The sequence below is a fragment of the Astatotilapia calliptera genome, chromosome 9 (genome assembly GCF_964374335.1).
Source record: "Astatotilapia calliptera chromosome 9, fAstCal68.1, whole genome shotgun sequence".
Classification (NCBI taxonomy): Eukaryota; Metazoa; Chordata; class Actinopteri; order Cichliformes; family Cichlidae; genus Astatotilapia; species Astatotilapia calliptera.
This window is the reverse complement of record NC_137430.1, coordinates 25726872-26015229: the sequence shown is the minus strand read 5'-3', so window position 1 is coordinate 26015229 and position 288358 is coordinate 25726872. Positions and strand designations below refer to the sequence as shown.

General features: G+C 39.7%; 9 protein-coding genes across 25 annotated transcripts in view; 5 read left to right on the top strand and 4 right to left on the bottom strand.

The window, feature by feature from the left end:
* The window catches only part of cnksr2a (connector enhancer of kinase suppressor of Ras 2a), a 90126-nt gene extending 5993 nt beyond the window's left edge, over positions 1–84133 (bottom strand). The window contains exons 1-23 of one of the 2 annotated variants that reach the window (XM_026180125.2): positions 83124–84132; positions 54149–54312; positions 52581–52783; positions 40086–40173; positions 39637–39678; positions 35887–36006; positions 33504–33563; positions 33160–33228; positions 31187–31333; positions 28860–28972; positions 28577–28731; positions 28047–28136; positions 24076–24290; positions 19739–19799; positions 15983–16158; positions 13240–13313; positions 13052–13123; positions 12417–12484; positions 8184–8281; positions 7390–7611; positions 6525–6666; positions 4758–4976; positions 2686–2873 (exon numbers count right to left, since the gene is read on the bottom strand). In XM_026180125.2, coding sequence (XP_026035910.1) covers positions 2686–2873; positions 4758–4976; positions 6525–6666; positions 7390–7611; positions 8184–8281; positions 12417–12484; positions 13052–13123; positions 13240–13313; positions 15983–16158; positions 19739–19799; positions 24076–24290; positions 28047–28136; positions 28577–28731; positions 28860–28972; positions 31187–31333; positions 33160–33228; positions 33504–33563; positions 35887–36006; positions 39637–39678; positions 40086–40173; positions 52581–52783; positions 54149–54312; positions 83124–83187 — 2850 coding nt within the window. In that variant the 5' untranslated portion in view covers positions 83188–84132. Of the gene's footprint in view, positions 1–2685; positions 2874–4757; positions 4977–6524; positions 6667–7389; positions 7612–8183; positions 8282–12416; positions 12485–13051; positions 13124–13239; positions 13314–15982; positions 16159–19738; positions 19800–24075; positions 24291–28046; positions 28137–28576; positions 28732–28859; positions 28973–31186; positions 31334–33159; positions 33229–33503; positions 33564–35886; positions 36007–39636; positions 39679–40085; positions 40174–52580; positions 52784–54148; positions 54313–83123 lie in introns of both variants that reach the window. The other variant, XM_026180127.2, reaches the window with a different exon arrangement.
* Positions 84134–87980: 3847 nt separating this feature from the next.
* LOC145430971 (uncharacterized) lies at positions 87981–101342 on the top strand. Of its 3 annotated transcripts, none has more exons than XM_080306129.1 (4): positions 87981–88625; positions 88826–91439; positions 93639–93756; positions 99740–99990. In XM_080306129.1, the coding sequence occupies exons 2-4, from the start codon at positions 88913–88915 to the stop codon at positions 99807–99809; spliced, it is 2715 nt and encodes a 904-aa protein (XP_080162255.1). In that variant the 5' UTR covers positions 87981–88625; positions 88826–88912; the 3' UTR covers positions 99810–99990. The 3 variants fall into 3 exon arrangements, with proteins under 3 accessions (XP_080162255.1, XP_080162253.1, XP_080162254.1); XM_080306127.1 differs by having other exon boundaries at positions 87984–88625; positions 99718–101342; XM_080306128.1 differs by having other exon boundaries at positions 87984–91439; positions 99718–101342.
* A 7497-nt stretch (positions 101343–108839) lies between these two features.
* On the top strand, positions 108840–117956 carry LOC113028818 (uncharacterized). 2 transcript variants are annotated; one of them, XM_080306125.1, is made up of 4 exons: positions 108840–109023; positions 111881–114509; positions 114899–115016; positions 116161–117956. In XM_080306125.1, the coding sequence occupies exons 1-4, from the start codon at positions 108928–108930 to the stop codon at positions 116399–116401; spliced, it is 3084 nt and encodes a 1027-aa protein (XP_080162251.1). In that variant the 5' UTR covers positions 108840–108927; the 3' UTR covers positions 116402–117956. The 2 variants fall into 2 exon arrangements, with proteins under 2 accessions (XP_080162251.1, XP_080162252.1); XM_080306126.1 differs by lacking the exon at positions 108840–109023 and having other exon boundaries at positions 111043–114509.
* On the bottom strand, positions 117893–119913 carry ccl20b (chemokine (C-C motif) ligand 20b). The gene is made up of 4 exons (XM_026180123.2): positions 119368–119913; positions 119160–119262; positions 118400–118474; positions 117893–118292 (listed from the first exon to the last, which is right to left on the bottom strand). Exons 1-4 carry the CDS (start codon positions 119447–119449, stop codon positions 118241–118243), a joined length of 312 nt encoding a protein of 103 aa, XP_026035908.2. The 5' UTR covers positions 119450–119913; the 3' UTR covers positions 117893–118240.
* Positions 119914–140833: 20920 nt separating this feature from the next.
* Positions 140834–171625, bottom strand: map3k15 (mitogen-activated protein kinase kinase kinase 15). 5 transcript variants are annotated; one of them, XM_026180117.2, is made up of 29 exons: positions 171316–171625; positions 167255–167394; positions 167014–167037; positions 165502–165695; positions 163692–163860; positions 163429–163535; positions 161957–162127; positions 161756–161868; positions 161391–161550; positions 160923–161073; positions 160731–160838; positions 159880–159929; positions 159091–159186; positions 158842–158929; positions 158561–158694; positions 157932–158059; positions 157499–157629; positions 156270–156375; positions 151195–151352; positions 150879–151062; positions 149426–149603; positions 148737–148911; positions 147523–147708; positions 146969–147074; positions 146546–146786; positions 145249–145361; positions 142892–142998; positions 142712–142788; positions 140834–141889 (listed from the first exon to the last, which is right to left on the bottom strand). In XM_026180117.2, the coding sequence occupies exons 1-29, from the start codon at positions 171623–171625 to the stop codon at positions 141796–141798; spliced, it is 3999 nt and encodes a 1332-aa protein (XP_026035902.1). In that variant the 3' UTR covers positions 140834–141795. The 5 variants fall into 5 exon arrangements, 4 of the variants coding, with proteins under 4 accessions (XP_026035902.1, XP_080162241.1, XP_080162243.1 ...); XM_080306115.1 differs by having other exon boundaries at positions 149426–149576; XR_013911330.1 differs by lacking the exons at positions 140834–141889; positions 142712–142788; positions 142892–142998; positions 145249–145361 and having other exon boundaries at positions 146708–146786; positions 146969–147423.
* A 3582-nt stretch (positions 171626–175207) lies between these two features.
* Positions 175208–222842, bottom strand: sh3kbp1 (SH3-domain kinase binding protein 1). 4 transcript variants are annotated; one of them, XM_026180110.2, is made up of 19 exons: positions 221861–222205; positions 211630–211787; positions 201877–201991; positions 200080–200186; positions 199131–199266; positions 198877–198953; positions 197746–197841; positions 190017–190086; positions 188442–188536; positions 188252–188347; positions 188101–188152; positions 187913–187984; positions 184343–184478; positions 184172–184242; positions 183950–184056; positions 181982–182119; positions 181236–181447; positions 181094–181157; positions 175208–178362 (listed from the first exon to the last, which is right to left on the bottom strand). In XM_026180110.2, exons 1-19 carry the CDS (start codon positions 221862–221864, stop codon positions 178324–178326), a joined length of 1845 nt encoding a protein of 614 aa, XP_026035895.1. In that variant the 5' UTR covers positions 221865–222205; the 3' UTR covers positions 175208–178323. The 4 variants fall into 4 exon arrangements, with proteins under 4 accessions (XP_026035895.1, XP_080162248.1, XP_080162249.1 ...); XM_080306122.1 differs by lacking the exon at positions 211630–211787 and having other exon boundaries at positions 221861–222842; XM_080306123.1 differs by lacking the exons at positions 187913–187984; positions 211630–211787 and having other exon boundaries at positions 221861–222842.
* Positions 222843–223478: 636 nt separating this feature from the next.
* On the top strand, positions 223479–230901 carry LOC113029302 (uncharacterized). Its single transcript, XM_026180113.2, has 3 exons — positions 223479–224259; positions 230069–230155; positions 230315–230901. The coding sequence occupies exons 1-3, from the start codon at positions 223870–223872 to the stop codon at positions 230531–230533; spliced, it is 696 nt and encodes a 231-aa protein (XP_026035898.2). The 5' UTR covers positions 223479–223869; the 3' UTR covers positions 230534–230901.
* A 5538-nt stretch (positions 230902–236439) lies between these two features.
* On the top strand, positions 236440–249141 carry tfr1b (transferrin receptor 1b). Its single transcript, XM_026180168.2, has 19 exons — positions 236440–236540; positions 238479–238533; positions 238756–238963; positions 239083–239254; positions 239365–239502; positions 239855–239939; positions 240096–240218; positions 240545–240640; positions 240751–240890; positions 241079–241248; positions 241343–241462; positions 241554–241639; positions 241734–241797; positions 241983–242050; positions 242131–242198; positions 244919–245009; positions 245129–245356; positions 245444–245578; positions 246433–249141. Exons 2-19 carry the CDS (start codon positions 238501–238503, stop codon positions 246643–246645), a joined length of 2238 nt encoding a protein of 745 aa, XP_026035953.1. The 5' UTR covers positions 236440–236540; positions 238479–238500; the 3' UTR covers positions 246646–249141.
* Positions 249142–249254: 113 nt separating this feature from the next.
* Positions 249255–273675, top strand: tnk2a (tyrosine kinase, non-receptor, 2a). Of its 6 annotated transcripts, XM_080306120.1 has the most exons (22): positions 249255–249786; positions 251309–251378; positions 258865–259027; positions 259182–259252; positions 259539–259739; positions 260473–260622; positions 261040–261135; positions 261352–261533; positions 261618–261744; positions 261842–261988; positions 262132–262226; positions 262599–262793; positions 263460–263551; positions 263663–263707; positions 263790–264025; positions 266349–266552; positions 266648–267267; positions 269299–269437; positions 270032–270127; positions 270998–271125; positions 271690–271746; positions 272296–273675. In XM_080306120.1, the coding sequence occupies exons 3-22, from the start codon at positions 258865–258867 to the stop codon at positions 272300–272302; spliced, it is 3051 nt and encodes a 1016-aa protein (XP_080162246.1). In that variant the 5' UTR covers positions 249255–249786; positions 251309–251378; the 3' UTR covers positions 272303–273675. The 6 variants fall into 6 exon arrangements, 4 of the variants coding, with proteins under 4 accessions (XP_080162246.1, XP_026035890.2, XP_080162244.1 ...); XR_013911331.1 differs by lacking the exons at positions 249255–249786; positions 251309–251378 and adding an exon at positions 256336–256831 and having other exon boundaries at positions 271690–272013; XR_013911332.1 differs by lacking the exons at positions 249255–249786; positions 251309–251378 and adding an exon at positions 256336–256831 and having other exon boundaries at positions 271690–272021.
* The last annotated feature ends 14683 nt before the right edge of the window (positions 273676–288358 follow it).

Below are 288358 nucleotides of genomic sequence, written 5' to 3'. Positions count from 1 at the left end.
TGAGCGGTGTTTATGTGTGCATCACAGTCAGAAATTATCATAAATATACAATTATGAAATAAATCCTCATGGAGAGAGCCATTCTTCTGTCTTATCATAGCTTTAACAAATGTTTTATTTTTGAACAGATGAGAAAAAGTGTTTCTATTTTACAAGCAGCACGTTTTGCCTTGAGGTCAATAGCCTTTGCACAATTTCTGAAGTAAACCATTATTTCAAGAAATCTTACAGTTCAAAAGGTTTGTGAAGAAGGAATGGGGAGGAGGCAGTTTCTGATAAGATTTTAGAGGAGTATGACCTGTAAGATTAATAATATGAGGTGAAATACAGTGTTGCATTTCACAAAAATTGAATTCTATGGAAGGAAAATAAAGTTCAACAAAACTGACCTTTTGCTAAGCTCCAGACTCAAAAGTGTCTGTTCCTATATGCCTTTATTGTTTGTGTGAGTACCTACTGGCAGCAACTTCTCTTACTGAGGTCCATTTCGTTGTTTTTAGTAAGCAAACGTCTGTTCCCGAGAGCAATTCTGTTAACCATCGTGTTGTGTCCTAGTCAAACGTTTTACAGATTTCACAGAAGAGCTGAAAATAAAGCCAATGCAGAAATGCCTCAAAGCTGCAGCTTCTCAAAAGGCCCTTTGAGGCCGCCTCCAATACTGATTCAGTCTCCATAGATTCTCAAAATATCCAAATTTACAGCACAAATAAGGATGTTTGGAAAAATGGATTTTGTGTTTTTAGCATGCAAACTGTATCCTTCTTTAAACTCGGTTAAAGGTTAAACTTATGGATCATTAAGGGTGTGGCCGCTTTGAGTTTAAGGTTATGAGTCTCTACTGAAAGACACTGTAAGGAGTCGTCTGTACACCTGTTTTGGCAGATATAGTTTGGTTTGAGGCTGTTCACCAAAATTAACATCTCATTGGCTAACAGTTGCATACCGAGCCAGCAAACACAGATGACAGGATTTCTATACAATTTTGCTTTTAACTTCTGTCGTAAAATACTTTTTTTTATTGCATTACTTTTCTCCAGCAAATATCTTATCTAGAGAAGGGGTCTCGAACTCCAGTCCTCGAGGGCTGGTATCCTGAAACCTTTCCATGTTTCTCTTTTCCAACACACCTGAATAAAATTAGTAGGTCACTAGCAAGAGTATAGAACTTGACTGCATGTTGAAGTGGCAAACACTAATCCTACTCAAGTAAATTTAAGTCAATGTTAAGTGTTTGGAAAAATTTACTCCTAAAAGTACTTTTATTGCACCATGTTCATTCACTCACGAGCTGCTGTAACATGAATCAAATGGCTGAATTGCCACCTAAGTTCTATCCAGTTGTTAAGTGATGACGTGGCGAATCCTACTTCCGGGCCTAAAGTAGTCTGCGTTTAATATGGCTTTTGTGTTGTTAACATGTTTAATGTTATGTATTTTCTTCTATTTAATCTCAAAAAGCTCCTAAAACAGTCAGTGATCACTGTTGACCTCCCTCAGCTTTTATTACCGCTAATCATTTATTTAAACTCAGTTTTTAAAACCTCAGGATGTAACTACAGCCCAGCCCAGCCCATGCAGCAGTATATGAATGACTAACCTCGTATTGTGGATGGATTATCTCAGTTGTTCTCCTGGCTGAAGTTTGGTCCTTTTACACCATCCTGCCATGCGATTACATTTGTTCCTGACCACCGAGAACACTCACGGTAACTTTTATCGAGTGGAAAAAAAGTTAGCTTGTTTATATGCTATGCTAACATAGCTGTGTCGCTAGCGGTCACGTAGCACATCATTATATACCAGCTAGCCAAACTTCAGTAAGCCTACAAACGTCACTGCTGTTTAGTTCTCTGTCTACATTTATGTTGGAAGTGATAACAGAGCTGTACGTTTGAATTTGTTTCCAAAACCCCGCAGTCAGGACATGCTATATTGTATTTAGATAGAAGCTAGCGAGCTAACTTCCTGCTAACTTCTAACTCCGTTAAATGTCATAAATTCCGTTTTCATGGATGCCTGGATGTTAAACTCAATCGTTACACCTGGTAGAGCAGAACGCTGATCATTTTATTATAGATGAAAGACTTTAGACAGTTTTTCAACTCTCAGTAATGCCATAGTGATCGTTTGATATATGGACCTGTAGCGGAGTTTAGGCCCAGACACGGCTAGTGACGTCAGACTGAACAACCGCATAGAGTCTTGCTAATGTCCTACTAATTGTGTTCAGGTGTGTTGCAACTGGGACACATGGAAAGGACACCAGACCTCGAGGACTGGAGTTCGAGACCAGTATCCCACACACATACTGTCAGTATCAGCAGTACACTGCAATAGCAATTAATTTTGTACAAGTGAAAATAAATGCACCACAAACATCAAAAACAACTTTAACTGAAATGTTAGTTTTTTTTATTTCTTCAAATGTGGTAAACGTCTTGCTTATAAAATGTTTGTACGCTGGTTTGTTTTTTATAGTATTTCAAATGGCCAGAAATGCATCACACAAACCCGGTGTCTACATCTGTACAAACATCGACAAGAGTTTGGGTGAGAGGTTAGGGAAAGGTCAGTCGTCTCGTCAGAAATTAAAATCCTCCTGTGCCTCTGTAAGTGTGCATGTGTTTGGCGTGCCCCCGTGCTCGTCTTGCGCATGTGTCTATATGAATGAGAGTGAGGACCAACCTTCAACGTGGAGGTCAGTATGCGGAGGCGGTGCAGGCGCTCGTTGAGATGAGGGTCAGCGGCCCTTCGGAGAAATGACTGCCTGAACTCTGACTGACCTTTGGACTCCGACCCCCGACCCAGAGGACAGACCCCACCCTGCTCGCACGCACGAAACAGGTCGCCCAGCGAGGCACCTTCACTGCCACCTTCAGAGCAGTCAGAGGGGAAACAGAGACCCGCACATTTAATGTTGAGTTGAACTCTTTGCTTCACATCTGTTACAGGATTAGAAGCTAAAAGGCCGGGGAGCGCCTTAAGTTATATCTCAGATCAACCACTGGAGGACAGCAGCACACCTCGACACATCTACGACATTGTGTAATGATTTGTATTAGTCACAGCAGGATTATTAACGAGGAGAAAATCCTGTCAGCCTCAGGGACACCCTCATCACTTTGGCAGTTTTATATCCTTGCTCACATTATAATTGATTGTTCAATCCATTCCCTAACAAATGCAACATATATCATGCTATTACATAAATCAGTCTTATTTACTCTTGCAGTCCTTTCTTTTCATATGCTGCTTGCCTCACCTTGGCAACAGGAGCACCGTGGTGTCATTAGCCTCATTAGATCAATGTATGACTGCAGTGTGCTCTGCTTCAAGCTGATGATGATTTAAATGGATATGTCTGTGCCTGAGAGCAGTTTTTATATATGGCACATGTGCTGACATCTTCACCTTAAAAAGAAATTTCCTTTTTCCCCCTCCCCCTCAGTCTCTAGTGGCTGTCATTCACAGCGAGACACATTTTTGCGCTCTGCTGTTACCCAAAAAATGCATCACTGAGAGCAGCACCAGCTTCTTCTACTGAGTTAATCCCCAACATAAAATATTTTGTCCTTCAGTGAAATCGAGAAGGTCAAACATGCAATTATTTTTTTCCAGATTTGATCATTCCAGCTCGTTGTGTCAGTGGCTAGAACTAGCTCAGAATTAGCTGTCATTGTATGAAACACCCGAGCCCCCGTTATTATGGAGCAATATTAAGTACTTGGAAGTATTTTCCCTCATTGAGCTCTTGCAGTGAAAATAGTGTGCAGCACATAGCAATTCAACAAATGTCATGAAAACCAGACTGTATATAAAAGCTAGACATAGTCATCGTGGCATCACCCATTGGTTTTGGACTACAGAAAACCTCAATCTTGGTGTTTTTGCTCCCACAAGTTACTGAATTTGAAAGCCCTGAGTTATAAGCTAAGGGTAGTGAGCATGTGTAGCAATCTGCATCCAAAAACCACACAGGTACAAAGCATAGACACGGATACTGGTGCTTAGAAACCGATAATTGGTGCTTAGTAACAGACTGATAAAATACTAGAATTTCACTTAGAATGAACTGTAACTCGCAGCAGGCCATATCATTTTTGGCATTTAATTCAATTAAATGGCTCTAAAAGGTTAAAACACAGCTTTGGGCCAGCCTCAAGTGGTCAAGAGAGGAACTGCAGTTCTGCAGTGGGGAATTTTGCATTGGCTTTAGTTTTCATCCACAGACGTGGCTGCTTGCAGTCTCATAGCAACATAATGAAATTCTGTTGTTAAAAGAAGTTTTCAAAGTTTGAATTGTGAGGCTTTTTTCTTGCTTTCAGACAAAGCAGCAACCTCACTAATGGCCCTTAAAGAAGACCATGTAGCTTGGGAACGGCTGGTTTAAACCATTTGTGCAATCCTTTAGGAGAGCTCATTATTCTCCCCTATATAACATTTCATATGTTTCTCTGTTATTTGAATTAATTTTTTTCTAATGCAACACTGCTTGTTTGGTAGCTAGTTTTAACTGTTAAATTGCATCAATGTTCAGATGTTGTGGCTGGTTCATAGTCTGATTTAAAGTATTTTCGCTTTATTTTTATTGCCTAAAATCTCTGTGTACTGTATAATGAATGCTGCTTTTGTCTTTACTGTAGTGTTGATTTGGTGTTAAAACATAGTGAATAAAAATAATGCTTCCGGATTAGCTTTAAGCTCTCTGTGCCCTTGTAAGCATTTCACACCAAAAGCCTGATCCAGCATGAACTCACCGTTGTGTGTTTGCTGTTCTTCTTTTGCAGGCGGTGCGAGGAGCGTGTGGAGGTTGCTGTCTCGTGGCAGTGTGAAGCTGCGGGGTTTCCCTCCCTGGGTTGCCATAGGAATCAGCCTCTGCATTGCCATGGGCAACGGGACATTCCTCGGAGCAGGAAGAGTGTAAACGGCTCCGGCCATCATTGAGCCACCACCTGGCTCAGCAAAGACGGCGTCCTCTGCAATGAAAAGAAAAGAAAATTGATTTGCTGTTATTTGAGTCATGAATGCAACATGACTCATTTCTTTAAAAGAACACTCTGTTCAATACAGTAACATTTATTTTAAATATATTCTGACTGAATCAGAGACACATTGCTATTCCAGCTTTAAAGCCACTGTCCACATTGGAGCATCAGAAAGAACACTTAACACATACATTACTATTAAACACAAGATCATATATAAAACACACAAGCTTCAAGCTGCATCAGCAGCTGCACAAAATATTTGACAAATATCATTGCAGGCAGGGGTCAAAGTTGATTTTAATGAGGGGGAGCTGAAGCTGATGATCACAGATGATAGCAGACAGTTTTCATGGGGGCGCTTTCTTGAGCAGAGAGTAGTTCCTGTCAAAACACTAGAAATTCTGCTCTGTGTATGGACCTTTCAAAATTTTAATGGCACACTTTCTGGAAAAGCTTTCTTGTTCTTGGTATTAATAAAATAACAATCTAAGATATAGCAAATTTAAAAAAAAAACACTTTTTTTGCAGTTCTGTTACTTTTAGTGAAGCAACCATTTTGTTAAATTTGATGGGGTAAAAGTACAAAGGTATAATATACAGTATATATAAGTATATATAATAAGTCTATATTTCTATATAAGACACTGCTATACAAGACCATATTGTACAGAATTAATTATTAATTAATTAATTCACTCATTTATTTTATAGCTCAGGGAAAAAAAATGGCATTCCTGGTACAGGTAGATACAGTATTGAAGATGGACATAACTAATATGATGTCATCATGTTATCATGATGTCATCCACTGGTTTCTACAGGCTTGTTTTGAAGCCTCAAGATGAGCATTTCCACTGTTGTCATCTTGTTTTTAAAACAAATGTGATAGGAAGGGGCGTGCCTTACTGTGAAATTGATTGCTCATTGACTCTATCCACAACTATCGCCATCTTTTGGCCTTGAGATAAAATGCAGGCTTAAGGCACTTTCACACTGGTTTAATTTTTCCAAGCAAATGCTACGTCTATGTTTCATAATGTCAGTGCATGGAATAAGAGTTTGCATGACAGAAAACAGAGGGTGGAGACATAAAAATTGAAGCTGTACTTTCTTTTGGCCGAAACACAGTCACACCATTTAACCTACATGTACCTCAGACATTCCCCTCTTGAAAGAGCTGGACTGCCATAGATGTTTACTGTATACTAAATAAGAACAATAAAGAACTGGTTGTTATCAAGCGAGCTAGCTAAATATGAGACACTTTGATTTAGATTTAATAACTAATGAAAAACAAACTTTACACTTTATAATTAAATGACACTAATCCATTTTTAGATTTTTTTTGCCATCTTGGAAAGAATATGTTTTTTCACCTATATTGCAACAAACCACTATGAGGGGAAGATCTGGGAAACATGTTGGTGTGCAGAAACACATTGGGTTTTCATTCTTTCTGTAGAACATAATCACAGCTTAAACAGAAGTCACTAACACTGATGTGTTCAAGCAACTGAATTGGAATTTGGGCACTACCAAGTGGTCCAGTTTGAAGGTAGTGCAGTCCAGCCTCGGTCAATGGCGTCTCAATCAGGTCCTGCCAAGAGCGCCTCTGCGATGATGAAGAGCGGCCCGGGGACCCTGTCTCACTACTGCCCCCAGCAGGACTGGAGCGGTACTACAGAAAACAACAGATAAACAAATTATTCAGTAGACTTACCAGATGCAATCAAAGCATGTGGTCTCATATGAAGGCAGCTCCTATATTACAAATTGTAGTTTATTGTTGGTAAAATGTATTTCTCTAAACATAATATGCTAATTAGGAAACAGTCTGTTGCACTATATTCATCATCTTCTAGAGTCTGAACTTAGGAACAAAATCTATTTGATATAATTTATACGGTAATTGAAATCAAGAGTCCCACACTATAGTTAGTAATAGTATACCACCATCAGTTGGCTGAACCATTGATATACATGCAAAGCTGGGTGGATCCACGCTTTACTTGTTCTTTTAACATCAGAATGTCACAGCAGAACTATGTAATGGTTGTGTGGAAAAATCTCAGTGGATCAGTACTTTCTGAAATATTGAGACCAGCCTGTCAATAACTATCCCACATTCAAAGTCACTTCTTACCCATTCTGATGCTCTTTTTAAACTTCAGAAGGCCTTCTTTCCCATGTCCGCATGCTTAAACGAACTGAGTTAATGTCATGTGATTAGCTAACTATGCATCAGCGTTAAATAGCAGTTGAATAGATGAATGTAGTAAAGTGGCTGGTGAGTGTAAATTCAGACTAAAAAGCACATTCATGCTCCGAAGTCGAAAGAACAATTTCCGAACTGTTGAAATGAGACCATTAAACTCAGGTAATATTAAACATCATCACACACCTCTACAGGATCACATCTGTACTGTACGTCGCTGCTGTTGCTGCCCCCTGCTTTTCTGCCACTGTGTGTGGTGCCTCCCCCAAGAGGACCAGGGTGGTACTGCGGCTCTGCAGCTGCAGCAGGGGGCTCGCCACAAAGGAAGTCCTCTTGGGATGAGCGAGAGCGAGACGTCTCTGTGGAAGACAGCCGAGTGGTCCGACCTCCTTCCAAGTAGGCGCTCATCTGATAGAGAAAAAGGAAGGGAGACAATGTGGCAGACATCAAATGATCGCCTTGTTTCATTCAACCATATGACACACTTCAAAGAAAGGATTTCATCAGCATGCCTGCCTGATTGAGTAAGTGTGTGATATGGTAGGTGAGAGACAAGAAGACAAAGCAGAGGGGTGTTTGAGTGACTCTATTATTATCTTAAAACTTAGCAGCCTGTGTTTTGTAACTTCAATTACATGGACAAGGTGCTGTTGGTGTTTCCTTTCTTTTACCCTATGATTAAAAAAAACATAGCCCAGGACAGAGATGCATGATGTACAGCAACCCATTTCAACTTCAAATATAGCAACATTTATGTTTAATATAGCCTCAGCACTATCTGTACTTATTGCTTTATTGGCAATAATTCCAACTGTTACAGTGGACTAGGAAGCACAAGGCCTCAATTTAGCCTCCGAGTACAATATCTACCTTGTGAGAGATGCAATACAGTTTACAGTGTGTGTGTGTGTGTGTGTGTGTGTGTGTGTGTGTGTGTGTGTGTGTGTGTGTGTGTGCGTGTTTGAGAGAGAGTGACTCACTGATGGAGGCCGTGGGTAGGTGTCATATGGAGGTGGGGGACTGTCCTGTTTGGGGCTGGAGGCAGCGTCATCCTCATGTTCACTTTCACTCCAGTAATCTACAGGAAACCCACCCACATACTGTCAGATCCATCCGTACACATACATCTAGTGTATTTGTAGTATCATGCACATTTTACATATTAGCTTAGAGTGTTGTTTCTTAATGGGAACCAATTACACTTTTCCTTATTTTCTGTCATTTATTAAACTGATGGATGCTCATATTAAACATGATTGAAGTGATGAATAATCAGTAGTCAGTGTACACCGTAAAAAAAAGAAAATCCTAAAAAAACAGTAATATTCCAGCAGCTGGGGGCAAAAATAATACCAGAAAATAACAGAAAATAACTTTCTCATGAAAATAAGGTTATTTTCAGTAATGACAATACAGTTTGTTGCCCTAATTTTACATGGGATTTTGCCTTTTTCAAGTGCTTTTAAACATTAAATTAGGAACACTTTAATGTGATTAAACAATGAAATTACCTATAAACAAGGTCAATGAATGCGGCAATATGAATAATAATACTTAAATGTACAGAAATATACAGTTAACAGTTGGTTTAAATAATAATGGATTGCATTTATTTTGAGACCCTCAAAGCGCGTTACAATTCCACTTTATAATCCCCCCTCTGGCCATCACCAGTAGGTGGTAGGTGAAGTGTCTTGCCCAAGGACACAACGACCGAGAGTGTCCGAGCCGGGGCTCGAACCAGCAACCTTCTGATTACAAGGTGAACTGCCAACTATTGAGCCACAATCGCCCTAAATGACAATAATAATTATTATTATTGATGTAAAAAAAGTTTATAAGAATCATTTTATATATTTTTCCATAGCATTACATTTGAATTTAACAGTTCAATCTTTTAAATAATGGACAAATATTTGTGAAATTATGGTCCATTTGTGAAAGTATTTTAACAATCTAAATATGCATATGTACAGACAAATATATTTAAAAAAAACAAAATTATGTTTTATTACATTTACAGTGATTTTACGTTAATTTACATTTGGAATGTAAAATCACAGTCTATTTATGTAAATTTAATGATATTCTAGAAGAACAGTACAAAACTGTAAAATACACAGTAAAATACTTTTATATTACTTTTTTTTTTTTTTTTACAATGTATGTAGATATTAGAAAAAGTTCAGCCCTGTTTGAGATTTTGTTGTTGGTTTTTGTCCTTCTCTTGGCTCTATATGATGACACTATAGTTATTTCTAACATGGCCACATCAGGTACATTGCTCTGGCTCTGAGCAAATTAGCGCAATCAACCTGCTGTTCAAACCTTCTGTTTGCTAGTGGAAGCCTCTTAGTGATTCTGTTGGGTTTTTACTTTGCAAAGTAATGTGGTTAAGATGACTATTGATGGGAACTGGTGCTATATGAATCAAATTCTTTTGAATCAAATCAAAAGGGAGGGCAGCCTCATGGTAGAAGAGCTAGGATAATCTGAAGAGCTGCATAAAATAAAGTAAATGGATAAATATAGTATTTATTATTTATTATTTATTTGTACTAAGTATTCCACCATTTTCTTTCCATTTATCCACCTGTCTATTGATTTACCTTCCATTCAGCCATCGGAATACCATGAGAGATAGAAAACATGCCCCAAGTACATCTATCAGGTTAACATCTTATCAGGCATTTTGTGCCACAGTTCCCAGATGGAGTTGGAGGTTGAATTCTTGTTTGTCCCACATAGCAAAATTGGTATGGCTCGGATCTGGCCAACACAATGTGCTTACACATAACCCACATACCGCAAAGAATGACGGTGGCCCAGATCTGGTTTGCCAGAGGTGGCCCACACATAGGCCAGCACAAGGCCAGCTGCAGACACACTGGTGGTCCTGTGCTGGCCCAGAACAGTTTCAGCTCTGGCAACAGATGTCAGCCTAATGTGTACGTTAATCAAACCACAACATGTGCCGGAACATAATAGTGCAAAAATAACATGACAAAATTCCATTCAGACAGTGAATGGACTGATTCTTACGTAGCACTTTTCTACTCTCCTGGATTACTCAAAGTGCTTTATACAACATGCCACATTCACCCAATCTCTCTAAACTGAGTGCTTCCTAACTACATTCATACATATTCACAGGCTTGACATACAGACTGGAGGAGCCAGGAATCAAACTACTAACCCTCTGATCAGAAGGTGACCTGCTCTACCCCTGGAGCTACAACCACCCGGCAGTAAACATGACTAAACCCTCATTAGGTTTTGGATGAAGTGTACTCTCACAAACCTGTCAAACCTGCATTTGAAACATTGGCTACCATAGCGGTATAGTATTGCAACATGGCATTTGGGTCCTCTAACTAAAATAGGAAAATGGGAACATAAATAGTGCCATCATTGCCAGACCTGGCCCACATCTGGTTGACATACACCCTGCCATGACACCAGTCAGTCAGAAGTGCCAGCTTGACACCAGATCCGGGACAGACCTGTCTGCTATGTGGGGTGATTTTAGTTTTGTTTCCTGTTCTGGGTTTATTTTATGTTTTTACTCACTTTTCATTTTCAAATATTGCCTAGTATTTTCAGTCATTCACTTTTGGTTACATGTTGCTACTGTTTGACTTTATAGACTAATGTTTCCCTCTATCTTGACCTTGTATGCTTTCTCTTGTGTCAAGTTTACTCTTGTTTCATGTGCTTTAGTTATGGTTGCAGTTCACTTCTAGTTTTACTTGTCTACTTGTCTCTTGTGTCACACTTTTAATTTGACTGTTATTGTCTAGATTAGTTTCAGCTCTATATATTCCCTATTCCCATTCCTATTCCCTGATTACCTTTTGTGTGTATAAATAGCCCTGTCTCTCCTTTGTTCTTTTGTTCTGTTTACTGTTCCTGATCTCCTGGGACTAAGTTTTAAATCTGGATTACAACTATTAAAATTTTGGCTTTTTATTGAAACTCTGAATGAGGATCTTGCATTTTGGTCCTCACTCCACAAGTAGAATGGATGTTTTGCTTTGAGTATTTAATACACAAAAAACCTTTGATATAGCAACAATAATTCATTTGCTACGAGTCAGCAACCAACTGACATGTAAATCTTGAAAAAAAAAAAAAACAGAGAGAGGGGGGGGGGAAAAGAAGAAAAAACTGTGATGTTTATGCATAGCTAAGTTTTTTAAACAGACACGAGGGCCAAAAAGCTCATTGGTTATTCTACCCATGAACAGTTTTCTTTTTTTAAAAAAAATATTAGAACTGAACACACAAAAAAATCTTTAATCTAAGCTTTTCAAAAGTCTCAGAGTATTCTGCAGCCTCTGGCTAACCATGTTCCAGACATTTCTTTTTTTTTTAGAATTTTTTTAATGCTTCAGATTTTATGTGGAACATAGTAAAGGATCAAAAACTGTTCAGACTAAACAGTTAAAACCAAATTATTAACAACTAATATGTCTTAAAATATTTGGTAATAAAAACAAACATCCTTTTTAATTATTAAAAAAAACCACTTTTTTCTTTTCGTATAAATGGTATGAATGATGGCATTTTATTCCCCTGGCTTTTGTGGCTTTGTTTTCAACATTTTTAGACCCAACTAGCTTCACCTCATTACCATCCAAAACCTTGGGGGTATTGAGTTGATTATCTTTGCTTATGTCCAAAGTTATAGTTCAAATACTTTTACCCAGATTATAATGTCATTTACCTGGTTTGCTCACTATTAACATTTAGCTAAATTCAAACTAACCTTGTAAATTATTCTTTTCTTCCCAGGACCTTAAAAAAACCTGGAAAACATGTACATTACTTCACATTTCGTCAGTGGAGTGAAGAATGTGGACCGCTTTTAAGTGAATGGTTCCTCTGCGCTTGTTAGTTTTTGAGAACTGAAGGAGAATATATTTCCAGAAATAGCTAATTGCATCACATTACCAAGCGGATGAAAAATAACTGTTTGGTTTCTGAGTGCCTGGGGGTGTAATGAAACAGTCATGTGTGGTACGGGGTCATTAGTTGCCCATTAACAAATTTTTCTCCCAGTAAGCCCCTAGGAGATTTATCTGGCTATTCTGGGAATATAACAATAAGTTCAATAGGTATAGAAGTATTATTGTGTTGTTGGCTTAAGATGACATCCTACAGCAGCCATCGTTTGAAGAACCCTTCACCATGTCGCTGAATGAGCCCCTCACCCTGCTCCTGGCGTATCCTCTCTCGCTCTGCATAGCCTACAGCGGCCATGTTGAGGCGACTCAGCCACCTAACAGAAGGGGGAACTAATTAGATTATCTCATAATGTACGCAAACAAATAATTAAACATTAAAATAACAATTTCGCTTGGGGTCCCAAAGTCTCACAGTGTACATAAATAATCACTTGGGAAAAAATGATTACTTCTTTTTATTTTAATTTTTTGTTTTTTTAAAAGTTTGAAACGATATTGAGCTGCTCTGATCTACAGCATGATAACTACATCATATAAGTAAATAGGTATATCAAACATGGTTTAAATGTTATGTAAGACATGGATGAACAAATATATACATATTTTGTTTAAAAAAAGTCAGTAACAGACAAAAACAGGTACATAGGTATAATATATTATCCTTAGTATGTTGTGACTCATAAAAAAATTGGCCACCTATAAAAAAATGGCCTCTGTGAAAATGTCTTAAAATTTTTGATACTAAAAACAAATTCCCTTTTTAAACATTAAATAAAACACTTTTTTCCCCCTTTTTACTTGAAGGGTCTTTTGTGGTGTTTAGCCACCCAGCTGGAAGTCTGCCCTACTCTATAACCTTCACCCTGCACACACTCCTTTACCTGTTCATGTCATCCACTCCATCTGCTGCAAAGTAGAAACTCTTGACCTTGGGGTGGCAAGCTTTGAAAGCACTAGAGGGATAGAGGGTGTTATTTTTGCAGGCACACATTCATACATTCAAGAGCATGTGATCTGCACGTAACATACACATATATATGCAAGAGACCTGCGTTTGTTAAGCACTTACTACTTCTTGCGGCATTCACTGGCTCGATCGATCTTAAATTCTGGAAGACTGACAAAACCTTCGGCTTTTTCATCCTGAACAAAGAGCGAGGAGAAAGAAATGTTTAAAAAAAAAGACAGACAGCAAGCCAAAAAAAAAGAAAAAAAAAAGAAAAAGAGGATGGCTAAAAAAACTGTTGATTTCATGTGTTCACTCTCTGTTTTTCCAAATGCACATTATTTTTTCTAAGTCTGACTGAACAGGAAGAGGTTGATGAATGTCAGATTAAATAAAGATAAGACTTTAAAACCTAACAGCTCTCTGGTCAGCCACTGACGGGGTTTGCACTGACAGTGTTAAGAAGCGAATTCTTGCCAGCTTTTTTTTTCTGGTTTATTTAGCCATAAACCAGAGAACTAGAAGGGGGAAAAAGTGATGGTGGGATAAAAAAGAATGTTAAAAATAAATAAAGACATTACGCTAATGTTGATACAAATTAATCAAATTATATAAATAAGTTTGACTTTACAGTCATGTGCAAAAAATGTAAGAGTTCTGTCAATTCCATGGTTTTACATATCGGGCAAAAAAAAGAGAAATTACTCTTAAAGTTATTTAAATCCAACCTCAGGCGTATACCACATTTTACTACATATACCACTATTTCATTATTTATTTAAGTCACAACACAGAAGTAGTGTGTAGAAAAACAAAGTACACCCCGTGATACAGTAGCTCATAAAACCACTTTTGACAGCAACAACTTGAAATAATGATTTTATGTATGACTTTTTCTGTCTCTCCCATTGTTTCTCTGACCCACTCTTCTTTACAACATTGCTTCAGTTTCAGTTTAGTTGAAGAATGCATTGTATTTGTTTATACACAGCTCTCTCTCAACCCTCCACCACCTCCATCTTGACAGCTGTCATAAGGTGTTTGTGCTTGTTAAGACCAAGCTCAAAAGCCAAAACAGAAATATGGAGACTGTCACCAGAGTTTTAAAAATGTACTTTATTTTTATCATTATATAATTTTAAATTGCAAAGAGAAAAGAGGTTGCAGAAGGGCCTAACACCTCACACATAACTTTAGTTGACATCTTCAAACATGGATATGAGGATCCCAAGTTGCTGCACAGAGCAAACAAAAGTAACATGTGACCAGCACATAGATGAGCACAACAGCCACAAATCAAAAGGATTACTCAGTAAGTAATTACTCAGACAATTACTACAACACAAACCAAAAGCATCAACCAACAATCCCAACCATGTGATCTGTTCTTGCCATCACACAAACAGTCACACACCAAGCGGCCCTATGCCACAACAAGTTACTTTGATCTAGAAAATTCAGTAAAGCAAGCGTACTAGTGACCAACCCCAAATGAAGTGCAATATCTACGCAATTTAAAGAAATGTTTTTGGCCGTCACCTGGCCAACAACACTCACAAGTGATCCAACAAAAGTAGCCAGCTTTTCCACAACACTAAAGGTCACAGCACAAAGCACTCACCTCATCATCTGGCATCCATAAACACTTATTTACTAGATGTAGATGTTTGAGGCAACTTTGAACGCAAACTCAAGAGCAGGCAGCAGATCAGAGATGCAGTCTACAAGAAAACTCTGAAGTCTGAATCCCCACCCAGGATAACCACCAAACTTAATAAACTAAACCACCAAACAGGTACTACAGTGGACAGGCAGCACAGCCACCCAGCTGAAACACATTTGCTAAGGAGAGTTTTCTCAATCACAGCTAACACCTTAATCATCACTCAAAACCTCTGATGTTTTGTCTCCACAAACATATCTAAAGTGTCCAAAATATCCCGGACAAGCCCCCATTTATGTTACAACCTTTCTCAAAAGGAGCAACATAAATATGGAGTCTGACACCACAGTATAAAAAATAATAGATTTTATTTTAAATGACATAATAAGTTCGCTAAAACAGGTGGTACCACAGAGACAAAACTGGTGCGCCCCTCGAAAGCCTGGCAGCTGTGCCAGGTTTTGGACCTCACCAGGTGTAGTCAATTAGCATTTCAACCCAGGTAAGACCTGAAGACTCGTGCACTGCCACTGCAAAGGGAGCAGGTGTTGCAAAGGGGCATAACAGGTTTGATATGTTGTGTTTGATTTTTATCAAACATAATGCTGTGCATTATGTGCAAATATCTCTACTTTGGTCTCATCTGTCCAAAAAACATTGTCCCAGAAGTTATTATTTCATATATAATTTTGGAAATCTAAGCTGTGCTACCATGTTCTTTGCAGAGAGAAGAAGCATTGTCCTGGAAAACCTTCCACACAAATCATACTCATTCAGTTCTTTTCTAATTGTACTGTCATGAACTTTAACAGTTAAGATGCTAACTGAGGCAAGGAGAGTTTGAAATGCTTTGTTTAAATGTTATTTTTTAATAAATTCTCTGAGCTTTGCATGTACCTTGGAGTTAATTTGCATGAACAATTTGTGTTATTCATGCAAATTAACATGTTAGGGACCAAGTATATTATGTCTTGATACATACATCTTTAAATTAAAAGAAAGTATAGTTGTTGTTTTTTTTCACAAAACTATATGCAAACGTCTCCCACTGTCTTTATCACACACTAGCAGGAGGGCAGCTTCAAACAAAGCACATCCACTTGTATGGTGTTGTAGTTCTAGGTCCCGACTGTGGTAATGCCTCCTTTGCTAAAGCATCACTTTTGTGTCAGTAAAAACCTCAACATGAGTTTTGAGACATACCTCTTCATTGATGTACCAGTACAGGCAGTTGTCTTTCAGAACAAACCAGTACTTCTTCCATTTTTGAGAAAAGTAACCCTTTGCATCTCTCTTTCTCCACAGCCAACCCTCGCAGTCTCCTCTGCCCAGCGCCTTGCAGGAAACACGCCTCCGACTCAGCGAGGCCAAACTTCGTCCTGGAACAACATGGAGGAAATGTGAAGGCAGCGGAATTCACGGACAGAAAATGATCTCAAAACTAGAAGAAAGCACAAACTCAAAGAAGGAAAATGTGTCATTCAAAGGGTAGCACTAATGCTGCTTGTAAGTTCTCACTTCAGTGTGAATAAAATCTTTCACAAAATGTCACATCCTAATGTAGCAATGATTCTTGGCAATGCCTCAGTCTCTGGACTTGACAGAATGCTGCTGCACTGCAGTAAGGTAAGAGGTGTTTAATAAAAACTGCCTTTTCCTTCTGGCATAAAAGCCCTGTAACATTTTTCTCAGCAGGCTCCTCATTAAAGATTACCGGGGAAACTTGGCTCTCAGTCGAGGCCACGGAGAAACTTGCATAGTACTGGATGAAAAGTCTTTTAACATGGTTACAATACTCCATTTACATCTGTGGCAGTGCAGGTCTAAAGGAAACAGGATTCTTACACAGTGCATGACATGAAAAACTACACTTCAACTACGCATTGTGAAAAGATTTTGAGTCTGGAGATAATTAATAAGCTTTAGAACACCCCCACCCCACTCGACACACACACACACACACACACAGACAGACACACACACACACACCTTACATCCTCAAAATGCACAAAAGTGCTCTCGAATAATGATTATTCTTCATTTTCTGTGCAGCAGCTCCAGGCTATAAACTGATACCATCACCAATTTAGCTTTAAAAGAGAACTACTCGTTATAGAAAACGAAGATTTTTTTTTCTCTGACCCTCAACGAAAAGAGTTACTAATATTTCATTACACATTTGATAAGAGTACCACTTGGAGCAGTGGAACTGTGAATAAATCATTATTATCACACTCATTTTGAAACTTTGCTTTAATTGCGGTAAACAAACAAAGCCGTTGACCATACGTGCAGATGGAGCTAAAGCTTTCGCACAATGGCAGATGGTGAAACAAGCAAAAGGCCTCTGGAAAAAAACAAAAAACAATCCCTTTCAACATGTTAATCCTCGTTCGTGTGGTAGAAGAGAAAAAAAGGTTTGGTCAGATAGGGAAAAAAATACTGATGGCTGTGAGTAAAATTATCCAAAAAAAAAGAAGAAAAAATCCTAATAAAGAATCAACTGAGTCATTTATGTAAATAAAACTAAAAAGGTAAGAACTGATGTTACAGTAATCATCCTGCAACGATAAATGTTAACGATGATATAGAGAAATGCTGGATTCGTGAATGTGTGCACACTGACTGAAAGCAAATTCGCCTGCAGTCCGGTCTGCAGCACGCTCATCAAAACATGCAAAATGGGAACAACGTGTTAAAATGCAAACACAGAGCTGTCTGCACAGACTGCATGAGTATGAAACGATTACAAGGTGAGAAAACTACCTCATAAGCAAATTATTAAAAATTTTTTACATCGATTTTTTTTGACTGTTTATTTCAACTGCTAAAACCATAAATCATGTTTTCTTTGGCTCAGCCCAAACTGTGAAATGCATGAAAAGCAATGAGGTTTTTCAATTATGCATTACCGTTAATAAATGATCACAAAAATGTGGAGAAATCGACTTTAATCTTGAGTATTACTGGAGCAATTTATCAGTTTATATAATAATGAATTTTTAAAGCCCACCATTCTTTAAAATCATTGATTATAGGAAAGCTCAGAAAACAGCTACAGTTCCCAACTTCTTAATTGTGGCCACTTGTTTATTTTAGCCTGAGTAACACAAAACAGAACGAAACAATGAGCAGTTTTTAAAACTGACGATATATTTCAGACTAAGTTACCACAAATATAAACATTCATTACATATTCACCATGTCTGTGTATTTACCACAGTGATGGAAAATGAAGGGGAACTCTTCATTTGGTTATAAGATCTACTTTCTTGTAGCTTCTTTGAGAGGTGAAAAGATGAAGAAGGGGCAAAAGTTCTTTCCATTTAGTTGTTGATGAAAGGTAAAAGATGTTTTCCTGATCAGATGAACATACAAACTGTCTGTGAGCCATTTAAGGACAACACAGCACTAGGACTTCAGTGGGTTAAATTTCATTCACTTTCATAAGAAGAAAAACAGCCTAGACAAAGGGGTTGGTTTGATCCATTGGCATTGTTTCTATAATAATGTTATATATGTACCTAAACTACTTGGGATACTAACCCTTACTACTGACAGCAGTTTTTTTTAGCTGTTGTTTGAAAGTAAAACTAGAGCTTGTTGATTCATATTGTACACTCTAGATAAAAGATGCCAGCAAAAAGTTAAATGAACCTCTAATGGCCAGCTGGTTATCTGTGTTCCCCCTTGATTTAAATCAATGTGTTTCACATTGAGCTTTCAAGCAGATCATTCACAAATTGGAGAGCTGTAAATGAAAGTTTTCCAAAAGTTCCCAAGGTCACAGAACAATTAAAACAAAGAGAGGAAATCACCCCAAATTACCCACTTAAACTCATCATTCAAAAAAAAAATTTTTTCTAGTTGGTCAGAGATTAGAAAACATGCAGTTCCGCTTGTGTTTCCAGTTTCTAGTTGTGTAAGTGATACTGTACTACACAGCTTTAGGTCTTCTGATATGACAAACTTTTCCACATTTGTCTCCAGATACATTGGATCCACTTAATATGCAAGAAGAGTTTGTTACAAACAAACAATGACTAAAACTAAATGTCCTGTCTTTTCTATATAATTGTCTTCCACATGGGATTTACTTGCCTTCAAAAATTGCTTTGGGAAGCATGAAAAACTGGAAATGTTAGATGTTCTCCTGCTAGCCAGTAAACCCTTCAGTCAGACCTCCAGTCCTGAGCATGATCATGGAGGAATTTGCCAATCTCTAAGCTGAAATATATGGGCAAGGGCAGCAGATGTGCATGAGCTGGTAATTATGGATGGTGTTTACACACATAAATATGAAATTAACTTAAAAATTCATCCATATGCTGACATCTAACACCAGAAAATTAAGAATCTACCACAAATCCTCTTATTGGGAGCAAATGCACCAGTAATTTTGCCCCACTCCTCCTCAGCTATGTGACTGCCTTCATTTTCATTATGACATTTTTATTTCAGTTACATGAGAGTTATAATTTCATATTTTTGAATTTTATTTGGAATTTTTGTTTTCCAGAGTGGGGTTTTTCTCATTTCAGTGTTAGGATTAAAGTGTTTAATTAGATTGAATTAGACATAAAAACTTTTCAGGGGTTCAGAACAGCTGTTACAATACAAGCACACCTTTTCTGATGATAGTTGACTCACATTAATGTAGTCTCAGTAAACATCTGTTCCAAAGCTTAGTTTATATAAAAAATGCCCTTCGCTTTTTAGATTTTTTAGTTTGGTCAAATTTGTCATCACAACCTTTCTTTAACTGAGTTTTCCCGAGTTAGTTTTGTGAGTGCAAAGTATCATTTCAGTTCAGATCAGTATCAAATAAAGTGTTACTATGACTGCTGGCTTTGTGAAGCAGCAGCTGCTCTCACATTCTTCCTGCTTCCATTAGTGGATGAGTGAAAAATCACAACTGGCAGCATCTGTTCACACCTAACAGGTGGCTTTCCTGCTTACCTTTATTCTTCTTCCTGTTCTTTGACTGCAGAGAGGAGGAGGAGGAGGACTGTTGGTATGTCTGAGAGAGGTTGGAAAGAAGAGGAAGAAGAGAGGGAGGGAGAGGCAGGCTGTCAGGATGAATCAGTGCCCTTTGTTTGCTGCAATGAATTCTGGGATATAAAAGATGACAGATCTTAGGGAGAGCAGGAGCGATGAGACGAGGAAAGGGGAGCTGAATCGTTCTCCCCGTTCTCTCATTATCTCTTCCTCACACACAGACACACATATGAGGGGATGGAAAAGTGAACCTCACGGAGGACATTAGTGACTTTCACACCTCTAAACATAGAACAGAAGGACAGGAGGGAGGTTCAGGTGACACAATAGGACGTCCAGGTGAGGGAGGACGTTTGTGTGTGTGTGTGTGTGTGTGTGTGTGTGTGTGTGTGTGTGTGTGTGTGTGTGTGTGTGTGTGTGTGTGTGTGTGTGAAGAAGCTCAGGGGAGCTGTGAGATTAAGCAGAGACTTCAGTAAGCAAAACATGAAGGACAAGCATCCAAAACAAGGGTATGTGAAGTCTGACAGTGAACCCTGACATGCCCACTTACTTGGTGTGTTTAAAATTTAGAGTGAATTATCTAGTTTGTGCTTTTAAAAGAGGACAGAGGTAAATCTATCAGGGGATTACTGTGATATATGAAGAAGTGATCATTCAAGTTGTGCAATTTTCTTAGTGGATAACAGTTACATCTTAAAGAATAACTGTTCATGATTCCATGTTTGTCTAAAGCAGAAGGAATAGAAAAAGTTAAGATTGATTTTGTTTTATAAAACAGTGGCAATGATATATGTGGAGTCTATGCTAATGTTTAGTCAGCATCATAGACAGTGCCAAAGGCCGACGTAGCTTCTGTGACTGAAAAGCGAAACATAAAAAGTGAAGCCGATGGGGAAATGCCTTCAGCCTGCTTTGTTTTTAATGAAAGCTGGGGGAACTAGATGTGATTGTAAAAAGACTTCCAGTCTCACAGGAGTCTATGGGAAAATGTACCACCGACTGGACCTCAAGTTCCACGTGACTCATTTCAGGAAATACTGAATAAAACATTAGGTCCATTTTTAAAATTTTGGCCATTCTAAGGTTTGCATTATACATTGCGGACACAGACGTGCACATCTGGAACCCTGACGGCCGAGCAGTCTTTCCTGTTATACTTCTTTGAAGTCCCCCACCTGGGTCGCATGCGTGGCTAGTGCATTGTAATGTAAAGTCTCTGTGGAAAAGTTCTTGCAGTCCACATGGAACCTCACGCTCAGTGTCTGATCACAAAATGAAAGTCACACGGGAAAAAGATCTATGAATGCGTAAAGTATAATCCCATCTTAAATGTCAGAAAGGAGAATAATCTGGGGCTAACAGCTTGTTATTGACAGCTCATTAGCCAATGAGCATGCAGTTGGATTAACAGTTAAATTCACACCTTTCTCACTGCAGAAAACCACAAAGGCTTCAGCAAAAACGCTCATCTCGACACCTCATAACAGAACTACACCAGTGGATGATGTCATAATAGATATGTCCATCATTTATAATGTCTAGGGTCAGTGCCTAGCTGACGAATAATTTGATAAGAGTAATGTGGGCCTTGAAATGACCTGAAAGAGTAAGCCAAACTAAATATAACATCTTGTGTTCAGATCTGACTGAGTAATGACACTGCGGAGAACTGAGTGTATTTGATGCCTCACGCAGCATCCTTGATCCAAAACAACAAACTCTGACCAGCACATTTCTCATGTGACCTCTCTCTACCGGTCAGATGGGGCAACAGACCAGCTCTGATGTCACGATATTACACATGTCAGAGCCTGGACCTCAGCCACTCACAGCCCAATACTCAGCAGGACAGATTACATGGGCCCGCCCACTCCCACTGACACGCCATCTGCCATCGCAGCGCCCATGCACACTGTAAACACATACTCGAGCACGGGCATGCAAACACTTTTAATTTTCAAAGAGATGCTGACAAGATGTATAAGGTCACCGCCGGCCAAAATGACTGCCTGGACCGGCAGGCTGAGACGGACAGGCAGGGCAGGCGGATGTCATGGAAGTGACAGGGGGTAATAACGAGTCAGCATTCGCTCACATCACACTTCACTGTGGCACTTTTTCATCATGGCTAAAAGCTATTTGCTTTCTCTCAAATCTCTGAGTCCTGACTGTTAGATTCGTATCACAACAGATCCGAGAAAGTCAGAGGAATTTCCTGATTGTCCAGAGTAGTTCAGATCCACAATATGAAGCTATATTTTGCACCTGGAGTTTAAATCAACAGCTTATTTAAACACAACAGTACTCTTTTTATGTCAATTTCAGTGAGATGTTTCACTTCAAAAGCTTGTTGGGGCACTTTTTCCCTCTACACTTCCTGGACATCATCCCTGTCAACGACATATTCCCTTTGTTATCCTTTATTTTAAAGACTTTATCTTACATGGTTACTTTGGATGTTTGCCTATTTTGTCAAAAGTTGAATGAGTAGATCAATGCCACTTTTATATCTGTATAGTTAATAAGTTATTATAACTAACTACCACCATGATTGTGAGTGGTAGTAAGGCTTCTGAAAAAAATTAAATAAATAAATACCATGACTTGATAGCGTGGCAAGAGTATAACTGTATATCAAAGATGGACATAGCTTCAACAACTGCCTGAATTGTGTTCTCATGGCCAACGGAGAGTTCACCTCATTGGGTCTCATTGTCTAGAGGTCCCTGTAGCTCTCTTGATTTATGACCTCAGTAATCACCTTCCTAATGAGTATAGGTCTAGGTATATTGCCTCAAACACTAGCTTGAAGTCTTAATTAATATAACATAGTACAATGGTACACTGTGATCCTATTAGAGTAAATTATATGCAAAAGCAGGGCATGATTTGGTGTGTCGCTAACATGACTTGTTTCTCAGTCAGATCCACCTCAAGAAACCACAATGAAGCATTCAAACAAGTCCAAGCCAACAGGTAAGATTAATGTGGCTAGGCGGCACCTTAGATATTGAGGTTTTGCAGTCATATGACCACTAACCATGTGACAATAACTTTGTTTTGATCATCTGTCCACCACCAGTTGCGAGCGAAAAATGTGTATTACCTGACAGGCTGGTGAGCCATTGCTGTAGTTTGATGGTAATCACTAGCAATCGACTCCAAAAGCCCCAGTCACACAGGCTTACAGACCCGTCAAGAGACCCCCTGGCAACCACTGGTTGCTAGGGAACAATATGTAATATGTTGTACAAAGCAAGTTTCTGATGCAATAAAATCTCTGTGACTGATTACACCAAGCGGTGCAAGCAGCTTCCAGCAACTATTTGCCAACCAGTCAGGGAATGAATATTTTTCAAGGTTGTATCACATCTAATGTGGGGGACAACTCTTGAGCAATGTGAGCATGACATGATGAACCTGAAGTATATGTTTAATAATTAGCCTAACAACCATAAAAGTAGTTTGTCAGTGAGTAATGATCACACTTAAGATCATAAAGGAAATAAAACTAGTTTTTTTTTAAAATATATTTATCATGGTGAGTTCACAATTTATCATGATGCATGCATGGGATACAGTATGTTTTATGTTCAATGTGTATACAAATTCAAAAGTAAGAAAATGTATAGTTATAAAAGTTAGGTATAAAAGTTGTGCGTAGATGTTTTTGCTTTCAGACCAAGCTAGTCTAGCCATTCGTGGTCTTCAATATAAGAGTGGCATTGATTTCCCCATCTGGCACACAAAAAACACTTCTTTGAATTTCCAGAGTGATTTATAGAGGACATAAAACACGAGACAGTGAAAGTAGACAGTATATCCTTGGTTTCTTGGCATAAACATAATTGTTAAAGCCGTCTCAAACTGCTTTTCAGTTTTACTGGTCTTATTTTCCTCCGAGCTGTCAATTCTGTCACTAGTTAGCTAACATAAACTAATGTAAGTCTATTAGCCACAACCAACCGACCAACCAAATGACATCACATTCCGTACTGACAGAAGATGATGCTAAACTGTTTTTTCAAACTTGAACTTTAAGCACTTATTTCTTAAATACAGCTTCACAAACAGAGTTACATCAATGTCAGTTGTTGCTATCATGTTTCCATGTCTTCTTTAAAGTTGTCATTGTGGATTGAAACAACCCAAAAATAAAAGTTCTGTATTTAAGAGTCCGCAGTGATAAAGACAATGAAAGAGCAACAAAAAAACAAAGACAAAAACATGTAAAATAAATAAACGAACAAAAAGAGAAAGGAAGAAGCAAATACATTTTTACAAAGTCCATCCCTTACATGATAAATGGAGGCTGGGTCCCTGGGAGGTGACTCTCTTTGATTTGTCTGAAGGACATAATGGGAGGGGCTTTGACTGTGGTGGCTCCGCCTCTTGGCACGTTTGGCCGTATCATTGGACCGTTTGCCCGGACGAGCTGTGTGGGAGGAGTAGTCTTCACCGCTGGTCCGTTCGTCCCCACCGGACAGTCCCACGTAACGCATAAGCGAGGCTTCTGTGAGACACAGTTACACCAGCCAATCAAAGCTCCGCCCACATTTGACTGATTTTGATCTCCTGCTCATACTTTTTCTAGTCTGTCTTCATCAATACTTCCTATGTTGTCATGAAGGTTTCTGGGTTAATTAGAGACTAAATTTAAAAATATATAAATAAAAGGCTGCAGAAAAAAATGTCCTGTTATTCAAATGCATCAAAATTAGGGCAGTAGACTTCAAGAGCAGTCAATAGAAAGATTTTAAAAAAGGAAAACTTTTTAAAGCTTTTGACTTCTATTTACAGAATCCATACTTACTTCATCAGCTATTTTGAAAATATCTAAGGAGTGCAAAAATTCCAGACGTAATTTTTTTTTTTTTTGTGCCCCGTAGTCTCGGCATCCCTCGAGGTTAATTAGTTTTGTTTAACCCAGACTGCAGTAAAAAATTCTGCATTGTGTTTTATCACCTGATAAACAGACTACTTAATTTGTGAAATAAAGAAAACCATGCAGCAAATCAGCTCTGGGGATTTGGTAATTTATAACCAGGACTAACAGATTAAGGTCAAGAAAAGATCACGGTCACTGTTGAATAAAACCATCTTATTAGCTGCAATGCAGTTATGTAAAAAGCCAACAAGAAGACCAAAGTCAGCACATATGGGAAGGACAAACTGTCAGAAAATCCCTTCAGGCAGCGTCAGTTGATAAAGACGTATAAATAATAAACCTGCACAAATTTACTTTGGTGAAGGTGTGATGAGGAGTTTTTGTGTTTTCATGTGAGGATTCAGAGACACACATCCTGCAGCCATTTTCACACGCTGCCACTAAGCGGTGTGCCCACAAAGGAAGTGAGGAAGAGAAGTGTTAGCCAGCATTGAAAGGGGCACACCAATTTATCACACAAAGACTCCACGGTTGTTACTTTTCAAGTCAAATGATTGTGCATTCAAAAATCTGCACAAATAACACAGACTTCACTTATATTTGTGCCATTTTTCACAATACAAGCTGCAGTTTCCAGTTTCCTTCAGTTTGGGAGCATGATTTTTTATTTCCTTTGTCAAATATTGCACTGCTCTCCCACATAATTCATAAGGTCTGTGCACGCATTTGGATTTCCTCTGTTCTTGCTCCAAACTGCACCTCTGCACTCAGAGGTTCTGTTGCCTGGACTCATTTCCTGTGTGATATCCATCCTCTCTGCTCCCAGGATTTTTCAGTTTGCTTGTGAAACTTCAGCTTTCTGATATTTGTGCAACAGGTTATGACCCAAGTGGGCACAAGTCCCTGGGCAATGATAAGCACTCAATCACTGGTTTGATTCCCTAGCTGAACTGCAAGTCATTTCATGTAGCACTGGTGTAGGAACAGTGGATACATTGGATTAAAGGGAGAGTACTTGTCCATGAGTGACGCTTCAAATACAGCGAAAGTACTCACTTGATGATTCTGCACCTCAAAAAAATAAATTTTTAAGGATGCGGAGCTAATCTCTATTGTGAATACACACCATTTCAGCTCTGCTCCAAGGTGAGGTGTAGCCAGTTATGGTTACTGGTTATAATAGCATGGTTTTGCAACATCTGCTCCACAACCATTATTATTATTATTATTATTATTATTATTATTATGTGTTAACCGTTAGCACAGGGTAGGTTTAAAAAAAAAATCCCTAATTATCAGACAAATATGTTAATCACAATAACCCTGGTAACACTGTTTCTAGGAAGTGAAAATGACCATATAAGCAATGCATTTATTAATATATTTTGAGATTTGCTATGGAGACATGGCACTCAAAGAATCCAGAGTAGAAATATATGAGCAAAAATAGAAAATCCTGCCCCTGCTCCCACAGAACCAATCAACATGAAACATTTTTGGGGGATGTTTCAGTCCAAGTTTTTAGAGTTAGTATGGAGTTTAGTCCTTTTTATGTTTCTAAGTTTAGTTGTTCTTCTGGTTCATGTTTTCTTGTCTCAGTGTCATCCCCCGTGTTTCCTCTGAGAGTCCATCATGTCCTCTGTGTATGTTCCTCAGTCATGTCCATATCTCCCTCCGTGTCTTGTCTCCCTTTTCGGTCCCCAGTTTCCCCGCCTTGTTTTTTATTCCTTGTCTCCCTTGTCAGTCATGTGCATCCATGTGTTCTCCACAGTCCGTCATGGCTCTGTGTCCCTCACTCATTCGTCCTCTGCATCTCCTCAGTCTGTCTGGTTCCCATGTCTGACATTTTCTCATCCTGTGTTCAGTTTCTCTTCCCCTGTCTCCTATTCATCCCAGCTGTGTTCCCCATGTGTTTCCTTTCTCCCTAATCACCCTCGTGTGTTTCTATTGTATGAGTTTCCTTTTGCTCCTCGTCAGGTCGTCTGTCCGTTGTTCATCATGTTGCAGATTTTTCCCATATCCAGGTTCCGTGTTCCATTTATTTTAATCTTATCTTCTCAGTTTAGTTTATTGTTTAGCTTCATCTTACTTCCCTTCTGCATATCGTAATTTTTTTTCCTTCAGTCTAAATAAAAGGCTCTTATTCTGTTAAATCCATTCTCCTTTTGGTTTGTCTGCATTTGGGTCTAATCCGTGCACTGGCCACCGGCGGTAACAGGTCGAGGACTTTTTTCTTTTGTTTGGAATGATTCCTCTTTTATCGTTTCAAGATTGAACATTTTGCATTTTTGCTAATACATGTCCAGATGTAATAAGAAAACATGGTAAGAAGTATGTTGAAGTTACAAGAAAATATCACAGGTCAATTTGGATCGAGGGATTCAGCTCCTGCATGGTGAGGATGCTAACGTTTAGTCTTGGCTAGTTTTGTAGTCTGAGGTTTATTTTGCTTCTAAGAGAATTACGGAGAAAAATTATTAGAGAGACTGATCATGCATTAGTGTTCAGCTCTTTGAACACAAAAGGAGGAGTGTGGGGATTTAGCCATAACAAAACATCTGCAATAATACTAGTATTTTTTTTTTATATAACACATTTCTTTCATGTTGTTATGTGTGCTGATGATGGCACACAATAAGATAGGTAGCATCTACAAATCACTGGAAACTGCTAAACAAAAAGTTTTTTTAATGGAATTTATATAACCAACACGCTACCAATTCAGCATTGTAAAGTTTTGCTTGTGTGACTGATGAAGTAAAATTCCTCGGCTCCAAAATACTGTTTATGAGTTCATCTGTGCAGCTGAGTTTATTCCTGCTTTGCTCTGAATTTTTTTACATCTTTTTTTGTGTAACTTCTCTCCATTTCTCCACCTGAACTCTGGAGCAAACTCGGGTTTCCTCTACCTCTCTCTTCCCTTTTCTGCGGATCCCACTCTCCTGTCCTCCCTTGGTTGCTAGGCAGCGGCCAGAGGAAAGTGAGACACCGAGAAGAGCTGCTGTCAGCGTCACCATGGCAACTGTGTGAGTGATTCAGGTGGAGGTCAGGGAGAATAAGCTTTTTTCAGTTTCTACCTCCACCCCTCAGTTCCTCTTTTCCTCTCTTTCTCTTCTTCCTCCTTTCATGGCTTCCTTTCATTTTCTCTCCCTTTGTGCAGACTGTTTGCCTTTTTTCTCCCCCCTCCTACTTCTTTCCTCATCATCCCCCCCTCATTCCTCTGTGATGCTAATCACAGGGAGAATTAGCAAAAAGGGATAGAGGTGCATTGATCTGCACACACACGTTGATCTCTTTATAATTCATAGAGACAGGAGCGCTTAACAAATATCTAACAGGCTCTTCAGGAGACACATATGCACTCCACACGCCGGCACTCACCTCTGCGGCTTTCTCTGTTAAGCTTGGCTGGGTCTTCATAATCACCCACCCAGTTACACTCCACAGGCATGGAGATGGGCCTCAGCCTGCCTACAAGTGCACACACAATCACAAGTTTAATAGTAGCAAAGCAGATGGGTTGATCAATAAAAACTTATGGTCCTCAACCAAAAATTTGAAACTGTTGTGCAAATTTTCACACTTTCCAATAAACATTAGGCTAAATGTTGGTACACTTAAAAAATAATAATTAAAGGACAAGATGAAGAGTTTTACTGAACTGATATTTAACGATGAATAAGGGGTTTTAACAACATTAAAGCAGCCGTAGTAATTGCAGGATTCTTGTATTTCGCCAGCTTTGTAACAAGCTCAGTCGCTCTATGCTGGGCCTGCAGGTGGATTCATACTCAAATAATGATTTTTATTTTTTCTAAAGTGGCTCAATTCTGCAGCATGAGATTGAACTCGGTTCCCTCGCGCTTTGTTTCTCCCTCTCACACAAACACTCAATCATGATAAGAGCGAACCGTATGTGGGTGTGGTGCAGTACACGGGCTCCTCCTCTTCTCGCCGGCGAGACTCTTGATCCAGGAAGGAGTTCGGTGACTCAGAGCGCTTAGCAGCGCTGACGCCACCATGGTTACGAGATGCTTCATCACCAGACAAGGCTCCTGTCTCATCTCTATAGCAACAGCAGAGGCAGATTTTTAACAAATGGACGTCAGTGTCAGAGCTCATCTTTGCTGTCACCTGTTCCACTGTTTTATCCCGCTTTTATTTTCAGCTGTTTAAAAAACCCAGGTTAACTACCTGGGTGTATATGGCTCAGCAGGTGGAGGGGGGATGTAAAGGTCCTGGAGGGCGGAGTTCTTGGTGGGTGTGCCTGAAGGCGTGGCTGAACTGCTGCCTGGGCTTCTGGTCGGCTGCAAAAAGTGGAAGTAGGGTTTGATTTGTCTTTTTTTTCTGGAATCTAAAAACCTTTTGCTTCAAGTTCAACTTCTGACATAAAAATATGTCCTAAATATATCCTAAATATAACTCTAATGTTGAATGGCTTGACAACTTCAAGAACCCAAGAAACACAGCACACCCATGACATAATACAATAATGAAGTGATTGTAATTGTCTTTAAATGATCCATTTTAAGCTTAAGTTATAGCTGAAAACTAGTACAGCTTTAAATAAAATGAGAAAATTTGGACAAATCTCTAAATGGAAGAGATGTGGCTGAAAAACAGAATTGAATGGGCCTGATCTCCAGGCCCTCAAGAGGAACTGGATTACAAACAGACTCTGAAGTGAAAATCACTGCATGAGCTCATTAACACTGGTGAATTCATAGCTCATTAGCGCACACTGCCTTCCTGTGAAGGCCCCATTAATGCTGAACAACATAGGCAGGCTTTAGGGAAATGCATAGAGCCATCAGTCCTTTTCTTTCTTTCTTTGCCAGAAAAGGGCTTGTTTATTACAACAAGCCACTGCCAAACACCATTTCGTATGTATTTTCATGGCTAGCATTGCTATGTAAAGAATCATCCCTACATTATCCTTTTGATTCCTGGCCTCAAGCAATGATTACCCTGGGAATTTTACAATTTAAAAGCATTTACTTATTAAAAGTACTATTTGTGTAACTAATATTGTTTGGCCAAATGAGCAGAAAGTCCGCCACGATCAGAGGATAAGAGAGGTTGAACATGGTGAAATGTCACTAAGCTACAGGTGGATTGAGATGTTTTGTCATCACGAGTGAAAATACTAGTAAAGGTACTGAACTCTGATTTAAGTCAGTGTATTGTCTATGTTTCATTTTTTTTTAAATCTGTCTGACTCTCTAAAATTGTTAAAACATTGACCGCAAACAGCATACCAACTGTGACACCACCCAGTGGTGCGCCTGCTCTAAAGCAAGACTTGCTTTATCCATCTTCTTGACACTAACGGGACTCATAATTTAAAAAATGAACATTCTGGTATTTAATATAACTAAAAACTGGAGATTAACACTATAAACTTATCAGGAAGGTGTTTGTCGAGATTATGAATCATTTTAATTAATTTATTTGTAAAGTGCCAAATCACAACAGCGGTCACATCAAGGTGCTTCATGTAATAAAGTAAAGATCCTACTATGATACAGAGAAAAGCGTAAAAATCAAGTCTGCTAATTTGTTTTTCCATCGACATCGAAAGAATGCAGCCTTGGTGCTTGAGTTTGGAAGCAGCATCCATCTTTTCTGTACAGTCTATGAATAAAACACAAACTTGATCTGTTAGTCTTTGCATTTAAAAATAAATTATCTCTTATTCTTTAGGAAAATATCATCATTGGCAGTTATTGGAGGCATGTTTAGTGAAATAGGATAGATGGATGCAGATCTAGTTCAGGTTTGGAAATGTGAGCTTTTTGATCAATTGTGAACTATGAGCTACTTCATTTTATTCTGCGTGAACTAAACTTTGAACTAGCTCATGTGAACCTGCACGTCACTGACGTTTGTTGGATTTGGTACTGGAATTGGCCTGTGCAGAACTTCATTGGGGGGTAATCGGGGACAGGAATCGACCTGCATATTTCTTCAACTATTGTGAAAACTCCATAAGCTTCCATTAAGACTGAAAGAGATATTGCAAGGAGGGACTACTTACCATATAGGACAAAATAAAACAAAATCAATATCCCTTCCTATAAGTGCAAAGCGAGCACAGTGGCAGCTCAGTGTAGTTATTATCTTTTTTTACCTCCATAAAAAATGATCATTGTGTCCCCAGGGCTTAGAGCGTACTGTGTTATAATATCCAATTGCAACTATAGCCAAACTACAAAAATAAGAACAAAGTTGTGTTCTTCTCCTTTGTGTTTTCCCCCTTTGTCTAGATAATCAGTGATAATTATAGTGCCATAATCTAAAATCATAAGAGATTTGGGAACGTGGCTTGAGGGCATCATCAGTTTTCGTTTCCCTTTCAGTCCAGTGTGTTTCAGCTGGCAAACAAAACCATGCTGAGCCACTGCTCCCTGACCTAATTACACGCTTTAGCTCCAGTCGTTCAGGAGAGGGAATGCTGTGGGGAATTATGTGGGCCAGTGCAGTGCTTTAATAAAGTCTATAAAAGGTAGAGCTAGTCCCACCTGCAAAGCCAGGGGTTTCCAGCGCATGTTCTTCAGCAGCGCAGGGGCAGAGCTGAGCGTGCTCTGTGGACGCTTCTTCAGGGTCAGGGACACGATGCCTTTATCGGCCCGCAGCGAGCCGACCAGGTTACGTAACTGCCAGCCCACCTGTGAACGAGAGAGGACGGAAAATTAGAGAGTAAAGTGATCTGCAGAAAAACTAGAAATCCTCTATATACAGATCAAAACAATCACACCCTTATTTATACAGTAAGTAGCCTTTATGTGCAGCCTGAAGTTTGAATTCTGTCCACGTCGTGATTGGATCTCTGTTGTTGAGCGTTCTGTGCAAGGCAAGTGGGTGTGGAGGTGGAAAGTCTATCTATAGAGCTTTCATGTGATGTAACCTGCCCTCAATTTGAAAACAAATACATGTGATCACAAATCGTTTTGTTTTTTGGTTATTTTTATTTGTATTTACCCACTATATTTACAAACCCACATCAGCGCACTTTTGTGAACAGAAACACACAAGGGTAAACAAAAGTAAACACGGCAACAGGAAAGTTGGGCTAGCTTCCCCTCACTGCAGCTATTGAACTGATCTGATCATAATGCAGGAGGAGTCGTAAAGGTTAGAGGATCTGATTACACTAATTGGAAAGCAAGCTGCTTGCATTTGCACCTGTACACGGTCCACAGTACAAATGTAAGGAGTGCCACTAAATCACCAAACACCAAGCAGGAACTTGGTTTAAGTAGCTAATAAAATAAATTCCTGCTTATACTGGTCATTTTATCAATCATTAGACAGAAAATTAATCTTCATGTGACTCTTTTCTGACGACACTGAAAATCCTATCAGTAGCAAGCAGGGATGAAGCAACATGGCGATTATTTTTTTCTTCTAATAATCAAATAATTGAAACCCTCGTTTTAACACTCAACAACCTGTCCGTCTTTCAAACTCCTGAGATGCTTAGTTCATATTCAGCAGCTAGCAGCTAACTTAATCTGTCTGAGGTTTGTTGCCAAGCAATAGGGTATATCTATTTGAGCTTTTTTTCTTGGTCCTTACCAAAACAGCAGATTTTTGTAAGAACAAAAAACACTGAGGTGAGAAATGCAAGAATTCTATATATCTCATCCAGAGCTGATCATCTGACCATCAGCTGTTTATTTCTCATGACACATGAGCATCACATTATCTCTTTTGTGTTATTTCATCCAATTGTATTACATAAATACTATCTCAGCAGCTTCAAAGGCTTATTTATTGTCAGGGTCCAGTGTAAGAAGTGAGGACTTAGCAAAGTCCAAAAACCAAAAAGAAAACTTATTAAAATCTAATAAGAGCATTCAGAAAGTGCAATTATTCCAACAGGCTTTCATGAGCAACGTGCTGTCTGACCTTTGACCTATAACCTGACCTATGTTGAGCCAAGCTATGTACTCACTCAAGCTATGGCCTAGTATATTGTTGGGAAGTTTGAAGGCGATCCCGCTTTTCTTACTTTTCTTAAAATTTATTTCAAATCATGAAAGCGGTCTCTTTTCTTGAAATTTTTAGTGTTTAGTTTTTTGTTTTTTTTTGGAACCATCTTAAAATTATATTATGTAGAGAACTACTTGCGCTAAATCTTTTTTAGGGTCATATTAGCAGCAGATGTAATGTCAATTTTGTCATACGACGTCATTCGCAAGAGTGTCAATGAAAAGCCTAAAAAAGCCACAGCACACAGACAAGAGAGGGGGGTGAAAACAGAGAAACAGTGGGGAGACTAGAATTTCAGTAAAATCAAAACAGCACCCAAATGTAATAATATCACAAGAACCAAAAGTTAGCATGACATCACCAAAAAATCCAATTCTATTATTGTTTGAATGAGTTTTTGTATATACAAAGAATCAAATAAGATTTAATGGTTTACTGCGTAAACACAAAAAACTGGGTAAGAGAACACACACCCACAAACACACCAACAAAAACTCACCACGGTCTGATGATTGACTTGAATGACTTCATCTCCTGCATGGATCTTCTTACAGCGGTCAGCCGGAGACTACAGAGGCACAGGAGCCAGAGAAAGAGAAGGCAAACAGACGACTATGAATTGATCTATCGATCCATGGGCACTGCTGAGGTTTCTCAGCAAACCCTACTTAAATAAGCTGCAATAAAGCAACAAGGGAAAGTCTTCCAGAGTCACTGATATTCTGATGTTATAAATTCAAATTTCAGATTTGCAGATAATCTGAACAATAACTGGTGTTTTAGGGGAAGTCTGCAGTTCACTAGGTCAATTTGTGAAAAGTGGGATATTAATAAACCTCTCACCCCTTCTGTAGTTCCTGTGATAACATGGAGTCCATCGTAGGTTGACTTTATGTACATTCCCTAATTGACAAAGGAATGGAGAAAAAATGTAAGTGCTCTATGATACTAGTAAATATTTGGAAATACACACTGATTTATGAGTTGTAAAATTAAAAACAGCTCTCACAGAAACAGAAAGTTTATTCTAGTTTTGTCCTGCTAAAAAAAAAAAAATCAAGCATCTGAGCCCAAACCAGATGGGAAGGTGTGTCGCAGCAGGATGCCGTAGTAGCCGTGGTGGATAAGAGCGTGTCCTTGAATTCTGAATTAATCTCCAACAGCGTTGCCAGCAAAGCTCCCCACACGCCTTCACTGCTACAACTCCATGCATCACAGTGGAAAACCATATGCAGATATTCTCCCTTTATGTGCCTCAAAAATATGAGACTATACTCCAGATTTCCACTCATATTATGTCCATTCTTTGTGTTTCCAGACCGAGCAGGAACACATAATGCACACCCACAGTATGTGTCTCTGCTTTCTTGCTGGGAATATGATACGAAGATCTATACTAGTAACTACACTTATGGTTCCCCTCAGTTATGGTTTCGTTCTAAGACTGAGATGTTTGAACCCGAGGAAGTATTGATGTGGGCAGTAATAAGGTGCCATTAACTAGTGATTTCTGAGGCTGGTAACTCTGAAGAACTTCCCCTTTTTTTCCTGGAGTGGTGCCAGTTGGATCATATTGTTTAACAATTTTTGTGACTTGAAACTTGCACTTTAAACTTTCAAAATTTCAAAACTTTCTGGTCTGACTGATCTTTATGTCTTAGAGTAAAGATTTTTACCCACTTTGAAGTTGAATATCGCAGTAAATTATGATCTCATAAAGAAACAAAAGGTTTCACCTGTTAACTTCTGACGAGGTCTACTTGTGAAGTGAAAACTATTCCAGGTAAATAACTCATTAGGCTGGTTAAGATATTATCAATAATCTAAATTAAATCTGATTTATAGTTTGGTGATTTCTGTTATGTTCTACTCTAGAGGAAAATGTTAAAAATTTAAATAAAATAAACCAAAGCCAAAAGCCAAAGTTACCCCTTTGCTAGCCTACACTCCACTTAGTAGCCAACACACTGTGACCACTCGCAGCTGAGAGAAATCATTTTCTCCAAAGTGAACGGTTAAATTGTTAAACCTGAAAATAACAGGAAGGTGGAACAGCACTTTGACTGATCAATCATTAACACTCATTGATCTGCCAAAAAATTACTGATATGACTAGAAAATATGGTAACATGGAGACCTAACCTCCACATTATCTACAACTAGCATAAGATAAGCTAACAAGTTTTGTCATGCTAGCTAAGCTAACTGCAGGTTTGTAGTTTTTCAGTGACCATCACAGTCATGGCCAACAGTTTTGGCAATTACAAAAAATGTTTTTTGTCACATCAGTATTTATGGAGATTATTTGTTCTATATTTTTCTATGATGTAGTGCATATCATATACATTCAGTTCAACGTTTGTTAAAGACTTTTATATGCAAATAAACCAAACACACACAAAGAGCCAGTATTTACAGAGTTGACTCTTCTTCATAACTGTATCTGCTGTTCTCTGCAGCATACTGGATATTAGCTTCTGGACCAAATCCTGACTGATGATGAGCTATTCCAGCCTGATCAGTCCTCCAAGTTGGACTTTCTGGACTTCAGCTTGTACGCTCACTTTTTAAAGGCAAACTGTAGATTTTTGATTGAATTAAGATAAAAAAAAAAAAATTCAATTTCATGATCTCTAAGCCACTTTGATGGAAAATGGACAGATCATTCCCAAATTGCCCCTGGAGAAGATGATCTTTAAGAATGTTTTCAGTATGGTGAATGAAAACATAGTTTGGAAACTGATGAAATGCTTAGGATTGTTCACTATATCACAGAAACATGTAAAAATATTGTAGCAAAAATGAAAAACTCAGTGTTGTATACCAAGCAGGTGTTAGTTTCAACTGAATCCAAAAGCATAAAATAGCTTGTTTAATTATTGAACTAGAAATGACTCATTTGTGGCTCTTTACTCTCAAGTATGATAGAAGGTCTGTCATGCATGCAAGCATATGTGTTATATCAAATCAATTAATATTTTGAGTAGTTCATAGTAATTGCGCTTTTTTTTTTCAAAAATTAAACAAAATTCTGTTTTACTGTGTATATTATTTCTACAAAAAAAGAAAAAGAAAGAAAAGAAAAGAAAACAATGCTTGTATTTCTTCTTTGTCTGAGCATACAAAGGCCGGACACAGTATGACTTAACACAATAAGATTCACACATTGCATGAATAAACAGAAGGGTGGGTCTTGGGCTGTTAAACCCAGACAAACAGTGATTACCAGGCCTTCAGAGGGCTTGATGTTGGTGAGGTGAACCAGCTCAAGGTGGGCTGACTGCGAAACCAGCGGGTCCGATGACACACACACAATGTGCTCGCACACCTCCGACAGAGTCTTACACTACAGAAAAGGAGGATAGAACAGGGACAAACAGGGCTTTTATTTAGACAACAAAGAACAAGCCATGTCTTCTAGCTGTCAAAATTAGACTATATTTCTAAGAAACCTCTTAGCCTTGTGCCTCAGCAGCTTCTCCTGCTGTTGCTTTTTCTATTGTAACTTTACCCAGGAAAAGAAACAGGTGGATATTTTTGCAGATTTGCTCTAAACCAAGTGAGAATGATTTGTTGCATATGCATTTTCTTTTCCTATTTACTTATTTACATTATATAGCTTATTTTCTTTCTGTTTTGTGAAAATTGGACAAAACTTTGAGCAATGCAGGCACAAAAAGACCAAGAGCCATGATTTCTCTGTTCATGCGCTTGCCTGCTTGCAGAAGATAAGTAAGCCTAAAAAAAGAGGCTTATTTATTTTACCCCCGTGCAATACGTCCCTGCAGTGCTCCAGTGGCCTTCTGATTTTGAGTCTGATTAAGGTTTGATTTTGGGCAAAGAGCCACTACAAGGTTGGTTCACATTAATCACAAAGATAGCTTTGGCTTTACTTTCTAGATATCTGTGAAATAATTGTCTCCAACCAAATATAATGGGGATTATTTTGCTGCCCACGACACTGAAAAATTGCATCTTAACAAACTTTAAGAGCAACATTTTTTTCCTGGCAGACACAATGAGACTCCATTCAAAATGTTGTCAATAGTTTCAGACATGATTTCCCTAAAAAAAGAAAGTAGCTGGAAGAAAAAGCGCTGAGCGGATGTTTTGGATAATATCTGGCAGAGACTGCCAAACATTTTCACGAACATTTATAAAAGAAACCACAGACGGTGAACTCTTGGTAGGCATCATATTATGGATTTTCACTCCCCAAGAATCTGATCTGTAAAAAAACGAGTGTCCATCTTATACTTTGTGTTTCATTTTGCTGCATTAATCTAACTGAGGGCAGCCATGCTGGCAGCAGAGTACTCTTGACTATGTCTAAATGAATCAGACTCATCGGTCTTCCTCACAGCCGAAATGTCAATTTGTCATAACAGGGAAAGCCCGGGTGAAACTAATAGCATTAACAATGGCTCTGTTCCAGCAATTAGTGAAGCAGAGTTTGACAAATCAGAAGTGTGCTGTGAAAAGGGTCAATTAAACTTTAGCTGCCATCCAATCTTGGGACATGCTGATCTACAGTAATTGGGCTGCTTTGCAGATACTAAATGCTGCTAACATTTTCAAATGTAATTAATGTATTTTTTAAACATCTGAGCAAGGCAAACAAAATTTTAGAACCAAAGCCCAAGGTGGGACAAGTATACCCAACAGCAACTGCAAAGAAAGAAGAAAGTAATTTGGTAATGAAGCAGTAAAACTTTAACAGTAGGTGAATTACATGATTCCCACAGGCACTGATTCTTCAAGGTGCTGGAAACATCTGCAGAGACTTGAATGTCCTCACAAAGATACACTACCATCACCGGTCTGAACCACTGATACAAGACAGAATTAATCCATACTTTGATTATGTTCATGCCAAATTATGACCCTAACATTTGAATGCTGCAGCATAATCAAGACTCATCAGGTCAGGCAACATCTGTTGCCCATACTCTCATTTGTACTCAGTGAGCATACAGCTGGCTTTGGCTGAGGTGGTAGAATGGGTTGTTTGCCAATCAAAAGGTCAGTGGATTGATCCTGAACTTCTCCACTACATGGGCAGGATACTGAACCATGATTTGGCCCCAATCCATGTAGGTGTGGTGTGTGTATAATAGCTGTATAATAACTACATGAATAAGCAGTTATAAATGTACCTAATATGTGTATGTGTTTAGAGTTTGAAAAGAAGATTCTTAACATCTAAATTCAAAAGATAAGGAATTTCTGAATTTCAGTCATATCATGATGAGAACTGACTGCAAATCTCTAATACTGTAGTTAAATTCAGTATCAACATCAGAACAATCAATTGAGCTCATTCAGAGTATTAGATTCAGAAAGAGTAGATCATTTAAATTTCTCTAATTATGTGACTCCAAAGCTCACAGTATATTTACAGTTGGACTTGAGTCAGAACAGTGTTATTTTCATTCTGCCAGTGTCGTGTAAATGCAGTATTAAGGATGAAGCTGAAGCCAGGAGGCAGCTGGCAGCTTGACTGAACTAAAGCTCAACTAAGCCTTGTTCTTCCCATAAAAATACAACAAGCTGTACTTCTGAAACATACGAATCAACTTTAAATAACAAAACATTAAATTGCTTTAAATTAAACAGGAGATATTTTTTTTCTTCCATTACATTTTTTTTGTTACTATTTTAGTCACTTCAAGTCTTCAGTTTTTCATTTTACATATTTTACATGTTGGGGAAAACAATATATTAAGATTCTTGTAAGAACTATTAGTTAAGATTATTTAACATAGCATTGTGCAAAAATACAGGACCTGTTTGAGGCTTGGTTTTACTCTCAAATTTAGAATTTTAAATGAGAGTCGGTACAAAAGTTATGCACTTAGCTGTGATGGTCAAACTTTGGATAAAAAGACTGAATATGAATTAATGTCAATAAATATCTTCACCAAAATATGTGTATGTGTGCCCCTCCCTCTACATCCGCCGCTGCAGGAGAAATTCTGGTAATATAACTGTGTTCAGCTAAAGTAATGGGAACCACTAATCTAACCATCCTCAGATTTAGCAGTGCACCAATTCATGTCCGTAAAATATACCCAAAAAGTAGGAAGTAGATTGGAAAGACAGTTTTTGAAATGAGAGGAGGGACATACAAACCAAAATGCAAATATTTAGGTGTTTTTAATTATGTTTTGCCGGTTGTCTGCCTGGATTAGTTCACAAGTTATGCTTCATTACCTAAATTCTTAGAGTATAGCAGTAGTCATTTAAAATGTATTTGTGTAGGAGCGTTTCCTGGAGTCAACACACGTGAACCTGATGGGAAAAAATGACATGCAATGAAAATGACATGCAATGAAAAAAACTATATAACAGTCTCTGGAAGCCACATTAGCCAGTTGAGGGCTAGATTCAAACTCGCACCAAAAATGTAAGCTGTTCAAGTGTGCTCTTGGTTTTATTGAGCAGTAGATTTATAAAAAGAGGTTTACAAATGGGCACTTTCTTTTAAACAGTAGGTTTAAATGAAATTTTAGCAATCAAAACCTAGATAAAGCTTTCTACGGCAATGGAGTGTTTTTTAGGTTAAACATGACCATTGTCATAAGACTAAAGGAGCTTTAACTTTAAAAGCTCCTTAATCACTACTTTAAGAGTAGTGCCTTAAATATGGAAAAAGGAACTTTGTTATGTAGGTATCCTGTGGCCGACAGTCACACAGGAGGTTACTGTTTCAACATTTTACAGAGATTCACTAGCAGTTTCCTACTGTTTCAAGTCTTTACACTTGGCTAAGCTGAGAGTCCAGGCTATAGCTCCATAAAAGAAAAAAAAGTGATGTTGCTGATTGTCTCTGGCAGGGAGTTTAAGCTTCTGTGTTTGTGTGTGTGTTTTATCAGCAGTTATGAGGGGGATGTGGAAAGAAAAAAAAAGAAAAACAGGATGCTGCCCATCAACACAAAGCAAATACGCGACAGCTGGCCGAGGAAGCAGGACTCACCACATGAAGGATTTTGTTCTCCGTCTCAAACACCGTACAGTCCTACGGGACGAGAGAAATTTAATGTAGCGCAAGCAGTACATCCTGTCTTGCAAACACTCACCATCTCATGCTGCACATGCTGCTACACTACCTACGTATACAGTCTAGGGCTCACATTACTGTACCCCTACCCTTGACAGATAAAAACACGCCCACACAAACAGACACACTTATCTTTTATTTATATACACACACCAGTCATACATAAGACAGACTGTAAAGGACATAAATAGCAAAGAATTGACTCTCGCTCAAGGATGCAGAGGCTGAGGCTGCTGCATCACACCCACACAGACACACCGCTCTTTGGGGATATGGCACAGCAGCTACCCTCTGCCGCACACTTCAAGTGGCGGGGAATAAGAGCTATAAGCCTTCAAAACACACACACAAACAATTCCACACACCTGCTGTACAATGGTGGTGAGCTCCAGGCAGAGCTGAATGACATTATTTCGGGTTACTGAGTAGTCTGCCACTGCAGCAAAGGGAGACCTGGGGGGAAAGATAACACAGCAGTATGTCTTATAATGTTCCTGCAGCATTAGATGATGTGCAGAGGAGATGGACAGGAGCATTGTTACGGGGAGGGGAGGGAGACACGCCACAAACTAGACTCAAACACAGACACGCATGTAAGAATCCCTTTAATTAGTGAGAGAGAGGGAGTTGCTTTAAAACACAATGGTAAATGAATCTGTGCACTCGGTGAACATAAAGCACAACCAAAAATCTGTGAGGCTCGAGCTGCCGCTAATCGCAGTTATTTTCATTATTGACTAATCACTCAATTATTATTTTTTTTTTAAATGTAACTGGAAGTTGTTTGGTCTGTTAACCATCAGTAAATAATAAAATCTATAATTACAAGAGCCTACAATGATGTTGTCAACTAGTTTATTGACTCGAAAGTCCTCATAATTTGGCCTTTTTGTCTTTAAATTGACTAATTAATTAACAATGTCATCTATAATGGGGGGGGGGGGGGGGACAATAATTATTTTGGATTTTGGCCGACTGCAGTATTATTATGATTTATTACTATGAATAAATGCAATGGATAAAAAAAAGGTGTAAAAGCAAAACAAACAAACAAACAAAACAAAAAAACACTGGGCACTATTCAGGCTCATGTGCAACCCTATGCTCTAATGCACATGCTGTTACATGAAACTGGCAAGACAAGAGACAGGAAATTGTTTTACATTGGAAAAAATATTTTGCAAAGTGGGAAACTAACAACAGTTTTTAAGATCAAAATATATGTAGTGTTATGTTTAATATGTAAAATTAAAAGTAATCAAATGACCCTTTTTAAGAATCGTAGAATCGCATACATTATATTTTTTTAAACACAATTGATTACTTGGTATCAATACACTTGCCATACAATCAGAAGCTGAACAACCAAAACTGGCACACAGGTAGATTTTATGTCCCTGAAGGTTCTTTATCTTTATCTCATAGCAACCACCTACCAATGGGCTAAAATGACCTATTTTATGTACTTTTACTAATTTATATGTTTATCATTTTCATTTCATGAAAACTACATATAATTATAACGCCTTGCCTTAAAACTTGAATATCTTGATAAATTAGGACATCACCTAACAGTGGACTATAATGGAATCAATATAGTAGAGTGGAACACAAGTATTGCAGGAGACCCACAAAAATGTGCTAATTTTTATGCAGTCAACCTCATGTTAATCTTGTATTTATTTATATACACAAGATCTAATTAAAAATGTTTTTTTTTTTTTTTAAAAAAGCTTCAAAGTAAATTGGAATACAAAGTACAATGTTTACATCTAAAATGTAGTGGGAGAAAAAGTACCCTGGGGCTGGTGCCACCCCGTGCCCCCACTCTGTACATACCTGTTAACTTTACGACAATGAAAGTAGTTATTACCTTACAAATTTGTAAGGAGAGTATGTTGTTTTTCCTTTTTGTTGTGTTTGTTTGGAGCAAATAAGGAAAAAGAAGAACAAAAAGAAGAGTTTTGTTGTGATGTGGTGGCTTCATCTTTGGTACAGGCTCACAACTGTACTCACAACTTTTCCACTTTATTGATTATTCTTCAAAGGTGAATTGATTGTTTTGTTTGTTGAATATCAGAAATGGTAAGATACACTGACCACATGTTGCCATCTGTCTCGGAGTGGTTTTCAAATCTTAATAAGCCAGTCCTCATTTCCCTGCCTCAGTCTCCATCTCTTCGTTACTGAACGAAACAAAATCAGCACCAGTCCTTTCTTCTTGTTGGCAGCCAGTAGGCTTGTATGTGTCCTGGCTTGTTAGATAGTGGTACAGCTTGAAGGCTTGCTGGTAATTAAATCCACCAGATCTAAAACCAAATCGTTTTGCCAGGACAAGCAGCAGAGAAAAGTGGCAAAGTATCATATTTATGAAGCTCAAAACAGAATGTCTGTTTTTTTGGCTCAATTAACCCATTACCAATTGGCAATTGGCAATTACTGACTTTCTGCAGCACGACAAATATCAATGCTCCATCACTTTATAGCATTAAAAAAAATAAAAATCATCAAATCTATATTTAAAAAGCCAAATTGTTTATGCAACTACTATCTTGTTATCTTGTATGTAATTCACTACTACTGTCAGAAGGAAAGGGTTATGCACTGTTAAGCTGTTATAACGATGATGATATAGAGGAGCTTTGGGAGTCTAGACTTGTTTAATTTATATTTATAAAGATCAATTTTGGTGGTGCAGAGGTTTTAAGAAGTTGAAAACTGGAGCCATAAAGAGTTAATTTGTGGTTAGCTTCCTTAGAGGACTTACAAACACTGGTTTGGAAAACCATAAATGGATGTCTGGACTGAACGCTGGATAGGTGACATGGCAGAACATGTGGGGGTGGATTGTTGAAGCAGAGCTGAAGACTCCTCCACTGTCCACTGGCCTGCACATACTCTTGGCTTTTTAGATGGACATAACAAATTAGTTGCCATCTTGGTGTTTGAAACTAGACATGACGATCAAGTGGCATATCTGACCAAAACTGAGGGATGTTGCAGTTTCATAGTAAAACATGCCCTACTTTCTCATCTATTTCACTCTACATGAAACCCTAATTTACAGAATAAATGAGTTGCAACCAGAGGAGTCACCCTCTGTTAAAGAACAATGCAGAATGAAGGCACTCCTGCATTGGTTTCACTTTGCAGAAGCTCTGTCATTTGGATGCAATCTATGCTCAAACCTCATACTTAACTACAGCCATTAACCGAAACATACCCAATAATAAAAGAAAAGTTTAAGAACAGTAAAAAAACAAAGAGTTTGTTATTTGAATATGAATATGTCTCTGCTGCGAGTATGCAATCCAAACCACTGCAGGTAGGTTTCAGGGGATTGAACAGTAATGCACTTTCTCTAAAGAAAGAGGACACAGCAGCAGTGGACAAAAGACAGAAAGTGCGTTAGTGAACCAGGTAAATAGGCCATCTTGTTCTGAGTGCACCAATTTACACACCTTATACTGACTATTTCTCATTTCAGCTCAGGTTTTAGAAATAAACAAACAAAAAAAGCACAATTTAGACATGGATGTTCTTTCTTTTTTTAATCTGGTTTCGGTCTGAAAGAAATAAATTGTGCGAGAGGAGCTATTAGGCCACTTTGGATTCATTAAGCTACTTTGCCACTGGCATTGTCAATTCCCAATGTCTCCCACATGTCTGTATGCTCGGTCATAGTTTCCACTAAAGTGTGCACACTCTGCTATCAAGTTTGTTTTTATAAAAAACTATTTTTTTTCCTGTGAGAGACGAGCTTCTAAAGCCCCTTTTTGTGCCAACACAATGTTTATAAATGGACCTCTTGTCACACTGAAGCATAATGGACTATTCAGGTATGGAGAAGGTGTTAACGATAAGGTACATGCTGCGGCTAATGGGGTGCTAATGACGGCACACACACACACATACACACACATACATACACATACATACACATACACACACACACAGAGAGAGACGAATCCAAGGAACGTACAGTACTATAAATGTTAGTGCACATTGATGACATATGGGTTGCACATACAACGTAATGAAGTGAATGGAAAGATGCACACTTCCTTCATTGTTCTAAAGACCCAGATTAAAATTCGGCCACAGCCTCTAGTGTATGATTTATCTGTGGTGTGTGTGATTTGGGTCATCAGTATTGAGGCTGAGTGCTATATATATATGCAGGACCTAAGGCTATGCAGACTGTTTGCTAACCACCAGGCCCCAGTCCTCAAACAACAGTTTTTACCCCAACTAGAGTCTATGATGATACTACAGTGTAGGGTACCTTGAGTTTATTAAAACCCCAAAGGTCCAAAAAGCAAACAAAAAAAGATAAATGAGGCAAAGCCACATGGCCCAAATATGTTTGCATTACATTCATAAATCTTTGCATGAAGACATCCCTCGTCCTTCTGAGGAATCCCAATGTTTTTAAGTTTTCTTTCATGTTTGAAAATCCAGTTACAACTGTCTATACATTAATAGCTACATTGTAAACACTTGGTACTAAGGTGTAGTACAGATAAAGATAAAAATGTGCAGCCTTTATTTGTAGTCCAACCTTCCAAACTTACTATTCTTAAAGTCTAACTCCGTCATATCTCAAAAGATAGACATTTTTAAACTCAGTTTAAATAGATCTTTCTAAGGATGCTGACCTCAGAGCTAGCTGCAAATAAATGTAAGTAATCAAAAAAACACACAAAAAAGGATGATGCTTTTGACTCCAGGATGCGCCTGAGAATCATCAGTTTTGAAAATAATCCAGTTATAGTTTTCTGGATCTGGATTCACTGCAAACTAGAACTGCTAGAAGCTAATTTGGCAAACTTTCAAAAGTGAAGTAAATATAGGGTAAACTAAAATGGACATCTCTATAGCTCATAGCTTGACAGACTGAATCTAGCATTCCTCCTGTTTATATCACCCAAAGCATTTTATACTCTTATCATTTATATTTCTACAAGAGTAACTTTCTTTTCTGTCTTCATTTCATTTCAGAAAGACGTTTCCCTTATTTTCCTCTATGAATTTGAATTTGTCACTTAACCTTCAATGTTTGATTGCACCTGTCTGTTTTTTTGAAGGATGATTTTATTTAGTATGCAGGCCATCTTTGAGTGGTTTTGTTTCCTTATGCTAAACCACACTAGGGAATACTCTGGTAGGAGACTGTGACACAACCAGAATTAACCAACAGATTGAAACTGCCATCTTGTTGCCTTTGAAATGATGATTTAGAAGACAGAAGCCAGCCATTCATAATAGTTGGCCCCCTTAAAGTGAATTTGGTGTTCATGATAAGACAGCAATTAGATGGAATTAGTTTAATTCAATTTTCAATTCACTTCAATTTTATTAATAGCACCAAATAACAACAATAGTCACCTTAAGACGATTTATATTGCAACATAAAGACCCTACAATAATACAGAGAACCCCAAAAATCAGAAAACCCCTATGAGCAATCGCTTGGCAACAGTGGGAAGGAAAAACTCCCTTTTAACAGGAAGAAACCTCCAACATACACAGGCTCAGAGAGGTGCGTAGATCTGCCAAAGCTGGTTGAGGGTGAAGGGAGGAAACTGAGTGTAAACTGAAACTAAATGTGTTCGAATTGGCAGTTACATGCAGTCTGTTTCCATCTACATCCACAGAAATTCACATTTATTACTTAGGTTCCAGAGTCTAGCCAGAACGTCATAGGTTTTAACAAATATTCAAAAATTCCTCTACAATGACACTGTTTATGGATCTGTTTTTACATAGAACTATAACCAAAATACAGTCAGATGGCAACCAACCAGCTGAAACAAGTCCCCTATTCCACAGAGACGCATCACAGATGAGATGCGCTCACCGACTCAGCTGACTGAGATTGTTTGCAGTGTGTTTGCAATTAGTCTAGAAATCATATGGAAATAACTATTGAAGCCCTGTCAATCTGACTGAAAGAACTGGGCAACCAGCTGATCACTGCAACTATTGCAGAGAAATTCAATGCAACCACCAGATTTGCCTAGTCACAGTGAGGTTGCCATCCATATTTCACTGTAGTGTACGTTAACCACTAGTTTCGCCGAATGTGTATTCCCTAATTGGTTGCTGTGTCAAATATGTTGAAATGTGAAAATGACTGCAAAGAGATAATGCAAAGAGGTTTCTGGTGCTGTACCAAAAACTGTGACGCAGTGAAAGTGTGAGAAGCACAATGCAGATGAGGAGGTTTTTGGTGCAGCATCCTCTTTGAGACACAGTTCAGCCAAGGATCACCAACCGGTTGGATATTACATATTGTTTCCTTAGTGACGTGTGGATTTGCAGAGGTCACTGACCATTTCTAGGCCTGTGTGACAGAGGCATTAGCCTATGTAATGGGATGTAGTGCTTCTGGGATTTTTGCAAGTGAGTATTTTTTAAGCTAATCACTTCTACCCTTTGTGATTAATTGACTGTGAGCTTGTTGTAAGGTCACAGACCCCATCAGTAGCAAGGCGCTCCTATAGGTGACACTAATAACTCAAATAAAAGGCAATTTCTGGCCTTTCAGATATATAGTCTATATTAAATCATAAACTGAGGATCCCTCTCTGCCATACTGCTATTGTTGTGTGTGACACAATGACTGCGTACCACAGAGGTGAGCAGTGTGATTTGTCTTAAAATGCCTCTGCTTGTCCATCTACAAAGCTAATGACTGTATTTTTTTTTGCTGCATGCTACATCATGCAACGTCATCATCATGTTTGTCCTCCAGAACTCAAGAGCCATAAATCTGCTAAGAAATCACAGAAATAAATGTGCTCCTTGTAACAAGACAGACCTTGCCTGACAATCCGTGTGATTTGAAATTCTCTCCTATATCATAATAAATGTATAGGATTTTTTGATTGCACTATAAACATGACCTGCATATAGATTATTTGGCATGTATTTAACAGCTCCAACCCAGCAACACACCCCATACCTCTAAGTCTCCTTATTCACGAAACTGGTAAAAAAAAAAATAAATAAATAAATACATTTGAAACACTCGAACTGATGCGGGTTTTTTTGTTTTTGCTTGTTTTTTTCAAATCTATCGGAAAATATTTCGCATTTAAAATGCAGTTTCCCGGGCCACGTTATTAATTCATAGGGAGGAGCTTTCAAATGTTCATTTAAAAGAAACCAAAATCGATCAAGTCAGGTAAAAATTATGCCTGGAAGGGGAAAGTAAACATATATGGAGTCTTCAGGGGCAGCAAAAAGATTGTGTGTACTCTACCCACGCTGTTATTTTATACATGAAAAGGTTGCAAAATGTCTTTTTAAGTCATTTTGGGAGAAGCTGCTGCACATTTGCAATCTGAGCGCTGAACCGCTGCTGCACTTTTCCTCCGTCCCCGAGAGGTCTAATAAGCAGCAATCAGAAGGAGATGAAAGTTCATTTTTAACACATTTTAAACCAATTTGCTTCTGTTGCGTACCTTATAAGATGAAACCATCCTGCCGTTACAAATTCAGGGCAGCTTTTAGCCTGATGTGCTCACCTTTTCCACATTGTTAGGATCCCCTAATGAATTCATTACTTTCAGTAACCAAAAAGGTCTGACTTCAGTAACAAAATAATCTTGTTCTGCTCACACATTTCTTCTCTCCTGACTGTAAAGATCAATTTTATAAGATGTTATTTCATCAAAATAAAGCTTTAGTGGGATCATATTGGTGTCATCAATTTCAAATCACTTGTGTTTCCTCACAAACCTGGAAAATGTTCTTTTGTCTTTTGTTGTATAATCTGCATGATAAAAACATCTTTAAAAAATGAGTTGTTGCACAGTATCTCACAACTGAAGAACAGAAAGCTCTGCTGAGTCTACCCCTATCTCAATGTCGCTTTGCCATTTTCAATTGCATCACTTTGCGTGGGCGACCGCGTGTGCACTTGCATAAGTGCGTGTCAGTGCGTGCCGAGGTGGGTGTTTGTCTGCGAGTGTGTGTTTTTACGAGGCCGTGGGCGTTTCTATGTGTCTGAGGCTCTATGCATTAATGTTTGTTTTGTGGCCTAGCTGGCTTGAGGACAGGTGTGGGTGCCTGGCATTTCAAGAACCGATGTCAAAGACCTTTAGTTGTGTAGCTTATGTGTGTGCTGTGCGCAGAAGATCGTGTCGAGTCATGAATAAATGAAGTGACAGACAACAGAAGAGAGTGAGGAGAGAAGCATGGTGAGAGCGAAAAACGTCTGAGATTATCCCTTTACAAAAAAAAAAAAAAAAAACATATTTCACAAAAACGATGTCAACAACCAACATCTGCAGGAGGGAGCTTGTGTTTTGCAGATTGGTGCTTTCCTTGTACAAAACAGAGAAGTGAGAGAGGATTTGTTACTACAGTCACTATTTTAGTTTTTTCCTAAACATTTCTTTTAGATTAACTGATTTTTTGGATTTGTACATAAGGTCCCAAAATAAGGACAAATGGACACCAAGTTAAGTTTTCAGTTAAGGTTACATCACATATTACAGAAACTGAAATGCACTTCTTTGTCTTTCAGATTATGATTACACAAGTAGATCTCAGTATATTATAATATAATCACTTTTAATTTGGATGCTCATGGTTCACAGCACATGAAAATCTGAACTCCAGTATGCGAAATTATTAAAAAAATATTATTAAAAATACTGCTGGCAGCCAATGGTATCCCCTCATCCTTCATACCATACCATAGGTATACCTATGGTATGAATTTCAAATTCCCACATTGCCTTGTTCTTGTTATTGCATGCAGAAGATTTTCTGAAAACTTGACCTCTGACCTCTAACCTTGAGGTCAAGGTTACTGAGATTCAAACTGGCCCGAGATGTTTAGTAGATAGACCTATGGTATCAATTAAAAACTCCTAGGTGACGTTCTTCTTCAGTTATCTCATTCACAAACTTGGGTTTCCATATTGCTTGCCTGCCTACCCAGCAGGATGACAACAATACCTCAATCAACCTTATGACTGAGGGATAAAAAAGGATTTTTAATACTGAAATGAAAAGCATGATCATTTACACACTCAGCACTTGGTTAGGTTTTCATGAATTTCTGTATCAGTTTAGTTTGGCATGTAGTGGGTCAGCTTTTGACAGGTGTGCTCAAAGTCCATGTTGCTTCGAAAGTGGCCTTTAAGCTAATTTGAGTGGAGTCTTTCACATCTTCCTCCTGACAGTACCCATGGATTCTGTGTGAGGTCCAAGACAGATGACTTGGCTAGCAAATCATGCACAGTGATAACATGGTCAGAAAACCATTCTGTAGTAGATTTGGCAATGTGGTAGGGTGCTAAGTCATGCTAGAAAATAAAATCAGCATCTTCATTAAGGTTGAAAGCAAATGGCTGCATTGACTTTGGACCAACCACCACCAAGACCAGCACATGACATGGGACACCAGATCGGAGACATCTGAAAGATCACACTTTGCTTAAAAAAATTCGGATTCTGAGTTTCTTGACTCTTCCATCCAACCCTAGGACATTGATTTCCCAATGAGAAGCAAAGCTTATTTTCATTTTTAAAAAAGGACTTTGGACCACTAAGCAGCACTCCAGTTCTTTTTCTCCATATGCCACGATGCTTCTACTATTTTCTCTGGTTCAAGACTGGCTTGAAATTAAGAATGTGAAAGCTGTAGCTTTTTTTTCCTGAAGACGTGTGCTCGTGGTAACTCTTGATGCTCTGACTAAAGTTCTTGAATCCACTTTTCTCGACAGTCCTCTTGAGGGTGCAGCTATCCCTATTGATTACACATTTGTTTCTTACCACGCTTTTCTCTTCCGGTCAACTTTCCATTACCATGCTTTGATAGGCACTCTGTGAACAGCCAGCCTTTTCGGCAATGACCTTTTATGGTCATGGAGTTTTGCAACTGGGGTCAATTACTTTAATCAGCTGCTAAAATTCGACATGTTCGATTGTGCTTACTGGCATCGTGTCTTTTACAACAAAGTACCGTTGCATTTGTGTTATCAGTGTCTCTTCACTTTTTGTCACAAGGGATGGTGCTGGACAAACTGCCTTGGACTGTAAAGTGTTGCACTGTGCATATGGCACTGCTTAAGATGGTAAAAATGAGCCACGCTGCTACCCGTCTTTGTGGTAACATGTTTGCAACACCATTTGCAGTGTGTGCTACTTTGCTTCTTTGAAGGCCTTTAAAGAGGCTCTGATCCTTCTTTTCAAACAATGTCCTCATCTTTTGAGCCTTGGGCTGTGTCACTTGGTATTTCTTGTTTGACAGCAGGTTTTCATGAACATTTTTTGTTGTCGTGGTTCTGGGTCTTGGACCTGGTGTTTTTGTGTTTAGTTTGGAATTTTGTTACATCTTCATTGTTTTAGGCTTTGAGAATTTTTTTTATGTTCCTAGATTCTATTTATATATTTGCTCATTAGTTATTCTCATTCCCATATTGTTTTTCCAATGTATTATGAATACCTAGTTTAGTTTAGATAGGTTTAATAGTTCCCTTAGTGTTGCCCTACTGTCCTTAGTCACATCTCTGTATTTTTTTATGTTAGTATGCTCCATGTTAAGTCTGCCATGTCCCCATGTTTGTTTACCTTTTTTCCGTGTCAATCTTGTGTGTCTTAGTCTCAATATGTTTGTGCTTCCTGTTTTATTTTGATAGTCCCTCATCCCACATGCTTTATGTTCACTTTTGCTTCCCCTGTCTCATTATGTCTAATTTGGTCCAGCTGTGTTTCCCAGCTGTCTCAATCACCCTCCTGTTGTGTCAGTCTCCCTTTGTCAGCACGTTCCCAGTGTTTCCCACTTCCTTGTATCTCGTTGTATTTTTCCAAGTTTAGTTAATGTAATTTAAAGTTTTCACTTCATTTTTGTATTTAATGCTTAGTCTTTTGTTTGTGGATTATCAGCCAAAGAACCACTCGCCTTTTGTTAAGATTATTCTGTCTCCAGACATCTGCATTTGGGTCCTCCACATCGGACTCAGTCTGCTCTTCCTGCAGACCTTGACAATTTTGTCAGTCATTCATTCCTAACGTACTTGTGTGTACGGCTTCAATAGAGCAAACATTAGCACATGTGCTGCTGCAGGCTGCTCCTCCTACGCTCTATGTCAACATAATCTGACATGGTTATAACTCTGTTTCCACCACATGACTGGTTTGGTGCTACTCTCATTATCAATGACCTTACTTTTCATCGGTCAAAACATGGATGGACAAGTTCTTTCGACTTTACATTTAACCCATCTTATATTTCTGTCAAGTAAAAGCTGTTTCACAATAATGATCTTTATTGTTTTATTGCCCAGACCTAGATACACAGTATTTATATTCACTCAAACATGATGAGAAATATTTGAATAGTCTGAGATACGAGATTCCTTTCATACAGCATCGTACAAACAGTGCAAATATTTCACATTGCATGTCATGGATGAGTTAATATTTAAGTTTAAATTTGTGAGTTAAATTACAAAATAAAATTTAAATTAACTCACGTGATATTCGGTCTTTTGAGACACAGAAGTAATGGTGGGAAAGTCATTCCCAGTATACCTTTCTAGCCTGAGGGTTATATGCATAACTGGTCCACTGTAATGTGAAACTGACATAAAAAATGTTTAAATAATTTATGAACACTCATAAATTGCTATTATTGTTTTGTTCATTTATTTATATTAACCCTACCTACAGACCCCAGAGGTACTTTTTTAATCATATGTGATTTAATTATATTACATTTCATGTATTTTTCCAAGTTTTCATCACTCTGTAAATCACTTTGTTCCCAGCTATTTTGAATCATTGCGTTCTCTTGTATTTTAATCAGTGTTTTATTATGTTTTAATACAAATGCATCTGCAGAAATCTTCTGAGACCCCAGTCAGAGCACCCAATTCTGCCTACACTGCAAAAAAAAATTCCATATTTAATGTTGTTATTTTGACATTTGTTTCAAAGTAATTTGATCAAATAATGTAGAACAAAAGCTGAGCAAACCCAAAATATCTAGTGACTGACCACTGAAGTCTTATTGACTTTCTTAACTTAAGTCAATACAGTATGTCATCTCATCAAAATATCACTGCAAAGCCTTCTGAGCTCTCTGGGTCCCGTTTTAATAAATGTAATAGACAAATTTATTGAGTTATGTTCATGGAGGGCCCTAATTAAAAGCATTGCACAGTATAAGTGCCTGCAGCATGTGGTGTTAATCGCCCTACATAAACACTGTTAATTTTTTCATCATGGACATATTGAACAATCCTAATTTGAACAGCCTTTATTATGACAGAAGATCGTACTCAGAACAAGTTTTCTATCTATTTTTGTGCTAATAAACAAATCCAAACCGAGACAGTAGCATCGGGGTGGTGTCTGATAACTTCAGTCTTGCAACAGGTGGTCTGGCCCGGATCTCAACATCACAGAGTCTGGGATCAGGCTCCATGATGGTGAGGATCAGACAGAAGACACTGAGACAGCCTAAACTCACAGAAGAGTCTCGGAAAAACATCACCTGCCAAGTGTACCGAGGAGAATTGGTCTTGTTGCAAAGACAAATATTGATTTGATTTAGGTTTCAAAGAGCTGCATGGCTTGGCTAAAATCTGAAGTTTGACGTAGTTCACATTTTTATCTCTCGCATGACTAGATCTGCTGTCATACAAGTGAATCATTGAATAACACAAACAGTCTGCAAGCATGGAAATCCTCAGATTTCGAGCATATACCCTATGGCACACCACAAAGGGTAAATCATAAAATCTGTTTGTACAACTAAAGCACCAACCTGCATCATCTCTCCTTTGGATAAACACACCGCGTCTGTGCGCAAAGACAAATTTAGAGAGTATATTCACCTGTCCAGCCAGGCCAGCAGGCTCTTGGCAGCGGTGATGAGGTCGACCACAGAGGTCAGCAGATCATTGGGGAGGCGCCGCGAGCTCCTGCTCTCTGATTGGCTGCTCCGACGCCGTCCGGAAATGAAGTTCTGCAGGTTCTTGGCTGAGGCGCCGAGCTTGTGAGCCAGAGTCCTGACGCTCTCTGTCTCCAGCCCTGAGTTCTAGATGTAAACAAAGATATAAACATGAACAGCGAACCTTCATGAATACAAATTATTTGTCAGCAGGTTTGCCAGCTTTTATTAAGATTTTGCTGCATATTGGTCAATTTTATTGTAAAAAAATAAGCTCCATTTTGTCTTTTATTGTCTTCCACGATGGAGGCGACTAAAATGATGGATATGAATGACTCACAATGACTAAAATGGTTGTTGGAATTATTCAGAGAACGCAGTCTGAGTGGGTGATGATGATGATTATCGTGACATTTATCTAGTTTTCCTGAGATTTCTTTTCTTTTTTGGAATAATTGTCTGAATGAATATGTGACCAGGCTGCTGGAAGCCATTTTCATCATCTGCTCTGCCCTCATGTTAAAATCTGCTTGTAGGAACTTTAATTCAGATTTATTGACTGGAGATGTCAGAGATGTGGAGCAAACAGCACACAACGCAGAGAAGACAAAAGCACTGCACAGAGAAGGGTGACAAGTTCAGTTCAGTCGAGAGTGCTACAAAAAGACTGTTGTTTTGCGCTGCGTTAAATTCGGTTTCACAGTATGGATCTACCCTTTAATGTGCATACATGGGAAGTCAGAAGCAGGGAGCGCAGCAGGAAGAACCTCACATAGCACAGAGCAGAGATTAATGACAACACATTCAGCACAGATTCAGTCAGATACAGTGAGAAAAGGAGGAGCTGGAGTGGAGGGCGGGCTGAAAACTAAAGCAGCTAAAATAGCCACACCCATCAATTGGGTGTGTAGAAGGGTATCAGTGGGCTGGCGCTGAGATGACATGGATAACTTAATGGTCTGGCTAAACTAACAGTTTGCCCAATTTACTATTTTGGTATTTGAGGAAATTATTTTTCTTCTTTTTAAGATGTACTTTTGCTAAACTGGTTTCATCTTCCTTATAATCTTATATCTAAAAACAATGCTAATCATCTTAAGTTGACTTTATTTTTGCTGTCCTCATTTGAATGACTTATTTGTAACTCATTTTTTATGATTCATATATTGCCGCCTTAGTTTCAGTGTTGCTTGCTTTGTACAGCTGATGTTGATGTTCTGCCAGATATTCCTTAAAAAAGGAGGTTGCTAACCCTGAATCAATTTTTCTAATAAACATAAATTCATGTTTCTCAAGCCAAAAAAGTATTCATTGCATTAATTTCGAACTCCGAATGTTCAAAACGAGGCTATTTGTTTTTACTTTGAGATAGGGACAATTAGGAAATGCCAGGGTTTAACGGAGGACACTAACACATTACTGGCAGTGGCATACATTAAAGCTGCAGCTGTAGAGACTGCTAATGAGAGCTCAGCACTACAGTGAAGCACAAAGCAGAACACACAAACTCACCAGGGCACAGAGCAAGTCGACAGCCTCCAGAATGAGCTCCTGGTGTCCGATGCGAGAGACTCCCAGCTCCTCAAGTTCGGCGTGGCTAATCCTCAGCAGCCGCTCCCCACAAACACCTCCGCGCTCAAAGACACACACATACTGTTGCAAGCAGTCGTCCAGACCTGCAATAGACAAGCACATTATCAAGGTTGCTCGCAAGAGACACATTCACATTTGTTCCAAAACCTACTACTGGGATCACAACCTTCACCTTCAGCCTCTGGATTCCAATCAGTTTAAATGGTCAAAAAGGGACCCAAACAAGAAGAAGTGCTAAAGTTTTTAAACACCTGGGACTCTCCAGGAGCTTTTAGAACTGAAGATAAGAGCACCTTTCAGATAAGAGGTCTTCTTGAAGAATCTAAAAAGAAGTACAGGTGCCTTCAACACAAGCGCTTCAGACAACTTAAGACCTACTTTTATGGGTTCGAATAGCTTCCTAATTATTGGCATGAATTTAGCTGTAATACATTTTAGAGTGATGGGATAAAAATAATGCAAACACATTTATATACACCTATTCTTCATAACTGAATTAATATTACATGTAAAATTAAATGTGCATGTTTTTAACCCCCATCTAGAGAGTTTTGGCTTGAATCACAATTTCAGAGATAATGGATACAGAGATGTCTGCCTTCTCTTAAAAATAATGGAGTCAAAAAAGCACTTTGTCAAAGTGCCAAGAAAAAATAAATCAATTAAAAGATGATATTTGAAAAATTTCACTTTTATTCTAAAGAAATTAATAAATAATTTAAAAAAAACATTCACTTTCATGTGACAAGATTCACAGGAACTTTTATCCTTCTGCCAAATCACACGCATCAGAAGAAAGCGTGCCTCTCCCTGTGCTTGTCAGATGGCAGGATGGCTTCCCCCTCTCAGCTGTAATGCTAGCTAGCTGCATGCTCCTGATATACTTAGAGGAGGGCTACCTGCACCAACAGTTTAAATATCTGTTTAATTGTGGGTGTGAACTGTCCCTTTAAGTCAGTTCTGTATGTTTTTAAATGATAAAATTTATTTGGTCAACATAAAAATGTATTCCGCTTTTTACTTCATACTATATTTCATAATCTTTAATCTATTTTAGTAGCTTCATTTAGTTTCCATTCTTTACAATAGCATTTTAAACATGTATCTTACTATATTTCATTTAATCTCTGTGTGTGTGGCCATGAACTCATCGTACACAAGCAGGAGCTGAAAAAACAAACTTGACATCCCATATTGTGATACCATATGATGCCTAGCAACCACGTACCATCACTTAAATTGACCCATTAGTAGGTTTTATGCACAATAAAATGATAAAATATATATATTATAATTTATGCAGTTTTATAGTATGAATGACATTTCATTTGTATCAACAAAACTTCAATTATGCATGATATCTCATGATGTTATCTTATTGTCTAGTGACCAAACAATAGTGCCCTTATCATATACCGCGTATGGGTATCATATACCCATACGCGGTATATGATAAGGGCTTTTATTATGAAAGGAAGGGACAAAGGGTGGTCGCACATGCGTCAGCATTCTGTAATTACCAGGCAGGGGTAGCATTGTGTTGTTAGTATTTAGCTCATCACCTTACAAAGTAATTGTAGGTTTTGCACCAAACACCTAAATGTGTCAGAGCAAATGTCACTTTATACTTTTTAAATATTTATTTTATTTTTAAATAAAAAATAAAATGCTGTAATGTGCAGAATTATTTGGCATTATCGTTACAGAAAATGAAGTCACATCCTGTCTTTATTTATTATTATTTCTTCCTCTCTATTGTCATACTGTGACTTTTCTGCTCACTCATTTCTACTGCTGGATACTGTCAGTAACCATAACTATAAAGAGCCTATAGATATATATAGTGATATGATTAAAGGCTATATTTATGGGAATTATGGGAGTACACAGAAGGTAGTTTGAAATTATTGGCTGTAGACTCTCAGGAAACTCTCATCCCAACGCTACCATCACTCTTCATGGCCTGCCGACAGCTCAGACACTCTTCAACACGTTTATTCCCCAATCAATAACCGCACACGTTCCCACTTAAAATTATAGGTTTTGGGCTGCACTCCAGAAGCCCTAAACAGCTTTCTTTGCCACACTATCAACGGTGGTTTCCTTCTTTAAAGTCTGTCAGTAGGGAGCACAGATTTCTTTTAGTCTGCACAGAAAAATGCAATGCCAGTTTTTCTACTGCTGCTTGTTCCATTTTGTTTGATATAACACAACAGCTGCTGTGTCATGTTTTTGAGACGTTTTAGCTTGTTCGCAGTTTTGTACATTTTGCCTGTTTTAAAACAAGTGCAGCAAAAGGTAAAGTAGGAGACAGAGCTTGGTTTAAGAGAGACGGGAGAGCCACAAAAGGCATTTTGGGACTCGGTTTGTGTATGTGTTAGTTTCAAAGCTGTTTTACTAAGAAATGAAAGGGAATGGAGAGGGAAATGAAAGAAAGAATGAAACTGTCTATTTGCCTCTCCACCTCAGTGCTAACAGGATATATGGAGGTGATTTTCTACTCTGAAATCTCTTAGATTCAGTGAGTTCTTTTCCACAAGTGAAAGGCCTGTTTTACATCTTCCTGAATCATTTCAAATGCAGTGGGGCAGCACGGCGGTGCAGTTTTTAGTTTCTGAGTTTGAAGCTCCTGCTTAGTTGGGTCCTTTTGGTGTGGAGCTACAGCCTATGTCGGTCTCCTCTGGGTTTCTTCCCAGTCTGAATGCATGCTTGTTAGGTTAATTGATGGTTCTAACTTGGCAATGGTTCTAGATGTGAGAACTGGAGACTTGTCTAAGGAATATCCCACCTTTCACCCTGTGTACCTGGGATAGAGTCCAGCATCCCCCTGTGATCCTAAGTTGGATAAGATGTTACAAAAAAATGATAAATTGTTGGATGTAAAGGCTTAATTTTTAACTGCAATGCAGTTCCAGACATTCAGTGTTTGGCATTATTTTCTATACAGTCTTAAATGTATCTGCTGTGAACATTAAAGCTAGATTATAGTAGAATTTGTCAAAGATATTTTTTACATACATCATCTACAAGTTAGAGCTGCAATATAATTCTGTGGAAAATGAAACCCTGGCTATATACTAGAACATCAGTACTGCCTGGGTAACTGTGGTTTTTTTGCCCTAACAGCTTTCTTTCTCTGAGTTTCACTTTGGCAGCTGTGACCCTTGATATTCAGGTTTTACAAAAATGAGGTGATTGTTAGCTGCAGGTCAATGAAAGAGTTGCTCTCAGAAGATTGGTGTGCATATTTGGCTTAGCACAGATTTTTAAACCAGACACAACCCTCCCATTTATCCAGGCTCATAACCAACAGGGGTTGCATGCTAGCGTGTGAACCAGTGACCTTTCGCTTGTGAGGTGAATGTTAGCAAAACACAACCCCAACCTCATGAACGGGGATCACCAGCTAGTGTACTCTCACTGCTAGTGCAGTCTCAAATTGGAGCGTTGCATGAGGAAGGATGTCTGGTGTAAAGTCAAAAAATTCGATTATTAACTTCACAGGAAAATTGTAATTAAGTGAACAAGAAAAGTAACAACAGTCACGAGGTGGGAAAACTCAAAAATCGATGAATCATGTTACCTTGATATTTTGAGCGTTCTAAGCAGTAAAAATAGCAGGTTGGCTGTGTGTATCCTTTTCATGCAGCCTTTCCTCTGTTCATACAAACTGCATTTGTAGTCATGACAAATGACAGAAAGTAATCTAACAAGTATTTCATTTAAAGCACAGCGAAGCCTTTAATTAAGACTTTATACCTCTGATAACTCGCAGGTTTTAAACGTCTGCAATACTTTTCTTCCAAGACTGAAATGAAATTGAAACCGGTGAATGTCTGAGACTAGAGATGCTGCATATCTACTTTGATAATCTTCTATGCTTTTCTCTATTCTCAGTCATAAACAGTTACAGTGCTAGATGCTAATGCTAAACATAGAAAAGTGTGAAATACTGATGTATTACTGATGTACTAAGCAATCCGTGTAAAGATGTAAGATCCTCCCACAGATTTTTTCTAATCTTGGCTCTGACTGATGTCAGTGAGAGTTGATATCCTTAATATGGTAAATGGCCTGCATTTGTATAGCGCTTTTTCTAGTCCCTAAGGACCCCAAAGCGCTTCACACTACATTCAGTCATTCACCCATTCACACACACATTGACGCACTGGCGATGGCAAGCTACATTGTAGCCACAGCTGCCCTGGGGCGCACTGACAGAGGCTAGGCTGCCGGACACTGGCGCCACCGGGCCCTCTGACCACCACCAGTAGGCAAACATGGGGTTAGCATCTTACCCAAGGATATTTGGCATGCAGCCAGGAGGCAGCCTGGGATCGAACCACCGACTTTCTAATTAGTGGCTGACCTGCTCTGCCACCTGAGCTACAGCCACCCCAACTTAATATGGTCATCTCAGGAACGCAGTCTAACTGTGAGCACAACAGCCTCACTCATCTGCTGTTCGGTGGGGCGTACTACAAAGCAAGTTCAGCACAGGTGGGCTTTCTTTGCAATAGCTGGCTTGACAAAACAAAAAACCCAGTCAGATAACAAATTACACAATGGTAGTTATCAACTCTGTCTATGTCATATACACACATATGTATGTATGTATGTATGTATGTATGTATGTATGTATGTATGTATGTATGTATATAAATAACAGAAAAAGGCAACGCAGTGAGAAGGCGACGCTGCAGAAAATCATTATTTTACTGCTTGGTGCTGCCATGACAGCTGCACATTAGCGCTCTGAAACTTGATACATGAGGTCTGACACTGTCTTACAAATAGACTGATCAGTTTTTTAATGTGTGCTCAGTAGAAAGAAAAAAAAAAGACTCAGCAGCAGATTAGAAGCAAGCATAAAAACATATTTTTGCATTTTCAGCATCAACCACAGAGTGCATGCAAATTACTGTGACTGTGGTGCTCTTTGCTCTGCTGTAACTGCAGCTGTGCTTCCTTCAGTGGCATTGATAACCAGTGTTGGTCAAGTTGCTTGAAAAAGGTAATCAGCAACTAATTACTGATTACTTCCCCCCAAAAGTAATCCCGTTACTTTACTGATTACTTATTTTCAAAAGTAGCTAATAACTTAGTTACTTTTTAAAAAACACGATTTACAACATGAATAGGTGATAAATAGATCTTTCAGCCCAATTCTACTTTTTCTACATAATCCATCATACAAAATGTAATCAAATGGAAAAGTCTCTTTTTAAAACTTGTTTTATTAGTTTTAATCTTTTAACTTTATGCATCAAGCAAAAATTTAATTATATGCAACATTCTCTGACTGGAAGAAATTTGTTTAACATTTAAACCTATTTTCTGCACATTGCAGCACATAAAATAAAAAAAATGTGTTTACACTAACTCTTTCAAATAGATGCAAGTAAAACACAGCAGAAAATAAATAAAATCAAAGACTAGCGGTCCTGTTGCTCTATTTTCGCTGTAAAAAGAAGTTTAGGGGTAGGTGGAGGTTTGCCCTGGTGCAGGTGTGCCGCAGCGGTCAGTTGAAGAATCCACGAGTTTCTCTGTGAATTTCCCATTACGTGGTAGCGCACTCAGTGCTTGCTTGGAAGTTTAGGGGTTTTTTTTCACTGTAAAAAGAAGTTTTCTTCGCACGCACAACGGACGCTAATGTTTTTGTCACTTTTTATGGTATCAAACTCAAAGTAAGGTCAGTACTTCCACGCTTTAAACGCTGCACAGTCATACTCTCTCCTGCACTCGATATATTATCCATTTTTGATCTGCACACAGCTGTTGTCACGAACGTCGCACTCGCTTACGTCATTGTCATAAGACACTCTCACAAGAAAAAAAAAAAAAATCACGGTTTTAGTAACGCAGTGTTCCTACGGGAAAGTAACGGTGATCTAATTACCGTTTTTGCAATAGTAATCCCTTACTTTACTCGTTACTTGCAAAAAGTAATCGGATTACAGTAACGCGTTACTTCGTGACACTGATGACTCTGGCTTCAAGCTCAATATACCTCAGTAGACCATTTATTTTGCCTGAGGTGATCACAAAAACACTGTTGCAAATTCAGCCTTCAGAAATCAGCGATCTGTGAATGGTTGGTCCCATTAACCACATCTGAAACCTGTTTAAAGCAATTTTTGTTCACTTTCAGTTTGCATGAATCTTCTCAAATGAATAACTTGAAATGATTCACGTAAACATCACACTTTTTCAAAAGCCGTAAGGAGTTTGCATCTGTTGTCCCAACGCTTTGTGCAGCTGCTCATTTCCCCAGATATCTGATTTGAAGAGGCACTGAGAATCTTAGAGGGTTGATATTATAATCTGGATAGGACCCACTTTTGTTTTCTAAGCATGCATGCGAAAAGCACACACCTATTTGCAAAACAACTGCAAATAAAAAGGAGGAAGTTTTACTACTGTCTCAGAAACAAAGTTTTCTCATGTCACCACTATTTATGGGTTCATGTCCAGCTCAGAGTCTCTAAAGGACCTTAAAAAAACCTTGTAACTCAAACAAGAGTCGAGAACAGAAGAAGTAATGGACGAGCAATTAGGCAGCAAACCAGGTAAGACTTTACTCTCTGCTGGATTGTGTAACGTCTGTGCTGTACGTGTGGGCAGGTCTCTCTAGATCTGCTAGTGTGTGAGCGTTTTAGTGGGTGGGTGCGTGCTGTCTTTGAGTGCGTGTGCACGTGCGTGCGTGTGTGTGTTTGTCTGGCCAGAGTGTGTTTGCTGAGTCAAAGGAAAGCAGATCAAGACAGAGCAGTTCAGCTGCAGCCCCTGGCTCCCAAAACAATGAATGTATCCAGCTTCTAACCCCTTAACAAACAGCCAGCTGGAAAGCACACACACATACACACACCTCTGAGGAATGAGCATTGATTTCCCCTTGCTTCAAGTCACCGCTTTATAATACACTCATCTATCATAACCACACTAACAAAGATGGGGAAACGAAGCAGGATGGGAAGCGAGCAGAGGAAGAGAAGGATTGGGAGAAAAAAGGGCAAACAGGAAAAAAAAAAAAAAACCCACACAAGCCAGCTGCTAAATTGCATGCAAACTATTTCCCACACACAAATTCCTTCTCTCATCAGCAACCAGCAAAACAGCATTTGTCGCTCTCTACACCCTCCTCCTTAGCCGCTAAATCTAAATGAAGCTTTCAGTCCCAGAATGCCATACATCGGGTCAGATGAAAAAAGTGAAAGCTTGAAACCCATCATCATTGGAAAAAAAAAGAAAAAGTCACTAAGTTTTATCACTAAAAATGTAAATATATCCTGGCTTTGTGGCTTTAAAATGAACAACGAGCAATTGGTTTTGAAGATAAGAAATCATTCTTTTCACTACTATCTCATTTTGGGAGGAAACTCCACAAATTGATTCCACTATCTGGACCTCCAAACACTTCAAGTCGATGAGCGATATCTCGGCTCACAGCCTCCACTGACAAGCATGAAAGCACTCGATAAGAAGACATCAAACTGCTCAGATGTGATTTGTGTTGCGTGTTTGGCTCAGGTAACCTGAGGTACACATACAGTGGCTTGCAAAAGTATTCGGCCCCCTTGAACTTTTCCACATACAAATAAATAACTGTGGGGTGTGCGTAATTATTCAGCCCCCTGAGTCAATACTTTATAGCTGCCAGTCTTTTAGGGTATGTCTCTACCAGCTTTGCACATCTAGAGACTGAAATCCTTAAGCATTCTTCTTTGTAAAACAGTTCCAGCTCAGTCAGATTAGATGGGCAGCATTTGTGAACAGCAGTTTTCAGATCTTGCCACAGATTCTCGATTGGATTTAGATCTGGACTTTGACTGGGCCATTCTAACACATGGATACGTTTTGTTTTAAACCACTCCATTGTTGCCCTGGCTTTATGTTTAGGGTCGTTGTCCTGCTGGAAGGTGAACCTCCGATCCAGTCTCAAGTCTTTTGCAGACTCCAAGAGGTTTTTTTCCAAGATTGCCCTGTATTTGGCTCCATCCATCTTCCCATCAACTCTGACCAGCTTCCCTGTCCCTGCTGAAGAGAAGCACCCCCAGAGCGTGATGATGCCACCACTATATTTGACAGTGGGGATGGTGTGTTCAGAGTGATGTGCAGTGTTAGTTTTCCGCCACACATAGCGTTTTGTCCAAAGAGTTCCATTTTGGTCTCATCTGACCAGAGCCCCTTTTTCCACATGTTTGCTGTGTCCCCCACATGGCTTGTGGCAAACTGCAAACTGGACTTCTTATGGTTTTCTCTTAACAACGCTTTCTTCTTACCACTCTTCCATAAAGGCCAACTTTGTGCAGTGCTCGACGAATAGACTGACTATGGACAGATTCCCCCACCTGAGCTGTAGATCTCTGCAGCTCATCCAGAGTCACCATGGGCCTCTTGGCTGCATTTCTGATCAGCGCTCTCCTTGTTCGACGGCCTTATCTTGGTAGGTTTACAGTTGTGCCATACTCCTTCCATTTCTGAATGATCGCTTGAACAGTGCTTCGTGGGATGTTCAAGGCTTGGGAAATCTTTTTGTAGCCTAAGCCTGCTTTAAATTTCTCAATAACTTTGTCCCTGACCTGTCTGCTGTGTTCTTTGGACTTCATGGTGTTGTTGCTCCCAATATTCTCTTAGACAACCTCTGAGGCCGTCACAGAGCAGCTGTATTTGTACTGACATTAGATTACACACAGGTGCACTCAATTTAGTCATTGGCACTCATCAGGCAATGTCTATGGGCAACTGACTGCACTCAGATCAAAGGGGGCTGAATAATTACGCACACCCCACTTTTCAGTTATTTATTTGTAAAAAATATTTGGAATCATGTATGATTTTCGTTCCACTTCTTACGTGTACACCACTTTGTGTTGGTCTTTCACGTGGAATTCCAATAAAATTGATTCATGTTTGTGGCTGTAATGTGACAAAATGTGGGAAAGTTCAAGTGGGCCGAATACTTTTGCAAGCCACTGTAAGTAGGACTTAATATGAAATCCTTCGGTAAAGGTGGTAACACCTTTTTAATTGGCAAAGTGGTGGAAAGAAAATTATATGAAGTACTTCCATTTAAAGGTATTCACTCACTATAAGTGTTTTTTAGCAGACTGACACCATTCTGACTAATGTAGCTCAGCCTAAAATCTGTAAGCTTCAAATTTCTGGGGGATTTTTTTAAGTTGGCAATATGAATTACTTATTGAATTGTTTTCTTTATTTCTGTATTATTCATTTCCCTGTTTCTATGGTTTAAATATTGGTGAGTGAAACCAAAGTCAGTCTAAGTCTTGTCCTCCATACAGTAATCACACACCTATCCAAGCCATGCAATGCTATGTTGCTAGGGAATACCAATTCTTCCCTAGTGACCAGAGGTTGCTAGGGTGTGAGCAGCAAGTCTCTAGACTTGTGCCACTGAGGTCTAAAATGCTTGGAGTGACTAATATGACCACAATACAAGTGTGAGTGCATTATATAACAGGACTATCACCAGTGGATGATGCCCTGCTGGTAATGTCCATCTTTTACATACAGTCTTTAGTCAATGTCAGTGATGATGATGATTTTTGGTTAGATTTTTTTTCAGACCTTACGTGTTCTAACATTACATTTTGTCTTTATTCATGTTAAATTTTCACCTTCACTGTAGACAAATGTATTATTCTGTGTAATCTTAGGTATCAAACATCAAATGTACAATTCACAGTGTTCATTTTAAGAGTGACAGCACCGTTCTGTCAAAATATCTTTATAATGCACGTCTAAATACATGGTCTTCCTTCATATATATATATATATATATACATAAGAGAACAGCACCACCAAGGCTGGAGACGGAGCAATACTGGAAGAGCATATGGGAGAAGGACGCAACCAATAACGGCAATGCTCAGTGGCTAGTGGATCTGAGGGCAGACCACAGCGACCTCCCTGAACAGGGTCCAGTAACCATCACAGTGGCAGATATCCAAGAAAGGGTCTCCAGTATGAAGAGTTGGACAGCACCAGGGCCCGACATGGTTCACGCCTACTGGCTAAAGAAGCTGACTGCACTCCACGAGCATCTGGCAGCACAAATGAACCAGCTGCTAGTTAACAAGAGACACCCAGAATGGCTAACTGAAGGTCGGACGGTCCTGATCCCCAAGGACCCCAAGAAGGGACCGGTCCCCTCCAACTACCGACCAATAACCTGCCTCAGTACTACATGGAAGCTCCTGTCAGGCATCATATCGGCTAAGATGAACAGGCACATGGGTCAATACATGAGCGGGACACAGAAAGGAATTGGCAAGAATACCAGAGGCGCAAAACACCAGCTACTGGTAGACAGAATAGTCAGCCGAGACTGCAAGACCAGACTGACCAACCTGTGCACTGCCTGGATTGATTACAAGAAGGCCTATGACTCAATGCCCCACAGCTGGATACTGGAATGCCTAGAATTGTACAAGATCAATGGGACCCTAAGAGCCTTCATCAGGAACTCAATGGGGATGTGGCGTACAACACTAGAGGCCAACTCCAAGCCCATAGCACAAGTTACCATCAAGTGCGGGATCTACCAAGGAGATGCTCTGTCCCCACTGCTGTTCTGCATAGGCCTGAACCCCCTCAGTGAGATCATTAACAAGACTGGCTACGGATACCGACTACGGAACGGAGCAGTTGTCAGCCACCTCCTGTACATGGATGACATCAAGCTGTATGCCAAGAGTGAACGAGACATCGATTCACTGATCCACACTACCAGGCTATACAGCAATGACATTGGAATGTCGTTCGGACTGGAGAAGTGTAGTCGGATGGTAACAAAGAGAGGGAAGGTAGTCAGAACTGAGGGGATTGAACTACCAGAAGGCAACATTGCAGACATAGAGGACAGTTACAAGTACCTGGGGATCCCGCAGGCAAATGGGAACCATGAAGAGGCCGCTAGAAAGGCTGCAACCACCAAGTACCTGCAGAGGGTCAGGCAAGTCCTGAGGAGTCAGCTGAATGGTAAGAACAAGATCCGGGCCATCAACACATACGCCCTGCCCGTGATCAGGTACCCTGCTGGGGTAATAAGCTGGCCAAAGGAGGAGATAGAAGCCACTGACATAAAGACAAGAAAGCTCCTGACCATGCATGGAGGGTTTCACCCCAAGTCCAGCACCCTGAGGCTGTACGCTAAGCGGAAGGAAGGGGGCCGGGGACTGGTGAGTGTCAGCACCACAGTCCAGGATGAGACAAGGAACATCCAAGAATACATTGGGAAGATGGCCCCAACTGACCGAGTGCTCAGTGAATACCTCAGGCAGCAGAAACCCAAGAAAGAGGAGGGAGACGAGGAACCATCATGGAAGGACAGGCCCCTGCACGGTATGTACCACCGGCAGATAGAGGAGGTGGCTGATATCCAGAAATCCTACCAGTGGCTGGACAAAGCTGGACTGAAAGACAGCACAGAGGCACTAATCATGGCAGCACAAGAACAAGCTCTGAGTACAAGATCCATAGAGGCTGGGGTCTATCACACCAGGCAAGACCCCAGGTGCAGGCTGTGTAAAGATGCCCCAGAAACAATCCAGCACATAACAGCAGGGTGCAAGATGCTAGCAGGCAAGGCATACATGGAACGCCATAACCAAGTGGCCGGCATAGTGTACAGGAACATCTGTGCCGAGTATAACCTGGAAGTCCCGAGGTCAAAATGGGAGTAAGATCCTGTGGGACTTCCAGATACAGACGGACAAAATGGTGGTGGCTAACCAACCGGACATAGTGGTGGTAGACAAACAGAAGAAGACGGCCGTAGTGATCGATGTAGCGGTTCCGAATGACAGCAATATCAGGAAGAAGGAACACGAGAAGCTGGAGAAATACCAAGGGCTCAGAGAAGAGCTCGAGAGGATGTGGAGGGTGAAGGTAACGGTGGTCCCCGTGGTAATCGGAGCACTAGGTGCGGTGACTCCCAAGCTAGGCGAGTGGCTCCAGCAGATCCCGGGAACAACATCGGAGATCTCTGTCCAGAAGAGCGCAGTCCTGGGAACAGCTAAGATACTGCGCAGGACCCTCAAGCTCCCAGGCCTCTGGTAGAGGACCCGAGCTTGAAGGATAAACCGCCCGCAGGGGCGTGCTGGGTGTTGTTATATAGCTGTTCCCATATATAGATACAAAAAAAAAAAACACCCAGCAGGGGCGTGCTGGGTGTTTTGTTTTTTTTTGGTATTGGTATTCCGTCATTGTGGATGTTGGGTATCGAAGAATCCATAGGTCCCTCATCCTATTCATGTAGCCCCTTCCGCCGGGGTTACTTGCGTAGTAGCATTCCAACAACGCCCTGTTTTCGTCTCTTGCCCACCGATGCCTTCTTGTTCCAGTAGCCCACTTTTCGTCAGGGTGCCCTGGTTCCTCAACACCTGACGCGGACCTTGTTGATCCGGGCGACGTCCGAGCCGGCATGCCTTCATATTTATCTGTCTCGCTCATGTCTGCGGTAGGCTTGCTTAGCATTGGGGGTCTAGCCTTAGGACCCTTACTGGATACAGATGCCCCAGGCAGGAATCGAACTTGCGATCCTCTGTTCCAAAGGCGTGTAGTCTAACCACTACGCTATCTATATATATATATATATATATATATATATATATATATATATATATAAAATAGTATAGTATATTACACTATACACTCTATATCAGTAACTACAGTATTAAAATTGAAACCTTACTTACATTCCTGTCAAAACAGAGTTTTTCCTTCCCACTGTTGCCAAGTTCTGGCTCACAAAGAGTGTCTTTTCTTTACAATATCAAGCTCCTTTGAGCAACTCCATTTGTGAGTCTTTTATTAAAATGAATAATAAATGAAATAGAATACAGTACTTGTTGTGTCATAGTCCTCCACTCCTCTGGGCTCTCCGGCAAATTTCTTTCACTTCACTCTCTCTCCCCTCCCTCCCTCTCTCTATCTGTCTTGTGTGTGGGTGTGGGTGGTAACCTCGCTCTACCTGTTCAGAGGCGGGATTGTCTTGGTCTCCACCCTTCGGCTTGGTGCACCTGCAACAATCATCTTACCTGCGTCCTCATCTGATTATTAGTCTGTTCCCTTCAGTCATTCTTTCAGAGCATAAATGAGTCACGGTAGATACTCACCTCTGTTCAGTAAGTCTGTTCATCTGTTATGTGTGTGCGCCTCTTACCTCCCTCTCTTCTGTCCAGGAGCCTGCCCTGTTTTCCTCGAGGAGGAATCGCAAATGGGAGGACAAAGAAGTCTGTTTCGGTATTGACCTTAAGGACGGAGTGGAGTCTATTGGAGCGTTTACTTGAAAACTGTTCATAGAGACTGTAAATAAATCAACAAACTTCATTCTGATTCTGCGTTTGCGTCCTGCCTACTCTCAGAGGATGATAAGTTGGCTATGAAAGCAACCATTGCAGCACTGATTCGGAGCTTGAGTTAGTTCCTTTACCTCCAGTAAAGGAAACCCTTTTTAAAAACATGCACTATATTACCAGGCGGTGCACTTTTACATTGTGGCTTTGCTATTTTTACTCAAGTAAGACATCTAAGCCCTGCCTCCACCACTTAGGTTTTAATGAGTGTTAATAGCAGCTGATTCTTAATAGATGTGAAGCTGATTAAAACAATGTTGGCTCTCACAGGCAAAGTGTTACTATTGCTGAGAGAGGCAGCGAGAGGCAAAACAGAAGGGGAGCGATGCACTGTGTGGCAAAAGTTCACTGATAATCAGCATCGCTTATCACTGGCAGTGAGGGAGAGCGTGAATGCCCCGAATACTGATGAGTCAAATTGTAAGTGGCATCAACGAGCACACACGCCCACGCAGTACGAGAGAAAGTGAAGCAGATCTGCACAGTTAATATACACAGCATAATGACTGCTGTATGGAATTCATTCTGCAATAGTCAAATATACCCCCACAAACATGTCAGCTGAAGGGAAGAAGAGGGTAAACACTTTAGTTTGGTCTGCTAGACTTAATATGTACATGAGCAGTAGGCTACTAAATGAACTACAGTTATATTTATGGTAACAAAGATGTTTTTCATCGTTGTGATGGCTGCACTTACAGCCACACAGTGGTAATACCCACCATGTTAGTGTAGAGGCTTAAAAGTAACATTGCATTCACATTTGTCTTTCTTTAAATATAGGAATTAATTTACAGGACAATAAATAACTGGTTTTGGTTTAGAGTTAATTCACATATCCACATAACACTGCATTCTAAAATAAGTGCGCGCATTTTAGTTTACACTGTTATGTATGATTAATCTTTTGTTTTCTGAGTTACCTTAGTTGCAGCTGTTCCAGTCCCTTGATTAAGGAGCCAAGAGGTGGAAAAGGGGCGGAGCGAGGTTTAAAGGAAGGCTACAAATTGGTTCACGCCATAACTCGGGACCATGGGGGGAAATTGGAGTTCATTATGTTTGCTTTAGTTAGGTTTTGTGTGTTTTACCCCTTCTCCTGTTTTTGTGAGCTGATCAGCCACTATTTAAGTTTCCCCTTTGTCTCATTAAGTTAGGTCAGTTTGTTTGAGTTATTAGTAGTGTTGTCAAATTTGAGTAGAGTTTTGTTATTTTGACCTCTTTTATGGGCCCAAGATTTTGATTATTTTTGCATGATTTAACCAATTATGTTTTTTGGGTTAAATAAAAAATAATTTTTTTGGACTTTAACCTGTGCCTAAGTTTCCTTCACTGCTCGGTCCTTCACAATCGTGTCCAGTGAAAGTGAAATAAATGTACATAAGGCAACGTTGTGGATAAAGCATGCTTTACCCTCCTTCTGGACACTAAGGTGGAACATGAAGATGGTGTTGTATTTCCTAACTTTTTAAACTAGAGATGGAGACAAAAACTTTCAGATCCAGAAGCTATCTAGATTTTTATATACAGTCTTTGGCTGAGCTGTAATAGTATGGGTGAATCAGAGTGGAGGAGATCAATTGACAAATAAAATGATGGAAAAGTATTTGCAACTAAAATTGTGTCAAACTCGCTGCAGTTCTGCATGCACAAAGGAGTGGGACGGGAGGATTTGAAAGCCAAAGCAGAAAGAAGAAAGACAGGACTCAATGAGGGAATCAATAAAGAACTGGATGAGCACAACCCGGCTGATTTTCTAATCATTGGGAATTGTATAATTACTCAATTCAAATATCTTTTTTTAATGCTTTATTTGCAATGATAATGTGATGTGTTTAATTTTAATACAGTAGGTGTAGCCCAATATGCTTCTGGCACTTTTAAAAAACAGGGGAGCCAGTGCATTCAGCAGGCAAGTTTTTTTTAATTACGCCTCCGGGTAAAAAAAAGAAGTGTTTATGAGATAATGACTCTCGACCTATGACCTCAGTAAGCACTTTGCTTATGTTTATGGTCTCAATCTTTACTTCGAAGGCTCTGCAGAGGACCACATAGAGTAAAGTGGATAATTAAACACAGAATAATTTAGGGAGCCGCTACTTCCTGATTGAAACATCAAGCCAAAGCAGAAGTGCCACAAACTGCACTTCCTCCATCAACCTGGTCGGGTTGGCTCCAAAAGGGAGTTGATCCCCACAGCCTCAGACTAGTTTTCACTGATTATCTGACTAATATTATAGCTCGAAAGACCATCTACAAAGGTTAAGCTTCAGTCTAGTTGTCTTAAATTTTGGTATTTCTAGTATCTTACTGGTTTGTTCCTTCGGGTCTAATTAACAGATGTGTTTGTCTTTATTTATTTCACCCACACAGTTTATAGATGCAGCTTGGTAACCAAGCTAGCTGATAACTTCACACTGTCTTATCCAAGCATGGCTCCAAAAAAATAACATAGACCCAAAATAATAAGATCAAAGCTTCAAAATGCGAAGTCCATAATCCGTGGGTGACGTCACCAGAGATGGGCAGTAACGCGTTACAAGTAATGAGTTACAAGTAATGAGTTACAAGTAACACGTTTCTATAATCCGATTACTTTTTTGAGTAATAAGTAAAGTAAGGGATTACTATTTCAAAAAAGGTAATTAGATTACTGTTACTTTCTCATAAGCACGCTGTGTTGCTGCGTTACTAAAACCGTGGGTTTTTTTGTGAGAGTGTCTCATGACAATGACATAAGCGAGTGCGACGTTTGTGGCAACACCTGTGTGCAGATCAAAAATGGATAATATATCGAGTGCGGAGAGAGTATGACCGTGCAGTGTTTAAAGCGTGGAAGTGCTGATCTTACTTTGAGTTTGATTCCGTAAAAAGTGACAAAAACATTAGCGTCCGCTGATCGCTGCGTGGGAAGAAAACTTCTTTTTACAGCAAAAAAACCCCTAAACGTCCGAGCAAGCACCGAGTGCGCTACGACAGAATGGGAAATTCACAGAAAAACTGCCGTATCCTTCCACTGACCGCTGTGGCACACCTGCACCAGGGCAAACCTCCACCTGCCCCACTCCTGCTATACAGGTGAAAATAGGGCAACGGGACTGCTGAGTCTTTGATTTTATTTATTTTCTGCTGTGTTTTACTTGCATCTATTTGAAAGAGTGAGTGTAAACACAAAAAATCATTTTATTTTATGTGCTGGAATGTGCAGAAAGTAGGTTTAAATGTTAAACAAATTTCTTCCAGTCAGAGAATGTTGCATATGGGGGCGTGGTTAGGAAGCAATGGCGTAAGACGTTTTTTGAAAGAGCTCCGAACCAACCTATATTTTTTTATTCATATCCATCTGTTTTTTGAAACCTTTCTGTTGAGTCCTGACGTTTGTATATACTTTATAACAATGAAACCTAAAGCTTCAAAAGCCCGTGAAAAATCGGAGAAGATCAAGGTGAGTCAGCGAGTGTGGCTAACGAGCGCGCGCTAGCTGAGGAGCCAAGTGCAAATAGCCCCGTGACTTCCCAAGTAGCTAACCTGACGTCAGCCAACATAATGAGTGCAATTTCTAGATTGGAGACTTCGGTTGATAGCAAATTAACTGCTATTTCAACCATGATGAACGCTATGGAGACCACTCTTTCCACTGTAACTGGGAGGATACATGATATTGAGAAAGCTATAAACGGGCATGACGAGAGGATTGCCGTTTTAGAGGCGCTCTGTGACTCGCTCCAGAAAGGATACGATTTACATCACAAAAAATTGGATGACCTCGAGTTGCAGTCAAGATGACAGAATATCAGGATCCTTGGAGTTGCGGAGGGGATGGAGAAAGGAAACCCACTGGACTTAGCAGATTTAGCCAATTTACACAGAAGAAACTGGCGCTTCGATCCAACTCTGCTTAAAGATGAGACCTTTCATAAGAAATTGGAGAAGCACATTTTGGATTATGTTAATGATAATGATAAAGGTGATGTTAATGATGCAATTCTCTGGGAGAGTATGAAGGCGGTGTCACGGTCCGCTGTGACGGACCGAGTGGAGAATGCGTGTAATGGACCCAGGTGCGTACACAAGTGAACAGACGGGAGTGAGCTTTAACAGAAGGCGAGCCTTTATTATTAGATTAGATAGAACTTTATTAATCCCTCGGGTGGGTTCCTCTGGGAAATTCGATTATGGCTGAAAACAAGGTGTGCAAATACAGCAGGGATGGCGTGGCTAAACAAAAACCTAAACTGGGAACAAACTATGCTGAGGCTATGGCTTGGAAGACAACAGACCAGGCATGGAAACACGGAGGGTGGGAACACAGACGACGCGACACAGACTGTAAGAAACACAGAGACTAAATACACATGAGGGATGATCAGGGGAAGTGGCCACACATGGGAACGCAGCTGACACACATGAACTTAACGACAGGACAGGAGGAGTGAGCTGAATACACAGACAGTGAATGCAGGCCTTCAAAGTAAAACAGGAAACATGAGACATGAACCGGGGAGACGTAGTACAGGGGGAGGTGACATAACTGACAGCATGAACTTGACAGTACAAGACACACAGACATAAACACACGAAGGGCAAGGGAGACGTAATGCAAGGGTAACATAATTACAAAAAGGACTGGACTACCTTAAAGAACCTAAGCAAACAATAAACATCAAAATAGGTTAAGCATAACACACTGGGTCACACGACACAGGACCATGACAGGCGGTAATTCAAGGCCACATTATTTCGTTCTCTGCAGCTAAACGTAAATCCCAGGAAATGGCTTTGAAGGATCTGGAGTCAAATATACAGCAACTAGAACAAACTTATCAATCCTCTCCCACAATAGAATTACTGGGCAAAATTACTAAATTGAAGTGTGAGTATAATTCTCTGCTTAGCAAACAAGTTTGCCTTCAAATCACTAAGTGTAAGCAAACATTGTTTGAATTGGGTGATAAACCTCATAGGCTACTTGCAAGATTACTTAGAAAAACACAAGCATCACAAACTATACTATCAATCAATAACAAACATGGGTGGACCACTAGAAACCCTCAACAAATAAATGATTGTTTTGGAGATTTTTATCGTAATCTTTATAGCTATAAAAGTTCTGTGAGTCAGTCATTAATTGAGGACTTTCTGGAAAAGTGTAATCTCCCAAAATTAGATGATGAGGCAGTTGCAGATTTGGAGGCGGACTTCACATTAGATGAGATTAAGACAGCTATTCAACAGATGTCAAATAATAAGGCCCCTGGGCCAGATGGTTTCGGAGCAGAGTTTTATAAAGCTTACACCTCATTGCTAGCCCCTCTAATTTTGCGTATGTTTAACTATTCAAAATTGTCTGTCTCTTTGCCAAGTTCATTGCATCGTGGTGTAATCTCATTGATTCTTAAAAAAGATCGCGATCCTGTGTCTGTCTCGTCCTATCGGCCTATATCTCTCCTTTCTGTTGAGACCAAGATATTAACAAAAGTTTTATCAAACCGCCTCAAAGATCATATTGCTAAACTTATACATCCAGATCAAATAGGGTTTATCCCTAACCACTACATTTATTTTAGTTTGCGTAGCTTATTTAATCTCATATATAGTCCTGCTAGGTGTTCAGATGATTCTGTGGTAATAGCTTTGGATGCTGAACAAGCTTTTGATCAGGTCGAGTGGCCGTATTTGTTTACTGTATTATCCAAATTTGGATTTGGTGATTCTTTTATCAATTGGATTAGAATTTTGTACTTTTACAGGGCCTTACTAGATATATACAGTCCTTCATCTGATACTTTTAGGGAGCAGTGGCAGGAAGAACTGGGGGTGGATGTTACTGATGATGTTTGGCAAGAGTGCATTAAGAATATATATTCTAGCTCTATAAATGCTAGACATAATCTGATCCAATTCAAGGTTGTGTATAGGTTGCATTTTTCTCCCACTAAAGTGAAAAAAATATATAAGAACGTTTCAGCCCTCTGTGTTAAGTGTTCAAGTGATCGAAGAACTTTATCTCACCTTTTCTTTCAATGCCAAAAACTACAGCTTTTTTGGAATCATCGGTTTGATTTTCTGACCAAAGCCATTGGCAGGGAGGTCCCATGTATCCCCTTTGCAGCATCGCTCGGGGTGTCTGAACCAGGATGGGTAAGGGACAAGACAGAGACGCAGGTTGTGTCAATGACTACACTTGTGGCTAGAAAGCTGATACTTCTCTGCTGGTAGTCTGATAAACCTCCTACCTTTGAAATGTGGTTGAGAGAATTTGGAAATGTACTCCACCTGGAGAAAATTGAGTTTACCTTGTCTAACCGAGAGAGTGTTTTATAAGATTTGGCAACCAGTCATTAGCTTGAAGAATAAACTTAAGTGAAATGTACTCAGTTTTAACATTTATGTATGCTGTATTACCACCTTGTTGACTTGCTGTCCACCTTCTATTGTGTTCTCTTGAAGGTGATTGTTGTATACTGTTCAATTATAAAATCAATACAAAATATATTGAAAATTTTTTTTAAAAAGGTGGTGCAAATCAGCAGTGTGCAGACTGACAGTGAACAATTATGAGTTATGAGGTATATTACTGAAGTACATTATTGTTGTTGTTGTTGTTAAGTGCTTGTGCAATGATGTGTAGAGATATGTAGATATATATATTTCAGTTTGTATGTAAACTCTGGCCCTGTGCGGACTGAATAAAGTCTAAAATAAATTCAAAAATGTGACCTAAAAAAAAGAGAATGTTGCATATAATTTAATGTTTGCTTGATGCATAAAGTTAAAAGATCAAAACTAATAAAACAAGTTTTAAAAAGAGACTTTTTCATTTGATTACATTTTGTATGATGGATTATGCAGAAAAAGTAGAATTGGGCTGAAAGATCTATTGCTTTATTACCTATTTAGGGGATAAATAAAGTAACTAAGTAACTAATTATTTTTGAAAATAAGTCATCAGTAAAGTAACGGGATTACTTTTTTTGGGAAGTAATCAGTATTTAGTTACTGAATACTTTTTTCAAGTAACTTGACCAACACTGGACGTCACAGTACATGCGATTGATAAGTTGCTACAACAAGGTGGTGGTGCCCAGGACAGAGTTCACAAAGCAGCAGGTGAAATCATGGTGGCTGCGTCTATCTTTTAAGTACAGTCTATGCTGTTATAGACTTTTTTTCTCCTAACCACACCTCAACCTTTATATTTAGGTTTCATTATTGTTGGTCTGCTGCTATTATTCACTTAACAAATTTTCTGCTGATGTGTTGGGTGGCTCTATATGTGTATTTATTTATTTTTTATTTAAAGTCTAATTTTGGCATTTTTCGAATTAGCTGAATTACACCACAGTAATTAGGCGCTCCACTTGGAAGTGCAGAAGTACCATTAAGTGCCCGTGTGGTGAATCACTGATCTACAGTATATTTAGTAAAAATCCTGAAATGTACTCTGCCAACTTTTTTTTTTTTTTAATTGAGTCACAGGCTAGGTGCAAGTCTCTGTGTAGGTTTGTTGTATAACGGTTTCTTTCTGAACAGTCATGCACTCCCATCCCTGTATGTACTGCATACATGTCCATGTGTGAGAAGGAGCAAGATCATGTGTGTGCTTGGTTTAACTGGTACAAAACGTGTGATTCATAGCTGACTCACACACTTGACTCCCACAGAGGCACACTTTTCACAACAACAGGCGAGCCAAACTCCCACAAACACCCTCTTTCTCTCTGTCATACGCACACGCGAGTAATAAAGCTAGATTTTGCACTGACTTCTGGGATGTTCAAGAGTCCTATAAAAGAGCCGGCCCTCCCAGTCGGGTTATGTGTCATCTGTTCCAAGGGCTCTAAAGCTTCGGTAACAATAAAAGCCAGACGAATGCTCGCTCTGTTCCCGGGATTTGTAAATTCAGGATGTTAAGAAGAAAAAAAAAGAAAAAGAGAAACAGCAGTTAAAAGTGAGTTTATTATCGGAAAGTTGCCCATTTGAATCCCAGTGTCATCTGGGAAGATTTTGCAATGGGGAAATAAACTAAAGAAATTCTTCCTGTAAATACAGTTTTGCTTCTTGTTGAACGCTGTTTGAATATTACATCTACTCCAAGTCCTCCCCATCACATCAGTCAGTAATTAGGCAAGATAAAAATAACTCCCCCATCCAAGAAAAAAGAAGAAAAACAAAACAAAACTCATGCATGAAAAGTCAGTGGAAGAATCCACGTGAAGCAAGGAGAATGGAACTTTGCTCTAGGCAATGCAAAGGCAAAGAAATTAGTCTATCTTTAGAAATGTAATAATCAATAAACAGAACACCAATCTGTGTCAAGCTGCATGGCAGTACACCCAGAAGCCTCTGACTTTCAGTTTCCATTTTATTAATAAAAAAGTTTCAACCAGAAAACTCAAATATTTTAATATAGTTTGGGCACAAATGCATCAACAGCAAATTCAAAACAACAGATTTGGCAAGAGAATGGATGGATGGATTTGGCATACAAAGAAGGACAGTTGTATCTTACTTTTACTGCTGGCATCACAGACAGGTTGGAGGTCCATTTAGCAAACATAATAATAAAGAGGAAGCCAAGAGGTCCAAAAACAGTTCGAAACTCACGGATCAGTCAAAACTCTGGCCTGACTGATGGGCTGAGAAAATAGGAAAGGTAACAAACATAAGCATGGCTGTATGTTAGGTGAGTAATTAGTGGATGGGGGGCACAGTTTGACAGAAGACTGGTAGGAAGAAAAATGGAGGAAGTAGAACAAGGTGAACAATTTCAAAATTAAACAGGATTTTTTTTTACATTTATGAAGCCACTTCACAAGTTCGTCAATTTTGCCATCAAATGTGCTTTAATAAGCTTTCTCTCTGCAAGTTTCAAATCATCATGGCTTTATTAACAGCTCACTCCCATGTGGCCACAATAACATTATCTCTGCTCATTCTAGCCATGCTAGTTCACATTAGACATACTGTTCACACTACATATACTAACTAGTACATCTTTACAATGATAAAAAGTAGACAGAGCTCCCACCACACAGCTAAAACTGTCATAAATCCCTTTTTTGTTTTAGCACTTCTTCTTATTTAGAAACATCAGGACCAGCTCATCATCATTTGTTGTCAACTCCATTTTATTTCGCAGTCCATTTTTTGAGGATTTTCCACACAAATGTAACACTTTCGGTGTCTACATACGTTAAAATACAAATCACTATGTGAACATTTCTGAATTTTGTGTTGCTTTTTTGTATCACGATTGGTCTGTGATGGCCTTTAGAAGGCATATTCCTTCATTGCCCAAAGTTTTATGAAGACTCCTCCTTCATAAAAAGAAAAAGTAAATCTTTGATTTTAGGCAGCGGTAGACAGAAGAGAGTGACTCATTTATAGCTGGAAACCACTGCTTTCACCAGCTGCTGTGTATCTACCTACTGTAGCTATTAAAGCTAGCATTAACTCCACTGGTTCTCCCTGGCTGCCTTTTTTGTCTCCAGCAAATCCTTTTTAAAAGACAACTAGCAAAAGTTTTTTTAAATATGAAACCTGTTTCTATTTTTTCATTCTATTTGTTTTTATTTATTTATTTTTATCCATAATGGAAAGGCTGAAACTATATAACACAGGGCAGTGAAGTCTCCGTTAACGGTCCATGTAGAGCACTATTACAAGCCTCTATCTCCATCTGCCAGTTATTCGATTTAAAACTATTGTAATGCAATTGTACCAAAGTGTTTGCATAAATTAGTAGCTATTTAAAAAAGGGGGCTTTTTAAATGTCACATTTTGATTTTATTTTTCTAATTTGTTATGTTAATATTGTGCTTGATTGAGTTAAGAAATCATTTAGCAAAACATTAATTGATGCAGTGAATGTCACTGAGCATTACCGCTGCTTCAGTACATGCCCTGAACCAGAGCTGATTCGTGCCGTTGCAAATTTCAGAAGCTTGCTTGAACTTTTCAGCCTCTGAGAGAACAAAACAGTTGAAATGATTTCCCCGAGAGCCGCATATTCACTCTGGATTTATTTTTTCTGATGTAAGCTCAGTACTCGTGAGCCTCACCTTAAGCCGAGACATATCAAGCCCACAGACCCAAAATCCACTGATCCTAAAGGCTGTGACTATGACTCTGGCAGCTTTCTCTCATGCCAAGTGGTGTCATCAGATGTGCTCGCATGCTGTCACGCCAATTTCACTGCTGATTTCCAAGTCTAGCGACCAAATTCATGCAAGGGAAATGAGGTGAAATTCTCCCCATCTCAGTGTGTGACCAGATGATAACATAACACGACGTGGGCAAAGATTCCCAGCATTCCCATCAATGTGGCGAAAGTGCTCACGTTACTGTTGAAGTGCACCACTCCCATATTGTTTTAGTATCTGTCGTGCCAATGCTGCACTGTTGCCAAGTCAACAATACCCAGACCTTTTGGCCCCTTTGGCATATGTGATCTGTACATGTTACTGTACACACACACACATACACACACACAGAAGCACGCTATCATGTTTCCCTCTGTCGCCACAGACACACCCGAGAGACCCGGCATGAACTGAATACCACACTAAGGCATGGCATGTGTGTGTGTGTTGCTGCAAATGTCCGAGGACTCGGGTGGAGCCTTCTGTTCAGAACGGGTGTGCTCGTCTGTCAGCTGTTGTGCACAGACGGTCTGAGACGAACAAGTTACCATCCTCCCACACGCTCACACACACACACACACACACTCAGACGCACATATAAAAACATGCCATATGCACATGACCAACCAATAACCCATCCAACAACGTGCCTCCAAGAACTGACACAGTGCATCATGTAAATACATTTTTGCTGCCATTTCAATAAGCATTTTATTGCCACATGAGTCAATGGTCTCCCTGACCTGCTTTTTGTGCATCAAACAGACATGATGAATAACAATTATTACTAATATTAGTTATCATTAGTCATTTCTCAAAGTGCATTTGAAAGGCGGGCTGTGTTTTGTGATCTGAGTTTGAGAAAACAGGGAGCGATGATGCATCTTGGCATTAAAGCAGGGGAAAAAAGGCTTGAAGAAGCTGGAAACGGTCAATAGGTCAAATTTAAAGGTCATTCAGTAGGTACTTAAGGATTCTCATGTTTGAGTTTTTTATAATGGCCTGTTTGGAAGATTGATGTTGGCATTTTTGATGCTAATCTAAGGTCACGACTTCAAATTTTGAAAAGACCTTCACTGCTAGAACAGCTTAACATGTAGAACAATATGTACAAAAAATATGTAAGACAGAAAAGGAAGTGAGTCCCTAAAACTAACTTGTTTCATCATCTCAAACGGAAGCATTTTTTTTTTATTATACTTCTATATAGGATTGTATCTTTATGGAAATATAGTACGTTCCCTATATAGAGCTTCCGTAGCAATCAACAGGGAATATTTGCCAAAAGTTTCTGTCATCAAATTAAGTGCATTAAATATTAAATAGCTTCATTCCATAACCATGATGTCATCTGACAAAACAACTATAACTGCAGGTTAAAAATTTTGCCTATATTTACATATAAACTCATCACTTATATAGAAAGTTACAAGTAACAGATGGTATTTCTTACTTCTTCTTACTATGTGTGGAAATAAACCACAAGAGCCATGTTGCACGTGTGCAAAAAACATCATTCACCTGAGCTGCTGCTTGTTACTCTGCTGCTCGTGCACTCTGCCTAAGCTGAAGCAGAGTTCACAAATCTTCTTCTCCTTTAAAAGTACTGATAGTTTTTTTTTTACTACTTTCGTTTTAACATTTATAATTTTTCCTAATCAAAAATGTAAATTAGCGTGTGAACAGCAGCCTACCAAGACTGAGTCAGACACATTGATGATACCCTTACAATCCTCATAATCCTTATAAACCTAACACTAGGCCTTGGCGTAGCCCCCACTTTCTGAAACAAGTCTTTCCACATCCATTTAAAGCTACTTCCTTCTGATTTGCTGCCCCTTCTCAGTGGAAGGTTCAAACAGTCTGGGCTGTTGAACATAAATGAAATTGTGACCATGTTTAATATGAGCATCCACCATTGTGACAGAAAAAAGAAAAGCACAATAGTTCCAATTTAATTACAGTTACAGCTGGTTTGGGGTACAGGGGTCTCGAGGGTGAGAAGGGTTAAGACAATTCTTCTTCTCGACCATCAGCGAGTCATTTGTGTTCTGCTCCAGACCTCATTTCTGCTCTGTAAGGTGCGGGGTTAGTGAACCATCACCATTGCAGTCCACTGTAACTGCTGTGAAACCATGCTGAACATGTCAGAGGTGCAAACTGCAGACGTTTTACAAGCTCCTTTATTGCCTCGCTCTAAAACAGAGATTTTGGGTGGAGTGAGAGTTTAATGATAAAACCCTCACTTCTGTTTTAGAGCCCCATAAATCACCGCAAAGCTCGGCTGTGAGCCGTGTTTAGCGTTAAAACATTGACAGCTACCATATGATAGAAGAGTTGATTAACACTAAAGTTAAGAATTATAACCCACTTTAATTTATCAATGACTTAACAAATTGGATGGACCAATTTAAAAAGTCCTGTATGACCTTCATATATTTTTTTGTATTTTAGCCAAAGTGATCAGTTTCTACAAAGCACTTGTCCCTATTGCACCAAAGTTGGCCATTAATTCAAATTAAATTAGTTATTCACATATTAAAGTGATTAATGGACTGGTCTTTAGTGTGGTCTCCTCCTGGCATGTGGTTTTGGGGAAGCTGGGCCAGTATTATTCATGCATTCAGAACCTAAACGAGTTATTTCATGAGAATTAAATGAAAAGTTGAACAAATTATTATTGGTGCAGACAACCTGAGCCTAAAGGGACAGTAACTTTAGAAACACCAAAGCTGTAACTTGTTTACCCTTCATGTTTAGAAGCGATTAAATGATCATACATCAAAACAGAATTTGGAATACGTCACAATGTCTGCAACGAGCTGCAGCCAAAATAAGCCGTCACACTGTGTGGGATCTGGGAAATGCACAGTAGCCATTTCTTTTTGTGTGCAAGAGAGTTTTACAATGCTCACACAGGCCCCTGGGTACAGACCTAATCAGCCCGGCTACTGAATTATGCATGACGATAATCTCTAGTCTGATCACTCCAAGGTATCACCAGCACTCTTATAAACAAAACGTAATTACATTTTTGGATAAACACTCAGGCTTAAAGTTTTGCGCTTGTGTTTAACTTGTGTCTTTTTTTTCTTAAAGATGCTGTTCTGTTGCTCTGTATTCACCGATCTCATTTTAATAGCTCTAAAGTCGACAGGAATTACATCTTTAAAGTTACAACCAGTCTGCAAGAAACAGTGATGTATGTGATTAGTGTGCATGTGGTGCATTGCAAAAGCTCTGCGTGGGTCATAATTAGCAGCCAAAGATGCAGATTTGTTTAACCCAAGGTGCAACGCTTCTTGATTCAACAAAAAGAAACAAAACTTATTTATTAAGGAGCTACTGTCAAAATAAGAGCCTGTGAAATGTTTGCATTAGCATTATAGCTATGTTCAATAGTGAGATAGACAGCATTTTACTGCTTGTTCACACCAAACAAAGTGAAGCCAAAATATCCTAAAAGCACGCACTGTTCCTTTGTGATTTTTGGTACATCATCTGCAACCAGAGTCAGCAGTAACCCTGCGGGTGGTGATGTGATATCGAGCTCGCACCTCCTGCCTGGGCCAAAATGTGAGCACACACAGAGATGCACAAAACAATGACACAGAGGGACGTGATGCTGCTGAAATGCTGCAAAGTTGGTTAAAAATATGTCTCTGAGACAAGAGCTAGAGCTAGAACTATCTAGTGTGCCAAACACAGATCTACTGTATATGCATATTTGCTACCTGATATGTGCCGATATGCAAACTTTCCTCCACAGAACACAGTGGCAACAAAATCCTTTGCGTAACTTAGATAACCAAACGGAGATAGCGCTATTTCTAAGTGTCCCCATTAGTAGGAAGATTCCATATCACATCTGAGTAAATAGTGACACTGAGTCAAGCAGTGACTTCAGAATAAGCTGCAAATGAGTTAGTGAAATAGATTGTTTGTTACATAGGAGCATTTTGGGAATTGTCCCCGGAAAGTCTTTAGGAATCACATTTTTTTTTAAATACAGGTGATTGGTTGAACAAGATGACTGCCACAAGTTACATCCACTGGATAACTTCAACCAGTCCTATGAGCCATATGCGGAGAGCACAGACTGTATATAAGAGATGGATAAATATAACAGTTCTGAAAAGTGAGATATTTGCCAAAGAGCCTTGGCTCATCTGTTATTAGCATGAGAACTGAAAAGCCTGATGGTTGTAGGTGCAAATGATTTCCTGTATCTCTTTATTTTACAGCGAAGAGAGGGAATCTTCCAGTACTGATGTCTTTTGTTCCAGTGGTTGATGTTACAGTGGCTTAAGCTGTATTTTATATTATCCATGAATCAAAGCAGAAACACCCCTCAGTTCCTCAGAAAACACTTTCTGATGAATTCGTAATCTCAAAAGCTAGTTTGGTATTCATTTTGGAAATTGTTGACCCCATTAGATGCAAAAAGGAGGATATAGTAATATAGTAGGGTGGGACAAGTTAACAAGTTGCTACCATTGGAGCGGTTTGCCTGTGTTTCTCAGACAGATTCACCCATCACTCTTCAAACACCCAGATGGCAAAGCTTGAAGCTTCAGAGTGGGGCCTCCCTTATCACAGGGTGATGGCACCAGAGCTACATCCATCCTCTATATACAGTCTGTTTGCAAAACACTCTGTGACTTAATGCTTGGGAAGTGTTTACAAAAGGCAGATTGGTTGAGCCATCTGCCTGCCACCTTCTATTATGGGCTAACTAACCTCCGAATCATTCAGATCAATGAACCACAGGAGAGCGACACCTAGCGAGCAGTCAGTATATTCTTGCCATGTTTCACAGTTTGGCATCTATCCCTGTCTACCCTCACACCTTACACATGCCTGCAGCTGTGACCTTCACGGCTAGTAGATTCTCACAAGATGTTGATTAGTTGAACTAACAGGTGTGCCATTTGAAACTAAGCAGGATGAATTCTGATGTATTCCCGATTTCGCCTGAAGCAGCCTGAGGAGGTAAGCAGTCGATCTGCCCCCTTTCCCCCTTTCAAAAGTTTCTACACCCGCCCCTGCTCTAAGCAAGGAAGTTTGTTTCTCCTGCTGTCACTCTCTCACACATTACATCATTGCCCACTGATCATCAGGTGCCTGGCTGATGCATCGGCACACACACACACACACACCTCCCACACATCAAATCAACTTGTCAGCCTCTTATCTCCCTTGCCTGAATGTCCAGTCGTGATCAGAGACAGTATTTGTGTGTGCGGGTCCGTGTGCGAACGCGTTCCAGCTGTGTAATTTAAAAATGAATCGTGTGCATAATACGTGCGCGTGTCTGTATCGTTGTATTTATGTGTGTGTGTGCGTGTCTGTGCGTGTGTTTCTGCTGCCCACCTTTCATCCAGTCCACCACCTGGCTTGTGCTCCATTTGCTCACTGGCTCCATCACCAGCGCCATCGAGGAAACTTTGCGCTTACTCTCCGTTGCGCGCAAGCAGTGGCGTTACCCCCAGAACAAGGCTCTGTGAGGCGGGTACACCTCCCGCCCTCCTCCACTCCCCTCCCTCTCTAATTTCCTCCGCAGCCAGGTGACTACTTTTTTTTATTTTTTACTTTGTCCCTCTCTGGTCCTGGTCCCGCTGCCTCAGTATCAGCCCTGTGTCGTCTCCCGTTAACGCAGTGGAGCCCTCAGTGCGGGACAGCCCGGGTGTGTGCGCAGCGGAATCCGGCACATTCCCCTGCTCGAGCCGGTCTGACTTGTGTCGCCTCTCTCTGTTTCTCTTCTCTCCCTTCTTCCCAGTGCGCTAGTCCGCTCCTGCGCTCCGGTGTGTGTGTGTGTGTGTGGTATTGTAAAGAGAGCGAGAGAGAGGAGTGTATGTAGGTGTGTGCGCAGCCGCTCCTTTACCGACAGCAGCAGTGTAGGATAGATAAGTCACACTGGACTTAAAGCCGGCAGCATCTCTCTCTCTCTCTTTTCCAGATATGATTAATCCGTGCACGCGCTCTGTGGGTGGCTCCGCGCGCACGTCAGTGTATTTCCCACCGGAGCGATAGTCATGCAGATATGATTGAGGGAGGAGATATTCTCAGAAGATATTTAATAAGAACGTGTCTTCGATAGAGAGACATTGTGTTACATACAGAGAGAGGGAGAGTCAGCATGGGGTACCTACACACTTTCTGCTCCAGCTGCTGTGTGAGGAAACTTAATGAATCCTCAGCCAACCGCTCCACCTCCACTCCAAAGATCGTTTCACTGCCCCCTCAAACCATTTATCTTTCTCTCTGCCTTGAAATCCTCCATGTAGATGTTGAGCACACACTTGTTTTACATTTACACCATATTTGCTTGACTGGAAGAGTACAAGACCTACACTTTTTTAAATAAGTAAATATAGGTTGTATGTGGGTTAAACTGGAACATTTAAATTAACATTATACAAATTGATTTATAGTCTTTATTTTGACTCTTGCAGCTGTTTCTTTGCAGTGTTCTTAAAACTTGTTCCTGGACAATTTCAGATAATCTTAAAGAGAGTGCAGGTGAGGCTGGAAACACTTCAAGCATGATCTTTTTCCAAGTTCTGAGACATTTCTGCTCCAGACAAATTACAGTAGTGGATTTGTTTAGGGACAACTCCACCAATGCAGAACCAGGAGCAACACAGCCTACATCCTTGCTAATGTGTAACTGAATTAGATTTCTTAGTAAGTAAGTTTATTCATAAGTTTAAAAAACAATTAATAAATATATTGACATACAAAATATATGGGCAAAAGTTTATGTGCAATGCAAGACAAGCTTAAGACAAATCGAACATGAAAGCCTGCAGGCTTTCATGTTCGATTAGCGTGTTAGAGCATGCTCTAACACGCTAATCCAGTCCTGAATAAGCATAGATACCACCTCAAATAGTGTTGGGATCAGTTATTCTTAGTGGTTTCCATGACTGGTTTTATTTGTCCAAGTTCTCATGTAGCCACATTTATGCCTTCATCGAATTGCAATGTAACTGGTGGTTTCATCAGAGGGCATTTCCAAGAGCACAGAACCTCAATGTGAACTCTTCTGTGTGTTTCCTTAAATAAAGAGGAAAGTCAAGCACACAACCTGGAAAAACAAGTAAGTGAAAACCATCTTCAAATAAAACCATATAAAACTGTAAAACATGAATAGATCTATAAAACCAAAACTTTTCTGGTAGAAAAGCACAGTTAGTTCTGTTACTGGCATCTATGTAGAAGCCAGTGTACTCCGGTCCCAGCCCTTAATTCCATCAGAAAGGCCATCAGGCATAAAATTTCAGTCAAGCATGTGGCTCATAAAGAGATGTTGGTGTGATGGAAGAGGATGCTAGGTATAGGTTGAAATGGGGTGTGATGGAGATAGATGATCCTCTTTGGTGACCCCTACAGGAGAAAGAAGAAGAACTAAAATGCAAGAAGTGCTTAAAACTGAAAAAGGAGAATTTTCCAGAAAGAGTTTACATATAAGTAGGTAAAATCTGTCATGAGGTATTCTTTTATTTCTACCTTTAGGGTGAGCTGATTGCTTTATATCCTTTCTTTAGTTTATCTTTTAGTTTAGTTTTATTTTAACCTTAATACAGATCAGCTGACTGTGACAAGCTTGTGCAGTAAAAATTTAATGTCCTACTCCGGATTTTGCTGGAAACTGGAGGAATTCATTCTTTGGTGTTGTTACTGGAGTCACAAATGAAATTATTAAATCTAATTATTAATTTAGTAATTACATTGTATTAGTGCCAGATATCTACCTACATAACTTTCCAACCCTTTACAAGTGCTGTGCACGCTCATTCCAGCTATAAAGAAGTGCTGGATGATCTGATTCACTGCTGCCTCACCTCCTACTGTAGGCTGACGTTTGCACATTCACTGAAGACAACCAGTGAGATGAGAGTCAAGATTTCGTAACGCAACAGAGACATCTGCTGGTGAAAAGTGTAACTGATGTGGATTAAAAGCGACTTACTGGCTGACTTACTGGAAGCCCGACAAATGAAAGAGAAAAACTGCAGAAGTTGGTGGAAAAATGAGACAAATTAATGTCACCACAAGGAAATTTCCCCTTTTTCAGTTTCCCCTCTTAGTTCTGTCTCATTTGTATTGTTCACACTCCCATGTGTTTACCTAGAAAAATGAAATAGTCAGACTACTGAAAACTGAAAGCACGAGATTGAAATTCATGTAACAACATTATCGGATTAAAATTCTAATTACTTTAATTAATTAAAATACTTAATTACTTACTTACTTGATGATGCCCTTCAGTATCCATCTAGGGAAAACAACTACCTGAGCTTGGGTAGTATTCACCTATACATTCATATACACTTACACACAGGACAGAGTCAAGTCACAACGTGTAGGTTTAAGTTTGAGTAGTGACATATTTCTATCATTTGGACCCAGTAAGTGCCAGTGCCTCCTATTAATTTGAGAAGATCTGACCTGAGTAAGTTTAGTATCTTAGTCTTGTGAAACAGCCTCTAAATATCTGGGATGAAGTTCATTAAAAGAGTTTTATCTTCAAAGCAGTATTGTTCATAGTTTATCTTTTGATGCTTTACTGTGAGTTTCTGTTCTGTTGTAAGGTGATAGCAGAATATCATTCAGCTAAGGATCTACAGATTCACACAATGAGGATGAGGAAGTGAAAAGGGGAATATATGCTCATGAAAAAAATGCACACACTAAAGCACTAATGTCCTTCAGTCTAGTTTTGAAAAACTCATGGCTTATCATATTTTATACACACAATACACCCTCATATTAATACACATGTAACATGTGACCTATAATAAAACACAGTATATTGTTATACTATTATATAACCATTTTGAAGCAGCCAAACTGTTGTATGTCAATTCACTTCACTTCATTTTTATTTATACAGTGCCAGATCACAACAATGATTCAAAGCACTCCCATTCAAGATCATCTTCTCCACCATGACCAGTCAGTTTTCAGTGCTACTGCACATTTTTTTAATTATCTCTTGGAGGCACATACACATGGAGAACAGGTGAAAACATACCATGTAGTCATTCTTGTTTTACAGTTAGTGCATTGTAATGTAAAGGAGTTCACCAATTTTCAAGCAAATGCTTCTAAAATTTTCAGAATAATGCTCCTCGACATGCAAGTTTGTGAATATATCATCATATACAAATATATAGCAAATAATAACATACAAACATATGGAGAAATCCCGTATGCAAGGGGAAAGACTTAAAATGAGTATAGGATGCCTACGATCTTTGGACACCCAGTTAGCATTAAAACCGGCATTGATTCTTTCATGGAAATAACTACATTGGCTCAGGCACACTTCCAGAAATTATTGTCTGTGAACACAGCTCACTATGCCACCCACAAATCCAGATTAAAGCCCTATCATGGAAAGAATAAGCCATATGTGATCCAGAAACACCACTGTCTTCTCTGGGCCAAAGCTGGGTGGAGCAAAAGTGCATTTAATATTTTATTTCAAGCTGTATCAGTTAGCCTTGTCAAGCAGCTAACTGATACATGTACAGTGTTTTAGCATAGAATTGTAACAGTGTAGTCCCCGTAGAACACAACAACACATTAAAAGCAAATTAAAACATTAGCGGTGGATGGTGGTTATGAATAACCACTGAAATATATCTACTGTCAATGGAAAGAATTATTTTTGGAATCTGACACCTGTTTTATGGCAGAATATTAATTTTCTTTTAATGAAATAATTTTATATCACTGTTAAATTAGAGGTAAAAGACCTGCAACAGCAGCAACTGCAATGAATTCATAGAGTGAAAATATACAAAACACCACTGTCTGACAGTGCTAAGTAGGCACCATACCCTGGACTGAGGATGGGGGATTAAGTTCCTCAAAATACTGCGATGTCATTGGCAGCACAATATGACAGTGAAAATAAGAGTGGCCTTCATAACTTATATTTTTTTCCACAATCAAAACTCGCATAATTCACTACAAGATCATGACAGGAGCAAGAGTCTGGCCATTCCTCGTCGGGACAGCTCTGGATAGACGGATAACACACTATGACCAAATGAATGTGTGGTACATTGTTTTGTTAAGTAACTGCGTGGCCTTCTCAAACCTGTTTGCTTTCCTGCTATTTTTCATCATTCTTCCATCTCCCCTCATGCCTCTCACCCTGGAGACTTTGGTTCTTTCTTTTGTTTTGGATTTATTGGATTAACTTTATTGGATTATTTTGCTGTAGCCACTTTTCTGTAGCCTCACTGTCAAAACTTATTTTGCTAAACAAGTCTTTTTTCAGCCTCACTAAGTTAATTAAATGTCTTCTTTTCACCTTACCATATTAGAGTAATCTATACAAAAATACACCTAAAATTCCCACAAAATCTGAAATGCCATTATTTAGTTACTAATACTGCTTTGTATTTTTATTCTTTCTGACTGTATTACATTTAGGTTTAAATGAAAGGTAATATGCTTTCAATGTGGCCTTTTGTTTTTTGTTTCAGTCTTTCTAAAAGCTGCAAGGGAAAGTAAAAGTGTTAGTCTCCAGACATGGACGCCCAAGTCCCAGCATCCCAGCACTACAGTTAAGTTTTTGGTCCAAAAGTCTTTCCATGACACAGTTTGTATTTTTTTTTTCTCTGTACACCAACACAGCCAGCCATATTACCTCATTACACTGGAACTCTTATACCGCCTCCAGACCCTTCAGAATGGAGAATCAATGATTGTCACAGTTCTCACAGGTCCTTTCACTTCCTTCCAATTGGTCAAAAAAGAGACAGAGGGCACATACGACATGCAGATGAAAAGTGTCTCGAGACACAGAAAGCATTTCCTTTAGAACAGAAGGACTGTTTACACCAATGTGATGTCGTAAGTATAAGAATACAGTATTTACAATGAAGATTATTCCTGTTGCTTTAGTTTTAGTTTGATCTAAATTATGCTGAGTATACATACATAAAGTAATAAGAAGTGACATTCTCTAAGACATGAAAATCTGATTTTTGAGGTATTTCCATTTTGTTGTGTTGTTTACTATTCATTTGTATGATTTTTTTTTTAATTCTCAGGATTATCTGTGATATTTAAGCTTACTGTACGACTGTACATTACATTTCTGGTTGGTTGGATTAAGCTTTCCTGCTTGTTATTTTAAAATGGATCTTGGAATGGATGAGGAACAAAGCAATTTAGAAAGAGGAACAAAATGTTGCAAACCAGACATTATTTTCTTGACGCTGAGCATCATCAGTTTCCTTGTTCCTGTTGAAGGATTTTCTTTGAAGACTTGCAGAATCAGCTACAGTACAGCCATATGTGTCGGAAGTAAACTCAGAGCTGTTCCTGAAGATATTCCCTCAACTGTGACAGGCCTCGATTTAACTTCTAACAGAATTTCAACAATACATGCATCAGACTTCAAAGATCTACTAAATTTGACTAAGTTAGACCTTAATAGCAACAACATTTTACAGATAGAAAGCGGTGCGTTTGCCAGTCTAAGTTCTCTTGAGACATTAAATCTAAATAATAACAAACTTGTTACACTGGGAGAAAATGTTTTTGATGGCTTGAGTTGCCTCATTGAGCTAAGAATTAATCAAAATCGCATTAAACAAATGGCATCCACATCTTTTAAGTCCATGACAAGTTTAAAACTTCTGGACATTTCTCATAACAAACTGCACCACATTACAAAAGTTCAATTGATATTGCAACATCTGCCACATCTACGGGAGCTGGTAATAAGCAACAATGATTTAACCACTTTTCAGTCATTTGAACTGACAAACAAATCATTAGAACTTCAGTACCTTGATTTGTCGAAAAATCCCCTCGCAGTCTTCAGGATCACTGCCGATGTTTTTCCAAATCTCACCTGGTTTAAAATTGGGAGCCCAGCCAAAAAGAAACAGATGATATGGGACGTGCAAAACAAGACATTTCTTAGTCGTGTTACTACTCTTGACATTAGTGAGCTTCATTTGGGTCTTGGGGACATGGAAAGGTTGTTAGAGTCAGTGAACTCATCATTAACTATTCTGAGAATGAATGCAATGACACATAACCTGACCACACTGATCAACATTTCCTGCACCATCCCAACAATGAGGACTCTGCAGCTTCGAAGCAATAAGCTCAGCTTTGTTAATGCATACTTGTTTAAGCTGTGTATTAATGTAACTGAGTTAGTTTTGACAGACAACAAAATAAAATACATCCATGATGATGCTTTCAGATCCCTTAAAAACTTAAGGATTTTAACGCTGAGTAAAAACAGGCTTCCACTGGTTCCAGCTGCAACAAGGAATCTACCAACTCTTTCAGAGCTGGATCTCAGCACCAATAACATCAGCACACTGGACTGCCATGATTTCACCAATCAGACAAAGCTCAGAAAGCTTTATCTTTATCAGGATTCAATCACAGCTCTGAAACCATGTCTTTTCAAGGATTTAAAAGGATTACAAACTCTAAAATTACAGACAAACCAAATAATTAAATTGAACAGTGCTTTCAAAGAACATTTGCCTGAACTTAGATACCTGTATTTAAATATAAACAAACTCACTGCTATCAAAAAGGATGAATTTAAAGGCTTACATTCCCTCCTGAACTTGTCATTACACGAAAATCAAATAGAAATTGTTGATCATAAGAGTTTTGTAGGACTGACAAATCTTACCTGCCTTTATCTACAACGGAACTCTATTAAACAAGATAAACTACAAAAAGGTATTTTCAATCCTCTGATCAATTTAAGAAGACTTGATTTGAGTGAAAATCACATCAATTACAATGAAAGTAGAAATTTGCCGGATCCTCCATTTTCTCAGCTGTCCCATCTAGAGGAACTGCTTGTTTTTTCACAACACCACAGGTTGCATAGTTATCTGCCTGGGAACTTTTTGCAAGGTTTGACCAGTCTTTTGAGTTTCAAAGCCAGGAATATCCGTATTGCGTCTCTGGACAAAGACACCTTTGTTTACACGCCACAGCTGCAATTACTTGAACTTTCTTCAAATGAACTTAAAGAACTCCCTTCAGATCTGTTTTTCCCAATTCCAAACCTTAAAAGCCTTTATATATCCAGGACAGCTCTTTACTCTCTAGAGTTCCTTAAAGATGCCAACCTCACAAAGCTGGAGTTTCTACAGGCAAGACAGAATTTATATCCAGTTATCCGCAAAGAAGATATAAAATCCCTACCAGCTCTGACTTATCTGGACCTTCAGGGCAATGGATTCACCTGCAACTGTGATAACAGCTGGTTTCTCTCGTGGGCAATAAATGACAGCAAAACTCAAGTTTATGATGCATATAACTTTACGTGCAACTATCCACAAGAATTCAAAAGTAAGAAGCTGTTGGACTTGGACACCCGCTTCTGCTCAGTTGACATGGGCTTTATTTGTTTTCTCTGCACCACATGTGCAATCCTATGCTTGATAGTGGTGTCCTTCACTTACCATTTTATGAGATTGCAGCTCGTCTATGCCTATTACCTGTTCATAGCTTGGTTCTTTGACAAAAAGCACAAAAACAAGAAAACTCCTCATCAGTACGACGCCTTTATCTCCTACAACACCCACGATGAGCCTTGGGTCATTGACAAGCTCTTACCAAAACTGGAAGGAGAACAGGGCTGGAGACTGTGCCTACACCATCGAGACTTTGAACCAGGTAAGACTGCAGGCTTGAATTCAAAGTTAAATGGTGATTTTTTGACTTGAAAATGTCTCTCAGTTAGCCTGTTTTTGCCCATCACTTCATTCCAGATTAAAAAAAACTATATATAGAGCAATTAAATCTAGAACATTAGTTTTGGTGATCCTCAACCTACTTGTCCAACAAAGTTAACATTTTCTTTCTTTTATTTTCTGTTTTTCACATTCAGACACCCTAGTAACTACATTTTAATTTGTTAACACTACTACAGTAGCTTTGCATGGCCTCAATCAAAGGTTTATCGGTGTCAGTTCAATTAGGGGAGATCATTTGAAAGTAATGAACATGATTCATTGATACAGTAAAATTAATCAGTGTATTTGGTGATTAAACATCAGTGACCTGTCATGGAAGAACAGAATCCCATTAGTGACAGGATTCAGGGCAGGGCCCCCTGGAGTCTAGGTACTGGTGTTTTTCCTCTGAGAGATTTGGGCAAGGTCGAGATAGGGAGGAGGTGGGTTGCACGGAACAGAGTCTGAAAGGAAGACTGGTGTTGAGCATAGGTTTAAACCACACAGAGCGGTGGTTGACTGGTTCAAAGAATGCAAGCAAGAAGATCAGGTTGCACAATAAGGATATCAGTATTGAGAGTGGCAGTGTGGGAAAGTTGTAGTGATGCAATAAACAGACTGGCAACCCAACACCCAGGACAGCAGGCAGAAGCATGACAGCAGATCTTCCTTATTTAAGTTGCATACAGTTTAATTTACATTTTAAAAATTGCTATTATAAAATTTACCATTAATTAAAGGTCAGTGGCTTTACAGCAGTGATGCCAGACAGTATAAAAGCTCTGGGTTTGAACCCGCTAGCTCGGGCCTGTCTCATTGGAGGTTTCCTGTAGCACCCTCAAACATTGACGTAGGATGTAGAGTTATAAAAAAGGGTTTATTCTGGTCTTGACAACCCATGAGAACAGGTCGTGGACGAAAACAATAAAACAAAAAACATCACATCAAAATGCACTCTTGTACTTGGTGCCAATCAATCAAAAGTCCTTAATAACAGAAAATAAAACATTTAAAGTACACAAACCTTGTTAGCTGACATCCAGGAGGGACTAAATAGTCCTTTGTAGCCTTATTATCTTATTCTGCATCTTTTTTCTCACTTATTTCTTCTCTTTTTCTAACTTTGAACATTACTTTCTCCATGTGTGGAGCTAACCATAAGCTGCAGCATGCAGACACCATGTGTGCTAGCAAAAGAGTGGCTGGGTGGAGACCCAAACTGCAAACAACGCTACCCTCCATAGTTCACCACCAGAGGGTGCAAAAGAGCAAAATCTGGACATACAGCTCAACAAAACATCAAATGCAAAAGATCTTTACATTACCTGTTCTTCCTATGCATGTGTGGATTCTTCAACGTCTCCCACATTTCAAATACATACATTCAAATTCACTTTAACTAATAGGCCTCTGTGAACTAAAAAATGTATGGATAGATAGATAGGTAGTGAGACTACCTAACAGCAGATACCTGTTGGAGTACTTTTGATAAAAGTTGTCATTGTTGTGCTTGAAATTGCAAACGTTGTTTTGAACTGCATGTTCAGATATTTTTCTTTCCCTCCCCTACATCTAGGATGGTGGGGGATGCTATTAGCTATGGTGTTTAACTGCAGACAATTGCATGTAAGGTACTGGTTCGCTTATTTAGTAAGGAATGTTTACTTCCTGCCATTTATGGGCTCACCTGTGCTTGTATATGGTGGACTGTTAAAGGAGTTAAGCCATGTACAGGGAAGATGACCCTTTTATGACCAGCAGGAAGTCACATATACAGAGACACACATGCACACACGCACACACACACAGTGCCTTAGCTTTTATGACGTACCATATGGGTTTTACAATGGTTGTGTGTCACTGAATAAAAGGCTGCGAGGGGACGCTGGTTTTTAGGAGTTGGCTGGGATCAGGGGAGGAGCTTTCAGTTCCAAGATCCTGATCCGACCGGCTTCCCTTGCAAGTTGAATGGTCTGAGCTCTAAGTGTCTTGCTTTGTTCATGGGGATAAGTCTCTGAGTCAGCGAGTGCAGACCTAACAATACCTCAAGATACTTTCATATGTACTCCGGAGGGTGTCACCACAGTACTTACATGACCTACTGAGGACAGCCACTGAGTGTAACATTTTCTCTTCTCAGGGAAGCCCATCATAGATAACATCACGGATGCCATTTACGGAAGCCGGAAGACCATTTGTATTATCAGTCACAAATACCTTGAGAGTGAATGGTGCTCCAGAGAGATCCAGGCAGCCAGGTAACCTGTTGGCTCCTTCAGGCAATGTATCGTACATACAGTGGTATGTAGTGTGACTTTGTAGTGTATCTAGACTCATGTGTAGATACACTACACTTAATTAAGACAAATATCTAATCATCCAATCACAAGTCAAGCATTTAATCATGTAGATATGATCAAGCTGAAGTTCAAACTGAGCATCAGGAGGAAAAGTGAGTGAAAGTGGCATGGTTTTTTATTTGAGTGTTTCAGAAACTGCTGATCTACTGGTATTTTTCCCACACAACCATCTCTGGGGTTTGCAGAGAAAGGTCTAAAAAGATAAAATATCTATTGAGTGAAAGTTTTCTGGGTAGAAATGCCTTGTTGATGGTCAGAGGAGAATGAGCAGACTACTTTAAGCTCATATGAATTGAACAGTAACTCAATTAACCACTTGTTACAAACAAGATATGCAGAAGAGCATCTCTGAAGGCACAACACATTTGGCATTAAAGCACATGGGAGTAAGAAGAATTTGAACTAATTTGATTGAAAACACTCATTTTGTCCCTCTGCGAATTATTAACTTATCATGGTGGAGGGCTCCGTGTGCCCCAGGAATCCCAGGGGCTATTTCGTCAGGGGCTTCTTTTGTCCCCTAGTAGGGTATCCTATGGCAAATTGGTCCTGGGTGAGGGACCAGACAAAGAACAATTCAAAAACCCCTATGAGCAGAAGATCGAGGTAATAGTTCACCCTGCCGTGATAGGGTTACGGGAGCCCCACCCTGGAGCAAGACCCAGGAAGGGTGCCCAAGGGCATCTGAAGGTTGGGCCTGGGGCATGGGGCCCGGCTAGCCACAGCCCAACAGAGGTACATGGGCACACCCTCCAAGTGTGTGTGTGGGGGGGGGGGGGGGGGGGGGAGTCCCTGGCAGACTGATCCCTACCTACCGAGATTAGTGATTGGGACATGCAATGTCACCTATCTGGTGGGGAAGGAGTCTGCACTAGTGCGTGAGATTTAGAGGTACTGGCTTTTTATTTCCAGGGGTCACCTCAATGCATTGGCTTGGGCTCCAGAACCAGTCTCCTGAAGTGACACTGGGCTTTGTCTCACTCTGGACTTTCCCTAAGTGAGAGGCGGCAGGCTGGGGTGGGTATGTTAGTATCCCTGTCAGCTTGCTGCCTGTATACTGGGTCTTGGAATGGGTCCTGACTGTCATTTGCGGTCATGCACCGAACAACAGAGTACCCAACCTTCTTGGAGACTGGGGACGTTGAATGGACTACAGGGAGTGCAGAATTATTAGGCAAGTTGTATTTTTGAGGAATAATTTTATTATTGAACAACAACCATGTTCTCAATGAACCCAAAAAACTCATTAATATCAAAGCTGAATGTTTTTGGAAGTAGTTTTTAGTTTGTTTCTAGTTTTAGCTATTTTAGGGGGATATCTGTGTGTGCAGGTGACTATTACTGTGCACAATTATTAGGCAACTTAACAAAAAACAAATATATACCCATTTCAATTATTTATTTTTACCAGTGAAACCAATATAACATCTCCACATTCACAAATATACATTTCTGACATTCAAAAACAAAACAAAAACAAATCAGTGACCAATATAGCCACCTTTCTTTGCAAGGACACTCAAAAGCCTGCCATCCATGGATTCTGTCAGTGTTTTGATCTGTTCACCATCAACATTGCGTGCAGCAGCAACCACAGCCTCCCAGACACTGTTCAGAGAGGTGTACTGTTTTCCCTCCTTGTAAATCTCACATTTGATGATGGACCACAGGTTCTCAATGGGGTTCAGATCAGGTGAACAAGGAGGCCATGTCATTAGTTTTTCTTCTTTTATACACTTTCTTGCCAGCCACGCTGTGGAGTACTTGGACGCGTGTGATGGAGCATTGTCCTGCATGAAAATCATGTTTTTCTTGAAGAATGCAGACTTCTTCCTGTACCACTGCTTGAAGAAGGTGTCTTCCAGAAACTGGCAGTAGGACTGGGAGTTGAGCTTGACTCCATCCTCAACCCGAAAAGGCCCCACAAGCTCATCTTTGATGATACCAGCCCAAACCAGTACTCCACCTCCACCTTGCTGGCGTCTGAGTCGGACTGGAGCTCTCTGCCCTTTACCAATCCAGCCACGGGCCCATCCATCTGGCCCATCAAGACTCACTCTCATTTCATCAGTCCATAAAACCTTAGAAAAACCAGTCTTGAGATATTTCTTGGCCCAGTCTTGACGTTTCAGCTTGTGTGTCTTGTTCAGTGGTGGTCGTCTTTCAGCCTTTCTTTCCTTGGCCATGTCTCTGAGTATTGCACACCTTGTGCTTTTGGGCACTCCAGTGATGTTGCAGCTCTGAAATATGGCCAAACTGGTGGCAAGTGGCATCTTGGCAGCTGCACGCTTGACTTTTCTCAGTTCATGGGCAGTTATTTTGGGCCTTGGTTTTTCCACACGCTTCTTGCGACCCTGTTGACTATTTTGAATGAAACGCTTGATTGTTCGATGATCACGCTTCAGAAGCTTTGCAATTTTGAGACTGCTGCATCCCTCTGCAAGATATCTCACTATTTTGACTTTTCTGAGCCCGTCAAGTCCTTCTTTTGACCCATTTTGCCAAAGGAAAGGACGTTGCCTAATAATTATGCACACCTGATATAGGGTGTTGATGTCATTAGACCACACCCCTTCTCATTACAGAGATGCACATCACCTAATATACTTAATTGGTAGTAGGCTTTCGAGCCTATACAGCTTGGAGTAAGACAACATGCATGAAGAGGATGATGTGGACAAAATATTAATTTGCCTAATAATTCTGCACTCCCTGTATGTTCAGCACCTCCACTGCTGATTGATGCCTGTTGTGGTGGTAACAACTAAACCAAATGGTTGACACCAGAGTCAAAGGAAACCATCAGGCTAAAGAGGGAGTCCTATTGGGCTTAGTTAGGCTGTGGGACTTCGGAGGCCACTGATAAGTACCAACAGGCCAACCGGAACACAGCTCTGGTAGTGGCTGAAGTAAAAACCCAGGTGTGGGAGGAGATCATAGAGGTCATGGAAAAAGACTTTTGGACTGCCTCAAAGAGAATCTGGCAAACTGTCAGGTGACTCAGGAGGGGAAAGCGGTGCTCAACCTGCACTGTGTATAGTGTGGTCGAGTACAGCTGACTTTGACTGAGGACAGTAGATGGGCAGTAGAAGGAATACTTAAAGGACCTCCTAAATCCCACTGACACGTCTTCCTTAGAGGAATGGGATGAACAGGACAACTTATCTATCTCCGAGGGTGAGATCACTGGGGCAGTGAGGGCCGCTGGAGTGAATGAAGTTTGCCCTGAACTCCTGAAAGCTCTCGACAATGTTTCATGGAGATCAGGGTTTTGTAATCTGGATTGGCAAACTGAGATGGTGGTTACCATCTTCAAGAAGGGGAACTGGAGGGTGTGTTCCAACTACAGGTGGACACTCCTCAGCCTCCCTGGGAAAGTCTATACCATGGTACTGGAAAGGAGAGTCCCTTTTTTATTTGAACCTTGAATACAGGAAGAACAATGTGGTTTTTGTCCCGGTTGCAGAAAACTGGACCAGCTGTTTACCATGCACCCTCAAGGATGCTTGAGGGTGCATGGGAGTTTGCCACTTGGGTGGTCTCAGAATCTCATCTCTGCTTTTCGCAGCTGATGTGGTTCTGTTGGCTTCATCAGGTGACAGCCTCCAGCTTACACTGGAGCAGTTCGCAGCTGAGTGCGAATGGGAATCAGCACCTCCAATCTGAGGCCATGGTCCTCAGCCGGAAAAAGGTTTCGTGCCCACTCTGGGTCAGGGACGAGTTACTGCCCCAAGGGGAAGAGTTTAAGTATCTTGGGGTCTTGTTTACGAGTGAGGGGAGAAGGGAGGGGAGATCAACAGACTGATTGGTGCTGCAGCTGCAGTGATGTGGACGCTGTACTAGTTCATCGTGGTGAAGAGAAAGCTGAGCATAGAAACGAAGCTCACAATTTATCGGTTGATCTACATCCCTACCCTCACCTATGGTCACAAGCTTTGGGTAGTGATCACAAGAACGAGACCCTGGATACAAGCAGTGGAAATAAGCTGTCTCCGAAGGGTGCCTGGCCGCTCCGTTAAAGATAGAGCAGTTCGGCCATCTGGGAGGAGCTTAGAGTAGAGCTGCTGTTCCCCCACATTGAAAGGAGCCAGTTGACATGGTTTGGGTATCTGACAAGGATGCCTCCTGGGTGAGGTGTTCTGGGCATGTCCTACCAGGAGGAGGCCCGGGCAGACCCAGGACACACTGGAGAGATTACATCTCTCAGCTGGCCTGAGAACGCTTTGGTATTCCCCTGGACAAGCTGATGGGGGTGGCCGGGAAGAGGGAGGTCTGGGCTTCTCTACTTAGGCTTCTGCCTCTGTGACCCAGCCCCAGATAAGCAAAATAAATTGAATGAATGGATGGATGGATGGATGGATGGATGGATGGATGGATGCATTTTTGCTGGGTAGAAAGGGACAGATCTAGAGGTTTGAGTGACAACTCAGTTATAAGTAATAATAAAAATGGCATAATATAATAATATATTTAAAAAAGCTTTTTCTTGGAGCTCATTCTTTTCAAAACTGAACTTCTTTTTTTTTATTACACTAATTTGTTTAGAAAATGTTCTGATAACTTTTTCAAATGAAATTTACAATTAGTTTTCATCACCTAATGAATTAACAGAAAGGCAATAATTCATATGAAGGAACTGTTAGCCAGCAATAAACAATTGGCATACTGTCACTGTAATTCTAGTTTAAGTTATATTCTTGGATTTGTTGTTCTTCACGATTTTGGTTCTCTTTATTGCGATATATATATTAGTTCCTTGGCTTTAGGTTTCTGTTACTTTGCCTTCCCAGTGTTCAACGTTTCATGTCTAGTCACTCTTGTATTCATGTTCCCCATGTCTCTTCAGTCATGTCTCGTTGCCTCAGTGTCAAATCCGCATCTTTGTGAATGTTTCCTGTACTTTGATAGTCTCGTGTGCTATGTGAGATTTTTCAGTTTTGCTTCCTCCCAGTCTGGTTATGTCTGATTACTCCCAGATGTGCTCTCCTCCTGTGTCTAATTCCCTCCTTATTCGCTTGTGTATTTAAGCCCTGTGTTTTGCTCTGCCTGTCGTCATGTTGTCCCATGTGCTGTGACTTTTTCTGTGTTTTTTCACATCCCTGGTAATAGCTAGCTCCCTGTTTTCTAGTCTTTTAGTTCTTTGCCTTCCAGTTTAGATTTTGTTTTCGTGAGTTCCAGGTTTTGTTTGTTTTCTGCTTCAGCGCAATAAAAGTTGCCTCTTTGAGTTCATCCCTCTATTTCTGTCAGTCCTGCGTTTGGGTCCCGCCTGTCCCACGGCACTAAACATGACACATATTACGGTTCACTTCCCCATTTATGTGATTGCAGGTTTTCTAGAATCCTTATTGTTTTACCTAGTTATTTACCTTTCAATTTAAAAAAAACATTGATAGTAGTTTTTACCACTATATGGAACTTGATAAAATTAACAACAATTCAACGTTACCCACTACAGCAGTTTTTCCAAGGAAAATAATCCTACACCAAAAGTATAAACTCCAGCAAACTGCTGCACACGCCAGAATGTCTTTTGTCATATCTACAGCTGACACGTTACCTCTGCAGTTAATCCTCCATACTCTGAGGATTACCCAAGACATTTGCCTTGCTAGTCAGAACTGAATAATATTTGAAAAAGCAAGTATTGCAATTAACCTGTTTAGTGGCATTTAACCTGAACCTTTCAAACTGGCATGCATAAAACTTCTTAAAAAATTTTTTTCCAGCTTTTATTCTCCTCCTTAATGTGTTATTATTTGTTTTATTTTATTCTTTCGAATCAGTTTTGTGTCTTTGTCTTACAATGACTTCAGGAATTCAAGACATAAAGCACTTGAGTTTCTTTTTCTCCATCTTTAGTTTTCGTCTGTTTGATGAGCAGAAGGACATACTTATCCTGGTGTTTCTGGAGGACATTCCCAGCTATCTGCTGTCTCCCTACCACCGCATGAGGAAGATGTTGAAGAAGAAAACCTACCTGAGCTGGCCACGAGCTGCAGAGAACACAGAGTTGTTCTGGGAAAAACTCCGGCAGGCTCTAGAGACCAGTGAAAATCCAGAAGCGGAGCTGTTACTTCTCACTGTGTCAAACACGCCATGATGAAAAGGAAATATAAAGTAATTGTTTAGCAACAAGTGTAATTCATAGTTTTTGAGATTCATTTGCTTCAATACCAAAGGCGCAATACGTTTATTTGAAGTATACACCTTGTTGAACATTTTCACAGCGCTCAATTTTGGGGTTTTTTTTCTTTCCAATCAGTTTTCCTGTTGTTTAACAGAAATTGAATGTCACTTGAAGTGTTTGAAAATCAGTTGACCAGCTTGAATACAATCCAAGTTACTTAGTTACCGTAAGTTTTTGAGTGTCTGAGCTCTGCCATTTCACATCTGATAATAACAGATGCACATTTAATGTGCCTTGAAAAAAAGGTCAAAAGTCAGCCTCAGTGTGCTATCCGGTTGTTCAGTCTGACGTCACTAGCCGTGTCTGGGTCTAAACTCCGCTGCAGGTCCATATATCACTGTGGCATTACTGAGAGTTGAAAAACTGTCTAAAGTCTTTCATCTTTAATAAAATGATCAGCGTTCTGCTCTACCAGGTGTAACAATTGAGTTTAACATCCAGGCATCCATGAAAACGGAATTTATGACATTTAACAGAGTTAGAAGTTAGCAGGGAGTTAGCTCGCTAGCTTCTATCTAAATACAATATAGCATGTCCTGACTGCGGGGTTTTGGAAACAAATTAAAACGTACAGCTCTGCTATCACTTCCAGCATAAATGAAGACAGAAAACTAAACAGCAGTGACATTTGTAGGGTTACTGAAGTTGGGCTAGCTGGTATATAATGATGTGCTACGTGACCGCTAGCGACACAGCTATGTTAGCATAATATAAACAAGCTAACTTTTTTTCCACTCGATAAAAGTTAACGTGAGTGTTCTCGGTGGTCAGAAACAAATGTAATCGCATGGCAGGATGCTGTAAAAGGACCAAACTTCAGCCAGGAGAACAACTGAGATAATCCATCCACAATACGAGGTTAGTCATTCATATACTGCTGCATGGGCTGGGCTGTAGTTACATACTAAGGTTTTAAAAACTGAGCTTAAATAAATGATTAACGGTAATAAAAGCCGAGGGAGGTCAACAGTGATCACTGACTGTTTTAGGAGCTTTTTGAGATCAAATAGAAGAAAATACATAACATTAAACATGTTAACAACACAAAAGCCATATTAAACGCAGACTACTTTAGACCCGGAAGTAGGATTCGTCACGTCATCACTGAACAACCGGATTACCAGGCCATGATTTTATTGTAAATTTGTTTGTAATTATTTCATGATAGTGAGTTACCATGTTCAGATATTTCTGTAATCTTAATGTGTTTATTGTTTCTGCACAAACTGTTTACATTTTGTTTGAAATAGAAAAATGGAAGAAACAACAAATAAAACGATATTCTGTCTTTGATGAATTCATTGTAGTTTGCGGTTGATTGGGCTATTACAGAATCACACTTTTAATCTTCACTTTAGTCTTAAAAAGATACTAGAATATTGTATGATATAAACATACAGGAACAGCAAAAATAATGTATACCTGTAAGTAGAGATGGACCGATCCGATATTACGTATCGGTATCGGTCCGATACTGACCTAAATTACTGGATCGGATATCGGAGAAAAATAAAAAATGTAATCCGATCCATTAAATATCACGAAAGCACCTCACAAAACTTGCAACACGCCGTAACTCACCTCAGAACGTTAGCACTTGGAGCAGTATGCATCACGTGATAGAGCAGCTGTGGCATGCGGGACCTGTCGGTGGTCTGGATAGCATGTGGAGCTTCGCTAGCAACCCGGCATTTCATCTCCGACAAAGTTATCCCCGAGAGAAGTAAAGCAAGTGTGTAAGTCCATCTCTGAATGTTTGTAAAGTATTCCTGCGTTAAGCTTAACAAACGATATATGGAGCGACTGCCTCTTCTCGCTGCTACTTCAATCGTGAAACTGCTTAACGATCAGCTGATCGGCTTTTCTGTCGCGAGTCCGTGTCTCTAGTTTGCTTTTGGCCCACTTTGCACCAGAAAGAGGAAACCAGCGGCTGAACAACAGCAGCACGTTTAAGCTTGATCAGCTGTTGTTAGAATGTATTTAATATTACTTTCTACTCGAGGATCTTTTTCTATGTAGCTGACGCTGGTAACTGTGCAGGGGCGGATCTAGCAAAGTTTAGCCAGGGGGGCCGATAGGGCATTAACAGGGAAAAGGGGACACAAAGACATACTTTTCTTTCTTATTCTCATTTAAAATGTCTAGCTTTTAATAAATAAGTATCTGACACCCAAAGTTTTAATTTGATGTAAAATGAATAGAAGTCAATTACTGTATATAGTGACTATTAAGTCTAATATATATATACACCCTAGTAAGCTATAGTACTTTTTCCTTTGGGAAGGTACCATCTGTGCAGTCTGCAATTTTGTTGAAGAAAGATGTTGAATCTATTTAATATTTCTTGAAAAATAATTGATTTCTGTGCATTTTTTTTCACACTGCATCAAATTAAGGTTGATTACGTCGATTAAGCATCATGAGGTGGAGCGTGAGGGGTGGTTCCCTATTTTTTATTTATTTATTTTTGTTGTTGCTGGGAGTTGGAACCCTATTAGTTAGGTTGCTTAATATTTATGCTAAGTACTCTTTAAAATACCAGAATAGGGAGGATGGTGTAGGTTTAAGTTTATTAGATTGATCAGTATTGCTGAACTATGAAATTTTTTTTTTTTTGCATACAGGTATAACAGAATAGCTTTAGTGTAGTTGTTGTTTTAAACTTGAGTATGAACTTATACAAAATGCAGCAAGATATTTAAAAAACTGTTTTATTGATTAAAAAACACACTATATCGGATTCATATCGGTATCGGCAGATATCCAAATTTATGATATCGGTATCGGACATAAAAAAGTGGTATCGTGCCATCTCTACCTGTAAGTAAGGACTCAGATTTGACTCTAAGTATTCTAGAGTCAAATGTGAGGCCATCTGTCCAACAGCTAAAGCAACCGGACAAGGATCCCAAGCACAGCAGCAACTCTACAACAGATTATAGCAAATTATTGCAATGATCTAAACCGCAATCCAACTTTAATGCAGGACTTTGTGAATGCTGTTTTCAAACCTCAGTGACCTGGGCTGTAAGGTTGTCGAGAAGAGACGGTAAAAGTTACTCTACAATATTGTGAGAGACTGATAAACTCAAACAGAAACGTATTACCTCAAGCTATTACTCTTAAAGCTGATTCTACAAGCTTTTGAATCATGGGGTATACTTTTTAACACACTTCTCCTCCATTTTGGCTTCAGTTTTGTTAAGTAAATAATGACACATTGGAATAAGTTCAGCTGAGGCCATAACATTTTGTTATGTCCTGATATATTAGAAACATTAGAACTGAAAAAGGATGTACCTTCTTCCTCTTCTTCTTCTTTCAAATATAACTTTACTTTTTTTTTTTTTTCCTACGGGTGTTGCTGAAATTTTTTTCAGAAAGTGTTTTGTAAAAGTCATGTGCTGTCCAATAAATATTTTATATAAACAATTGTTTTAACTAGTTTTGCATAAGAAATTATTTACGATTTACAATATTAATTACATTATCACACCTTCATGATTTTCTTTTTTTTGCATTGTTGTCATAGTATTATGGACAACAGACATTTCATGACACAAAATGTATAAATAGCAACAGAAAACTGCAGCGTCTAGTTTAGTTCCCCCTTTAGAGATAAAAATACACACAGTTTCACAGAATTTGGCCCCTTTCTGAGAAATTGGAGCATATTTGTCACTTTGTGACTTAGTTTAAAATAATTTTTTCACAGGCCAGTTTCGTTCTCAGCACTTACATAAGAATATTTATAAAATTCCTAGCACAGATCAAATAAATAGTATAGGCATAGTATATCCAAACACGGCCATTAAAAAAGCATGAAATATAATGACATAATGGCAACTTTGTAGCTTGAGAGTTATAATCCTGAATGCTCATGAAATGTCTGCATGCTGTTAGTGTTTTTATGGACAAACAAGGGATATGAAAGATTGTCCAAAACTGTAAATGTAATTCCAGCTTATTTCAATCTGGTGCATTCCTCCATTAACCCTTTAGAGCCGATCGGAGCGGGAACGCTCTGTTTTGCGTAACTATTTTTAAATCCCAGTAGCACTGCAACCACGTAAGCTAGCGCAAAAAAATTTTTTGCATATGAAACCGGAGGAGTTGTACTTACATCTTATGCCATCAGCTTGTCCTAGGTCACGGTTTCCTTCCACATAAAGCTTTGCAAAAACTGCATAAAAACCGCTTGCAGGAACAAAAACATAATATTCCAGAAACACGCTTTACCGATCCGATCAGCTGTTCATAACACTTCCTACGTTGGAATAGACGTCAGCGCGAACTTTTGCATTTCCGCCATTACCTGCCCGAAACCGGAAGTGACGTCATTTTCGCGGAAATGTAGTCTTTTTTGCGATCAGGGCCTCAGGGCCTATACTGGTCTTTTTAAAAGTTATCTTTGACTTTATGACTTTCTGTGTCGTTTCTGGGATGCTTAGGACTCATATTGCACTGCTGGAAATAGTTTATTTTGATGCATATGCTGCTTTTTTGCAAATTTGCAGTATAATATTTATTTTCGTTTTTCCTGCAGTGTATAAAAATTGGTGTATTTCAAAAATAAAACTATGAAGACACTCAAAATAAATTTCCTGTGGTGGGAAACTATTTTGTGCAACTTTTTTGTATTTACAGTTTTGAGGGATAAGCCTCTTAAATTTCTCTAACTACAAATATATGTTAAAAAATCAAAAACGATTTTCAATTTTTTTGTAGTTTATTGCACTTTTTTGCAATTTATGTAATTACTATGCACTTAATGAATACATATTATTAAAATCTGGGCTATAATGGTTGTATTGATGTATAGCAACTTGAAATGCTCCCAAAAATGGCTCCACAGCATGTAAAAATATAATATAAGCTCTGGCGGACTTGGTTCTATGGTAGGTCTTAAAGGGTTAATGTGCCTGTTGTTCTTTAGGTCATATGAACAGGCTGTCTCCATTTTTGCCAGATATGAGGCTATGACAGAATCCCACTTTTAATCTTCACTTTAGTGAAGATACTATCATATTGTATAACTCAAACATACTGGAACAGCAAAAGGAATGTACCAAATTATTCCAGAGTCAAATGCGTCCAACAGCTAACAGGACAAGGATCCAAGGACAAGGAATCCACATAATGAAGAATTTGTGTATTGGAAAACTGCACCATTTTCCTGGATTTCTACATCAGAGGTGGTAAGTGCAGCATTAACATAAGCCATAAAGGACAGTAGATTTTTTTACACAACAATGTTCTCTTTTGTCGTTTTGACATCGGGGCAGTCAGCTTTCCAGCTGCTTCTGCACTCCACACTTGTCTCTCTCCTTATGTCCCAGCGTCACTGAAAAGATGGAAGAACCTGATTACTGAGTGGCAGCAGCTGTCCTGCCAGCCAGACTAGCACTGCCCCTTGAGCCCGCTATACCACCCTCCACTGCAGTGGAGCCAGAGACCACACCCCCTCCACAGACATGTTAGTCAGAAATGTACCAGGTTAAAATAAACTTCAAATATCCTTTAACCCTTTAAGACCTACCATAGAACCAAGTCCGCCAGAGCTTACTTTATATTTTTACATGTTGTAGTGCCATTTTTGGGAGCATTTCAAGTTGCTATACATCAATACAACTGTTATAGCCAATATTATACTAATATGTCTGCATTAAGTCCATAGTAACTACATTAATTGCAAAAAAAAGTGCAATAAACTACAAAAAAATTGAAAATCGTTTTTGTTTTTTTTACATATATTTCTAATTGGAGAAATTTAAGAGGCTCATCCCTTAAAACTTTAAATACAAAAAAGTTGCAAAAAATAGTTTACAACAACAGGAAATTTATTTTGAGTGTCTTCATAGTTTTAATTTTGAGATAGAGCAATTTTTATATACTGCAGGAAAAACGAAAAACAATCCTATGATGCAAATTTGCAAACAAAACAGCATGTGCATCAAAATAAATAAACTATTTCCAGCAGTGCAATTTGAGTTCTAAGCATCCCAGAAACTATTCAGAAAAGCATAAAGTCAAACATGACTTATAAAAACACCAGTATAGGCTTTTAAGGCCTATAAGTAAAAAACTACATTTTCCGCGAAAATGACGTCACTTCCGTTTTCGGGCAGGGAATGGCAGACATGCGATCATTCGTGCTGACATCTTTTTCAATGTGGGAAGTGTTACGAACAGCTGATCGGATCGGCAAAGTATGTTTCTGGAATATTATGTTTTTGTTGCTGCAAGCGCTTTTTATGCAATTTTTGCAAAGCTATATGTGGAAGGAAACCGTGACCTAGGACAAGCTGATGGCATAAGATGCAGTGTTGGGTAAGTTACTTTAAAAAAGTAATTAATTACTATTACTAATTACTTAATCAATATTGTATTTAAAATACTTATCTAATTACTGTGTCTGAAAAGTAACTTAATTACTCAATAAGTAATTTAACTAAATACTTCCCCATAAACCTTGAGTGGACAAACAATAGAAATTAAACTCTCTAAATAATAAATAATTTTTAAAAAAAATACAAGTCAACATGAAATAGTTTAGCCTTTTTGCTTCCTGAATCATCTTTATTACACTCTATAAAAACAAAACATTCTTTAATAATTAAATTTTTTAGTAAGGAATGTAACTTTCTTTAACTAAGAAACACAATTCCAGAATAACAAATATATTTTTCTGCAACATATCTGAATAACAAAAAAGCTTAACTTAAGAAATGTTATACATGACATATTTCACGCAGTAAACATTAAAATTTTACATTTTCAAAGCAATGAGTAACATATTCATACATAATGTATGTAATCATGTCATGTGATTCAACGAAGTGAAGTTAACTCTGAACTTTGGTTAACAAACAGAATTCCTCTGAAACTTCCTCAAACCAATGAGCACCATATTTCCTGCATGCTGTATGCACTCATGTTTTCCAAAACATTTTTTGTACTACTTAGCTGTGTTGTTTTTGAAAAAGTTGTTGTATCTCATTAATGTAAGTCTCTCAAAGCGTTCACTTGACAGTCTGTTCCTTCTGGGTGTAAGCACAAGATTGCCGAGGCTAAAAAGCCTTTCGACTGGTGCGCTTGATGGTGTGGCTGTGTTGTACCTGGCTAAGAACACCCAGCTCAGACCCAGCAGATTTCAAATATTCCATCACCTCTGTTTCAGCAGAGTAGGTACAGTCGTCCTCCTCAAATGAAAAAAAGTCATCAGTGGAGTTAGCAGGGTTCTTGTGATCTTGAGCAGGTTGTTGGTCTTCAAGAGACAACCCACGGCACTCTGTAGTAAGCATTGCCCTAACCATGTCTTTTTTCTCTTCTTCTCTGATCCAGCGTAACTTAAATTTAAGCAAAGTGACTGCAGCCAGGAGAGCTTCTTTATTGTCCATCATTGAGGAAAAGCGCACCTTGATCGCCTATGAGAAAAAAATACATCAGACACTTCACATAAGAGCATGATAAATAAAACAAAAATTTATTTTAGGGTAAGGCTATATATAGATTACCTTAACAATGATATCAGGGAGGGATGCTGTCAGCTTAAGCTCGTCCTGCAGTGCCAGTGTCCTGGACATTAGAATCTCCAGAGTTGGAAGAAGGATTCCAAAATAGCAGTTCTCTTCTCCTTGCAATATGTCTAGTGCAACAGTGAGTGGCTTCAACACGATACAATACTCCTTTAGGAACAGATACTCCCGATCAGTGAAGACAGTATTTATTTAAGCAAGGGGAATGTCAGTGATCCTGGACAGTGTTGTGAAACGAATTTCATCGTGTTGAAACAGGTACTATGAGTTTTTTCTTGAAAAAATTATCTACCAACTCTGAAGCAACAGAAGAACGGTTTGCTTTTGTCCACATTGCAGAACACTTTGAAGTTGCACTTCGGTAGATGAATTTTGCCTCATTTGCTTGAAGCCATTTCTCAACATCATGAACAATTAAGTTCAGTGTGTGTGATGCACATCTTAAGTGTGGAGGGAGAGAAAACTGTCCTTCAGATTCTGTGGAGAGGGTCTACTCAACATCAGTAAATGTCACCCCTTCATCTTCTTCCGATTCCTCATCAGAGTCTGATTTTTGGAACATTCTAAAAGCTTTGATAAAATTGAACCCATTGTCTGTCACAGTGGCTGTCACTTTAGAGTTCAGTCCGACCATAAGCCGAATGTACTTGCTCGATTTCATTGTCGATGACATCATATGTGTGTCTCCCTCGAACTCTTTTACATGCTAGCGCTGCATGTCCTCGTACAAAAGTAGAAGGATCAATCCAGTGTGGCGTCATTCTGAGAAAACTTTTGTTATGGCTGGTCGAAATGTCAGCAGTCGTGGAAATATATTCCAAACTCTCAAATGTCTCTTTAAGCTCCATTTCCATGTCAGCATAACATTTATCTAAGTAAGTAGAAAACGTTTTTCGATCACGCAGTGCTGCTTTTTTGCCACACACAGGTATTTTGTTTAATATGCACCTAAAAGACGGAGACTGAGAGAAAGGGCCTGACCACAGTTCCACTTCCTGTATACAGAGTTGAATTAAAGGACATGGATACACTGACTTCACTGGTTTTAATGTGCTCATTGATCAAGCTTAGGATTTTTTATTATTATGAAACCGCACATGATAAATGTGGCTCTTGATGTAAAACTAACAGATTTCCTTTTAGTAGCTGGATTAGTCACAGAGGGGATAGTTTTCCTCTTTATTTAAAACGATTACATTTAAAGGTGTTTCCTGTTTTGCCTTCATAGCCCATTGGTTCAGCTCTTTGTGTATTTATAGCCCTGTCACTTGTCAGCCCACCCTCTTTACGAAGCTGTTCTCCTGCCTTTCTATTTTCCTACAACATTTCAGCACTTCGTGCTTCATGTCTCATTCCTTGGTCACTTTGCCTCTTGGATTGAATGTTGGATTGGATTATCTACCACAGTCTTTTTTTTCAACAAATCTTCATTTAACTTCAGTAAGTTTTTTCAAGATTTCATTTGTTCTTCATGCCTCTGTGTGGGTCCAAATCTGAATTAAACTACAAATGTATGACAACTAGGGTTGTCATACATTTTACTTGTGCCGTAAAATGTATTTCTCTTTTAATAAAACTGGAAGGTGCAATGAAAATAGGAGGGACTGGTAATAGTCTCAGAATGAGTAATATTTGTCAAAATCGTTTGCAAAAAATTGGCAACAAAGTCTTACCCACGCCTCGTTTCTTTATTATGGTGCTTTTAAGGACAAAGACCTTGTAATTTCATTTTTAAATGGTTTTGAGCAGCAGTTTTTTGTGCTTTCTGAAGGTCTTTAAATGTTCTTCTTTGGACATTAACAGCTTTTTTTTTTACTAATTTTCCTCCCAGTCTTTGTAACCAACTTTTTTTTTTTTGCTTCTGTTTTATGGTTAACTCACTTAACACTGACCTATGACTCATTCAAGGAAGAAAAAGGCACCTGGCTCTGTCTGCACAAAACAGACAACTGAGCAAAGGACTCATTTTAAATTGGTTCTCTGTTACTAGCTGTTACCAAAAAACACAGTTTGTTCCCATTTTTTTAGTTGAATCAAGGAAAACAGTTTGAGTGGCACAAATGGTATTTTTGCACCAGTAAGCAGACTCCCAAAGAGCTACTAGCTGAATACTTGACACATCTCAGCTGTGCAGCATGTCTTTAAAAAGTTAGTAAAACTATGTACAGCCTATGAACAGTATCTAAAAGTCATGTCTGTAAGAAACCGAAAAAAGGGTTGATGTGAAGAACCAATTCTTGAGGAAGAGAAAGCGTGAGACTGGCTGACAAATTAAACAAGAACTGAAGAACTGGACTGAAAATCAGTTGCTACAGGCCTTATGAAATGATGACTACAGATTTAAAAAATGTAGTTCACATTGTCAGTATGTACAGAGGAGGTCAGGAGAGATACAACAATGAGTGTCTACAGCCATCTGTAAAACAGAGTAAAGGTTCTGTTATGATTTGGGTACCTCAAGAATTTGATCCGTCCTGTAGTACCATACAGAAACATTTTATTTGCAACATTTCATTTTTCAGCATGACAGTGATCCAAAATCCACTGCCAGTGGAGTAAAGCAGTAAAGCAGAATAGAAAAAAACACAGAGTGGAACAGTACAGTCATGCACTGGCCTTTCCAGAGCCTCAAAATTGTTTCTGAAGGCTACTTACATAAGTTATAAAAAAGCTTGCCTAAAAGAGTTTGGCCTGTGTTGAAGTATAAATGTGGTGTGACCAAACATCAACGTTCTATAATTAGGTGCACCTAGTTCCATTTTTCTGGTTAAATATAAAGAACTGAGGAGTGACTCAAGACTGCACACTGCATCATAAGATACAGTGGCTTGCAAAAGTATTCGGCCCCCTTAAACTTTCCCACATTTTGTCACATTACAGCCACAAACATAAATCAATTTTATTGGAATTCCACGTGAAAGACCAACACAAAGTGGTGTACACGTGAGAAGTGGAACAAAAATCATACATGATTCCAAACATTTTTTACAAATAAATAACTGAAAAGTGGGGTGTGCGTAATTATTCAGCCCCCTTTGGTCTGAGTGCAGTCAGTTGCCCATAGACATTGCCTGATGAGTGCTAATGACTAAATTGAGTGCACCTGTGTGTAATCTAATGTCAGTACAAATACAGCTGCTCTGTGATGATCTCAGAAGTTGTCTAAGAGAATGTTGGGAACAACAACACCATGAAGTCCAAAGAACACACCAGACAGGTCAGGGCAATGATGAAATGGTTTAAAACAGGGGTGCCTAATCCCGGTCCTCGAGAGCTACTATCCTGCAGCTTTTAGATGCATCCTTGTTCCCACACACCCGAATCAAATGAATGGCTTGTTGTCAGGCCTTTGCCAAACACAATGGCATGCTGAAGAGGTAATCAAACCATTTGATTCAGCTGTGTTGGAGTAGGGATGCATCTAAAAGCTGCAGGATAGTAGCTCTCGAGTACTGGGATTGGGCAGCCCTGGTTTAAAACAAAACATATCCATGTGTTAGAATGGCCCAGTCAAAGTCCAGATCTAAATCCAATCGAGAATCTGTGGCAAGATCTGAAAACTGCTGTTCACAAACGCTGTCCAGCTAATCTGACTGAGCTGGAGCTGTTTTACAAAGAAGAATGGGCAAAGATTTCAGTCTCTAGATGTGCAAAGCTGCTAGAAACATACCCCAAAAGACTGGCAGCTGTAATTGCAGCAAAAGGTGGTTCTACAAAGTATTGAATCAGGGGGCTGAATAATTATGCACACCCCACTTTTCAGTTATTTATTTGTAAAAAAAAAAAAATGTTTGGAATCTCACGTGTACACCACTTTGTGTTGGTCTTTCACATGGAATTCCAATAAAATTGATTCATGTTTGTGGCTGTAATGTGACAAAATGTGGAAAAGTTCAAGGGGGCCGAATTCTTTTGCAAGCCACTGTATTTGTCATAAAATCAAGATACATCTTACTCCATTAAACACTTAAAGCCTGCATACACACCATATTTTGAAGATGTCTAAACTTCTCCAAATCTTCTCCTGGCTACTTTCACTATTTTTTTTTAAATATTAAACTAGTAAAAGGAAAGAAATAACAGAAGTTGGTGGAAAGTGTCAAGTACAACACAAAGATTTCTGGATAGTTCCATCCTAATGTGACACAGCGCATGTCATAAATTTGGAATAAAGAGGTCTTGATGCATTTTTGTATTGGTTGTAAGATGAATAAGATATTTTTGACTCTTTGCAATTAGTTTTCTTGTTGATTCCTTAATTTTTGTTTCTTTATGTTTTTTGTTTTTGGCTTCCCAGGATTGTCTGTGGCAGTTAAATTCAGTGGACTATGGACAGTGGACTATAGTTTGTTTTCTGGTTGTCTGTGTTGAGCTTTCCTGTTTGTTACAAAGATTAATAATGGATTCTGGATTGGAAGAGGAACAAACCAAATTAGAAAGAGGAACAAAATGTTGCAAATCGCGGATTATTTTTTACATGCTGTGCATCATCAATTTCATTGCGCCGGTTGATGGATTTTCCCTGAAGACTTGCAGAATCAGCTACAGTACAGCCATATGTGTCGGAAGTAAACTCAGAGCTGTTCCTGAAGATATTCCCTCAACTGTGACAGGCCTCGATTTAACTTCTAACAGAATTTCAACAATACATGCATCAGACTTCAAAGATCTACTAAATTTGACTAAGTTAGACCTTAATAGCAACAACATTTTACAGATAGAAAGCGGTGCGTTTGCCAGTCTAAGTTCTCTTGAGACATTAAATCTAAATAATAACAAACTTGTTACACTGGGAGAAAATGTTTTTGATGGCTTGAGTTGCCTCATTGAGCTAAGAATTAATCAAAATCGCATTAAACAAATGGCATCCACATCTTTTAAGTCCATGACGAGTTTACAACTTCTGGACATTTCTCATAACAACCTGCAACACATTACAAAAGTTCAATTGATATTGCAACATCTGCCACATCTACGGGAGCTGGTAATAAGCAACAATGATTTAACCACTTTTCAGTCATTTGAACTGACAAACAAATCATTAGAACTTCAGTACCTTGATTTGTCGAAAAATCCCCTCGCAGTCTTCAGGATCACTGCCGATGTTTTTCCAAATCTCACCTGGTTTAAAATTGGGAGCCCAGCCAAAAAGAAACAGATGATATGGGACGTGCAAAACAAGACATTTCTTAGTCGTGTTACTACTCTTGACATTAGTGAGCTTCATTTGGGTCTTGGGGACATGGAAAGGTTGTTAGAGTCAGTGAACTCATCATTAACTATTCTGAGAATGAATGCAATGACACATAACCTGACCACACTGATCAACATTTCCTGCACCATCCCAACAATGAGGACTCTGCAGCTTCGAAGCAATAAGCTCAGCTTTGTTAATGCATACTTGTTTAAGTTGTGTATTAATGTAACTGAGTTAGTTTTGACAGACAACAAAATAAAATACATCCATGATGATGCTTTCAGATCCCTTAAAAACTTAAGGATTTTAACGCTGAGTAAAAACAGGCTTCCACTGGTTCCAACTGCAACAAGGAATCTACCAACTCTTTCAGAGCTGGATCTCAGCACCAATAACATCAGCACACTGGACTGCCATGATTTCACCAATCAGACAAAGCTCAGAAAGCTTTATCTTTATCAGAATTCAATCACAGCTCTGAAACCATGTCTTTTCAAGGATTTAAAAGGATTACAAACTCTAAAATTACAGACAAACCAAATAACTAAATTGAACAGTGCTTTCAAAGAACATTTGCCAAACCTCACACAGCTACATTTGAATGGAAACAAACTCACTGCTATCAAAAGGGATGCATTTAAAGGCTTGCACTCCCTCCAGAACCTGTCATTACACCAAAACAAAATAAAAGTACTTGAAAGTAAGAGTTTCAGTGGACTGACAAATCTGACCCAAATTAATCTACAAAACAATGATATTTCACAAGATGAACTAAACAAAGATGTTTTCAGTCCTCTGATTAATTTAAGAAGACTTGATTTGAGTGAAAATCACATCAATTACAAGAAAAGTAGAAATTTGCCGGATCCTCCATTTTCTCAGCTGTCCCATCTAGAGGAACTGCTTGTTTTTTCACAACACCACAGGTTGCATAGTTATCTGCCTGGGAACTTTTTGCAAGGTTTGACCAGTCTTTTGAGTTTCAAAGCCAGGAATATCCGTATTGCGTCTCTGGACAAAGACACCTTTGTTTACACGCCACAGCTGCAATTACTTGAACTTTCTTCAAATGAACTTAAAGAACTCCCTCCAGATCTGTTCTTCCCAATTCCAAACCTTAAAAGCCTTTATATATCCAGGACAGCTCTTTACTCTCTAGAGTTCCTTAAAAATGCCAGCCTCACAAAGCTGGAGTTTCTACAGGCAAGACAGAATTTATATTCAGTTATCCGCGAAGAAGATATACAATCCCTACGAGCTCTGACTTATCTGGACCTTCAGGGCAATGGATTCACCTGCAACTGTGATAACAGCTGGTTTCTCTCGTGGGCAATAAATAACAACAAAACTCAGGTTTATGATGCATATAACTTTACGTGCAACTATCCACAAGAATTCAAAAGTAAGAAGCTGTTGGACTTGGACACCAGCTCCTGCCCAGATAACACTGACTTTATTTGCTTTGTTCTCACCACGTGTGCAATCCTATGCTTGATGGTGGTGTCCTTCACTTACCATTTCATGGGGTTGCAGCTGGTCTATGCCTATTACCTGTTCATAGCTTGGCTCTTTGATAGAAAGCACAAAAACAAGAAAACTCCTCATCAGTACGACGCCTTTATCTCCTACAACACCCACGATGAGCCTTGGGTCATTGACAAGCTCTTACCAAAACTGGAAGGAGAACAGGGCTGGAGACTGTGCCTACACCATCGAGACTTTGAACCAGGTGAGATGCAAGTTTGAATTAAAGTTAAATATTAATGGCTTGACAAGTGGGATGTCTCTTAAAATTGTGTGTTTGTCGGTATCTCTGTTTAATCCCAACTAAATTATTAGATTCAGGACATTTTCTAGAATGTTTTCAGAAAAATGTAACATCATTTGACTTATGCAGTTATATTTGAAGTGGCAGTTAGTGCAATTATATAAATCAAAAGAGAGACTATCTAACAATTATCTGGAGACAATGAGGGCATGGTGTTAGAAGCTTTTGCAGTCAAATGTGCACTTTCATATGTACTCCAGAGGGTGTCACTATACTACTTTACTAAAAAGCTGAGGATACAAACCTCATGGTTTTATTACTGGCTGTGTTATTTTTCTTCTCCTCATTAGGGAGACCCATCATAGATAACATTACAGATGCTATTTATGGAAGCAGGAAGACCATTTGTGTGATCAGTCGCAAATACCTCGAGAGTGAATGGTGCTCCAGAGAGATCCAGGCAGCCAGGTAACCTGTTGGCGCACCACAAGACTGTAGCAATAACATTAAAATATAAAATTGAAATTGAAAGGTGTTAACAGTGCTTTTATGCTAATGTCAACAGTGACAATGGCACAACCAAAGTTACTCCAAATACAGTGCCATGAAAAAGCATCTGCCCCTTTACTGATTTCTTTTTTCTTCTACTTTTTTTTTTGTTTTGTTTTTTTGCATATTTGTTACGCTTACATGTTTCAGATTATCAAACAACATTTAATATTGGACAAATGTAACCAAAGCAAATAAAAAAATTATTTTTTAAAAGATGATTTAATTTATCAAGGGGGAAAAAAGCTTTCAAACCTACGTGGTTGAGTTCAAAGTTGAGTTCAAATTCACTAACCATACCCAGGCCTGATACTCCCAGACCTGTTAAATCAATAATTTACTTAAACAGAACCTGCCTGACAAGGTAAAACATCTCAAACAGCAATTCAGCATGCAAAGATCCAAAGAAGCTCAAGAAAGATAAGAAAGTCATTGACGTCTGTCAGTCTGGAAGGGGTTATAAAGACTTTGGGACTTCAGCGAACCATGGTGAGAGCCATTATCCACAAAACTTGGAACAGCAATTAAACTTCCCATGAGTGGCCAGCCTAACAAAATTACTCCACTTTTTATTGGGAGTTACAGAATTAGAAATGAGAATATCAGAGAGACAGCTCAGGTTGACCTGTTTGGAGACAAAGTTTGAGAGGCAAGGTTAAGATGGCTTAGGAGGTCACATAGGAGGTTCATGGATGTGAAGCAGGACGTGCTTAACTGCATCTACTATATGTGGCGGAAGAGGATAGGTTGAGATGGAGGCAGATGATCCCCTGTGGTGACCTCTAAAGGGAACAGCTGAAAGAAGAGGACTTGACATTACTGTGTTCCACTATGTGATTTTCTGATCTGTGCAGCACTGTATATGTTACACCGGCATGCTTAAAATTTCATTGATTTTTTTTTTTTTGCTAGCTTTTAATTTCCTCTTTAATCTGCCATGTTCACAGGTGTTTTATTTTATTCTCTTAAAACATGTTTATTTCATTTATTTTTGTATTATCTTCATTACTTTACTCTTTTAAAGAGAGTACTTATGCATCCCTTTTCTCCCTCTTATCTTTAGTTTCCGTCTGTTTGATGAGCAGAAAGACGTTCTAATCCTGGTATTCATGGAGGAGATTCCCAGCTATCTGTTGTCTCCTTACCACCGCATGAGAAAGATGATAAAGAGGAAAACCTACCTGAGCTGGCCGCGAGTTGGAGAGCACACCGAGCTGTTCTGGGAGAAACTTTGCCAGGCTCTGGAGACCAGAGAAGATCCAGAAGGAAAGATGTTACTTCTCACTGTGTCAACTGTGCCATGAGGGAATTAAAGCAATTTTTTTTTTCTCATTTTTAAAGGTTATACATTTATTTTTTTATTTTTTTATTCCATGATAATAGTTTACAGTGTTCTGATGTTTCATTATTTTAAAAGTTTTGAGTGTTTCTCCAGCAAATATTTGAAGTTTTACTTACTTACAGAAATGTTGGTTTTAAACAGAACCAGTGAAGCAAGAAAAGATGAAACAAATGTCTATGATAACTTCACTGCAATTTCTTGTTAATCAAAGTATTACAGAGTCAGCATTTTGGTCAATTAAAATGCTGCACATAATTCATTCAATCATACATCGTCTTTTTTCATTACTGAAACAAAGAAGTTTTGCAAGAAGTAAGAGACAATGATTGTCAACTGAATATAACTTACATAATAAATGACTGAGAATCATAATGAATATATAAGAATATCTTACTATATCTATCGTAGATAAAGGACACATATGTATAATAAATGCAAACAAAGCCTTTTAAACAAGTCTAAAGTATAATATCTCTCTTGGTTTAATTACTAAGCTTGTTTAGTCACTGCTGATACATAACAATGGAAAATCACATTTCATGCACTGTAAAAGTAATTTCAGTTCTTTTCAAACTTTATTTCAGCCTTCCTCATTAAGATGTCTGTCGTTCTTTGGCTTGTGTGAACTTTGCACCCTCTACTTATGCCAGCGTTATTAGACAGGTGGTTCACCCACAGGTTTGTTTATTGAAGAGTTAGGTAGTTAAAGTTAAGATAACCCATAAAACCATCCTGCAACAGATGTACCAAGCTCAGATACATTGGAATTATCCAATTAAACCACTATTTCTCTAATAGGTAACACATTTTGTCCATCTATGAGTGCCTCCCCACAGTTACTAAGAAACAAAGTTTGTTAAATTAAAATCATATGGATAGTAAGACACAAACTAGTGACTGACAAGATATAGTCATAAGAAAAGTGTTCACTGAGATCATAGAGTGAGGCAACTAAAAGGCTATTTTCCCATTGTCTATGCAACAAAAGGCATCACCCCTTGCTGGCCATCAGAAAGAAAGCAGGTTTATAACTCTTCTACAGTGGCTCAATTTTTCAGACTTCACAGTCTATGTGAATGAACTAGACTTAAACATATCCCTTCATTTGTGATCATATTCCTTCCATTCTGAATATTTTGTTCTATGAATAATTACATTAAATAAAGAACATCTTTAATTTGTATTCCAGTTATACAACAGGAAAAAACATTGATGTTCTTTTTCCAATGTTTAACACTAGGATTTAAACCTTTTAAACAGAGATGTAACCTTATAAATATGGTATTGTACATATTTATCACTGTTTGCTAATCACTGTCAGCTAATTTCTTTTTATTTAGGATCCTTTTGCAGCGTGATTAATTCTTTTTTTTTTTTTTTTACCCGATGTAGAACAAGGACAAAAATTTGACAGCATGTGGTTGTTTGTGGAGTCCATACAGACAGACATGTGTTTTTATCAAATAACTCTTTTAATAAATTCTCTGACAAATATTAAATACAATAATTATCTCACACTTTCTGAAAATACAGGGTTTTATATTTCATCTTCTTCAGAAAATAAATCAAACAATAATACATATAACAAAATAATAATATTTTACATTACTTTAAAAAAAAAGCACAAGTTTTTTTGTTGTTGAAGCACTAAAGCTTATAGCTCACACATGTATTAAGAATACTACTCTTCCCTGTTTATAAAACAGAATAAATAAAAGGAAAGGTCACACAACAAATTATATTTATGTGTAGATTTACTATTATGATAATATTAGTGCAGATAAGAACACTTAAAGAGAGTTTAAGATGCATTGTTGTTAGAATTTTCTTTGTTGGTCTTCCGCTTCGTTTCACTGCAAAAAACAAAATCAATGAAATAAGATCAGTTTGACTCACTGAGCAGCTGAGAGTGAATATAAGGCACAGACAAACAATACACCACAGGGGCATTTATACTTACTCATAACACTTCATCACTTTCTGGGTCAACGGCTTTGATGGATCGGCACACACAAACCTTCCCGGAGCATGAAAACTGTTGGGAAAGAGGATGAAAGCAGTCATTTACCCTCAAGATACAGTTTCTCTCGATGGAGTTTCATTCCAGTGTGTTAGTTTGATTATTAACTGCAGAGCGTCCTGAACTTATCGTGATTGATTTTTAGTCACGGATTAAATGCTGTTTTGCTATTTAGATACACAAGGTTTAGTCCGTCCGAGAGAGCGCAAATGCCAAGCACACACAGCCATTATCTTTTCACCACAAGGTGAAATGTGCAGATAAGATATGTTACACAGAATTCATAACCAGACACCAGGATGAAAGATTGGCATTAGCTCTTGCTGGTTTTTGTACATGTGTATCACATTACTGGTTAAGTTTCCTATCTATAGTCTTTCCTTGAGAATACCACTACTTAAGTTGGCCCACATAAACTGATTGAACAGATATTTATGAGCAGTCTTAATTCATTCCCTAAACTTCTTAAATGTGAGCATTTCTCTTTTTATGTAATAATAATACATTTGATATATAAACTTTTCCATAATCTAAAATCTTTGTACAGAGTAAACACTACTCAAAAACTAGAAAAATGCACAACTTGCTTAAACTTCAACTTGACTACTTCTTAGCGTTTTAGTTTGTTAGATGTCTTATTTCCTCATGAATCTACCTGCTTTTATCATGCTACACTTCCATATAAACCGTTATAACTTACATGATGGCGTTGATGTCACAGGCGTTATTGATGTTCTGAATGGTGTAACCCAGAATCCGTTTGCAAGGAGGCTGACGATTGGAGTACCTCAGGCAGCAGCTCGCTGTAAGCACACACACGCACAAAGAATCCACTATAAATCACACTTTTAACTTACTACTGGCAATATTAGTGAAAGTGCATTAAAATATTAACTAGTATGAAATACCTGATTGTGCGCTGTCAAAAAAGTTGATGATAATGACGAGGGAGCACAGAGCTACCATGAGACACGTTTTCCTGCTTGCCATGGTTGATGAGCCAACTGAGAGCGTTCACTCTGCCTTTCTGTGTCTGACGCTGAAAAGGTGTAACACCTGAAGGCGATCAGAGAGAGTGTGACAAGTGCTACTTGGTGATCACTCCTTTAAGTAGGCCGACTCTCGGAATTTCCCGTCGGGCAGGATTGTGTAATCCTTTGTGTCATTGTTAAAACACTGGAAACAGAGCAGGAAATAGAAAAAATTCCAGCTGGCCCTGACATGGGAGGAAATAAAGTTTAAAAAAAAAAAAAAAAAGTTAAACATTGGCAGCCTGAACTATGAGCTTGGCTGGCGCTGGACTCATGTGCAGACTGATTCCCTGAAGAATGAATTCCAAGTGAAACCAGATATCAGTAAAGTACATTTTTAAAGCAGTATTATGTGAATATGTGTCATATTCTATACAATTGGAATTAGTTTTTGAAACCAAATGAGTCACCTCCTGGTAGGCATGATTAATAATGCAAATAAACATTTGCATTTTTGTTGTTTTGTTTCTTACCTGTTCCTGCTTAAACCCTATAGCACTGCTGGATCTGGAGTGGTCTATAATAAGTCAAGCAGCTTAACTCGTATTTCATTCAAGGGAGACCTGAAGAGAATAGCAGTCTTGTAAGTTTTGTACAAAATGACAGAGAATCTGCTGGGAAACCTACTACAAGCAATTCGATTTTGAACAATTTGGAGGGTTTTTTTTACTGTTATAACAAGTCATTTATTAGGCCTCAGTTAGACAGGCCTATTGGGTTGTGAAAGCTTGCTGGAGGTTGTTAATAGTCACTAGGTGAAATTGGTCGTAAAAAGGGTGCTAGACCAAAAACGTCCTTGCGATTGCTCGTGGTTGCTAATACACTGCCGCAGTAGTTTGCATGGAACCCAGTGAAAACAGATATCTTGTCATGCAATTATTCACTAACTTACCACCAAGTGGTTGTAAAACGTAAAAAAAATTGCAGCCACTCGTCAACTGGACTATGCGGTCACTGTCTGGTCAATAGACCTGCATGATTGCTCTCAGACACCATTTTGGTAATCCCCAATCTCCAGTAACTACTTGGAACCGTTCCAGGGATACTTTTCCATGAAATCAGTGGTTGCCGGGCAGTCATGTAGTCTCAGTCACAGGTCACTGGTCACTAGGCCTCGTGTCTCAGGTGAAGTGGAAATCCAACGTCCTTACACTGCCTTTGTTGATTTTTTTAACGGTAAGATCAAAACTTCCCTCAAAACTAAGAATGTGGCTTGAATGTTTTATGAAGTCTAACTACTTTCGACCAGCTATTAAACAATATTAAAGCTAGGCAAAAAGGCAATTTTGAATCCTTTAAGCCTCTTGACCTCATTACCAGCTATTCTGAGCAAAATGCTGATAAGGCCAGCTTGCAATGCCGTTTAACTGCAAGCAAACGATTAGTAGTTTATCAGTGAATATTAGCATCTTGCTATCTAAAGACAAAAATACTTTTTTGTGGCACTAGTAGAATGCTACTGCTGGGGTTGAATGAAATTCAGCCAAATGACCAAAACTACAGTTCCTCTAGTGGCCACTTGAGGTTAGTGTCAAGAGCAAGTATCAGCCAGCTGTTGGGTTTTTCCACTTAGCATATTTTGTTAGATTGCTGCTAGCCAAATTTAGAACATCTATAATCACAGTTAATTAAACCTTGTTAACAAGCTAGCACACTGGCATTAGGTTATTGTTTCCCATATCTACCCCTTTGTCTAAAAATATATATAGCCACACCCAAAATCCAAACATGAAGCCTCAAAAAAGAGAAAAAATAGGCTTTTGTGGTCAGGAACAAGGGTGCTATTGTTGCTCACTGTAAGCTGTATTTAACATCTGAAATACTTTAAGTAGGCTATAGTCTGTCTTTTTATTAAGACTGAGGTGGAAACGATTAATTATGACAACAAATTGCTAAACTTAACTTTGACTTAAGTCTGCACTCAAATTGTATGAACTGTATGAATTAATGCAACTTAAGCCCTTTGAGCTGTAGTTCTTTGTTTTCCTCATTTTTGCTGACAAGTTAATTAGTGACTTGCTCTCACTCACTTGTGAAAGGAAGGCATGTGAAAGGAATGTGGGGAGGTTTTGTTTGTGTATCCTTTTTCTGTGACGCGCACATCTACCTTGTACAAGTGTAACAAAATAACCAGAGGATAGGAAAGTCAAAATCCCCAACATGGCTCAACTTCACCATGTTTCTTACACAGCATATTTGAAAAGTCCCTAGAAGAAATAGTTCAGCTCAAGGAAGCTTATCTTACTGGCACCTATTTTAGATTTTGTTGTCTTATCAGAGATTAGAATGTTAAACAGTTACTCTTTTGCAAAAAGTCCCGTACTTCACCACACCGAATGGGTAAACTGTGAGTAAATGACCTAGCTTTAATTCAGTGGGTTGAACAAAAAAATACCTAAAAATGTGAGGAACTAAAGCATCAGAGGCTCAAAAGTAATTGGACGAATTAAATAACTGAAAAGAAAATGTTCATTTCTAATACTTGGTTAAAAACCCTTTGCTTTGCGATGACAGTCTGAAGTCTTGAACTTCATGCTGAGTGACATGCACCTTATGGTTAACTTGGATATCAATATGCCTACCTCCTGAAGAGTGTTGTTCACTTGGTTTGCTGATGTGAAGGGGTTTCTCTTCACCATGGAAATGATTCTGCGATCATCCACTGTTGTCTTCCGTGCTTTCTTTATTTCTCAAGATGTACCAACCTGCAGCAGCTTTCACTTGCTGTTTGTTGTTTGGGGGCGTTTCTGTCGGAGGTTTCGTCTTCAACAGGTGGAATGTATATTCAATGGGGTAAGATCAGATGACTGACTTAACCATTCAAGAATATTCCACTTCTTTGATTTAATAAACTCCTAGGTTGCTTTGGCTGTGTGTTTTGGGTCCTTGTCCATCTGTATTATGAAATGCCGCCCAATCAATTTGACTGCATTTAGCTGGATTGGAGCAGACACTAAACACCTCAGAATTCATTCAGCTGCTTCTGTCCTGTGTCACATCATCAATAAACAGTTATTTTTGTCCTGTATATATGTAAAGTGAAGACTATCAATAACACATCGAGCATCCTTTTTTTTCTTCTTAAATTTCAGGGAAATGGGCAGTAAATTGCAGGCTGCAAACAGTGGTAGATCTTGTTCTCTTAAATACTCATGTCCCAAAATTGTGCACTGTGAAAGGTAAACTAAAAATATGTACAATTAGCCAGTAGCAAAATACCTGTTTCCTTGCTTTTCAGTGTCAAAATTGACGGTGACAGTAGCTTTTTAACATCATAAAAGTTCTTTGAATGCATTGACCATAAATAAATATGTCCCCAAATGTTAGGTTTTCGGCTACAATAGCAAACATAATAGTCAAGCTTAAAAAGTAACAGAAACAAATTTAACATACTTAGCATACAAATCATGAATTCAGGCAAACTGTGAGCTGATGTTATGGGCTATGAAGCCTTTGAGTAAACTGTAACAACTTTCTCTTTGTAGTTTAAGTAACTTTAAACTGCTTTTGGCACTCAGCTTGATGACAAAAAACAAGCAAATACAAACCCTTTCACTGACTATTTTGTTTTATATGCCATACCAAAAAGGTATGACATTTTGAACTGCTAGTGTTACAGCACTCGGTGATGCAACTCCACAACAGACTTTTAAATGGCATACAGTTATGTTACTTTGACAAAGGTCATGCATGCGGAAGTTGCATTTCCAGCAGTGGGAGATAATATATTTAAAGTCAGTGAGCAATGACAGGCAAAGCAAAGTTTTGACGTTAAACTGGTTTGACTTTGGACTTAATATCTTCAAAAGAATGTATTAGATAACCCGAGGACTGTGATAGCCTAATGAAATACATTTTATAATTTCTTCCTTGAGAAAGTCTTTTTTTGTTTGTTACACTGGCTGGTTGCATTTCCTTTTATGAGTCATTAGAAGGCTGATGTGCAGCGACACCTCTGTGACACATTTTCATGCACATGTCAAAATTTACATCTTCTTGGCTCAGGTATTCCTAACCGTAACACCCCTATTCTGTCACAGCAACCCTCTTCATCTCATTCTACATTGCATCCATCAATTTTCTTCTGTAGTCTACCTCTTTTTCATTTGCCTGGCAGCCCCATGCTGAACATCCTTTGTCCAATATGTCCACTATTCCTCCTCTGTGCATGTCTCACTCAAACTGAGCTGTCCCTCTAATCTGATCATTTCTAAACTTACTAGTTTTGGTCGCTCCCAGTCAAAATCTTAATGTCTTCAACTCTACCACCTCCAGGTTTCTTTTTTTTTTCTGCACCGCTATCTTCAAACTGGATATGGCGGTGTAGGTCTTGTACCATCTTCTACATTTTCCTGTTACGCCTGTGTTGTCATTTACACGCATGCTTGGATTTACTTTCATTCCTCTTCTCTTCAGTGCATACCTCCACCTCTTCAAGCTCTCTTCCACCTTCACCCTACCCTCACTACAGTGCAATATTGTCTGCAAACATCATAGTCCCTTGAGATGCCTGCTTGTACTGTTAACCTGTGCATTTCCACTGCAAACAAGAAGGTGCCCAAAGCCAATACCTGATGTAGTCTAGCCCACCCTAAACCCAACTGTCACTGCTGCTGCACCACTTTCTGACTATCCTCATACATGTCCTGCACCACCCTCCCTGTTCCTGATTTCCCCATGCAGTACCATAGTTCCTCTCTCGGCACCCATATCAAATTCAAATAAATTCAATTCAATTTTATTCATAATGTGCAATGTCACAACAACAGTCACCTATAGGTGATTTATATTGTAAGGTAAAGATCTTACAGTTATATAGAGAAGACCGCAAAAATCAGGTGAGCGCCTATGAGCAAACACTCCCAGTGACAGTGACAGTGGGAAGGAAAAACTCCCTTTTAACGGGAAGAAATCTCTGGCAGAACCAGGTTCAGGGAGGGCAGCCATCTGCTGCGACTGGCTGAGGTCTTTGTTTTCTCTACAACCAGAAAAGACACAGTGAAACTTCTTTTGACCTTCTCTGTACATTATGATGAACTCAAAGCAAGCACCACATATGTAAAGATCTTTCTCAGTATGACGCTATACTGCTGTTCACTGATCATCACCTCTCTTCTTAACCTAGTTTCAGTAACTTTTTCCCATAGCTTCATGGTACGACTCATCTCCTTTAACCCTACGTACTTACGAAAGCTCTTAAAATCACACCTTTTCTTGAACAGTAATAGTAACAGTGCCCTTCTTCTCCATTCCTCAGGCATTCTCTCATGTGTTAAAAAGTCTGATCCAAACATCTGCTGGCCTCAAGCCACAGATATGTTAACAGGAAGAGATGCTTTTGCGTCTTCACCCTTTTCATAGCTGCCCTCACATCCTCCTTCCTAAGCCCCCGCACTTCCTGAGTAACTAATGTTCCTTCATCTGTCCTCCCCTCTTATTTACAAATCAGTCTTTACAACTTCTTAACATGTGTAGAGCAAAATGTAAAAATGTCTGAAACTCATGTTAATCAAAGACCTTATGTCAGACATCAAATCTTAATCTTAAATGCTAGTCATTCCAGGGTTTAGGCCTCATTTGTTCAGAAAATAACAATAAGTAAATAGTTATAGTTATAGTCTATAGAGGGAGGTCTGGGCCTCTTTGCTTAGGCTGCTGCCCCCGCGACCCGGCCTTGGATAAAGCGGATGAAGATGGATGGATGGATGGATGGAAATAGTTTAAATACTTTCCATTAGATCTCATGGAATCCAGAGAACACTGTGACCGACAGTTCAACTATTCCTAAATAAAATGTATGTTCTATTTGTAGCACAGCCTGGAGGAGCTAAAAATAGCGACTGCTGAAGACAGTATATTTTGATCACATGCAACAATATGCCAGTCTACTATTTCCTTGTTGGTGATGCAACTACACGGGGAAAAACATAACAGAGATTAAAGTGCAGGTGAAAACAAACCTGTCAAAGTTTGCATGTACTTTGAGGTCATTTGGAAGTTTAAACATGTTTTTATGTGTTGACAAATTCAAAAGGTGCCCTTTAAAAAAATTAATTTTTAAATTTCCTAGAAAGATCACACTTAGCTAAGTGAAAGTATTCATTCAACAGTGGTTGCAATCTAATCTTTTGACGTTGTATATTGCCCCTTGGAAAAATGTTTTCAGGCAATAATTTTGCACACGTAAATATGACAGGCGCCTTCTGTTGATCCGACACACACATAAAAATATGCAATTCATGGTAACATTTAAAAAAGAACTCATAAAAGGTACAGTATTTAAATTAACAATACAGCAAAGAGTGTATGTGCCATATTGTTTTGTCTTGTATTAATAAGAGAAATGTTGAGTTCTTTTATTTTTGTATGTTACACTTAGACAGCTACAGCACCCATAAATCTGAACATATATCAGAAACCAAAAGGTTAATTGATTGTTCAGACTGAACATGTCTTTGTACTGTACATGTCTTCTACATTAACTGTTTTATTGTTAATATGTTAATATGGTGGGCAGATTGCATGTTAATTTTCTCTTTAAACAAATGGAAATGGTTAATGCAGTCAATAATTTAAATTACATACTTCAAATAAGATTTGTAACTTGGTTTTGCTGAAAAGTGTCAACTAAGCCATTAATGGTGCAGGTTGGCATGACAGCAGGCTGTGTGATACTTAGAAACACTTGTTCAAAACTTAAGCTTGTTAATCCTAATATCTACTCAGCTGATCACATGGCAGTAACTCTGTGAATTTAGTCGTGTAGACATGGTCAAGATTACGTGCTGAAGTTTGAAACTAAGCATCAGAATTGACAACAAAGAAAATTTAAATGACTTTGGCACATTTCCCACACTTGATCATTTTTACCACAACCATTGCAGAGAATAGTCTGAAAGAGAAATCAACCATGGTCATTCTTCTTCAAGCTGATAGAAAGAAAACAGTAACTCAAATAACTATTACAGCTAATGAATATATATTACATATATGAACACACGACATGTCCAAGGTTGAAGGAAATGGGATAAACGCTTCTCATTTTACAATTTCACACAAAAAGTCCATGTCAGGGAAAACAATGACTAGGAGGAGGATCCTTTCCAAAGAAAAGGATGTAATGAGGGGGGATCCCAGAGAGTAAAATCAACACTGACTGAGAACACTGAGGTCTTTTTAGGAAGGAGACTCACAATTTCTTGTTGTGTTTCCAAGTTATTGTACTGACTAATTTTCAGCTGTCAACAGTCAATTGTCTAGTTCTGGTTGTATTGGTTGTATTGGTTGTTTTGTTGTATTGGACAACATGACGTTGTGGCCGTTTTCCCGAGGTACTAAGCCAAGATACTCATGGATCTTTGTTGTTTTATCATGAAAAGTGGGTTCTGACATTCACTAGTCTTCGACTTCCCTCTTTCTCCTTAAAATACAGTTTTAGTGTGCTGGTTACCATCCAACTGCATTTCTTCAGTCTGAGTGGCATTGCTGTAGATCTTAGTGGTATGGTTCAGTGAATCAATGTCTTATTCACTCATGACATACACCTTAATGTCATCCACATAGAGGAGGTGGCTAATGATTGTAGCATTCCCTAGCGGGTATCCTTAGCCAGTCTTGATAATGATCTGGCTGAGGGGATTCAGGCACATGCAGAAAAGCAGTGGGGATACAGCATCTCCTTGGTAAATCCTGTGCTGTTGGTTTGAAGTTGGGCTCTAGTGTTGTTGCCACATCCCCATTAAATTCCTGATGAATGCTCTTATGATCCTGTTGATCTTGTACAGTTCTAGGCATTCCACGATTCATGTGAGAGGCATTGAGTAATAGGTTTTATTGTAATCAATCCAGGCGGGGCACAGGTTGGTCAGTCTGGTCTTACAGTCTCCTTGGGGATGAGGACTACCCAGCCTTCAGTTAGCCATTCCAGGTGTATCTCATCCATTAGCTGCTGGTTCATTTGTGGTGCCAGATGCTCATGGAGTGGAGTTATCTTTTTTAACCAGTAGGCATGAATCATATCAAGGCTTGGTGCTGTCCTGCTCTTCGTGCTTGAGACTCTGTCTTGGATATCTTCATCTGTGATGGTTACTGGATCCTGTTCAGGGAGGTTGCTTTGGTCTACTCTTAGCTCTACCAGCCATCAAGCATTGTTGTTATGAGTTGCATCTTTCTGTTCTTCCATTATTGCTATCTCCAGCTGTTCTCATATTCCTCAACTGCCACTGAGAGTACACCTTTAGTACACCTTTAGTTTAGTGGAGGAATTCTGGTTTATTCTCCTGGCTTCTTTCTCTCTGGTATACCTGTTCAATCTGTCCAAGACTGACATGGAAATTCTGTCTGATGATACACAGTTAGGTCCTTACATATTTGCACACTGAAAAAGTTTTGTCTTTTTATCCGTATACTGAAAGTGTTCCAAAATGTTCCAGTTATTGTTATATAATAGACATGAACATAATGTGTAGACTCCCGGCTTTCATTTGAGGGTATCCGGATTCAAATTGGATGAAGAGTTTAGGAGTTTCTGCTCCTTAACATGGGCCACCCTCTTTTCAAAGGGACCGAAAGTAATTTGAAAATTGACTCACAGGCTATTTCCTGGGAAGAGGTGAGTAATTCCTTCTTATTTGTCTGACTCTATGCCATTGTTTAAATCACAGTTAAAGACTTTATTTAATCTTGCTTTTCCATCTAGCTAATATTTTGTGTGTGTTGACACATTTTTATCTATTATGCTTTGTTAATTACTTTTATGTATTATGATTGTCATGGTTTTATATTTAATACGTGCTGGGTCCTTTCTCTTTTCCCTCTCCCATCTCCCTTATCCTATCATATTTTGTCAAGCACCTTGGTATAGCCTTGGTTTTTTTAGTATGCTTTATGAATAAACTTTATTATTATTATTATTATTATTATAAATTATAAAAATTTGTAAATTATAAATTAGGAAGGTAAAAGGCCTGGAGCGGATTTGAGGTGTAGTGCTTGCATGTGGAAGATTTTGCTGTGAACAGACAACGTGCGGTCTACATGTAGGTAAAACAAGCCATCCTTAAGTTGCGAAAACAGGAAGAAAAAAAAACATCAGAGAAATTACTATAATAGTAGGCGTGGCGAAATCTACAGGTTGGTACATCTTGAGTAAGAAAGAAAGCAATGGTGAACTCAGCAATGGAAAAAGACCTGGACATCCATGGAAGACATCAGTGGTGGATGATCGCAAAATCATTTCCATGGTGAAGAGAAATCCCTTCACAACAGCCAACCAAGTGAACAACACTCTTCAGGAGGTAGGCATATTGATATCCAAGTCAACCACAAAGAGAAGATTTTGTGAAAGTAAATACAGAGGGTTCACTGTAAGGTGCATGCTACTCATAAGCTGCAGTAAAGGCCTGGCAGAGCATTAAAAAGGAGGAAAACCAGCATATGGTGATCACCATGAATTCAAGACTTCAGGCTGTTATTGCCATCAAAGGGTTTTAAACCAAGTATTAGAAAAGAACCTTTAATTTCAGTTAATTAATTTATCCAATTACTGTTGTGCCCTCGAAATACAGGGATTGTGTTAAAAATGTTTTAGTTCCTCTCCTTTTTGTTCAGTCTGCTGAATTAAAACTAAAAATGTGTGCCTTGACTGCATCTGAGTTGTTTCATTTAAAATTAATTGTGGTTATGTCCAGAACCAAAACTGGAAAAAGTTGCCTATGTCCAAATATTTATGGACCCCACTGTAAAACATGTAAATGTGCGAAATATGTACAAAAATAACACATCAGAAAAGGGGCGAAGAGTTTTTCATGGTAGAATTTCTACTCTAGAGCTCTAATCTAGACCTCAAAGGTTTCAGGGGTTTGGAGATTACATTAGGTGCCAAGGTTAGGAAAATACACTTTGATCTTAATCTTAAATTATTTGCTGAGTCGACAAAGAACAAAGGTTGCGTCAGTCTGTGTGAAGGAAGCAAATATACTTGTACATGCACCAAGGAGAATATTAAGGGAAATTAAAATTTTAAGAGGAAGTTGACCCAAAACAGAATGATCAACATTTATGCACAGTTAAATATTGCCCTTAAGTAATAAGTTACTGAATAACACAGAAAAAAGCTCATTCTAAGTCCTCCCTCCAAATCTCCCAAAGTTTTCTTACCTAAACAATACTTACTAAAGCTCAATCTTCACACCTATTCCTGGACTTTAACAAAAGCCAAGAGTTCTTTTCTAAAGCAAATGCAAATGACTGTAATTGTATATGCATCACGATTAAACTTCTTTGGGGGACGTTTCAGGGAAACTTAACCTACTGAGTTTACAGAAAAAAAAAGTGTGTTCCGCATTTATACCGTGTTAAATATTGTCCTTGTGTAATAATGTCACTGAATAACACACAAAAAGGTGATTCTAAGCCCTCCCTCTAAATCCTCTGAGTATCCTAAATAATACTTGTGGCAGCTTCACACATGTTCCCGGACTTCAACAAGACCCACAACTTCCTGCGTTCAGTTAAAAAATGACGTTACTTTGTAATCTTATGCTGGGATTTTGTTCCCTTGCCATCATCATGACAAGAAAACATATATGTCAAGGTGCAGGTAAGCTTTTTTTGAAACATTCTTAGATTATAATGATAAGACTAATGTTTTTTTTCCCAGCTTAGTGAGTTATGCAAATTCTATTATCCTGATTTAACTCAGCAGAATGCCTTGAGAAACTATTTGTTTAAATCTAAATTCAAATATGGATGCAATAGAAGCATATATAATGAGAAAAGCTGCTTGTGGTGACAGCGCCACAGACCTTTGGCTCATATCCTCTTTGGTTGGTCAGACTGCTAAAATTGTGCAGTAGTTTTTGCTTGGTTTCTTATGCCTTTAGGTTGCTTTTAATATGATGTGATATTTATTATGTGTTGTTAATGCTTGTTGCACGTTTGGAGTATATAATTACTGTACCTTTGTTGTTATCAGGGTTACTGCTCATAAATAACATATCACCATGGTCATCACATGATAATTATTTATTATTTATTTATTTATTTTATTTAGAAAGAGGGGCAATACATATTAATGAACATGTTAACAAATGTAAATATGCCAGATTATAGCCTTGGGCTAATTTCCATCTGCAGACCCTCTGGCAGGTTGGTGTTACACACAAGTTAGTAAAAGCATACAGAGACACATACATATGACAAATCAGATGTAGGGTCAGAAATTGATTTGGAGCACATGAATTTGCACTATTACTCAAAAAATGAATGCAATTCACCAGATTTGGTGCAAACAAGCACAAAAAATGCCAAACAAAAAAGAGCAGACCGACATTGTCAGCTACTATCTGATGAGAGTCAAACAGAGCTAAAAGAAGAGCTTGCCATCACCAGTGTGTGAATGTGTGTGTGAATGGCTGAATGGCTGAATGTAGTGTAAAGTGCTTTGGGGTCCTTCGGGACTAAGTAAAGCGCTATACAAATGCAGGCCATTTACCATTTAAATATACTCACAGTTGCCAGAACACCAGACAAAATACTCCACTGAGTTCATTCAGTATCACAGATGTCCATAACAAAGTCTTTATGGATGTTATCTTAAAGTTAGACATTTACTGACAAAAGCAATTTTTGTGCAATTTTGACTCTAAAAAAAATGCTTCATTTGTATTTTATTATCACCCAGTTTGGACTTTCTGATTGCAGAATTATTTTGTTTCTTATCTTTGCTAGTCTAATGCTGATTGCAAAGGTCATAAAGAACCTCCTAGACTACTATTTTGTCCAAACAGAGCACGTGTGACAACACATGTTGATTCAAATATAAGCTGACCTTTTAACCCATGTGTGCATGTTTATGTTTGTACAGGGCAACAGGGCTGCTGTACATCATACACCAAACCCCGTGCTGTGAACATTATTCTGAGACATAGACAAAAGGTGGAGCTTTGCTGGAAGCAGGGTATTACCGAATGGTGTAACATTGAAGCCGTGTAAGATAAAACTCTTTTGTGCTTTTCTGGCTGTGATGCTGAACTAGAGTTCCTTATATCATTTCCCCTCCATGCCCTTGGTTTTCTTTCAAGATGACCTTATTCCCAAGTGTTTCAAATTTCCAATCCTTCAGCCTTACAACTGAAGTTGTAATGTTAACAATTTTATGTTCTGTCCGTTTTTCCTCAAGTGTGCTTAAGTGGAGACACCGGTACATATGTGTGGATCCTAAACCTCGCAAGATGCACAAACTCGTTGAACGCTTGTGGTAATGTGGACACACACACACACACACACACACACACACACACACACACACACACACACACACACACACAAGATGCACAAACCTCTTGAGTGGCCTGTAACCAGTGTTGGGCAAGTTACTTTGAAAAAGTAATTAATTATAGTTACTAGTTACTTCTTCAAACTAACTGAGTTAGTAACTGAGTTACAATATTCTAAAAGTAATTAATTACTTGAAAAGTAACTATTGTGTTACTTTGAAAAAAACGTTTAACCCTCTGGGGTCCAGGGTATAATTGGCCATTTTTAACTACTTTTGATTTTCCCTCCACATTTCACCTTTAAAAACTATTTACTTTGCCTTGTTTGGTATCATTCTTTTCAACACAACCTCACGTGTCTGAATTTACAGTTATGTTTTCATTTTGACATACTGTATTAACACAATTGATCTAAAATCAGACAAAAAACATAAAATCAGAGTAGAAAAAGTTATATTTTTTACTGTAACAACCACAAATATCTTTAATGAATCATATTTCATAACTTTAAATGCAAATATAAATTGTCAATTTTAAAATCCTATGCACAAGTTTTGAAAACAAAGTTATTTTCATCCATTTACCTTTTACCTTGATTTTTTAAATAACCATTTCAAACTATTTACAGAACAATCAGCTGTTCTGCATTCAATAAGATGCCACACAAATTATTTGTGCCACTCCAAAAAAAAAATTTCTGTCCACTATGAAGGAGAACATCACAGCCTGATACCTGCAGGCCTGACAGCAGGTATCACTCCTGTTTCTACCTGGAGACAGCAGTCGCCTCATTGTTCTGACACACAACACAAAACTATCCACAACACTACACACTAACTACACAAGACAACACATTAACTACACACTCCAAACACGCTAAACGTCACAAATCTCTCACATCTCAAAACTCGCTCTCTCTCTCTTTTTCTGCTCTCTCTCTCTCTCTTGATAGTGCTGTCCTTAGACAGTAAACGTGATGAAACTATTGAAGAAAAAATGCTGCGTATACTGTCTAAGGACAGCGCTAGCAAGCACTCTCTGCTTATGACCAAAAAAAAAAGCAGAGAGGTGATATATACCAATTTAAAAACTGGTATATTTCACCTTGTTGCTTTGTCTTTAAGTGGTCGTGTGACTGGCTTACCACGACTACTTTAATCTTCCTCAGTCAAACAGCAGCACTCATGCGATTGTTTTGCCCCCTTAGCTCCAGGTGTTGTGCTAGACAGTGATCGTGATTACCGTCCGCGGGAGCACCCAGCTGCTTAAAGCTGTAGCGTCCAAATTACTTACAGCTACTTCCGTGCAACTGATATAAGATATAATAATAAGAAACCAAAAGGAGGAGATTTTTCTTTGTATTGGGACTTTTCATTCAAATGTATTCACAGTCACTGAAAATAGAGCTTTTCAGAAATACAGATCATTGTAATATCACAAGTCTACAAAAACAAAACACATTTTAATTGCTCCTTGAACAAGAACATTGTATGCTGAACAAGGACCTAAAGATAAAAATTTAATTGTGATTGTTTTCTATCTATGCAGCAACAGGAGAAAGAATGGCTAACTTCCCAGGAAGAAGAACAGTATCTGAATATCTGCACAAATATTAATTAATATATCCTTGCTACAATTAGCATGCCTATATAGCACTTGTGAATGTGTTTTGTACATGTTTTAGCTAAACAAACTAAACAAAGTTTTATTTATATTATAATAACAATATCTGAGGGCTGAGGCCAGATCAAGATGATTAGTTGCTCTTTGTTTGGTGCTTTGTACATGTAAATGATGAAGTGAAGTGTTGAAGTGATGTTATTTTGATGGTTTCAAACAAACTGCATAGCTAAAAACTGGGAAAAAATGTCCACAAATATGTTATGCTAGCATGACATTGTGACACCCCTTTCTCTCATTCCTGTTATACTCAGTCATTTATAAACTATTAACCTTCAGAGACTCAAAAGATCACAAAAACGATAAGCAAAGAGAGTAATTTTATACCATATATCTTATTTGCCTTTCAGACATGAACAACAGCAATGGTAGTGTTACAATGTCATTCTTAGAACTGGCTCCAGTGTCCAAGTCGTGTTGTCATAATCTCTAACTTTAATCTCCAACTGCAATTGCTTTGACTTCATATTTCACTTTTGACATACAGATGTGAGAACAAAGAGGACTGTGATACACACATCAACAGAAAAAGGATAAGCCTTCACAAAACTATTTCTTACTCAATAACTACATGTCTTCAGGCATTTTATGGCTTCATATTGTGGAAACTGAGAGAGTTATTGGCAAAGAGAAGACAGAGGGATATCTCTGCCATCTCAATAGCCAAGAGAAATGTAAGGTAAGATTTCAGTGAGCTGATCTTATCACACACATAGGACCAGAGTATTATGACACAGTATTCATTTTAGCTGCAGAAAACACAAAGTTAATGTTAAGGTTAATGCAAATGAATTACCAAAAGAGCAAAAAGTTGCAAAAAGCAATGCAGATTCAATGTGATTGGCATTAATGAGAAGTCCATTCCACCAAAAAAGACTGAAAATTGGATTAACAGATATTTTGTTAAAAATTACCAACATCCACCAGTTCATTAATTATTTATAAATAAAGCTTTGAAAGGAGTACACAAGCCTAAGCAGAAAAAGAGTAGTTCCTGCTTCTGAGCAAGAGACTGCAATAATCTTTTTGTTTTGGAAGGTATGAAAATGTGTGTATTTTATTTTCACTGAAGTCTGTAATGTTTACATAAGCATATCAGTTACTTGCTGCATATACTCAAGCATGTGGATTTATGTTACTATTTCTGTTTTTGAGGCAGACTGCATTAAAAAGCATTGTTTGTATGTTTATTAAATTATTTTCCTGTTGCTGACTGAGTGGATTAACCTCTTATTTGATGTTTATATTTTTAAAACTGCAGAAATCACAAAATAATGGACAGTATCTCAAACTGAAAATCTGTATGTTAACTCCGAGACTGTAGTGAGCTACAGTATGAATCTGGTTTGACCCTAGATTGTAGATTTCAGAGAAACTAGTGTTTCAGATTTAAGCTGGGCATACACTGTGCAATTTTTCAGCTCCTGCTCAAACTGTACGACTGAATTGCAGGGGTTAGAAGTTCATAGGTCACGATGCATGTTCTCACACTATACGGTCCGATATCAGATATGACCTGAGTGCTCACACTGTGTGCTCATACACGACTGCACACACGCTGCACTGCCATGCTGCTCCATCTTTTTCATGTTTTTAGCATGCTTAGTGATGTTGAAGTAGCCTAGCAGTGGGAATAATTCTGCAGCAAAGGGGCAATTGTGATAGGGATAGCATGAAAATTTAGGTCCCCAAGGCAAAGTGTGGAAGAAGAAAAGGGACAGACAAAGGTAAGTAGCTCAGACAGCACAAGTTGAGGATTTGGTGTGAAAAGTCATGTGAACTTTAACAGCTCAAGAGCAAAAACAGATTCCTAGAATTCCAGAAACAAGCACTCAAGATACTAATGGTCAAAGGGACTCAGTGATAAACATGCCAACATCCTGTCATTAACATTTATGCACTAACATTTACCTCTCAATAAGATGTTGGTGCATGATTAAGTCACATGCACCCTGTTGGCACCAAGACCATGCATCAATATGGAAAAAAACACCTCTGATAGTTAACCACAGTGAAAATAAAAACAAATCCAGTGTTTCCTGGTTCTTTCCAAGCTGCTAAAATTCAAATTTGGTTATTAGATTTATGTGTAAGTGTCAAATTTCTCAAGGGGTAACCACAGCTGATGGAGCTATATGTTTAGACTTGGTACATACGGTATTTGAAGCAGGATCTTTTTGGAGACCCCAAATAGTTAGAAAACAAGAACAAATACTGATCCATTCATTCAGCTTCCTTGAATAAAATACCTGTCAGTTGTTCTGTTTTGAAAGCAAGTGCCAAAACAAATCTACTTTTTCCGTGTACGTGTGGAATGTATTTGGTATGAGAAACCTGTTGGGTTGGTAAATATGAGCATGTTGTGCTTTGCTCCAAATAACTAACAAGACTGATCTATTTTCCAGTGCCTACTAGAAATAATGATACATATTTTAATTGCAGCTTTAAGGTAATGGACAAAAAGCTTAGCTAGTGTAAAGAGATTATTTCCTATACCACCTTTATGACTGTTTTAATGTCAATTCAGTTATTTAAATATGACCTCTTTAACTGGCAAGACAATGTTATGAGCCCATACACATGTGAGGGTCGGTTTGTCTGAATTTCAAAACCACACTGTTTTATTAGTTGGCAAAATGATTTGTAGCAGTGCATAATTAATAGTCATTGACAAAGAAATCATGCACTCTGTAGGACAGGCTAATGGAAAACAAAGCAGAGGGGATTGGATATGAATGCTGGTCATTTGGCTGGTTGGTCCACCACTTTGGAAATATTTCAGTGACAATTAAATGGATCAAGATTCATTTCTAGTAAATCTTGAGTCTCCAGAAAATGAATCTTATCTCTCTACTGCATGACTTTTTGATTTTTGGGGAAAAAAATATTTCTCCCTATTTTGGGGGAGCTTTAGGGTCCCTAATAATATATCAATCATAAAATTTGACTAAACGGTGGCCTCATTGCCAGACCTGGCACACATCTGGTTGACATACACTCTGCCAAAACACCAGTCAGTCAGAAGTGCCAGCTTGATGCCAGATCTGGGCCAGACCTGTTTTCTGTAGGCCTGGGCCACATAAGCCAAGCCACAATCAAGCCAGATGTGGCATGCCATCACATAGACAGTGCCATCTATGCCAGGCCTGGCCCATATCTGGATGGCATACGTCTTATCATGTCAGAAGTCAGCCAACAGTGCCGACTTGATACCAGATCCTGGCCAGACCTGCATGCTATGTGGGCACTAACTCACACAGAGACACAGTTACTTTACCAACTGACCCCTGACCCCTGAGCTCCTCAGTGTCCCTCAAACCTCATTCAGGGATCCACTCCTCTATTTCACTGTCACTCCCTGAAAGCTCACTGTCCTCACTTTCTGAGGACAGAGAGTGCACATTCCCTTGGTTTCCTTCCATAAAAGGTATTTACATCTATGTCCTGTAATTATGAGTAGATTGTAAAGTAAAAACATTGACTATGATCATATAAATGCACACAAACACATCTCTACAAACATATTCAAATGCATTATATTGCCTGAAGAAAAACTGGGCTAACTGCGCAGTGTTGCCTTGAGGCAACAAATGAAAATTAACAGTTTTACTGTATAAATAAATTTTAAAAAGTGGAACAAACAATCAAATATGCTTCTTAACATATTCATGCACATACAAGTATTTTTTAATATACATTTATTTCACTATAAACATGTAAAATAGTGATCTTTATCTTGCCTCCTAATGGAGATGTCTCTCATGTAGTGCCGCTTGCAGCATGTTTTTTTCTGTATAAATGCATAAAGGACGATGTCATGATGTTCAACAAAGGTTCACTTCATGAATACTAGATCTGTAAGCCAATATAATTTGGTGTTTACTGGAAATGATTGAATTTTTTTATAATCTATCAAGCTAAAAAAAAAAACAACAACAGTAAAGCTAAAGGTGGTGAACATAGATTGCTTTGTTTGCATGTTAGTTTTGCCGTTGCACTATATTTGAGCAAAAAGTTCCAGGAGTGGGTTGATGAAAGAAAAAAAAACATTGCCTGATTTGAATATGGGCATTCCCTGTTTAAAAACTAGTGCCTTAACAGTTGGCTGGGACTTCCCTGATGTTAGCCTTCTAGTTGGCTTTTAATGTTTGTAGACAAAGTCAACGCGAGGCTAGCCTTGTATTAATGGGTTTTAAAAACACCTTTAATGTACTAACACAGCAGCAGCAGTATTACAGTCTAGACGGCTTCTGTAAAATGTTCTCCTTCATACATCTTGGGACATTGCACTAAGACTCTATACTGGCATATTTAGGTTGCACAAACCAATCAATGCCAGAATAGTGATAGAAAGAGTAAGGTTTCAAGGAAATACTCATCATTAGCTAACTGCATCCTGTCACAGAACATGACTAAGAGGCTGAACTCGAATATTTGATGGTCAAATTGATGGCTTTTGACTTCAATTGACCCATTTTTATAACTTGTTAATGATACAGCGCATTAAGATCTTACATTTTGGTGTTTTATTAAGCTAAGCTAGCCCTGACATAGCATGGCATAGCTCACACATGGTGAGAACTTGCACATCCTTCTTTATATAATATATACAGTGCTCAGCATAAATGAGTACACCCGCTTTAAAAAGTACAAATTTAATGAGCTGCTCAATGAACAAAAGAACAATTTCCAAACTTTTCACAAGGCTGAGTTTTATTGAACATTTGTTTAACTCCATAACATGAAATTAAGGTTAATATTATAACTTAGATCACAAAATCTTCAGTTTTAACCAAATTGGTTGACACAAAAATGAATACACCCCGCAACAAAAACTGCTACATCTACTATTTTGTATGACCACTGTGATTTTCAAGGACAGCACCAAGTCTTCTAGGCATGGGATGAAGAAGCTGGCGACACATTGCAACATCTATCTTTCTCAATTCTTCCAGAATAACCTCTTTTAGAGCCTGGATGCTAGATGGAGAGTGATGCTCAACTTGTCGCTTCAGAATTCCCCACAGGTGTTCGATTGGGTTCAGATCAGAAAACATACTTGGCTGTTCATTCACCTCCACCCTGTTCTTCTTCAGAAATGCAACAGTAGTTTTAGATGTGTGTTTTGGATCATTGCCTTTTTTTGGAAAAGTGCACAACGACCAAGTGCACGGAGTGATGGCAGCATCTTCTTCTTCAGAATAGAGCAGAACATTGTTGAGCTCATGATACCATCAATGAAATGCAGCTCCCCAGCACCAGCAGTACTTGTATTTTTACTCAGTTGTATATAGTATTTGTATTTGTATTCTATTTTTATCTTATTGTATTTTTATTTTTATTTTATTCTACTGTATATAGTATTTTATTTTATTCTATTCTGTACAGTTGTGTACTGTATTTATTCTTATTGTATTCTAATTTTTGCCTCATAACTTTTGCACTGTCCACTTCCTGCTGTGACAAAACAAATTTCCTACGTGTGGGACTAATAAAGGTTATCTTATCTTATCTTATCTTATCTTATCTTACTCACTTAGCCCCACATAAGGACTGCCACCACCATGTTTCACTGTAGGCACCATGCATTTCTCTTTGAAATCCTCACCTTTACGACGCCATACAGTTTTGAAACCATTAGTTCCAAAAACAGTGATCTTTGTCTCATCACTCCAGAGTATATAGTCCCTGTAGACTTCATCTTTTTCAGCATGGGCCCTAGCAAATTCTAGCCATGATTTTTTGTGCATGGGCTTTAGGAGAGGCTTCCTTCGTGGACATTACCCATGCATGCCATTCCTCTGCAGTGTGCGCTGTATGGTGTCACAGGAAACGGTCACTCCAGTTTGGCTTTCTACCGCTTTAGCTAACTGCAGTGAACTTCCATGGTGATTTTCTTCAACCCTTCTCATCAGGAGACACTCCTGTCGAGAGGTTAACATCCGTGGACGGCCTGGACGTCTCTGTAAGATGGTTGCACTTCCATCTTTCTTAAATTTCTGGATCACTTTTGCTACAGTATTTTGGCTGATATGTAAACCTTTGCCGGTCTTCTTGTAGTCCTCACCTTTTTTGTGTAAAGAAATGATTTCCTTTCTTGGATTTTGTGACATTTCTCTTCTATGTGGAGCCATTGCTGACAGCATGAAATGGGAAGAGCTTTTCTTTGTTAAGCCACCTGTCTGCTGGACACCTCTTAAATGAATCATTAGACCCCCTGTGGTTGAATTCCTTTTAATTTGAATTTTGTAGTCTTAAACTGTGGCTTTTCTCTATAGACTATAATTGGGGTGTACTCATTTTTGCGACATGGGCGTGAATGAATTTGTTAGAAAAATCTAATTCATTCACAAATCTTGTTTGCAATCAATGCCCCGCATTTGTGAGAGTATTTTGTAGTATAGTATCTCGTGGAAAATGTTGACTCTCAAAGGAAACTAAAGGTTTTCTGACAAATGTAGTGGGGTGTACTCATTTATGCTGAGCACTGTACTTGGGATTTGTAGACAACTATTGCACTGACCATTGTTTTTGCTACATTTGGAATACTTCTGGTTATTTCTTTATGTTAGGATGAAGAAGAAGCCGTATTGCTCCTATATTAGCTCTTAATTGGCTGACTGTTAAATATAAAATTGAAAATCATTCCCCTCATGTAAAGGGTCTCAAATAATCAGGCCCCATTATATCTTAAAGATCTCATAATGCACTGAGCATTTCTTTTCTCAGCCTTTTTCGCTTCCCGTGTGATTTTACTGCATTTAATCATTAATAATCATTTAACTCTCTCTCTCTCTCCATTCTTCCTCCCTTTGCGCTCTTCTCTTTCTTCTCACTATTATGGGGTTTTTGCCCTAAAAAATAAATCATACCTGTCAGTACAATATAATTCTTCAGATCTATTCATCAAAATACAATAACGTGCTATCTGGAAGGTAACTCTTATAGATAACAGGCAACTCTTGGTTTATATTTAACTAAACAGATCACAATTTACTTAGAGAATGTACATTAAAAGATAGGTTTACAGTGTGCAGCGAGTAAGGTGACACAATCCCAAAAAAATAGTTTCAAAAAAGTACCTACAAAGTAGGTAAAAGGTCATCTGTGGGCTGGTAAACCGGTTTCAGGCAGGTGAATAGACGACAGACATGCAGAATCAGCAGAACCATGCACACTGCTAAAGAGTCTTATGTAAACTGCCTGCATAGTGGTGTAGTTTTCCCTGATGGGCCTAAACACTGTTTTAAAACATTTAAAATGAAACAGCCAGAAAATTCGAACATTAATGATTTGGCGGAAACACGGAAAATGACCGGACTCATTTCTTCCTCGGACAAATACCTGAAAACCAAGAGGTGATGCTGAAGCAAATCAGCCAAAAATGTTGCTTTTCCCAGGTTTATTGGAATTGTAAAGAACATATAATATGACAGGTGGAATAAAAAATAAATTAAATACAGATAGAGAATACAAGAGAGTAGTTACGACTAATAAATAACATGCATAAAAATCTAATCAGCAGCAGTGATATATGTGCATGCTACATTATGTTTAATTTAAGGCTTTAGGCTGAAATGTATATTTAGAGACACAACATTTTAAGCTAAGCAGGACAGTTTGCTTAGAAGAATGCAAGTCTAAAAGATGCAGAACGCAATACAGCAGATACCTAAATTCATTCAATGCTGAGGACTCTTTTCATCATAGACAGCACAGCTGACTGTACCAATATACAGCAGATTTTAACATCCTAAAGCAGTGGTTCTCAAGCCATGTCCTTCTGGGAGAAACAGAGCCTTGACATTAGGATGGCCAAAGACACAATGTGAAATTAAACCTATTGTCATTCTTGAATTTTGCACAATTTCAGAAACAAACTCCAGAAACATTTGCATATTTGGAGCTTGGCTGAAGGTGAAGGCAGTAAACATGACACCCGTTAATGCCACATGACGTGCTTGTACCAGGGAGCAGTCAAGTTAAAGAGGTCACATGTGACTTCTGAAAAGTCCCTAAAAAGTTCAGGGCTGTAGTGCTTGTTTAAATACAAAAATTGTGGCACTCCTGAAAGTGAACATTTCAAAAAAGCTTGAGAATCAATGCTCTGAAGAAACATTAGGGGAGCATGTTTCATAAATATCAAGCACAAAGGTACACACAGTAGTGCCTGCACTAAAGCACTTTGGTCTGGTCAAGTCGGACTCTACGTGGATTCAGTGAGTCCTGTACATACAACACAAAAACAACATTTTTTTAAAAAGGCACCGTAGAGTCAGAGAAAAAGGAGAGATCATGGTAATGTGTGAACATGTGCGTGTTTTCCCCACAACAGAATTCTACTCCATCATGCATTGTTTTCTGAGCGCTTGTCGTTGGCCAGCCTGTCTCGTTCTCTGTGCCGCTGGATGGCTCGCCAGATCCGGCAGAGGATTCCGCCCCTGAAAGGAAGCATAGATGTTGTTACAGCACATCACACCTACATGTGCATGTTAATTATTAGCTAAAAGTATAACTTGAAAAAGGCAGTAAAAAAGGCTGTAAGGTTAACTCTCTTATCGCTTATGTCCTTTGAGGTAAAAAAAAGGATGATAAAGTCTTATCAAACACATCAGTACAGCAGTCTTGTGTGGGAAATCTTGCCAGAGCATATGAAACAATGGTTTGTCACAAAGCAAAACCATTCAATCTGTCATTGTTTTTGGTTAAAATGTTGCTGTTTTACTGAGTCAAAATGCTAAATCATATATTTGTGATAAGTGGTAATCTGTGGGGCTAATCTATTAAGTTGGTATGCAGTACTATAGGCCATGGGAGAAGCTAATGGCAATGGGTCAACAGTTCTGAAGTATTTTATAGCTGCAAAACAAACATTTGTTGTATGCTTGCAAAAGTCTGACTTTATTTAACTCTGACCTATTACTCTGTGACAGGAGATAACCGAGGTCAGCAGCATCCCTAGTTTCTAAAAGACTTTTGCAGTTATAAATGGTAAAATGACATCAGACCACTTCAGAAGAGGCTATTCGTACAGTGAGATACCATTTAACCTTGTGGAAGAAAAATGGTGTGATTTAACCATTCTAATGTTTTCTGGAACATCAGAGGAGTTTGGAAAGTCAGTGACCTATAAAAGGTAAATGTCAAGGAGGCAATAATGAAGATTTACTCTTCATGAACTTGGAAAGAAATGTATGACTTTTATGAAATGTGTTTATTTCTCAGACTGCAGGACTAGCTTTATATAACTTATGTGCAGATACCGTAGATGTAGGCACCGGAGGTCCTCTTTGGTAACGTCACGAAGAATGTCCGTCAGTGTATATTCCTCAAGAACAAACTAGGACAAAACAGAAGGACTCTTACTTTATATTGACACTTCACTGCCACGGTGCACTAGAATGATAAGCTGCACACTAATGGCCTATATAAAGATACTCAACCTTGTCTATGGTGTCGGGGTCTGCGCCCTGCTCTTTCAGCCAGTCGATGAGCTGCTTGTCTGGCTCATGGTCTGCTGGGATGTGGTGGATGGATGGAGGTGAAATGTCTGAAACGACAGGTATAAGAACACTTTGCTCAAAGTACATGTTGATCTTCAGTATTAACCCTTTCTGGTCACTACACTGAGCAGCCAGTCAAAGGCTGTTTTCTTGTATTTGTGTCAGTGTTGATGGTATACTTGCACATAAAACACTACATTGCACACTGATGTGTCACTCCATACCCTGCCACCCAATGGTCGTTTAATGTTAATATACTTGGATGATGTGTTACATTGTAATTACTGTTATTTAACCCTGTCATGCATGAATTATGACAACCTCAATCAGGATTTTTCTTTTAAGTACTTAATTCATCCTCCATGCCTAAAGATAAATAAGATACTTAAGAAAAAAATCCTGATTGAGGTTGTCATAATTCATGCATGACAGGGTTAATGATCTCTTCTCCATGACGACAGCACAAGAATGTTAGATCATCACTTTGGCACCTATACATGTCAAACTAGCTGCACAAGCAGCTACAGGCTGACGTGCAACTTCAAAGAGATGTACACTAAACTTGACAAGGACTTCAAAATAATGCCGGGGGCTTTTAAAAATAGCCGCAACGAGAAAAAGTCCCCGGCAAAGAGCCAAACTCAAACCACTAATTAAAGCACAGCTCTCTCTTAAATTCACAGGATAATCTGAAATATATACACATTACCACGTAAAGTTCTGCTGCTCCAACTGTCTGACCCCCAAATATTTGAACTGCAATATGTGGAAGTGGAAGAAGTCTTTTCTCACAATGTATGGATCATCAGTAGAGGACATAAAATTGATACCTATCATTATCATTGGGTGCAGCACTCTAAATAAATTAGAGTGTGTGAGAGACTGCACTTTCAAATTTCCATTAGGCGCTCAGGGGGGTTTTAAACCAGCTGGATTAGAGATTAATTACACTAAAGAATAGAGTCTTAGGTAAGGAGGCTATAATGTCTTTGAGAAAGATTCAAGGGAAAGGCATTTGTTTAGATTTAAAACCTTCCTGTTGGATTAAGCTGTACAATCTATTTCCCCCTACTTCCTCTTTTTCATAACAGAAGAAGAAAAAAGTGTTTTTGTATCACGATCAAGCAGTTGTGAACATAAGCCCTATATCATTAACTTACTAATAGAAATAGAAATGTGCAATAGAAGCTGCTAAAAATGCTATAGCATTTTGTATTTTTTCACTGTTTATACTGGTGGAGTGTAGAGTAACTAACTCTCAATTACAATTTCTGATCCCATCTGCAGAAGATTTAATTCAAAGCCTGAAACAGGATTTGAGGAATTCTTGGTTTTCAGATTTCCACAAAAAAATACCATAAGCATTACCACTGAGAGCAACAGGTTTCCAAACATTGTAGGTTTAGAACAAACATTTTTTAAGAATGAATTGAATGATAACTAGGACTTAATACAGGTCCATCCACAACTATTTGGACAATGCAACACAGGATCACTCCCATCTCCATCTGCATCCTGACCCATGGAAATTACATTTTATGGCTCTGGCCTGAAGCCTTCACTCTCACAATGGCTCTAGTCTTGTTCAGCTCTTCCTGCAGACTGTGTGGTCATTCACTACCTTATCTTTTCCATGGAGCCCAGAAATCTTCCCGTGACTAAACTTTGTTCAGATGCTGGTAGAGTTTATTGCTCTTGGCTATCTGGCATTAATTTGTTTGAGATTAGAAGCCTCATGCTAGCAGTCGTAGTACCTACATATCTAGTTACGAGTTTACATTCCTTTTTATTTTGGGCGGGAATCACATTTCAGATGTAAAAACACAACCTACTAAGTGTCAAGCACATGTCAGCAGTGCTGAATTATTTACAATATTATCTGTGGAATATTATCATACATTTATGCAAAAAATAAATATATAAATTATATAGTGTTACCACAACTGAATCCCAACCTAACTCAACCCTAACATTATTATCCAGTATTCTTTTCCTGATCTAACTCCTTATGGATATGGATACAGGGTCTAATTTTATAGACTGTGGTCTCTGATTTACAATACTTCTTTTTCAGAAATTGCAACAAATTAACAACATTAAATAACATTAAATCTTACTTAAATCTCTATTATCTAGTCTCATCCTAAACATGCAAATACCTTCAAAATGTTCCTAGCCTTCTTCCCTGGAGAAATAAGTCTTTTATGGAACCAGTTTAGAAGTCAGATTGTAAAAGTTAAGCATATTTAAACATGGCACTTTTTCTTAGCAGGGAGTGTGTGAGTGACTCAGTTTACCTGGGGGTCTGTGTCTGACTCGGACCAACTCTAAATCATGTGTTCTCTGCTGCAGGGTGGCTTTCAAGACCTGCTGGTACTCCTTCTCCTTTTGTAGCAGCTCATCCAGCAGCCTGCAACAACAATAATATCTGTTAAGTTAATTTCTATAGTTTCTCCTGGTATACACAATGTAAAGATGTTTGGACAAACTATTTTATACTGAAACTTCCTGCTTTGAAATTCCATAGTGGAACTGATTTGGACACACGCATTAATGTCAGTTATTGGTAGGAGCTATAGCTACACAGTACAACGGCTAAATACAAGAATCGCATTATAATGCATTACACAATTGTCAAACAAGCGAAAATCCCCAGTTCTATTTCAGGAGGAGACATAAATGCCTTTGGGATTATCTCTAGTGTAAAAACCATGCCAAATCAAACATGCAGTAAGCAGCTAAAAGTAGATTTTTACATTATGACTAAATCGACATGTACAAGCACAGGGCTAAAGTGCAGATGCAGTTTTTACAAAGTCAACATGAGTATCAGACTGTTCTTTGCAGTCCCATTTCCACTGTGGTACTTATTAATAAAGTTTCCACGAGGCTATCTCAATTAAAAATTCAAAAGTCTGCAGAGAGTCAGCTGCAGGTGTGTTGTTTGAGAGTGTTTGAGAGGAAAAAATGAAGCAGAAATGCTGAGAACAAATACCAAAATCTGAATGAATGGCTGAAAAAGATTAAATCTAAAGTAATGAACTAAAGCGTCTTAAGTTGAAGTTACTAATAGCTAAAAGCAGTAAAGGAAAAGCTAAAAAAAAAGGTGATGATGAAATCACTGATCACATGTCTCTTGATGGTATGAATGAAGACATTATTGCGTTTGATAGATGCCACTCACATGACCGCATTTGTGAGCCAGTAAGGAAAAACAAAACAACTTGAAATGCAAATGTAAGAGCTGAGGAAAACCCCTCTCTGTATCATTGAAGCATGGTGCCAGTAATTACCATCTGATTAAGGTGATTACTGGCACCATACTGTTTTGTGTATTAGGACTGTGCAGAAATTTGCTCCATTTCATGCCCCTGTGGGTATGTCAGCCACCTATCATAAACAGCCCTGAAGAGATAGTGACAGTGTACGTGGGTATGCTTGTAACCTCACGTTCTGTCCTTGTTTTCCGCTTCCTGCTTCAGTTACAAGTGGAAACCTGTGCATGCAGGCCTGGAGAAAAAATTCCACATGAGCCTGTGAAGGTTTCCACCTGACCTTAACCGTGGTAAACAAAACATTTAATTAAGTGGGTACCTGTTGGTTTCGTGTTTGAGCCTGCCCAGCTGGGTGCCTAGATGATGATGTGAGCGTTGATGTTCGTGGGAGTGGGAGGAGTTCACAGTGCTGACCGCAGAGTGTGTGTGATCGGACGTTGTCCCCGTCTCGTCAGTTTGCTGCACTAAAATGGGTCCAAACTCTGCTTCCTCCTCATCGACCTCGTCTTCCTTCTCTGCTCCCTCACACTCTGACGCCGGGCCAAAGTGGGTCTGCAGCTCTATTGTGTTAGTAAAAAAGTCATAGGTCAAGGTAATTGATGTTATGTTGTTGGCTTTCTGCGAGCACTCTACTACTTAAACTACTAAACCATAAATCGGAAAAGTAAAATAGCATGGATGTTAATGTCCACTAGATGGAGTGAAAAGCTTATGACAGGCTGCAGCTGCCAGAGATGCCCACCTGGTATAAGGATGGTTATTGCAGCCTGCACAGCTCGTCGGATGATGTTATCCATGGCAAACATCCAGTGGGGTTTAATGTGGTGATTTCTCAGGACCTTGTTCACCTGAGAAGGTCCGCACAGACATTTACAGTATAGACACTTTTATTTGTAGTTTTTTTTCCAACACTCACAAGATTCCACACTCACTATAGCTGGTTGTACATTTATTCGATTGTTTTTGGCAAGATGTCTAGTGGAAAACGTGGAAATACTTTTTAGGGCCTTTTTAATTGGCAGTTAAGGACACCAATTAAAAAACAAACTGTCATTATTGTCAGAGACGAAAGGTACAGAAAGTAAACTGAACTGAAGTCTTCTTTCTGGGGAGGGCAGAGGAGGTAGCACTCATCATCTACAAATCAAAGGTTGGTGATTTGATCCCTGGCTGCTCCAGTCTGCGTGCCAAAGTATCCTTGGGCGAGAAAATGAACCCCAAATTGCTCTCTAATGAAACAATTGGAATGAAACCATGCGTGTGTGTGTGTGTGTGTGGGTGTAGGTTAGTGCTGACCGAGTCCTGGAAACCAAACAACACCAGCTGAATCTGGTTGATGGATGTGGAGTCAAAGTCGAGGTCCAGCTTGAGCTTGGAGATGGTGGCCGCCATGACGCGCCGCTCCGGGGAATGGATGAAGTCTCGAAGGATGCAGATGATCTGCTTGATGTGATCGATGGACAGCTGGAGATCCTCGCTACCCTACACACAGTTTTAGCAGAGTGTGCAATTTAAGCCTAGTGATCAATAACTGTAGCATTACAAGCCCATATTATTAAGATTATTATAAAAAATTTAAAAATTATAAGTGATTTTGTAGATTTTTGTTCCTGGTTGGGTTGTATCTTTATCTTTTAGGATTTTACCCTGTGCAATAAAGTACATTTCTTTATCTAGGGAAGGATATTAGTATTCTGAAAGACCAATTACGCCCCCCAATGGAAGAATCAGGAACAACAGTTATTTTAGATTGCAATTAGGCTCCCTGTGACTGCACTGGATTCATGGTAGTGAAACAGTAATGACAATCTGTGTTGCAAATTGCTCAGACATAGATCATAGGGGTATAATATGAAGCAAGTCTAACATAGCCAGGCTTTCTTTGGTTTGGTAAAATCTGAAACCCCAGCTGGGGTATCATGATCCAGATTTCATTACGGTGGTTATCAACTCTTCCCATTAACCCCAGCTTTATGCTTAGAGCTCTGTGTGCACTTGATTTGATGTATCACTTGACTCTTCTGCACAAAATGGATCATTGGGACACCGTCTACTCGAGAGTCATTAACAGATGAGCAGGTAGCAAAAATTTCTAGATAAAAACTGCAATTTGTGTTAGTATGTATGGCTCTGTAGGTTATATACATAAAATATATTCCTTCAGCAGAACATCTACACCACACTTATACAGTGCTGTAAATAAAAGAATCAGTGAAAGCGTGGCATTTCCAGCCTATATTAAATTCTCAACATAAACTGCTCCAAAGCAGGTTGTGATTAGCAGAAGTTACCTGTAAAATGTGGCTTATGATCTGCCCTTGTTTCCTGGAGACAAAGCCACTACTTTTATAACTAAAACGTTAAACTGGGTCTTCCAGGAAAGCTGAGTCATCATGTTTGCTCAGGTGAACAGACCTTTCTCTCCACAACAATATATGTCCCCCGAGTGTGCTTCTGGAACCAGACTTATATCTCCACTCTATATATAACACAAGTAGGCACACACACACCTGCATGTGATTTTCCCTGAGGTTGGAGATGACCTTTTCCTGGTCTTCATTGAGGACCTTGTACAGAATGGCCCGTCTCTCGCTGTCCTTCTTTAGCATGAACAAACCACTGTCCCTGTCCTCAGGAGATGGGGGAACAGAGCGGTCCTCTGATACTGAACCCTCATCAGGCACACTGCAACACACATACACACACAAAGTTACCTGAGAAGCACATAAAACAAGACATGAAGTGAACAGATGATTTACAGCAGTGTGCTCTTTAATTTATTTACAGATACAAGCCTCTCCTGGCTACTCTGTGTGCAAAGGAAAGTGCAGAAGTAGCATGAGTCAGCGCTGCGTGACGTGCATGCATGTGTGCACATTGGTGCTCGACTGATGTGTGCAGAGCCACCAGCTGAAGCTTGTAAAATTATCAGGACTCGTTAAATTAGTATTGTAAAAGGCAGCGGAGGACGGTGTGAGTGCAATAAGGCCACCTGCTATCTGCACACACAGATGCACTCGTTCATTTACATCGTTTCACATGATCTGATCTTCAGCACCAGCAGCAGGATTTCTTTGCAGAAACACATTGTTTCATTGCTCTAATAATTTGTAAAACAATATTTTAAAAGGAAACAGTTTTCTTAATGCCATCCGATCCCAGTCTGATGCAAAATCTCAGTATGTGGTTTCAGACACACCTCAGGTAGTTAGAACTGGGAGGTTTGAGCAGATTCTTGGAGCCAGAGCTTTTCCTCTTGTCAAAGAATATGTCGTGTTTTGCGTCGCAGTCGGGACTCACAGAGCCATGCTCACTGCTGCTACTGCCAGCGGCCTCGCCTTGCACCTGCACTGGCAGGGAGATGTTAGGGATATAGTCTGAAGAATACATAAAAAGAAGAATAGGAATAAGACATGGGCAAGACAATTAAAACTTAATACACTCACACATAAGGACATTTTGTCCTTTACCCATACTCAACTTTATTATATGACTTTTTATGGCCATTCACCATTGCATTTCATCCTGCTACTTGTATCACACCATCAATAAAACCTAGTGACCCAGCTCCACTGGCAGGGCTACATGCCTACTACCATAACACTGCCTCTACGATATTTGCCAGATATGCTTTGGATAATGCTGTTTCTCTCCTTCTCGACATATTTATCTTCCCATCATTCTGGTACAAGTTAATGTTAGTTTTCAGATTCAGATTCAGAAGACTGAAAAGGCAAAAACACAGGGGCAATTAAGAGACTGACCTTGCAATTAAATTGAATTAAATTGAATTATAGCTTTAATCACATGATGTTGTTTTTTTTTTTAAATCCACTGTGGTGGTTGGTCAAATGTTGAGGGTTAGGGTAAGGAAGCCTAAATGCAATAATGTCATTTTCTGTGACATAGTGTGACCTTCACTGATTGGGTGGGAGTGTCACAGTCCAGGGTCAGTGACCCAGTGTTTTAAGTTTTGTATCATTACTGAATTTTGATTTTGTCATCGTTTATCTTTTCTAGTCTTTTGGGCTCTGTTTCTGTGACCCATGGTTACGGTCAACTGTATCCTAGTCAAGTCTGTGTCTGTGATGTTTCCTGTTTTACTTTGAAAGTCTGTGTCCTATGTCAATGTATTGAGTTTTGCTTCATCTTGGTCTTGTCATGTCAGATTACTCCCAGCTGTGCTCTCCTCCTGTGTCTCATTCCCCTCGTTATCCCTCAGTGTATTTAAGCCCCGTGTTTCTCTTTGTCAGTGTTGCGTTGTCTGTTATCCATGTCATAGTTAATCATAGTCAGTCTGTTATTCGAGTCATCATGTATCATAGTTTCCTTAGTTTTCATGTTTCCACCCGCCATCAGCCAAATAAAGGCTCGCTCTTTGTTTGATTTCAAGTTCTGTTCTCCTGGGTCTGCATTTGGGTTCACATCTGAAAAGCACCGGCTGCTCAGCTGTGACAGTGAGAAATATATGTGGTTTTATGACCTCACACAAAGGGAAGAAAAACCAGTTTGGATATTACTGGTTTCTCACCTGTATTTTTTTTTAATCAAATAGCACTACTATTTACATGAGCATCACAAAAATCATGCAGTAAAACCCATTTGGAAATGTGATGATATTTTTGTGGCATTGTAGTAATGTCTGTATTTACCTGGTGATTTGAAGGCGATCTTACTCTTCTTGCCCTTGGTGTTGTGCTTGACAAAAGTGTCTCTGAGCAGGTCCAAGGCGATGGCCCTCTTGTGAGGGTCGGGCTCAAAGCAACGTAGAATAAATGACTTGGCCTCCTGTGACAAAGACTCTGGAATCTCTGGGTGAATTTTAAACATGCCAACCTGAAGTGAGAGACCACAGAGATTTAGTGTTAGAAGAAAATAAACATGTGTTTTGCAAATAACTGGACCGCTGAAGGCTGGAAAGGTTCATAAGTAAATACGCAAACTAACACAAATAAGCTCAGTGTCTACCTTAAACATGGCTGCCTGTGGTTCCCCCAGCTCATGAAAGGGAGGTTTCCCAGTGGCCATTTCTATAATGGTACATCCCAGGGACCAAATGTCAGCTGGTGCCCCATAGCCTCGAGGGCCCTTGTCAATTATCTCTGGAGCCATGTACTGCAAGGTACCTTCAAGTAGAGAAGTATATCGTGTAAGCATTTGCAACACAGAAAGAGATGCAAGAGAGTCAACAAATCCATTTTTACTTGCAAACCAAGACTATGAAGTAGCAAAAGGCTGCTTCTGTTAGCTAATATTTTTATAACAGTGTATACCCTGACTGGACATTTTATTGCATGGCCTTGCACACAAAGTGCAATCTGAGGCGAAGATTAAAGATAGATTTCAGAAGAATTTTATTTTGTCTCCCAGTCTGCTCAGAAATTCTGTGCAGATTGGCATTTGCTCCAAATGCTGATGTAAATAGAGAGCCAGCAAGAGCTATAAAAAAGGAGAGTGAGACAAGAGCAAGTGATGCTCCAGAGAAGAAACGGATAAGGAAACACACACACAGACAGCTCCTAATGAAAGGTAAACACCCTTCTGCCTCTGCTTGATTAGCTAATCTAATTACACACCTTGCTGGCTGCTGGAGAAGGCCAGATGGCCAATAAATGTGTATGTCAGTACATTCGCATGCACTCATGTGTCTCTCTGTTTCCATAGAGGCTGATTGTGGCTCTTGACATTTTGAAGGTCATTTGATATTTACACTCATAGTCTGAGAGTGAGCATATCTCAGACTCCATTTATGCATCTCAGACTGAATTAGTCTGTTTATGACAGGTCAGGGCTCGTGTGTCTTTTTGTGACATTGGAGTTAAAGAGAAATGAAATTGCTCATTGTGCATTTTTCTTCCAAGCAGAACGTTTTTAAGTTGTTCACGTCTGAGAACTTCGTGGGATTTGTGAGATTATTATATTATCGTTATACCCCTAATTAAAGATTGTGAAATCATTGTGTAGTTTTAGTTTGCATTATTCTCCTGACTAAGAAGAAGGTGATAACTATTACAGTTATTAAACTGATTTGTATTACATTAGACTGCTGATTTATTGTGAATGAATGATATTGTTTTATGATGCATTATACGGCTGAGGTATAAAAAATACTGTTTTCAGAGAGTCATCACCTTATTTGTCTGAATAGAAAAGAACAGAACATAAAGCACAGGAAGGCAAGATCATAACTTAGGCTCACTGAGAGAGAGAAAGAATGTGGATGTTTAGGTTTTATGACTAGGTGGAGGGGGGCTGAAGCTATAAGAATTGGAGGAACGCTCAGACACTTCGAGATCAGACGGACTCATCTCCCATCCGGATGGTTTATGCTCATAAAGTGTTGAATTGTATGGAATAAAAGCTTGTTGATTGAGCATTTATACACCGAGTATTGTCCTTCCTTCAGCCCAACGATCAAAAGAATTGGGAGCATTTAACAGATTACTGTTATTACAAACTTCAACTTAATCCCTGGGCTATTGTTTGAAATTTCTGTCAGTCATAGACAATGAACAGTTTAAATGGTTAGCTAACTGCATAAACAAATGGTACATGAACAGCTTTGGGCTGTTAGCTACACAAAAACAGGTGAAATTAGTCACCAATAGCTGTTACATGGAGTAGCAGCTAAAAGTAGGGCATGAATGATTTTAATAGTAAGCTAATACTTTTGAACAGTTTGAAGACTTGTGTGTTTGTGTACATTGCACATGGCTCTCGGGGTACATCAGATGAAACCACCGTGTTAAACTATATTCTAGCAATAATGAATTGTTTTTTATAGATATTGTAATATTGAAAGGCTGTTTCTTTTATTTAATGCCTTTGTAATCTCATTGTTTAGGTTTTAGGTATACTGTGTGTGTGTGTATATATATATATATATATATATATATATATATATATATAGATAGATAGATAGATAGATAGATAGATAGATAGATAGATAGATAGATAGATAGATAGATAGATAGATAGATAGATATTGACGAGGTACAACACAAATGCTACGGCAAGGAGGAGTCAGGACGCCAGGTCAGGGGGGCGATATCATCACCCCCACCCGAGATTGGGTACATAGCCCCAAGTGCGATAGGAACTGACCTGAAAAATAGGATCATGGCCAAGCTTGAAACCTGGATCCCCCGTAGCCGGTTACCAAGATTACGTGAAGTACCCTCAGAAGGTCTGCTAGATGATGTTAATGCAGCACTACGGGCAATACCTACAACCACGATTACCGACACTAACAAGCTGATCTACAATACGGCAGCAGTGATCAGTGAGATGCTTGGCTACAAGTTGAACAGCGACAAGGGGCAGTACCCTCCATGGAGAAGGAGGCTAGAGGGCAAGATCAAAGGACAAATAAGGTGCCTAAGAAATACAGCAAGCTGTCCATACCTGAGGCCTTGGAAACTGCCAAGCAAAGACTCACAGCCTTGGCCAGCCGCTTGAGGAGGTACACCAGAGAGATAGAAGGCAGGAGAATAAACCAGCTGTTCTCCACAGAACCAGCAAAGGTGTACTCTCAGTGGCAAGGGAACAATAAGAGAACAGCACCACCAAGGCTGGAGACGGAGCAATACTGGAAGAGCATATGGGAGAAGGATGCAACCCATAACGGCAATGCTCAGTGGCTAGAGGATCTGAGGGCAGACCACAGCGACCTCCCTGAACAGGGTCCAGTAACCATCACAGTGGCAGATATCCAAGAAAGGGTCTCCAGTATGAAGAGTTGGACAGCACCAGGGCCCGACATGGTTCACGCCTACTGGCTGAAGAAGCTGACTGCACTCCACGAGCGTCTGGCAGCACAAATGAACCAGCTGCTAGTTAACGAGAGACACCCGGAATGGCTAACCGAAGGTCGGACGGTCCTGATCCCCAAGGACCCCAAGAAGGGACCGGTCCCCTCCAACTACCGACCAATAACCTGCCTCAGTACTACATGGAAGCTCCTGTCAGGCATCATATCGGCTAAGATGAACAGGCACATGGGTCAATACATGAGCGGGACACAGAAAGGAATTGGCAAGAATACCAGAGGCGCAAAACACCAGCTACTGGTAGACAGAACAGTCAGCCGAGACTGCAAGACCAGACTGACCAACCTGTGCACTGCCTGGATTGATTACAAGAAGGCCTATGACTCAATGCCCCACAGCTGGATACTGGAATGCCTAGAATTGTACAAGATCAATGGGACCCTAAGAGCCTTCATCAGGAACTCAATGGGGATGTGGCGTACAACACTAGAGGCCAACTCCAAGCCCATAGCACAAGTCACCATCAAGTGCGGGATCTACCAAGGAGATGCTCTGTCCCCACTGCTGTTCTGCATAGGCCTGAACCCCCTCAGTGAGATCATTAACAAGACTGGCTACGGATACCGACTACGGAACGGAGCAGTTGTCAGCCACCTCCTGTACATGGATGACATCAAGCTGTATGCCAAGAGTGAACGAGACATCGATTCACTGATCCACACTACCAGGCTATACAGCAATGACATTGGAATGTCGTTCGGACTGGAGAAGTGTAGCCGGATGGTAACAAAGAGAGGGAAGGTAGTCAGAACTGAGGGGATTGAACTACCAGAAGGCAACATTGCAGACATAGAGGACAGTTACAAGTACATGGGGATCCCGCAGGCGAATGGGAACCATGAAGAGGCCGCTAGAAAAGCTGCAACCACCAAGTACCTGCAGAGGGTCAGGCAAGTCCTGAGGAGTCAGCTGAATGGTAAGAACAAGATCCGGGCCATCAACACGTACGCCCTACCCGTGATCAGGTACCCTGCTGGGGTAATAGGCTGGCCAAAGGAGGAGATAGAAGCCACTGACATAAAGACAAGAAAGCTCCTTACCATGCATGGAGGGTTTCACCCCAAGTCCAGCACCCTGAGGCTGTACGCTAAGCGGAAGGAAGGGGGCCGGGGACTGGTGAGTGTCAGCACCACAGTCCAGGATGAGACAACGAACATCCAAGAATACATTGGGAAGATGGCCCCAACTGACCGAGTGCTCAGTGAATACCTCAGGCAGCAGAAACCCAAGAAAGAGGAGGGAGACGAGGAACCATCATGGAAGGACAGGCCCCTGCATGGTATGTACCACCGGCAGATAGAGGAGGTGGCTGATATCCAGAAATCCTACCAGTGGCTGGACAAAGCTGGACTGAAAGACAGCACAGAGGCACTAATCATGACAGCACAAGAACAAGCTCTGAGCACAAGATCCATAGAGGCTGGGGTCTATCACACCAGGCAAGACCCCAGGTGCAGGCTGTGTAAAGATGCCCCAGAGACAATCCAGCACATAACAGCAGGGTGCAAGATGCTAGCAGGCAAGGCATACATGGAACGCCATAACCAAGTGGCCGGCATAGTGTACAGGAACATCTGTGCCGAGTATAACCTGGAAGTCCCGAGGTCAAAATGGGAGATGCCCCCAAGGGTGGTGGAGAATGACCGAGCTAAGATCCTGTGGGACTTCCAGATACAGACGGACAAAATGGTGGTGGCTAACCAACCGGACATAGTGGTGGTAGACAAACAGAAGAAGACGGCCGTAGTGATCGATGTAGCGGTTCCGAATGACAGCAATATCAGGAAGAAGGAACACGAGAAGCTGGAGAAATACCAAGGGCTCAGAGAAGAGCTCGAGAGGATGTGGAGGGTGAAGGTAACGGTGGTCCCCGTGGTAATCGGAGCACTAGGTGCGGTGACTCCCAAGCTAGGCGAGTGGCTCCAGCAGATCCCGGGAATAACATCGGAGATCTCTGTCCAGAAGAGCGCAGTCCTGGGAACAGCTAAGATACTGCGCAGGACCCTCAAGCTCCCAGGCCTCTGGTAGAGGACCCGAGCTTGAAGGATAAACCGCCCGCAGGGGCGTGCTGGGTGTTTTTATATATATATATATATATATATATAGTTTTTTGTTGGGTTTTTTTTAATGTTTTTATGGGTTTTGATGGGTGTTTATATGTATTTTAAAACCTGTTGTAAAATTCAAATTCTGCAAGATGATCGAAAAGGTTACCTGTGAATGTTTCTGTACAGGGATTGACTCCTGCCAACCGTTTTGAGGTACCAAAGTCAGAGATCTTCAAGACACCACTATAGGTGTTAACTAGGACATTATCACCCTAAAAAGAAACAAATGAGGAGAGATTTAAATGCATTGAACTATGTGGGTCATTATTATTTAAACTGAAGCCTACAGAATTATCACCAATTATCACCAAGTACTTCCCCATCAGTAATGGGGTTCCACGAGGCTCTATTCTTGGCCCTGTCATTGTTCCCACTGATCTTCAGTGCTGTTTCTTTCTAGTTATTCTTTTTTTTTTCTCTCCACCTATGTGATACATATGCATATGTGTGTGATTTGATAGGTTTCCCTGGAGTTCTGAGATTTTCTGAGGGGCATGCCCACTAACCCATTCTCATTGGATCTTTGGTCGGCCCACCTCGTCTACTAATTTTTCGCCTGCAGTACGAGGACCAGCTCTGCAGTTTTGCCATTTGTACACATTTATGGCTCTCAGTGTCTCAGGTCCCTCTTGTGTGTCAGCTGTCAGCAGTCTCTTAGCCTCATTTCTAAAGTCATTCACCCATAAACCTACTTCTGATTTATCTGCTTGCTCACTCTCGACCAATTCAGAACACCTATGTCTCAGGCACGTCAAACTGACTGATGTATCTTAACATGAATGTACTTTTGCAGGCTCAGATGCCAACTAACACAGTCTCAGCTAAGAATGACCAAAGCTGACTAAAGACACACTGAAAAAAATCCCTCCAGAAATGTGACATTGATGTAAAACAATAGGAAATCATGGAAGCTAACAGGTTGCAAGCTTATGAGAATAAGAGACAAAGTAGCCAAGTGGAAAAGTGTGCATCTTTGAGGACGAGAACCAACATAAGTGTCCAGTATGTGGTCGCCTTTGTGCATCAGACTTTGGCCTGAGATCCCACATGATGGTGCACAAATGAATGGTTTTAGGTTGGACTTGAGGACCACAATACTCGACCATATAGTCTCAGTCAGCAAGAAACTCATTCATCCTATGTAATGCTCAATACTTTAATGTCTTTTCTTCCAGACAAGACAACTTTGTATCCACAAGCTCAAACCTAAGACTACTTGTAAGTTTATTTAAAAAATAATTTTAACTTGAAATTCAGTCATAATGACATTTCACTTTATAGAAGTAACAGCTGTGTTCCTCAAAGATGTATCATGGCAGGCGGGGTTCCTTCTACCTTGATGTCTCGGTGGACGATCTGGTTTTCATGCAGGTATCGGAGACCTTCCAGAATCTGTCTGGTGTAGAAGATAATTGTTGCCTCCTTCAGAGGACCCCATTTCGACCGTAACAATGCAGACAGACTTCCTGGAGAAAAGAAAGAAGGCGTGTCCAAAGCCTATCTTAAAGGTGGAAAAACACCCAGCTAGTTAGACTAATTACCAACTCGGTGGTCATAAGCATATCTCTCTGAAATAGATGAGCTTTAGAGAAAACATCATTTAGACACAATATCTTATATGTTGTTTTTCTGCTTAAGACATTTTTTTTGCCTTTTCACTGAGGCTGAACTAGATGTATACTGCAGTAAGGCTACCTAATAGGAGGTAACACAAGACAGCTTCTATTACACAGAATTGTGTCTCTTTCTGTGGTTTGTACAAACATACCTCCAGGCACTTGTTCCATGAAGATCTTAATGTATCCATTCTCAGAAATGGAACCCAAATACTGAACAATGTTCCTGTGCTTCAGGTACTTGTGAAGAGCGATCTCTTCATGAAGGGGCTGAGAGTACCTGTCCACGGAAAAGAAAACAGACATCAGAAAAGACAAATTGCATTTCGTACCCTTGCTTTGTGTGTTATTTGTGTAGGTTCTGTTTTATCATTAACTACATTCACATTGGTATTAACACTGGAAATAACATTATCTGTTCATTGTCCAATAATCCAGACACATTTGCTGCAAAGTAAATTATTAAAAATTAAATACTGGTAAAACATTGCTGCAAGCTCCTATTTGTTTTTGTGTGATTTAAGTTCAACTGTAAAATAAAGACTGTTTGCTCTTTGTGTTACTACAACATAATAATCTCTTAAATATACTAAATGCAATTACTGCATTTACTTTTATTTATGTGGAAGAAAAAAACTGAATTTGCCATCAGTTCTCCATCAGTAAAATTTAAATATTTTAATTATTATATATATTAAGCAAATTTTATGCATTTCTTTTGTTTTGTCAGCTATGCCAAAAAGACTTGGAACCATGAATGTAGGTTGGTAGGTCAACCTACCTGCTGTCTCTTTCAGGGATCTCTTTGATGGCAATTCGGACTTGGTTGCTGAGATCTCTCCCAGCATACACCACTCCGTAGGTGCCACGACCCAACACTACCCTTTCCCCTGTCTCATCGGTGTCATATTCATACTGTAGCACAGAAAAACAGGCATAGAAATGACATATTTTACATTAAATATCTCACACACACATATGTGTATGTGTGTGTGTGTGTGTGTGTGTGTGTGTGTGTGTGTGTGTGTGTGTGTGTTAGCACACTTTCAAGCTCACACTGACCTCTAGCGTATCTCCATCACCCTCCCCCTCCAGCTCCACAGCATTCCCAGTACCATCAGATATCATCTCTTTCACCATGGAGCAGAACCTGAAACACATAACCAGACACAGACATTATTACAGTTATTTACAGTTCTAGGCCTTCAGATCACATCTGCGCATATAGTATGAAGTGTACAAACACAAACACGGACGGACACATGACAAACACACACCTACACAAACACATCTAGAGGTGTTTGTCCTCACCGACCGCACTGCTCCTCAGTAGAGAAATAGATCTGGAAGTCATCCGAGTTATCGTGGACGTAGAGGAAGCAGCAACGCTCATCGAACTTACTGATACTGCAGACAGAAGGGCCACATTAGGCTGGGCACTGTTCTTTATTTTATTTAACTCTTCCTTATGCTGTATTTTATAACACAGTCCTTTTCACAGATTAAAGTAAATCTCATTAGCGTGCAAAAAACTTACATTTGCTCACAGTATAATAATAATACATGGATATAAATGAGTAATTTAGATTGGTAAGCAGGAGAGCAGACAATCAAATTGTGTTGAGGGATTGTATTCTAACACGAAAAAAAGTTGTTTTATTCTATAGCCAGACTTTTACCTGGATCGTCAAATTGTATTTAAGAGCATGGGTGATGGGGGTTTTTTCACAGTAAGCACTGGCCATTAACCACGAGGAATATCCTTACTGATATTTGCATTTTTTTCTTTCTTCCTCCTCCGGTTGCACTGAGTAATTGAAGCTTTGCACAATATGTCACTGTTTTGAATATTGAGGCTGAACAGGTCAGCTGGAGATCCCTAATGATGTTCCTGGCAGCTAGTTCTTCTGTTTACTTCATGTATTATGGATATAGCTGCAGGGAGCCACAATTTATATGCTTGTTTGCACCACTCCTGAGTTCCCTGAGTTACTACAATTGCAGCCCAGGCCCATAAAACCACAAGAGAAATTTGAATTGAACAAAAATGTACGTTTTCTATTTATTTCTATTTGTTTCCCAAACATGTCTCTTGTATACCTAATGCCTTTGATGGACATTGCAGTGAAGTTCCACTCATGAATACCTTTCTGTAACAAAAAACAGAAGTTAATCAATCAACAAATAAAGTGTTTCAGCTCTAACATTTTGTTCCAGTAGGTTCTAGCAGGTAAATGAACAAATATGCATATATGTATATGTTTCTGTCTACTTAGTTGGACGGCTCCAGCCCTCTAGCATTTCTGAATTAGCATAGGTGAAGCAAATTTAGTTAATGCTGGCTCAGCTTTAAGTGTCTGCAACACACTTTTTCTTTTTTTTTCTACAATGATGAGTCAACAATCTTTAAACAGACTCCACATGGATGCAAAATAAAACTTGAATCCCAAAACTATCTGAGCCCAAACCTCCATATACTCCTTACAAAAAAAATTAAAAATCAATGAAGCAGCATTATGTTCACCTGTCTTGAGATGTTTGACTACAATTAATGTGAAGTGTTATCAAACTTCGTTTCACTATAATGTGTTTGATCAGCACTGCATGTTAAACAAAAGGCAAGATGTAGGCTAATTTAAATTCTGATATAGCATTTTGGTGGTTTTTGTTGTTTACTGGTAATACTGGTGGTACTTCACCCTGGTATACTCGGGTGCAATTAAAATACTGGACAAAATGAGGGTGCAATGAGTTTGTGTAATTACGTGTTATTCAGTCACAATATGTGATGGAAGATTTCACATCAAAGTTCCTTCTGTTTGCATACATGTTGTCTGATTTAGTTTAAGTCATTCACCATTTTAAATTAATTTTTATTTAATATTTAGAATTTTTCCGAGCGGAGGACAATATTCCTAACAGGAAGATGATTAGATGGGCAATGCTCTGACCGTTTCAGCAGGAGAAACATGCCAGATGGAGACGTTCTTCTCTTCAGCCTCATTGTTGATAGACACATAGGATGGCTGGTAAACTTTGGTGGGCTCCAGAATCAGCACCTGTAAACACAAACACCAAAACATTTGATTTTGAACCCCTCAGTCATCATTTTTCAGCATGAATGCATGTATATGTTTACATACTGGAAACCGCAGTCTGTTGGTGGTGCACTGCGTGGCCTCGACGATGATGTCCATCCAGAAGTTGAGTTTCTCTCTCTGAGGAGAATGCTCCAAATTTTGCTTTTTAAACCTTTGGATCAGCTGTAAGTTCTGCACTACTGAACGCAAATACCTGGAAGAAAATACAACCAATTATAATCATTAAAATAAAAAGCATCACACTTACAATTCCTTGAAATTTTGTTTTCGTAAACTGTTTTTTGTAGCATGTTTGGGCTTACTTAAATAAAAGAGTTGCATTATAAAAACAAATGTACTTTTGTAAGATGAATGTCCTGATACTTCACTACAACTATGAAAGCTGAACACATCTTTAAAAAATTGAGACCTGGGGATCAGAATGTGACCAAAATTTAAAACTAATCTTTATTATGAAAAACATGCATTGACATTGCAACTTTTATATATTTACAAGATCTTCTCTCTTACCAAACAGGTGGCTTCAGCTTGAAGAGCTTCTCTGCAGCCTGAGTAGCTTTAGGAATGTCACTCGCTAGCATGCTAACGGTGAAGAATTGGCCGACGTCCCAGTAGTTATTCATCTTTTCCAAGGAACCCTTGCGCCCCAGCAGGCTGTTCAACCTCACCCCTGATTATAAGAAGACAAAAAGTGAACATTGTAATTGCAGTCTGATTGAAACTGAAGTGGCATGGTCTCAGCTGACTTTTGTACCACAGAAATATCAAGAAAAGGAGCTACTGAATGCAAACTGAATGCTGAAAATACACAACTTAGGTGTTTCACATTGACTTGAGAGTCCGCTGAGAACAAGTCAAAGGGGGAATCAGGTTACCTATTTTTCTGAGTTCCATGGAGCTCTCGAATTGCTGGCCAGCAACTATGAGGAGGACAGCTAGGTTAATACCCGAGTACAGAGTGGGCTGCAGCTCAAAGCCCTTTCTGTACCTGACAGGTGGAAGAGGAAATACAGATGAATACACACAAGGAAACAATAAGATGTGAATAAGATGCATTTATTTCTGTGTGTTCTCACCACTGAATGGCGTTGTCCCTGTTTTTAGTGTCTTTGCAGTCAGAGTCGAGAAAAATGTCCTTGTAGATTCGTCCACAGAGGCAGAACATGTCTGGTGCAGGATGTTCGCAGGACTGCAACACCTGCAGCATCACTCTGAGAGCCTGCTCCCTGTCTCCAGGAGCATTCCTCCTGCACGTACATGCACATGCACATGAAGGAAAACGTTTTCATGAGACTGAGAAGTACACCTTTATTACTTCCATAGGAATTAAAAGTGCAAGTACCAGCCAGGTGTTGCTAATTAAATGCACTTGATAACTGATCATCAGCCTAACTACCTGCTCAAAAGCAGTTTGGGCAGTTTACTGGCCTGGAGTATTCGGGTGTGTGTTAACACAGGAGTGGCTGTTCTAGCAAATTCACCCTACGATCAGATCTTGTAATGTTTAGAGAAACTTCAAACAAAAAATCAAGAGCTACAGACTTTAAACACCTCAGTTAGCATGTTAAATGTTAAAGTTAATCACAGTACAATGAGAGAAAGCCTGAACAAGCTGCCTGGAGAAGGTATCTCTGCAGGACAGCTTAAGTTTGGAAAGTTCCATCTGAACAAACCGCAAGACCACCAGAACATTATCCTTTGGACAGACAAAAGCAAAGTGTAGATATGTGATCATACTTGACATCACCACGTTTGGTTAAAACCAATGACAGCATATCAGCATAAAGACTTTATATCAACTGTCAGCATGGTTGTGGAGGGGTGATGATGTGGGCTTGCTTTGCAGCCTCAAGACCTGGACACCTTGCAGTCATTGACTTGACCATGAACTTCTCTATATACCAAATCACTCTAGAGTAAGTGTGAGGTAACCTTCCAACAGCTAAAGCTTGGCTCAAGCAGGATTATGCAACAGAGCAATAATCCTGAACACAGCAGAAAATTTACAACAGCATGGCTGAAAAAGAAAACAATCGAGGTGTTGCAAAAGTCCAGACTCCAATCTGACTGAAATACTGTGGGGGAACCTTAAGAGAGCTGTGTATAAACAAGTGCCTGTAAACCTCAATGAACAAAAGCAACATTAAAGAAAATGTAAAAGAAGGCTGAGCCAAAATCCCTCTACAATGCTGTGAAAGGCTAAAACGTCATACAGAAAATGAAGACTTCAAGTTATTGCTGCTAAAGTTGTTAAATCATACAGTATACTTAATTTTCCCTGAACAACAAAAATGTATTTTTCACAGAATGCTAGACTTGTGGTCTGTTGCATTTTTGACATGCAGTTACTACATTTTTAGCTCCTGATATCACCACACTGCATATTTATGGTGCATTTTATATGATATGTTAGAATGAATGTCCTCAGTGAAATAAAGGCACAAAAAACAAAAAATGTGGGATCCCTAAAAATAATTAAAGAAGATAAATCTGCTTTACCACAGGGTTTGGGCATCAAAATGTTCAGTTTCATTGAGCTGCTGCGTACCTGTTCAGGGCAAAGGAGTAATGAAACTGGATCATGGGCTGGGTAGCCAGATCACATGTTGGCAGCATCTCCAGAGTCTGCACCAGTTTCACCATGGCATCATAGTCCTGGTTGTCAGAGAAGCCACAAAAGGGGCATTAAATTTAAACCTAATGATAATGCATTTAGAATATAAATGTCATTCTGAACTTCAGTCTGTAATAACTTTTAAGAAGTTCCCAGCTGATAGAAAGAAATGAAGGTCATGTTTGATGTGTTTGTACCTGTATATCTCTGTAGGAAAACAGCAGGTTCATGACAATGTCCTGTGTTAGGACCTCTGTGTTATCAATTCGGAGTTTAATGCGTGAAAGCTCCTTAGCCAGCTCCTCTCCCTGGTACTTCTCCCTAGCCTTCCTGATGTCGTTGAGCAGGGTGTCCTTAAAGGAAGCACTATATGTACACAGACAAGGAACAGAGGAAGAAAAGAAGCTTTCATTTTAATGTTGATCTAAAGAACAATTTTTGACCTCTAGTGGACCAACCCTTATTTTGCAGCAAACAGACATTACTTACTGTTTTGATGAGATTACTATTGAGTGCTAATGGTCAGTTGGTAGTACTAACAAAAACCTATGAACTATGATCCTCACTATAGACTCCTACAGTCGGAATACTGCATTGTGCAAAACAAATGCATGGAACATCCCTAGAATAATTACCTCCAACTCCTTTTTAATTTTATTTCTAAAGCACCTAACATCACAAAATGCTTCACGACAAAATACCAGAAGATAAAAACAAAAGGTAGCCAAACACAAGTCTAAAAAGATTCGTTTTTAGCTGTTTTGTAATAGAAAACACAGAGTCCACCTATCACAAGCTCAGAAGGAGCTTTTCAGAGTCTGGGGGTTACTGTTGGAAAAGCTCTGTCTCATCAGCTTTTAGCCTTGTATGATGCACAGCTAGCAGGCCCTGCTCAGATGACCTCAGGGACGTGCTGGAGACAAAAGGATGTAAAGGTTCACTGATGTAAGCTGGTGCTTGAAGCACCTTAAGTTAAAACCAGAATCTTAAAATGGACTCTGAAGTTAATGGGGAGACAGTGCTGCTGAGTCAGCAAGGGTGTGACGTAAGTACTCGGAAGACATTGTGTGAGGCGTCATAGCAGGTTTTGCTTAAACAAGCAAAGAATGAATCACAGTAATACAGAAGGGATGAAATCTGCTTGATTTTCAGTGCAGAGTGTGCAGATAACACCAGTGCCCTTACACACGACATTGGAGGTGGAAATTTTGACACCGATTTCTGTTATAACCTAATATTTCTTGTGAACAGGCTATTTTTGTTCATGCTATAAGATGAAGATGATACATTTACCAGTGACAACTCATTTAACCAGTGTTGACACAGCAAATGACTCATTTTAAAAGTAAATATTAAGTTAATTTGAGATTAAGCTGATGTTCCAACACTTTGCAATATATTTAACATTTATCTTTCCAGAACACACCAAATAAAGCACTTTTATTGTACTGTAATAACATACTATACTTAAGTATGTTATTCAGATGGTGTTTTGTAAATTCTGTCTTACGTTATTACTTTACACTTCCGTTTTACTACATTTCATAACTAAGTATGGCACCACATTTAGCTGAAAGCCTATATTACTCCTTACTTAGTAGTTTGTTTGTTTGTTTTCTGGGTGGGGGGGGGTGCTTTTCTTGTAAATGACTGTGAGGTGCTGTTTCTGCCAAGCTCCAGAAGGGAAGGTGGGGCGGACATGAAGCATTGTTAAGGTGGTTGACTGACACAGTATTGACTAATCAACCTCTGATTTCCTTAGAAATGGAAACTTGATGCAACACACACACACACACACACACACACACACACACACACAAAGAGAGAGGCTGTGTTTTGAGCTAAAGACAAGAAGGGTTTGATTTTTAAGCACACATAGCTGTTACGTTGGTTGTGTGAGTACAGCAAAAATAAACATAGTTGCACTTTACAGTCTACATCTGCGTCTGTACTGGGAAACCATGATAGTGGGATTACAGCAGCCCCTTGTTTTCACTTGTATCTCACCAGGATGTTACGTGGATGTCCTTCAGCAGGCTGGTGAAGCGGTCGGTCAGGGGATCGCACAGTGGGCCCAGCAGGTTATCCCAGTTGGGCTGCATGTACTCGCTTGCCCTCCGTTGGGCATCGCTTTCACAGCACATATACTCGTGGTTAGGGGTGACTATGTAGGGGATGAAGTAGTAGTTACCACTGGATGCCTAGAAAGAGAGGAGAGAAGGTTTAATTACAAGTTGTTTACAGAAAGAAAAGCACTTTGACAGCTTTGTGCAAATGCCAGGTGTAAAAGAAGTCCAGGTGGAGAGAGATAAGGAGGTGAGAGTAGGGATTAGAGTGATTAATGAGAGGATCAGTGCACCACTGAGACTGTTTGGTAGCATCATACTACATCAGTGAAGGTTTCCAGAAGTAATAAGCCTCATGTACTAAGAACCACCTAACACTCTCTAACCTCTGCCTCTTCTTCCAGCTTTGCATATGAACAAATGTGATTACCTTTAAATCTGAAATTGAAATGATAAGCTTTGCAGGTACAAAAGCATTTGGCAAAGCATTTCAGGACTGACAAATCTTACACGCACTGCTGACTGTCTTTTTGTTGTGTTCATTCTTAAAACATATATTTCTACATCTTTTATTTAACAACTATATCACTAGATTTGTAGTTATTTAGTATGGTCGTCACAGCACCACACATCATTTTAAAGCAGTCACCATCATGATTTCATGCATCGAACGACAGCACTTTAGGCCACAGCAACTAGCTGCTTCTGATTTACACTTGTAAGTTTCTCCTGTTAAACTCTGTTCAGTTATATTCAGTGAGGATTGTTTCACAAACACTTTTTAGGTAAATTCCCCACAGTGGGATTAAATGCAAATCCATGATTCTTTCTGAGATGATGCAAATTTAATTTAGTGCAAAAACGCACATGCATCCAGCACTCTTAAAGCATGCTATAGCTGATTATCCATTGCTTCCTTTGTGTTGTTAGGGGCTTTAGTCTGTTAGCCACACGACATCCCAGGGAGAGGTCATTGTTTTCCATCCTCACTTCCTTGTCTGTTAGTATTATCAGTCAACTAGGGAATATCCCAGCATGCCTTGATGCAGGCCTGATACCTACTTTATTTCTCAGACCAGAGCCTCTGTATTCTGGAGGCAACTGAACCCAGGGAAAACCTAACGGTGGAGGACGAGCAGCCTACTCCACACACAAACACACATATACACAAAGAAGACAGCGTACATACAGTGAAGGTCAGTTTCTAGGAAAACTAACAAGTAATATGACTCTCGTTCTCGAGCCGGCCATTCATGATTTAACATGTGTGTACTTGTACACAATGTGTGTGAGAGTGTGTGTGTGTATATATATATATATATATATATATGCATTCCTGTCTGCATTTCTGCATGGGGGTGAACGGTATCTGCCAGGAATATTCCTCTAGAAATAGAAACAGATGGTGTGCACACAGAAATCTTTATAAAACATGCACACATAAGAAACTTACTGTGTTTTTCTGTGCCACCATGTCCTGTGCGGAGATAAAGAGCATGTGAGAATATGTTTCCAGACTTTCGGACAGTGACATAGTGTATTATTCCTGAATTGCTATTTTAAACAGCTGGTAGGACTGACTGTACGACATGTTAGTCTGTAAATAACACAGCAGATCATTTTGTCCCAAGGAGACGTAAAAGAATGGTGTCCATGAACACTAGTTACACTGATGGGAGAGTGTGCATGTGTACCTTCAGTGACTGGGCAGTGTCGGGGTCGGTGTCATGGTATAGGATGACATTGTTGGCCATGTCAAAGCTCTCCCTCACACCCAGGTGGTAAAACAAGGAGGGCTGCCGACACACATCGCTCATATCCACGACTGCAATGTCTGTAAGGAGGAGGTGATGGAGGTGACAACATAAGAGCATAGCTCTTTAACATTGATGCAATTTGCAGAGGTGACAAATGAGCTGAGTTTGAAATACATCTGCCTTTGAGTTTTGTGCTGCATCTGCCCCGTGATCTTTGGCCTCGTTAAATGTGGGAAATGTTTTGAGTGGAGTTGAAAAGAAACAAGAGACACAGTTGGGAGCTCTCCCATTGAAAGATATGAGCATGAACAAGAACATACATGATGGAAGGCATTGGTATTCATTGAATGTTATCCTTTCCTAGAAATCTTTTTTTTTTATTTCTAGGAAACAACACCCACTCACCCATGAGAGCCTCCTGCATAGAAGAATCTCAGTATATGAGTCAGTTAAAGGCAAGTACAGACAATTATGCTGACTTGAAAATCCACATTTTTTTCTACTGAAGCTCAGAGGTAATAACAACATGCCCTCAATCTGCCGCCAAGTTTTATATCCTCTCGGGCCTACCTATAGGGAGTGCAGAATTATCAGGCAAGTTGTATTTTTGAGGAATAATTTTATTATTGAACAACAACCATGTTCTCAATGAACCCAAAAAACTCATTAATATCAAAGCTGAATGTTTTTGGAAGTAGTTTTTAGTTTGTTTTTAGTTTTAGCTATTTTAGGGGGATATCTGTGTGTGCAGGTGACTATTACTGTGCATAATTATTAGGCAACTTAACAAAAAACAAATATATACCCATTTCAATTATTTATTTTTACCAGTGAAACCAATATAACATCTCCACATTCACAAATATACATTTCTGACATTCAAAAACAAAACAAAAACAAATCAGCGACCAATATAGCCACCTTTCTTTGCAAGGACACTCAAAAGCCTGCCATCCATGGATTCTGTCAGTGTTTTGATCTGTTCACCATCAACATTGCGTGCAGCAGCAACCACAGCCTCCCAGACACTGTTCAGAGAGGTGTACTGTTTTCCCTCCTTGTAAATCTCACATTTGATGATGGACCACAGGTTCTCAATGGGGTTCAGATCAGGTGAACAAGGAGGCCATGTCATTAGTTTTTCTTCTTTTATACCCTTTCTTGCCAGCCACGCTGTGGAGTACTTGGATGCGTGTGATGGAGCATTGTCCTGCATGGAAATCATGTTTTTCTTGAAGGATGCAGACTTCTTCCTGTACCACTGCTTGAAGAAGGCGTCTTCCAGAAACTGGCAGTAGGACTGGGAGTTGAGCTTGACTCCATCCTCAACCCGAAAAGGCCCCACAAGCTCATCTTTGATGATACCAGCCCAAACCAGTACTCCACCTCCACCTTGCTGGCGTCTGAGTCGGACTGGAGCTCTCTGCCCTTTACCAATCCAGCCACGGGCCCATCCATCTGGCCCATCAAGACTCACTCTCATTTCATCAGTCCATAAAACCTTAGAAAAACCAGTCTTGAGAGATTTCTTGGCCCAGTCTTGACGTTTCAGCTTGTGTGTCTTGTTCAGTGGTGGTCGTCTTTCAGCCTTTCTTACCTTGGCCATGTCTCTGAGTATTGCACACCTTGTGCTTTTGGGCACTCCAGTGATGTTGCAGCTCTGAAATATGGCCAAACTGGTGGCAAGTGGCATCTTGGCAGCTGCACGCTTGACTTTTCTCAGTTCATGGGCAGTTATTTTGCGCCTTGGTTTTTCCACACGCTTCTTGCGACCCTGTTGACTATTTTGAATGAAACGCTTGATTGTTCGATGATCACGCTTCAGAAGCTTTGCAATTTTGAGACTGCTGCATCCCTCTGCAAGATATCTCACTATTTTTGACTTTTCTGAGCCTGTCAAGTCCTTCTTTTGACCCATTTTGCCAGCGGAAAGGACATTGCCTAATAATTATGCACGCCTGATATAGGGTGTTGATGTCATTAGACCACACCCCTTCTCATTACAGAGATGCACATCACCTAATATGCTTAATTGGTAGTAGGCTTTCCAGCCTATACAGCTTGGAGTAAGACAACATGCATGAAGAGGATGATGTGGACAAAATACTCATTTGCCTAATAATTCTGCACTCCCTGTACTATGCTTGCAGGGCATCTGAGGGGACTAAAACTTATACATGTGCCTGGCTCTTCCTCAGCTGAGTTGTGGTGCTGCCTAGTATAAATAGCTCGCAATTAAAGAAGAGCTCAGGTTTCGTTCCCCCTAAAAATAGGAGCTTTCAAAGGCATCATCTTTTCATAATGGAGACAGAATTATGAAATAAGTGACTGAAAATTATTTGGGGAACATTGATCGATTTATGGTGAGATTTTAATATATTTAACCATTAACAACAACAGGTGCCAGCTGAGTTAGCAAATAAATAAACAAGAATTAATGTCAACTCACAAGGCTCACTAAGATCACTATTGTCAACTGCTGTCTTGGATTCATACGAATGAGTTTAAATGTTGTAATCATCAGCATCCAAAGCCAGTAATATAAGAGCGTTCAAGTGCATATTTTCAGTCATTTGCTTGTTAATAGCCTGAGTGGCTCCATATTTCATTGGTTTACATATTTGCCCAACAAGAATCTGTACCATTTCTTTAGGATTGTAACAGGATATCTGAGGTTTCAGAAACCTCCAAAATCAAACATGTAGCACTATTACTACAATTAGATCTCATCTGAATAAGAAAGCAGCTCAACAAGTTGTGCAGAATTATATGTGTGAACATACAGAAAAGCTTTCACTATTGTGCTGCAAACTTGGTAGCCCATGACAGACCTTTTTTAGTGATAACTTTTTCTATTAGTACATTCCTACTGCTGGAAAGATTAGAGCTTGAGTATGTGTATAGTATGTGCATAGGATAAAGGGTGCAAAAAGGAAGAAGTACCTCTACAAAACACAAAGTTACTGCATTCAAAATATTACTGAAGTACAGAAGTAGAGTCAGGTATGTATTGGATTAAAAAATATAAGCATATATACCCAACTGCTGTAATTTTAGTACTTTAGTATAACTTTGAGACATCTATCATTTGTATGAACCTATTTGCAAAAGATAAGTCATGATGTAATACGAGGCTACAAGTTTACAAGTAAATTACTGACTACTGAAAAAAACCTACTAGTGTTGCGAAATCACAGTCCAGGGTAGTAATGCTGCACAGTCATGCTGCACTATAACAGTGATCTCACTGCATAGCTTACAATAAACTTACAACTGTTGTAACACAACAGTCAGGAACCACTCACAAGCTATTACGCAACTTAACCCCTGATTTAATAAAAACATATTATTAGTGCTAATGAATCAAAGCATATGGTGTATGAGGAATTAACATAGATTACTTAGCTTAGCTAAAAGTACTCTGATCATACCATAGTCTTGCAAGCATGAGTCTTATTTATCCTACCTTCTGGAGTATGCTGCAGTGTATGTTAAGGTTCAGCTCTTGCTTTATGTCTATAGTTTATTCTACAGTGTGTTCACACTGTGGTGGAGATAAAATATCTTGAGTAATTTCAATTTAAGTTAAATTGAAGAAGTTCAGTTTAACCTCTTTTTTCACTTTTTATTTCGACACTTATGTAGTAACATTTTTATTTACCACTTGTGTACTTACTTCGAATATTTGTTTATATTCCATTTTATTTTTATCATTGTGTATTGGTACCTCTTCCACCATCAAGATTACATGCTACCCAAACACCAGTACAGGTACGTGTCTCATCATGTGACCACCACAACCAGAATTACTGTAAGAACAAAAAAAAGCTTTCCCGACACCAATAAGGAAAAGAAGAATAGTCTGCATGATAGATAGATACAGTTTTATATGAGCTGCTTAGTTAGTTTTAATAATAAAAAGTTTTCGCACACTTGCAGTTAGAAGTCTGACTTGTGCAAACCTGCCCTCCCTCTTGTGTAACTTTCCTGTGAAGTACCTGCATCATAGAAACTGTCCAGTACTGATGTTTCTCCAAAGTCCAACCTTCCGAAGGTGACGGTGGTGAGCAGGGCGCTCTCCGAATCACAGGCTCTCTGCAAACACTGCAGCGCTCCGGACTCCGGGCTGCTCGCCATCACCGACTTAAGCCCATCGTTCAGGACGTAGACGACCCGCAGAGAGCGCTGCTTAGTCGGTGGACTGGGGCTGGACACGTCGCCCCTCTCTCGGTCCCGCTCCACCACACACACCCCAGCTGTGTGGTCTCCCCCCATGTCCGACGCCGGTGCGCTCTGCCCGGTTTCCATATCGAGAACCTGGAAAGTGACTTCTTCTCCGCTTGATATCTACCACCCTCTTTATTCTCTTTGCGCCTTTCGTTTTCTCCTCCTCTCGCTCTCACTGGTGGCACACCTGTCCTGGCATGAGAGCACGTCTGAGTCTGTCTCCTTGCATCTCCGCCTCATTAACTCATATCATCTGACGATTATCTCGCACCAAGACGTCCGCTTCAGCCAGACTGGATTTGACTGGATCCCCGAGAGAGAAAGAGAAGGAGGAGGAGGAAATGTAGTGAGAAAAATACACTCAGAAGTTGGAATATTCCCTTTTGGCTCAGCTGTACTCTGGTATGAAGTTTTCCACTGGCGAATAAACTCTGGTCCTGTCAGTCTAGGAAACGTTATCAGAGTGTTCCCGTTAGTCTAAATATATGACAGCGTGTCCTTTTGGTCACCTCCTCTGCCCACCGCGTAAATAAGCTATGTTATTCTCAGTTATGATTTCAAACAGCATAGAATATCGTGTGATGTGACTGTTTTTTCAGCTTTAGTTGTCCTTCTGGCTCCTTCTAAGTTTCTCTCCAGAGAAGAAGTTTGTCTGATTTCCAAATATATGCCCAAGATTTAAGTAGTGGCCAATTAGAGAGGACTTTGTGCACTTTGTGAGAATTATATGTGCACGGCCTCCTGGTTAGTCTCCATTAGGGACTAGTGCCGTCTTAATGTTTAACCGCAGAGGCTGTCAGAGGCCATTCATCACATGACGGAGAGGACAGATGCAACAGATACACGTCTTCCCAAATTAGCATCATTAGATAACAACTGGCTATTGGTTATGAATGTTTCTTTAAGGATCCTAATTGCCGTAACATTAAGTGTAATGTTAGAGTTACTGTGTTTTATAAGTTGTGAGATTATTATATTATCTTATGCCACGTATACCTCTAATTAAAGATTGTGAAATCATTATGTAGTTTTAGGTTGCATTTTACTCCTGACTTAGAAGGAGGTTGCTGATTTATTGTGAATGAATTACATTGTTTTATGATGCATTATACTGCTGATTTATAAGAAATAGTGTTTTCAGAGAATCACGGCCTTATTTGTCTGATTAGAAAAAACAGAACATACTGCACAGGAAGCCAAGGTCATAACTTAGGCTAACCAAGAGAGAAAGAACGTGGATGTTTAGGTTTTATGACTTTGGAGGGGTGCTGAAGCTATAAGCATGTGAGAAACGGTGAGATACTTCGAGATCTGGCGGACACCCAGAAGTGTTGTATGGAATAATGAGAATTGTATGGAATAAAGAGATTGTTGATTGAGCATTTTTATACACCGAATGTTGTTCTTCCTTCAGCCCAAAGATCAAACATTTGGGTTATTTAACAAAGTTTAGACAGAGATTAATCATTTTGATAATCTAAATATCAACAGACCTACTTACTTAAGGAGGGAAGTAACGGTCCTGGTGTTCTGTCTCCTGTCCTCTCCCTGCTGGCCTCCTCTATGATGTTTGACTTATAATTAGATCTCTTTTCTTTCAAGTTTCTCTGGTTGAGTTAATGAGCTGGAGGACATCTCTTGGTAGTTCGTGTCAATAGGATTCTTTGTTCTTGTTTCAAATGTGTCTGGTAGTTTTATTTTCACAATTTTATTTCTGCTAGGTTTAGTTAGGCAGTGATGTTTGTTTAGGTCAGAGGGAGAACACCACATCTTAATTTTTTAATTCCTTGGGTGCAGTGGTCTTCTGTTTGGTGTAAGTATTGAGTTACAATCAATGCCTTTTTTTTCTTTTGTTTTTCTCTTTGAGATCAGTAAATATTAAGATTTGATCTCCTTGACTGTTGTAGCAACCTGAAGTTTAAAACAAGTAATAAATGAATCTAGTGCAGTCCTCCTGTGTAGAGCAGCGCAGGCTTGGACTATAGATACATGCATGGTGAAACAAAAGAAAGAACTATACTTATGATCGATGTGTAGTAATAAATGTATTCATTTCTATTAAGTTGGACTAAAAGCATACATGCTATCTCTGTTAAGTCTCTTTTTAAAGCTGTTATAGATGATTTATTCACCACATGGGGTCAGCAAATTATGGAGCTCTGACATTAATTCATATTTTGTATTTAGTTCTGTTTTGGTCTTTTTACAGTATGCCCATGATGAAAGAATGCTCCATTTGCCAGTATTTTCCATCCACCTGGGATAAACTGCCTGTGATTGCTTCCACTTGTCCTATTCCCCTTGCCTATCCAAGCTGCCACAGGAGCTAGGATAGGCATCCGTCTATCACTACTTGTGATAGATTAATTACTGTCGAGGGTGTACCCCACCTCTTGCCCAGTAGCAGATGGGATATGCTCAAGCTCCCCACGACCCTCAACTGGATAAGTGGAAGAAAATGGTTAGATGGATGGAGTACAGAAAGAGCTCCAGAATTGAAGGACCTGCAATAGACTGCCAACCTGTCTAGGGTGTACCCTACCCCTTATTATTATTCAGAATTGGTTGAGAAAATGGATATATGGAAATGTTGAAACTGAATTTTGACAAATAGTTCCACTTCATCAAGTCTTGTCACAGTTCATATTCTTGTTTACGAGTACTCTTGTCGGATAAATTTCCACCATCATATTGTAAACAAAATTAAATTAGATTAAAAGTGGGACTTCAGTGGGCCATCTGCAGTTTTGTGCTTTGCTGGTTGGCAGGCTATGCATGCAGGTCATCCTGATTTAAGCTTAAGACGGTGAATTAAGCTCAAGCTGTAAGATTTGGGTGTGTCTTTCTATGCTCACCTCACCACTGGTTATGGCAGATTACTGCTCCTCTCTGAGGTTGTCAGATTTTGTCCTGCTGGGTTTTCCTTCCTAACACTGCCTAACACACTAGTGATTGCTCATTGGGAACTGTCTGATTGTTGAGGTTGTCTCCCTAATTCTGTAAAATGTCTTTACCTTGCAGTTTAAAGTGCACTGAGGTGATTGTTGTTGTGATTTATCACTTTAAACTTAAAAATTAAACATAACCGTGAAAAAAGAGGAACCACTGTTTTTACTTTTCCTCCCACACTACTGACTAAAATCAGCATATCATTTTCCACTGAACACATTTTTGCTCTTTTTTTTCAAATCTGATTACAACATCCTCTTTTTCCACTTATGATGCATTTTTATAATGGTAAAAACTTCCTTATGCTTAGCTCTACATTTGAGCTCTACTGCCATTTTATCACATTTATTAGAGGAGACTTTAATATTTTCTAAAATTGTGCAATAAAAAGGATGCTCAATGTAAAAACCTAAACATCCAAACACCATTACATTCTGCAATAGTCAAATATCTTTTGACATGCAGCTGCAGAAATCCTGCAGCAATTTCAGTGACCGTTAAGACTGCACCATGACTTCTCCTTTTGTTCAGTCTAAACTTGGGCAACCTGAGAGCATGTCTGCTGTCTATCAAAGTCATTTGTGCAGAAACACCAGCTACTTGAATAAGCAGTAAATGTGCAATGGGCAAAATGTGCCTTTGAAACAGAATGTACACTATACAAGCATGCACATTTTACAGACAGTCACGTATAAACAGAGTGTGCACACACAGTACATAATAGCATCTTTATTACACTGAAATATAAAAGTATATATATTTATCACTATCCTGGAGAGAAAGGACCAAGTCAAGAAAACAACTTGTAGCCTCAGTTGTAGCAGTTTTCTCTTTGTCATACGAAAGACAGAAAGAAAGAAAAAAGAAATAAAGATTTGGAATCAAAAACATGAAGGCCACAGTGACGGGTTGCCATAGATTCTGTGCACATAAAAGGAAAGGAGGCAAACAGCCGTACATGCTATATCACACATACATACACATGCACACACATGTGAGGACCTTTCATTGTCTACATTCCTCAAACTCTGTCTTTAAAGTTACTCTTAACCTGCTGCCAAAAGAGCACCACAAACACGAGAAGCAAGTGGCTCTCAGTTTGGTTTTTAGGAGTGAGATGCCAACGGCGCAACAGTTTTGTCAGCTTTCTGGAGATGTGAGTGAAACTGAACAAGAAAAAAAAGATTAAATAGTAAGGTCTACGTAGAGAAGGCATTGAGTTTAACTTGATAAATGTCACACAGATGTGTCTCTATGTGTCTTGATGCATGCTCAACCATCCTGGAAAAGAAATCACAATAAGTTGATCAGTGTGTTTTTTCTCTTCAGATAAAAATGCAATTTGCAGCCAAACACTGCAGGAATAATTTTCCATCTGGGGTTAATGTGCTTTTGTTGCATTTTGAATGAGTGCAAGATGGAAAGATTCATTCCGCTGTCATGCCTGTACAGTAAAAATAAAGCTGGAGGCAGAAGATAGTTAGCCTATTAACATAAAAACTGGAAATGAAGGGGTAAGCTGGCCTCTTTCCAAAGATAACAAATGCCGCAACTCTTCAGGATGATAATTTATCATATAGTGGGACTGATTCGTAACAAAAACACAGTTTGAAAAAGTTGCTTACTTGCTAGTTTTTGATCATAAGCAAAGTCAGCCCATTTCAGTTTTTCAACAAGCTAGAGATGTAAATGGTAAATGGCCTGTATTTATATAGCGCTTTACTAATCCCTAAGGACACCATAGCGCTTTACATATCCAGTCATCCACCTATTCACACACACATTCACACACTGTAAAGAGGACATCAGAAAATTTGCTACACTATGCCATCATCTTTTCCAATATTCTTCAGTCTGGCACCAAAAGTGTGTGAACAGCTGTCCACAGGAAGGATGACAGTATTTATAATAGTTGTGTAAAAACTATTTCACGATTTTGTGAAAACACATATGGCATTGATTTCGAAATGATGTTTGATGGCATGGAAATTATAGATAGTTGTGGATAAAATAAATGGTGCATAGCAAATAAGGCATATTAACAGCTAATTAGGCATACGTTGTTTATGTATGTGCTAAAACAGATGTAATTTCTGGAAGTTTTCAGTGTTTGTAATTTTACTATGCTTCCATAACCTCTAAATTCTAGTGTTTATGCTTAGTTAAGCTAACCTGGTGCTGACATCTGCTTATATGTTTCCCCCAAAAAATCAAGAAACTCCTGTAAATAGCACCTACAGTATCAGCACTTATCGTGCCAGCTACTTTGATTAAGCTTTTCAGTATCCTGATGTGCTTCCAGGTTCAACTGCAGATTGAAAACACAGACGTCACATCTGTGGTTAAAGGAGAATGCTGCTGAGAATGGCAGAGGCATCAGATTTACCCACCTGAAGTCTACCATAGATGACCTGAGCATTAATTTTTGTCGTAATTTATTTCTTAATTCAAATGATAACCTTTAAGGGCACACGTGTGGTTTACTGTTATTTAGATATTGTTATGATGGTGTGTTTTATTCACCATTTACAATGCTACCAACCGTTTTAGAGAAACCAAACAAACAAAGAAAAAGGAAAACGGTCTCAGGCTCCCTAGCAGCTTCTGGAGGCTGACCAGTCATAGCAGAATGGGCTCACTGGAAAAGAGGCCATGACTAGAACAAGACTAAAAACAGTTTAAGTAAATCATGCAAAGATGTACAAGTAGATATATATCTTCTTTATATGATCCTTACAGAAGTAAAGATCCTGTAAATGCAACAATAGCTGCATTTCCACCAAAAACACTACTAACGTTCAAGGGAACTAAAGTCTCATGGTTACCCAGCCCAGTTGAAACTTGGTAGAGAACTAGCTGTAGGGACATCACTGTTGGCACCCCTGATTTGGGATTTGTTCTGCAACTGGTGATGCTTTAAAGATGTGAATGAAGAAATTAAGAAAAACGAGTGTGGCCCATTTTAAAAACTGGTAGCTGCAAAATGCCCTATTTCACCTGATGCTCAAGGTGGTTTGCCACACCTGAATGTTGTCCTGGGAAATTGTATCGCTGGCACGTAATAATTTTAATAAATGAAAAAAAACTTTGCAAGTCATTAGATAATTTATCTGTTTCCAGTCAAGGGCTGTCTTGAACTAGTGACATCACTTCTCACAGAAATAGCTCACTTTTCTTTTTGTGACCCCGACTGACTCCCTGAATCTCTTTGTTTACCCACTGAAAACCTGGTAAGTGCATCTCAGGAAAGTTAATGCAGGGCAAATGCGGCTAATTTACATTTGCAAAAGTGTCCCCATTTTCAGTATGTACGCCTACAGTCCTCACATGGAAGGAAAACAAGTGCACAAACATACACACACACACACAGATAAGAGGCGAAGGCCGCAGAGTGGACGCAGAACAGCACAGGGGTCGTCTGAACCGACCGGGCTACAGAGGTCAAAGTTTCTTTCACACAGAAACATGAAGTACCAGTGAGGTTGCCACGGCAGCCCCGGCTCTGTGTCATTGTTCTGTAACCGTGGCAACACGCAACGACAGACTGCAGCGCAGTCAGTCAGTACCGGTGGTACAGCAAGCTCCAACAAAATAGCAGTAAACTGAACAGAGAAGCCTCTTTAGAAGAAAAATAAAGAAGTAAACACAGGATAAGGCGGCGTCGGGGAGAGAAGGTGGCTGACTCCATGGTGCTGAACAGTTGCTGATTGTGATGATCATTTGGCACAAACTTCTTTTGGCTGAAGAGTCTCAGACCAGCAGTGAGAATGTCTTCAAAGGATGGCCTCCAATGTGGTGATAAGAATGCGACAATAAGGATGCTTTAGTCTTCATTTTGAAAGGCTCTTCTTAATGTGTTCTACCTCCATCTGTGAAGCAAACACAACCGTGAGCTCAGCTAGTTTCATAGCAATTAAAAAGAGTTATATTTACAACCAAAGATATGAATATAAAAATTTGTATCAGAAATGTGGTTATGAAAAGTGTAAATGTTATAGTTAAGTAAAAATTAATGCTGGTATGTCAAAACAGATGGTTAACTACATAACTATACACACAGGTACTGCCAATACTCTATCTCTGATTAGAGATTCTTGACACTTCCTGTACTCCTATTTTGAGTTTACATAGTGTGTTGCCCATCGATACAGATTGTATTTGTGGCATGCATCATACACACTAGATGAACTCATCTGTTGATGGTAAATACAAACAACACAAATACAAGTACAGGCCATTTGATGAGTTTGTAAACTTATAGCTGTGAAGTCCAAGCAAACCAAGGTATCAATACAGGAAGTAAATACAGGAAGAAGGGGCTATGTTTTGAACTATTGGAAAACATGGAAAATTTATGTTCATTTCACAGCATGTCTATAGTTCTAGGCTCCATCCCAGAATACAAAGCATGAGCAAAGAGGCTGTGCTCTTCAACGGATGAAAAACTAATAGAGAAATATTACTAGAGCTCGTCATTCGAGCAGGACTCTGAGTAGAATCCATATTGAAGGGAGCCAGTTAAGGTGGTTCAGGCATCTGATCCTGATGCATCCAGCTCTTTCTAGGGAGGTGTTTTGGACATGTCTTACTGGGAGGGTGGAAAATGCTGCAGAGATTATATCTCTCAGCTTATTCTTGGAAATGTCTTGGCATTTCCCCAGAAGAGCTGGAGGAGGTGGTTGGGAAAAGGGAAGTCTGGGCATCTCCTCCCCCAATACACAGACCCAGATAAGCATCAAAAATGGGGGGATAGGTAATAAATATACTTGTGTGACTGTTAATATACAGTGGGGCAAAAAAGTATTTAGTCAGCCACCGATTGTGCAAGTTCCCCCACCTAAAATGATGACAGAGGTCAGTAATTTGCATCAGAGGTACACTTCAACTGTGAGAGACAGAATGTGAAAAAAAAAAAATCCATGAATCCACATGGTAGGATTTGTAAAGAATTTATTCGTAAATCAGGGTGGAAAATAAGTATTTGGTCAATAACAAAAATACAACTCAATACTTTGTAACATAACCTTTGTTGGCAATAACAGAGGTCAAACGTTTACTATAGGTCTTTACCAGGTTTGCACACACAGTAGCTGGTATTTTGGCCCATTCCTCCATGCAGATCTTCTCGAGAGCAGTGATGTTTTGGGGCTGTCGCCGAGCAACACGGACTTTCAACTCCCGCCACAGATTTTCTATGGGGTTGAGGTCTGGAGACTGGCTAGGCCACTCCAGGACTTTCAAATGCTTCTTACGGAGCCACTCCTTTGTTGCCCGGGCGGTGTGTTTTGGATCATTGTCATGTTGGAAGACCCATCCCCGTTTCATCTTCAAAGTTCTCACTGATGGAAGGAGGTTTTGGCTCAAAATCTCACGATACATGGCCCCATTCATTCTGTCCTTAACACGGATCAGTCGTCCTGTCCCCTTGGCAGAAAAACAGCCCCATAGCATGATGTTTCCACCCCCATGCTTCACAGTAGGTATGGTGTTCTTGGGATGCAACTCAGTATTCTTCTTCCTCCAAACACGACGAGTTGAGTTTATACCAAAAAGTTCTACTTTGGTTTCATCTGACCACATGACATCCTCCCAATCCTCTGCTGTATCATCCATGTGCTCTCTGGCAAACTTCAGACGGGCCTGGACATGCACTGGCTTCAGCAGCGGAACACGTCTGGCACTGCGGGATTTGATTCCCTGCCGTTGTAGTGTGTTACTGATGGTGACCTTTGTTACTTTGGTCCCAGCTCTCTGCAGGTCATTCACCAGGTCCCCCCGTGTGGTTCTGGGATCTTTGCTCACCGTTCTCATGATCATTTTGACTCCACGGGATGAGATCTTGCGTGGAGCCCCAGATCGAGGGAGACTATCAGTGGTCTTGTATGTCTTCCATTTTCTGATGATTGCTCCCACAGTTGATTTTTTCACACCAAGCTGCTTGCCTATTGTAGATTCACTCTTCCCAGTCTGGTGCAGGTCTACAATACTTTTCCTGGTGTCCTTCGAAAGCTCTTTGGTCTTGGCCATGGCGGCGTTTGGAGTCTGACTGTTTGAGGCTGTGGACAGGTGTCTTTTATACAGATGGTGAGTTCAAACAGGTGCCATTCATACAGGTAACGAGTGGGGGACAGAAAAGCTTCTTACAGAAGACGTTACAGGTCTGTGAGAGCCAGAGATTTTCCTTGTTTGAGGTGACCAAATACTTATTTTCCACCCTAATTTACGAATAAATTCTTTACAAATCCTACCATGTGAATTCATGGATTTTTTTTTCACATTCTGTCTCTCACAGTTGAAATGTACCTCTGGTGCAAATTACTGACCTCTGTCATCATTTTAAGTGGGGGAACATGCACTGACTAAATACTTTTTTGCCCCACTGTACCTTGGCAGCCTGCCCAAGTAAAGCATATGTGAAGGAAACACATTTAATTTTCCAAAACACATAAAAAATAAAGTTTTAGATGAATTCATCATATTTTTTTTTACATTAATAACATATTTACTAGTTGCTGTTAATTTGTGGGCCTGTTTTAATATAATCAATATTGTTTCTTAGCCATCTCATTTCCTCTCATTTCTTCACCACCTTTCACTCACCTGTAAATTAATACGAATCGTCCTCTCCTCATCTAGTGCAGTGGCCAGCTGCTTCATCTCCTGCCTGAAACAAACCGTCACAAACAAATCATGATTGTACATATACAAGAAACAACCTGCTGCTTAAAAGGCACACACTCACCTATGTTGGCTCTTCAGCAGGTCTATGGAGGCCCTCAGGTCTCTCAGCTGGTTCCTGAGTTCCTCCAGAGATAGGGGTGTTTGTGGTGAGTGCCGGAGCTCGGGTGAGGGACTCAGACCCGAGGAGGAAGACGGAGAGGCGGATCGATGGCTGGAGTTTGGCGGGTTCAGGATAGAGGGCTTGGCGGGCAGTGGTACTTTACTGTCAGGAGCCTATCCCAAACACAGATCAACAAGAAGAATTGAAGAATTTAGCATTTATAATATTTTCTTCCTCTCATATACAAGATCTAACCTCGTACACAACGTCCTTCGTGATTAAAATATACAGAAAATGAAAAAAAATAAGAGACTGTGCAGGATTTTAGGTTCAAGAAAGAAATTTCTGTCTTGATTTTAAGCACTTTACAGAATAAAAGTATGTGTGTGTCTGTATGATCAAAGCTGCAAGCTGGATGGGCCTGGAATTTATTGATAGATTGTTTCACTAACTTGATGATGTTCAACTTAAAAAGAAAGAGTCAAACTTGACCTTTTTTGTGATATTTAACCTTAAAAGTGACTTAATGTACTTCATGTAATTAAATAAAGCATTATCTTTTTTTTATCTGCCAACACTAACATTTGCCAGAAGCCTTGAGTAAAATTACCAAAACACAGTTTTACAAGTCAAAAAACATGAAATTCTGTAGTGTAATGCCCCCTGATGGATTAAATGAGAAGCACAAGGAACTGCCATGGCCGTACAGAGATAGTGGGTACTCCTTTCCTCAGGGAAGCATCTACAGATCTGGTGGAGACAGAATCATGATTGTCCTTCACTCGCTCCTTGTCCTTCCTGACCTCCACTATCGGTGAGTCCAGGTCAGTGCAGGACAGAGAAGACTGCAAAAGAAAGAAATGTGCTTAAAAATGTATACATTCACTGGTCTTCTTTTTTCAGACTACAGATATATTCTGATAGCAAAATATCCACAACAAGAAGAAAGAAAAAAAAATCCTTGTATACAAACTGAGACAATAATTTTTAAAAAGCATCACAAGAAATTTATATTTTGCAAGGACAATCTAGTTTAGCGAGAAGAATGGAAATGGGGAGAAACATCTTGTCACAGCCTGGGCCTCTGACCCAGCGCTCCGAGTTTATTTTGGTATTCTTCTCGTGTTAGCTTTGTGATCATGTGTTATTCCTATTTAGTTTAGGTTAAAGGCAGCCATTATTTATTGTTTCCTTGGTTTCCATATTTGGATTCTTGAGTTTATCATGTGTTTTTAGGTCTGTAGGCTTAGTGTTGTCATGTCTAGTTTCCTGTTTTATTCTGAAATAGATCGTGCGTGTTCTGTGTTCATGTGGTTAGTTTTTCTCTCCCCTGTGTTGTAATTATGTTTAATTCTAGTCAGCTGTATCCTCATGTGTCCTCGCGTCCCCTGATCACCTCGTGTGTATTTAAGTCCTCAGTCTTCCTGTGCTCAGCGTTGCATCGTCTGTTATCTCTCAGTCATAGAGTGTCATAGGTTTTTGTTTTCACTGTGTTTCATAGTTACTCAGTATTCATGGTTTTTCATAGTTTTCTTTCACTGAGTTTCATAGTCTTTCAGTTACAGTGTTCACAGTCTTCTTTGTTTTCTTAGTTTCAGGTTTTGCCACCTGCAATTAGCCAAATGTTGGAATTAAAGCTCTGTTCTCCTGTGTCTGAATTTGGGTTCGCATCTGAAACACACCGGCTGCTCAGTCGTGACACATCTAGGTCTATTCTGAAGTTAAGCTTATTTGCCTGACAGCATCTTTAAAGGTCACAAACAAATCTGTGGTGAGGGGTGTTGGCTATCAAAAGCCTTGATTTGGGTGAAATTGAAGTAACAAAGTCTTGATGAAATGCTGCAAACAGAAGTGATAAAAATGCAAATAATTTGATTAAAACATTTGTGACTGCATGAAAACAAAGCTATGTTTCATTGAGTTCCCTGAATTACATTTATTACTAAAAGCTGTGAGGGTGGGAAAAGAAAAAGAATTTAATTTCAGTGCCTAAAGCTATCAGAAGAATGTGAAGAAACATCTGCTAAAACTTCCTGAGTTTGTGTGTTATGTTGAAGGCGTATCAACAGAAGTTAAAACAGGGCTAGGCCATATTTATGTGTAATACAAATTTATACCAAAAGATGGTGCAGTGAGTCAATGTAGCACTATAGCAATGTTTAAGCTACTAAGTGCTGATTTAGACTTATTCAGGGGGGTTTATGGTTACAAGGTACCTACAGTGTGGATTTAACAGCAAGTATAAATCCCCTGTAATGCAGAACAATGGCTGATGTTTCTGACTGAAAACCTTCCAAAAAGAAACTACACTTGGTTGGAAAGAAAAGAAATAAAATAAAAACTTGAATAAAGAGTAGCACCATCTTATGCTACATAGAGCGATGTCAGAATTTCTAAGACATCAGTGTAAGCCTCGACTTTTTGGTAAAACATGACCATACTGCAAACATAAAGGTTTTTATAATTGTCATTTTTATTTATTTCATTTATTTTTTTTTAGGCTGATTGACACTAAAGTATTGGTAATAACAGAAAAGAGTGGTTAGCGTTCAAAGCTTAATCTACAGTCAGCCAGCAGGGGGCGAATGTATTTTGGTTTGAGGTCTGTAGAAATATGTTGTCTTTCTTTCTTCATATAAAGTCATTTCTGAAAGGCCGACTACAGACTGACTCACTGGTGTGATGATCTGTGAGCGGGGTCGGCGGTCCGTGACTCGTGGTCGCGATGCCGTTGGATGACTCAGCTTCTCTGTAGAAGAGACAATTGCGTCCAGATCCATATCTGTGCAGACACACACCAGAAATGCAGAAACATATTAGAGACTCCGGCAGAGCAAAAATTCTGAGCCCGCTCTGACACTGCATCACTGCTCGATGCTTCTGTCAGTCTAACTCACCGGTGTCACGTGACCTGTCAGGGGCAGAATCTGGTGTCGAAGCCCCGCCCTCAGATTTGGGGCTATCACACCTGAGCAAGTAAACCATACGTAAATATTAGGCTCATTATGCTCAGGCATGTACAAATCAGGGCGTTTTCTGTATCTGAGTGTGTTTGTGTGTGTACTGACGCTAGTGTGGGCGGTCTCTCGGGACGCCGCGGGGGTTGGGAGGAAGAGGAGGCGCTTGACTTTGGAAGGAGGGGTTTTTTGGGAAGGAGAGATGGGAGGGTGGGCTTAGAGAGGTCTCCGAGTTTCACCTCTTCACCTACGCACAAAACAAACATACACACAAAAATCATACAACATAATGAGAACACACAAGCAGATCAGAGCTGGATATGCATGCAGAGGGACAAGCATGACTCAAACACGTGCATCATTAGACAAGGGGAAGGTAAACATGGCTGCCTCAGCAAAAATGAACAAATTTTGACCTTTGAAGAGGAATAATTCAGCTGTAAAGGTTAAAGGATGATGAGGGCCGCAGGAAATAAAAGGAAACACACAGACAGGGCAACAGAGGACAGAAAGGATTAAAAAGATCAGGCATCGAGGTGGTGGCAGCGGTATTTGTCAAGTATTTAAGCTTCTACTAAAAATGAGCCAAACAAGAACCATTTATTATGTTACAATTCAAGAAAATCCTCCATCACTGTTGCATAAAATAACTGGTGTGATTTCATCCAAGACCAGTGTGTACAGTGAAACACCTGGATTGGCTATGCATCTGACCTTGACCCAAGGTCATAGCTGACCATGAAAAAAAAACAATTCAAGAAATCCTTTTGAGTAATACAGCATAAAAATAGATGTGAAAAGAGCTGTACATCACACTTTTTATTTATTTAATAACAAGCTGACGCGAGCACAGTGTAATAAGATCATCACAAAACACCAAAGTTTAGCTCTTGCCCTTTGGGGGGATTTGTGTTCTCTGAGTGCTCATGTTGGTAGTATGATTAAGAGAAGTATTAAGTTGCTGCCATTTCTTTTCTACATCCATTTTTCCTTACAGCAGAGTCACTTTATCCTCCAGCCTGCTTCTGGATCTTTTTTTTTTTTATCAAGAATGTATTTATTTGTTTAGGAACAATGCGGTTTTCGTCCTGGTCGCGGAACACTGGACCAGCTCTTTGTCCTCTCGAGGATACTTGAGGGTGCATGGGAGTTTGCCCAACCAGTCTACATGTGTTTTGTGGACCTGGAGAAGGCATTCGACCGTGTCCCTCGGGGCGTCCTGTGGGAGGTGTTGCGCGAGTATGGGGTGTCTGGCCCATTGCTACGGGCCATTCAATCCCTATACAACCGTTGCAAGAGCTTGGTTCGCATTGCCGGCAATAAGTCGGACTCGTTCCCGGTGGGTGATGGGCTCCGCCAGGGCTGCCCTTTGTCTCCGGTTCTGTTCATAATTTTTATGGACAGGATTTCTAGGCGCAGCCAAGTGGCGGAGGGCTTTCGCTTTGGTGGCCTCAGAATCTCATCTCTGATTTTTGCGGATGATGTGGTTCTGTTGGCTTCATCGGGTGAGGGCCTCCAGCTCGCACTGGAGCGGTTCGCAGCCGAGTGTAACGCAGCGGGAATGAGGATCAGCACCTCCAAATCTGAGGCCATGGTTCTCAGCCGGAAAAGGGTGGAGTGCCCACTCCGGGTCGGGGATGAGTTCCTGCCCCAAGTGGAGGAGTTCAAGTATCTCGGGGTCTTGTTCGCGAGTGATGGGAGAAGGGAGCTGGAGATCGACAGACGGATTGGGGCTGCGGCTGCAGTAATGCGGACGCTGCACCGGTCCGTCGTGGTGAAGAGGGAGCTGAGTGTAAAAGCGAAGCTCTCAATTTACCGGTCGATCTACGTCCCTACCCTCACCTATGGCCACGAGCTGTGGGTAGTGACCGAAAGAACGAGATCGCGGATACAAGCGGCGGAAATGAGCTTCCTCCGAAGGGTGGCTGGCCTCTCCCTTAGAGATAGGGTGAGAAGTTCGGCCATCCGGGAGGGGCTTAGAGTAGAGCAGCTGCTGCTCCACATCGAAAGGAGCCAGCTGAGGTGGTTCGGGCATCTGGCAAGGATGCCCCCTGGGCGCCTCCTGGGCGAGGTGTTCCAGGCATGTCCCACCGGGAGGAGGCCCCGGGGCAGACCCAGGACACGCTGGAGAGATTATATCTCTCGGCTGGCCTGGGAACGCCTTGGTATTCCCCCGGACAAGCTGGAGGAGGTGGCTGGGGAGAGGGAGGTCTGGACCTCTTTGCTTAGGCTGCTACCCCCGCGACCCGACCTCGGATAAGCGGATGAAGATGGATGGATGGATGGATGGTATTTATTTCCCCCTACTCCCCTTACAAAGGTGGCCACACCTACAACCAATCAGGATACTTACTATCCTTATTATGAGTCTAGATTAAAAATCTCATTTTTTAGAGTGACCTGCAGTTAATGCCAGGTCTACAAAGGACAAAGGACTAAATACAATATCCAGAGCGTATGCAGTAAAAGATTGTAAAAGTAAACAGGTACAACTTTCATCCTTTCCCCAATTCTTTAAAACTGACTTAAATAAACAGTCACCAGTTCTAACTATTTCATGTTCCACATAATACAAACTTCATCTACTGGTCTATAAACCAGATTTGGACTCTAAATGTTGTGGAAGAAACTGTTGAATGCTTCAGCGGGACAGTTCATGTTTGTTGCTGCAGGTGGAAGTAAAGAACTTAACCTGTAGCTGCATTTGAAGTGTAAATTGCACTCAATGCAAGTGTATGGAGGCAAGCTGAGAGTCTGTAACTATTAAAAAAAAAGCCCAGAAACAACAGTTGCATCAGTCTTAATAATAGTGTGTCTATTACTAATCCGATAAAAGGATTTAATCTTTTAAATAACGACAACAAAGCAAAAACTGTCTCAAAAACTGACTTTTAGCTGTGCATGGTAAAACCTTTCATGCTTTTGGAGACTTCTTAAAAGCACTTAGCTGCAGTAGCACCCTCCTACTCAGCATGTACTGCTGTGCAAAGAAGCCACACGGAAAAGTGTACCAGCACGATTGCTTTTGACTGATGTAACAACAAGCAACACCTTAAAAACTGTCAGCCACAAAATCATAGAACTTACGTACTTAATTGTTTGGGGTTTTTTTTTAGCAAAGGCAAACTCCAATCATAGAAACTTTGCTACTTTATTTAAATGTATGACAGAGTTATGGAAATCAGTTTGACAGTGGTACAAAGTAACACATAAGGCTGATGACACTTTTTATCTCTGATTGTATGTTTTTAACCCCACTGCAATCTCAGTATATCGCATATATATAAAAGAAAGACATCATTTCGTGCTGCTCTGATACAATGACATCGCGGCCACTGTGCAGACATCTGGAGACATCCGTCTCACACCAGCAGCACAGTCAATGCCAGTCTTTCTTATGCTTAAAACCACATAAAAACCCATAGTTTCCTGTTGCACACAGACTGATACTGATGCACCTCTTCAATCAAAGCTCTGCTATTTTGCTCAAAAAAATAGCGGGGCAATTCCCGTAAGTGATATCTGCAGAAACTTGACCTAGAAAAGAATCTGTCTTTTTTATGTAAAGAAGCCCAGCAGGGTGTTATATGATTATTATTAGTATGAAGGATGTTAGTAATTAGCCGAGCAAATAAGTGAGATAGTGCAGCCGAGCACTAGTCAAAGCAGGTCAGATTTTACCTCGATCCTGGTCTCTCTGGGGAAGATGTTCAGGCCGCTCAGGAGGAGCCTTCCTGACCTCTGACTTTTTCTCTGCAGTCAGAGTTCAAAGGTTTTTTTGTCTTTCTTTATTTTTACTATTTTCCCCCCTTTATTATTTTTTTATAGTCTCAGACCACAAAAACAAGCAGGAAGATGAGAGCTGTTACCTGTGGTGTGTTTTGCCGACGGTGCACTTGGAGGAGGCGGTTTCTTTGGTCTCTGGAAACGCATACAGATGCAGAAGCATCACAAAACCACATCTGCAGATTTCAAACATCACTATAACCTGGAAAGTTTTGCGAGTCATGACAAAATCACCTCTTTCTCAACTTCTAGCAGCTTGACAAAGTTGTCTGGGAAGACACCTTGCCTTCCCCCGATCTCCCCCATCCACCAGCCTGCATCGGCACAATCCTGGACAAAATCATTTTTAAGTATTTATTTGAATTTGCAGATGCCTGGAAGTGAATGCAGATGCGAATACGAAATCGCACAATGCTTCGCTCACCTTAGTGATGATATTTATGATGTCCCCGTCTTTGATCGTCAGCTCATCTTCATTTTGTGCTTCGTATGGAAAGAGGACTTTACACTGCTCCCGCCCTGACAGCCAGTCAAAAAGAGTCAAGTCAGTTTAATAGAACAAAACCACCGAAAAAGTCAGAAACAAGTGGGTTTAGACAAAGAAGGCAAACTGGATTTGACCTACATAAATAGAAGAATGTGTTTTCATTATGCAAGAACGTCATCAACACAGTTTACATCGAGCAAAATATGTAATTTATAATTGGAAATATAAAAAAGTTCCAAATAATCCCTTTATTTGTTTTGTCTTTTTTTTTAATGATCTTTTAAAGTCTTTTATCCATAGGTTTTACAATAAACAATAATAATCCCTATCAGTGATCTAATAATGGACAGATGCATTCACTCTGAAAAAAATAGTTTGTTCTCTTGTATAAACGGACATGCTTGGACAAAAGCCCAAACGAGGAAGCACTTTCAAAACAGTGTAACAACATTAGACACTATGATAATAAGAAACAACGCTTTATTAGAATGAAAGGAAACCTGCAAAAAGTGTAGGAAATGATAGCAAACAGTTTTAGTTGACCGAATGGAACACATGGAGGGATCCTGTTTGGTTTGCACATGTATTTGAGATTTTACGAGCCGTTCTCAGCATCATTGTTTAATGTGCAGGAACCAGGGGAATGCTGAGAAAGCTGAGAGACAGTTTACCATTGTGGAACGGTTTCCTTAAACCCGCACTATGATTTTTCTCTTTAAAGTAACCAACAGGTTTTAGTACTGAGTCCTGACCGTCTAATTTATCTAAACTTACTCAAACGGCAAGAGAAAAGGGATCAAATATGAAGGTAAATATAAAAAGGCGGTCGCAGACAGACCTCGAACCCTTGTCTTAGGTCTTGTGATTAAATTACATGTCATGTTGCCTAAGTAAGGCACATTTTGGACTGCTTGTCATTTTGTTACCTGTTAAAAATTTGGCTGCTTGGTTGGGAAACCTTCTGTTTGGTATGCTTTGTTTTAGTCTTTTGTGATGCTTGCTGCTTCTAGCCTGCATGCAGTTAGTGTTTAAGCAAATATTCTTCTTTTAAATAAGATCTTCAAAACCTGTAAACCACTAAACCACAATTTTTCACTTCCTGCCACATGAAATAAGGCCAGATGATTGCATTTCGAGAGTGCAGAAAAAGGGCAAATTTGGGGATTTTTTTTCTATCTGGTAACTTAGGGACAAGTTACACATGTAACAACTGTAACATGAAGGTGAGTACACATGTACAGTAATCCACTACATTTCTGAGTCATGTGATTTACTGTAATGTGCTACTTTGGAACATGTTACATGCAACTCTGCTCCTTTAGCAGGCTTCTGTTCTTCTTCATGGTTGAAATCGTTGTTAAAGGGGTTTCCCTTTGTTAAAATATGACGAATAAGGATTCCTGACCAAACACCAGAATGTGATGAGCTGAAAGTGACATGTGCGTCGATTTGTCATTAGCACAGTGTTTTTGCTAGATTCGCCTACACGACAGTTAAGATGCAACTTCTCACCTTTGCTTTTGCTGTCAGGCTCAGTCTTCATGCTTTCAACTGCAACGCTCGCTGCTTTCCCGTCGCTGGCCTGAGTGGGGGAAGAGACGTTGGAACATCTTAAGTTTCAGACTCTTTCACATTCTCATCTATGTTTTAACATAGTTTTTGTTAGGCACTTCCTGGTTTGAGTCATCATGTTTTCATCTTTTATTTATCAATTTGTACTGTGCAAAAATACTCAATTTTGCTCTACAAAGGCCTGATACCCACTTACGAGGACATTATACTGCTACTGTTCTATCAGAATTTTAAACGAATATCCTCATATGTGGTTCTTATTTTTCTTAAAAACAAAAATAAGGTAAAAAAATAAATAAATCTGGTAATTCTTTGTTTTTGCATTCATCGGGCCCCAATATGCCCAAACATCAAAGAGAAATTAAAAATGCATGGAAGAGTTCGGGTCTTAAGAGGTTAAGGACATTCAAAGCTCTTTGGATGTTGGCTGCTTTTTGTTCTGTTCTCTGTCGATCCCACACTGCTTCATTAATGTTGATGTCCTGGCTCTGGAGAGGCTGCTGGTTCTCTCTGTGTTCGGCACCAAACCATACCAGAGCTTCCACTTTTTTTCCCGAGATGGGTGTTTTACCTTTTCCCTGACCTCCACTGTACATACCGATGACAATTTAATTTGGATTCATCCCTCCATCGGACCTGTTGCCACTGATTGTCAGCCCAATTCTTGTGTAATCTGGCATACCTCAGCCTTTTGTCCTTATTTTCCTTCCTTGAGAAAGCCTTCTTGATAGAAACCCTTCAACTGAGACATTTTCAGTGGGTTTTCAGTGAACAGTAGATGAATCATTTGAAGGGCTGGATGTATTATTAAGTCCTGTGTGCTAGCTCTGGCTTTACAAGATTTTTTTCTGTTTCTTAAGGACATGACTTTTGAAATACTGTTCATCTGCTGCAGACAGGTCTTAGTCATCACTTGTCCACTTTCCTAAGTTTCTTTTAAGGACATGCTTTTAAGGACACAGCTTGTGAGACATACCACATTTCTTGCTAATATTTCTTTGAGAATCACCTTTTTGGTGAAAAACCAGTCAGTCTCTTATCTTTGGCATGAATTGCTTATGCATGAATGATTCATAGATCAGTGTTAAGTGTCTTAATAAACAAAACAAAGATCGCTCTGAAAATGGCCTGGTATAAGTACTGAAAATGCGCTAAGAGGCAGCCAATGTCCAAAGAAACACCACTTTAAGCTGAGCATACAGTTTTTCAGTCACGTTATCGAGCATCTGCTCAAACTGCACGATTGACTCGCAGGGGTTAGAAGTTCGTAGGTCACGATGCACCTGAGTGCTCACACTGTGCGTCCATAACATGAAGGTTATAACAGAAAATCTGTCGCTCGCTCTCCATCCCTGTCTTTCACTCACACAGACTCACACCACCACCATCAACTTTGCTAAATTGCTAATGAAAAACGTTGATCAGGCAGCTGTGATTGAGCAGGATTGTCCATCCAATTATTTTCACGGTTGTTGTGGTCGTGATAATTTTGTGAGGCCACATCGAAAAGGCTCGGATGAGCTTTCCAAAGTTCTACAAGTTGTGCCTCCATTGCTTGTGTCTAGATCACACGCTGAACTGCCGTGCTGCTCCGTCTTTTTCACCGACATTTATGTGTTTGCGTGTGCACAGTGTGAGAGGCTGCGTTGACAGCCTGCGTTGACACAAACAGGTTTGATTTTCTTACAACCAAGCGATTGATGAACGGGAGCTGGACGTGAGGTGTTAATCGCTTCTCGTTATCCCACATATACTACACGATGCACGACACAGGATGAAGGCGAAACTCTGAAACTGAAAAATCGGCTCAAAATGAGCCACAAATCGCACAGTGTAAGCCCACATTAGAAGAGTTAAGATAAGATAAGATAAGATAAGATAACCTTTATTAGTCCCACACGTGGGAAATTTGTTTAGAAGAAAACTCTGGCTCTTTGGAAGCAACACATAAAGAAATGATGGCTGTCTTGAGGCTTTTGCACAGTATTGTATGTTTGTGCCTTTATTTAAATGCAAACATAAATCTATAAATCAAACATTGTGAAGTTTCTTTATAAATAACTTAACATGACTTGACATTTCTGAATCTTTTTCAGGGCCTCACAGTATTCAAGTAACACACTCAGATTGTCCTAATTGCACTTGAGTATAGCATCTTTGCTTGTCATTGAACTGAATTCAATGATGAGGACAAATCAATCAAAAATAGGCTCGAGAATGGAGAACAGTACACCGTGACAGCAGTGGCAGTCAGCACTGGTGAAACATTTCACAGAATTTCACTCAAATTGGTAGTAAATGAACCACACATAACAGGAAAATAGGAACACTAGCCAAACATAATGATGGGGGAAAAAAAATCAACTGTAAGGGTAAAAAGCAAGACTAACATAGCCGGTACTTTTCCAGTCTAAGCAGATAATTAGAGAGGATGAGCTCAGATTCAGCACAACAGGCTGACTTGCTGATCATGTTGAACACGCACACGCTACAGCTACAGTGTGCGGGTGCCGTTAAAGCAGCCGTTGTTTCCCAGCTGGAGTGGATCCCTCATTCATGTTTGTGGAACCAGTGGTTGCTCTTCCTCAGGAAAAATACACACACACACACACACACATACCCACACACAAACAGCACTCAGTCTGGGAGAAAACACACACACTGCTTTCTTCTGTTCGGTCGGGAGAAACCAACACCGCTGTGCCACCTCCTCTCCTCTCCAAACCCTCCCCTTTTCTGTCTTCTACCCTCCCTAATGAGACCCATGTGGAGCCACAAGCAAAGAGAGACCATTACAACATGACAGAGAGGTTTTGTGCGATACTACTCTTCGAACAAGCAGAACTGAAATCCTTTATGCCATATATGGTTTCCTACTGCAAAAACATAACTGTGAACACACAAAAGCACACAGTCCTGTAGAAGTAGCAGCATGAGAATATTATCGTGACCTTCAACAAATATCAAACCATACCACCTCATACATAGAGTGTGCACACAATGAATACATGCTGATTCATCCTCACATAACCCTTGAAGCTGCATGTACGGTGCAGGGTGCTATTTTATCACCTCATCACTGTAAAGCAGATCTTCACCGGCTTGGTATGGTGTGAAAAGACTTTGAAGAGATCTTTGCGAGAGGTGTAAACAATGTAATGGTTTGTTTAAAAAAAAAAAACCCATCAGGTGAAACGCCGTCTTCTCAGATCATTCAAAAGATGCCTATAGGAAAACAAGGTCACGTCTTCTTTACCTCTGCTTGAAAAGTGAAAGTGCACTCTTTCTCCTCAACACCTCTGCAAATTTAAACCCCGTCACTTTTTTTTCTGAGGCTGCAGGGCCTCACCACCACACTGCCCTAGCTGATGGAAACAGTAGGTTATTTTACAAACAACGAGACGGATGCTGAGTGGCTGTCTGCTCACAGCCGCTGCGCGAACAAATCAGATGTTAAACCAAAGACACTATTTGCAATTCTCAAACAATGTCCAGGTGTTACATAGATGGCTACTAAACTTTTATATTTAAACCCAGGTTACATTTTAGCCTTACCAGGTTGTGTCTGAACAGGTTTTAGAGAAATTTGCTCCATGATCTTAATTTCAAACATGCATTCACCTTCAAATTAGGCTGATGTGAAGACTTTTAAAACTAATTTAAACAAAAGGGGAACTTTACTGCTGATGTAAATGTTTCAGATTTGAAAACTGATCCTAAACATGCAACGTTTATGTCACAGTGACCACTGAAATGAAGGTGTTCATCTCTTCATTGATTCAGCCATTTGGCTTCAAATTATGTATGTTTTTTTGGAATAAACTGTACAGAAGCAAGATGCCAAGATGACTGCTGGGTACAGTCAGTCCTATCTGATCTCAGACACCAAGCAGGGTCTGGTTAGTACTGGGAATACTAGCTGCTGTCATTTTTTTTAATGGCTGTGGTACAGGAGGTAGAACAGGTCATTTACTAATTAGAAAGTTGGTGGTTCAATCGCTGGCCGCTCTAGCCTGCATCCTAAAGTATCCTTAGGTGAGATGTTCTTAATGCCTTTATCTGAGTGTGAATGAGACGCGCTGCATAAATTGCCTTAAGTGATCAAGTAGAGTAGAAGAACGCTATATAAGCACCAGTCTATTTACAACTTACTTCTAAAAGTCCTTTCGTGTCACATGAAACAGGCTTTTGAAGTGACTCAACAATGAAAACAAAGTCAACATCACCAACAAGGAGAGGAAGTGGACCTTATAGCTGGGGTTGTGGTTTTAACAAACTTCTAGCCACTTAAGTTAACTTTTTATTTAATATAAGGAGCAATTCTATTTGCTTTCTTGCAGAGAAACACTTACAATTACAGCTGTGCAGCTGCAAAAATTGTAAGCCAACCAGTCAAGTTGCAGTTAACCTGGCCAAAGCTGATGTTTGCACTCTTGGATTTAAAATATCATCATGTCATCATCGTATCCATATCAGATTCAGAGTTCAGAGCCACAAACTATTGATCTACCCAAAAACCAGCCAAATACATTTGATTTGGAGTGTTGCTACAGGACAGCAAAAACTCCTTTATTTTTCTGTCTCACCATCTCACTAAGAAAACCTGTGCACAGGAACTGGTTGTTTTTTTTTGGGGGGGGGGGGGGTTACTGACAAACTGGAAATTAATTATGTTGTGTCCTCCATTGTTCTACAGCTGATTCACTTTTTGGCCAAAACCCCCAACTGATACTTTGGCCCATTCAAATATATTTCAGCTGCTCAGTGACTCCAACCAGTGTGTGAGTTGATGAAGTTTGATGTTAAGATGTTATCCTACACTCACATACATACACTCACTGGCCACTTTGTCAGGTCATTGTCAAACACACATTACTAGTACTGGGCTGGACCCCGTTTTGCCTTCAGAACTGCCTTAATACTTCATCTCATAGATTCAATAAGTGGCTGGAAACACTCCTCAGAGAATCACATAGTTGCTCCAGATTGTTGGCAGCACATCCCAAAGGTGCTCTATTGGACTGAGATCTGGTGACTGTGGAGGCCCTATGACCACAGTGACAATGAGTTCACTGTGGTCATAGAAAGGATATGGTTAGCAAAAGTACTCAAGGGGGCTGTGGTGTTTTAAATGATGCTTAGCTGGTACTAAGAGGATCAAATTATGGTAAGGAAATATCCCCCCCGCACCATTACACCACCAACAGTCTGAACTGTTGATACAAAGCAGGATGGATCCATCCTTTCGTGTTGTTTAGGCTTAGTTCTGACCCTAACAACCAAATGTTGCAGCAGAAATCAAGACTGGTCACATCAGACAACAGTTTTCCAATTTTCTATTGTCCAATTTGGAGAATAAAAAATGGCTTCAATTTCTAGTTCTTGGCTGACAGGAGTGGCACCCGTTGTGGTCTGCTGTTCCTGTAGCCTATCTGCTTCAACATTCAATGTGCACTTCTGCCTTTCCATCAGTTTGAAGTAGTTTGGACATTCTCCTCTGACACCAACAAGGCATTTTCACCCAGAGAACTGACCCTCACTGCATGTTTTCTCAGACCATTCTCCGTAAACTCTAGAGATGCTAGTTTGGAAAAAACCCAGGGGATTCCCAGTTATTTAACCATGTCACGTTCAAAGTCACTTAAATCACCTTTCTTCCTCATTCTCACGGTCAGTTTGAACTTCAGTAGCTCGTCTTGACCATACTGCATACTTAAATGCACCAAGTCTCTGCTGTCTCTCTTTCGCATCAGAAGGTTCCCGCTGGTTTCTATTTCACATCCAATGACTTTTTTTCAGGTGACAGTTGATGTCAAGCCTGAGTGACTTTGAGTCACCGCAATGAAAAAAAAAAGAGGAACCGCTGAACAAACACTAAGAAAAGCGTTTCCATTTGCTGCAATGGCAATAATCCAAATTATAAACACCTGCGTTAAACTCGCATGTGGTCACTCTGCGTCTGTGCAGCAAGCCACACCACTCAGTCGCAGACACACACACACACACACACATGTACAAACAACCGACCGTTCAGTTGAAAAGTTACACGGCCTCGTGTGACTCACCCAGATGGATACTCCTGACGCTTCCTCTGGAGCCTCATTACTGAGTGAGGAGACGAGTCTCACCATAAAGCAGCATAACGGCCTCCCACTAACAGGGCAGGCTGACAAACATCCTTCACACACACACACACACACACACAGTCTGCTGCTAAATAGGAGGCTTTGATGACCAGTGTGCTGGTTTTAATGACCGTTTTACACTCTTTAAACACACCTTCATCGACATAGTTAATGTTCTTTATTTCTACCTTCATCCTAATGAATGTTTAAGCAGCATTTCACTTTCAGGCTGTTTGCGTCTGTAATTTTTAGCTGCTGACTGTTCTTGGCGTGCAAGTTAACATTTTCTGTTTTTCTTTAATAAAGACTTTTACATTTCTTGATTGCCAGCATTTTCTTACTAATACTGCCATTAAAGTTCACTTTAATTACCAGCCCTGTTCACCAAGATTGACGTTTAGACATCTCACTTTTAAAATGTTTTAAAATTTACAATAAATTGACAGACAAACCCAAGACCATATCCTTCAATGGAAACTATTAAGCCAAAAAAAGTTGGGTGACGTTACCTTGGCTTTCAGTTCAAAAAGCTGTCTACAAACTGGACTATTTTATGTCCAGTTTTAAATATTTGTGGTTTAAAACAGGAGCCAAAATAAAAAATCATATTTTTATTGCTTATATTTCCCCCGTTTTGGTATCCCAAACACTTCTTTAGCATAAAACACACATAAAACCATCATCTTTTAGGCTGCTTTGTTGGCGAACTAGCCCTTTAAGTCTATATCCATAACCCTTCCACTGTCATCCCAACATGTCAAGCATCAATTCTGTAGCATTTAAAGCCCCAGAAATGTCTTCTTGGTGGCCGTTATCTCTTTTTCTGTGTTTCCCTGAGAAATATTTACAAAACTCGCTGACAACAGTGTGAAAAGCAAAAACATACATTGCTTAAAACTCCTGCCTCACCTGGCCTTATGTTGTTACGCTGTTTAATTTCCAATGAAGAAGAGAAGAATATGCAAAATGAATAACCCTCCAAAAATACGTGGACAAAACCCGTCCCTACCGTCTTTTTCTGTGTCTCCAGTTAAACTCGCACGAGGCTTTGCTACATCAGCTCACGCAGCAGGAGAATAGACGTGAATATGTAGACGTCAGTGAAAAGCTGTATCAACTCCCTTCCCCTCTCCTGCTCTCTCTGTCTGCCCTGCTGCGCTCTCACTTCTGCTTTGCTTGTCAATTCCCTACAGGATGTGTGTGTGTGCATGTGTGTGTGTGCATGTGTGTTAACATAAAACCACTTCCTGTGCTGTAAAACTGAAGCTGAGTAAGGGGCGGCCCAAAGGCTGTGACTTCCTTTCCTCATTGCTGTTGATGATAATTTTTTAAAAAGTCTATAAAATAGAGTGTATAAAGCAGAATGTGTATACTTGTATTACTTCCATTGTGGGGACCTGTTTACTAAATTGCCTTATGGGGACAAAACAGACCCCATAGTGCTAGTCATTTAATTTTAGACTGATTACTTGGTTTATTGTTACTGTGTGTCTCCAGGAAGTGAACATAAGTGACACAAACACAGCTGGGTGTGTGTGACTCACCTTGTCCACCTCCGAGTCCACGTCCATTGAGCGAGGCCTGAGCTTGATGGGCTGGTCTTTAAAGATATTACCAAAGCCAAATCCTCTGAGCTGACCCTAGGGGGTTTAAAGAGGTATAATGAAAAACAGCATTATCTTTTAAAGGAGCAGTCCAACCAAAATCATAAATAGGAAAGAAAAACAACAACAGCTTCCTTTGTGCTCATCCATTGACCCTGTAAAGTTTCATTTCTCCATCTATGACTCAGAATGTACTCAGAGTTACCACCCCTGCATCATAATCCTCGTCTGTTATGTCTGTCTGTATGCTTCCTCTGTTCCAGACATTTCTGTTGCCAAAATAAGGCCAGGTGCTAGGAACACTAGATCGGTTTGTGCTGCTGACTGATGTTATACCTTAATATGACCTTACATGAAGCTCATATTAATTCAATTGCAGTGTCTCCGTGTGGTATAAACCACAGCGAGTAAACAACATTTGGAATGCCTAGGAGAGTTTCCAGCTTTTCATGGGATCCTTTTCTTTTTTTATGGTTATTGTTCTGACTGTAACTTGAGTTGAGTAGTTTACCACTTTGCTTTGAACATGATACCATTTTTTTAGTGTTTAAATTACCAGAAAGTTGTAACATATTCCCATCTTTACCCTTCTTTTATCTTTCCCTTGAGCCATAGTTAATATGCTGAAATAAAAAAATGGGAAGAAGATAAATTCATTCACTAAAAATTAGCTTGAGATATAATTTATGTTTAATTAAAATGGTTGCTATTAATTTTTACAAACTAGCTGTGGAGTGCTAATAATTAGCTTTATGCACTATCCAACTAAATCACTATAACCATCCTATATTATTTAGATGCCTCTCATGCCGACCAGCAGTCTCTGAGCAGTCAGAGGATGCGCATAGGATTATGGGAAGTACAGATTTTGTCATGCAGTCTTTGTAAAGATTCAGAATCTGCACTTTGTATTCCCCTGACCCCCAAAGACAGCAGGCTTTGAAAAAACAAATGTGACCGTCCTGCCTACTTTTAATTTCATGGCTGACTTTATAGGGGAGGTCACCCCCCCAAGGAAGCATGTAGTGTGATGAGGTAGCACTCAATGCACAAGTATTTGACTGTATTTACCTTCTTGGGAGGGATTTCTGACCCTGTTTCTGACCGACTGTCCCCACCGTCGCTTTCACTGCTTGGGCTGTCCTTATCTACATACACACAAATAATGCACAACACATCTTAGTTTGTTGCAGCAATGCAAAAAGGGCTGATTTCATGAAATAATTAGAAGATTTGAAAATAAACAAATAAATCTTGTAATCAGAAGCAGTGATGGATTTTTTAAATTTAGATATGTCCCCACCCTCTGATTAGCTGTAACTCACTTGTGCGTCCACTGCGGTTCTCCTCCTGCGAATCCAAAGAGGGCGTCTCTGAATCAGTGAGGATCTCTTTGGTGAAGTTGGAGGGAAACATTCCAGTCTTCCCATTAAGAACTCCCTCCCACCAGCCCTCCTCTACCTGAACATACACAGTTACACAACATGGACAACATGCACACGTTTATACACTCAGATATACATAGATTTACTCCTTTAAATATAATTAGTGGAAAAAAACAATGTTCTTTACAAACAATAAAGCCTAAAAAAAGCTTTTTCGGAAATATAGGGCAGCGTTGTGGTGATCACCAAAGAATAAATAACTAATATATAAAGAAAACATGAGAATTTCAACATCTTAATTATTCAAAAGAACATAAATATATAAATGTACACGTTTAAAAGTAAAATTTAAATATTTTTTAAAAATACATACTATTTAAACATTTTATTTTATCAAATTTTTCTTTCTTGTTACACATTTGATGAAATAAAACTTCAGTTACTTGTATTTTCTTCCCGCATTTCATTTTTTAACATGGCAATTTAAAAATTTGACTTTACTTGAGTAGATATATTTTGCTAAATTTTCTTACTCTTTTTCAAAAGGGACAGGGACACACACACGATTTCTTTCTTTCAGTTTTTAAACCGTGAAGAAATGGCTACCAAGTACTCATAAATGTCTAATTCAGGGTGGAAGCCTGGAGTTTTCCTCGGTGTCTTATGGCAAATGTTTGGCTACAGCATAAAAAGGTTGCCAGTCCGTTGCCGCACTCATTACCCATTATTATAACTGGGAAGCTCATTCTTCTGAGAAAGCCCGAAAGCTCCAGAACTGCTATGTGGACCTTAATGTGAGATTGTCGTCTATAACCTAAAATGTTATTTTTATGCTATTTTGCATCCTTTTTTCTGGTTTTACATTGTAGGCTCATGATGTAGTTCTCACCTCTGCTATGATCTCAATCACATCTCCTATTTTCAGCTCCAGCTCATCTTCGTGTTGAGGAACGTAGCTAAACGCAGCCTTACATCTTCGTTTACGGATCTGCTCTCCTGCACAGCACACATACACACAGCCACCACAACCACATAAACAGAAAGAGAACATACACACACAGTTTATATGTAGACATATCTAAGACTTACATGTAACATAATGAGCTCACACGCTTATCTGTAATCAGTGCTTTACAGAGACTAAGCAGGTGTTACAGACTGATTAAAAGCCATCATGGCTGAAGCCTTTGATGGCGACCTTTGACCTTTTAGCTAGAGGGCAGCTTAACCATTACTGACACCAAGCACTTCATACTGGCCTTGCAGTTGTTTGTCTTACACTCATTACCCTGCTCATTACTCTTGACTCATCCTACAGCAGCTGGGGCATTAAGACATGACCCTGCGCCTTCTCTTTTGTCCACAAGGTGTCAGTCTTCTTCACCTTATATTTCGATGTGTAGCATATGTAGTATTTACAGAGGCTGGTTCAATAGATAGTGATTATAAAGAAGAGATGTGGAATCCAAGCAAAACAAGAGGAGCATATTAATCAAATGTGTACAACCATGTATTAAACTTAATACTGGTTCTTGGAGTAACGCCAATTGTTAACCTGAAAAAAAAAATGTTTAAAAGCTGCTATTTGTATCACACTCCTCCTTAATAGGACGAAAACACCCAGACTGAAATTGTATGGTCGTGCTGTGTATGCAATTATGTTTATGCTTCACATCTTCTTCTTCTCCTTCCCTCATTGTCTTGTTGCAGTTGTTTGGCAACTTTTTAAGACCTTTTATATCTCTTTGTCTCTACTTTGTCATTTTTAAGCTGTTTTGACTCAGCGTGAGTTTGAGATTCTTTTTTTGCTCATACTGTTTTCTTGTGGTCATTTCTTACAATAGCGTCCTTTAGTTTTTGGTTATCACCATTATCACTGTGGTTTTTGTGTGATGCTTACTCTTACTTCCCGTCTTATTTTCAACAATTATATAATTCTTTAAAATAGGACGGGAAGTAAGAGTATCCCTGTGTATCCCTGGTGTCTTACTTCCCCTCTTTGTTATTTTCTTACACTCAGTATTGCCAGCTTCACTCTCATTAGCTTCACCTGTGTTCACTTAGTTTTCTGTATTTACAGCCCTCCTGATCTCCTTGTTGTTTGTTAGTTTGTTGAGTTTATCCACCACCTTCCTTGCCTGTCTGTGTGTCCTCTGTCAGTTTTCTTGTGCCTGGACAAATTGCCTGAATTTGGATTTTTTTCCCTGACACCTGGCCTTGTTTGGAATTCTGTTTGGATAATCCTGCTTGTGCACACCAGCGCCTTTTGTTCATTCGTTCATGTAATTCTGTCAAAACGTTTACCTGCCTCCCTTTATCCTGCATCTTTTGGCTCTATCTTATGAATGGAACTCCAGAGCATAACAATTTCTGAATGCATGTTTTAATTTTCCTTTGCCATAAATTTGCTCCTTTAGTCTAATTTGCAAGTCACTAAAAATTTAATTGATTGCCAAACAAAGTAATCCATCCATGACACTAATAGGCTAATTACCTATCCAGTGACTCCAATATAGATGCACACATACTACCCTGGAGCATATAGTGACTGTCTAGTATGTGTATACATGCTCAGCAGTGCTTGACCCAAATCTTTCCTCACATTAACAGGATCTATATTTAGGCCTGAAGCCTTAAAGCTACTGAATGACCACAGTGTATGAATGTAGGAGACAGAGCCGAGTACCTTTCCTGCCTGGTCGTACGGTGGAGTCCAGCACGGGGCTAGCACTGCCGTTGGCGAGGTCAGGTCTGATTGTGCTTGCCTGTCCTCCATCCCTCTTCCCCTCCTTCTTTATCTCCTATAGAGAGAGGAGCACAGGTTAGAGAAATGTAGGTTACAGAGACATATACGATAAAAATAAGACCAGCCAGGATTTAATAAATGACAGTATTAAAGCATCTTTGTCTAAATGCCAGCTTTAAAAAAAAACATAATTACAGATTTTAACAGCCAAAAAAGAAAAAGCAATCCCATTTGTCAACAATAATTTTGCTTAATATGATGCAACCTAGTCTGGCTCAAGTAAAAACGCTTGTGATTCAGTGTAAATATCAAATTTATTATAGCTTTGTGTTTTTACGTATTCCAGACTGTCGCTTCACTCAAACGGAAAGACAAACAGCTTAAACAGACCGTGATGTCATGTACAGTCACTTGGGCATTTGCTAGGGATAAATTATGGGATGAAACATCGTCACGAGACATGATTTACCGCTGTGGTGCTCAACAGAAAAATGTGCTTGAATTATATTAGATTTTTGAACAAGTCTTAAAGTTTGGAAACAAAAAATACTGAACAAAAACACTCTCTTTTTTTTTTTACACACAACTTGTAGATGTTTCATGGTTTCTAGTTGCTAAGTTGTATTTATTGTTTATTGTTGACTTTCATTTGTTCACTAGTATTCTATGCGTTCACTGCCTCAGTCCTCCCCCCTCTTAAGTTCATTCACGTCTCTTCATTTCCTGGTTTTAGCTGTTATCTATTTCCTGGTTTACTTTAGTAGTTATTTGTCACTCGCCTCTTGCATTTAGTTTTACTTCCTCCTCTGTCCTGTTGCCCAAATTAGGTTCAGCTGCATACCGTTACTCTCCTGCACTCAAACCCTTGTGGATAAAGTGCTCTCTTCCCTTCAGTCTTTCTCACAGTGGCTGTGAATCCTCCCTGTGTGTCTCCCCATGTTTCCTCAGTGCTCTCTGGGATTTAATAAGTTGCCTTTTGGATATCTGTCTCTTTGCTTATGGACTTATGGCAACTGCTTACGGACACCTTGCCTTTTGTTAAATCTATCCACCTTCAGTGTATGCATTTTGGGTGCTATATCCTGCAATTTGTGGTACAAGGTTTGCAACTCTTCACTATTCTGCTTTGAACATTGAATGGTTAACGTAATGTACTGACAGATGCAGTGTCACAAGAAACTGGAATCTGCCTAAGTAAATAAAAGCCATTTAAATATAATACTATGACGCTTTTTCACTTTTTGCCTGTCACGTAGATGGCTCCATAGGCTGACACATTGAAATATTACCAGTTTCATACTAAGGTGAAGGAGACATCTTTCTTACTGTGGTAGCATCAAGAAGGGCAGACGGGCTTAAAGTTTGCCAGATCGAATATGTGGTGCGACCTGGTGACCCTGACTGTGTACCTGCACTTGCGCAGACACAAACAGAACACTACCCCCCCTCTTTCCCTGTGACTTTCACTCTCATAACAAATCACAAGACAGCACGCAAAACTAATCAGATAAGCCGAAGAGAGGCGAGCAGACCAATACGCCGACTGACAAAAAAATCAAGGAGACAAGGAGACGGCAAACGGGGAGATGCAGTAACCACAGCGATCCTGGGAAACTAGACGCAATGGTTCACATCTCCCCACCACATTCATCATGACACTGTTTCATAAGCTTTGGCCTGTGGCGAACGCAGCTCAGCGAAGCAGACGGGCCCGGGTACACTGACTCAGTCCAACCTCTCAGACACAATCTGGGTGTGCGTTGCCTGGTTTGGCGTGAAAGCCTTAATGAGCCTCTGAGATCCAAAAATATCAACATGAGAAGATGTTTCCTCGACAACAGCTGAAGCTTATCTGAGGCAAAAAAAGAGACATTTTTGAAATGAAATAGGATGGGGACTGAAAATGGTGGTGAAGATTTCTGTCTTGGTTTTCCAACTATAAAACACTATCTAGCACTCAGCAGAGAAAAGACTCTGGATCCCCATTGCTTAGAGGCCAATTAAAAAGTGGCGTGCGGCTTGTGTGCTTCTCTTTAAACAGGAAGTGGCTAATTAAAAAGTGAAGTACTGAACAAAAACTGTTCTCCAGACAGCAAAAGTTAAATATATATATGCATTTATATTTATAGGAACTCAAGGTGTTTAAATAAAGTTTTTTTCCATATCAAATATTCACAAAAATTTAAATTTTTCATGCCTGTAACTTTAATAACTTTTAGTTATTAAACTGAACCTCTTCACTGTGTGCTATTTTGAATTCTTGATTATCAACTAATATCACGTCCTTCTGTGTTGTACAAACCATCCAAGGAGTTTGTGCTTCAGTGAGGCACCCCTGTAGTTTGAGTACAGTTCAGCTGATACGTTAGCACAGCCATCTTTCATCTACGTAACTTTAAAGCTTCAAAATGTCAAGTCCAAAACTAGTGGGTAGCATCATGGTGGCTAGATCCATCTTTTATACTGTCTATGGTAAGTGCACTGTCAGCTCAACATATTCCTTGAACGTCCATCGACTTGTTTCATATTATCCTTTTATAAATAAGACATTCAACTCAGGAGCAGCTGTTAAACCTCAGACTTCCTGCTCTGCTGTCTGTTTCTTATTCAGCTGAACTACAGAGCGAGCACAGCTTTATAATAATGCCCTCTGATGGCAGAGAAGAAATGTTCAAAGACATCTTAAATATTTTCTTTCCCTGTGTTTCTTAAATCTTTCTTTCATTTTGCTTTTTCACTTAACTTATCTTTTGTACTTTCTCTTTTCCTAAGCACTTGCAAATGTTCTTCGTGGTACAATACACAACCAATGCACATGTTACAGCATTAGAGTGGTTATTTTTTTTCCCATTTGTCATAGATCATAGTCAAAACAAAACACTAAAACACACAAGTGTCTTAAACCTGCTTTCTGAAAACCACCAGGTGACGATGGGAAAACGCCTTTTTGTTTTGACCTCTGTAAACACTTTCCTGCTGAATTTACAGTCTCGATCACTCATTTTTGGCCATAAATGGATGTGGAATAATTATTGTCATTAAAAATTCTCCTTGGCTAAAAGCAAGTTCGTATGTGGTCTCACAGCATCCCTCACTTTTTTGGGGAAATGAAAACACTAATCAAAAAGGGACTTCTAAAACCAATCACTGACATCACACTACCTCCATCCATCTTTTACTGTATATGTAATTTAATCATGTGACTACCAACATGTGATACAAGATGTCTCCACTAAGTGCATTATTGTCTGGTGACAAGCAGAAGTGTTTTGTTTTTCCCCAAGTTTCCCCAAGTGCTTGCAAAGGGGGTTATTTGACTATTGTGGGGTTTTCTCTGTATTATTGTTGGGTCTTTACCTTATAATATAAAGTGCCTTGAGGTGGCTGCTGTTGTGATTTTAGTACTATATAAGTAAAAGTGAACTAAATATAGTGCTTTAAACATTTAACCCTTTTGTGATACAATAAATATGGAAAAATGTAGTTCTGAACTTATTTCAGCCCTGCGCTTGCCTTGTTTTTTGATGCCCATCTCAGGGTATTGAATTTTCTGTTAAGTTCAACAGCAAACAAATGAGACAGCAGTTCCATGTAGATAAAATATAAATGGATAGATGGAATTATTGTAGTGGTTTATAGTAAACAGTAAAAGATGAATGTAACGCCAGTCCGTGTATATGGAGAAGACATAGTGTGGCTGTCTTCTAATGACAATTTAATGACCAAATTACTTGTTAATCAATCATCGATAGATCAATATTTCTTGGTCTGTCCGCCTGAACCTTTTCATCAACATCAGTTTTTGCTGTCATACTCCAACCAAATTTGACCTTGGAGATAACGCTGTGGTTTCCTGGGTAAATTCTTATCAGAGCTTAATTTGGATAATCTATGCAATATAAAAATAAGAAAAAGTTTCCTCATTGCACAAGAGCCATAGAAACTGAATGAAATGGCAGCAGTTAAAATCATTTGACTTTATCATAACGGAGAAAGCACCGTGTTATTTATATGCAATGATATTCTATCGTAGATTCAGTTGTTAACATTGCATAATTTGTCAAATCACTCAGCTTAGCCCTGCAAATGGAGCTTTAATTCCATGTGAAGTAGATGTATTTGGATAGAAACAGAAAAGTAGAATTCCTGGCTTCATCAGCTGTGATCATTCAGTCATGATCGCACCTAGCCTAACGTCAGCCACTGAGCTAGCAAACCTAGTTAGCAACAACGTTTGAAGTGAAATAAGAGAGTTATGGTGGCTCACTACCAAATTAAAGACACTGGAATAAAAAAAAGTTTGTCACAGCCAACACATTGCCATTTGTTAAGTAGGCTAATGCAGTGTTAATGTAGACCCACTTAAAAAGATATTGATTCTGCGGGCAGGCGCTGCAGCCTCCTCCTCTGATTTTAAAGATTATGTGTCCTGCAGGGAAAAAAACCCTCACGCATATTCATTCAGAAACATGCGTACACAGACACGAGTGCCCATAGACTGACTGGTGAAAATAAAACACTTAGGCTGGAGACACTGCATAAGCCAACCTACGCAAAAACCCACAGCAGGCATTCTTTAGCCTAGAGCTTCTATTTGGTATATATGTGAAAGGAGAGAGAGCAGCTTCTAGCAGCTACTAGCAGCTTCATGAAATGCTATAAAGGGATTAAACAAAAATAGAAAATGTCTTTTTTTTTTAATTCAGGGTCATTGTTTAGATAATCATTATGTTTGGAGATGGAAATCCTGGAAAAAGCTAACTCTCCTGTTTGTCTTTTTTTATGACTCCATTCATGCGCGACTGCAATTTTGTCCTGGGGGATATGGAGGTAACCCAGAGAAAAAGGAAATCCATCTGAAAAGAGGAAGAGAGCGTGATTCATCATATCTGAACAGGAAACACCTGCACAATGTACACTACTGTGTTTGCGTGTGTTAGTTGGTAATGTTTAAAAGCCTTACGGCAGCTATGTGTTTTACCCTGAAGTGCTTGAATGCTCAACACTGCTGTGTGTGTCCCCTGTCACCAGACCTCTGACCTTGTCTCTTCACAGATAATACAAAACAATGCACTGAAGCACCCGCTGCTTAGTGGGTGTTCAGAACAGTCTGATGTACAGAGGAGGGAGGAATGGGGAAACAGAGCTAGTGCTTGTAAAATTATTGTGAAATGAGAAGCAGAAGAGTGGTGCAAAATTATATTTTCCCTTGCTTTATACACTCTGTCCTTATTTCACAACTCTGTCCAGGGGTCAGAATGAAATAGTCACTTCAGAAATATCTGAAACCCCCTTAAGCTTAAGAACACTTTATTGTGCTAAGGATAAAAGTCAAGCGCCTACAATTAGTCCAAAAATGCAGCAGCACGCCTCTTAACCGGCACTAGAAGGCATGAGCACATCACCCCTATCCTCGCTAACTTACACTGGCTGTCCGTCAAATATCGCATTGATTTCAAAATCCTTCTGCTCACTTTTAAAATTCTAAATAACCTGGCCCCTAGCTACCTAACTGATCTCCTTGATCTGTACAACACAAAGAGAGCACTAAAATCCTCCAGCCAGCTGCTCCTAATGCAACCAAGGTCTTGTTTAAAAACCAGAGGTGACTATGCTTTTGCCATTGCCGCTCCTAGACTCTGGAATAATCACACAGTTGATATCCGTACATCGGAATCAAATCTATCGTTCAAATCACGCTTAAAAACACACCTGTTCAACTTAGCTTTTGAAGCAAAGAAGTTTGACTTTCATTCGGCCTGCACTACACCATGTAAGGTCATTTTAATTGTAACTGTACTATTTGTTCCTTGTTCTGCCCCCATTGCGGTTTTATTGTGAAGCACTTTGATGTACGCTAGTCTTTTAAATGTGCTATAGAAATAAATTTTGACTTGACTTGAAGCATGCCACCTTAGCTGTTGGACAGATGGCCTCACATTTGACTATATAGAAGATAAAGAAGAGTTCATGGTCGACTCAATGACTCGAGGGTTTGCATATCCTGTACCCATCCACCACTGTGCTTGACAGCTGGTCAAACACACTGAACATTAATCTGACCCCAAGGTCTGACCTTCGGGTGACACTTCTGCGATGTTCACCCCTGGTAGCATTGTGTTAACACACACTTGAGTTCTCCATAGGTGGTCACCTAGTTGATGATCACTTATTCAAATGCATTTGAACAGCAGCACATGGCTTTTAATTCCTATCGAAGCAATAAGGATGTTCTTAGTGTTTCACAGGAGGGTATTTTCATGTTTTTTTGTAACTAAGCAGTAGAGTAATTAGTAATCATGTCATACAATGCTTAAACACATGCAACGTTCATTTTATTAATAAAAGTCTGGGCGTTAATGTCTTCTCTGTCTAAAGTAAATGCTGGAAAGACAAACATTCACTTTCACTCCCAAAGCCTTTCATGTCAGATCAGAGCATGTGATACTGATTTTCAATATGTGCCTGTCCAATGAACAGAGGTCACACGGCTACAGCATTTCCCATAAACAGGATGTCCTCCACCTCTGCTAAGAGTCTGTGAGGATGTTGATGATGAGGATATCAACGACTTGTTTTCTTGGAGGGAAAAGGCTGCAGCAAAAAGAAGATAAATCTAAAAAGAAAATGCAACTGAGTCATTATTATTAATATCATCTAAAGAATTCAACTCCATTAACAAGTTTCAGAATATAGAGTGTGTTAGCCTGAGCCGAGCCAGACAAAAACATCCAAAGCTGAAAAACGCAAAAATCAGGATTACAGTGAGTTATCTTTCCCGGTTGTTGTCAGCCGCAATGACGCGTGCATACAATTACTTCCTGTCACCGCTCTTAAACCTGTGTGTCCACATCCTCCACTTCCTTACACACAGATCTTCACATACACACACATTCCTCCACATGGCAAAGCTTAGAGTCACTTATTCCCATAACTGCAGTCTTGTGACAGACCAGTTTGGTATTACTGGATTACTCACAGCCTCACTCTGTCACACTCTCTCAAACACACACACACAACATCCACGCGAAGCCTCTGGAGGCCCATTGTCCGGCTCTCTGACAGTGAATGCGAGCGCTGACGTTCAGTCAGCACAAATGAAGCCTGACTGCACAGAGAACAGCCTGACAATAGATGCACTTCTTTGCTGAGTCCTGTTACCCTTGGTTTGTAGCACTTTTCTACTTCCTCTCATGAGACTGTGAGCAAGGTACTTCCTTCTTATTGTCACCACACACTGACTATTTTACACACCAGAAACTTTTTGTGAGAATTTCCTCATTCCTGAATCATATACCTACAACTGTGTTCGATCTATTCCGATCACCGAGCCAACAAACTCAAAGTAGAAGACCTCGGAGCAGAAGCTGGCTCGCAGGCACATTTTCCACCACAGAAAAAGCAGATGACGCTAGTCTTTTAAAAGTTTTCTGACAAATATTTGTTGTTCCAGACAGTGAGAATGTCCAAAGCAATATCTTCAGCTGCCTCGTTTCATCCGAGCAGTGGTTGCAAAACAGAAAGATTTACCATCATAAATGAAAACCTGACATTCACATTTTTGAGATACTTGAATTTATTTGATTTGTTGCGCCAGGGGAACTTTGTGATCGCCAATAAACTTTCTCACTTTCAACCTGGTGAGGTCTGAAGATATTTGTAACCGTGAAACCTGACCTCTGTGGCCACGCTACACTGAATCATACGCATAGCTTGCCATTTTGCTTTCAACTACCCTCTCAGACCCCATTGTGGTTGTTGGGTAGACCTGGAAGCTCTGCTGCTAGTGGCTGAGCTGTGTCTAACATATCAGCTGCCTGTCATCAATCAGACAATAAGAGAACAGAATAACATCAGTAACTTTTTAAACTATTTTTAAATAACTTTTACAATAAAAGTCTAATTCATTCGTTAACTAATCATTTTAACTCCCAATAACAGTAAACAACTAAACAGTTTTACTGTTACTTTGTTTTAAATGGGCGATTGTGGCTCAAGAGTGGCAGTTCGTCTTGTAATCGGAAGGTTGCCGGTTCAAGCCCCGGCTCGGACAGTCTCGGTCATTGTGTCCTTGGGCAAGACACTTCACCCGTTGCCTACTGGTGGTGGTCAGAGGGCCCGGTGGTGCCAGTGTCTGGCAGCCTCGCCTCTGTCAGTGCGCCCCAGGGTGGCTGTGGCTACAATGTAGCTTACCATCACCAGTGTGTGAATGGGTGAATGACTGAACGTGTAAAGCGCTTTGGGGCCCTTAGGGACCAAGTAAAGCTCTATACAAATACAGGCCATTTACCATTTAAATCCATTTCTCAGTACATCACTTCAATCCCCAACTCCAGTTAATTAGTTTTAATCAATGGGGGGAGATTGGTAATTGTAAACCAAACACAAAGAAACTCTCTTTAAATTTACTATTACCAGAAAACACTGCATGCACAACATTGTTATCACTGCCACCATGCTACGACTGACTGAAGAAGACTAAAGTGTGTTGGATGCTGGCATGATTGCCCATCAGAGCACATTCCCAGACCCAAACATTCCTACACTGCCTACACACACACTGCCAGAGTAGCACAGTCATTCCCTGGCCAGAATTTAATCCTAATATGCCTCCTACTGAATACACCTGGGACATGCTGGTTCATCTGAGGCAGTAACAACTAATGACCACTGCACATCTGCAAGCTGGAGGGATTCAAGGAATGGAGAGAATTTCCTAACAACAGATCCAGATTTGTGCAATCCAAGCGGAGAAGCTAGAGGAGGCCATATATCATCGTGAACATCTTGAGAGAAATCCTACAAACCAGAGTGGATGATGACTTTTAGGCCATTCAAATTTCTCCAAACACTGAGTGAAGCCAACGCTTATTGAGGCTACTTGAGCTCAGAGGCAAATATCACAAGACTGAAATGTGTGTTTGTAAACACCTGAATGGAAGTGAATATATTAGATGAAGATGAATGAAGAAATGATATAGATTCAAAGTGTCAGCTGCAAGAGATCTTGATTTATGTTACTTTATTACTTCCTCTGCTTTTCTGATTGCATTGTCTGTTGCAGATAACAACGCAATCTGTGAAGTAACACTTTGGGATTACAGAACAGTTGCAAAAGTTTACTGGTTTAATCCAAACAACAGACACTCCCTGCATGCTATTTTTTGACATTCAGTCTGGGGATGAATTACATTTATTTCACTGCTTCCGCTTCAGTGGTGAGAATGAGTGTTAGCTGAATGGTTTGATGGTGAGCATGAAAAATGATGTGACTCATACGCTAAGCAGATCTGCACTCCACCGCCATCCCGAAAATCCTTTGTTGAGACATTTTCTGCTGGCTTTCCTGTTCATTTGTCATCACTCAGTATTTTGTATGTGAAACCAATATTATCGTTTTCTAAATATAAGGTAGAAGCAAATTCTAACCACACGCTCCATCTTATTTCTTAGCTTGACCTAACCTTATGTCTAATTTTAGATTACTTCACTTTACAAAGAGTATAATGTTGCAGAAATGTCGAGTGTGTGTTCAGCTGCCCAAAAATAGCAACACAAACAAACACCCAAAACCCGCCACAGCTACATGTCTGCTCCGCTGCTATTGGTGGAGGGTCTCATGTGGGTTTCCAAAGTCTTTCAGGATGAGGGAAGAAGACATCTAGGTGGCGGGGACTGTTTGCAGTTACTCACCCTGACAAAGTTATCGGGGAACAGCCCCCTGCGTCCACCCAGCTCGCCCTCCCACCATCCTCCTTCATCTCGCCGTATGTTCACGATGATGTCACCCGCCGTCAGGCTCAACTCATCGTCCTGCTGAGCCTCATAATCAAACTCCACCACGGCTTCCACTGTGTGCAGAGGGCAAAAGAGAGAGTTGAAGATCAAATCACACTGCAGAGACACCACACTGTTCTATAATTTGTCTCTGCTCCAGTCATTTCGATGATTATCAAGGTTTTCTTTATTAATTGAAATTGAAAGCAGAACACAAATCTTTGAATTTGACTCCAAAACACTTGTTCATTCCCTGGGAGGGGAAAAAAGGGACTCGCCAATTAAAGGTGTCCTGTAGCATTTAGTTGTTAACAAACCAAAGCGTGTGTGTGTGTGCTTCTGAAACACCGAATGCAAATCGAGCTGCTTTTGCATTTTAAAAACCTGCATTGTTTATCCCCTTTATCATCCTTTCCTTTGCCAGTCGCTGCTTTTCTGCCGACACAAACTGTTTGTGCGGGCCACCTGTCCTCGCCACAAATACCTCACAAACAAACAAAATTTATTCAGGAAATGTCGAACACATCTGTCACTATCTTCTCACTGTCAGGAACATAAAAGCCGGAATAAAAAATATAAAGCGCTCTCACTCACACATTGCATGTACGTGGCTTACCACATAGCGACACCACAAACTGAAAACGCAGCAGTATTTCTCGGTAAATACATTTTACAGAAAGTGCAGAAAACGTTGCATATTCAGTTTTTACATATGCTGAAATAGCTTTTCGCAAATACGCCACATTTAAGCATTTTAAATTACACTTTTGGCTAATTTTAACCTATCTGGACGTAGCTTTCCACTCTCCTTCTTTGGATAGGTCTTGGACAGGAATTGGATAGAAAGAGTGATTTTACACATAGAAATTACTATAAGAGACAGCTTGTGGCCTAAAATAATGTTGAAACAGTAAAAATCAGTGGCCACTATAACCAAAAATCACTGGTCTGCACATGAGAAGCTAAGACGAATGGAAACCAAGATGCAAACATGAAAAACATCTTACAAGACAAAAGTTTGGTGTTTTGCTTCACAAGATCTTGTTAAATCTCCTAAATAAAATAATTTCAAATCACGATATCTTGTTTCCTGCGACTCCTTCAGCACGCATACACCAGAAGGAGAGCAATCTACAGCTTCACACTCACAAACAAACCCCCACACAGATGAATATGTAGCCTGATTAGGTCTAGTGCCCCAAAATAGATATCCCCATTGCAATCAGGACACTGGCTGTTCAAGGCAGCTAATATCTGTTTTTATGTCTATACTCACTAAATGTTTAAAATGAGTCATGTAAAAATGACCGAAAGCTGAGACTACTTATTTCCCAAAAGAAGTGGAGAGTAAAAAGTCAGCATGACCCATCCAGCCACAATAGCCAAAAGTGAGGCGAAAAAAAAAACACGCACACACTTTAAGTTAGTGTTCTTCGCTTTTTTTAGACCTTTACTTTGGCTTGCAAGTTCTTCCTTGTGGGTATAAAAATGGTCAAAAAGTTCCCGCACAGTTCTGCTCGGTGTCCTGTAAACACTTCAGATGAACCCTCCTGCAGATGACTCAAAAGTAACTCGAAGACAGTAATTATTCCCTTTGAGTCAGTGGGGGTGTTTTAATTTGAGCAAGAGGGAAGTGGAGAAAAAAAATTCCTGCAGCCTCTAACAAAATTGTGTCCTACCAAACCTCTTGTGCTAATTGGACAAAATCTAAAAGTAAGTAAGTAAAACTTCCCTATATGGCACAGTGCTTCACAATAAAACACAAAAAATTAAAATATAACATATCAAAACAATGTAAAGCAACGGCATATAAGATAAAATAAACACGAAACCTAAGATCCTTCAGATTTTAAGATCGGAGCTTCCTGTCAGCTTTAGAGTTCCTTTTAAACCTACTGCTTTAACCTTTAAAGCTTTGAATGGTGAGGACCTCAGTATATCTCAGAGCTTTTATTGGTCTACTCTTCCAGCTGATCCCTTTAGTCTTCGGAGCAGAGGTTACTGCTGGTGCATCGTACTCATTTTAAAACAAACACAGAGATTGGGCCTTTGGGGCCGTAGCTCCAAACTGTACTACAAATTATTCTCATCTCTTTGTTTCATTGATTCAGATAAGTTATTAAAAGCTGATTTTAAAAAATTATTGGTTTTATTGTTTGTTTTTTTCTCTTGGTGTCCATCAAAAGTGCTTTACAAGTAAGCTTTACTTTACTCACTTAATGTGCTAATTAGACAAAAACTATATAAACTATATATTACCCAGTTCTGGAAACTAATATGTATCACAGCTGTTTGGTCCACTGCCCACCTTACACAGTTTCCAAAGGTAAAGTTGATACAACACAGGAAGTTCTACCACTCAACAGATTTAAACATGACTGAATCTTATAAGCTACATAACCTTGATGACTCGTATACTTCAGTGCCATACTGTTACATCCTTGTAATGTATATCCACTGAAGGGTTTTGTTTGAGGTTTTTGAGGCTTTTTGTTCTCACCACCCCATTAAAGAAATCTTGAAAAAAAAAACACACCTGTGCTGTGCACTGACAGGAAGCACTCAGATGTCAAGATATAAATAAGTCGAAATGCACGGCATACTGATGACTGTAATATGGCAAAATATCTTTTACCCAATTCTCTGAGATCGTTAACTTTGAAACAGTAACATAAAAACATATAACACACACACTATGTTAGTTTCCTCAAAGCATCTAACACACTACCTCACACTTTCACACACTCAGAAGCATCTTGTGACTGCCTGTGCAGCTGTTAATACTTGTAAAAAATGCACTTATGTGTCATATCACATTTTGCTTATTAAGGCCAGCTCTCTACACACACTTACCCACACACGCACCGGCTGCTGAGGCCTAAACCGTGTAGGCAGCAAACTGAGGGGATGCAATAGGGGAGTTTCAGGGGTTCGGTAACCATGGGAACAAGAGTATAAGGGGGTTGCTATGACTCAGAAGGACTGCACCCCCCCAACACCCTCTTTCACACACACACACACACATATATATATATAGCATTAAATGCATAAAAGGTTTACACCAGACCAACTAAGACACTTCTTTTGCCGAGTGGAAGGTCAGGGTGTGACTGAGAGGAAGGAGGAAGGCATCCACGAGACACAACAGACGACTGTAGTCCAAGTTGGTCTGCTGCTCAGATGGGGGGATATGATTCTGGCTTGAGGTAGCTCTACAGATTAGTCGCAGCTGAGACAGCGACGTGGACGTGTTTTTCTTTTACTAATCTCAGCTGTAATGTTTGTGGGGAAGTGGCAGGTTGTTCAGTAAGGAGAAGTGCGCTCTGTGAGTTGATAGCTCATGGCAGTTGTCTTGCAAACTGCATTACAGTAGAACTGAGTGGCAGAACAGGGCAAGGCACTGCAGTACACCCACCAAGCCCCGCTGAAGAGGGCGACAGCTTGTGGCTCTGCACATCACCGAGTGCAAAGATGGGTGCAAGTTAAAAGTGACACAACGTTAACGCCAAATGGGCTCCGAGGAAGAGCCGTCACATGTGAAGCTATGCAGAAAGAGCAGAGTCCTCCAGTGGAGATATGAGCTTACAAAGCAAACAGCCTGGATTGATTATCTGTGGCACACAGAAAACTGCACGACAGCAGCTGAGGTGCAAAGGAGATCACTCAGTCCCGCGTACAGGGCTTAACTCAGTTAAGTCCAATTCAGGCAACTGTATACCTGCACACTGACATCCCTGCGTACACACAGAGCTAGAGGAAGTTATCTGCTGGGATTTGAGTCCCCACCGTGTTGAAAGGGAAACAACTTTAACTTGATAAAATTAAATACGTACGCATATTATTGAAGGGTGGAAACACTCCATAATTGAGCAATCTGAGGGCGACATTTGGAATAACAAAAAAAATCTGAATGTAATGCAGTACAAAAAAGCCTTGATGTAGCAGCAAAGGAAGCAGATTCAAGTTCAAGATTTCCTTAATGATCTTTACACAAAGATAGATTGTATAAGACACTTTTGATTTGCTACACACAGATGAAAATAAAGATAACTGAATTATTAATTAAGTTGTTTTAAAAAAAAAAAAGACTATTTCCGTATTGAAGTGTGGGAGGTGAATTCAGCAGTCTCAAAGCACGGGGATAGAAACCGCTCCGAAGTCTGGTGTTTCGGCAGCGGATACTTGTGTTTCACTTGCCAGATGGCGGCAGGGTAAACAGGCTGTGGCTGTGGATGTGGCGGGTTTTGTCTTCGGCTCCCTTTGTCTTGTTTATACAAAAGCTGAGTGCTTAACGATACATTAATTATCCCACTCCTCACTCCTTAAACATTATCCATTTATAATCCCCCTCTTCTGTGTGTTTGTGTGTGTGGTTTGCCTTCTTTCCTTCTTTTTTTACTACAGGTCTTTGTGTGGTTGTGTCTTGATTACGGTCCACTGTTACGGCCTACCTCGTGATCCCATGTTCGGCTCTTGTCTTTTATTTTTTTAGCACATTAAAAAGAAAGGGGGAAGAAGATATTTTTCTCACGTACACAAACTTACACACACACACACACACACACACATACCAATCAGAGAGAAGTGCCTTACCCACCATCCTTTTACTCCCTTTTTCTGTCTTTTATTTCATCTTTTTTTATCTTTGGCTATGCCTTTTTGTTTTGTTCATACAATTTCACCATTTTTCTTGCATATGCAAGCAAAATGGTGAAATTGTTTGTTGTTTTGTTGAGGAACTTCAGGGTCTGAACTAGCTTAAGTCCTGATCACCAATTAGCCCAGTCGGAACTTGTAGAGGTTATCCTGAACTGGGCCTGTTGACGGACTCGGACAGGAAACAGTGAAAAAGGAAAGAGAGATGAGGTAAGAAGGCGTAATAGGGAAATTCACTAAATTAAATATATTGTTCCAGTTGTCACTCACAGTCTAATAATGTTTATTCCTTATTATTGTGCAAACTCTATTAAGAAACCCATCAAAAAACCACACTGCTACTCTGGATCACACAGTCCTTCAGTACCACAAACACATTCTTTATGCACCGCCCTCTGTGCTAAATCCGTGGCACTAAAAGGACCCAGCAAAGCTACTGTTTATTCCCATTAGAGTAACACATCATTGGTTTGGGTATTTAGATATGTAAACACCAAAACACCAAAACCAAAAGAATACAGGCAGCTGCAGGGGGTATTTTAGTTAAAGAGCCCATTAGGAGTCGCCTTGTTTGACCTCTGGATGGCATGCTGAGATGTGAGGAGGATTGAGATAGCAAGGACATGTTTCAAATGTCGGCAATGACTTGTAAAGATAACATATTAAGATAAAAATTCCTTGGTAATACCACACGCACAAAGATTACACCTAACTTTGTTAGATTTTTTTGCTTGTGTTGGTGCAGCTATACAATTTGGGAATTATAATGCACGTGTATGTTTTTCTAAAGATGAATTTGATATGTCTCAAAAGCAGGAAGTCAGAATATGAACTTGAATCATTGTTTCAAAAAATAGGGCTTTATCTAGATTTCCTTTGTCACTTTTCTAGAAACAATACATGTTTTTTGCTTGACTGGGAAAAGAAAACTAATGAGCCATGAGGGCAATGAAGGGAGCTCGTCTGATGGCCCATGAGAGCGATGATAAAAGATAACACTGCTGCTGTTTTTGCAGCAATGTGTTACATGGCGTTAAGTGGCACATGTTTATCAGTGACAACAACTGCAGTTCCTCTAATAGCCACTTGAGACCAGTTTGTAAATACCCATAGACTTCCACATTAAGAGTGTTAAAAAGCACATTTAGAGAAATACTTTTGGACTGGATTGGTTATTTCCCACTACAAGAACTACTTTTTTTTATCTCACCCATTAAAGTATTAGCTGCATGGTAGCTCTGCGTGACAGCTAGCTTTCTACCTGACAACTAGGCATCTACTACAAGTCACTTCTCCTAATATGAATTGCAGAACTGGACTTCTCAGCGATGAGGTCTGCATTCCAGTTTTTTCAATAAGAGAAATACTAACATGCTACCTCTGTAGAGAGTATATAGTTACATCTTACTAAATAAGATGCCAGCATTACCTAAACCTTAGAACTGCACTCTCGAATACAAAAATGTGACACAGCAACTGAAAAGCTAGCCAAAGATGTAGCCCTCCACACAAAGCAGTCAGACAATGACACACAAGAACCACTGCTTTTTCCAAAAATTTCCAATGTCTGTCTCTGAAAACAGCGCTGAGCATAAACTGCAAATAAACAGAACATATGTTTCTTATCCAGATAACCTGTCAGCTATAAGGGGAAAACACACAGCGAGCATCACTTTAGCCTGTGGCGATAATGCAGTGCAGTTTTTATCAGAGGTTAATCATTTACAAACACCCAACAAGTGACTATTTATCTGTCTGCATCTTAGTGAAACCACCATAATTCAACAGACAGTAGCGACCATATCGACAATAGCGGCAAGAAACCGAGACTTCTGAAGGGCTATCTTTTATATACAGTCTATCTTTTAGTCATAAATCACCATGCAAGTGCAGACCATGAGGCTTAGTTGGGTATCTGTCATTGTTCACTGTGCCATGAAATGCAATAAAACTCTTGATGAGAAACAGTGAAAATTACAGTTAATTTAGGCGATTCTGGTTACAGGAAGTCTATTTTTGACAGCTTAACAATTAATGCTCCTGCAGCCTTTAGACATCAGCTGCAGATATCAGACAAAATCATAATTACGTTTAAGTATTCTCTTCCTCTTCCTAACTGCACGTTTTCGTTGCATGAGTGACAGTAACCGAAGTTTCAAACGATTTTGAGATGTTTTAAAGAAGAAATGATTAATCGACTGTGGTAGTCTGTCTGTTCTATACTCATGCAGTTGGTAATACGTTGTCAGTACAGAGCAAAAGGAGACTGACAAAAAGCCTTGAGAAGACAAGAGTGAATATTTGAAAGCCTGCAGACAAAATAAAACTCCCACTCAAGCGGTCAAGAAATACACCCTCGCACAAGAAGCGAGATGGGCCCGCAGCATACCCCGAAAAGCTGAAGACAGTTTAGATAAGAGGAAGCAACACATGCAGACACAGTGAACTTTGCAAAGCTGTGTAGCCACTTCACTGGTTAATAGCGGACTTGTGTTTAGTTGTGGGTGAGTTTCAGTGCTGCTGTGGCTGATGATGTCAAGAGCAGCTGTGTGTTGCTCTCTGTAAAACATTCACTCTGGACCGGAGCCCACTGGGAGTCAAAGCCACCCACTCCAACTGTGGATCAGATCACAGGCTTCAGCAAATTCCCCCACATTAAAGAGAAATTCCAGCCGCTTTTCCGCTCATCGTTCTGCTGTCGAGCGCATCTTGTGATAAAAATCTATTAATCTCACCCCCAGCTCGAGCTGCCCCTTTCTCAGCGCTCTCATTTCCCAGAACTCCCAGTGATAACCCCCAAGTGCATTCCTCTTGGGGTTTTAGCGTAGGTGAGCAATGCTGGCAACAAAAGCAGGAAGAGAGAGAAAGCTTTTCAGTTTCAGACGACAAAAGTGAAACAGCTCTTGGCCAAACAGTATCATAATGGCAGTAGTGAAACTTGCATATATTAACACATTGCGTGTCTTTGTGTTTAATGGTTGAATGCACAAAATGTAAAGACTTTAAAAAAAAGAAGAAAGAAAGCCTTTTTATTACTACACTTTTGAGCCTCTGAAGGTTAAAGAGAAGAATGTCTGACACTTTTTATTTTTTCCCTGATAACTGAAGCATTACACAAAGCTGCAATCCACTGTAAGCCTGATGTCTGGGCCTTCATTTTGTACGATGTGTGCAGGAACACGCAAACAAGTAAGCACGCAAGCTTTCTCAAACTATAAGGCCACTGCAGAATGGGGGTGTAGATGCCCAGAGAAAAATATGAAGTGAAACTACGAATGTAAATAAACGCAGTTAAATATACAAATACTTGTTTACTGATGCTGAAACGTTATAAAAATTGTAGGTTTTTATGTTTACCTAACTAAGAGATGACATACTCTGAGTTTAAGCTGCTCAATCCAAGGGTGATTAGATGTTTGTCAAATTAAACATCACTAATGAGTTCATTACGAATTCAAGTGCTTAAGTTAAAAATACTTACGATGTTTAGAGTCCCTTGGCACACAGTGTCACTTAGGAACTACACCCAGTGGCCTGAGCTACAAAATGTACAAGAGGCGAGCTATCTAAAGTTATCATAACTCAGGATTTTCAGTTGACTGCACTATATATACATAAACTTGATATCCTTGGTTGCTCAGCTAACTATCTTTTTAACCAGAAAACATTTGCAAAATGCTACATTTCAGGTGGTCACAGAGAGTTAGGTTTCGGTCTAATTGAATCATTCTAGCACTTCTTCAATAAAGGCTGTTATTGATATGTTAATCATCAAAAACCATAGTTGGCACTCAGGTTGTACATTCAGAGGTGTTTCTCATATTTGACCACCCTGGTGTTTGTTCAAAGTAAATGTAAAACCTGGACACAATACTCCAGGTGTAGTTCAGGACAATAGCTTGGAGTTGAGTAATTAACCAATTAACTTAATAATAATTCTTAACCTGTAAACGTGCAGCAAATCGATGCCGATCCATCTTCAGTTAAGGGCGAGGTTAGGTTCATACCCTTTTTTTATTAAAGCTTTGAAAAAAAAACACTGTCTAGTTTCTGAGAATATGCTTTTTTCTCTTAACACATGGCTAAATCAAAAACCAACCATGGATGAAGGGCTACAATACTGTATAAAAATTACCAGCACAGTGTCTTCTTCCAGAGAAAAGAAGCCTACTCCAACCCACCTTAAATGCTACTTAATTGGCATGTATGTTTGAACAATTAAAAGTGATTTAATGACAGCTATAAGGTCAAACATGTCCTGGCTGATTAAAAATTATTTAATTTAACTTGAGTGGATTAACAACAACAACAGATTGGTTTGTTATATATTTAACCAATAAGGCTTACTGGGTTTAAAAAAAGCTCATTTGCACTGTAAAAGGTCATATCCGTCTGCTCTTTTACTGTCTTTTTCTCTTTTAAGCAGCAGTTTGTGTGAATGAGTCATCCTGTAACCTATAAAAAGAATGAACTAAGAGACTGTGCACCGTGTTAGTGGTGAATTCTTAACCTGTAAACATTTCCCCTACACCATATTTATGATCTGTTTAAAAGCCGAACACCTTAACATAGTGACTACAGGGATTTGTGGGCCTCTGGGGTAATTTACTGCTTTCCCCAGTTGGCATTCCAGCATTGAAAGTTGTTTATAAGCGTGCTTCCCCTGAGGTCAGCCTTGTATTGTTTGTTTACGTGCCTGCAGAGAGAGACCTCCAATTTAAAAAAAAAAAAAAAAAAGTATTTAAAAGCAATAGGATGTAACTGGAAAATATCTGCAAAATATCTTAATTACTGCTCAGAATTGTAGAGAGTGCTGCTGATCTGTGAGTCAGCCGTTCAAATAATAAATATAAGGAATTCTTTTAGAGATTTTAAAAAAGAGGGGGGAAAGTAGCATGGAAACCAAAGTTGAACCTCCGAGTCTACATGACGCCTGTGAGACAATCCGCTCATTTGTACTTGTAATTGATTACTCGTCCGCGGACTCTGTGGGTAATTAATAGTCATGAATTGCGTGCAACAACGCAGTGCCGTGGGAAATAATGGCGATGATGAGAACGGTAAGGCCTGTTTCATCCACAGAGCTGGGGAGACATCGTGGGACACAATGGGCAGACAGACAGAGAGCGAATGTAAACGTGTCAACATCTGCAACTCATCAATGCTACCCGGCGCTGCTTTCCTAAAATCGCTCCCGTGCGGACGCGCTGCAACTCCCACGCGCGGGCTTTCTAATCGTGAATAAAGCCTGATGTGCGAGAGTACAACCCCGAGCCTGCGGTCGCCTTCGAAACAGCCCTGCTATGCATGGAGCGACGTCAGGGGAGGTGAGGTGGGGGGGAAGGAGAGAGGCTGAACCCTGCGCGCATCTGGACCGGAGGTTGATTCCTGTCCCCATCCAGATGCGCAGAGGCACTGGAGGCTATTCTGGGAATTTCTACAAAGAACAAGCTAATAAAAAGAGAGAGAGAGGAAAAAAGCGTCACCTTACCCATTTATGTGTCCCGGTGTGCTGGTAGTGCTCCTGCAGCCTGCTCGGTAACGGGGAAGGCGGTTGTTTCAGGTATAAAGGGGGTTTGCGCCGGACCGAGCCCCAGCCTCCTGCTCGTGCTACAGATCCGCTACAGCAGCGCTGCTGAAACGGGAGGAGCGTCACACGAAACCATATTCCTTCCTCTTTTTTTTCTTTTTTTTTCTTTTTATCTCCGGTGACACGGCAGAGGAGGCAGAGCGAGTGACCAGAGACGGAAAAGGAGCTGATGAACGAATCTCTCTCTCTCCCTCTCTCTCCCGCGTTGCCTTCAATTGCACCGTGTAAACTCTGACTTCCCCATTCGTATTTAGCCACAGCAGGAGGGTACGTTATGAACACGCTGTGACGCAATGTGTTGCACCACGCGTGATGTACTCGGAGCAGATGGCGCAGGGACAAATTCTGTGTTATGGGACAGGAAATCCCAACACCCAAAAAACGCGCTGTGCAGTGCAATGGAAAGTGTAACATGGGTTTGTTTTTTGTTTTTTTGCTTGTTTTTTGTTTTTTTGTTTTTTTTTGTTTTGACATCACATGTGACTACTTTTCAGTAAATATCAGAACGACGAATGGAAGTCAGGTAAGTTAAGAGAAGAACTGAGGTCTATGGAAGGATTCCCACATTTGATCAAGTTTATGTTAGAAACCTTTTAAAGCAGTTTCATCTCATACAGCCAGTTTGAATAAAAATCCTGTTTAAATACCTCAAATTTACGACATTCGCCTCATGGTAAAAAAAAATTAAAATAAACAAAACAAACAAACAGTTCTTGGTGCCAAGAGTGGCACAACCAGATTTAGGAGAAAATGACTTTTTCACATGGGACCAGGTAGGTCAGGACAGCCGTTTCCCGTTATATCAAAACTGAATCAACATTTACTCAGGTCATCTTTGTCTAATATTGAGATTCATTGGATCTGAAACAAAAACGCAAAAAAAAAACTTTCGAAATGCTGTCAATGCTTTTTCACATCATTGTGTGCACAGTGCGTGCAGGTGGATTTCTGACTGCCTCTATGTGTATTATATAGCTGAACACTCTAACTACTTTTACTGATAGGTTGTTGACTTTAGGAGGACACGAAGCGACCACTCACCGCTGAGCATCAACGGCTCCTCTGTGGAGATCGTTGACAGCACCAAATTCCTGGGCGTACACCTGGAGAAGGACCTCGGCTGGTCCCTCAACACCAGCTCCCTGCACAAGAAAGCCCAACAGTGTCTCTTCTTTCTGAGAAGACTGAGAAAGGCCCGGCTTCCACCACCGATCCTGACCACCTTCTATAGAGGAACTATTGAGAGCATCCTGAGCGGCTGCATCACTGTCTGGTTTGGGAGCTGTGCCATATCAGACCGCAAGACCCTACAGCGGATAGTGGGAACAGCAGAGAAGATCATCGGGGTCTCTCTACCCTCTATTGAGGACATCTACACCACACGCTGCATTCGCAAAGCCACCAGCATTGTGGCTGATCGGACACACCCCTCTCACACACTCTTTACACTCCTGCCATCTGGAAAAAGGTACCGAAGCATTCGGGCACGCACATCCAGACTGTGCAACAGCTTTTTTCCACAAGCCATCCTGTTGTAACTTTATTGCAGTTTTTGTTTGATAACAGCATTTTGATTATTTTGTAAGTGATTTAAGTGTTAGTCACATGTTTAGTGATGCTGTTAATTATAGATTTAATTTCTGCTAAAAGGGAGCATTTAACAGTTATTTTCATTAGAAACTGCGTTTCCCAGAATCCTTTGTGGTAGATGAAAGTTACTCTGGGTTTTAGCTAGCAAAGAAAGTTTGGGAAGCCATTATATGTTGCTCTGATGTCGAGCAGTTTATTTGTTGTACATTCCCCTTTTTGAAGCCTTATATAAAGACTATCGTTTCTCCAATTGATGTCCGATCCATTTTTTGGGCTAGTGGATTTGCCACAACATTTTTTGGTGCCGAAACCCGGGAAAAATGAGCGAACAGGACTTACGTGGAGCCGCGGCCGCCGAAGCTGCGGGAGTGGCAGATGATGAGCATCAGAGAGAAATGGAAAGAACAAAACGGAAACGTGGGACGATAAGAGGTGCTACCACACGACTTGTACATCAAATTGACTCCGAAATGGCTAAACCAGATCCGGACACTGACCATCTGAGCGCATTACTGGAAATGCTGTCGGCAAAGGAGCTCAGCTTGTATGCCTTAGATAGTGAAATAGAACGTAAAACAGCTCTGGATGACCTGGAAATGGAGATCGAAAGCACAGAGGAATATAAGGAGCGCATCATGCTGTCCAAGAGCCGTGCACGGCGCATAATTAAGAGAAATGAGGATTGCCGCGAACGAGCCGCACATCAAAGGGTGAGTGACGCTAACTCTGCTCATTCATTGGCACAGAGAGCATCGGTAAAGCTTCCTAAGCTGATCATTCACAAATATGATGGAGATGCCAGTTTGTGGCAGGAGTTTTGGAGTCAATATGAAGCTGTTATTCACCACAATGATGCACTATGCAAAAGAGAGAAGTTTACCTATTTGAAAACCTATCTCACTGGCCAAGCAGCAAAGGCAGTTGCAGGACTAATGTTGACGGATGAAAATTATGACAACGCAATTGAGTTACTGCAAAACCGATTTGGAAGAAAGGATGTAGTAATTAGTGCGCACATGTCAAAACTGCTGAACCTCACACCTGTTAAAAAATCCTCTGATGTGCATGCTTTGAGGCAGCTATATGATGAATGTGAAATTCAGATCAGAAGTTTAGAGTCATTGGGTGTAGTGTCAGAAAGCTACGGAAGCTTGTTATGCCCAATATTGCTAAAGATGATTCCAGATGATATAGCTCTTGAATACAGCCGTCAGAGAAATGGAGATGAAGAGTGGAAAGTGTCAGAAATGGTCACATTCCTACAGAAGGAGGTTCAGAGCAGGGAAAGAACGCTGCAAATGACAAAGTCGTACAACCCACAGAAAGCTGAAAATAAACTGTACAAGCCACCGTTCAACGATGTGAGGTTTAAAAGGCCTAGCATACAATCTACTGCTGCCCTGTACACAGCCAGCCAGAAACAAAACACCTGTATATTCTGTGAGAGTGACGATCACAAATCGCAAAACTGCCCAAATAATGACACGCTTCAAAGAAAGGACAAGTTAAAGAGAATGGGGAGATGTTTTGTGTGTTTGGGACAGAAACACATTGCAAGATTCTGTAAGACCAAGAATGTGTCCTGTGAGAAATGTGGACGGAGACATCACGTTGCTGTGTGCGGTGGTGAAAGGGTGGATGTACAGGCCCCATCCCAACCAGAAGAAGCAGTGGTCTCCTCCGTGCTCCCTCATTCAGTAAGAGTGAAACCAGGTGAACAGAATACTGTGTTGCTACAGACTGCAAAGGTGTGGATTGAAGGCCCGTCAGGCAGAAGGATAGCTCGTTGCTTATTAGATGGAGGCAGCCAAAGAAGCTTCATACATGAAACGATTGTGAAGAGCCTAAATTTACCAGTTATAAGGCAAGAGACATTGACACTACACACATTTGGGTCCTCCTTTCCCACAAGATCACAGCGCAGCATAGTGAAGGTTATGCTACAAAATATCTGGGATCCTAGCCAGAGTATTGTAATAGAAGCTGTGGAGACCCCACAAGTGTGCTCGGCAATAATGAAGGTTCCTGGCGAACAGATCCAGCATGAGCTTAAGAAGAGAGGACTACAACTGGCTGACTTCCCAGGATCCAGTGAGGAACCAGAGCTTGCTGTCCTCATAGGAGCTGACTACTATTGGCAGATCGTGACAGGAAGGGTGGAGAGGCTTACAGAAACATTGGTGGCACTGGAGAGCACCTTCGGATGGTCTGTTCAGGGGCCAGTCTCTGCATCAGCTGTTACAGAGGCAACCTGCATGTTCATTCCGTGTGAGGAAGAGAAACTCCTCTCCAAGCAACTGAAAGCATTCTGGGAAATAGAGTCTCTGGGTATTACAAATGAGACAACAAAGAACCCAGAAGATGATGAGGCTCTGCAGATGTTTGAGAGAACGACTATGTTTAAAGATGGACGATATCAGGTGGAGTTGCCATGGAAGCCAGAAAGGGTAGAGCTCTCAGACAACTATAGAGTTGCCAAAAAACGGCTGGACGGTCTGAGTAAAAGATTTAAGAAGGATGTCACACTCTTCAGCAGGTATAATCAAGTGGTGGAGGACTACTTGGACCAGAACATTGCAGAGGAAGTCACACCAAATAGCAGCACAGATTCTGTAATATATTATATGCCTCACCATGCAGTGCTGAGAGAGGACAAAGCAACTACAAAATTAAGAGTGGTCTTTGATGCATCGTCCCATGAAGAAGGCTGTCTGTCGCTGAATGACTGCTTATTTACGGGCCCAAATTTGAATCCAGATCTGCTCAGTGTTCTCCTTAGATTTAGGGAACACAAAATCGCCTTTCTGGCAGACATAAAACAAGCATTCCTGCAAATATGTCTTGCAGAAAGGGACAGAGATGCAGTCAGGTTCCTGTGGTTCTCAGGTGCACCGAATGGAGAAGTGAATGATCACCTGCGCATTCTGAGGATGACGAGAGTGGTGTTTGGAGTTACACCAAGCCCGTTTCTGCTTGCAGCGACAATTCGAAGACATCTAAAGCAATATGAAACAAGCCAACCACAAGTGGTGAATACAATAAGGGAGTCACTTTATGTAGATGACTTCATTTCAAGTACACTCTCAGTGGAAGAGGCGCATCACATAACGACGAATGCCAAAGAAATACTGGCGGCTGCTGGTATGGAGCTTTGCAAATGGATGACAAACTCAGCTGAACTGAGGCAGAAATGGGAGAAGAGCTCCACAAATTACATGATGGCACCTGAGACGAATGGAGTAGCATTAAAGGTGCTTGGATTAGTGTGGAGGCCAGAGCCAGATGATTTCACCTTTGACCTTAGTTCACTAGTGAGGCTTCTAACAGAGAAGAAAGGAACCAAACGAAGCGTGCTGCAGTCCTCAGCACGAATTTATGACCCACTTGGGTTTCTGAACCCCTTCACCATTAGGGTCAAGTGCATGTTCCAAGCAATGTGGGAGAGGGGGCTCTCTTGGGATGAAGAATTGCCACCAGATCTGGCACAAGAATGGCAACAGTGGTGTTCAGAGCTTACTCAGTTACACCAGCTCACCATACCAAGGTGGTACCAAATCAATATGCAACAAGAAAGCAAAGATGGCTTGGAATTACATGTGTTTTGTGATGCCAGTGAAAGGGCATACAGTGCTGTGGCCTATCTGCAAGGCAAAACACGAGAAGGACAAACGACAATGAGCTTGGTCGCATCTAAAGCCAGGGTGGCTCCCCTAAAGAAAATGACGTTGCCACGTCTGGAACTCATGGGAGCCGTGATTGGGGCCAGACTGGCGAACAACTTGATCATCTCGCTGAAGATGGAGCAAGCCCAAATAAGAATGTGGACTGACTCCATGATCACTTTGCAATGGATTTGCAGTTCGGCACAAAGGTGGAAACCGTTTGTTGCAAATCGAGTGACTGAGATCCAGACTCTTACGAGTCCATCTTCATGGTCACACATCCCAGGAAAGGCTAATCCCGCTGACCTGCCCACAAGAGGAGAATCAGTGGAGGCCCTACTACAAAACCAGCTATGGTGGAATGGCCCCAGTTTTCTTGTATCAGAAAATCGGATACATGAGTCTGAAGATGAAAACATTTCAGACAAAATGAATGTAGAACTTAAATCCAGTTATCAAATAGCCATGCAGTTTGCTGCTAATGACACTGACATCTGTGAACCAATACTGAAGCTTGAGAGTTACAGCGAACTGAAGAGAGTGCTCAGAGTGACAGCATGGATTAGGAGATTCATAGCTAATGCAAAAACAACGATGCAACCAAAGATGCGAGGTGAGCTGACAGCAAATGAGCTTCTTGATGCTGAGAAGTACTGGATTAAGGTTGCACAACATCACAGTTTTCACCAGGAGGTCCAGAGACTGAAAGTAGGAAAACCTATGATGAATGACAGTAAGATTCAGGAACTGAAACCATTCCTTGATGAAGATGAGCTCCTTAGTGTTGGAGGCAGGCTGCAGCAGTCGGACTTCACATTCAGAGAGCAGCATCCTTGGATTCTGCCAAACAAACACAGATTTTCAGAACTGCTGATACAGGACTGTCACAAAAGGGTGATGCATTCAGGAGTGAGGGACACTCTTGTACAAATAAGAGAGAGATATTGGATCATCCGGGCTCGGCAGCTGGTTAAGAGCATTGTGACCAGATGCACTGTGTGTAAGAGGTTTAAGGCAAAAGCTGGGCATCAGCTAACTGCACCTTTGCCTAGGGACAGAATATCCGAGTCACCACCATTCGAAGTTACAGGTGTGGATTTTGCTGGGCCACTCTATGTGAAAACAGAGGATTCTGTGAAAAGATCCTACATTGCCCTATTTACCTGTGCTGTGACACGAGCGGTCCATTTAGAGCTTGTGTCAGATCAGTCAACTGAGACATTTTTGCTAGCGTTGAAGAGATTCATTGCCAGGAGAGGGCTATGCAGAGTTATCTATTCTGACAATGCCAGAACATTTAAGAGAGCAGACCAAGATTTGAAGGAGCTGTGGAAGACAATTAAAGACCCACATTTGCTGGAGTTTTTTTCGGAAAGAGGAATTACTTGGAAGTTCATTGCAGAAAGAGCAGCCTGGTGGGGTGGATTCTGGGAACGTCTTGTCAGATCAGTGAAAATCTGTCTCAAGAAGGTGTTAGGTAGAGCTTCACTCCACTTTGAAGAAATGTGTACTGTGTTGGCGGAAGTCGAAGCTACTCTGAACTCTAGGCCTCTCACCTTTGTGCACAACGAGGTAAATGAACCGCAACCACTTACTCCAGCCCACTTTTTGGTGGGCAAACGACTGACATCTCTACCACCCAAGTCAATCCCGAAGGACACACACCATCCAACACCTAACAAAGAGGATATTACTCGGAGATGGAGATACCGGCAGAAACTTATGACCAACTTCTGGAACACCTGGAGAAGGGACTATCTGTTGGAGTTGAAGTCAGCTCATTGCTGTGACGCTTCAAAGCCTACACCCCTAAAACTAGGGGATGTCGTGCTCATTGGGCATGACAACCTCCCCAGACAAGTGTGGAAACTTGGAAGAATTGAAGAAATGTTTCCTGGTCGAGACGGTCTTGTTAGATCTTGCTTAGTTTGCACGACAACGGGGACTCTGTTAAGAAGACCGATTCAGTTGTTGTATAACCTAGAGCTTTAGATGAACAGATTGTTCATCGGGGGGGAGGATGTTGTAACTTTATTGCAGTTTTTGTTTGATAACAGCATTTTGATTATTTTGTAAGTGATTTAAGTGTTAGTCACATGTTTAGTGATGCTGTTAATTATAGATTTAATTTCTGCTAAAAGGGAGCATTTAACAGTTATTTTCATTAGAAACTGCGTTTCCCAGAATCCTTTGTGGTAGATGAAAGTTACTCTGGGTTTTAGCTAGCAAAGAAAGTTTGGGAAGCCATTATATGTTGCTCTGATGTCGAGCAGTTTATTTGTTGTACATTCCCCTTTTTGAAGCCTTATATAAAGACTATCGTTTCTCCAATTGATGTCCGATCCATTTTTTGGGCTAGTGGATTTGCCACATCACATCCGTCTCCTCAGCAAAAAGGGACTGACTGATAAACACGCACACACACACATACACTAACATTATCACTCAGCTTAACTCAAATACCTCAAAACATTGAGACTGGACTGACTAACCAACACAAGCGCAAACACACTGACCTACACCACCAAACCATCGCACACACCAACCTGTAAATGCTCTTTTGCACAATATTATTACTAGATATATTATATATTATTTTTTTTTTTGCACTAACTTGTCTTGTAGCACCTTGGTTCCTGGAGGAACGTTGTTTCGCCTCACTGTGTATTTTTAAACTGTATATGGTTGAAGTGACAATAAAGTTGAACTTGAACTTGAACTTGTAAACCTTTGACATAAATTTTAGAATTTCGACTGTTTATTCAACCACATTAGATCTGAAATGAAACAATAAAAGACAGCAGGTGAGGCCTATTTGTTTACAGATGTGCTAACTTGCCCTTCCTCTATCATTCAGAGTTGGCAGCACCTGTTGGAGGGTTGTGGAGCTATGAAAACCTGTTATTTGGGATGTCAGTGGGTGTCCCAACATCCTCGGTGTTCTGTGAGTTCTGGGATCCTACAACTATCTACCCCAGGTTTTCCACAGTCTGCTCACTTTCCTGCCCAACATTGATCATTTCTTTTCTACTGCAGCTGCTGACTGCAGCTTTCTGCCACCTCTGATGTTGTCTTGATGGTTTACTTATACTTTCATCCCCAGGTCCTTATGTGGTTTTATTGTGGATGTTCCTGCAAAGCCCCTGCTTGCAAATTCCCCTGGGAAGATTTTCTCTTTCAAGCCTTGCTGCACTACTTCCATGCAATTTGCTACGTTATACCAGAACATCTTCCTCTCAAATGTACTGTCACAAGGGACTGTGGGTTTGACAAAGTAGGTCATTTGTGTTTAGATCAGAGCCGCAAGTCTCGCCTCAAGTAGGTGATGGGAATTTCTAGAGGAATTGTAAACGGGTTGATGACCACCAACATCTTACAGTCCCCTTATTCCATCCAGTAATCTTCTGCTTCCTCTGATTTACTGCTCCATCTTGGACAAATACTATCAACTGGTTTGTTCTGCTTGTTTGTTTGGCCATTGCATCGTTGCATTGATGCTTAAAAAGTGCTACAGAGCATAAGAAAGATAAGTTTGAACCTACTCAATCTTTAGGATTTTGAGCTTAAGAAATCTGGATGCAGAAAAAAAATATTTATGTAATAACATAAAGAGAATACCATTGTATTACATTAAATAACAGTTATATTTGCAATCATTTTACAAATAAAATAAATATTTTCTGTAACCAATTCATCCAAATCTGCACATTCATCCCTCAATACTTGGAAAAATGGATTCACTTGGAAAATGGCATTTTCTGAAATGCCTTTTCTCTAAAAATAAGAACACTCCGGATCTGGGTAGTTTATGTGGGTTTCAGTAAATATGTCAATATTTCCAACAGCCTTTGAAGTTGGTGTGAGCTCAAAGTCTCACACCTGTGTAAGCTCAAATTTCTAGACAACCAACTGTAACTGCGAAGAACCTTGGAAAACACATCTTGTGCCTATGCGAGTGCCAAAGACATATTTGGTATCTGCAAATAACGGGTTTTTCCCTGTGCCCATATTCAACTTGTCAAGCAACTTTTATGAAATTCAGGCTGGCATTTTTTATTTATTTTTTGCTTAATCCTGCTAAGAAATAAGAGTGTTTCCAGACCTCCACCTTGCCTTTGGCCTCTGCTGATGAATAAGGCTGTTCTAAAATTAACGTGAAAGACACAATATGCTGACTGTAATATAGTGTTCTGATTGTGAGAGACAGTATTCAGACTTTTATACACCATCAAACACATAATTACGCTCTCTCACACCATGCTGATGCAGTGCTGTTGCCCTCTCTGGATCAAACCACACGTAGGGGAGAATGTGCTGGCAGCAGCAGAAAGAGGGCGATGAAATGATGCAGCAGATATCGGACAGAAAGAGACCAGGATTTTTTCTCACAATCAGCTGTGACTTAGTTGGCGTACATTGACAGAACAAGCTGCTCTACTGACAACAAAGGAGATCTGATATGATAAATTGTAGTACGCCGCAGAAATGGCATTCACATGAATGTAGATAGACTATATTTGTCAACGCATCTCAGGTGTTCGTGACGCCAGGGATAGTTGTCTGACCTTGACTTGCATGTGTGAGGGATTTTGTGGATACAGTGCTGCAAGCTTCTATCTGCTGTAAACTAGAGTGGCATGTGATATATTATTAAGTATAAAAGAAAACAATACAACACTCCTGTTTTGTGTAAGACACCAAATTAATCTTCAGATTCAGTATTTCTGGCCAAGGGTTGGATGAGAATGCTACAAATTTACTGTGATTACCATGACAACCATGAAGCACCAGCCAACATTAGCTTAGCTTCAAAGAGAGGGGAAAAAAAGACGCTTATGCTCTTTTCTTTTAGCTATGTGTGAACCTGAAACAAGCTGCTTAACAAGTTTTTTGATTGATTTGCTTATTTTTGTGTCTTCTTGTGTTATTAAATCATAATGTGGAAAGAATGTAGTACTTAAACAACATGTTATTAGCTGTTTCCCATATTGACTTGACAATATTGTTGTCAGGGTTACTGCAAATCTTTCAAGTCAAAAAATGTCATTCATATTTACAATTTCAAAGCCACTAATTTTTCTAATTATTCCAAAACTTTATAAATAAATCACACATTTTGAAACAAGTAAGGATTCTTAAATATTACATGTTTAGTTGAAATGAAAGAAAAGCATCAAATACAAAAGCTCTTCTCAAATGCATTTGATATGCTGACTAATGCCGTTGCCCTATGGTATGTGGGATTGTAGGACTGAAATGCATTCATATTTATACATCATTAATAATGATTCATTCAGCAAGGGCATCTGGTTAAAAAAAATCTGCCAATTCAAATATGCAGAGCTAAGCCCTTTGGCAACCCCTTGTGAAAAAGGGAGCAGGAGAAAATAACATTTACATATATAAATATAGCATCGGCAGAGATTATTCTGCATACTAAGTAGTTTAATTTTGATAATTTAAGTAGCTTTTTAACGACATAACTCATACTTACAGATATTTATGTTCACATCTACATTTCATACTCTCGTAACTCGATGATAAGCTTCGACTTGCACATGCTAGTTAGGGGGAAATGATGTTTCGGTCCTGTGTATGTTTTGTACATATTTCAGAATTGACAATGAAGTTGCCTATGATATTGACTTTTGACCTTTTTATTACTTTTATGCTAAATGGCAATACAGAATTTGTAACTAATTCAATATCGTTATCAAAAAGAAGAACCTTTATTTTCACAAACGACTTGATTACGTCTTCAGTCTCCTACGTTTCTATTTTAATTCTATTACATCACTTAAGTAATTTAAATCAATGTTAATGTTTTTTTGTTTTTAATGGTGTCATTTAATGAACCATAGTCACAGTGGGAGTGTTAGGTGTGGCTGTGTGCAGGCAGGAATAGGACCCAAGGTGCAGACTCCGGAGACGGACGTGAACTCAAAAAGGCTTTAATTAGGTACTCAAAAATATAACATAACTGAAAAAACTCAAAACAAACTTAAACTGGAGAAATGACAGAACACACAGCTAAGAAAACGGTAGATCGCGACACAGACACAGAGAAACACAGGGCTTAAATACACAGAGGGAGCAATCAGGGAATGAGTAACAGGAGGGAAACACCGCTGGGACAAATCAGAACTGACGAGACCAAAGAAGCGTAAACTGAACACACTGAGATAAGACAGAGACCTTCAAAGTAAAACAGGAAACACATAACACAGACTCACATGCAGGCACTACAGAGGGAACAGAGACGTGGGACCAGGGCAGACACAAACACTGACTGGATGTGGGGATACAGCAGACAGGGAAGACAGCAACTATGGAACACAGACAGAAAACCAGGACACTAAAACTCTAACCAACCCCACCCAGAGAACCTAAACTAAGAATGATCCTAAAACCCATAAAGCAAAGCTAGAATATAATGAAATAACAAAATCAAAGAACCAAAAACACAAAACACTGGGTCAACGACCCAGGGACCCTAACAGGGAGTTGAAATGTCACAAATTTAATGCCATAACAGACATCAACAAAATGCAACACTGTTAGTTTCTACTGTCTCAGTGTCAACAGGATGTTTTCTCACACACACTGATGCTGCTGCTTTAAGGATGAAGAATTGTTTTATCATCAGAGATGGTGGTTATTATCCTCCAGAGAAAAATAATTTATCACAAAGCACTAAGGTGACCCCATCTGGCGGAGGGTTGGTATTACATAATGGATTCAGCCTTAGTTATAGTTTGCCCTCTACTGTAAATGTAGAAAAACATAACAAGAGTTCCTAATACTGTGGGAAGGATTTCTAGCACCTTTTGGGGGATTTTGTACATCACATATGAAAAAAAATAAAAAGCTGCATTTGAGAAAATCTTGATCGCTTTTATCTGCAAGGATGGGGACTAAAGGTGGGACCGGGATGGCAAAAGCAACATCTTGTTTGTGGCTACTGATATTAAGTATTAAAATACTTGCACTATATTATGCATTAGATTATAGTTTTAGCTTTTTTTCATGAATGCATTAAATCTTAAGAGTTCTACAAGACTGTTTGTGCATCTCAACAAATTGCCCTAAGAGCTTGATCTTGGTTTCATAACACTAAAGCATGTCTGATGGTTGCAACTGAGAGAAAAGTTTGCTGAAAAGCAAGTTGCTCATCAGGAAACTAAGAAATATCTCTTGGCACTTACTTGGGTAGTTATCTTCAAGAATGTTCTAAATTAAGTTAATTTAAATAGATGCTAAAACGACATGTATAAAATATGCATCAAATCATATAAAAATACTTAAAACATGAAATAAAATTTCATTTTTTTTTATTTTTAAGCTTAATATAAAAAACGTCTCAGCATACAAACCTTTATCATTGTGTTAAATAGAGATATCAGCCTAAAGAAGCTGTTTACCAAGTTCCTGTCTCTTTAAGCCCTCACCACATGTAAACATTCTGTAAAAATTCTGATGGGAAAACTTTCAGAACAATAAAGCAATGAAATAATCTGTCACCCTCAACTGTTAATGACAAATGGCTGCCCCTTCCTGAACCTAGCTCTGTCTGACATTTCTTCCTGTTAAAAAGTAGTTTTTCCTCCTTGTTTTTTTTTTTTTTTTTTTACATTCATGAAAATACCAGTCAAGCAATTGAAGCATTCAAGCAATAAGAAGGTGCAGAAGTATATGGATTTTTCATTTACACTGTTTTGGAGTTCTACAGGTTTTAAAGATTCTCTTGGTACAACATGACTAGAAATGTCTTTTTAGTTTTTAGGAAATTTGTTTAAATCCTTGTTGATGGTTTGAATACCAAACTGCATTGTTTGGTTATTTGTTTGCTTTTTTTAACTGTTAAATACAAATAAAAGTACATTTTATTTTTTTAAAAAGAGAGGGTGCCGTGGAGGTCTTTGATGTTACAGATCTAATTAGATCTGTTTCAGTGAGAAGAAACAATTGTCACATGAGTGGATGACTGAAATGTCTTCTCAGGCCAGCATTAACCACATCACATGGATACATCACAGTATTGACATCACAGAATGAGCTAAAGTTACTGTAAGTGTCTTCCACAGATGGCTGTGTACAGCAGCATGATTTCCCATTCATTTGTATTATAGTGGGTGGTTGTTAGTAATGAGGCGTAATTATAAATGTGTGCTTGTTCAGTATTTTGTTCCTCCTGTCCTGCTTGTTTTGGTAAAAGGAAGTAGACTACAAAAGGCATTTGATTAAAAAAATAAATAAAAATGAAGGAACAGAGCATGCCAACAATTCAGTCATTATTCACAGAAGCATTGGTGTCGTGTGGTATGTGAAGCCTGGCCTCAACAATCCAGGTTCATTATTTCAAACTCCACCCACTTAATAAAGCATATTTCTCAGCACTGCTAACAATGGTGAGTTTTGTAATGTACTACAAGTGCTACACTGCACAAGATCAGAAGAAAAATAGCCACAACCTTTTAAAAGTAACGGATAAATAAAACTGTGGGAAAGCTATTAAGTACAAACGTCTTCTAAGGGTCCAATTGTTACTTGTTGAAATACATAAATACATTGTAATTCTTTAATTATGGTAAATGGTACCAAAAGTTCATACTGGATCAACTAATCATGCTAAAAGCTACATATATATGTGTAGGTTATCATTGATCCAGGTTTTGGCAGGTGGGGGAGTCCCAGGTATTTAAACCCTAGTGAGGGTTGTCCCTGGACACCGTGGAGGGTTATATGACCCTGGACAGGTTGCCAGTCTGTCGTAAGGTTAACACAAATATAATGTCAATAGACGTAAAAATTAAAATAGTATAGATGTTGCTCCATAAATGGGCTGTAAAATAAAATAATAGCAGTGGCATATAACATTATTTCTAATGGAGACACTGCAAAAGATAAACCTGGATAATTATTTAATTATTAAATTTTTGTGTAGCTCATGTACTATTATGTCATGCAATTTAAAAAAAAAATCATGTGAAAAAAATACATATACATTTATTAGTATCACAAAGTTACAGTTTAAAGGTGTAATTTTTGGAGGCAGAAAAGCTCTGTTTAATGTTTTCTTTATCCAAACTTATTAAACATACGTAACAAGAAAAACAAAACCCAAACAACTAAAAAAAATCAGTAAATTTTCCTGAGATAATTTTAAGTTGTTCATTAAATTATACTTGTACAGATGTATAACACATTTCTCCGCACATCAAATCACAGGCTCTGCGCATGTGTGTTAACAGACGACCCGGAAGTGGCACAGCTTTATAAAGAAAGGAATCTTTTCAGTAAGGAGGCGGACGTTGTAGAACGTCGAGAAGGTGAGAGTCCTCGCTTTGGTCTTATAATAATCAATCAATCATTCGCGAATGTATTTTAATTTTGAAAAGAAAGCCTTTTCTTTAGCTGCAGTCCGTTTCATTCGATTCCTGTGAAGCAATGACTCAGAATATGTGTTAAACGAACGTTTTGCTAATTATCTTAATAGTGTGCAATGTCACCTGGCTTTTCAATGCACTCTCTTGCCACCATGTTTCACTGTTATAGTTAGCCGTAAAACATATATGTAATGCTTTTATTTTTGCCCAATCTTAATAATAACAACGCATTCTGCGTTATTATTAAGATTGGGCCTGCAAGTGTAAGTTCACTTAGAGCTGGTACATGATGTAACCTTCAGGAACCACTCCCCAACGGCTTCTTGTTTTAGAACTTTATTTATTTATTTATTTATTTAATGAACTTTATTGGACAAACAAAGAGTATACAACATACAAACAGATGAAGTATACAAAAGAACAGAACATGAACACACAAAACCAGGGCTAAAATTCTTGCTTCATTCCTGCTTGCTCTGGTAATGTTTTATAAATGTATGTAAGCCTTATCCTTAATGGAGGGAGGATTTATTTGAAGATCATTGAATTAAACTATGTTACTTGCTGGCTGTAAGATGCACTGCAGCAGGAAGTACTTGTATTATCTGCAGGCTGACGAAATGTCTTCAAAGGACGTGACACATGGGGAAATCTTCCTCCTTTGAGTAAACCACACATGGCATGTTTCAATAGAAGGATTAGTAAATACGGTAACTCATAAGGAAGCAGACATCATTTAGATACCACAAATATTTTTAGCTTATTTTTTCAGTATATATTTCCTGGTTACGTTCTTGGTGTTTTTAAATGCCAAAAAAAATGATGAAACGTTTTTGTTGTGTGGTGCCTTTATGTGATAAACTTGGTCACTGATATTAGTCGACCAACAATTACAGTTTTTTTTTTTTCTGATGTTTGCTGGTATGATAATGTTCCATAGTTTCATTTCAGTACAGTTTGTCCAGCAGAGAGACATAAACTATTACATCTTTAGTACTGGCTGTAATATTACTCCCCTGTAAGTTGATTAGAAAACTAAACATTGCTAGTATGAACCACTCGTGCCAACCATTGGGTGCGCTGGTTAACTGATGGATGTAATATATTAAGAAGCAGGCTGCTCCTGTTTGTTACAGGCCCACATCTTGTAGATGAGAGGGCTGGATAGCAGAAAGAGATGCTGTAATTCTGCACTGCACAGATCTCATTCTTCCCTTATACAGAGTATATAGTTAAACAGATTCTCACTCTATATGCACTTTGAGCCACATAGTGTTAATAAAACAAATTTCAACAACAAACAGCACAGCCTTCATAAGCCAAGCAGAGCTGTAAACTGCATGGTACTGTAAAGACAATTGAATACTATTCTTTATCCTTATTTTACTTGAGAACTGGCTCAATTACTTATTTTCTGTTAACTTGTCGTCTGTGCGGGACCACAGGAGACAGCCCCTGCAGCTCTGCGCTGGCTTTTTTTTTTTTTTTTTTTTTTTGATACCAGATGTCCTTCCTGACCCCCTAAGGGATTTGTGTCTCCTCCATTATCGTCCAAGTCTTTCCTGCACATATTTGCATTCTTTGCATTCCCAAAAACAACCAGAAAAGCCAAATCCTGTGTGATCCACAGCTCAGATAGAGAATACTGTGTATATAAAACAAGGTTTTACTGTATATAAAATAAGGTTTTTAAGGCAGTTAGTGTAGAGGAAACACTCCACCCAGCAATTCCATGAATAGCTGCTCTGTTACCTGACTTGCTGCACGTCCTCCTTTTTCTTTTTTTCCCCCCCCCTCCCTTCTCTCTCGTGCGCTCTCCTGGCCTCTCTCTCTTTGCTGCCCACTGCCTCATCGCCTCTTTGTTCTATATTCTGTTTTTAGAACAACAACAAAACCAGGAGCGATGGATCAGATGAGATTGGCGTTTAACGGCGTGGTACGTTCACAGCCTACATTTTGCACATTGTCACGTCTTTATCATTGTTTGTATCATGAGCAAACTGATAAAACGGAAGCAATCGCAAAGTGACAAGCTTTGTTTAGCTTTTTTTTTTATTTTATTTTTTTTATTAAAAACAACTGTAGCATTGTCACTACTTATGGAGCTGCTGAATCTGGAGCGTGTCGCTCTCATAGTTTTCACTCTGATCTTCTCCAGGTTAGAAGTGTGCGTTACAGCAGGTTCCCCCTGCAGCCCACAGAGAATGGAGAAAGGCATCTGGAGGTCAAACTGTCTGAAGATGGCACTGAGGAGTTTACAGACGTGGAGGCCGAGGGCTCACCAAGCTTCAGGCCGGCACCTCAAAATTATAGCCGGTGTTCCATTGCCTTCCTGCTCCTGGGAACCCTGCTGATATTGATCGTTGGTAGGTTATGCTCTGAAAACCTCTTATACTAATCCAAGTCTACAGAAAGGAAAATGACTCTTTATGTACTTTGTATGTACTACATTTTAATCGGTTTTGGTGTGTGCTGTGTCTTCCAGGCTATCTGGTTGGTTATATCAGTCACAGTAAACCTAAAGTGGAGTTGCTGAACTGCAGCCCAGTGACACAAGCTCCGGTTGCACAACCTGCAGAGGTTGAGATGGACTTCAAGAACATCTCTCAACTTCTTGCGAGGAAAATGACCAGGGAGGCCTTTCAAAAGACTCTAGGGTACACTGAATACGCACACACCTTCAAACCAAACACACATTTAATGTCAATCATTTCAAGACTAAACTGAGATGCCAACAGAAAAAGTAAATAAGATGTCCTTTCTGCAGGGACTTTGAAAATCCCGGGTGTTCAGCAGGAAGTGATAAAGACATGAGTTTGGCAAACAGCATCTTTGATGAATTCAAGAAACTAGAGATGGATCCCTGGACAGACATCCACGATGTTCAGCTGCCGATCCCAGACAGGTACCTGGAACTTTAAAAAAAAAAACGTTTTTTATTTAATTAAATGATTGTGGCATTAATTCAGAGGGAGGCTTTCTATCTCTGTGATTTCCTGATTTGAGTTTTGCACACCAAACTGTTTAGTGTAAAAGGAGGAGTTACAAAATCAAAAAAAATAAATTCTACAAATTACACCTGGATTTGTCCATTGACATTTTCTAATGCTTCATTATAAGTTGTATATTTGTTAAATAAACACTGGAACACACATGCATGTTTGTGACGAGAAATGGATTGAAATGTCACAAACCTGTAAAATAAAGTGTGTCCAAGGAAAATAATTTTTAACAGGTTCTTGCCTTCTCCTTTGCAGCCAGAATCCAAACAAGGTTCAGTTTGGTTCAGAAGATTTCAGCCTTACTGGGTATCTGGCCTACAGCGCTACAGACAGAGTTCAGGTGAGCCTAAAGCTTTGGCAAAGAACCACCTTAGTTTCACTTTCTGAAACCTGTGACACAAACCACGAATGTCAGAAGATTTGTAGTTAGGACTGTTGTTCAGAAACCTTGTGTATCTTGTTAATTTAACTAACTGCTATTAATTGGTATTTACAGGGCAAACTTGTGTACGGCAACTATGGGCGTAAAGAGGACCTGGATATCGTGAATAAAAATAAGGTTGAGTTAAAAGGCTGCGTGCTGCTCGTCCGTGCTGGAAAGATCAGTTTTGCAGAGCAGGTATGTGTGCATGATGAAGATGGTGTAGGTAGGGCAGCAGAGTGAAGCGTTAGAAAAATGAATTCTACTTGTGAGTAACTCAAATTTAACTGCAACTTTGAGGAAATGGGTTCAGTTACTCACAGCTGGTTGTCAAAGTTTTCTTTAAATTGAAAAACTTTCAATTTAATTCAGCTTAAACTTTTATCTTTTACATTGATCAGCCTTCACTTGGAAGGCTTTGAGATGCATTTACATTAAGGAAGCTGACGAGCAGGTTTTGTTCCAGGAACAAAATTTAGTTTTTTGTTTTTTTTTGTTTGTTTTTTTTCCTCCCCTTCTTTCAGGTGGCCAATGCTGCAGATAGAGGGGCGTCTGCTGTTCTGATCTACCCCGATGAAGCTGATTACAATTATGTAGCTGACACTGTGCTCTATGGACATGTGAGTTTGTAAAATAAGTCAAGTAGGCAGTAAAGTGTTGTTTTGTTATGATAGTGGAATTTCCCCCCCCCCCCCCTTTACCTGAATCTGTGTTTTCATGTCCCCTTCAGGTCCATCTGGGCTCAGGTGACCCCTACACCCCTGGATTCCCCTCCTTTAACCACACCCAGTTTCCCCCAACTCGGTCATCTGGCCTCCCCGAAATCCCAGCCCAGACTATCACCCGCAGTGTTGCTGTAAAACTTCTTCAGTAAGGCCACACACAAATCAATGCAGACATGAACAGTGTTCTACAGATTAAGAAACATTCATGTTTACCCGCTGTGTGATGACCATGATGATCATGGCTCAGCATCAGTTAAACAGGACAGCTGCCAGACACCTCAGTTCAGTATATATCTGCCACAGTTAAAACTTTTTTCATTTGTGTTCTTTTAGGAAAATTGGTGGTCCTGAACCAGATGAAACAAGTGGTTTTAAAGGTGGATTCAAGCAAGTGTCTTACAGGCTGGGAGGCGTTGAGAACATCACTGTTGAGGTCAACAATAAGCTGGTGAACAAGGAGATCCATAATGTGTTTGGGGTGATCAAAGGATTTGATGATCCTGGTAAGACTAAACTTTTATTTGGCGTGACTTAGCTTTTGCTTAGTCTTAGGCCAAGACGTGTGACATTAAGATGGATTTGTTCATGAATCTGCAGATCGCTACATTGTACTGGGAGCTCAGAGGGATGCCTGGGGTAGCGGCTACGCCAGAGCCACTGTTGGCACCTCAGTACTGGTGCAGCTGGCCAAAGCTTTCCGTGAAATGGTCGAGAATGGTAAGGAATAAAAACAAAATGCTATACAAACAACAGTTGGTGGGACTGGGTACACTGGACTGCAGTGCAAGAAGTATCATGTCGTCTATAGATGGGTTCAGGCCCAAGAGAAGCCTGGTGTTTGCGAGCTGGAGTGCAGGAGAATATGGAAGTGTTGGCGCTACAGAGTGGCTGGAGGTGAGAACTGAATACCTTTTGAAAGGAAATGCCTGCTGTGTTGATAGTGTTTTAACATGTCTCATCTGTTTGTTTGTTTTGTTTCCTTTTTAAGGGTTATATGGCCTCTATTGACAAAAAAGTGTTCACCTACATAAGCCTGGATGGGGTTGTCATGGGTATGTAGACAAATTTACACATGCAGGACATCTCAGCACTTAAACGGTGGCATTTGTCAGTTGACCTCTTTTGGGGTGTGTGTGTGTGTGTGTGTGTGTGTGTGTGTGTGTGTGTGTGTGTGTGTGTGTGTGTGTGTGTGTGTGTGTGTTTTTTTTTTTTTTTTTTCTTTTCTCTCCTTTACAAGGTAAGGGGGGCTTTATGGCCTCAGCAAGTCCACTGCTCTACAGCCTCCTTGAGACCACGATGAAAGAGGTATTACACTGATTCATAGTGATACACGTTTCGTACAAATGGATAGTTTGTGCTGACTGTAATCTGCCTTGTTCTTAAAGGTTAATAGTCCTGTTGGTGCTGGCACGGTGTACAACATGGCAGGAGAAACAATGTGGGAGGCTAATGTGTAAGTAGGAAACCAGTGTAGTGAAATGAACCACAGTGCATAAAACTTTAGTCAAGTAATAGAGAGGAACACTCTTGCATATGAAGGGTACAAATGGATTTACTATAAACAGGCCCCTGGACAATATTTGACTGATGATGATTGATTGTACTCTGAGATTGCACACCTTCATTTATTAAACTATCTGGCTGATGAGCTAGTCCTAAAACATTAAATATACATTTGCAAGTCGAAGCTTTTATGTAGGCAAAATTAAAGTGTGTGTGTGTGTGTGTGTGTGTGTGTGTGTGTGTGTGTGTGTGTGTGTGTGTGTGTGTGTGTGTGTGTGTGTGAGAATATGTATATTTTCAAAGTTGGCAAAGGTGATCTTTAGGGCTGCCACGATTAGTCGACGTAATCGTGATTAGTCGACTATCAAAATCGTCGACGACTGATATCAGAATCAGAATCAGAAACTTTATTGTCATTGTCATGAGAACAACGAAATTAAGAATGGTCCCCGATCATTGCAGCATCCCTAGCAATATCAAAATATAAATAAAACAATAAAATTCAATAAATAAAATAGATAGAATACTAATAAGATATAACAGTAAAACATTCACATACATTCCCACACACATGCTTCAGACCGTGCATAGATTAACACAAGAGTGGCGTGATGGACATTTTTTTGTAGTATTCAGATGTGTTATTGCAGTTGGATAACAGCTGTGTTTGAGTCTATTAGTCCTTGCTCTGATTGCCCTGTACCGTCTGCCTGAGGGCAACAGTTCGAACAGGGAGTGGCCAGGATGTGAGGTGTCTTTTATGATGTTTTGGGCCTTTTTAAAACAGTGGGCGTTGTGTAGAACTTCCAGTGTGGGGAGAGGGCAGCCAGTGATCTTTTGGGCGGTGTTAATGATCCCTTGGAGTGCTTTCCTCTGAGCCCCTGTGCAGCTAGTGTACCAGATGCATATGCAGTAAGTTAGAACACTCTCAATGGTGGCTCTGTAGAAGGACACCAGCAGTCTCTGTGTGATGTTATTCCTCCTGAGAATTCTCAGGAAGTACAGTCTCTGTTGGGCCTTTTTCAGCAGCTCGGAGGTGTTCACACTCCAGGAAAGGTTCTCCTCTATATTGACTCCCAGAAAGCGGAAGCTTGCCACCCTTTCTACACAGTCCCCATTTATGAATAGTGGTTGGATCTCTGCCTTTTTCCTTCTGAAGTCTATTATGAGTTTAATTTAATAGTCGACGTGTCGTTTGAAGCTTTGTAAGATCACAAAAGATGCAGGAATAAGTAGTAGGATTTAAGAGTGTAATAACGGACTGAAACAGAAGATGGCAGCACTGCATGTACAAGGATGCCAGCTGCCGTTAAATCCCGAAGAAGAAGTAGCTCTGTCCCAGAATTCATAGCACAGCCCAGCTCAGTTTCCAACAATGGCGGCAGCTAGTTAGTTTTAATATTACTCTTATTATTCTTTCTGGGTCACAAAATAAACGTTTAACATATTTTCAGGCGAGAATGTAGCTGTGTAAACCTCAAATATCTGCTCAGTTTATCAAGACACCACATATTTTCAAAAGCGCTCTGACGTTTTCGGAGACGTCTGTTACCCACTAGCTCGATAGCTAGCCGGGGGCAAGGCTCACTAGAGCTGTGAGAACACCGGACTCCTGGCAAATCGTTTTCAAACCCACCGCCATCTTTCACTAATCAGGTTAAACATGATATACAAGTCATTTAGATAACTTAAAAATGTTATTGTTTGGCTTTTTTTTTTTTTTTTTTTTAGTATTTTATTTGTTCCTGAGTAAATCTGTTTGGCTGAGATTAAAGTTATAGTTTTTACACAGCTGAATAAAAGTCAGACAACTGATTATCAGAAGTGTGAGATGCTCGAGAATATACTCCGGTGTCCTGTTATATTTTAGATAGCAAGGAGTTTATTAAACACCACCGAAACAAACTATCATCTTGTCTTTATTTTTAGTTAGCACATACCTTAAACACTTAAAGCTGTAAGCTAATGATAGTTATATAAGAGCAGATGCTGCTAGTGCAATAAGCTGTACGTTTTACGTCCAATGGATGCATGATCTGATTAGTCGACTAATCGCAAAAATAATCGGTGACTAGTCGACTATCAAAATAATCGTTTGTGGCAGCCCTAGTGATCTTAAATAGTTTGTACAGTAAAACGACTCTAATAATCAGTGAAATCTGATGTTCTTTAAGCTTGCAAATTTCTGCCAGTTATCAGAATCCAGGTATTTTCACATGTTGGTGCAGTTTTATAACCACCCTCTTGAGACAAAAGCTTGAGCTTCACACGGCTCTGAATGCCATAACGAGTGGAATATTGCTTAATATGGTCATCCCAGGTATTCCGGTTGTAACCCCAATCCACCTGTTGTTCGAAAGTGGGGAACCAATTGGAAGTAAGGAAGAGGAGCTAAAATGGCTCGTTTCAGACAGGATGAGCTGAGTGACTACACAAAGGCTCTGTATAAGATTAAAAAATATTAATAAGTGTGAGTCCTACAAAGCTGTTCTACTAGAGCCAAAAATAAGTATAATTGGCCCCTTTAAAATAACTGTCTAAACACTTATAAAAATGACTCTAAAGCAGTTATTTCATAGCAGATAATCAGGGATTACTTTGTTTCTTTCTGTTTTACCCATCTACAATAACTTTTTTTTTTTCTTTTTCTTCTTCTTTCCCTGCATGCAGAATGAGACCGATGACAATAGATGACCCAGCCTATCCCTTCTTGGCTTTCTCTGGAATTCCCTCAGTCTCCTTTCACTTCATCAAACCAAATGTGAGGGGTGGTTCATTTATATATTTAAAACAAAAAAAAAAAAAAAAGTCTGCTTGTCGTTTTAAACATTAAGCAAACAGTGATGTGTATTGAACTGTCTGTATGTTTCTCCACTTAAGTCTGAGGTCTACACTTATTATGGCACTCAATTGGACACCATGGACCAACTTAACTATGAAACCAACAATCAAACCAACGAGATCACGGCGATAGCAGCGCAGTTTGCTGGTCAGATGGCCCTGCACCTGGTTCACGACCACCTGCTGAGCTTGGATGTGAACCGGTACAGCAAAACTCTCACCAAGGCTGTGGCGGGCGTCTACAAACACATCCGGCTGCTCTCGCAGGTTGGCGTCTTCCTGACACTTTTTGTTTCATTTTTATCCATGTTATGAATTTCATGTGATTAAGAATATTTGTTTTGTCTGGTGAAGGATTTGAGTCCCAGCTGGTTGAACCGTGCACGAGGCTCCTTCCAGCGTGCTGCCAGTAACCTCTACAATGACATTGCCAACACCAACTTGGATGACAAAGAAGCATGTCGAATCCTCAACAACAGGATCATGATGGTAATGCATGTATTACAAGACCTCTGCTGGGTCGTGTGTTGTAATTTAAAAAAACTATACATTTTGAAAATACTTTTCTGCTCCGTACCCCTCATTTGTTCAGGTTTGATGAACCTCAATCTAATTTGTCTCTCCCCTCTCATTCCTAATTTTTGTAAGTTGTAATACCTAAAGCTCAACTGTGAGCTTGACGAGCATGCAAAACATCTGTGGCCCTAGTTTTCCTCTTTTACTAAAAGAGGAAAACTAAGGCCACATGGAATTGTAAGCTCAGTCAGTTTATAGATGTCACAGATGCTGACAGACCAAGCTTGGCGTCTGTGTTGCAGTGCTGTGCTCGCATCAGAAAATGTTGGTTTACACAAGATTGTCATTAACCAAAAGCTCAGACATGCCATTTTGTTACTTAGCAGAAGAGTTTTAAGTTCAAACAAAAAAACTACAAGATGCTGGATTTTGTATTTTAATTACAAAAAAAACTAGTGATGTGGTTTGACCCAACTTAAAATATTGTGCAAAAAATCTTGAGCACAATATTCTAAGGTTCCTTGCTTTATATTTTGATAGAAGAAATGGTAAGTGGGTGCATCGATTTATTGCAACGTGCAAACATGCATGGCATGGAAATGCATGCAATCTACACAAGTGGCCGACGTTGTTTTATGGCACCTTATCTGTTAGTTACTGTGTAGTGACGTCCTGGTGTCTTATATCCCAGCTGATGGAAATGAATAAAAAGCTGGGACTCTTTTTCTACACCTAGTCTAGCATTCTTTTCTGGAACCACAAGGAAAAAATGAGCAAGAGCTATTCTGTAGTTACTAATTATGTGAACTTTTGTTTTTTAACTAAAGGTTGAGCACAGCCTCCTCTCCCCATACGTCTCACCTGTTAAGGTTCCCTTCCGTCACCTACTGTTTGGCCGAGGCTCCCACACTCTGGCGTCCATTGCTGAGACTACTGACGTGGATGAACTCCACACCCAGCTGGCCTTAGCCACCTGGAACTTGCAGGGATGTGCCAATGCCATGGTGGGAAACATCTGGGACCTCGATGAAGAAATTTAAATTGGTGGGACGCAGAGATGTGAGGGTGGGAGTTGTGTGTTTGCATGTGTATTTTTTGGAAAGTAAATCATAGCGCTCCAATATCAGCACTTAAAAGCACAAGCCGTTAATCAGAAACCCCAACCTTTGTTATAGGCTCATGCTCAGATTTCAGGGGAATTCAAATCAATTCCACAAATAGTCTCGAAGAGGACAGTGTTAAAGTGTAGGGCTGAAAACTGTGAACAAGGATTACTTGAAGAAATGAAATGCTACTGACAAATCCACCTCCTCTCAAGTAGACTCGAAGCCCTTGCTGCGACCACTTGCCATCAAAGCACTAAAAGACCTTATATGTATTTGTTTTTTTTAATTATTTATCAGTGGCAGTGTCCACTATAAAGCTGTTTGTCTTTTTATACGACATTATCGGAAGCAGTGTCTTCCATAATTATGACGGTTATACTGTCGAAACCTACGGCAGTATCTGCTACAGAAATGACTCCAAATGTTGCTGGGAAAAAAAGACCCAGATAAAGTTTAATCTTTCTACCCTCTTTTTCTTCCTTTAGCGTTGAGCTGCTGTAAAAGCAGGCTTTCACAAATAGACTGACATAAGTGCATCTGTGGAGAAATTAAGGGTATAAAAAGTTGTATCTTGGTAGATTAAAAAAAAATGTATTTAATGAGATTTTTCCAATGCCTGACTAAAGCTGGCAAGGAAACAAAAAAATTGTCTGCAGTTTGTGGAAAATTGTTTATTTATCACAAGCAAAGAGGTTTATTCTGCAATTGGTGACAAAGTGAATGTCAAATAAGGTTTAAAAAAAACAAAAGCAATGCAGGCACAATACTAAATCCTCCGAGCTCAAAGAGACCTTTATGTTGCACTGTCTACTTTGGAGCATTTAATGAGTTGTAATATTTTTATCGGGAGCAGTGCCTTCCATAATTAAACCGCATTATCGGGAGCAGTGCCTTCCATAATGATAAACAGTGACGGTAGTTTTTGCCTACCATTGTGTGTTTTTTGTATACGTGTATTTATCGAGAGCAGTGTCTCTCATATTTCACTTGAAAAGTGGAACAACTTATCGGGAACAGTGTTTCCCAGAGTTTTATACTTTATTTATTTGTTTTGGGCTTTTGTTTTGTGTGCATATAGGTATTGTCCTTCATAGAGTGTGTGCACTCTTCTGGTTCCTACTGTTTTTGTTTGTGCATACATTTCCTCTTTAATACTATTTCTAATCATAGTGAGCCTCATCTGGGCAGGATTGACAGTACAGGTCGAGGTAGAAAATGAGGACATTATTCCAAACGGCGCATAAACAAAGTCATCTAGATGAGGTGGTGGGAAAAGCAATTTGTCATTTGTATTGGTTATAAATCAGCTAGGAAAAACTCAATACTCACATTTCTAACTTTTCAATATGAATTGATAGTTCTGTGTCTATAGGGTTATTATAATCAGTAGGGGCTCATAGCCAATTAGGTTTAAATTGTGGCACCAATAAAAGTATACCAGTGTCAGTACCTGCATCAGATTCACAATTTTGCTCTTTGAGTTTAATCAGTTTTTCTTAATTTAATCAAATTGTAACTTGCTGATCCTCAAGGAGAAGTGGTTGGGAAAAGGAGAAAGGGGCTACACACCTAAATCTACCCTGCAGTAGCATATTGAAGCTTTTACAGGGTCTCGCTCTTTTAATAGCTGTGATGTCTATAACTACATTATTACTTTAATGTGACTTAACCTTGAAGGATAGGCAAGCCTATTTTAAAATTCCGACATTTAATTGACATAACAGGGAAACTGCTGCTTTCATTATCATTTTTTTTTTTTTTAAATTACCTACTGCCTTCCCAGTGAATCCAGTCCATATGAGGCTTTTACTGCTTATACAATAATTCTAAGCACTGGAGGATGTTGAAATGAGTGCACCATAATCATTAAAGTTATAGCAACAAACCTGGTCTGTTAGCCTTGTGACCTCAAAACCTCTTTTCTTTGTTAGTGACTGAAAACACAAATGAATTCACTTGCATGGGTTTTCTCCTCACTGCATGTTACTAAAGTATAGCTCAGAGTGGAACAATATTACAGTTTCACTTGTCCAAATTAAATTTATTTGTGGTTGTTTGATCATAATTCCAACCTTTTGAATTGTTATCCCTGAATTAGTAGAGTTATAACCGTCAAGTTAAAATGTCATAAATCAGTACAGGATATTAAAAGCTACTAATCGTATCAAAAGGATCAGTCACTGAAAAACTGTTTCATTATTTAAGCGATTTCATTAGTTCAGCTACTCCTGTATTATCTTGCATCCATTACAAGAATAAGTTTCTCCACATCCTGAACTAGAAATGTGATCATTAGAAAATTAGTTTTGGCTAACTGTATTGCTGAAAAATACTGAGACTGATTTCTGTACTTCAGATGTTGTTGACATTCTTTATCGTGACATCCATGTTCAGTAGAAAATTGTAATAAACCCTTTGGCTTAGCATAAAGACTGTCTCGCTCCTTCATTGTCTTAATCCTTACGGTTTATGTTATAGCTAAAGGCAGGTTCAGCTTTGAGGGTTTGTTTTTTTTTTTTTTTTTTTTTTTTAAGTTTTTCTCCCTCTTCAGATGTTCAGTAAATTGAAGATTTACTGAACTAATTTTCTCATTAATAATTTTAAATTTCAATCATGACTGTAGCTTGTGTAAAATAATTTTAAAAAGACAAATTTGTTTTTAGAGAAACTTTTGGTGTACCTCAAGAGTTTTGCAAGTAACCCTACATCGGACAACCGATATAAATCAAATACTTGCCTCCAATTTAATGAAGTAATGGTAAAGTGTGTAAAGAGGACGTAAAAATTAGCGGGAAATAAAATAACTTCTGTAACGTGTGCTTTTATTTTGAAAGTTGAATTTCTAAACAAGATGTGCTGTTATTTTGGCGAGTTCCGTCTTCTGACGTGTCGTGACGCTCTGAAATCCCTGCACGCTCACTGGGAAGCGTCCCGGAATTAACGGAGGAAAGAGACGGAGAACGGTTCAGGTGAATTTCACAGATACCCGATAAACGGCACGGCTGAGTACGGCGGGCAGAGTGAGGAGTGACCGGAGGAGAGGGACAGTCCCCTCCGGAAAGCCCGTCGTTTTAGGTCGGTACGATGGGGGTCATCTCTGTTGCTCTTTCTTGGATATGGTTTTTGTACATGTTGTACCAAAACAAACACGTTAAGTTCATAAATAAAAAAATTACAAGCGAACAATAGTGGAAAAAGTATAAAACAGTGTAAAAAGGGGGTGTAATATTATTAGCCTTGGCTCTTCATTGTATTGGGACGAGTGTGTGTCCACTTAGGGCTAATCAGCTTTAGGCTGACTGACTGAGAAGATGAATTAAAATCTTTTCTGCTCTCAGCATGAGAGAGATGTTATCTGCTTACTCTCAACTGTTTATCTGACTGATTTAACTTTATGTGGAACTTTTACAAAAACATAAAGCAATCTTATCTTTAGTCACGAATAAAGGGCCAGCCCACTATAGGTACATGTCAGTTTATCAGTGTGCAGCTGCACTAAATAGTCTTGCAATGTCTGGTGTGGTTCTGCAGGGCAGGGATGTTATTTTACACTGTGGGCCGCATGCAGCCCACTTGGATCAGAACAGACCTCTTTCTGTCAGTGTAAACTACACGTTCAATCTGAGATATCTCAATATAAGAAAAAAGAAGTGCAGTTTCAGCAGTAGGGCACAGTTTTTCTACACAATAACAAAATGCTGTAGTAAATGAAAGTAACCGTTACCACTAAACTTTGAGCTTAATTTGTAAGAAATAAGCAAAAGGGCAAAATTACAGAAAACGTTCTGGGCACAGACTGTTCTGTGGTTACAAAATGTATTATTTGTTTTGAAATTTCAACAGTCGATAGTGAAAAAACTAACTTTTATCCAATTTAAGTCTTTATCTATTATTAAAAGTCCAAAACTTATGTATCCTTCACATTTTCCAAAGCCTTCCAGGGGGCCTGATCTTTGCCATACCAATTCTGGACCTGGGCCTTAGTTCTGACACCCCTGTTTAAGAGGACGCATTAGAAACTACCATATAAGTAGAGAAAGATTACAAACACAACTACCAAACACATTCATTAGTCATTTTTGGACTAGAGAGCATTTGTCAGCCTACTTATTTTGCAGTTAGTCAATCAGCCAGTAAAGTAACAGCTGTGAAATGCAGAAAATCCTGTACACTATGAATTCAAACACACCTCCTGCCATATGTTAATGAGATGCAATAGTGTGAAAGACTGTCTATGATCACTTGAATTAGTATTCAAACAGTTAACAATTTTAAACCCTAAAATAATCATTTTACACTTTAAAATCTTTTTTAAAAGAGTTCATTCTCAAACAATTGACTTTTTACACTCTTTCTCAGCGATGAGGCAGCAGGTCTGTCTGAGCCTCCCCCGTGGTGACAATATGGGCACAGCCTGTTCCTGCGTGCTCGTTTTCACCTCCTGCACAATTTCTACCGGCTGTTGCTTCTGAGAGTTTTTCTGCTGCTCTCTTCACAGCAGCAGATGGAAATTTTTGTTGAAGTGTTTTGTTTTTTTCCTTTCTTGTTAATAGTTTTGACACTGACTTGCTCTCCATCTCTCTTTAACTTTGTGTAGATGTGGAGTCCCTTCATCCATGGCTGCAGCCAGATGACCTCCAGTGACTCCACCAGAGGACCCCTGCAGGGTGCGACAGATAAGCCAAAACATTATGACCGTTCACAACCAATTCCACTAAATGCCTCAAAGTAACTGAGGGTGGTCTCTGCTGCCTCAGGTTACCTTTAGAAGTGCAGATCTTTATGGTTTGGAGCTGTTTGGACTAGCACTGTGTGTATTTGGAAGTTGGTTATAGGAATAAATATTAATGTACATTCTCAGTTCCTACTAATTACTAATGCCTCATCTCTCTCAACACATAGAACCATCAGATTTCGATTCACTATGCAGTAACATCTAGAAAGAATCTGATTGTTCAGCTTCATTTATTAGCATGGAAATTATTCCAAATACACTGCATACCTGGATTGGAAACATACAGTTAAACATTATGAGTCATGGTTTGGCCTCCCCAGTAATATTATTGAAACTAGAGACTTTATAAAAGAGAGACACGAGACTCAACAAATCCTGAATATGAGAAGTTTGTAACTCTAATAATGGCCGTCAACCTCACCTGTCTCCCAACAGCCAATCATATTGTTGCACTGACATATATCCATTTGTTATGGAAGTAAAAAATCAGCTGAGTGTCCTTATTCCTCTCAGCTTCCTGTGTCTATGGGATGAGCCATGAGTCATTGATCATATCCTAACTTTGGACTGAGCTGTTAAAGAAGCTGTAATGTGTAACTTTCAGCATGCGTGGTAAAGGTATAAGCTAAACTAAAAAAAACAAACTCGTGCAATATTTATATTTATATCCTGCTGACCCTTGAAAGTGAGCTTATGGTTCTCATTCATCCATTTAGTCGCCTAGAGATATGACCAAAATGTCTGTGGTAAGATTTGTTTCTATAAGGAGTTTGCTGTGACAGTTATATTTTACTCTTTTCAGTAGGGCAATATGGCCAAAAATATTTATCACGATATATATTTGAAAATTTGCAATAATGATATAACTGACGATATAATTGACGCGAGACAAAAAACTTTACAACTCTGCAACTTTATTAGTGCAAAAAACCCCCATCAATGTATTTTTACTTAAACAAGCAGCTGTTTTTTTATGTGCATTAAAGTTATATAAAAATGTAACAGTGCAAATGCAAATTCCTTGCTGACAGTTTAACCAAAAGGCATTTCCAGTGGAAATTGGCCGACATATCCTGAGCAGAACCATGTATAATATCCACAAAACTTAAGGTTATACAGGTTATACACACACAATACGGTAATATTATGTTGAAGCACAGCACGTATCACTCAGCGAGGCTCCTGACTACGGTAGCCATAATGCTCGGACAATCCATCAAGCGGTGCGGCTTCGTAGCTTCAAAGTTGTACTAAAACATTTTTTGACAGATTTTCGAGCGCTGTGTACCACATAAAATGGGTTCGAGGTCAGTAAGCACAACCAGAATTCATACATAAGGCACTGTCGATTTTTCAGAAAATCAAAGAATTTTAAGAGCGACTTAGATTCCGAAAAACACGGTAATAACGACGGGCCGCTTGCATGCTCTACCAAAAAATGTGCTTTGTTGTGTATCTGACGGACGAAAGCCAAACCAGTTCCACACCACTGAAGTTGCAGCATTTTTACAAACCAATTCTGGTTCATCCGTTTCATTTAACGATCCGCTTTCGCCCTTCTCATTCTCCGTCGCTGCCTTACTTTTTCTGCCATGTGCGTATGAAAACAAAGGCACTGCACATGCGCGTTTTACCCATATTCTATCGCCATATTCCATTTTGTTATCATTCCTTTTTTTTTTTGCGCCTGTCCCGTTTGGTTCTTTTGTCATCAGAATTCTTGTCTAAAGGTGAGGAAAGATGCCCAACGGATTTACTTTACCAAATTGACCATCCCAGCCTTGCTGTAGTGGTCTATTTGATTCACCTTTTATTGTTTATTTTATTTAATTTTTATTTTCACTTGCTAGATATGGGACAGACTTGAATGAGGAAAAGAAAAGGGAGAAAAGAAGAGGGGAAAAAAACAGTGGAGAAGAGGGACGGGGATAAAGGGCAAAAAAACAAACCAACTAAATAAGCAGACAAAAAAAAATACATATATCGATCACCTGGATCACCTGTTGAGAAAGAAAAAAGAAAACAAGCAGAAGAAAACGAGAGCAATAGAATAAACAACATCACGATGATATATGGGAATATAACAGTAGCTACTAAATATTAAACATTATTGTGCAGCACGTAATATCGACATTTTCTTATCATTCCTAACGTTATACCAGTATTATGAACTGTATGATATGGCCCAGCCCTACTTTTCAGTTTACTAATTTTCATCTGTTTGCAGTAAGACCAGCAATATTTCACCTGCATTAAATCACAATCATGTTTACATTTCCCTTCTTGACTGGAACATTTGGATCAGTTTTAAATCATATAACAAGCGATTAAATTACACAAGATCATGAGAAAAATCATGTTGACACCTCATGACCCTGATGAAGGCCACAAGCCGAAACGCGTTGGTCAATTATTAAAGTTGTTCATCTTCCTTCAAGTGTTGCTGGAGTTGCTGCATTGTGGCCTCTTTCACAGAAAGAAACCAAAACCTCAAACTTTTTATCTCATTAACTCTAGTGACCAAATATTTGGTGTAACATTTGAATTAGTTATGAAATTGCAGAAGAAAACTGTTGTTTTCTTTCCAAAGCACAGGCTGAATGAATCTCAAAGCTTTCTTTTCCTGCAGTGTTTTTTTTTCTTTTAAGGTGACTTATATCAGAAATATTGAAACACACAAACAAATATGGCAGGAAGTTCTACCAGGTGCTGTTGAATTCATATCATGCTCTGCCTAAACCAGGACGGGCCAGGGATGAAATATGCAGAATAAATCCTCATCTGTGCACGTTGACAGTCCCGATTGAACCTCAGATATCTGATGCTAAGATGAGAGAAAAATTAAGCAGCCACTTCCCTCCTATTGCCACTGAACATAAGCTAAATTTAGCTCTCCTATTTTTGGACCATCACCCTCAATAAAACACATGATGCCGTGCAGAGATGAAAGATCTGCTTCTGTCCTCATTTAGGCCGCAGATGCGCCCACACACTCATACATGAGCATGAATGATCCAACCAGTGACTTCATGCACCAGTTAGCTCATCTTGCTGTCACATGTTGCTAATAGTAACAGCCCAGTTTCTCACATTTGCCTTTCTTTCATTTTTGAATTACAGCAGGATCTGCAGCACTGCACTTCAACACTGTTAACGGCTTTAACTGCCAAACAAGATGTACTTTGATATACGTAATCAGATCAGAAACTGTATATGGCAGCCCACCCACTTCTCAACCAGTTCAAACAAAGAAAAAGCCACACTGAGATCCTTTTATGTTAATAATATAAATTCAAAAAGAAAAGAAGAGAAAAAACAATCAAATGTTTTCCACAATAATTAGAGCTGCATAGAAAATAAATTATCTCATGGAGTAATTGATATTCTGATTTTCAGATATTATATCTGATCCAGCATCCATATGTTGTTGATAATCGTGAAATGTTTTTGGTTTTTTTTAATCTAGTTAAATAGCTAAAACATATGTTTTAAGTCTGCTCAAATGAATTAAAACTGACTAATAAATTATATTTTGCTATAAACAGTATGAGTGTACACAGTAAATGCATAAAGGCTATGCAGTGTTTGCTGCTGATGTTAGGATTGCACCTAGACATGACAGGCAATGTAGCTTATATGCACAATTGTATATTTATTGCAAGTGAACTCTTTAGGAATATATATAAAAGAGGGAATGAGTGATATCCCAGATAATTTGGGTAATGATTTAGAATTCACCCAAAGCAAGCAGAAGACCATCTGTGAATGCATATTATATTGAACCTTGAATAAATAGGCTACGGTAGCAGAAGACCACACTGGGTTTCACTGTTGTCAGCTAAGAACAGGAACAACAGCAAACTGAGGCTTCAATTCGCACAGGCTGAGCAAAATTAGACAACAGAAGACTGGAAAAACATTGCCTGTTCTGATGGGCCTCGATTTCTGCCGTGACATTCGGATGGCAGGTACTGAATAGGGTGTAGCAGTTAAGGTTGGTGGTGGTGTAATGATGTGTTCTAGGCACACTTTGGGCTCCTTAGCCATTGTCCTTTCCATTCTTTGCCAGTGTTTTTTTGATCAATTAAACTCTAATTAAATAGTGATTAAATGCCTCACAGAACTATCTTAATTGCTTGTTGTGAGTCAAGACAAATTACGGTTGTCTTGACTCACAGCAGGACTATAATTTAAGACTGCTGTAGTAAAAGGAGGATTGTGACTTCCATCTGCACTAATTTAAATTCAGTGGTAATGCTTTATTCTGGGACACATCTCTAAGAGCAGGAGCAAGACCCCCACCCCCCGAGGCTGGGGTGGAGATGGTTTGTAATGTAAATTTTGCAGATATGCAGGAACTGTACACAATCTGAAGCAGCTTAAATAGTGCGCCCTATATGAGATTTGCTAATTGGATGTGCGGAAGCTTATCAGCTGAGGCGTCAGCTGATGTGATCTGGGATTGAGATCAGCTGATCTGCCTGGATTGTGACTGAGATTGACCTCATGATCTGCCTGAAACAGTACTGTGCTCGGTTAATATAGAACAGAGAAAAGCAGGAAATCCTCTCGTCTGCCAAACTGCAATCAGTGACTGTTTCACAGTTTTTACTTGATGAGAGATTTCAGCAACGTTTCTGACACTTCCTGAAATTGATGGCCACATCACGTTACCATCTTTTAGAAATGTTCTGCTTGTTTGGGTTGAGCTTAGCGCCTATGCCATCTGCATGTCAGAATCTATTAAATGCATGCTGGGAACTGTCTCCATCTCCTTTCTCTTCAGCCTGACCATCCATCTGTCCACCTATTTTTTATCTGCAGTCTTTCCCCTCCTTCCTCTAAGATCTCCCTCTTCCACTCGCCCTCTCATTAGAGCTGCTGAATTATTTAACATCAGACAGTGGGCTTGGCTGCTGAGCCAGAAGGAGATGAAGAGGAGAGGAGGGAAAGCTGGAGAGACGGAGAAGCATGGAGGTGTCCGATACTGCGGGAAGTCGTGAGTCAGCAGGGAGAGAAAGGAGCAGTGGGAGGGAGGAGTGAAGGAGTTTATAGATAGCTTTAGGTGATACGACAGGAGAGAGTGGCGTCAAATGCCTCCCGGTGCGTTTGTGTCCGTGTTTGTGCATGCGCGCATCGATTGAGCGGAGAAGGTCATGGAGCTGAGAGGAGATTAGCAAACTAGACTCGGAGTAGGGGGAGCGCGGCAGCAGAGCTAACGCCTCCTCTGAATAGCGCAGAAACAGGAGGGCTCAATACAAAAAGGACAAGAGGAGCTGTTGCAGTATGGGGGAGAGCTATATGTACCAGCGACTCCCCTACACCAGAGGAGAGGGGGAGGGGGAGGATGAAGAGGCGGGAGACAGGAGTGTCGGTGGACAAATGGTAAAGTCTGAAGTTGTGGGTGGATGTGCAGCATCTCTTCTTCTCTGGCTGTAATTACACTATGTCTGTGTCTTTTTGTTCAGTGTTTTTCTATGAATATAAGTGTGGGTGTGGGGATGCAGGTGTATTGATCTTGGGTCTAATCTTACAACAGACACCAGATTTCATTTGATGTCTGTTTAAATTATTTAGTATCCTCATGGTTTAAAAAACAGTGTCTACTTTGTGAACCCTGTAACTGCACCAGTTATAAGTTAAACCAAAAAACTTCATTCTGAATTCAGTTTTAGGGTCTAAAATTACCCAACAGCAATTGACTATAAAGCAATAAATTAACAAACAAGCAAACAAATGTATTCCTGCCACTTAATTATGGAAGCTTGTTTCTGCAAGTCTGCAGAGGTAATATCAAGTTAATTTGGGTTATTGTCTCAAAATTTCATGTCAAAATTTTGACTTACTGATTGAGTATCTCAAAATTTAAAGTTACTTTTGATTAAGTAGGTCAACATTTTGAAATTTTAACGTACCTCTGCCTGGATTTTTTTGTTTTGTTTTGTTTGTTCTGGTTTTTAATTGTGAATGGCAGACAAAAGCCTTCACACTTAATGTTGCTTCCGTTAAATTTTAACTATTTTGTGTTGGGGTCCTGAATCCAGAGCGAACCTGCTAATGCTAGTCCAATGCTTAAGTCATGGTTCCACAATTGGGGCTGTTTGAACATGCGTTTGTCTATGGAGTGGGGATTTCAGCCAACTCAAACATGTTTCTGTGCTTAATGTGCTGCTCCCAAGGGTAAAGTTTAGTTTTGCAAAGAGCTCTATGACAGCGCTGTATTAATGCGTTTACATCTTTTAATAGTTTTGAAATATTAGGATGAAGCTATACAAAAAGCAAGAAGCTAGAGCTAGTGGTTGTTTACCTTAGCTTAACAAAGACTGTAGACTACAGTTACAGACAAATGCTGTAAAGGTAACGCTAACAAACACTCTAAAGATCTAATGAACATTTTGTATCTTTATTAATTATCCAAGAAAATTGTCACTTCACTTATTCTGCCTCAACAAACACAGAATATTGCTAATTAGATGCGATTTACTTGGATCTTTCTCTTTCACATAGAGCCTGGCTAGCTCCTCTTTTCTTGGCTAAATTAAACCACTGTTGGTTTTAGGCTTGACATCAGTAAGTGAAGTTTGTATGTAAGAGTGACATTAGATTAAGGCAAAGTAAATGTTGTAGTATATTGTCACCGTATACGGTATACAATTAAAGCAATTAGTTAAGAGGAAATTGTAGTTTGCTTATCATGAAATGGTGCAAAACTGGTTTTAGTTAATAATTTAAAGTCTGTGAAAAACTTTAAAGGTCTTTCAACTTGTGAATCTGTGAATCTGCACATTTGCTGCACATGCAAAAATGACTCCTGCTTCGAGACACAAATTCCAGCCTTAAGGGGTCTCAAGCTAGTGTACTCCTCGTGTCTGCACAAATCCTGGATAAGTGGGAGGGCTGCGTCAGGAAGAGCATCCAGCGTAAAATTGGTGCCAAATCAAATATGCAGATCTATCCACTTTGGCTACCCCTTGGGAAATAAAGGAGCAGCAGAAAGTACATTTTGCTGGGGAATCTGCAAAAAAAGATGAAACAGTAGCGTCCTAAACAATTGTCAGAAAATGTGTTTGTTGAATCTTGAAAGTCATTTTCAGGAGTAAAAATGCCCCAAATTTTCTTACTCCAGCTTCTTAAAATATGAGCACTTATTGTTTTCTGTTCTTGATGCTTTTCCAGATATCTAATCATTACATTGGTGCTGCAGATGTCACATCCCATCAGTCATTTTGGCTTTTCATAGCTGAGAGTAGCTCCTGCACTTAGAGCACACATTACAGTGTGCCCATTAATGGGGTCCATTAACATCACGCTCAGTAATGGAACAATTCAATCGCATAAGCAGAGCTATGTTAAAACTGGAGGCTGTTAACAGCACTGTATGCATCCTGATGCAGGTGAAATGTGTGTTTGCTGTGTAGATGCAGTGTGAGGAGGGCACAGAGTGGCTGCTGGAGCTGCTGACAGATGTGCAGCTGCAGCAGTACTTCCTTCGGATCCGTGATGATCTCAACGTCACACGACTCTCACACTTTGACTACGTCAAGAATGAAGACCTGGAGAAGATCGGCATGGGACGCCCAGGTACCTCTTTAAGTGTTTTTCACCCCAAACCTACGTGATAAACAGGTAATCTAAACAAATATCAGATGTGTCTGTGTGTTATCTTTTAGAAAAATACACTATAAACATACAATAAAATCCAGGTTTATTTGTGTTTGTATTTTTGCTGGTCCAGGTCAGAGGAGGCTCTGGGAGGCAGTCAAGAGGAGACGAGCCCTTTATAAAAGAAAATCCTGGATGAGCAAGGTGCAGTACCTCTCCTGTCCTGAAAGTTGCTCAAGCAAGGCTGCAATCTCACAATATGATATTCATGTATAAGCTGCATTTGTAAAAATGTCTGCTTTCACCCTCAGGTATATTTAGGAAAAGGAATTTTAGTTTGTATTGATGTGGCTTTGATTCTAATTTTATTTTATTTTTTCATGTTATGTCACATGGTCTATGTGTGTCTTTTATCAAAATAGGTTAATTTAGATTCATTCAGATTCAAATCAAGCGTGTTCGCATGCATAAGAAGTTTCTGGCCCTGCAGGTGTTTCCAGTGAAACGACCGGACGCTGACACACAGCAGCCCCACGGGGCATCGTCTGCCGCGGCCCCGGCCAGTAGTGAGTCAGGGGCCGCGCTCACCTGCCTGATTAGAGAGTCGGAGCTTCAGCTGTTTGAGCGGCTTGGAGACGGGACATTCGGGGTGGTGCGGCGAGGAGAGTGGACTGCACCCAACGGCAGAGTGGTGAGATGAAGAAACACAGTATGAGGCAGCTGAGAATGTATGACATAGAGGCTCAGGGTGTGTTTGCCCACAAACAAGCCACTTGGGTCCCATCTAGGCTAAGCATGTGGGTCCCATAGCAGTTTATCCCTTTTGGGCCTGTAAGAAATATATCTGTGGGCAACTCGTAGTCTCCTTGCATGAGAAAACCTACGTAGGAGGTAGAAAGGGCAAAGATGCCATGGGCTCTGTGTGCACACCAACTAGGGCCCACGTAGGATAAATGTGGGTTTGCAGCCCCACAGTTCACCCACAGCTACCCACTGAGGGCCCACACTGGCATGTTGGCTGGTATATTATTTATAAAAAAGAAACATTATACAAGGAAATGTGACTATTCTGGAGAAGATGAAAACACAGAACATGTTTTAGTACACAGTCAGAAATATGAGGCTGAGAGAAGGTGACTGATTCAAACCATTTTAGTAAAATGAATCTTATTGATATACTGAAAAAGAAGTGAATGTTATCAGTCCAATCTTTCATTTTCTGAAATATCACGCGTGTTCTGCGGCCCACTGTGGGTTGTGTGGGTCTGCCCGCAGCGAGGCCACACATGCCCCAAAAGGACACATTTGCTGGGTATTTGTCACTTCCTCTTAAGTTAGAGCATCCCATTTGAACTCCACAAAGTGATTTACTTATTTATTTTTTACAGAGGTTTCTCTAAAATCAGCTCTCCTTTTCTTTGTAGTTGTCAGTGGCAGTAAAATGCCTGAAATCAAATGTACTGGACTCAGATGGTCTGGATGATTTCATCAGAGAGGTGAATGCCATGCATTCACTGAGCCACCAAAACCTCATCCGCCTGTATGGCATCGTCCTCACACAGCCTATGAAGATGGTAATCCATGAGACACACACACACTTATAAGAGGGAGTTTGTCCTCTTTTTGAGAACTTGATTTATTTCCAACAGTCGATACATTGTAGCTGCTGAGCTATCAGATGTTTTCAGTGATTTTACGCTGAATGTTTCAGAGCTGTTAAGCTCAGTTTAGCCTGCAGGAGTTTCTGCTGCCTCAGGTCTGGCTACTTTAGAATAGCCCTGAATATAAGATCAGTGTTTCCCACACACAGAGGAAATTCAAGTACAAAAGAGTTCACACAGTCTACAAGTTAAAGATTTGCCGCTTCCAGATGTAACATATTTTTTTAAAAAGCACTGAAAAACAGTACAGACGGGATTATATATTTTAAAAGCAGTGCACAAAACATAAACACAATGAGCTCTGAGCACATTTTGTTTGTTGGAGTGTAGGTGACTGAGCTGGCTCCTCTGGGCTCCCTGTTGGATCGGCTCAGAAAGCGGCAGGGTCACATCCTCATCTCCTCGCTGTGTAACTATGGCGTGCAGGTCAGTTAATGCCGAAAGGAAAAAACCCCACAATGAAATTCAGTTTTATCACACTGTTCTCTCTATTAGATTTTCTTGAGTACAGTTTCCATAATATGTGTACATTTGTTTAAATTTAAATATTTATTTGTTGGAGATACAGCTCTATTTTATGACATTTCCCATGTGTAAGAATGCAAAAATGCTCCCATCTGTCACTCCACACCTTCTCCACAGGTGGCCTGTGGGATGGCTTACCTGGAGCAGAAGCGTTTCCTCCACAGGGACCTCGCAGCCCGTAATGTGCTGCTGTCCACCAATGAAACTGTGAAGATTGGAGACTTTGGCCTAATGAGGGCACTGCCTAAACACACCGACCAATACGTCATGGAGGAAGGCCACAAAATCCCTTTCCCATGGTGAGAGTGACTTTTTTCTGTCTCTACATACTATCTGTGTTTCATTATCTCAGCGTCTCAGTTGTTTTTCACCGATCTCTCCAGGTGTGCTCCAGAGTCTCTGAAGTCTCGCACTTTCTCTCACGCATCTGACACCTGGATGTTTGGGGTCACCCTTTGGGAGATGTTCACCCACGGACAGGAGCCGTGGCTGGGTCTGAATGGGAGCCAGGTGCATCTTTGAACAACCCTCTGACATAAAAAATAAAATAAATGAATTATTCATTAGCTTCAGCTAATCACGCCATTATTTATGTGTCGGTTTACAGATCCTTCACAAGGTGGACGTGGAAGCTGAGAGGCTGTGTAAACCAGACGATTGTCCTCAGGATATCTACAATGTGATGCTGCAGTGCTGGAGCCCCAAACCTGAAGACAGACCAACTTTCATTGCCCTCAGAGACTTCCTGCTCGAGGTAGCACAGTAAAACACTGTCGATCGTAATCACTAAATGTGCTTTAGGAAACGATTCTTTGTTGGCTGCAAGTATGTATTCCATGTCTAAAGGCTGTCTTTGACTCTGCTGGTGACACTAACGACACTGTGTGTGCTCTGCAGACCATGCCCACAGATATGAGAGCCCTGCAGGACTTTGAGGAGGAAGACAAGCTCCAGATTACAATGAATGATGTTATCACCATCATTGAAGGAAGGTCAGTGTGTGATGTTTTGTTAGCTAGAACATGCCTGTAAGGCATCCTTTTAGCCTGATTTTGAGAGAGCAAGCAGTTTCTTAATCAGGTTAGTGGGTTTGAGAGTCGTGCTTATGTAAGTGCCTACTACACAACGGATCTCCCGTTGAAACTGGATTCCTTACATTGTAGAAAATTACTGCAATTATAATCTTATGACTTCCTTATCACATTAATATGCGTGTGTGCATCGTATATATTGTATGTCTGTAACTACCTAACTACTAAATTAAAACCCAGAAGTTGGCAATTAAGAACGTGTACTGCTACAAGAATGCACATTACTGTAGGACAGTCACCACGTTGTTTTCATACCTGTTTGTGTGTTTTCAGGGCAGAGCACTACTGGTGGCGAGGTCAGAACAGGCGCACACTGCGTGTCGGTCAGTTTCCCCGTCATGTAGTGACGTCAGTCGCCGGTCTTTCCGCCCAGGACATCAGCCGGCCACTTAAACACTCTTTTATACACACTGGACATGGAGACACAGACCCCCAGAGGAGCTGGGGACACGCAGACCGCATAGACAGGTTAATGATACAGTACCTACAGTAATGTAGTGTCATACAGTGTGCTTCGTCAGATGTGACTGTGCTTTCTGCGTCCATGGATGGCTCTAGGCTGCTGGGCTAATGTTAGAGTCCCACCACAAGTCCAGAACGCAGAAATAGAAGACTGGAAAATGAATCTATTACAGAATAGACTCTTCTTTAAAACAGGTTAGGAAGGAGGATTTATAGATTTGTGTTATTTACATTAGGATTCCACAATGATAAGGCAGGAGAACAGATAACAGTTCTAAAAAAAAAAATCAGTTTGAAAGAAGAAAAATCACATAAAGCCAAAGCACTAAAATTGCGTTTTAACTGAAACCATGCATGTACTATTTTAAGACTGCCTATACTGCAGCTCCCCACTAGAGGGCAGCTGTGTATCATGCATAGTTTAACAGATGTTTTGCTGTTGAGCTTTAGAGGATTTTAGAAGACACGTCCACATCACTGCACTGTTTGCAACAATAGAGGAGTAGTGAAATAATTTTACTGATGTTCCAGTTCCTACAACGGGATTATTAACATGTTATTAACAAGTATGTTTATTAGCTTCAACCATCTTCAGTATGAGTTAAAGGACAGGACTTGGACTTATTTTCAATTTTAAACTTTTATTACATAAAAATGATTTTCTTTCCTTAGCCTGTACTTGGGGAACCCCATGGACCCTCCTGATGTCCTGGGAATGGATTCAGGCATTGCGAGACCGACCAAACTTCCCAACCGTGCCAAGAGTAAATTCATTTGTGCCGTGAGACTGTATTTTTGCTGACTAGTGATCTAACTTTTCTGTTACACCGATGCATGTCAAATCGAACCTAAACGCCTTTGTCTGTTTTTATCAGAGCTACCTCCCCCTCGTCCACCCCAACCTGCCGTTCTGCTCAAGAGTGAGATTTTTTCTTTAATCCTTCAAACACATGCATGTCAGTAGAAGCAATTATCTAAATCTAGAGTTTCATGTGTGTCCAGAGCCGTTCTACGACTCTGTGATGGACGATTACGATGACGAGGAAGACGCCAGCGCGTCGTCTGGGTTGAAGAAGCTGGGAGCATCCCTAGGTCTGAAGCTTCGGCCGTGGGAGGGGACAGGCGTGCGTTCAGCCAAGAGCGAGGTGTCGCTTATTGACTTCACCGATGACAGTTTCAGCTCTACCACACCTTCTCCGCTCACTGAGTCTCGGCAGCTGGATGAGGACACCCTAAAGGTAGCTCAGACCTGAGTCAGACTGTAATAGTTGATGCTCTTACCCTCATTAGTAAGAGATTTTTTTTTTAACTTCACCTAATGTGACTTCAAGACTGCATTGACCAATATGAGTCCCATTTCCCCTTTCATTATGGCCTAGAACTGTCTTTTAATGAACTGTTGAGGGTTGATCAAGCTGAGGTTGGCATGATTCTTTTCTTTCTTTGAATGTCACCCACTCCCTGAGTGGAACCATCCTGTAATCACAGCAGAGGGGTCTTATATTCCCAGCTCATCTGGAGAATTAGCCATCTGATCTTTTCAGTTCACCCTCTACAACTAAACAATGATTGTGATGTAGTTCAAAGGTTTTCAAGACACGAGGGACCTTACACGGCCACATGCATGGCAGTATCCTCAATCAAGTATAGGTGGTGCACACACAGCTTGAAATCTTTGCCAGTACTCACAAATGATGAGCTGTCTTGTTTCCCAGAGACAGTGGTCCAACCTTTGGCCTAGAAATGTCATAAATAACCCCTTCCACTTGAATTCACCCAAGGCGCGTGCAATGTGATGGATGATCAGTACTTATTGATTGATAATGTACACGTTCACGCTTTAGTGGTCTTCAGCGGAGTTGCACAGCAATTCCACCTCATACCTTCAGTCTGCCTTCAATCATCCTGACCAAGCTGCAGCTTCATGATATTTATACTGAAGTTTTTGAAGTAAAAGTAAAATTTATTTATATAGCACTTTTTAAGACAGGAAGCTATTACAAAGTGCTTCACATGGGAATAGAAAAGCATTTCAAACAAATCAAGTCACTTTTAGTGTCACGTCACATTACTGGTACACTGGTACAGCACATGTGAGCAAGCTTCACAGGCAACAGTGGTGTGCAAAAAATACAAGAAACATAAGAAACAAGCCAAATATAAGAGCAGGAATGTGAGAATTATAAGAATAAATATGTACAATTTTAAGGATGTATGCACATTAGTAATATCTATGCCAAAGTGTGTGTGTGTGTGTGTGTGTGTGTGTGTGTGTGTGTGTGTGTGTGTGTGTGTGTGTGTGTACACATACATATATGTAAAATATACAGAGGTCAGCAGTGTGAATATTGTGCACAAAAATGGCATATATGTACATTATGGAGTGCATAGTGTTGAAGTTCCGGTAGGTGAGAGTGAGGTGTCTATGCAGTGTTCAGCAGTCTGGTGGCCCGAGGGAAAAAGCTGTCCCTCAGTCTGCTGGTTCGGGACGGATACTGCAGTACCTCCTGCCTGACCGAAGTAGTTTGAACAGTTTATGGCTGGGGTGACTGGAGCCTTGATGATCCTACCCACTTTCCTCAGGCAACACCACCACCTCCAATTATCCTTTCAGAACACAGCACCACTCTCTGGAGAGCTTTGCAGTTGTAACCGGTGCTGTTGCCATACCACGTGGTGATGCTCTTAATGGCACAGCAGTAGAAGGTCCTGAGGATGTGGGGGCTCATGCTGAATCACTTCAGACTCCTGAGAAAGAAGAGGCACTGCTGCGACTTCTTCACTGTTTTGTGTGTAATCACCATGTGAGATCCCTCGCCAGATGTCGCCTAGGAAACGGAAGCTGCTCACTCTCTCCACAGCAGCGGTGTTGATGGTGATGGGAGTGTGTGCTTCCCTACACCTCCGGAAGTCCACTATCAACTCTTTTGTCTTTGTGAGTTTGAGGGTGAGATGGTTGTCTTGGCACCAGTGTGTCAGGGCGCTGACCTCCTCCCTGTAAGCCATCTCATCACCTTTGGTGACCACCACCACCAAACAAACAATATAACAATATTGAATAATTGAAACTTGTGACTAAAACAAAACTCTAACCCTGGAGGAGGTGGACCTTAATAGGTCAACCAGAAATGACCACTTCCAACTTCTGGGTTCTGTAATAGTTCTTTAAACAGAGCTGTACTGTTAGCTAAACAAGGTTAACTTAATATCTTGGCTTGAACATTAAAAAAAAGAAAGAAAGAGGATATCCAGACCTTTGCAAAACAATTTTTCAGGATTTTCTGGCTGAAAGTCAGGTTTTATTGACCAACAGTGGGTAACTATGCATAAATAAATATAAATGTAATGATGATTTGATGGAAATCGGTGCATTTTCTGGTTATTTCTGAAGAATTAATAACGACATATGTGAGTAATTCAAACCCCAGTGAACACAAAGAAGTAATATTACTGCAGCAGTGATGATTTCCTTTTGGCTCTGGCTCAAACTTTGTTTTTGTTATGCAGGAAAAATCTTAATAACGTTGGATAACTTTTCCTTGTATCTATTTGTCTTCTCAGGACACTCCCTCCATTCTGGACTGGCCTCTCCCCCAGCCAGCGTACGATGAAGTTACCGCAGAGGCTGAGGATCAATCAGAGGACCAGGAAGTGCGGTCCATATACAAAGGGTTGACTGAAGAAGCTTCTTCATCGGCTGGTGGTGGCTTGACAGGAAGGAGCGAATCCCAGTCAGCTGACCTCTTCCAGGAGCTACAGAGGGAGGTAGTGAAAGCTGTATTAATGCCATTCGGGATCGATTTTTACTTTTAAATTATCACCCAAGCTAACATAAAGCTGCTGTTTCTCTGTTGATGTAGGTGATGGTGAAGCTGCAGGTTCCAATGGCAACAGGCCGCTCCCTCCCCTCCTCCCCACTCCCCATGCCTCTGGCTCCTTTGGGCCCGCACCGACAGATCCATCTTCCCCCTCCATCTCCCTCGTCTGCCTCCTCCTTTGCCTCCTGCTTTGAGGACAGGCCTGTGCTGCCTCCTCGCAGTCCCGTCCCTCCTCTGCGTCCCTCCAAACACAACCTCTCCGCCCGTGCCATAAACCCAGAAGCACGCACCAGCTCCATTTCACTGGGCAACGAAGATGACACACCCCCTCAGATCCCACCCAGAGACCACGCCTTTTCTCAGCCAGGCTCCCGCTCCTCGTCACCTGTAGCATTGCCACCTCCTCCTCTCGCCGTCTCGCCCCGTCGGGCATCGGGACTGCTGGGTCCACTCCTGTCCTCCAACTCTCCATCGTCGTCTTCCTCTTTGCCTCAAGCTTCATCCCATTCCTCACGCTTAGGACTTCCTGGCTCATCGTACTCCGCCACGTCCTTACTGGATCCACTCGCCTTTCGTGAGGGGCGTGGCCTTTCCTCACTGATTGACAGTTCGCAGAGCTCTGCCCCCGTCCCACTGCCGGAGAGACCAGCTTTTCTGGAGAGGTGAGTTTTTCATGGAGGCAGATTTTTATGGGTGGAGAGCAAAAAACGAATTTGTTCCCTTGATAATTTATATTTCTTCCAGAGCATATATGTATAAACAAAAAATAGTCCTCAAATGTAATGTTGGGGTAACATTATATTTTTGCCAGCTCAGTGTTAGAGATTTTTATGGCTCTGACATCAGCACTGCACCCTACAAAAAAAAAGAGGATTTGAGGACTTGATAACATGGGACCAATCAAGTGAAATGGTACACGCGTACCTGGGGTGTTTGTGCATGTGAGGGATCATCCAATTAACCCCAGCATTGCGTGACACTAACTAAATGGCACGTGTGCTCCTTCTTCAGCGCTTACTGACTTTACACGGATATATTTATTTCCAAATTTCCCACAAGGTAAATAACAAGTGAAAAATATCCACTATTATGTGAATAACACCTAGGTTGAAATGTGACATAATTTTTATTTATTATTATTTATTTTCATGAAGATCAGGAGCTAAAGTGAGTCATCAAATCACTTGGCATGAGGCATTGCTATTTTATTAGCATTTGTTGTAATAGAATATTTTTTCAGCTTGTTTGAATTTGTCATCAAGCTGTTGAAACAAAGCTCACATCTGTGTGCTGAGTTCAGGGGGGACCCCAATACAGAAAACAAGCAAGCTTTTAAACCAGATACCAAAGACAAAGAGGAGCTGGCAAGTGGTTGCGCTCACCAACCACTTGCCAGTTTGGACCTCATTTGTCCTTCATAGCATCCTTAAGTCTTCATACCATAGATTAACGAGGAGCTGGAAACATTCCTCAGATATTTGGGTCCATATCGACATAAAAGCATCACACAGGTGCTGCACATTCGTGATGCCAATCTCCTGTTTCACTGCATCCTGAAGGTGCTCTAATGGACTGAGACGTGGTGACTGTGGAGGCCACATTTTACTCATTTTCATTTTGCAAAATATACTCATGTATGCTGTGGTGTTTAAGTGACACTCATTTGGTGCCAAGAAAATATAATCCACATCATTACACAACCACCACCAGCCTGAACTGTTGATACACGGCAGGATGGATCCATGATTTCTGACCCTACCATCTGAATGTTGCTGCGGAAATATACTCCTCAGACAAGGCGCCAGTCTTCCAATCTTCAGTAATTCAGTTTTAGTGAGCCTGTACAAACTGTAGTGTCAGTTTCCTGTTTTTAGCTGACAGGAGTGGACAGGAGGTTTGACATGCAGTGACTTCAGAGATGCTCTTCTTCATACCTTGGTTGTGATTGGTTACAGTCGTCTTCTGATCAGCTCAAAGCAGTCCGGCCTTTCTCCTCTTACCTCTGACATCAACAATGCAATTTCACCCAGAGAACAAAAAAATCCCAGAAAAGAGCAGACAATAAGAGTGGGGCAGACAGTCGCACCGGCGGGAAATTAACCAAAAGTAACGTACAACTGGAACAAGATACAGAGGAATCGTAATTAGAAACTAATGAGAAATTTGACATTTTACACAGCATCCCAACTTTTTAAGTAACACAGTTATGAAAGCAAATAAAAGCTTATGCTAAATAAATGTTTTATAGTTGGAAAATGTCGTCAGAGACTTATTATTACGAGAATTTCTTCAGTGCAACAGTAAAATTTCAGATGTCATTCACAGAGAAACATCATCAGCTAAGGGGCGATGGTGGCTCAAGAGCTGGCAGTTTGTCTTGTAATCAGAAGGTTGCCGGTTTAAGCCCCGGCTCGGACAGTCTCGGTTGTTGTGTCCTTGGGCAAGACACTTCACCCATTGCCTGCTGGTGGTGGTCAGAGGGCCCGGTGGCAATAGTGTCTGGCAGCCTCGCCTCTGTCAGTGCGCCCCAGGGTGGCTGTGGCTACAATGTAGCTTGCCATCACCAGTGTGTGAATGACTGAATGTTGTGTAAAGCGCTTTGGGGTCCATAGGGACAAAGTAAAGCGCTATACAAATACAGGCCATTTACCATTCAAAATAATTCATATGCCATATTTCATGTTTCTTAACAGATACGGAGCAGCCAACATGGCGGCAGTCAAACCTATGATGCAGCAGCACCCTAGTGGAGCCAAACCGAACACCTCCTACAACAACAATAACGGCCGAGCTGCAGCTCCCAGCATTCAACGGGAACAGAGCATCACACAGGTGAGGGAGATCATAAGGAATGTCACTTTTTCTATTAAAACAAAAAAGTCATAACTTTTATTTGTTGAGAGTCACAGAAATGACAAACACCGAATGCTGTTGTTTTCCACAGGCAGACAAATTAGAGTCACTGATTTCTAGATAACACATGAAAAGCTAAATTGTCCCTTTTTATTGAATTCACATCCTTTTATCAACAAAGCTTTTAATTGTGAGAATGTAATGCTCAAAAAGCTGCAGATTTGAATCATATTCATATGGTTTTAACATTACCTGAGGAAGAATAATATTAAAAAAGAAAATCATTAACTTTATTACTAATTTCATTGGGACTGCGAATTAGGGAAAAACTTCAAGGGGCTTGTGGCTAATTTAAAAACAGTTTGATTCATTGCATAAGTGACTGAGAGAGTTTGAAAAGAAGGAAACCTGCTCGTTTTGTCACTTCTTCTCTTTGTACAAGCATGGTAACAAATGTGCCCACGCAGAGTTACTCTCCGAAATAAAAGTAGATTTCTTTTCATGTGTATCCATATGACAGTTGCACTTCTTTAAAATGCAAACATGACGTTAAGTTTATTGTCTGATTGTCAGGTCCAAGGAGCTGTGCACGGTGTCACGATAGAGGAGTGTCAGGCTGCTCTGCAGAGCCACGAGTGGAGCATCCCTCAGGCCATAAACCATTTAAAGGTGCAACTGTCTGTCTATACACTTTCCTAGTTTATTTGTTGCCATTAACAAAGAATATATAAATGAATCAGAGCGCAAAAAAGTGACATATTAACAGCTATTAAGTGTGTTACCTCTTGCAGTTACTGATGGACCATGAACTGCTCTGTAAACTGTGTGATCCAACATAGTAAAAAATTGAAAACAGAATTGCTGAAAAAGAAAAGAATCAATGTGTTGCAATAGCCGAAAGTCCAGACCTCAGTGGGAAGGTATGAGAGCTGTGCATAAATGAATGCACTTAAACCTCAATGAAGCAACTATTAAAGAAGAGCGGGCCAAAATTCAAGCTTGTGATGTCAGATACTGATAAAGTCCTACAAAAAGCAATTACTTCAGATTATTGCTGCTAAAGGTGTTTCTACAAGCTATTAAATCATGGGGTGTACTTAGCTTTCCACATGCTGATTCTACATTTTGGCTTAGTCTTGTCACATAAAGACAAGACTAATAATGACACGTTCAACCATAGAACTGAAAGAGGGTTGTATACCAGGGATTGTAAACACACACATTGAGTTAGGGAGGTTACTGATTGTTTTTGTCCTGTGCTTTTAAAGGTCTTATTATAATTAATGAAACTGGATTAAATTGTTTTCTTTCAATTTTAACATTTAAGCGATTCAGTGGCTCTGCTTTTGAGAAGTACATAGGTAGCTAAAGTTTATTGTCATCATAAAGGTTAGGATGTGGGAGCTTTTCTGTTGCTAAAGAAAGCCAGTGTTCATGCTGCAAAAGAGCATCAGAACAGCAAGAAGAGAGTTAAATGTAGTAAAAACAATGATGGTAAATCACGTGTCTAAAATGCTTCTTTCACCATCTGCGCTGTAGGTGGAGCAGCTGTTTCGGCTAGGGCTGCGTTCAAGAGCCGAGTGCGAGGAGCTGCTGCAGCATCACCAGTGGGACCTGGAACATGCCAGCACGGTCATGCTGGACACATACGGACCACATCGCAACAGGTAATCAACAGTAAATGGACAGAAAAGAGCGGATGCCCACTTTGTTTTTTGTAGTACTGAGCTCTGAGTTACTACTGTCTGTAGCGGCTGATGTCTCTCCCAGGTTGAAACCTGCTTTTAATGTGCCGCTAAGTTTGTCAGCATGACATGACAGCACAAGCACAAATGTGCTAACGATCCATCTGCTTCCTCCATCCTCCTGTTAGACTGCTGCTCCGGTTGCTTTTAAGGAAGATTTTATACACTTCTTAACCTGTGGCTGTCAAATTTCTGACTTGTTGACACAGTGAGAAAAAGAACTTGAGCTAAAATAATCTCTCAAGTAATTTTCTTATTTTAGATTTTCAGTTGGTCATATTGGAAAGAGTGTTTGTAAAAAAATAAAAAAATAAAACCTCAAGTTCTCATTTTTACTTTTATCTAACTTTATGGATTTTGCTTTTGTCATTCATTTATTTGTTGTCCACAGTAAGCGTCATTATATGTCAGCTCAGACACAGCTGACACTCGGCGATCATTGTCTCATCAAAGTAATAAACTTTTGTCACCTGCTACTGTCACTAGGGGGCAGTGTCAAAAGTATGTGGAACCGCTGAATGTGGGAGCTTTTTGGAGCCAGAGGTAAATTATCCACTAAGACTTGCAGGCTTGATTTGTAAAATACAGACACAGACTCCTGCTATTAAGTTTGCAGTAAGATAAAGTATCTGGATTTCTGTTTGTACAGTTGACTACACTGCAAAAATTAAAAAAGAAAAAAGGAAAAAATAACAGCACAAACGTGGTCAAGAGGAGGTCAGCAAGTCATATTCTGCTGTGGTGACAGCTAACAGAAAACCAGCAGCCTCGTAAAAATCCATCTGTCATTCACGCATCCCCAATAAAAATGTGAGCAGGTGAGCTTAGTTAGAAATATGAGTAACTGTGAACAGGAAATGTAGATGTAGAGGCAACATGTTTATTTGTTCTGTAAGTTTAGGAATTTTAACACACGATTCACTGCTTTTTTTTTCTAGCCAACCTCCAGTGGCCACTACAGGAAGTGCAGTTTTTGGCTTCATTTTTCAGCCCTGCTTAGAGCTTAAACACTCAGCGTTCAGCGATTGTTTGCTGTTGTACAGAATCCTAAACAAAGAAGCTGATATTGTACATTGTTTTTCTGCTTCTTAGGAAGTGAGAGCAGGAGGACAAATTGAGCGGCAGTCACCTTCTGACAAGCTCCCGAGCTCATCTGGATCAGCGCGCTGACACAGAGTCGGCAGGATGACTCATTGCTCCAAAGACCAGAGACGCTTTTTAATGACCATTAAAAAGCGTCTCTGAAGCAGCATGTGTGAATACCTGCTACTACCTGTGTCACTCGCATGCTCAGTATAACCTAAAGGAGCAGCTGTTACATGATTCACAATATTTACTTGAACAGTTGTTATTTATCTTTTTTTTTGGTTGTTCTTTTTTTTTTATCATTGCATTAATCCAGAGTTTGTTTCAGCTGGTAGCTGCTGCAGACGTTTTCTGGTTGTGAGGTTGTTGTAGAGGCCTGTGTGTGTGTGTGTGTCTGCGTGCGTGTGTGTGCATAAGCTTACTGTAATGTCAAATGGCTTTTTGCTGTCAAAAAGAATCAGGGAGGTATGAGCTGGCGTATAGTTGCACTTTTAGGAAAAATATACAATTAATGTTGTATAAAACATTTTACCGAGCATGTCAACAAAGATGCTAACTGCTGGTCAGAAGAACAATCTATCAGTGAAGTGAAAATGTTGATATGACTGAAGGCATATCAGATATTATTATTATTACTGTATTTTTGTGTCTTAAAGGTTCCACGTGGAGTTTTCATGTAAAAAGGCATTCAAAAGTCTTGAAACCTGCATTCTTCACATCCCAGCATGTCGTCGTCTTTCCTGCCGTCGCTGGCAAATTGCAATGTGAATCGTAAAAACTGCTTCATAGTGCTTTGAGAGTTCAAGAACTCCACAGGTTGCCTTTAAGCAAAACATTTCTGGCTTTACAACAGCAGGAATTCTGAGTGATGTCTTTAGTTTTTATTATAGGAATATTCCTACCTTTTCCTCGTGGATACAGGGTATTAGTCAAATCTCTGCACATTAGATATCTACTGCTACTTTAAACTCATGGTTATTATATCTTACTGTGATTCTGCTGTATGATAATCATCATGCTGAAGAACCTGTCACGCACTTGATTTAGTGGGCTACTGCTACGTGCTGTCGATGCCAAATTTCATAATGCGTGTGCAGATATTAAAAATTTTAACAGCTACATGGAAAAGTTTCTTTTTTTTTTTTTACACAAAAAAACAAACAACAAAACTGGAAAGTTAAACTTCAGACAGGTGGTAGCAGCTTGGTGAATATGTTTATAGCAGTCATAACTCAGTATGTGTGAAGCATTCAGTTAAGCTCAACTATGAAATCTGTTTAATGTGACACTGACTATAATGTACTGTTTAATCTGAGTTGCTTACAAATGTAAAATGCAAATATGGCCTTCGTTGTTTTATAATAAACTGTAATCTCATTTCTGAAAGCTTCCTGTGGTTATTTCATTAGTTGGATACAGCGGGAAGACTGGAAGACACAAAGCGGAGATGGAACTCTACATATGTGGTTGGCAAAGATGTTAAGGATATGGAAGTCTGATTTTAATGGGATAAACTAATCCTTTGATTAAATAATGTCAAATTAACTGAAAAAATCCCCCTAAAACTATTTTGTTTACACCAGAGCAAGTGGACCCTGAAGCACGATGTGACACTGGAATCAGGCTAAGAGAAGATGTAAGGGAATGGGAGCATGGATCCTGAGGCTGCGTTCTCCGAGTGGTAAAAGTGAGTGGGCAGGTATTAAAGGTATCTGATGTGTGGCCTCGACACAGGAAAGCCAAAATTAATCCCTGAGATTGTTTCCTCGGGGAAACACAAAGACCTAGAGGTTTCTCTAGGGAGCTTGATACCAGTAGTAGTGAGTGGATGAGCCAGCATTTAATGGGCCTGAGACAACTAGTTTAAGCTGAGACATGCAATGAATTATGAACACCGTTTGTAGGTGATTTGAAATGGGCTGCAGAAGGTATCACACTGCCAACTTCAAAACATCCAATGAACCTGGGTGACAATCTTTTGGACTTGGTCTTTGATGGAATATCCTTTCATGCTGTAGGAGGTCAGAACAGTCTGTCAAGCATTTGTTTTGGTTGACTCTCAGGAGTAAGGCTTCCCTTGCAGTTCTCCAAATCCTGCATGGAGTTGGATGGAGGGACCACCAAATTCTCCCTCCAATGCTAGGAATCAGGAAGGCTGACAACCTAAAGAACACTCAAAAGTCACTGTGTTGTGTGCATATTTTCTCCATGATGAATGAAAGCTCCAGATGGGGTTGCTTTCAGTTCTTGGTTAGGACCCAGTCGTGTGTTGTTGTTTTTTTTAGGTAACCCAGACGAAGCATATTCATGTGTCAAGAATAGAGCCGAAACCCTTCCACACCTTGAAGAGCCTTAGCCCCATATCTTGTCAGTGGGTATATACACGCTGTAAATTGATCTGGTCATTGTGAAGCCTTTTCTCACTGGCTGTCACAGGCCCAATACCCCACACTCTAGGAGGGCACCCCAAAAGAAGTGATTGAATGCTTTCTCCAAGTGCAAAAAACACATGCATGCAAATCCTCAGATATCCTCAAGAGTATAAAGAGTTGTTGCCAGGACATAAACCCCATTTTTCCTCTTCAATCCAAGGTTCGACTAGTCACCTTTCAAAGGATTGTGAAGCTGGGGCACATCCTTCGACCACGTATCTTAAAAGGTTAGCTAATCCAGAGACTCTGTCCCAGGTTAGCCCTACAACATCCAAGGACTCAGGGCAAATTTCATTCAATGAATTTATTCAAAGAGTTTATTAACAGCCTCTGTAACCTCAGCCCTAATGATGGGCGAGTTGGTCCTCTTCTTCCCATATTCCTGTACTTCCTCTACCAAACATATCTCAGTTCAGTTCAGGAGACCATTGAAGTATTCTTTCATTTGCCTCACTGCATTCTCAGCTATAATATATAAGAAATCTACATATGGTTTTATTAGAAAATCACCTTCGGGACCTCTATTATACATGAGTATAATACAATAAGTATCCATCTTTATCCATGTTTATGGCATATCTTCAGACTTTAGTCACCAGGAAATATGGCAATCGCAGTTTTAGAGTTCAAGTAAACCTGTCCAAGTATTCTATCTTAGTCACAAGCTCGCTTCCTGTATCTAATGGAAGTCTACTCTGCTTCCTCTGGGACCATCTCCTCTGTCTTCCCCTCTCTCTCACGCACACTCTCTCCTTGAATTGACTGCAGCTGCAGTGCATTGTGGTCTGATTGCCCAGTGTGATCCCTGGACAGCACCCGGACGCTCACACTGCACTTCTCAGCTACAGCAGTAAGCACTCTGTCACTTTCACCGATGATGAATGGGACACACACATACATACTGCACTCACGCACATACTTTGTGCCTCACGCACACACAAAAGAGGCGAGTAGAAACTGGGCTGTGGTGATCAGGAGGTGTCATCAAATTCCTGCTTAATATCACCCAAAATCACTTAATTTGATATTTGCTTATAGTGTTATCATGATTATGTAAACTTAGCTACAGCATTAGATAGATGCTTGATCGATTCATTGTTGATATGAAATGCTTTATTGTTGAAATGACACCCTTTAAGGGGCGGGATACATCAGGCAGATTGTGATCGTTCACTTCTTGTAGCTGATGGGTTTGGAGGATCTTTGACAGGGGATGTATTGTAATGGCTGTAGATGGCTGGACCAAAATGTCAGGTTTTGTGGGGTGTTTCTAGCAAACGTGGTTCAAGGAGTCCAAAGCTCACTGATGTGTGTGAGGAAAAAGGCTGACTCTGTGCTCAGGCTCCTGTCCTGAACACTGTGACACATGAAAATATTTCAGAAAGTTTCAGAAGGTGGCCAGTTTTTCTCGACACTAGTTCATTTACTCTGGCCTAAATCAGTTCATGAGTTTGTAAACTTGTATCTTTTCCCTCTGGTTTGGTTAGTTTTCAGACAGAGGAAAAGCCAAGCGAACTACAAATGAACCAAAATGTGTTACTATGTGAGAACTTTCAGTCTACTTATAGGCCAAATGTGTCTGGGGCAGGAGCAACAACAGTAAATACAGGAAGAAGTTGTTGTGTTCTGCACTACTGGAAAATTTCCGTTCATTGCACAGCTAGTTGTTAGCCTGTACGGACCTTTGCACATCTTTAGTACCTTGCAGCATCCCAGAATACAAAGCATACTGGATGAGGGAAGTTTTTTTTAGCTCAAACCCGCACAGGTGATAGTCGGGTGGGATCGAGGTCAGACCACATTCACAACCTGAGTCTGCCAAATTCATAAACACTACAGCTCATATTATTTTGAGTTCTGATTCCTATTTAGATTTCTTTACTGTTCTGTCATTGGTTTGAATTCTTGGTTTATTATTTATTATTCTTGCTCCTTTAACTCGGTTTGTTTACTAGTTATCTTTTGGTTACTTCCTGTTTTAATTTGAAAATTTATTTTCTTCCATATCCTGTGATAGTTTTATTTCTCTGGCTTCCCTTGATTGCTCTCACCTGTGTGTAATTACCCTGACCTGGCACTTGTTCTTCCCGTTTCCCCAGTCATCCCTCGGTGTATAAATACCTTGTTTTACTCATTATATAGTAACCTCTCCTTATACACTGTGCAGCACTGTTTTATTGATCATCCATTTGGGATTTTCTTTATTGCAAGCTTATCACCAGCTGTTAGAGTCTGTTTTTAGTTGACTCCCTGTATATGGGTCTTGAAGTCTGCAGTCCATAGCTATCAATCAAAACCATCTCCACACAATTTTGGCACAGGTTTTACATTAGTCTGACACATCAGCAAATAATCAGACTAACAGTGCAATCTTGCCAACTAAAGTAGCTGCAGGCACTGGATAATTTTAGACATTATCTGTGGATGTGAAAATAAATATTTTATTTCCCCACAACATCATAAAATGCTTGTGCAAATATTGAGCATTCCAATGCTTCCAGAGTCTTGCTGCAAAAACAATTGATCATATCCATACTGCAGTTTTGTGGAGGTTTCCATAAACTAGGAGCTCACCTGTGCACTATACACTTCTTTGCTAGAGGCTCATTCAAGCACAGTCATCATCTCACTTGTTTTTTGTGAGCCAAGCATCCAAAATGTTTTTCTTTTCTTGTCATAAATCGAAGATGACCTCATTGTTTCCGTGTCAAATTGAGTCAGAACTTCGACTGTTACATCAATTGCTGTTATTTTATTCCCAACTGTTTACTGAACCTGAAAACTTGACAGCTGTAGCAACAGTAACTAGGAAAGGCATTGATTAGCTGAACTATATATTTACTTAACCAAACAAGATGATTAATTAACTCAGCCAGAAGAACTAAAAAAAACTAATCAAAAAACTGTATTTCAGCTTTTTGATTTGTTGTCTTTTTTTCACTCTATAACAGCACTGTACATGAACCTGTGATTTACCTTTCAGACATATGATCAACTAAAGAACATGAAGTGTAAAATCTTTGTGTGGGGCTGTGCATTGATTTCCCTTGGGGCCTTTCAGACATTTGGCTCATCAGCAGACTCTTGCAGCCAATCGACAACCAGCTGGAGGCTGTATGTGAGACTGCTGGAGATTGATTGCTCAGAACTCACCTGCCTCTGCTCTACCTGACAGAGTGATCAAACACATGATGGATCAATACATCAGTTAATAGTATAGATTGACTACCTGGACAATTGACCTTTCAATAACTCTCTCTGTCCTCATCCAGGCCTCCCAGACTGTGGAAGCTGTTCACAAACACTCCTGACAAAGATGGAGAGGTCAGAGATGAGACTTTTTGTCATGTTCGGTAATGCCGAGGCTACTTCACAAATAGATTTTCCTTCTCTCCTTGTTCACTCGTCCCGTACATGATTGCTTCATATTTAACCTTGCGTGATACAGCAGGACTTTATCTTCCTTTCAGCTGTTACTTTAAGTCTGTCAGTGGAGATGTACTCATTTCCTCAACCACTGAAAAGCTATTTGTCAAAATTACCTTTAAGCTTCAATCACACGGTTCAATCCTTTTAAAAGAACACATTTCACTCAGACCATTTGACTGCATGTGGGAGGAAGAGGAGAAAAATGGAGGGGAAAGATAAAATATCACTTTTTTGTGTATGACAACTCATCTTCGCTCCTGCTGCACTGACATGCCAGCTCCTCCTTATTTTCTTCAACCTGCCTATCAACTAAAGATAAATTTCAGTGCTGACATGGGTGTAATTACCATGATAATGTAATTATCATGTTGGATTCTCCATATGCAAACTTTATGTACATATTTAAACCTCTTTGCTCACTTGTGCCTGTGACTATACATTGCTGCCGATAGTGGGGAGATTTCTAAGTGTAAGGACTGCACTGGACAATTTCTGTTGCTGTATTTCATTAATGTCAACATGTAATTCTGTTGTGCCTTCCACCCACTTAATTACAGTCAGTCAGCCATAGATAAATATAGCTTATCTAAAATAGTGTACTTTTAAAGCGTTTCAGGCTGTCTCACAATGCATTTCCATTGTAGCTCTTTTGACTTGTACAGAAGTTGTACTGTTCTTGGAATCTGCAGATGGCAGGGAGAGGAAAGGCAAGGTTTCTGAAATATTTGGGGGAGGAGGGTCACAGATTTTTAGAAGGGAGCATTTTGCAAGACAGAGATGTTGCCTTGCCTTATGTTCAGTTTGTTTTGGAGGACACTCTAAACCTAAATTGGTGAAACAGTCTCAAAAGAGTGAAGCTGCCAAACTCTAGCCCTTCCAGGTTCTAAACCTCCTGCCACAGTCTTGTCGACGATGGGCCCAGCAATGCTGGCAGGTTTTCAAAGCTCTACTACAACAAAGACCCTCCCTAGTGCTTCAGCTTCCAGTTCAAGCACTATTAGAGATGGATTTAAACACACCTACAGAGTCTCATGAAGGTTTCAAGAAAAATCTTATCTACTATTAGAGACCTCAGGAGACATCAGGAAAAACACAGTCCTTTGGCATCTGCCCCTTAACAATTTTAAATGCTGAAAGCAAACAGTCCTGTTTGAAACAGCAACAAAGTCCCTTAAGGAGATTGGATGGGTGGCTGTGGGATCTCAAGATCATTAAATGGTAAATGGTAAATGGCCTGTATTTATATAGCGCTTTACTAGTCCCTAAGGACCCCAAAGCGCTTTACATATCCAGTCATCCACCCATTCACGCACACATTCACACACTGGTGATGGCAAGCTACATTGTAGCCACAGCCACCCTGGGGCGCACTGACAGAGGCGAGGCTGCCGGACACTGGCGCCACCGGGCCCTCTGACCACCACCAGTAGGCAACGGGTGAACTGTTAACTAAAAGATTGCAGTATTTCCCACTCTAAAAATAACATTAACATTAAACCTGCTTAAAATCAGCATCAGTATACTCTCTGATTCTGATTCTCATGCCTGCCCAGTCCATCAACATGTGACACCAAACCTTCCTGAAGTGCTGGGCATGCGACTGATCTAACCATTGGCACAACATCATGGCGAACCAATGCCAAAAGGAAACCTTGTGGGGCAATTGGCTGATGCCAAACTCTGATAAAAACAGGATCAAAGACATTTAAGTACGAATAGGATTTGTGATCAGTCATTCCTGGGAGCCACAACCAACTGCATGGTCTTGTATTCACCAATGGGAAACATAGTATTTGCATACTGACACATTCTGCATTTCTCATTGAGAGAGGAGGTGTAGAGGGCAGAATTTCTGTCCATGTAACAGAAAAAAACAGATTTAAAATGTGTGTTCTAAGAAGATTATTAATTCTTTTATCGTTGAACATGCCTGGAGGAGGATTTTTAAATATAATTGAAATTCTGCACAACCCACCATTAGTACACATGCTAAGACCTTTAGGATGCCAAGTTCAACTGAGAATATCTGTCAACCTGCTGGTTATCTCACCACACTAAAGTCTAATGAAATAATACCTTTATATGTTTCCAGTTGACCTCTTCTAATGCTTTGGACACATCCAAAGACAAGATGAATTCTACAAAGACCAGATAAACCACACTTAAAGGCCGTTTCTACTGTAACAGCTTCCATATATATGATGGCAAAGAGATACATGAGTACATGTTGAGTGTATGAATACTACAAGAATGAAGAATCCTACAAGAGTGCAATATATTATAATACATATTTGTAAAACACCAAGCTCAGTTTTTCACTTTGTGTTAACTTTACATAAAATTAGTTATTGCTGTGTGGAGAAGGCATTACAGAGATTTAAGAGCTCGTGCTGAAAGAGTGAGACTTTTCTTCGCTTGTGTCAGTTTCTTTGCAATGTCAGACAAAGATGTGATAAAAATGTATAGATTACCAAAAAATGTCCTAAAAATATTCAGATTTGGATCGACGTCGGAAAAGTGAAGTCTTAATAACAATTTAATTTGAATTGGTTTATAGTTTGCTGTTTGTTTTTGTTTTGATCAATACCTTCATGTTAATGAACTTTGAAAGCACACTTTTCCTTAATAAGGTTTTATTACATTCAAATTAAGCAGTTATAATTACAGGACCATGGACAGAGCACAAAGTTTTCACTTTGTGTAACATGATGGATGAACCCTGACATTAGGTGCTATATAGATCAGTTTTCTATAGCAACCCTGGAGGTTGCCAGGAGCTCACCAACACGTTTCTAAAGCTGTGTGACTGAGTGCTTATCTCCACCTTTGCTGATGGGTGGTTATCTTTTAGGATCATTTATGCTGTGGGATTAAAACTCATGACAAGAGCCTCTGAAATCTATGATTCAAGAATATCTGTGTTTTGGTGGTAGGCTCAGAGTAAACACCATCACGGATGCTGTTGTTTTTATTTATTTTTTCTAGGACATTAGGTGCTACTTTCTGCAACTTCCTTTCCATGTTTGATTTGACAGATTTTATTGATCTATCTTTAACATGGATGCACTTTTCTGATGCAACTCCAAAATAATTTGTGCCTAGCATGATGGGGCCAACATAGAGTTCTCTGTGGTCTTGTTCATTCAGTTTAAAGTACACAAATCATAATTGCAGTAAAAATAAACACAGGAGGTTTGTTTAAAGGAAACTTTTGGTCCCTAACCTTAATTTACACCTTGCTAGATATTTTTGTTTGCATCTGCCATCTTAAGACAGCATACGTTATTTTGGTTGGTTGAACTGGAACTTGAAAGGAACTTGTACTGCTTCTCATTTGTATTTATATAAAGTGTAACTTAACATTGGAGACATTTTGAGTGTTCATATGTTCTCATTTGAAGGGCTGCCATCTTTTATTTGTTCTTGGGTCCAATCCAGTCAATCACATGAACTGGAACTTCAAGGAGGCACAAACTGATGGCATGTCTCATTAGACTGAAATCAGAAGCATGGTGACGCAGATTTGGATCTAAACCCATGTCATCCTCTCATTGTCTTTGGGTTGGTTGTTGTTGGTTTTGAACTTTTGAACTTTGAGGGCAGACAAAAAGTGCTGCCAGTGTTGTTTGTGCTCCTGCCAAACACAATCTGGCAACCATGCCTGACTGAGGCTCTAATGAGTGTACTTGAGAGGGTTAGAATCTTAGAAAAAATAAACGAGCCAGAGAGAAACAGCGCACATGCTCTGTTAGGAACAGAATAGGTGGAGATATTTTTTTGTTCCCGGATACTCCACAGAACACAAGCAACATGAAAAGAATCTCAAATAATGCTAAAAATACTTAATAGATGCTTTTGAATGCCACAACAGATATATGCAAAGAAGCACATAACCAGTGGGCAAACAAGCTGGCAAAAATGTAACCAGTCTTTTCAGCCACACTAATATCTTGTTATGTAACATTTTCATTATGGGAGGCCTGGAACAGGTGATTTTCTAGAGCTCACAGACTTCCTTTTGGACCTGACACTTTTAGAAACAAAGCAGAAGAAGACATTTGATCAAGTTTCCATTTGCCTACAGTTACCTTCCCAAAATACGTGACAATATAAAATCACATCAAATCTGCATTTGCAAGAATGTAGTATGTCCATGCTTATTTTTGCTTACTCATTTATTTATTTTATTTTTTTTTTACCATTGCTCAACAATTCTATAACTGTTCTTTCATCAATGTTTGCTTAAACTAGCTTCCAGTAAACTAATTTAATACCCAAATGAAGTCACAATCACAATATTATTGTGATAAATTATAGAAATTGAGTTAAAAATAATAACAACAAAATGCACAGTAAACTGAGTTTGGCTGATAGTCTCCGTTTGACAACTGAATTACCCAAAATAAATGTGCAGAAAGGTCCAGAGACTCCATTCCATAAATATGCAAAAAAGAACAGCTTATGTTGTTATTATTATAATCATTTAAATATGTCACCAATACCAATGCACTGCTACACAACTTTTTTCCACATTTTCAAACCGAATAAAAATATCTGTAGAAGCATATTTGGTTTTCTTTTAATTAAAACAAAGGATGCTGTTAACCTCTCTTGTTAGTGTTGATTGAGCTGTTGTAAGATCAAAATAACCACTTGGGAGAAGTCTCTATAACTGCATCACTAGATAAAGCAAAAGCTTAGATAACAATACATCAGTAAAAACTGATTTTCCCTGAGAATCATCATATGAAATATGATGTAACAGAAATGTAGCACAGCAATGCTGCATCTGTTTTAATCACAGCCATTTAAGGTCGTATTTTAATTCAGTTTGATTACCTGAAATTGTCTATAAGACGGCATCAAGTTGCATTACTGGAACAGATACCGTCTTTTCACGAACCAAACACTATCGGGGTGGACTTACAGACACGTGAACGGATCAATGAACTGATTAGACTCAAATTGCAGAGTCTTATTCAGTGACCTGCAGAATCAGTGGGATTGCACACCGAAGCTCCTCATTAGTTCCTCTGCTGCCGAAAACATGTTGTTTATGTTCACTGAATGACTTTATACTAGTAAAATGAAGAACACTAACATTTAACAAAAGGTAAGCTAATGTCATCATCATGATCTGGTGACATAGAGCTAAATGTATTTTTTTGTTTTTTGCTTTTTTAGAAAAGTTAATGTATTGATGCAAATTCAAACGGGAGTTCAGACAGAACTTCATAGATTTGAAACACAAACACAGAAATTCCTCCAAAAATGTTGAAGTAGTTGCTGGAGGATGATTATTTAACTGCAAAATGACACAAGTGGTTGACTTTTATATAGGAGCATGTCCAGAATACAAACAGCTGGCAATGATTTGCCAATCTGTCAGTCAGGTTGCCTCCCACCAGGAAACAAGTGCAGCCACCTTGCAACCAAAAGTGGTCAACCAGAGGTTGTTGGTGTTGCACGGTAAACCTCTGAGAACCCAGTTAGTCACCACAATTATTTGCCAAATGTGAAAAAAATTCAGTCAAAAACTACCAGGCTGGTTGCCCTGTTTAAAGCTAGTGTGAGTGAGAGATTATGAACAGTTTATGAGACAGAGTGATGGTAATCAAAGAGGTGTTGGGACTTCTGTTAACTGGGCTGAGGCCAGTCTGTCTGTTTTAATACTACTTTTTGAGTGACTTCACACTAGCAGAAAATAACCCTGCTAACCCTGCACACTACTGCAGATTCAAAATAAAAACTCCCCCCAAACAAACCAGTATTAAGTGACACTGGGAATAGCTCCACTTTTGTTTGCACCATAACACATATGAAATATAGATTTTTCTTGAAGAGAAAACCCCCTGCAATCTACGGGTAAAGGGTGTCATAAATCTCTGAGACAATTTTCTGACTCTAGGATTAAATATTACTTAACAGAAGATGTTGTTTAATTAGTCTTAGGAGAAGAGCTTGTACAAGACAGGAAATAGTTTAAGTCTTTTCTCTCTTTTCTACCACCTGCTCCCCTTCAGTCAGTCTTATTAGCAACATGATGTTAACAGCTTCCACCCTGTCATTTAAATTTGTCTCGTGGATGTCTCCATGCCAAACTCTGACTGTGTGTAGGAAACAGGCACTAAGCTCTGAAACAAATTTAATTTGATCTGAGTGGATTGATTGATTTACAAAAGTAATTGAATAATTGTATGATTACATGGTGAGAAAGCAATAGGTAGACAAAGGTGGAGTGAGAAAGTAAAAATGAGACATCCTTGAACTGGGTTGAGATCGATTGTGTCAAACCGAGAGGAAAATGTGTTCTCCCCACGGAGAAGTAAAAGGACTAAAGGACAAAGAGGAGACCGGAGACTAGAGGGGCAAGAAGGTAAAAGGGTTCTCGCGATAAACAAAGCAAAAATTGCACAAGTACTCAAGAGAGCACTAATTCAAACACACACAGGGGAATACACTCATCATGGTGTGATTGTGTGTCTGTGGGCACAACTTTGACATTTACAGTGCAAAAAACTCAGACATTTAACTTTTAGAGACTAAAGACTGTGTTTCTTTTTTGGGGCTTCTAATTAGACCAATTTGTCTTCTTTAAGCTTTTCAATAAATATTCTATTCCAAAGTCTTAAAGGTGGGCACAAGCTGCCTGTTCACCACTTTGACTTTGAAGGAAGGCTTCAAGATGGCCCAGTGTTTAAGTGCTTTCTCACACATTTATGAAGCATTTCTTCACGCTTTCTGTTAGATTACAAGCATGGACACTTTGCTTGAGGGAAATATAACAACTTACAGCACTTAAGATGAAAATCAAGAATAACTGAGACAGATTGGCCATTCAACATACTTTGGAACTGACCAAATGAAAATATGATGGAATATTAGGACCACATATATTAAGAAAAAATAATTTAAAAGTCACATTTTTCTTCTAATTTAGAGTAGAGGGAAGAATTTGGGAATTTTATTGATAGTCTCCAATTGCAGTTTGCTTAAAATTGGTAGTTTTTTTTCTTTCATTTTCAGTCTAAAACTGAAAAAATAAAACAATATTATGTCTGATTTATTTGTTTTTATTATTCTTATAACATTTATACCACCCCCCCCCCCCCCCCCCCACACACACACACACACACACACACACACACACACACACACACTTATAACCATACTAACTTTAAAGGCTACACAACAAATTACAATTCTAAAATCCTAAACGATCTACTTTAAACCCCATGATGAAATATACCCACACTTTAAAAACAGTTATAAAAGTGTATTTGTCTTTGGTCACATGGTGTACAAAGCAGGAAACTGAACTGTGAACTGTGACAGCCACGGTCACTGACTGTCAGTTCAGAACATTCTCAGCACATTTCCATTTGTTTTGCAATTTCTGAGCGAGATCATGCTTTAAAAGTTACTTCACAAGCTGATGAATGGTCTCTTTCTAGTTCCAAAGAGACATGAGGGTACTTCCCAAAGTGAGACCCATCTGATCCAAATCAGTCATGTGGCTACAATTGCTACTATTAACCATATAATAACGTGTGGCGTGTATGGTTAACCTTTTCATTACCAACTTTTACTTACTGTTGTAAGGATATATGATAGCATATCATTAAGATAAGATGAGATAAGATACCTCTTTATTGTTTTTCAGTCATAGTGCCGATGGGACAACTAAACACAACAGAACACAACACAATAACTTGTGAATTCGAATGCAGCTGAGTGAGCACAGTGGCCCTTTTCACTGCACCCGGGCCTAGAATATGTCTTTTATCATCCTGGAATTATCTTCATCCTCGTCATCTTTAATTATCTGTGCCTGCTTCTCATGTTTAGCCTGTTTTCTATGCGTATCTAAAATCTAGTTTCTTCCCGAGTATCACGGCTCTCCTGCAGATGCTGCTGCTTCTGAGTGCTTATGTAAGATAACTTCAGGTCCAACCCCAGGTTTCGTGGCGGTTTTTCTCAGGTGCACTGCAGTGGAAACCTTTGCTGGTTTATTAGATAAAGACACAGAAAAGTGCAGCCTGCTGATAAATTTTCCTCCAAAATACTGTCACCATTCTGAAAGGCTTGGTGGGAGGATCATGAGAGTCTCAAAGACTATTCAGAGACCATCAAAACTTTGTGGCTTCCTCCAGTACTCAAGACAGTTAGCTAGCTTCTCAGCTGAGGAAAGAGCTAATCTTTGTAAGCTGATTAACCCAGTTGTTAGCATTAGTTTAATAAGATTTAACCTCAGATTTTGGTAAGCCTACTTAGCAAATTTGACTTGCGTATGCCTTTAGTTTTGCTCTTTAAGTTCAGTTGTATACTGAACACTGCTCCATAGGACAAATAGGCAGTGCTCTGTTTAGCCATGCTTAATGCTGATTAATGGAATTAACTAATTTCCCACATAAGTAATCTCTGGCTGCCTAGTTAGATATGTTTTTAAAATGTACCAGAGTCTTGATCATCAACATAATTTTAAGTGAAAAAAAAACAATGAGTCTCAGGGTTATGTTGGCATTTAAAAAGGAGAATGCACCTGCAAGCTTCTTACCTGCGCTCACACTTTTTTCAATATTTGCTTCTGTGTTTGAGTCCAGCTTGCTGAGCTGGTTTTAATAACATCTACAACTCTTTGTTTTCTGTTTGCTACCGCTGTGACTTAAAGATGTTTATTACAGCCATGATATGACTGAAAACATTCTGTTAAATTCATATGAAACCAGCCACATGAGACACGGCTGTTAATGGAAGAGCTTTAGGTCTTGCAGAACAAACCAATGACCTTTCACTTATAGATTTTGTCTCTTGACAAGCTTCCTGCTTCAATACACTGGAATGGCAGAGGGATAAAGAGAAATAACTCTGGGTCTTGTGTTATTGATTGGCAACTCGAGCATCTGGCTAAGGCTCTTTGCCAGGTTTTGTTCTTTCCTTCAGGTGGAAAAGGGCAGTGAAACCGTGTGCTGGCTCAACATCCTCTGGGACGTCTCACACATTCTTTATCCCGTTAAGCCTTTATCTGATGCTCATCACTCTTTGCATATCCACAAGAGGATCCCAGTGACCCAGTCAATGATGAACAAGACTGCTGATACTATTCACCCACCGCTCAAACACACTGACACAACACAGAGACTTAGTTCGTCTTATATTATAATCATTCTTCAGTGACTAACACGCAAGATAGGTCAAATGGGAAATCTCTAATTAAAGCACTAGCTGCTGGATTTTTTTCAACTGTACAAAGCCGTTCAAAGTGAACATCACAAGGCTGCCTGAAAATCATTCAATCTGCTTGTGATTTACTTTCAAAAGAAGTGACAAATATTAGTTTACAGCTGCTGTAAATCATGAATGAGTATTAGATATACTTTGCTCCATGGTTTGTTGGAGACACAACCTTAGCAGTTTTGCTTCTACTGCAATGCATTTGAAATCAGACAATCAAGATGTGAATGAAATGCTGTCTTTAAGTTAATTTATGCAGTATTACAAAAATGTTGCTTTTACTTTTTACAAATTACAGCCATTTGTATTTATAGTTAATGCTTATTTGTGGCTCTCTCTTAAGTTTTATCCTTAGTAACTGAAAGACATGCTCTATTAGGCTGAGATCAGGTGGCTGACTTGGCCATTGAAAAATATCTAATTTCTATGTATTAAAAAAAGTCTTTGCCTCATTATCCATTTGCAGTGTGAACCTATATCCGGTCATTTTTGCAGCATTGGTCTGAATCTGGGCTGTGAGTACAGCCTTGTCCACTTCACAATTCACCCTCCTGCTTCTGGCACCAACCACATCATCAATAAACATTAGTTCCACTGGAAGTTATAGATGGCCATGCTATAACATTGGCTCCATCATGTTTAAGCACTTTTAGATGTTTTCTGGCAAATCTGGTCTTCTTTTTCTTGAGTTATAACCTGTGGTTTGCACCTTGACACCTGCTTCTTCAAGAGCGCTCTTGACTTGGTTAGATGTTATGAGGCTGTTTTTTTTTTTTTTAAACCAATGAAATAATTATCTACATCATGCACTTGTATGCACTTGTGTATTCTGTGATCTTTTAGGACTTTTGGTGTTGGTGAGCAGGCCAGTTCATTCCTTTTTAAGAATGTGCCAGATTTTTGATTTGGTCACTAAGAAAGTTTTTGCTTTCGTTAGTAGGGATGGGAGTTGAGAAGGTTACCAGTCCAGTTCC

Coding starts and splice junctions, on each gene's coding strand:
- LOC145430971 (XM_080306127.1), top strand. CDS start 88,913: ATGGATCTTGGAATGGATGAGGAACAAAGCAATTTAGAAAGAGGAACA. Junction 91,440..93,638: donor CCATCGAGACTTTGAACCAG/GTAAGACTGCAG, acceptor TTCTCTTCTCAG/GGAAGCCCATCATAGATAAC. Junction 93,757..99,717: donor AGAGAGATCCAGGCAGCCAG/GTAACCTGTTGG, acceptor CTCCATCTTTAG/TTTTCGTCTGTTTGATGAGC.
- LOC113028818 (XM_080306125.1), top strand. CDS start 108,928: ATGTCTCATTCCTTGGTCACTTTGCCTCTTGGATTGAATGTTGGATTG. Junction 109,024..111,880: donor CAAATCTTCATTTAACTTCA/GTAAGTTTTTTC, acceptor TTGGCTTCCCAG/GATTGTCTGTGGCAGTTAAA. Junction 115,017..116,160: donor AGAGAGATCCAGGCAGCCAG/GTAACCTGTTGG, acceptor TCTTATCTTTAG/TTTCCGTCTGTTTGATGAGC.
- ccl20b (XM_026180123.2), bottom strand. CDS start 119,449: ATGGCAAGCAGGAAAACGTGTCTCATGGTAGCTCTGTGCTCCCTCGTC. Junction 119,263..119,367: donor TTTTGACAGCGCACAATCAG/GTATTTCATACT, acceptor GTGTGCTTACAG/CGAGCTGCTGCCTGAGGTAC. Junction 118,293..118,399: donor AAAGTGATGAAGTGTTATGA/GTAAGTATAAAT, acceptor TGTTTTTTGCAG/TGAAACGAAGCGGAAGACCA.
- map3k15 (XM_026180117.2), bottom strand. CDS start 171,625: ATGGAAACCGGGCAGAGCGCACCGGCGTCGGACATGGGGGGAGACCAC. Junction 162,128..163,428: donor TACTCCTTTGCCCTGAACAG/GTACGCAGCAGC, acceptor ATGTACGTGCAG/GAGGAATGCTCCTGGAGACA. Junction 158,060..158,560: donor ATCCCTGAAAGAGACAGCAG/GTAGGTTGACCT, acceptor TTCCGTGGACAG/GTACTCTCAGCCCCTTCATG.
- sh3kbp1 (XM_080306122.1), bottom strand. CDS start 222,433: ATGTCAAAACAAAAAAAAACAAAAAAACAAAAAACAAGCAAAAAAACA. Junction 190,087..197,745: donor TGGACTCGGAGGTGGACAAG/GTGAGTCACACA, acceptor TCCCCCACTCAG/GCCAGCGACGGGAAAGCAGC. Junction 182,120..183,949: donor GCTCACAGATCATCACACCA/GTGAGTCAGTCT, acceptor TTTCTTTTGCAG/TCTTCTCTGTCCTGCACTGA.
- LOC113029302 (XM_026180113.2), top strand. CDS start 223,870: ATGAGCGAACAGGACTTACGTGGAGCCGCGGCCGCCGAAGCTGCGGGA. Junction 224,260..230,068: donor AACGAGCCGCACATCAAAGG/GTGAGTGACGCT, acceptor TCTATCATTCAG/AGTTGGCAGCACCTGTTGGA. Junction 230,156..230,314: donor CCCAACATCCTCGGTGTTCT/GTGAGTTCTGGG, acceptor TTTCATCCCCAG/GTCCTTATGTGGTTTTATTG.
- tfr1b (XM_026180168.2), top strand. CDS start 238,501: ATGGATCAGATGAGATTGGCGTTTAACGGCGTG. Junction 241,463..241,553: donor CCGTGAAATGGTCGAGAATG/GTAAGGAATAAA, acceptor TGTCGTCTATAG/ATGGGTTCAGGCCCAAGAGA. Junction 242,051..242,130: donor TTGAGACCACGATGAAAGAG/GTATTACACTGA, acceptor TTGTTCTTAAAG/GTTAATAGTCCTGTTGGTGC.
- tnk2a (XM_026180105.2), top strand. CDS start 256,733: ATGGGGGAGAGCTATATGTACCAGCGACTCCCCTACACCAGAGGAGAG. Junction 261,136..261,351: donor TGTGTAACTATGGCGTGCAG/GTCAGTTAATGC, acceptor CCTTCTCCACAG/GTGGCCTGTGGGATGGCTTA. Junction 266,553..266,647: donor TCCAGGAGCTACAGAGGGAG/GTAGTGAAAGCT, acceptor CTGTTGATGTAG/GTGATGGTGAAGCTGCAGGT.